Below are 213,095 nucleotides of genomic sequence, written 5' to 3' on the forward strand. Positions count from 1 at the left end.
AATTTTCGAACATGGCAGCATTAGAGAAAAGAAATTATTTAAATCACTCGTACAAAAAAAGGAGAGTTCAGATCTGGTTATTGTTTAAGTTTCATTAATTTATAGTGTATTTGTGTATATTGTTTTTTTTTCGTTAATACTATTCATTTGTATATATTGGAAAAGGCACATATTTTTGAGAATACCTATATTTTAAGGATTTTGGCCTCTGATACACTTAATAGTTTTTTCTATTACATATATACAACATCTCTACGTGTCAAAATGTTACCAAAAATAAATTAACTATGGACATAATGGCTTATCACTCTCATTAGGTGTTTAAAATTCGATGGCAACTATGAGAATAGAAATTATTGAAAATAAAATAGTTGAAGGTTTACTGTTATTATCCCCATGATTGTTTTCGAATTCAAACTATCCTATAATATGCCAACATGTGTGTATTTTAATATTTGTGTGTCTATAATAATATTTAAGTAATTTTATCGGGACGACGTCTATCCAAAGAAAAAATTTTATTTATAGTATATGTATTTTGAATTGAATAATTCGAAAAGCACACTGGTGCAAAAAATATTACACATTTCCGAGATTAAATTCATTACACTATTTTAGTGTAACCTAAATTTAATTTGAAAAGAACAATGCAAAAATGTTTAGAGTTCTGCCGCCGTCACAGATCTATCATTTTCATTATTTTGAAAATAATAGTAAATCTTGATAGTTACGCACAATGAGGGATTTTTTTTGCTATGGTAGCAAACAAGTTATTAACCGAAAATAAAAACTCTATTAAAAGGTTGTAAAAGTACTTTGCGTCGACGAAAAAAACAGCTTTTTTCAAATTACTTTTAAGTTCTTACATACCAACTTTTTAGTTTTTAAAAAATACCTGTATTTAATGGTTAAAAAGTTCATATTTACTGACTAAAAAGTGGTTTTTAGTAGTTAAATAGGTAGATTTGTACGGGAAAAATCACTTTATTAAACGCAATTTTTTTTTCTAAAATTAGATTTTTAAACCGCTAAAAGCTATTTCTTAGTCCGTAAATTTTCCTTTGCAACCTTTAAATACAGATATCTTGTAAAAACAAAGAATTTGATATTTAAGCTTAAAAAAGTAATTTAAAAAAAAACGAATTTTTAATTTGCTGTCGCCTATTTTAATTGAGTTTTTATTTCCGATTAATAACTTGTTCGCTACCATAACAAAAAAATTCATGTGTGTATATATCAAGTTTTACCGTTATGTTAAAATTAAGGAAATGGTACCGGGAAAACTACAATTTTTTTGCACTATTCTTTTCAAACTATTTCATTCATAAGAAAATACAAATTAATTCATGTTATATTAAAATAAGGTTTTTGAACTATTATATTCAAAATAGATAAACTATACTTCATTGTGTATATTGGGCAAAATTGAATTATACAGGATGTGTCATTGAACTAATACAAAGTTTTTAAAAACGTTTAAGGCGTGCAGGTTTTAGTAATAAATGTGTAAATAATTTTCAAATTTAAGTCGGTCTAAACAAAAAGATTTTTAAAATTATTTACCAAACATTGTTAATATAACTTGGTATTAATCATAACTTATATAATCAAGTAGTCAAACAACAAACGATCTTTAAAACTGTTTTTGGAATTTTCGAGACTGTTCTTTTTTGGATTATGACACATTCAGTATTTAAAAATATATTCATATTTTTATTAAATTGTTTTAAGTGTATTTAGGGACAAGATTAGTTAGAATAAGTAATTTTTAGATATAACATAACCTCTTTATACAAGTGGTTTCAGAAACTACTAAGAAAATTAGGTGATTATTGATTTTAAATAAATATAAAAAGTTATAAGAGTCCATTGGATGTTTTTCCAAGAGAAAACATTATTGTTTTTATCGGTCACAACTTTGAAACATAACAATTTTTTAAATAAATAAAATTCTATTTTGTAATGAATATACAGTATATAGCAGAATGAAATGCTTTTGAGTTTAAGCAGTTCTTGTAAAGATAATTTTTTTGCTTTAGAAGCCGATGCACAAAAATGTTTCCTCTTATAAACTCAATGTGTGAACACACTCGGAAAGACTTAATTTTATAAATAATAACGCCACATAAGATGCCTTAATTGTATTATTTATACGGCCGAAAATAAACCATTTGTGTTATTCTTCACTAAATAAACGGCCCAGTAACAAGATGCTAGAGTACATGTCGCAAAACTACCGTTTGTTTTCCGTAAATATCTACCAATTTTCATACATCGCTTAATTTTTTTTTGAAAAAGGCTATACTGTTAACATACTAGAGGCGGTTTTATCAAAAATATGCATATTTACTTGTTAAGATATGTTTAACATTATTGGGCAACTTCTTTAGCCCGATTAAACTAAATAATTTCTGAAAAACATAGAACCGTAAAAGTTGGTTAATATTTATGTAGTGGCATATACCCCTAAAATATTTTAAAAATTCTTTTATAAGTACAAAGCTCGTATTGTATTTATTTGTAATTCAACTTCAACGACATCTCTAATTATATACATGCATAGTTCTTTTTATAAAATATGTTTTTTAAAGGTTTATTTATACACTATTATAAGAATATTTACAGAAATCTTTATTGGTGGACTACCGTACCCATTTTTTGCTAGTTTAACTAATTAATAAATACTTGTATACATCGCAGTACCCAAATGAGTTCCTCAATTTTTCAACCCTTATCTGTATAGTGGTATTTACTTTTAAAACAGAAATGTACCTATGTATTTATATTCTTAGTTATATTTTGTATCCTGTGAAATATTGTACATTTTTTATTTTCTACACAATAAATAAGTTATTAAAATATTTGTGTTGGGTTTTACTTTCTTTACTACTTTCCATAATAATTATATTAATACGTAGAAATAGTCTCAATTTTCTTTAGCGCTTATTTCATTCCAAAGAGGAGGATGTTTCTAGGAATTTTAAAGGATATACTTGAAAATTCAATATAGATTTATACTTTTATTTTTTTAAAAATTATGAATTAATATTCATTCTCGTTTCTTTCCAACAAAAAGCTGCTCATTCTGACCATTTGCCATATCTGGTTCGCATTATATATTGAAGACAAAGGGAAAATGAGGAACAGGTGTAATTAAACGTGGTATTGAAATAAAACACAATGAATACAAGTCATAAATAAATTTTACATGTTTAAAGCATTTTTTAACAAGCACTGTAAGGACTGTAATTTTACATATTATAATAGTTACATTTTAAGAAGATATGAACCTATAATTGCCTTACGGTAAATTTTATTCATATATTTTATAAGATAGTACTCTAAAATATGCATGACAAATTATAGGAAATTAAATCTTCTCATGGACACACTATTTAAATCATCTCTCCCCTTAGTTTCTGTTAAAATTTCTGTCTAAAAACCTACTAGTAAAAATGTAAACTACTTTAATATTTCTGAAAATTTCGATAAGCTGAAACCATTGCCAAATTTATTGCTATTTAGAACCTGGACAAAAAAAAGTCAACGGATATTATTATAATTTCCTCTACAATAATAACATCATAAAAAAATACGTTAAACAAATTGTTAGCAATTTCATTCGTGAAAAAAAAAACTTTTGAAATGCAAACCTCAATATAATAAAAAATATATTGGCTACTAGACTGTTACTTTAAACAGCTCAGAGTACATTAGATAACATTATACAACAATTTTAACATACAAGATGACTAGTATAGACCGAGTTGTTAAATAAAAGTAATGGAAGATTTTCTGGCTAAAAAAGTCGCATTAAATATCTCAGCATTTGCACAAACTTTAGAAAAAATTATCGTAAGTATTTTGATATTATATTTGAAAACATTGACGCAAGTCTTTTAACCAGAAAGAACCTTGGCCCGCCCTCAGTCAAATCTAACCAATTTAACATAATTATATGATAAAACGAGTTGCCAATTCATAAATATTTACTCTCTATCACTTCAAGAATATACAACCGTCTCCGATAAATCAATGCATAACACGCATAAGAATACAAAATTACCTAACTAAATTATTTTTAAACACAGCACCAAGCCGCATACTAAGAAACCGTAAAAAAATAATACTTTCAAATTAATCTAAGAGCTTGTTAATGCCCGCCCCCAAACATCTATATAAAAGTAAGTAAAATGAATACTATCTAAAAATTAGACTAATTTAGTTTTATTTAAGACTTAATTTTTTTGTCATCCTTACTTTTATATTTTTTAACCATATCCTAATTGTATCTATATTATTGGTATTAAATGCATAGTGAAAAAAATTCAGTTTATTGTGAACACCTGAATTTCGATAATGATTTTCTTCATATTTAAATCCAAAGAAATTGAATTTTTATTAAGACAACTAATATGCGTAAAAAAAACAAAAACTAGTGGGGTATAAACCGATTATCATCAGCCAAATTATTATATCGAAATTTAATAATTAAATTAACAAAATGAGTAAAAAAACGGTAAATACTGATGTCCTTAGGATATAGCTTGGGAACTGTGGTGTATTGATTTTGTATTATTATGCTACGAAATATATAAATAAATTATTTAAAATGTTAGGACAAGGGCTAAACCTAGCAAAAAAAATCTTACACAAGTCAAGCTCCATTGCAAGATCGCTCAACTGACGCCTAAGGATCTGAAAAAACAGGACCGGATCAGTTTTTAACTATTATTATTGCATACTAGGTTACCGTACTGCTGACTCGGCGCCTGCCATGAACTGTTCGAGTTTATCGAATCCGCGTTTATTGTGTCCGTCACTGCCACCGTGTTGGCATTCTTTACACTTTCATCTGGAATTCTACAAATTTCTACCTCAATTAACCTTCTTTTTTTCTCTTACCTCACTAGAATTTGATACATTACTATAAAATTATACAAAACCTCATAAACCTAATTGTGTTAAACTAAGAACCAACCAGCTGAGACGTATATGCGGGTACTAATATGCCTAATTTCTTTTTCATGAACATGCAGTTGTGGCCATCTAATTAGATATAACACAGGGATACAAATTTACTAATTCTTTAAGAAAAAATGCATGAAATGCAAAAACACCATTGAACTGATAAGGCGTAAATATGATGTAGGCGTTTTTACGACTTACGACTTTATCTATATTTTCAAAACTGCAATTTGAAAGTGAAATTATAGATAAACAACTAGATTTGTGTTAAAAGTTTTTCCAAGAAAAAAGTGTTATGTAGTGACAAGGCAAATATAATTGGCAATGGTAGATTCTTTGTAAGGCTGCCAAAATGTACGAGCGCATCAAGTCGGACGAAGTATGTTCAGTGGTGGAAAAATGTAAGGAAACTTTTTAATATTGTATATTTCTTTATATTTATTGCAGCATATATGTACATCGTAGCATACGATTTGTAACGAAATTTATTTATGTTTTAATATAAAACAATGATTATTCACATTAATAATTTTAAATTATTGCTAATTTTCGCATACCAGTTAGAAATAAGTATGGAAATTTCTACTAATTTATTTTTGTCCCAAAGATGTTCAAGTCTGGGGATTGAGATGGCCATTCAAGAACAGTTATTTTTTCCTCACGAAACCAATCTTTTACTAACTTGGACGAATGTTTCCGATCATTGTCCTGTTGAAATATCTTCATTGTTGGCATATCTTCTTTTGCAAATGGTAGCATTGTATTTTCCAATATGTCTTTGTATTGTAATCGGTCCATTTTACGCTTCACTTGAATAATTGGCCCTGTCCCAGATCAAAAAACATCCCCAGACTATTATGTTCCCGCCTCTATGCTTCACAGTTAGAATTTGGTACTTTGCTTTAAATCTTGCACCCCGGTATATTTTCTGCCATCAGATCCTAATAGAAAAAAATGCTTTCATCGCTATGGAGAATCTTTCTATGGAGAACGGTATTCAATTTTTTTCGAAACCAAGGAGAGATGAGCTCCGGCAAACTCCTTTCGGGCCTTTCTATTTTCCTTTAATAGAACTGGCTGTTTAGTAGCAACTCTCCCAAAAAGACCTCCATCAAGTAGACGGTTTCTTATGGTTTTACTTGCCACGTTAACACCAAATTTCTTTGAGATTTCGTTTCTAATTTATGTGGTTTTTCTAGGATCGAGTATTGAGATACTTAAAATAGTTCTATCCATTCGAGGAGTAGCTTTACGACGTTTTCCCGACTTCAACAGATTTCTTACATCGCCACGGCTATCGAATTTTTTTTAATCCACGATTTTTTGTCTGAGATCACATGCAAAATAACAGTGTTTTGGCAAGATAAATTAATATTATATACAAATATTTGCACTGAAGACCTAAGACTGAATACTTTAAACGCAAAATAAAAATAGTTTCCATAGTTTTTTTTAACCAGAAATACCCTATCGCAGAGAAACCATAAACCAAATACATTCTTGAATTATTAAGCACAACAATGTGTATGTCAGTGGCGTTTCTATAATTTACCGAAATTTAAATGCTCCAGAAAAGTTCAGTATTAAATAATACAAGTATTATCAAGAGTTTTCATACATTTTTTCCACTACAGTATCGAGAACATTGTTTATATCGAAGAGATCAATTATATATCAGAGTAAATTACTCTGCAAAAATCACATAACATTAAAGGAATTTTTCCAATTGTATCTTTCAACACAGACCGTGAACCATTTAAAAATTTAATTTGTCCGAAGGCACTTGTTTAATTTGTAGTGGAGGAAAGATAAAAATTGATGCAATTGGAACGATGTCAACATCGTGTCGAGTTGATACCCCGTAGATTTTATTCAAAATACAAGTACTGTTATTTATTTAAAAAAAAAGAAATTTGTGCTTTTAATTCCACATCACGTAAATAATGTATAATATTATGTTGACTAAATGTAATTTTGTTTATGTTGCCAAGATTTTATATATTAAACACTTAACAACTAATTAAAAGAAAATATTTAAAATGATGATACGTTACCATTAAATACAGTAGATGCTTCCATTTACAGTAGATTTTCTACAAACGCTTCAATTGCGTATTCTGCGTCCGAAAATACCATTGTTTGCTCAATTAACAGACTTTCGTTAATAAAATAGTTTAAAACTTCAAATAAAAACGTCATAAAAAATTCGTCAATATGCTTAGAGAAATTCTAATCATATTAGATTAAAAAAACTAAGATGGAAGGTACACTGTTCTTTCAAAAAAAATATATTAAATATTTTAAAGATTCATTATTCAACTCACAAATTCTTAAAAAAAATATACAAGACCAACGAAACAAAAAACTCAAAATTATTATAATCTTTTGCAGAATCATATTTATTTAAAAAAAAAATCACAACGAAATTGGTTGAACTATAGCAGTCATAATCAAGGCGGTTACCATACTCGGAAACATTTTTTAATTTTTTTGTATCTACTGTTGTTGTAGGTTCATGAAGTTTTGCAATTTCTTAAGACCAAAGTCTTTGCAGCTATTATCCTAACTATTTTATCACAATTATATTGAAGTAATATGAAATTTAAAACAGTCAAAAATGGATGAACCTATGTTAACAATTAAATGAAAATGCAGTAACGGAACGATTGTCAGTTTATAAAGACTACAACAGCTCTAAATAATTAAAACTGTGAACACTTAACATAGCTTCAAAAAACTCCTAGCACTGCTGCAAAGACCTTCGTTAGTTTAAGTTAGTTAAATTAGTTTATCATACATTAACAAAATATTAACCGGGCTAAACGAGTCTATGACCGTACTAACTGCTAAGATACATACATATTATCAACAATTCCAACATCAACAGCTTTGCCATTTTTTGTGGCAGAATTTTCTGTAGTGCCGTTCTCCTGCTTCGTTCCATTCACCTTATTTTCATTTACTTTATTTTCATCGTTTAGTGTGTTCTCGTCTACTTGCTTGGGTTCCGAAGCATTCTCGTTCTTATCCTGGGAATTCTGGAACAAAATCTTACCATCAGTACTTAATATGAGACATGAATTCAAACGTACTTGTTGTGAAGCCAAGTTAGCATTAGCCTTTCCTCTTGTTCTAGACATTATCATCTCGACTCTTTTTCTGCGTTCCTCTCTCTCCCTTTCTTCGTTTTCCAGTTTCTTCTGGAGTTCAGCCTTCTGTTTCTCTGCTTCCTCTTTGGCCCTTCTGTCGGCCTCTTCCTTTAACACCTTCTGCCTTTGTTCTTCTTCTTTTCTTAGGCGTTCTTCCTCTTCCCGTTTTTGAGCTTCCCTTATGGCCTAGAAAAAAATGTGTTATAGATTACCACTAAATGAGAATGTCTACTGCTATAGGTACGAACAATCTCACCGTTATAAAATTCAAGGGTTAGGTTAAATCAGAATGTATATTTTTTCTTATAAAATTTTACTGTATAAACATAACATATGAATGGTGCAAATTTGGAGAAAACTTGTGCAATAATTATTAGAAAACCATTAGATCGATACTATTATAATTGAGTCTGATTAAACATTTATACAACTGCCCTTTATTTTGAACAAGCTATCACCCCAAGATATAAGTGAAAGGAGAAGTTTACCTCTTGTAGCCGTTCTTGCTCTGCTTGGCGCTGCATCTGAGCTAGCAATCTAGCTTGCTCCTCCTCCTTCTGCTGCCTCTCCAGCTCAGCCTTTTGTTCTGCTTCAATCCTCTGTCTCTCCAACTCTGCCTGTCTCTCAGCCTCCTCTCTAATCAACCTTCTTCTTTCCGCCAGGGCAGCTTTAGCCTCCTCTTCAGTTGTGATTCTGGGTTTCGACATTGAAGTTGTCATTACATCGTTTGATTCGGTGCTCTCTATCTTAGTTTCAACCATTGAAGTGGACATCACTGGTGATTCTTTTACTGTAGATGTTGAACATGTTTCTTCAAAAGTACTTCTTTCGGTGTCAATGAAGTTTTGAATTATGTCGTCTTGTTTAACGGGTTGTTGTTGTTGCTCAGGCGGAATTTCAATTACTTTTGATTCTTGGGGCAAAGGTGGTTTCTCTTCTTTTACTTGAAGCACCGGAGATTCGCTGCAAAATAAATATAATAAAAATAATTCAGTATTACTTTAAATATAAAATACTAACCTAACTGGAACTACTGGAGGAGGTGACGGATCTTTAACTTGCACAACTTCCTTAACTTGTACAACTTCCTTAACTTGTACGACTTCCTTAGATTTGACTTCAGTTTTCTTCACCTCACTTTTTTCTGCCTCCTTTACCTTTTCCTCCTTTATTTGTTTTTTATCTTCTCCGACGATCTTGGGAGCTGTTTCCTCGGCAGGTGATTTGACAACTTTACTCCTAGGCGATGACTTCTCAATTTTCTCTGAGGTGTTAGTTTTGGACAAAGGTTTTCGCGTTTTGGGAATAGGAGGTTTGTGGTCACCCTTATCGATTGATTTGTTGACTTCATGGGTTACCCCGGTAACAGCAATGCTAGCGGGTCGAGGTCTCCTGGGGGCACTGACGCGATGCCGCATATTTACTGAGCTAGTAACACTGTTGGTGCTCTGTTGGCTCATAGAGCTACTTGGCCTTGATGAAGCTAGAATTGTCAGACAGATATTAGCTCAGTTTCCGTGTTTAAAGTTAAGGTGATTAGGTACCAAACTTTCAAAAAATGTACACATGAAAGTAAAGAGGAACTATATTTTTATCAGTATGAAAATTAAGCAGTTTGGACAAGATATTTGAAATTTTGGTCCCTAAAGAAAATATTAAATGTAATAAATTTGTTACATGAATTGTTAAATTTGTTAAAACAAAAAAAAACATATACAAATACCAATAAGGTTGGTACTCTAGCACTTTACAAAAAAACCCTTTCACGTCTAGCCCGAAAATACCAACTAACTACAACAGGGGGCAAAGGCCCAGACAAAAAGTAAACAGAGTACAGACTTGCAAATATTTGCAAGCGGCACCGTCTACTTTCAGTTTTAAAAAAGCTTATTTTGTGCTGAGAGTGTAAGAAAAGTGCAAAGTGCTTTGTATTTAAACTACGTGAGTTTTTTTACTGTGTCGTATTACCTGTATCAAATAAGCTCATTTAAAATTGATTAGTTTCAATTGTATCGACCATTTAAATTAGTTTATGACCTCCACCAAAATATTTTCCATCTATAATTAACTAAACTTAGTTAATTAAAAGCTTCACAAATCATAGGAAATGAGATATAAGCATATAAGGTCAACAATATGTTAAAATGAGAGATATCATTTAAGTCGCAGTAATTATTTAACAAGGTACAGATGAGATGTAGATAAATACTATCACCTAAGTAGATGTTACAAAAGTGTCCTCTACAGCGAGATGAAAAACCATCAAGTACTGAGATACGAATCAAGGGTTGAAAGCCTTATACTAAGAGTTTTTAAAACATTTTTTTAAGCTCTTTATTTATAAGGCTTCCAATTGCTCCAAAACCTAACCCAACTCTGGCCCACAAGAATTAATACAATAAGTAACATCAAAAGACTAGGACCATTGCCTTGCGATAAACATTACGAAGCAAAGTACCCGTACCCTCACTGGTACTGCTAGACTGCTGGGCTATTAACAGCTTTTGCTGCCGTAGCTGAGTAGCTCTGTTGACTCTAGGGGGAGCTACAGGTCCGTCCGGGCTAAGCTGATGCATACTGCGACTGTCAGATTTGTTAAGAGGTTTTCGGGGAGTCAATTTGCCACTGACATGAGCTAGGTGACTCATGCTTCGAGTCACCGAACTCTTAGGCGCCATCTTGGACTCGTTTAAAGCAGGCATCAATGGTTTTCGTGGCTTAGCAAGCTGATCTAAGCGAGACATTGAATATGCCCTACCTGTTGAAAGGTTTATGCTTGTTTGTTTTTGATTTAAAACTTTATAAAAGCCTTAAGCCAATAAAATATTTTACAGGTTTCGTATGGGGTTTGATGTTTAGATATTATCTTTGTCGGAAGCAATATAGATTTGAAATAAATAATTTTTTAATAAAAAGAGCTCTTGGCATTAGGATTAAGCTTAAAATATTTTATTTTAGGTTAATAACTAAAATTATATGGAATATCTGCATTCCTGTAATAACTTATTGGTTGATGGAGAATGATTTCACGGAAAATCTACAATAATTTTTTAACTTTTCCTATTCGATTCCAACGAAAGTATATAAAATAAAAATAATCTATGATCTTATATTAATAAATGTAATTGGAAACTAAGAACAATATTAATCAACAGGAGCGACAGATTTCAAGATTAAATCAGCTGCCATAATTAAAAGCAGTCCGCAGCCTGCGAAATTTGGCCAAATTCATGAATGCACCTGCGCAACCAACAAAGAGCGACTATGTCAGGTATACGCAGTAACACAATTTAGTCAATTCGCAGCTAACTATGGGAACATAATTTATCATTTTTCACTTCTTATGTAAAATAATTTCATCATTACTGTTAGTTATAATTCCTATTTTTGACGTTCATAATGCAATGCCGAGGTTTCGTCGACTTATATTTTTTGTATTAATTTAAAAAAAAGCTTTTAAAGCATGACATAGAAACATATGAAAGCTCCCGTAGAAATCAAAACTGTCCGGTAGTCAAATGAAATTAAAGTTAGTTAAAAAAAACTAGTTTATAAGGGGGTGACATTAGAATGCAGATAGTACCTGGAGAATGGTTCAGTGACTTGCGCGATGCTGACGAATGGAACGAGGAGTCTCTCGAGGGGATCGTCGGTACCAAGTCAGTTCTGCGCCTGCCCAGGTAACCGCTTGCGCACCCAGCCGGTGTTGTCGGACTTACTAGACCTAAAAAGTGACCTCTAGTGTTGCCAACGGTTCCAAATCCAAAAATGTGCAATATTACCTAGATTTATATACGTAGCTTAAGATGTAAAAAGCGTTTTTTTTTTGTACAGCATGTAGTGAAATGAACGCGCAAATTTTATATACAAAGCGCGGCTAAGTAGGCGCTTATAAACTTACGTGTTTTACAACTTTCATATTTGACAGTTGGTTGAGAATTTGTGGAGCTTTTAAGAAAAAATAACATAAAACTCCAAATTAAAAATGTTGAATTTGCTGACGTGCGCGGCAGTGAACATGTGACCAACAATCATGCAAACGCGTGTATTAAAAAAAAAGAAAAATAGAAAAAAATTCAAAACCCCCGCTAACACATAAATAAACATACAGACACTATACAGAATATATTTCTTAACTAACCCCAAAATAAAAGTTGTCTAAACTCCACACAAATGTTGGCTATTAAAATAAGACACCATAAAACACTTAAAAAAAGATCTCTGATTTAACAAAAATTGAAATAAAGAGACAAAGACGAGGGAATAACATGTTTTGGCTTAATTTTTAAATGTTAAACCCATCTTCTTCGTAATATTCTTAAGAGTAATTAACTACGTAACAAACGACCAAATAACATCCCACTTACCTTCGGTAGATCTTTCAAGTCCTCCAGCCGAAGTAGCTCGTTTTTTACTACCTACATCCAATTCCCTTTCGCTTTGCCTCCTTGTCAAATTGCTACTATTAGACGCAGTGGTGGTGATGTTTTGCGTAGAAGTAGCCCTTCTATGACCCCAAAACGACACAGTCACATCAGTCGGATCTAGCATGCGAGGCGTCGAAGATCCAAAAGCAAAAACTATACTACTCCTCTCATTTTTCTTCTTGGATTCTATCCTAGCTTCTCTCTCTTGATTTCTTTTCAGGATGGACTCTAACCGATCTCGCTCGGCTTCGTTTATAGCACGTTTTCGTTCTTCTACCTGGTGCCTACGGCTGTCGTCTTTTAGTCTCATTTCCTCCAATCGACGTCTTCGTTCTTGTTCTTTTTGTTCTTTGAATCTTTGTGCTGCAAGGGCTTGTGCCTTTATTTCTTCCAGTTTTCTATGTCGCTCTTCATTTTGACGTTCTTTAAGCGTTCGCAGTCTTGCCTCTTTTTCAACTGTAATAAAAAAAAAATCAAATTTAGTGAAAAGTTTTTCGATATTATTTCAAATATGCAATTTGATAAGGTCTCGAGAAGTTTAGACCTTATTAATTGCTTCTCTAGTGTAACAAAATAACGTTACAAGTAACTGGTTTTATTAAATTAATTTAATTTAAATAAAAACACATATACCGTTTGATCCGAGAAGAGACCAAATGTAACTGATAATATTAATAAATGTAAAAATCATTTCTAAAATGTAGTGATGACAATCAGGCCAGGTTTATTGAACTGAGGGACACATCAAACATTTTCACAGCGTGGTTCCTATTTTTAACCAAAATAAACAAAACTCTCTTTCCGAGACATTTCCTTTTTTTAATCGCTTTCCCTTTCTTCGGTTGTGCGTCGCCAGCCGTGACTTTTCCCGTCTGGATAAATTGATTGTTAAGACGACGTCTAGACCTTTTGGGGACTTCGTAACGCATTTTTATATTTTACGTTTCGCACAATATATTTTAGCGTCTAAACATACGTACAATGTATCTGTGTGCTAATTGTAGGTCACCGAAATAACAAACAATTTGTGGCGGACCGCAAAAGGAATCTTTTTGTTTCAAAATTAATTACAAAAAATAGATAACCGGCTTTCACTTCTTTTGCGGTTCTAATTACCCAAAAATTAATTATTAGAAGTGCTACGGTCGAATTAATCCGTGGACAAAATTTGACAATATTATATGCTGTGCTGAACAGAGAAATTTGAAGGGTTTTTAAAAGTTTAGGGTTTTTTTATACAAAAGGGCTAATATTGAACCAAAAAAAGTAACCACAAAAAAGAACATCGAACATCTGATGTATGACTAAAAAACTAAATCTTGCTATCATGTGATTGATAACAAAGGAAAACCTTTGTTCCGATAGATTTTGTTATATTAGAAATTTCAAAATATGTTACAATGATGCTTGTTCATTATAACATATTTTGAAATTGATTGTGATAAAAATATTTAGTTAAAATTTTAAGACTGCCAAATATAAAAATTTACTGTTTTATAAAAATTGAAAATTCTGACACGAAAAACAGGTTACCTAGATGCTTAAAAAAATATATTTTTTTTATACATGAAAATTAGGTTTAAAAAAAACTGTAAAAATCTGGAACCTTAAGAATTACTTTCAATACCTCGAAGAAATAAAATGTTTGTTCCAGGATTTGTTCCATGGAAATAAATGTTTTACGATACATAGATAATAATTCTGACAATATTCGGCTAATTTTGTCGTATGTATATAATTGTATTTTATTTCTACTTATATATCTTAATAAATATAAATAATACCTACATATATAATAAATGTAAATTTTTAGAAATATTCTTTTTAAATGATCGAAATTTAAACAAACAGATTAGTTTTTAAGAATATTGCTGTAATTATTAATTCTGACATCTAGAAGAGAGAGTAAAAAAATCCTAAAGATTCAGAAATTTAAAAATCTAATAAACAACACTTTAAAAGCACTCTGTTAATTAATTTTATGTACTGGTATATAGTGTGTATCAGCCAAATGGAATAAGATACTATAATAAATAAATAGAGACATTAACGAAAAACTTGCCTGTTTTTTCAACAACAAAAATTATGTGTCATGTAACAGTAGTCAATATCAACTTGTTTATTTTAAATGCGATACTCTGCCTATCACTCACTATAAACAATTTTCAACTGTTTCGGAGACATTAAGTGTTTTCCGATTTATTGCAAAAATTAATATTTTAAAGAAAATTATTTGGTTCCATAAATTACACCGTTACACCACACTCAAGAATATTTCTTAAATAAACAATAAAAAAAACACTAATTTCAATGTAGGAGATATTTAATATGCTCGCCACCAACGTCATGGCACCCTAATCTTAAATAGAAATATCTTCTCTAAGGTTACTCAACACTTTATTTGTCTTTTTAAATCAGCGAAGTCGACAGGTTTATTTTTGTAGATAATATTTTTGACTTATAAAAAGAAGTCTAATGATGTTAGATCAGGAGATCGTGCTGGCCATCGCATCGGTCCTCGTCTCCCTATTCACCAATTTGGAAATATCCGATTGAAGTACCACCGGACATTTATTATAATTATAGGTTTATAGCTTATTATAATTAAACGAAAATGGAAGGAATTTATTGTCATTGTTAAAGTTCAAACCAATGTAAGCGTAAACTAGATATTTTATTAGTGTTAAAAACCCAGAATAATTCTTTTAAACAAGCGTATAGAGTCGAAAAACTTAAATATGACAGCTTATTAGTTAACGCACGTGCCAAGCAATATGAAACCCGAATTAACAACTCGGACAACAAATCAAAATGTATGTCTTTTCAACTCTTTTAAATATGGAATATTTCCTGAAAATTTAAAAATTGCCCAAATAAATCCATCATGCTTTAAAAAAAGGGATTCTGATAATTTTAATAATTATATAGGCCCATAAGCCTATTACCGGGGTTTTCAAAAATTTTCGAAGCAGCTATGAGCACAAGATTGATTAATTTCTTTACTTCCAATAACCTGTTTAGTGAAAATCAACACGGTTTCTTAAAAGGAAAATCAACACAAACTGCTATATTTGCATTCATTAAAAACATTATAGAACATTTGGAAAATGGTGAAGTTGCTCTTGGAATGCTTTTAGATCTAACCAAAGCGTACGATTGTTTGAATAGGGACCTGTTAATAAAAAAATTAGAGAAATATGGCATAAGGGGAAATGTAATAGAGTGGTTTAGGTCCTACATTAATAACAGAAAACAAATAGTAAAAATATCAAAGGATGGGAAAACAGGTTATTCTGAATGTGTACTTAATGATATAGGAATTGCACAAGGCAGCATACTTGGTCCGGTATTATTCATAACATTTATTAATGATCTTGATCTCTAATAGATTCAACTAGCCAGAAGATTGTTAAATATGCTGATGACACTAACATTATTATTACTGGTAAATCAGTAAAAGATTTATTAAATAAAACAGAAGAATTCTTTGACATGATCACATACTGGTTTAATACAAATAGGTTAATTTTAAACAAAGAAAAAAACAAATATTATAATGTTTCCAACAAAACAATGTAAAATTTGGCAATAACGATTTAAATGTAAACGAAAATGCCAAGATGTTAGGTTTATATATCAATGAACAGCTTAACTGGTCATACCATATAAACTAGCTAATAAAAAAGTTAAATTCTATTTGTTATAGTATTAGAATAGTTGGAAAATACATGAATGAAAAATCCTTAAGAATTCTGTACTTCGCTAACTTTGAATCTATTGTTAAATATAGTATAATTTTTTGGGGAAAAGATAGCGTGTTACAAAATGTTTTTATTGTTCAAAAAAGGTTGATAAGAATTATAAAAAAAATGGGTTTGCTTCAAAGTTGTAGGTCAGTCTTTAGAGATTTGGGTATTATGACTGTATACGCCTTATATATATTTGAATGTTTAATGTTTCTTTTCGAAAACAAACAACTTTTCCAATCAAAAACGGAGCATAAATATAACACAAGGACATTAAACTTTAGGTATCCAGTTCATAAACTTTCACTAACAGAAAAATCTCCACATTATGCATGTATAAAACTATTTAACTCCCTACCAGAACACATAAAAAGAATTGTATCAGTTGGAAAATTTAACGCTGCAATTAATGATTTGTTAATCCTTAAGTTAAGGGGTCTTTAAGAGACTGCATGTTTTTGTTGACATTATTTCATTTCATGTACAGCGTTTGTAATTGTTATGTGATTTGAAATAAAGATATTATTATTATTTCGCAATAGTGATGCTCGATCTTGCTGAACCCAATTGGACATTAGGTGGAACTTGTGGGTTTACTGGATCAATATATAAATTTGACAAGACATTATTTTGGAGCAGTATTATCACCATTCAAATATTAGTCATTGATGAACAAGTGACTTTTGATATGATCTCCAATCTCATTGATATCCAACTTTGCCATCAAACAAAAATCCGTTCTACTATCGAAATCGTCTTCCATGAGTTCCTGAGTTGGATCAATTTATAACGATGCATTTTCTTTTGTTTCAATGTTCGAAGCATAATGTTCAAGCATAATATCCAAATCATCACTTATTGCATTCCCAGCTGCTCATGCATTTTTCATAGAATAAGCGAGCAACTTGCATTTTTGTCCGTGTGTTACCTCCATAACCAATCATCTATAGAATTATTATTTTGTGCGTTTCTGTTAAATGAACCATTCTTCTGATAAGCGGTTAACGAAATTTAAATGACTATGCCACTGATAACTATTGCTGACAATAATTTCCAAGGCCAAGCATCTTAAACCAAAGAGAAGAATACAATTTTAGTTTTTTTTTTTAATCTCATATTAGTAACAAGTATGTTGAAATGGTTTATGTATACTTTTCCGTTATCAAAACTGAAATGGGAAATAAGTATTATAAGGGTGTGTACATTTTTGTAATAAGTCGGAAAACACTTAATATCCCAGAAATATTCTGGAGATTCCTAAATTTGAGTAATATACAGGGTTTCGCATTTAAAATGAGAAAGTTGATATTGGTCACTGCTACTCACACCCTGTATAATTTTTTTTGTTAAAAATTTTATTATTCCATTAGGATATACACATTGTATATAAAGGTTATACAATCAAGTCTTCTACACATCTATTGCAATAAAAACAAGTTTGGTATTCATACTCATAATTTAAAAAGCCGAAAGTTGTTCAAAAAATCTCCTCTCAGCTTAAATTCGTTGTCTCGTTGTTTTGTCCCAAACTTTAATAATCATCAATATTTAATTTTTGGATATACACTGACTTCACGCCAGAAACTTTGTTTCTATTAGGTTTTTCCTTCTAGTGTGTGTGGACATGTTGCTGACAAATGTTGCACTAAGGAAAATCCGATAAAAGAAAATAAAAGTTGCACATTAAATATTACATCTCAAAACAGCAACATTGTTCTCTACTCAATATCTAATTTTAAAATCCACAATATCTAATTTAGCAATTTTCTCCCAGTTTAACCATAATGCATTAAGTAATAATGCTATATAGTCACATATTTTGTGAAGGCTTTTGATAGGGTCAAACATAGTATCAAACCAGAGCTCTTCAACATATGAATGTAATGCCTTTTCTTATTACGTTGATTACGTGATACTTGGCAGAAAGACAAAATATTATTGAACTAAGGGGATTCAGATCAAGATCTTATCTTAGTACATCAGACTTTTTATTGCTCCAATAAATAATAGGTGTAAGTCATTCTAATGCTTTGTTGTTCGCTGATGTTTTAAATTATTTTTCCGGATCGATGAAACTGGTAGAGAAATTGATCTCTTGAAAGAAGACTTGAATAAAGTGGTCAACTGGTGTACAGAAAATTATTTTATACTCAATGCTTTCAAATATTCAACTTAAAAAAAATCATTAGCATGTATATACTATCATAATGAGTTAATGAGGGCTATGTCTGGCTGTTTATCTTTGTAAAATTTTTCCTTTTAAAACTATTATAAATTAAGTAGATTGTACCAAAATACTATCTGCGGAGATTTTCCTGGTACTAATAATTATTAATCTAACTATTATTCACTAAGTTTCCTTAAGGCAATTCAAGGAGATAATAAATGATAAATTTTGTGAATATCAATGATAGTCTAGTGATTCTATTGTTTTCATAGTTTTATAATGGTATGGTATAAGTCTATTATTAGTTTAAGCATTTTATATTTTATTGGAATTTATTTCCTGCTGTTGATACTGTAATAAATAAAAAAGTTCCAGAAGGTTCAATAAACCGACAAATCCCAAATTAAAAACCAATATTCTATAAGCCTCTTTAAAACTCATCGTTTGGTATAACTATGTCAGTAAACAGCCGCACCCACATAAATTTTAAAACGAATACAGATAAAAAAAAACATTTCCTGAATGAACAAAAGAACCAAAGCCAATAAATTTCAAAATACCTGAAACCAAGACCTGCATTTAAGGAAGATAAAGTTACAGTGTCTTGGTTACGGGTAGACAAGGATCTATTATCAGAGGCGTACACTATTTTATTTATTTTACGAATTCATATGTTCTTACTGTATAGTAAGGTTAGTAACTGTTACGCCACTGTTAATCGGAATTAACAACATTATACCAATTGGTAATAAGATTTATATCCCATTGACGCATATCGAGAACCATATAAAGGTATCTCCTTCTACCCATACACCTATTACAACATGGAGTGTACAAAGAGATATGCATAATATTACGTTTTTGCGTAACCTTTTTCTTGCAAATTCCGTGAATACTTAGTGAAGGTCGTTATATTAAGGATGCCTCTATAACAATTTCTAATAAATTAACAAGTGCAGGGAATAATGTAAAAAAGAACGATGCGCACTTAATGAGAATGTCGCTAACTGTATAATAACCACATATATAAATACGAGGAGTATATTCTCTAAATAAGTGGAGCATAGATTATTTATATTGTATACTTTCGCGTTAAAAAAACAAATGATACACCTGCAGTTCATTCATTTGATATTAATGAACTTCTAAGGATCCTAGTTCTCACAGAGAACGTATGTATTTAATTTTTCGGAATATCAAAATAAAATTGACCTTGAATCAATTTTGTGGGCAGAAAATGGCAACCTTGAACTCATAATGCATTGTTTACCAAGGTATGCCAACCAAAATGATCTAGTTGTGTCTTGACAGACTGCCAATACTATGAATGTGGCATCTCGAAATAATTAATACGATGTTAATGAGGTCGCCAAAAAATGAAAATGTGACTTGGATTGTTGATTTTCGGCGTAAAAATATAATCCTATAAAAAGACGTTTTGGTAAAATACAGTTAGAAAACGTGGTAAATTGCACAAGGCTTTCACATACTTAATTTTGCCAAAAGTTCTCACAATATTAACTTCTATGTGTTTTACCCTAGCATATTAAATAGTACATTGAGGTACAAGCCTAAAAAAAAACTTAAAAAAGTGAAAGGTATCATAGAAAAATAAAATTGTCTCATTGTAGTGTGAACCCATTATGATCAAGGGAATTAAATCACAAAACAATTTTACCACTAATCAAAACTCTTTATTTTATTTCGATGCGTGTTTCTCTAACTATGGGAGAAGATTGAAACGAAACTAAAACTACTTACAAGTGGCCTTACATACTAAAGATGTAAGTAATGTGAAAAATCCAATAAAGCCTGGCTGAACATAACGAGTTTAAACACTAACAAAACATATAATTGAGTAGGGATATAGCAAAGAGATTGGACCTTTATCTCTATTAAGAATGGGGATATATTGACAACTTTCTTTGTTGTACGAAATTTGTGTGTGCTTTTAATTTTTTTTTCAGTACCTATATTTATTTTTAAAATCATGAAGTATAGAGTTTACTAGAACCGTCCCTTATAAAAGCTCAATTTTTTTTTATATAAAAAAAAGGAAATTTCACTACCTGTATATTTTCCAGATAGGTAAATAATGTATTTATTAACGGAATCCCTATAGAATACATATATGATTTTTTAGAGAAAATATTGTTTTTTTAAATTGAAAAAAAAATTACCCAATGTATTTACATTCAAAAATAATCTATTTTGGCGCTACTTTTGATCTATTGAAGCCGCCGTCATAATAGTCCAAGCGCATTTTTCTTTAACGATTTTTTGGAGAAGTTACGTTATTTTTAGCTCAGGATAAACAAAACACGGTCAATTTATATTAAAAAAAATCTATATTTACAATGTTTTGTTTTAATTATATCAATTCGTAATCTTAATATGACCTAGATTTTCATATTTCAACCCTAGTTCTAGTCTCGTTTTATCATTTTATTCAGAGTTTGATTAGTTTATTTCAGACCTAGTAAAGATTTTGTTTGTAAATTGAATTTTTGTTTAAATTTAATATTTATTTCTTGTATACTCGTATAAAACTTGGTGCTCACACTTTTATATTGTTTATTATTCTTATATTTATTTTCCTTTGTAATCATCTATTTCATATATAATACTTGTTTACCCAATAAATACAATAATAAAAATGTTATTTTTTTATGGTTTTTTATAGTTTCACCTCTGTATACTATTCAATTTAAGGGCTTCCTTTGAACTTTAAATCAAAGAAGCCGCCGTCATAGTCCAAGCGCATTTTATTAAATTTAATTCATCTGACAACTAAAATTTTATATTAAACTTTTTCCAATTTATTCGTCAAACCGCGCTATTTTTTATTTACTTTCTCTTTCCTGGACAATTGCCAAAAGAAAAAAATAAATAAAAATTAAATTGTTACAACTTACTTGTTAGGTAAATAGACAACCAATAAACGAGTTTTTTTTTAATTAAAAATTATTTTTACGTTATTAAAAAAACTTAACGGTACTTTATATAGAAACACAATTTAAAAAAAAAAAAACTGCATTCATATGCACTTAGGTACATAGGAACTAATTGTAAAAAAATCGAAGTTCTCCATTTGCTTGAGCGTCCATTATAGTAATTGATAAGAAATGTCTCGGTCTAAGAAAACTCCACAAAATTAAGCGATATTAATCGCAAAATACGCCCCTGCATAATTAAATGAGAGAATACTTTTAGGCAGTTAAATGCCTGTTAAAGTTCCTGGGATATTACTTCATATACCTTCAAATGTTTGGGAGAAGCTTAGGAGTACTTAAAAGACTTTTACAGGCAGTCAAAGTGCTCAGACTCTTAGAATAAACTCTCAGATTACCCTCAATTCATTGGAAGAAGTTTATGAGTAATTAGAAGTCTTTTACAGGTGGTCAAAGTACCTCAGATTCCTGGAATAAACTCTCAAATTACCCTTAATTAACTGAGTACTTCAAAAATTCCTACAGGAAGTAAAAATACCTCAATTATTGAAAGAGACTCAGATAACCAACAAGTACCTGAAAGAGGCTAAAGAATACCATGTAGAGGAGATTTCGAGGCAGTAAAAGTTACTGAAGTTCCTAGGATGGACTTTCAAATACCTTGAACGCAATAAAAAAAACTTAATTATTTGAATAGGAATAGAATTGCAAGACACTTGGTCTTCAAGCATCATTTCCAATGCTCGTGATACATGAATAAAGCTTTAAAATAATAAAAAAATACTTGAACTTTCAGGCTTTTCATAGCCCAGAAAAATATGCTAAGTAACTAAAAATGCCAAGAAATTGTTGTTTTTTAAATAATGTTAAATGCTTGTAATAAAATTACAATTTACTTAAAATCGTAGTAAATTTTTAAGGATCTTGGATTCCTTTGATTTCCTTCAAGGAAGATTTGATGGAAAAAAGTAACAGTTGTTTATAGTTTAGGTAAAGTTAAATGGGTTTAAAGGAATATACTAGGCTAAATTAGACCTTAGTGATGTCATTTATTCAAATTTTAAACCTAACAGAGCACAGAAAAATAATAAGGTCAACGCGTGTGACTGCCGCAACAAAAAAGGCGATTTTTATAAATTTCTTGAAAGACAATGTTCACACTGATTGATGTTAGGGTGTTAACACGAAAAATTATTATTCGACCGACTTGAATCTTGTGTCATCGTTTTTAGTATTTATTTTTCCATTAATAAACCTATTAAATATAACAAACATTAAATTAATGAAAATTGTCAATTTGATATGGAAAATAAATAATTTTTCAAAACTCAAGCGCCAATTTTTAGGACACCGTTAAAGTCATTTTTGTTTGTTTTATTTTAGGCACTCTAAAGAGGGTAACAAGACGCAATGTAGAAGCACAGCTCGTACTAGAAGTAGAAGAAAATAGATACTAAAATTTTCCTTTGAAAAAATCTGTTATCATACTTTGATTATGCATAAATATACCCACAAAATTTTGCAGTCACACTGGGTGAGCCCAAAAGTCGCGAAGTAGAAAGGATTGAAAAGGTAGAAAAAAAAATAGATATTGTACTGATATACGCTTTTGTTTAGAACTAGATCGTTCGAAAAGAACAGATGAAAGACATTAATTCATAGTGAGAAAGATCTTCAAAACCATGATGACTTGATGATTAAGGATTTAAAGAGGGCATATTTTGTAATACCTGACTTGCTGGCAGAATTTTCTATTCATGTGAAGCCGTACACATAGTACAATTGTTTATTTCATTTTTTTTTAAATCATATCGCAACCCCCCCCCCCCCCCTTCGAAGGTCCAAATATCCAATTTTTTTAAGTCGAATTCAACATAAATAATGCATATTTTACTATACAGAAGTCTTATCAGATAATTTTCGCGATTAAATATTAGTTGACTTGATTCCAATTAATGGATTGGGGTTTTTGTATCAAAATCCCATTAGAAAACCACTAATGAACATTCCATTAACATCAAAATAATAGGACAATTAATATTATAAATGGTAATTATAAGCCACAAAATGGCATCACATAGTGGGAAAGTAAGCACTAAAATACATTTTTATAAAGGACGAATTAAGGTTGAAATATCATACTCATAATACCGTGCAAAGTAAATGAAAATAATTCAAACTCTGTTATATTGAGAATGAAAACAGCCTATTATAATAATTAGTTACCCGCAATGCGTGCGCAACATTCTTTTTCTTATTTAATCCGTTTCGCAGACAGTAAGACTATTATTATTTGAAACAATTAGGTAGATTGCTTTAAGCTTCTTGCATATTTAAGCAGATTATCGCGAATTGATATTGGGATCGGCCAGGCCTTTTTTGTTTTTCTTTTTTTTAAATAAAAGTGATAAACCTTTGAAAAGCTTTCGATGTAAACCATTGTAGGCGTGTTTAAAAACTTTCTATATTAGTTACTTTCTTATAAACCAACGTTTGCTATTGATTCCAGAAAAATCTTGAGCATATATTTTTTCCTTTCATTAAAATTCGCGCAAGGAGATAATAGTCGGTAATTACCGCAATAACTGAGCAATTACTAAACGCATATAAAAAATTAAACAAAGCGAGTCATCTATTTACCTTAGGAGACTTATTTTAGTTTGGGTTTCCATGCTAAAAATATTTTATGACATAAAGATTGCGGGTTTCAGTATTATCAAACGAGGTATTCTCCACGTAGTTTAACTATGACAAATCGGCTAGTGAACCACAGCGATACAGATACTCCACAATCATACAGAAAAAGCGTTATTTCTACAAAGGCATTTGTTGTTTTTTCCTCAATAATGAAGGAACGGGTTATTATGAACCAGCGTGGCGTAATTTATTTAAATTAGGTTTTAAATTGAAATTGCGTTTTTAAAACAAAGGAAAATTCCTAATTTGTTACTTCGATTGCTCGTTTAATGGCGAGTTTGTTCAACGTTCAGTAATCATTAACACATACCCAAGGCGCAGGGAAATCGTCATATTCATAATTATAATTTTACGGTGATTATAGAGAACTTGTTTTACTAAATTAATATTTGTTAAAGTTTTATTGTTGTCCAGATGTTCCTAGCACTTTGATTTCGTTTCGCTTTTTGTCATACAATTAAATCGATAATACGTGGGAAATCGTATAAAACTGAGGATAAATATGGATCAAATTCTTTTAAAAATCATGGTGCAAGTCAATTTAGCAGGTGTTGTTAATGTCGTTGTGTTGGTTGCAAATTGTTACTGTGACTTGATTGTTATTGTTGACTATTGTTACTTGACAAATCATTGGATGAGCAATTCGTTGAGTGTATATTGGAAAATTCGTGACCTGAAAAATCGTAAACGTAGATGGGCAATTTTAATTTTGAAAGCCTAACGGTTACAATGAGCTTAAGCAGAGTATAAAAATTTAAAAAAAACAATTTTTTCTTAAAAAATTAAAACATGTTAAACATTTTTTTTTCACTTTTCAAAAAAATCAAGCTTAGTATAAAAAAAGTATACTTTAAAAAAAAATTCCCTCTTTTATATATTGGTTCCCTTGTTGTGTCTAATATGTATGCTACCTACTCTTTTTTGTTTTTCAATTTTTATTTATTTAAAGGTTTTTTAATTTGGGAATTTTTTCTTATTTACTTTGCAACGTCTAGGCAACATAGGCAGGTCGTTTCCACCAAATTGTAAAATTACGCTAAAAGTTTCATGTAAATTGCATTTTTCTAACCCCCCCTATTTGAACATTTTGAAATGTTTTTTCTCTTATTTATACCCCACTAGTGAAGTAAAATTGGCGACAATTTAAAAATCGGTAATATTGATAATTTATTAAAAAAAGCAGCTTTTTACGTAATACAGACTTTTTTATTCCAAAACTGTAAAAACATTACGAAAAACAACAAGAACATTTTTTTGTAAACTAATCAGGGTCAGAATGGACTACGTAATAGAGTGGATAATAGTAAATCATCTTCATTATCATCCCCGACCTCGTCATCTGTCTTCTTCGTTAACTGAATCAAGTCTATAACTTCGCAACCCATATCTTCTTTTTCTATTTCTTCCTCAGGAGCTTCTACCATTCTTTATTTAGTAAATTATATTTATGGGTAATATAAGTTCGTTTTCCTGCCCTTAGCACGGTAAGTCCATTTCTTCTTTGCCGAAGAACAAATCCATAAATACTAAAGCTTCTTTCGGTTGCGAATGTTGACGATGGTTAATTTTCAATGTCTAGAGCTAATACTTATTTTAAAACTGAAGCAAATTCCTGCCCACCAAACAGACCCAGACATAGATTTTTCGCTGGAAATGACGAATTCCTTAGCAAAAATATCACCACTTTTAATTTTGTACTGTGCAAGTGCTTCCATAATAAGATCTATTAGTGAAGAATACTTTGGATGACGCTTTGCAGTTTCATAGATGAACATCGTTGCAATTACATTTTTACCTTCAGTTAAATTGTCGCCGCGTTTATTTGGTTCCAGTAGGTAAGCAGAAAGATAAATGAGTTTTAAACATTTATTTTCTCCTTTTTTAAGAATTAAACACATTCAACCATAGTAACAGATGAATCTGATACTTTCTCACTTAACCCTATTTCAAAAAACAGGTAAGCACTTCCAAGATTGTTGGCTCGTTAGGTTCAAAAAACGTTATCCACTTATTCGGGAAGAAGTCTTGCTGTATTTGATGCAAGAATATCAGAAATATCTGGCCTATCATCAACTAAACTTTTCAATGAATATTTAGTGTCCAAAAAGCTTTTTAGACAAAAATCTTGTGTTCATCTGCAGATTTTAAAAAAATTATCGCCTCGTTTTGTTAAATTGGATTTTTCCAAACATTGCATGTAAAATCTGCGAATTTTTCAACTAGGATACAATTAAAATATAATTTTTTTAAAAATTGGAAAAATGGTCTAATTTAAAGAAATCTTCAACCAGGAGGTTTAAACTGTGGCAAATACAACTACAATTAGTAATGGAATCGTACTTGCTGCTAGCTATTTCACGAGTATTTTTTAGGTTAGCTCCTTAGAATATTAAAAGGCTAGACTTAGCATTGTTGTGGAACTATGGGCAGTTTGTTTGCTTGCAACATATCAAGTCTATAAAGAAGTAAATATACAAAAGTTAAAGAAATGTAAATAAAGTATATTGGAGAAAAGGACAACAACATCGCAAAGTCGCTCGATCCCATTGTAGATCCTACCGACACAAGGAATCTTTACCAGTGACGTCGTCAAAAAATATTTACATAATAAATATTTATCTATAGCTTTGTTCGCGGTGACAGTTCTGAACGCATCCCGGATCAGTCAGGAACTCTTCATCCTTTAAGGATATGCGCATGCGTGATTCATAACCGATTCGGAATTTATTTCAACCGCGAACAATTCACGGACTGTCAACATCTAAATTTGTTTGGCTTAGTATAGGTTATGTTTTTCGATTATTTCGTTTAGGTAGGACTTTTTTTTTTAACAAGGATTAAAAGCAGAGAAATGGCTAAGAAATACTGTAATAAATTTTAATGGAGTTATGTTTTCTGAGTCTCCTTTCTGTTCTTTATAGTATTGGGATGCAGCAAATCGTCTACCAGTTCATTCGTCAGTGTTGAGCTCATACGAAAATGTTAAAAATACAGGTTATCATCAGATTGTGGGACAATCAAAATATCCAACATTTTTGGGAACTTCGTTATCTTCTAAGAGGATCTCATCATCACTGGAAGTCAAATGATCAGACATAGTAATTTTATCATGGACAACTAATCTAAAACAAAATCGATTTAATTAAACAGGAATTGCTATTTAAGTAACAAACCACCCATAAAACTAATAAAAAACAGTAGGACAAGCAATTATTATTTGTAATAGTAACTATTATTGGTTTTAAATTTAAAAATAAAATAAAATAAGCTCTACTTATCAGAAAATAAACACAAAAAGAGTAAATAGTCGACATACATCAAATACGTCATTGAAAATCCAGAACTCAAAATTCTAATGAAGTCCAAGGATTGATTGAACTAGTTACAGATTGATCCCGAACAAGTAACAAAACATCCGCGAACGGCAGGATTTCGAATTAGAAGTTCAAGACTGGTCACCGCGAACGCTCTTTTTAACAATAGGCATGCGAAGTAATTCTGAACTTGTCCAGGACTGTCACCGCGAACAAAGACTATTACCTAATAGATAAGTATTTTCATAAAAAAAATATCTAAATTTAAAAATATAAAGATTCTTGTGTTTTATAAATACTTCACATTCAAAATTTTATTTTGGTTTTTCCATTCCTATTCTACATTTATGATGACGGTTCTCCTTTGATATGATGTTGTGAAAGTATCGGTATTTACTTGTGAAAAGATCGGCTTAAATCGCCTTTTTTCCCATGCAAAAAACTTCTGCTTCAATTTTTTTAGATGCGGTTTCATGAACACCAAGACGCCCCCTTGCCCCTGAGCACATGTTGAACTCAAATTTGTTGTTTACTGATTCTAGTATTTCCATCTTCTAAGGTTAGCTCCGTTGTAAAATTTAAAAATATTTAGACCCACCAGTTTAAATATGACAAGGCAAAACAATTAAACTTAATTAATATAAATCGCACTGATAGTTAAAGCAACACCCTTTATAACAATAATGTCCCCAATTATGATAAAAATATAAAAATAGGAAAACTGTTTAGAAAATATCGCTTGCCACGGGAAACAGAATTGTCACAGCTCAGATTCGGGTATTCCCCGATCGATATGTTCAGGAAGCGGCCACGAGCTGGAGCTGGACAATTAAATGAGAGTATAGAGCGAAAACAAAAAAACAATATTTCCAATGCTACCGGTCTTGCGGTACTATTACCTAACATACAACCTCGGTAATATTACCATTTACATTACTACACACCCCTGATCGTTTAAATTTTGTTGTTCAAAACTCTAGTTGCACCAGCCTATTACAGTAGAGGAACAATATATGGAAACTGTGAAGAAAAGAATGAAGGAGAGAATATAATGGCCTGGGGATGTTTCTCTCGATCATTCAAATGTAGTGCACGTATTTTAGTATGAACGAGCAGAAACAAAAAAAAACGATAATTTATGTTTGGAATGTGGTAAAGTATTTAAAAAGTTATTTTTTACGTTTTTTCCCTGAAAATTCTCAAAACTTTCAAACTACAAGTACAACTGCAATCTGCAATAAACCAAAAATACAATTTTCACCTAACCTAGGTACTCTGATCCAGAATCCATATCAAGCAGAGGCAAGCCCAAGTTTGTTTACTTGACGTTGATTCGCCTTGTTTTTGGGACTGTTTGGCCATAAGATTAAAGTTACAGACATCATAGGTTAGCATTCCTGCTCTCTTCACCGTCAAGTGATTTCGAAGCTTAGTATGGACTAATGCATATGTTAGCTTAGTCGCTGCTGTCGAAGGCGGAAGCGTCAAAGTGCTCACTGCTAAATCCTTTATAACTGTTTTACAGCAATATCCGTACCACCACGTTATAGGATCTATTTTCCCAACAATACTCCACAAATAGGACCTCGCAAATGTTTCGGTACTGAGAGACCGATCTATCGAACGATTTATCCTGCGCGAACGTTCGCGCACATTGACAGCACGAAGGGAACGTTCCCTCCTTTACATCATTTCAAATGCACGGTCAAAAATTGCTGGTTTTCCATGCCTAGAAAATGCCTTATCATTTAAAAATATGCATTTTCAACCATAGTTTTTCCACCACTGACTTGAATTAAAAAATTGTGCTTTCGAACTTTGTTATGAAAATCAATACTTAATTTGCAAATGAACTTCATACTTTTATAGTTTCTATATGCAATTTTGTTAATTGCAACATCCTAAACCACTCACTTTTTTTCCCAAGGTACATTGCATTAAAATGATACGCAAATAATTCACATCCTCATCATCACCTTCTATGAATGAGCAATGATTCAAAGCCAGCCAATATTTGTTAATCACCTCATTTTTATTCATCTTCCAACACCAGTAACACAACGAAATACCTTTTTATATTGATGAATTTATAATATACATATCTTATGCAATAAGAATTTATAGCAATCAAACATTGATTTTAAAATCGGCCTTGCGTGGTACGATATTAATAACGCATTTTACAACTTAAATCGTATTTTGGAAGGGGTTTAACTATTTGTAAAAATAATTAACCTTTAATAGGTGGGCACCATTTAACATTAAAAATCAATAGCAGCCTCCAAACGACCTTAGAAATTATTTAGTTTGTTTTATAGATTAAATGTGAACAGTTTTACTTAAAATCGATTAGGTAATTAAATCTTATAGATACACTCATGAGGAAATCCTAACGATAAGAAAGGCAATATAACTCACATCCGTTTCAATATGCATGCAATGCAATGTATGACTAACACTTAAACTAAATTTAGTGAAAACGACGTCAATTGTAATTTAATTGAAACTTTTCATTGCGAAAGACTATAACCGCACTGGAGACATTATAATAAAATTTAATTGTTTGGTAAAGTGGAAAATGCACACAGTATTATAACTCATACCTGGCGTTTCACTCTACTCTGCCTTGTAATTATTGTTAATTTTTTTTTTGACTGTATTAATTATTTTACCGCATCGTTTCCAAGAGGCATGATCCTTTTTTTAAGTTAATTCGTCCTAGATCCTCAAAGTTCTGTGTCATTTATTACATGAACATCAAAGCCAAATGATTCCTAAGATCCATTGCAAGAAATACATATTTTATTGCTCACATAAACAAATTTTCAACTATAGTTGGAAAAAGGCTGTCCTGTCAGGCCATGTCTAATTACCAAATAACAATGTCTATGGGTAAAAGAATTTGAGACTGATGACCTTACTTGTCTTATCACAAGAAAACAGTCATTTTTAGTGGATTAAGATAGAGGGGTCGCACGTAATACAGTAATTACGTGTTAAATGTTATTTTTAGATATGAATTTGGTTAAGCAGCTTCATTTAAATTTATTTGCTTAATGGTCTTCGGAATTTATGAGAAGACCTATTTGATATGTATTAAACAGTGGGACAACTGTCAACCCTTTTCTAAAATCTGAAGAAGTTTGTAAAGGAATGTTTTAAACTAATAAGAATGAGAGAAAATATGCTGCTGAAAATTTAAAGTGCTTCAAATAGGTATGTTTTGATTCTATTTTTAACCTTAAATAGCTCTGAGGATGCGAAAGAGAATTTAATGCAGTTTTTAGCATCTTCATACCGTTTTGCGACTGCATGGTTGCAGACAGACTCGGTTATAGGGTGGAATTATTTTTGATTTGTTTTATTATAATTTATTCCTTTTATTTGTAATTTACTTTCCACAAACAAATAAGGATATTCACAACGAGTCATGAGCAAATAGATTAAGAATTTCAGAGTGAGCTCTAAAAAGTAAAGCCCGACCGATAAACGTGTAAGTTCTTACAACATAGAGGATAAAAATTGTCAAGATAATCATTAAAATTTTATAGTAGTAAAAACTGGGACATCAGATATAAAAGAACCTTGAACATTTTCCTGTTATCCAGTAATTTATCATATTTTTTATAAGGAAAAACTATTATTTTGTAGCATTTATTAAAGAACTAAAGGGAAAATTTACCTATGCAGTTCGAAGTCCAGTAAGTTAATAAAAAAACACCTACATACCTTGATCAATCTCATTATTATTGTTAAGCTTCTTTAAACTACCCCTATCGAACCGTTTCACTTTAAGCACATCACTTTGGGACACATTCTCTTGAGAGAGTGTTCTCACCAAAATACTTCTGATGCAGTTGATATGTTCACTAAAACTGTCGTTTTGGTACCTCATCGTCATCCCTCGCGTCTACCCGTCCCTCGAATATGTACTAATGGTTCTCGAAGTGGTTCCGACATAAGTTTGTCTGACAATTACCCGACTAGACTGAAACATTTTGTTTATCGGCCGATTGCCGCGGTTAGGTCGCGCTTCATAGATAATACGCGATCAAAACATTTTCAACTAAACAAACCTGCGCTATGGGTATGATTTGTTTTGTGTTATGTTTTATTGTTACGAAATGCCCGTGATGGTCATTTAGTGGCTAAGATTTTTCTGAGGCGGGATTTACATCTCACGTAGCGCTCATATGTTATTTAAATGAATGTTTTTGATGCGTTTATAGTCACTGACAACATACTTTGTTTAAATGACATAATGGTTATCTTAATTTAAATAATGTTTATTTTAGAAGCGTCTGCTTGTTTATTTATACAAATGAAGATTGTACAAGATATGTGCCAGTTGAAAGCTTTTGATTTAAAGCAAGTGGTGCAATAGTTATTTTTCTGCATATCGCACTTCTCTAAATGTAGGGCTTCCTAAGGGCTTTCTCCAATTAAAATATTAAATAGTATAGTTCAGTTTTTTGACCAAGGACTCTTGTAATAAATATTTCTTTTAAGTTATTTTCTTCTTAAATCTTAAAAGTTTTCGAACTGTTTAAAATGTAAAAATTTATGGAAATGATAATGTAGGCAATATCAATGGTAGAACTGTCTAAAACTGACTAGAACTGATTAAATACAGATTTAATTAGAATGGTTAGAAATTTTATAATAAGCCCACTGACTCACCTATTTTTAAAGAGGGAACCTATTGAAATAACTAACAATTATTTCAAAACTTGCTGAAAAAGCCATGGCTTTAGGGAAACTAGGTCTACTCTGCTTGGAATTCTTGATCTTGTCTGACACATCACTGAAACCTTCCACAATTTTCAATATGACACACTATTGTTCTGTGTGTGGATCATGAAATTCTCTGATAAAAACTTCAAAGACGTTTATTTTCAAAATTACAAAATTTAAATAAAAAACACTTATTCTATACTTTACGTACAAGTACAAGGAAGAAATAAACGATTAGTACCGAAGCTGCTCTATTTAGAAGCTTGTTGGTACTTTTTCTTTCGGGATATATATAGTCCAATTCGGGTTTAAAGGTCATATAGGGATTTTCTTGTCAATTCCGAGAAAATATAATCCATCAATGGTATTTCAAGACATCACTCATAATTTATTTGTATATGTCCATATTCAATTATTCTTATTGCCGGTTTTAAAACAACATTAAAAATAAGGACACCCACATCTTGCACCACACATACAATAAGAAAATAGAAAATTATTTAAATTCAAATAATCACAGTAGCACATAGGAATCAACAAAAGAACATGGGAATTATCAAACGTTTAATAAAAGTTATCGCTCTGTTATTCCAAAAATAATAAAAACGAGCTACAAGTTATTCACCAAACGATGAAATATAGCGGCATCTGTCTGTTCAATCCATTGCCCTACATAAACTTTAAACATTTCTGTAGACATTTTTTCCTGTATGGGTTCGGGGCTAAATATTTGAAATGACACTGACCAATAGTTTTTTGGTTCCTACCAACTCGCGCAATTTGAATAAGCCTATTTCTTGTGGAGTATGTGTGCGATAAAGTTTCAAAAATAATTGTTTTCCTATATATATTGAAACAGTAAAGTTTCCTCATGTCCATTAATTTTATTTCCTTATAAAGTAAATTGGTAGGAAATAGTCGATTTTTTTTCAAATATAATTTTTAGTATCCATTTGAATGATGGTTAATTGCTGTAAGTGGCAATCCCAGTCACCACCCCACCCAAGCAATCCATAAGTCAAATGAGATTGAACCAACGAATAGTAAGTATATTATGGTAAGGTTCTTGATACTTAAGTATTGTTTTAAATATTTCAAAGTTAAAACTAAACCTCTAATTTTATTGGTCAACTGCTTTAATTTTAAATCCCATTTAAGATGTTGGTCAATAAGACCCAAATATTTTATAGACGGTGATGCAGGAATTGACAACGGTTGACTAATTTGTAAAGCACCTATTTGGGGAAGATTTCTGGTGTGTACTGATATGTTTTGTTTTTTGCCCATTTAATGTTAGTTTGCTTTTCTTAAACCAATCTGCAATTAATTGAAAATCATTTTCGGCTGTTTGTTTTAGGGCTTGCCAGGTCTCTCCTGTGTAGACAACAACTGTGTTGTCGGCGAAACTTATAATTCTTCCCACAGTGCTTATAGAAAAAAGACTATTTATATATGTATAATAAATAAAAGTGGTCCCATTACAGGGCCTTGGGGTACTCCACATTTGATATCTCTCATTTTGCTAAGTGTTGTTAATTTTTACCACTTGTTTCCTACCTGTCAAATAACTTTCGATAATTTTATTGGCTACATGGCGAATGCCTAAAAGTTTAAAATAAAGTCATACCTGCAGGACCAAGTGCAGGTTGTGAGGGTGGCTGGGGTGGCATTGGGGGAAAGTGTGGTATTGTGATAACATTGGGGTTCCTTGAGGGTCAGTCCTGGGTCCCATTGTTTTTCTATTTTATATTAATGATCTTGGCTTTATCTAGCAAAACACACACTCTTCGCTGATGACACCACTGTTTCCTTCGCAGCTAATGCACTCTCTTGAGGGTTTGATGGATGCACAAGTCTTTTTGTGCTAAGAACTTTAAGCATGAAGTCTTAAAAACAACCTATTTTGCAATCTTTCACACTCACAAGCAATTTTAGCGTCATTTCTCTTTCTACTGATATGTGTAGAGTCTTTGGGCCTCAGAGAAAGGTAATTAGGGTGCTTGCAGGTCTGGCATTCAGAGATGACTGCTGTCAGGCTATTTCTATCTTGAGAGTTTTGGCTGTGCCATGCATATTTATTTTTAAAAGCCTCATCAAAACAAAACGCCAAAATCTCGTTCCATCTTATTCTAGACTAAAGAGGTGTCAAAGTGGGCCGGAGTATTGGGGAATTATTTTAGGCTTATGGAAATTTTATTGAAAGGTGCATTCTGTTCGTACGAGGAGTATCTATCATGTGATTTTAGCATAGTATGGATTTAGAATTTCCTATTTTAAATGTATATGTGTCTGTTTATATTACTGATATTTTAGTATTGATTGGGTAATACTTCATATTTCTTTAAGTTTCAAATTTAATTGATTATTTGATTTTTTTTCTTTAAATTCTATTTGACTTGTGGTAGGGATTTCCTAATTGAAATTAATAAATGAATTTGATACCAATTTTCTGGGATTCACCCCGTCACCTTGCCTTATAAAGCTTTTTTTATAAAAATTAAGGTATTTCTTAATAGTTCTATCTAGACAGTTTGATTGAGCAAGTTAGAAAACATAATTAGCAACTTGAAACTTATGGATACTTTTTGGAAATGATAACATAGCCACTATCAACGGTTGAGGTGTCAACAGCTAAGAAAAATTTTTAATCAAATGTACATTACCCTACCAAATTTCTTGAAATATTTTAAGATACCAATCATTAAAAAAATATGAAGCTTATTTTCAACAGCCTAGTCTAAAACATTGAAAAATGAAATAAATTTTGAAAAATGTACTGAGTCTTTTTGCCACCAACTCGGAAAGTTTTGCTCTGTTTAAGAAGCAATTTGTTTGCATCAAACCATGTTTTAGCATCCGACTGTACAGCCTCCATCTTCAAAGACAAGTTCGTGTCATCCGCAAAGAGACTAAAAGAATCATCTAGATCAGGTGGGGGTAAGTCGTTGATAAAGTAAAAGAAGAGTGAGCCTACACTCAATTCGCTTTTTTAGGACGTCATCCCCCCACTCTCACAACCTGGGTCCGATATGCCAAATATAATGATTTTATAAGAGAAATGTGGCAAAGTTGTAGAATTTCAGTTGCTCGTAAGAAGGCTATAATTCACACAATCAGATGCCCTGCTCAGATCACAGGAAAAAACCGCTGAATACCTTGCTGGCTCAAATATCAAAAATCCAGTATGCCCAAAACCATCTTCCTGTTTTTCCGAAACTCAAATTGAGAAGCAAGGCCACCACTGCCTTCAAGAAAGGGAACAAGTCGTAGTGCCATGCATTCTTTAATAATTTTAGATATGACCATTGAGTTTTTCAAAATATTTGGAATGACTTCCTCCTCAAAGCACAAGTTGACTAATTTGAGCAGCAATAATAAGATTGTTTTTAATAGATCCTTTAATAATAGAGGGTGTAAGGCAGAACGCTCCCCATTACTATTTAATAATTATTCAGAATTCATATTTAGAGAAGCCTTCGAACACACAAGTTTAAGAAGATCCCTGAATGAAGAAAGAGTGAACAATATTCATTATGCAGACATAGAAGGGTTCAACAAAACCTCATGAATAGAATAACAAAGTGAAGTCAAAACTAGTAAGTCTGCTCAATCTAAATAACTGTCAGCTTATAATCAACCTACAGCTGATAGGATGAGTGAGCAATATTACTTATCTCAGAAATCTGGTGAAGGAGCAATGAGATCATTTGCAGGAAATATGAAGCAGAATTGAAAAGGCCAGGACTTTATTTAACAAGATGAGACATCTGTTCAAAAGCTATCCATGTAACATTGCACATCAAGATAAGACTCCTTTGCTGCTACATGTTCTCTCTCTGTTTTACAGGGTAGGATCATGGACACTTACTGAAGCCACAATGAAGAAATTGAAAACATTTGACTTATGGTTATATTATAAAATATTATAATACATGAAGCATGTAAAAGAATGCTGACCACATCGGCTCGAGTTCCAAATTCAAAAGATTCTGGCAGAATGGCAAATTTGTTTCCAGTTATGTCAGTTCTTTATGGAGCTGTCAAGGATCGAAAACTAGTGACAAAAGGGTGTATGTAATAATGAAAAAAACCACTGTCTGGAAGAGATGGCAAATGGTAATGTTTCTTCCAGGATTGCCTTCAGGGGGATGAATACACGAAATATCTCTTCCAAGCAGTTGAAGAAATTAAAAACAACCTCAACTGCCGGTAAGAAGCAAAAAATAAGCATATATCTTCTATATCGATCTAATGAAGATATTTCGCTCAGAAAGTCAGAGAAAATTTAAAAAGACTTCAACTATCTGTAAAAGGTCAAAAATGGTAAAAAATTTTCCAGTCTTGCAATGACCTAACTATTTATTGTCCCATATCAATTGTGCCCATTTTTTCAAACATATTTGAGAAAGCTTCAAAATCTAGAATAATAGATTACTTTGAATTTAATAATCTTTTTAGTACTAAGCAGTTTGGATTTAGAAATGCAAAATTTACTACACTAGGAATTAATCAACTAGATAGATCTAATAAATAATGACATAGGTAATGGTGAGTACATTGAGGTGACTTTTTATGATTTAACCAAAACTGTGTGATTCAAAATTGAATTTTCAGACTCCAGCATTAAATTAATTTAGTCATTCTTCTCAACTAGTGAGTTGCTATCAGATCTACAATTAGGTTTCAATCACAGTTGAGGCTTTTTTACTAATCAATAAAGCATGAATTTCAGTAAAAATCAAATACTGTTTGTGACTACTCGTAATTTGGAATTACAGTTAGGAAGGGAAGACTGATTAAGGATGGAAAAGGAAGTGGCTGTGAAGGAAAGAAAGTGCCAATATTTGGGACACTTAATGAAAATTGAAAACAGATTTCACTTATTGCTGATTATTTTGCAAGGAAAAGAAAGAGTGGGTCAAAGAGTACCACTGTAACAACAAGTAAGAGTTCCAGGCTGCAGTAAACAACGTTAAAATAGCATGTATGATAGCCAATAACCGATAGGTACTATATGAAGAATTCCAATTGATACTAATTTTTTGACTCAACCAATCATTTTTCAAATTCTCAACCACAATCTCACTTAATTAAAATTAATAGTTCTTAACTAACAATTTAAGGACAAAGTTTTTCACAGAAAAATTTATTAAAAAATTATTTGATAGTGATGTTTTACCAATAATTAATAAATTGCATTTTTTTAGTTAACCACCCTCGCACTGCTTTATTTCACAAAAAGCAGAAAAATAAAAACCATTTATAAAACTTTCAAATTATATGATTAATCTACACTAAATGTAGGAATATTGTAATAAAAAAATAACTAATAATTTTTGCCAATTACAGAAAATAACCATAACACACAACAAGTCAAAACCAACTTTCAACTGAGTCATACCGGCACTAAAAAGATACTACATGCAAGTAAATTACAGTGAAGTTAATTTTTTTTTAAGAATCGTATGGTCTAAATACGTCGTCACACGGCTGTTGAATTGCGACTTGACTTTAGCTTCAGATTTACTATATAATGATACCATCGACAACCCGCATCGAATCAGTTTTGATTTAAAAGATGTTTTATAGGGGCTTCCTTTGTTGGTGTTAGAAAAAACAAAGTTCAATTGTACAACATGTATATATGTATCAACATTATTAGGATCTATGGGTCAAACTTCAAAGATAAATTAAACTTTAAATAACCAAAAGAGATGATACCTTTACCGTCTTTACTTGATTATTCAAGAGGAGGCACAAATATAGAGTGAAGTCGATTTTTTGTTGTTTAAAAGTAACATCTTAACGTTGTGACTCATTATGCAAAGTTGAATCATGACAAATTGGCGAAAGAGTAAAAAAAAACATCATTATTGATCTGCATCATAGTGGTACCGGTTTGAAGCACTGCGGAAGAAACCTGTAATCGTTTTTAAAACGTGGTCATCGCGCGACGTCATCAACCTATTTGACTCCAACATATCTAGCAAGGTCAAGCTTCCAAGGTAACTGTTTCGGACATAAGCCACTATTACTATTAATAGATCATTACATTCTCACTATTGGTAATTGTGAAAAAAATGGATTTGTTTATAGCAAAAAAATACAACTTGCAAATATGGAGGTGTATTTTTCAATATTGTGTTTGATATCATATTGACTTCATCATTTTAACCTTGTAATAGGTAACTTATAAATTCAGTTTTAGTTAAACTCTTGTTTAATTTTTTGCATTTGTCAAGATCAATGAAATGATGTAATAAATTAAAAACATTTAACCACAACAACACCAAGAATGAAATTGATCTTTTTATATTGAGTGCTGAAATGTGAAATGATAGGAATTTACCGAGAAACTTACATAACCCATGGTTTTAAAGAAATTTAAGGTACTTTAAAATGTTACAGTAATTAAGTCAATTGCTTAATTTAAATGTCTTATTTAACTCTTTATACAAGATTTTATGAAGAAGAAATCCGTTTCAGTATTATTATTAATATCAATTGATGATGAACGGAAGAATTCAGGTTTTAAAAAAATAATACAGAGCGTTACTTAATGGTATGTCATAATTTTAAGGGGGAGTTTCTGGATAAATTTTAAGTCGGAAAGGTCATATAAACTTGGGTCTTAAAATGCTTGGTTTTTAAGATACGTCTTAGTTTATTTAAGTCATATTTTTTTCCCAACTCTCAATGGCGCAGTATTATTTTTTTTTAATTGTATTGATAATTAATCGTAGCTACGCCAATGGTTACTGAAAAAAGGTAAATAAACATTGAAAAATGTGTTCCTATATCATAATATCCTATGGCAAAATGCAGTTCAATTTCTCAAACCGTCTTTGGAAAATGTATTAAAAACTAAAAATAAAATAAATCTTTAGCCAAGCATTTTAAGACCCAAGTTTATATGACCTTTTTAACTTAAAATTTATCCAGGAACTCCCCTTTAAAATAATGACATACCATTAAGTAACACTCTGTATATCCAAATATGTAACAGTCTTTTTAACAAATATATTTAAAAATTGCTTCTCCAGGGCCATCCAGCTCTAAAACTGAAAACCTTTCATTATGAATTGATTGGTTCTATTTATCTGCATTAGGATTTAAAGTTTTCTATCAATAAATGTAAAAATTTGAGGGAATTTATAGACTCAACTGTCATATGCATGACAACTTGAGTTTTTAACTACAGAAATTGTGGCACAAAACATTAACCTTCGAGCCCTTCCCTCTTTCTGCACAAATAAAAGTTATATAATTTATCATGCATGGGTAGGGTATTTAATTATAACAAGCTGGACTTTTCGCGTTACTCTAAGTCGTATATTTATTTATCATGATGGAGCAATTATTTTTTGGCGTGACGTTGACACCAAAAGACAACACCTTTTGTTAGAATATGTGTTTTTATGTTAGTTATGTGAAATTAGTGCTATTTTACTATTCCATCGCAAAATGTATTTTATATTTTAAGTCAATCAAACATGCTGTATACCTTAAGAGGTCAAATTCCAAAATGTATACTGTGACTTATTATTTTCAAGGGAGGATTATGAATATTTATTATTTGTTTATGTTAATAGGGATCACACACAAAAACTTTAACAAACTGGTAAAAATCACACAGTTGCTTGCAATAAAAAAATGAAGTAAAATTATTTTTGTTAGCATATACAGGGTTAAACAAGCCTACAGATAATATGTTCTCACCATCTTGTTCATAATTATAGCTAAAATGTAGTGGGTGTCCATCTGAAAATTAAACAAAAACTTGAATATAGGAACAAAATAAAAAATATAAACCTAATAAAAATTAAACTAATTTAACATAACTGATCACGATCCAGTTATGTTAAATGTTGGTAAAATACAACCTATTAATAAAGATAAAAAAATATTAAGCAGAATATCCTTAGAAATATTAAATGAAAAATTGTTTCACAATTTAATACAAGAGCAAAATTGGAATATAGTTCTAGACTCGTCAAATGTTAGGGAAGCTACAGATGTCTTTTATCAATTAATAAACAAAATGCTTCGACAAGCTACCATTATTAGGACAATTAAGAAGCTTTTTGATAAATGTCAGCCTTGGATCAGAAATGATATTATTCATAGGATAGGGATAAAGTGAAGAAAGATCTAAATCGAAAATTTGTCTAACCAAAACTTTAAAAATGATAGAAATAACCTAAAAAAAATTATTGCGAAACAAAAATGACTATTATAAAATTAAAGTTCATGAAGCAGGTTATGACCTAAAAAAGGTTTATAAATTATTTTCAGAATCTACCAACAATGATGTAGAAAAAACTAATACTGTTCATTGGCTGTATCATTTCTGTACCATTGTAATGAGTTTTTTAATAATATAGGGGTAGCAATGTTGAAGAAAATCCTGAAGCCTGATAATGAGAATTAAGCAGTAATCAATTAAATTCACTATACCTATGGCCAGTAAATAAAAGTGAAATTATAGAAAAGATTAATTCTTTGAAAACCAATAAAAAATAATCACATGTTTTTAATTGACCCTCTGAAACACATAATCAATTTAAAATATCTGTTATTACCCGGATAAATAAATCAGATGATAAGACAAAAATAAACAATTATAGACCCATTAATTTAATTAATAATTTTACCAAAATTTTTGAAAAGGACAGATTACTTAATTTTTTACAATCAAACTCAATTTTGTCTTTTTAAAAAACTTGAGTACGTCAAATGCTCTTTACCATCTCACAAAGCAGATTACTGACAGTATGGATAACAATGAAAAATGTACAGTTGTGTCTTTAGATTTAGCCAAGGCATTTGACATGGTTCCACATGACCTGCTTTTAGAAACTCTCTAGAAGAATGGGATCAGGGGTGTCATGTTGGATGTCTTTAAAAGCCATTTATATGAAAGAATCCAATATGTTAAAATAGGAGGGAGAAACGTTAAGTGATCCATTAAAAATGAGAATAGGTGTACCACAAGGCTTAGTGTTGGGTCCAAAATTGTTTTTAACATATATAAATACCCTAACTAACTTAAAACTCAAAAATGGCTTAATAATATCTTACGCATATTTTCTCTCACAGACACAGCTTTGGAGTTTTGGCTGAAGCTATTAATTCTTCATTTTTAACAGGTACCTTCCCTTCTTGTTTAAAAAAAGCTTGTGTTATCCCTTTATACAACGGTGGAGATGCAAATAATCCTTCAGGCTTTCGACCAATATCTCTTCTACCAACTTTGTCAAAAATTGTAGAAAAACTTATAAGTGTACAGCAGTTTGGGTTTCAGGCATCCCTAATCACGACTGATGCTATTTTCAATTTTTTGGAAAAGTTATATCTTGGACTAAACAATGGTGATTGTGCTGCCGCAGCTTTCTGTGACTTGTCTAAAGCCTTCGACTGCGTCAGCCACTGTATACTGTTGAGTAAATAGGAGGCTTATGGATTCAGGCGAATGCTCTTGGACTGGTTCCACTCGTATTTCATGGGAAGAGTGCAGACTGTTAACTTTCAGGGCCAAAGCTCCAATGAAATGAAGACTAGCATAGGTGTCCCTCAACGATCAGTTTTGGGACCTCTCTTATTCTTAATCTATGTTAATGATTTGTTTCATATCTCAATAAATGGCCATTTTACCATCTTTGTAGACGATACCATCATTCTGTGGCAAAATAATAATTGTGAGCAGCTTGAGGCAAATATTCGGACGGATTTATGTAAGGTAAAAAGATGGTATGACGCTAATAAGCTGTTCTTTAATATTTCTAAAACAAATATTTTAAAATTCAAATGATGTCTTTTTAAGTAATAATATAGTATTGTCTGCTAATGTGAGCAAATTTCTTGGGTTGGGTTTTTTTCTTCCTCTGGCTGTTATGCTCTTCGTGTCATTGTGAATAATTTTAACAGCTCAGTGGCTAGAGCTTCATATTTTTCTTTAATTGAATCCCATCTTCGTTATGGTATTTGTTTTTGGGGATCATGCTCTCAGTATGTCTTTAATAAGGTATTTATGTTGCAAAACAGGGCTATTAGATGTTTATTTAGGGTCGGTCCTCGAGAGACTTGTCGTCCCTTATTTGTCAGACACAAAATTCTTACTTTGTACTGTATTTTTATTTTGGAAACAGTCTGCCTGATTTTTAAAAAACATAATGGTGAACTCTCGGGTGAACTAAATGTGGAGAATATAGGTTATAATACCCGGCATGCCTCTTATATCAGATTGCCAATCCCCCAAATATCCATATGCCAAAGTAACAACAGCTTGCCTACTATAGCCTCACAGTTTTTTAATACCTGTTTTTTTTTTTATGACTGGCTATTTTTAGCTTGATTTTTTATTGTATAAATTAACTAGAAAAATTTTTGTAACACCTTTATTTTATTTTAGTTATAACTGTATTTCTTAGGCTTTGTTAACAACAATGGATATTTTGTTTTGACATTAAAGCATATTTTGAATCTTTTCTGTAAAATCTTGGAATGAAACCAAACGAAATGTAATAGATGGACTAACAGTGGTACAAAATTGGTTAAATACTTTTAAATTGACTTTAAATCTAAACAAAACAAATTACATGGCATTCTTTATAACATTGGCAAACCGTCTGGATTTTAACAGCATAAAAGTGGAAAACTCAAATCAAGAAATCAAAGAGGTTTCAAAAATAAAATACTTGGGCATAATTATGGATAGACATCTGAAATGGGAAAATCAGGTAGGAAAACTAACATCATTTATTAGAAAAATAATTTAAAAATTTTATATTTTAAGAAACATTTTAAATAAAAACCTTTTGTCATCTGTATATAAATCTCTTATAGAATCCTTATTAAGATATGGTATTGTTGTATGGGGTGGTATGTACAAAATTATTTACTTAAAGAAATTTATAGAAAAAATAGGCTTTTCCCTATGAGGTTGTTATACTCTAAGACTATTTTTGATGTATGGTCTTTATACATCTTGGAGATAAATATTTTTGTATATAAAAATTGTGAATTGAAAAATATGTAAATTATAAGTATGAAGCAAGAAATAAAACCAATAATTTTATAGAATTACCTAAAAGTAATACTAATGCAAATTTGAGATTTGCTAATAATTTTGCACCCAAAATAAATGATCTTATTCCCCTTGAAATTAAAAATTGCTTGTAAAAAATGTTTTTAAAAAACATAGAAAGTTTTAAAAAAACTCTTTTAGATATGAGTTTAAGTTTGCAAGTGTTATAATTCTTATAATTTTATTTTATTTATTGTTTATTGAATAAGAGTTATTTATTAGTTTGGAATATTGTAAACTTATCTGGGTATTAAATATTTCATAGTAAATTTTTTGATTGGGATATATTAATTTAGGTAAGCTTAATTTTTTTTTGTGTGTATATTATATATTAGATAATAAATGGGGTAGATACAGGGTTACTGTACCTACCAAAATTATTAATTATTTCTATTAATTGTGCCAGCACATCACAATTAGAGATTGGACAAACATGTTTTGCCAGACTACCTTTCATCCTTTAACTCCTGCTTAAGAGATTCATATTTCACAAGTTATACCCATGTGGACAATTTATAGTCATTTAAGTTATATAAGAAAGGGGAATTTCTTATTGTGCTACTTAATCTAAAGAATACAAATTAAAATAGACCATGTTGTTGTGCCAGAAACAATGTCAGGCAGGCAAACAGGGAATTTATGAAAAAGAGGCGGCTTCGCGCCACGGCATCTACAGACATTCGAAGACAATTTTAAATATATAGCAGGCCATCTCTGTATAGTATTTATAAAACCAAAATAACCTGCTAACCAAGTTAAATACTTCGAATTTCTTGAATTCAACTGGCATATTGGGCTGTTTTATCTTAAAGTTAGTTTTAGTGTAGTTATTTTACTAATAAATATTGTTTCAGTTTGTTTAATTTGTAAAAAATATAAACATGAACTAGAATTAAGTAATTAGTGCAACGCTCGGCAAAATTACTTGCTGTATAATATAGTTATAGTATAATATAGCTATGAGTAATTATTTCAATAATATTTTGGAGTCAGCAAGCAATAAGCAAAAGGAAATGTGGGAGATTGTAAATGCTCTATGTGGTTCACAAAAGTCAATTCTAACACTATCTCTGCAATGGATGCAACCAAACTGAATTCCTATTATTCCAAATTGTCAAAAATATCCCAATAACTAATATAAATCCATTATCTCTTCTGCAAGGTGTTTCTGAACAATCTTTTTATTTTAGTCCTGTAACAGTCGATGAAATTTGTAACATCCTCTCGGAAATAAAAAATAAAAAATGCTTCAGGGTGGGATAACATTTCTTTTAAGGTTTTTGTGAGTTTGCCTAGATGTACACTTACTGCATTAAAGGCTTTTTACACTAATATGTTTTAGATTAATGATTGATTGTCTCAGTTGTTGATTGTTTTCCAAAAGAAATATATACACACATCAAAATTAATATTTTTGAGAAGATTGGAAAAAAGTTAATTATTGCAATTTAAGTATTCGAATAAAATAACAATATAATTATTAACTTTTTTTTGTAGATTATAATTTACTCATAATTTAGGGCCCAAATAAAACTAAAGAACAAAATCCCATTTATTACCGTTTATTAAAAAAAATTATAAAAATAAAAATTTACCAAATACAAATTAAACTAGTAGCCAGATGGTCCACCTCTATTATTAATAACACTTTGGCATCGCCTAGGCATACTTAAAATTAAATTATTAATTAATTCTTGGGGCAACTCCTTCCAAACATGTGCCACAACAAGACGAAGCTCCAGAGCGCTTTGAAAAAAGTCAAATCGTTGAAGAAGTTGCCTTTTTAACCAATCCCAAACATGCTCAATTGGATTAAAGTCCGGTGAGGTAGAGGGCCAGGGTAGAAGATTGATTTGATTTTCCTCAATAGCGATTCGTACAAGCCGTGCTCGATGTGGTGGGGCATTATCTTGTTGCAACAACGAATTTGGGCCATTTCGCCTAAATATGGAACAATTACAGGCAGTAGTATATTATCCCTATAACTTATTCCAGTCATTGTATTTTCCACAAAAATGAGGTTCGTTTTTTCGTCAAGTCTAATGCCACCCCAAAACATTAGTGATCCACCACATTGCCTTACTACTTCCCGGGCATGACGCAAACGACTTTCATTTCCTTCCTCTCTCCAGACACGAATTCTACCAAAATCAGGATAAAATTAAAATCGAGACTCTTCTTTTCCACGTTCTTTTTACTCGCATAAAAAGAACTGTGGCCCATCTTTCTTGATTCCAATTAACATGTTCTTGGCACCATGTTAATCTTGCACCTCGATTTCCTAAAGTTAACCGAGGGGTCTTCTGGCATGAAGTCCTCTCTCATGCAAACAGTTTCTAATAGTTTGACCTGAAACCTCGACGTTATGCACTCGTGAGCTGCTGAACCAAAACAGAGGCTGTTACCGTGGGATTTCTTTGAGCTTGCAAAGTTATATAACGGTCTTGGGCAGGTGTGGTAACTCGCGACGGGCCTTGATGCCGTTCTCTAACATCATTTGTCTCTCTATATCTTGTCGACAAACGGTTAATTACACTGGGAGATGTATCCAAAGCTCTTGCAACGTCTCTTTGACTTGTTCCTGCCTCAAGCATTCCGACTGCTCTCAGCATTTCCTCTAGAGTTAAATGTCGTCTTTCCATTTTTATTGAATAAAAACTAAATCACAATTGTTCGGTTGGAACCACAGAAAATGCGATATTGGGTTAGAATTTAAAAATTATAATCTGCGTTATTTCGACAAAATGTGCAAGTAGCAAAAAACTCTATTCTGGCATGATTTTTTTGTACCCAAATATTTATTTTACTTCCTTGGTATCTTAATATTAAAGGTAGTATCTATTCCGTATGAAAATATAAATATATAAAAATTTATAAGGCGAAAAGAACTATTTTTCTAAGTGTTCCTTGGACCATTTTAATGTGTATATATTTTTATTTTTTTACTGCAGCTTTGTTAACACCACCTTGGTGTTTTAGATGAATAAAACTTTATTTGATTTGATTTTGAGGCTACTGATTCCTCACTCTGAACTTATATAATATATATGACTCTACTGCAGATAGAGGTAAAAAGTTATTTAATGATATTCCACTAGAAATAAGAAAACTTAATACTGAAAAAAGCCTACATATAAGAACAAAGGAATTTCTCACCAGAAAAGCTTACTTGAAAGCTCATTAAGTTAAATAAATCAGTTCCACAATCTGAAGAGGTGAGATTTTTGGGTGTGTACCTAGATCCCCTACTTAGCTGGGAACCACACTGTAAGCACATTGTTTCAAACATCAATAGCAGCTGTGCTCTTGAAGACTGAGGAATATTGTTTCGAATAAGACAATTGATGTATATTACCTGTCATGCATCCATACAATAATGTGTTATAGTGTGCTTTTTTGGGGTTCATCAACAAGTGCACTAGAGGTGTTCAGAGCACAAAAAAGAATTTTAAGATGCATATTTGGTTCTCATCCGAGGGAGAGTTGTAAACCTTATTTTTCCCTTCTCTCAGTTTTAACTGCCCCATCTCTTTACTTCTTACATCTGGTGATGTTTGTTAGAAAACATCCGGAGTACTTTAACAGAAATATGGACAACTATTCTCAGGAAATGACCATAGAGACAAGGGGCAGAATGAACCTTGCAATAACCTTTCATAACACTTCTTTTCATCACAATAACCCAACATATATAGGGCTTTAAAAGCTTATCACATATTGCCTGAAAATATTAAAAGTATGTAATGTATGTATAAAATGTATAAAGCTGTATTTAGGAGAGAAACTATACCTTTTCTAAATGAAAATTGCTTTTATTCTTTAAACTTTATAGAAAAACTATAGATTCGATGCTCTGTCACTTATTTGTATGTATGTATTATTTCCGGTGTATCCTACCTAAGTGCTTGTATCATTTAAAGAGTTCATTAATTTGTCTATAAGTACTATGTGTTAAGTATCAAATAAATTTGATTGCTTTTACTTTTCTTATTTTGATTATTTTTCTTAAGGGTATGTTTTTAGTTGTTTTATATTTTTTTACACAATTGGGGAAAACTATATATTGTTGTATTAATTTTTTTTGGACAAGGTTAGTTTGTGCTTAAATTTTTCTGCAAGTTTTATGTTATGTATAGAAGCTTTTATGTATAGAAAATTTGGATATTTAATACTCAGATTAAGTTCATTATATATCTTATTAATATATTTGTTGATGGCAGAATAATTATATACAGTTAGGGTTAGGATATAATTTATTTTGTAATTTTGTTAGAATGAGGATATCCCGTAAATAAATAAAAAAATAAATATATGTATTTTTCAAATAATGGCATGTTCTAAATTTTCTGAACTGTTAAGTTTAGTCAATTAGTATTTTTGCTTATCTAATAAATTCATTTACTTTCTAAATTAGGCTGCATATAGCCAATTCTGTTTGATGTTGCTTTGTGATTTTTATAATCGTTTTGTTGGCAAATAAATTATTATTATTATTTATATTATTATTTATTACTATAGTTTAAGGGAATTTTTTAATGATTAGCATTTACGTATTCTTTATAATTTATATTTTAATCTAGTGTTATTGTAACTTAACTTTAACTTTATTGTAATTTTTTTTATAATATCAAAAATATCCAATTTTAATATCCAACATTCTCTTCTGTTACTAAATCTACTTGGGTTGGTTATTGCTCCTAGTATTATTTATTGGTCAATGGTCTTAAAGTAATGAATTTTAATGAGGACCATATTAGGTAGTGGCATCACACATATAAACATGTGCTAAAAATACTAATTTCAGATTACCTAATTAGGAATCAAACGGAGTGTAATTAATTTTTAGTGAATCTCAAAACTTTAATTATTAACCCAAACAAAAAAAAACCTATATAAAACTGAATCCTACTATTTTATACTTCATTTGAAATAGATGGTAATAACAGTAAAAGTTTCAAAGTTAATGTATGTATAATAGTAATGTATAGGGCCTATCAGAAATGTATGAAAAATTGTTATATAAATAGGTGAAATGGAAAAATATATTTTCTTTATCAAATATAAAATGACATGCGATAAAAGCAACCACTTTTAAATAATTAAATATTCATATAGGAAATTTTTTTCTAATTGAAATAGCTGACGTTTACTCTTAATTTTATTTATAGCTATGAGTAAATACATAAACCTTGTTACAAGCAGCTTTTCTCGCTTTATATAAAAATAAGTCAATGATAACATTTAGATATTCAATCATTATTTATATTTGAATGATCTTTACAACTATTTTATGAATAAGGTCAGAGATTATGCCAAACCACTTCATCTAACTTACAAAACCTGTATGGCCCTATCAAGGTAATAAAATGAGATATAAACCCATATATAAGAGAACAAAGAGCAGATTATTTGTTTTAATCACTTTATTAACTAATACAATCAGCCATGATTCAAAACCAATTGTGAATAATTCACGCAACTGTGTGTGTAGGTTCCATGAAAATTCTTTTGATTGTTATTTAAATTACTTAAGACTGTAATTCATTGTTTTCTACCTCGCCTAATCTTAGCTTTTTTTTTTTGGTCATATACCGACAATCACAAATTTTTTGCAGTGTTGACAGGTGTCAGGCCTGAAATGCATAGTGATTTATAAACTTATTAGTCTAATGCAAATAACGGCTAATTAAGATCGATAGTGAGATTAAAAGCATATGAAAGCAAAACGTAAAAGGTTGAATATTCTACAAAAATATTTACTTAGGATTAAATAGATAATAATCTACTTTAAATAGCTAATTTATTTTCTGGTTAACATCCTTACAGAATATTTGTTTCTTTATCAGATATGCTTCAAACAGAAGTTTTGTTTTAATATTTTATAGAAGGAGTAAGAAAGGCAATCAAAAAGAGACCCCTCAGCCTTTCGGCTACGTTGTAGACTGTTTGAAGTAGCTACAAGTACATGACTACTTACTTAATAAATATCAATATGGATACACGAAGGGTAAATCAACTGAAACAGCAGTCTTTCAGTGCAATTTTGGGACCTAAAGAAAGATGAAGTAGCCTTTGGCATATGTCTAGATTTGTCAAAAGGCCAATGACTGTGTTGACAGAGAACTTTAAGAAATTAGGATTATATGGGGTTAGATGTCATGCCCTAAAATTGTCTCAGTTACAAAAAAAACAAAAAGTACAGATAATGACATGTAGGCCAAATATTTTATTGATTTAGTGGAGAATATTAAGTGTATATTAACATTAGAACCATATAAAATTAATGCATAAGTTAGTATATTGAGAATTCATTTAAGGGAGTGATATGATTTCTAGAAGAATATTGCAGTTTTTGACTGGATTTTGATGTGGCAAAAGTGATTGCATCATTATAAATTATATCTCAATAATCAAGTAAAAACCAGATTAATGAATTACATAAGTAATATTTAGTTTTTTCTGAAGGATGCATCTTAAATTTGTATAATTGCTTTAGGCACAAATTGGCAATACTTAATTTTTTATTTACATGAGAAGCAAAGGTTAATTTATGTCATGTATAAGGTCCACATTTTTGATTTCTAATACCATGGGAATTTTTATATTGCAAATTTTAATAACATTTTTTGAAAATAAATCAATACTTTTTGACATAACCCTAGGGCACACATGACTTAGAGACATTTTACTTAGGATTATGGTTTTTGGAAAATTTGTAAAGTTTTTGAGTCTTTGTTAAAGAGTTGAGTCTTGATTAAATTGATTTTGGGAAAAAAAAGCTGTATATGTCTGGGAATCATCAGCATACTGTTAAAGGTAACAGACAGTTTACTCAAAGCAAACACTTTCAAATAAAAATGTATGTGTCATACTATTTCGAAAAAACGTTGGCAAACTTCTGAAGTTCTATATTCAATAATCTCAAATGCCTGTAAGAATAACTTCTTATTATAATTATTATTGATTCCAGGTAAATTATTTATTTATTCAAGTCACATATACCCTAGAGATTTTCAGGTATTTTCATGGGTTCCGATGATAATGTAACAAAAATATTCTGTCATCATTTTACATCTGATTGGAAATACATTTGATGCTTCAACTGCCTGGAAGAAAAGAAATAATATTTGCAAATCGTTTGAGGTAATTGAAATAGAAAATTTCCATGGAGTTTTCATCAAAACCTCTATTTTAGTAACATCACAATATTACCAAGACATCAGATACTTATAGTACAAACATCAGATATAGGACAAATTTTTAGATTAGTCTGATCATATTTAAAATTTGTTGTAGAGATGTCTTTAGATCTGAAAAAATATTTACTTCTGTTCTATATATTTATGAGCTGCTGATTATCTTTATTAAAAGCAGAAACACTTTTGAGCAACAAATACTTCATAGAAACACAAGAACTTAATAATATGATGTGTTATTCATCATATTAGAGATAATATTTCTTTTATGCAAATATGTTTATGGATTACTTTTTACCATAATGTATAAACACAATATTGTGAAATAAAGCTGATCCTAAATTAAAATGCTTGCTTATGTTTGCTGAAATTGAATCCCATCTTTGCTATGGTATTTGTTTTTGGGGTGTGTGTTCTCTCTATCTCTTCAATAAGGTTTTTATTTTACAAAAGAGGACTATTAGATGTTTATTTAGGGTTGATTCTTGAGTCCCTTATTTCTTACACACAAAATTCTTATTTTGTGTTGTATTTTTATTTTAGAAACATTCTTCCTTATTTTTAAGAAGCATATTATAATACTTGGCATTTCCCCTATGTTAGACTGACTATCCCTAGGTCTGAACAAATAAAAAAATCAGTGGTATACAATGGTAAGAAGATTTTCAATCATCTACCTTTATCTACTTACTCTACAAAGGCTTTTTTGTTAAATAAAGACCACTATAACCTTACAGAGTAATTTGCTGAAAGATTTTAATCCAATTAAGGTTTGCATTTTGCATCTTTCCATTACTAGTAGTTTATTGGCATGTATTTGAATTCGGATAAATCATAATTGTTTTGTGGTACAATTGTAAACTTTAATTGCCTTTACTGATGTTTGTTTTACATGACTGGCTATTTTTAGTTTTATACTGTTTTGTGTAAAAATTTTGTCATTTATTTTAGATATAGGACTAGTAACAGAAATATACCTACAAATTGGTTTAAATAATAAAGCATATTTTGAATTGAATAAAACAACTAGGTACTTATGGTAGGTAGGTACCCACAGTAATTACATATTTTAATAGAAACATACTATTGAAAATTGCTAGTATTTATTTCAGGACCTTGACCACTCTGTGGTATGTAAAAAAAAGACAAGAATTCCACTGTTGAGAACACCAACAGGTAAACCCTTGTTATATATGCATAATAATGAAAATTATGTAAATATTATGAAAAACTGGTTTACCTTACACTTGCCAAATTGCTTCTTTCATATGGGTATAAGGTTCCTACATCGAAAACTTGATAAGATAAAATTGTAATATACAGCTTAATATTGGTAACTTATTTGCTTGATAATTGTATGTCAGGAGATGTTAATATTGTTTAATGTACAGTTATGTTAGGATCCATGGAGCATATCATTATTTTTTTAAGTTGACATAGAAACAAGAAACAAATTTAATATTATAGGTGGAATGGAAATGGGTGTTTCATTCTTATTCATGTATATAAATGGCTATTAGCCAATTACAAGTAAAATGTCATCATTGAAAATAAAGGACATCAAATTTACCAAGATATTTCTCTATGAAGCAGTTGACATTATTTTTTCCTGTATAAAAACCCAACCTAGATATATAATCTTAGTCAGATCTCTCTGCATTGAAGCAGGGGTAAAAATAACATTTATGATGACTGATAAGGTTGATATTGATTTAAAGAAATAAGGATTGGTTGGAATTTACTAAAGATTAAGTCCTCAAAGAAAATAAATTACATTAGAACAGAGACATCTAAGCTTACTATTGAATGAACGTCAAAAATATTTGTCCAGTTGTCAATTTACATGGAGATGGAGAGCAAGGAAGTGTATTTTGCATGGAAATATTTCCAGCATGACCACATACAAATTACTGTGCTAAATCGATTCGCAGCCCTTTCCGAAAAAAAAATAAGAAAAAGACCCACAGATGGTGGCATTTTTAACTTATATAACGTTACAGTTTACTGGGCGACTAGAGCCCCACGGAGCCCCAAGATAGCCGGGAAATTTAGGGCAAATCATTAAACTACAAGACTCACCGGTGTTTTTAGGCTGTTCTGGAATATCTCGTGCATTTTCTGCCATTTTTGCACCACTAACAAACACTACACACTATTCCACCAACGACATATCACTTCACTTGAAGACCAAAGACCACACATTTGTTCATTTAGCATTTGACATTTGACAGATGATGAGATGAACGGGCCGGTAGAGTTTTCACTAGGAAGCCACAGATGTCGCGCACCGCAATGCAGAATTCAAACCGGGTGTGTCTACAGTACAATGTTGTACTTGCTCGTAAATTTATGCATTTCTTATTCTAGTTAATGATTTGTAGGAAAGCGCTAAGCAGACAACGAAAAATAAAGTTAAAATATATATAATGATCAGATATTAGTGATAATAAGCCCTAATGGTCACTAAACTGTCAATAAGTTCTACTGTGTGTCACTGAAAATTAGCACTTAGCCCTAAGTGACAAGTATCCATAATTATTATCACCAGTAATGAATAGAATACTCTTAAACGCGCGATATGATTCCTTCTACTAAAGGTATCAAAACTGCTAAGAGATTTTTTTACGGATTACACTGCTAATCTATGTTAATGGAGTATCACGAGTATCACCAGAGTACTACGAAGATGTGTGTGAATATTTTATACAGTTCTGCAAGTTATAATGTTCAAGAAGGACATACTTTGGGGGTTGATTCCACAGACTTGCCTTTCTTCATAAAAAAGAGATACGATATAGGGACGTTCTTAGTAGATCTAGCGTGTATAATAGCTCTAAGCAGAATGATATGGACCAGTTCGGAAGAGCATTTAACGTCATGGTATCGATAAAACCGCTGTTGAGGTGTATAAAGCCTGTTTGTCTTAAAGAGAGCCCCAAGTTTTTTGAGAAGCCATTTTAGCTATTCCAGTTTTCAACCTCAACATCTAACAAGCGAACTGACGAAGACAGCGGCAAAGTAAGCCCAGCCTGCAATCATAATAAGGCTTCGGGAGGCTTGTCTGTGAATACAGCAAAGTGAGTCCTAGTTGCGGTAAACTCAATTGGATTGCACTCAATTCAGTTCAAAATCATGTTGAAGTTGGCATTAATAGTTGTTACCTGGCCACACCCATACCACTGGGTGTCAGCTGAAGTCATCTAGTGGGGCGACTTGAAGGAATATACCAAATGTCATCAGCAAAGCTGTAAATTGGATTAAAAGTGTTGTCGAGAAGGCCGTTGATATAAACAGGAAGAAAGTAGGGGACTAAGATGCATCCCTGAGAGACACCAGCATTAATTTGAAACCTCTGCAAGGTGTGTCCATCAACGACACCCAACAGATGGATCGGTTCTCGAGGAAGCTTCCAAGCTAAGCAACGAGAGTTGCTGGCAAACTATAAGAATACAGTTTTTATGCCCAATTCTGTCAAGCTTTTTCACGGGATTCACCATATTTCTCGATAGTCTCTGTCTAAACATGCGTTACATACGTGTTTTCGAAAATTATATTCACGGTCGCTAAGGATGTTGGTGGACTCCAGCTATTTCAAAATTTGCTGGTTGGCAAGTTTGTCTGTTACCTTAGCGATTACCGGTACTGAAGCCATCGGACGGTAATTGATGAGCACCGCCATTTTTCCTTTTTTGGGTATCTATTGGATCAATTGAATTCTTAATACTATCGACGGTAATCTATTAGCCTTGTTAGTGTAACCTTTGAGAACTTTATCAAGATCTATGTGACAAAAGATCTCTGGTATCGAAGAAGCACTTCTTGGCAAAGTTGGTTTGTTTTTGCCTCGGTAAATTTTGTTGCGAATATCTGACTCAGCAAGTCTCCCAGTTCTGGGTCCTTCTATTGAGTTCTGTTGCTTGTTTCTCCCCTTTCTTTTTTTTTCAGTTCTTTCTTCTGAAGAGGAAAACTTTAATTGTTTACATTTTTTAAATACTAGTGAATATTCAATTATAATGTCACAATCGGGTGAGATTACAAATTTGATGCGGGGACTCGTAATTGAATGCCGCATGCTTGAAGAAATGCAGTGATGAGTGATAAGCTTAGGATTGAATATTAAGTCATGCAATGATATGGGAAAATGACTAAAAACTATCTATACGAGCTTGCTGATTTTAGCATTCAAACAGGATGTGTTGTTGTGTGCAGCTACAGAGGTTTTCATGTCTTACTTTAATCCGGTGTAAATGTTCCAACAAAGAGCAATGGTTAGCTCTCAGTGAAGTCATGATGGTTATTTGTCTTTTATTTAGTTTTACATATTTGAATTATGGCTCCTTGAGTGGCCCATCCAGGGCTTTGCAATATTCTACCCCTTTAGTTCGGTCTTCTAGTTAAAATTGTGTAACTTTCCATAACTTTCAGCAGCCGATAACATAAGTTTATTCTGGGGTCTTTATTTGCTAGCTTATCTGCTTTTACATTTACATAGATTCCTGCATGTCCTCCAATTTTGTGCCAGGCTCCTTTAGGATCCTGCTCCTAAATGATATGACCATATCCTCGCTTTTTTTGCGGAGATTTCTCTTTTAGTTATTTTCTGCAGTACACTTTTGTAGTCTGCGAATATTATAGTGGTTCTGGAAGTCGATTTTTAGACATGGCCCTGTTAATAGCCCGTACTTTGGATGAGCCAACCTTGTGTCTCTTAAGCTGTGTTTCCTGTACGGATCTGTTTTCAATTACATTTGAAAATAGACCGATTCCTTGCGAAAAAAATGCGGTTTCGAATTTTGAGAAATCCTTTTGTCATCAAAATTGTCATAAAAAACTTCAACCTCAAACTCAAGACCTTCTATCGAAAGGATTCAGGAGCAAAAACAACTGGAAGAAATGGTTTGTAGTGCGCTAGAAGTGGATTCAATACAACCAAGTAGAAGTGTTGGAGAGGAACTGGGTATGGATCGTAAAACGAGTATTCTATTTTCAGATTAATCTTTTTTTTTATTAGATGGGACAATTCTTCCGTTGTTCAACATCGTTGGTCTCGGGAAAATGAGCACAGAGGTTTTCAATTCCATACTCAGTATCCTGAAAAAATAAATGTTTGGTCTGGTATTTTGGGCGACCATATTATAGGGCCATTTTTTTATTAGTGGTACTTTAAACTCTCAAAAATATACAAAGTTGCTGCACAATTTCTTCTTGCCATTCATATCCTCCTTGACTTAGATCTAGGTCTATACCATCAGTTATGGTAAAAGAATTTTTAACAAATATTTTTCCTAACCATCCTATTAGTACGACAGTACTATGATACTAAATGGCCTCCTATATCTTCAGATTTGTATTCAAATGATTTTTATTAAAAGGTTATCTTAAGAAGATCATTTACAAATACGAATTTAGTAAGCCAATAAATTTAGAGGAGTTGGGAGGGACAATCGTTGAATGTGCTATTTTTTCAAAATTATAGAAATGCCTGAACTTTTGAGTAATATTTTGCGAAATTGTATTCCAAGTAATATAGTTCATTAAAGAGAGACGCTTACTAACGTCGTACTCAAAAACAACGATGTAGCAGGTGAGTAGTAGAGCGCACGAAATGTATGCGTGCCAGTTGCTGTTTTTCGCCTTTATATAAGCACCTGTCTGTCTATGTGTAATCATCGATTCCCCAACCTGTAAACGGCTTTATGAATCACAAATATTTTAAGCGACTTAAGTTTGGTTTAATTATATCTGTTGATTGATAATGGGACATATCTTATAAATAATATCAGTTGTTTCAAGTATGGTAATCCAACGTTCCATGAGCTAAAGAAACATTTCCTCGAGGTTCGAAACATTTAAACATTGATAAAATTTTTGGTGTAAAATGTTTCCTGGTTGATCTGTACTTATAGGATATGGTAATATTATTAATCAAATTTAAATAATAATTTTTTTTTCATAATCATTTTATGACATTCAGAAATCATCTCTTTTAGTTTAGCTGCTATCCTTGAAAAAAAAAGAAAGGGGGAGAGCGTTTCAATATCACAGTGTCACAAGGGGGAAGGGGGAGGACTATTTTGGGAAAAATCAACCTCACGTAGTTTATAGATGAGATCTATATCCTGATTAAATCGATACGTTCTTATTATATGCCAGGCTTCCCAACAGGGTCTCATGGAAAAGTCATACAAAATTCCTATACATCATAGCTACTTAGATAAAACATGAAATTGCCTCACTTTAAGGCAATTTTTGTCAAAATATATGAGATATTGTTATAAGTTACGTAATTTTTCCCCTAGTCTTATATTTACACTACAAGGTGGTAAAGTTGAAACAAAAAACTTACTTTCAAACTCGACAAATTTTAAGCTGTTTTTGTTGTTGATTCGCTGCGACCTTACTAAAGCTTACTTCTAATAATTCATTTGTTATAACTAAGTCTAATTCATCTAACTAAAACTCTTCTAAATATAAGTCACTAGCTGCTTTCAGTTTATTTGTATAGTGCTCGTTATTAATTTCCAGGAGTTCTGTGTCTAAAGTGTCTCTGGTTTGGTTGATATTTTTAATTTTCCTCGCTACCAATCGATATGGTGTTTATAACTGTGACGTTTTGGACAATTTTCTTTCCCTTTGTCAGTACATATTAACCCATTGAAAATCTTTAAGCTTATGTAATAAATGACCTATATTTATTATAGTAATATACATTTTGATTACACGTCATGGGGTATTTTATGTACACACGTACATAAAATACCTAATTATCTTATTAAAGTCCTAAAATCTTTGGTAGAAATTTGTTCGACCGGGTCATAATGAGGCAGCAATCTTAATTTAAAACGTCAATAGTAGGTGATTGCTTTTAGGTGTTTTTACATTTTTGTATATCATCCAAGATGAGGCCTGTTCGCCATTTTAAAAATAGTTTATTTTTGGCTTTTTTTTTAAATAATTAAAAACACGTCCCTTAATTTTTTTTTACAAATGGAATTTGGGAAGGGTAAGAGGGAGTGAAGAATTCTTACGCAAGCTCTATAAGTCGCAGTCTGCAACTTAAAAAAAAATTATTACCTCCAAAACCTACATCAAGTCTTTTACCTAAAATTACTAAAATATTTGTTATAGTTGATTTTTGTAGGAAATAATCTTTTTCTTTTCATATACAATAGATCTACCTAATCTGGAAAACATCAAATTGGAGTGGCGTGAGTATTATAACACCTTAATGCTTATGGCAATATAGCACGCACTACTTGGGTGTGGCAACTTTTCGGGTTAATAAATATCTTTATGTCGTCCTTGAAATGTCTACACCAGTTTTTTCCATTTTCCAATTTTCCACGGTATAAAATCGAAATGTTCCTCTACAAAATTTATATATATGTAGGATATATTACTTATGTCGCCATCTATATTTAAAGTCATTAAACAATGGGACATATTTGAAAGCAAACTGCATAAGAGTATAGATTTATTAATAAATCCATTATACATTTTATCGTTGATTGAATATTTGTATTTTATCTAATATTCAATCAACGATATTATAGTATACCTGTGTTAATAATGCCCCAAATCAACAGGAATAAAGTGTTTTATTTAATATTTAATTAAGACAAGATTATTCTTATTTATTTCACGTTTGGTAATGAATACTTACTATTATTTGAAAAATGAATAAGGAAATTATAAATAGTTTTTGTTTTTTTAAATAAATTGATTTTCTTATTTTTCCTTATTTTTATTAGCTTAATTTTGATTTCATTTTCAATTTTTCTAAATCAACTTTTCTACATTTTGAGTTTTTTAATACAACAATAAGAACAACCATTTTATTTATTCAATTTAATTCTTTTAAAATCAAAGGTTTTTCTAAAAGGGAAAAGTGACGTACAACACAAACTAGGAGTAGACGTAATAAAAGTTGATAAATGTGTTGCCCTCTCCATTGCTTGCCGCACTCATTCAAAAATGCCTACTGTGTTTCGAATTGTTGCGCAACTTGCCTCTATCCTATTTCTTAATTCTTCAACATTTTCAATTGAAATAGTATAATATAATTGTTTTAAGTAAGCCCAGAAGAAAAAGTCTAATAAGTTTAAATTGGGAGGTCGCACATGCCACGGTTGTGGACCACCTTAACTCCTAATTATGATAACTAAATGAAAACTAACTAAATAATAACTAAATAAAATAGGTAAAATGGTTCCATTATTGTATTTAAAAACTCAAAATATAATAGGTGGCGTTCTCAAATAGTGACATCAAAACTACCAACCAATTTAAATTTAGCACCTTAGAAAACCTTCCTATACCCAATTTAATATGCTTACTCTCGTTTACTGTCAAATTATATAGAAAAATTAAAAATGAAATTAAAAGTTGAGATTACTCTTATTTCCACTAGTTGCAACGTTGTTTTCAGTGCAAAATTTAGTTGGTTTTGCAACGACGTTTATTTTCGACCAAACTTCGACGTACTACACTATCGCAACTGTTGTAAAACTACGCTGTTTTTAGAACATATTTTTACTATAGGTAGTAGCAGTTAGCAGTAGTAATTTACACTTAAAACAACGACGTGCAGACGTGTACAATTTTTCGATACAAAAACCCAGTAAGAACAACGTTTCCTCATCGTTAGCGAATGGGTATTAGATTGCCTGATCGTCTGTGTTGAGCATTTTTCGCTGTAGAGAGCTTTTTGACAAGAGTTTTAAGAAGAAGATGAAAAACAAAGGTAGAGGGAATAAGAGGAAGAAAAAACATTCAATTCAACATATAAACCTACTTAATCTATATTTTTATTTTTATAATTAATTTTTTTGCTTGGAATTATTGGGCTTAACTATTTTCGTTTTGCTTTAAAATATGAAGAGATATAAGACTACATATTTTGCAACTTACTACAGACGCAAAAAAAAAACTTGCAATGGAAGCAAAAATGCCTACAACTAGCTTACCTAAAGTTGATATGGATTATGTAGAATCAATGGAAGTGACGAAAAATAGCAGTGAAAAGGTTTGTATTAAATTTTACATATTTTCAGTTTAAAATACTGGGTTTACCTACTTTTTGTAAATGGTTTCCTTCATGGTTCCTATGTCCTAGTTTATAGCCTTTCTTTACAAAAGAGACTAACCAGTTTGAAAACAATGGTAAATTTTATAAAGTTTTATTTTTTAGGATTTATACCGGGTGGTGCGTCGCCGAGCGGAACATAGGAAATCCCATGTAAATTTTAAGGGGGTCAATTATTGGCTTCCCTGTACATTTTACAGAAAAAATGTAAGGTAACTTTTTGAAGAGACCAATTTGGCAAACTCTCGTGCAAAGTTTCAAAAAATTTTAATAAGCGAATCTTGAATTATTCAATTAAATGTAATTGCAAAATTGCCAAATTTTCGGTTCAGGTAAAACCAGACACCAGCCACCAGCAAACAATTTGTTATAAGGCCTTGTCAAATCTGACGTACAGCCGAATACAAGAATTGTTTATTTTTTCATTTTATCAATCTCACAACCATACATTTAAAGTATAGAAAGTAAAAGATACGTTAACATTACTTTTTTATCTCAACTTTTATTTAATATAACGATGAAGTTATATTAAATATTTATATCTATTTTTTCGTCGATTGAATAAATCATACTTGTTTTCAAATATCGACTGTCACTGATTTATTGACACTTTTCCTCACGTCAGTGACAATATTCATTTTACTGGTGCCCGTTTGGTTTTACCTGAACCGAAAATTTGGTAATTTTGCAATTACATTTAACTGAATAATTCAAGATTCGCTTATTAAAATTTTTTGAAACTTTACACAAGGGTTTGCCAGATTGGTCTCTTCAAAAAGTTATCTTACATTTTTTCTATAAAATGTACAGACAAGCCAATAATTGACCCTCTTAAAATTTATTGAAATATAAATTATTAATATTAAAACAATAATTGAAATATTAAAGTTTCAGGTTAGGTCCATCCGTTCTTCCTCTTGCTTCAGGCTAACCAGGGACAATAAAAAAAATTACTTATTATTTCTTGTTCGAAATTCGCTATAAATTCAGGGCGCGCGTGTTATTTAGGGCTAAAATAACATCTTTTTACAGTTAACTATGTTCCGTTTATAAATTAAGTGCTTCAAAATCTTTCAAAAAGGAGTACGTATTTTATCCGTATAATTAATTCACTATATTAAACTACATACAATACTAATAAGGACTGTTAAAAAGATGGATTAAAAAGGTTGTATTTCTGGAATAGCTGTCTACTGGAGTTATCTATTAGTTTATTGTTAAAAAAAGTAATTAATTTTTCTGTCGTTATGGCGTCCATCCGTCCAAAAATCAGTAACTCTAAAAACGTTGCAAAAGCGTTTAGAAAGTTAACGGGTAGTCACTGCATAACGTTGAGACAACCAAAAAAATCTCATTCAAATTGGTGTAAAACGGGGTTGTCTTTACGGTTAAGACAACATAACAATGCAACGTTGTCGCGTCGAAAAATTGCTAATTGGGGAGCATTTTCGGACATAGGTTTAAAAGAAGTTTATTCAATATTTTGACAGGAGGAATACGCTCTTACATTTTCGTGAAAAATTTCAAGTCATATCATAATCTTCATTAATTATTGATGAGGGTGGACTTGAAGCTAGAAACCTGAATCTGGATTAAATTGGATTTAACTGTTGCAGTAATAAAGCTGACTTTAGCAGGGGGATTAGAGTATCACTTTCACGTAAATAATTTAATAAAACTCATGCTTTATTACCTGATATACAACTTAACAGACAACATTCTTAAGAATATATATATATTTTTCTTAATAACAAGAATTTCCTTAAACAACTTTTATTCAAAGAAAGAACATTTCTTAGTCAAGAGTCACAAATAAGAACGTTTCTCTCTACCTTAAAAGCTTTTGATAATTTTCTTAAGTACGGTCCAAAAACCGCCATATTTGAAGTTTTAAAATGCATAACGAAATGTTTTATATACCCTTTATATCCTATAGCAAAATTGGAGTTCGAGATGTGGGCTTATCGCAGAATGCTGAGAATTTGGCAGTGCTGGAGTTAGCACCACGACCTTTTTAAGTCTGATGCAGACAAATTAAAGATCACGTGATTGACCACCAATCTTCTAGCAGGACAAGGTATTTAAAGAAGAAGACGAAGGAGAGAGACAATTGTTTTTTTTAATATACGATACATGGATACTCGAACTCTAGAATATATTTCTCTAGGCTAATTTCCAAAAAATCTAGGCCACAGAGAATTTTTAATACAAGGCCATCAGTTGTTCTATTTTGGAATATTCAAAACACTTGCTTCAATATAAAGGAATGTTGTTAGAATAAATTCGTTCTTATTAGTAAAATAAAAAAGTTGATTTAAAAAAAAAAGTTTGTGCCGCAATAAATAATGTTTGACATGGCAATTTTTTCCGGCAATACTTCAATTCTTTGTTCCTTTTTAAATCAAATTACTCAAATTTAGGACCGTCGCTGGGATTTTCGTGCCAACTTGTGTCAGCTACACATGAATTTCCTGTCTATAAGAAATATTAGCTTTTCCTACCCACACTGTTTCGGCATTCGGTAACGTTTGTCAGTTTTCACCTGAATATATACCTACCTTTTGTTACCACAGTTAATTATAGCTAGACTTTCATATTGAAGTTTTGTAATGGATGCTTGTTATCGAGCATTCGATAAAGATGGGTAAGTGTATAATATTTTAAATACTTTTTGAATATTTTGAAAGTAAAATTTAAGTGTTTGGAGGTGACATTGTGTAACTGCTAATAAAATAAATAAAAAAATAAATTTCGGTAATTTTTATTTTGCTGGATTTTCTCAAATAACCTGTTGCTAGTGCAGTTAGAAAAATTAAATTAAATATGTATAAGACAGTTGTTGGGAAAACCGTTTAATATTTACAGTTTTAAGCAATGAAATTTGAATTGCTGTAATTCGTACAAATTTTTACTAGTACATTCATTACATTCCTATACATTCCTATGACTTCTTACACTAGGCAGATATAAACCACTCATAACGTTTACTATCCTTCTTCCAAAATCAGTGCAAACCATAGACAATTAAATAAATAAAATTCCAATAATATTCTTTCTAGAAAAAAATCATTATTATATTTTCCTTTAATAGAAGGTTTTCTACCATTACTCACCATTTCAACAGAAAAAAATATTTCACTTTTTCATATTCCTTAATATTGGCGAATGCTCGAGAAAATTTCGATGCGATCCTATAATACTCACTTAGTGGAGGGTTGGGTAATTTATTTATTAAAGACTAAGAAGCTATTTTTTTTCTTTTCTTAAAGTGCCATGTCAGTTAGGTAGGTGTTCTCTATATTCTATATACATAAATATCTGTTATTTGCAGAGTCTCAAAGTGATCTAGATTCTTTAATTCCCGTCCAATGTCGGACGTTGTACAACCAAGATAACTTCCTGGGACCAATACCTATTTAGGTCCTTTAATTTTCCCTTCTAATATTAGCCGTCGAAACTCATATCTGATCCTTCTTTATTATGTGTCCAAAATATGCTTTTTCTTTATTGCCTCTGTAGTTTTGCTCTTTTGATGCCAATCTGATAATTTAAGCATTCGACGAAGGGTCCATATTTCAAATGCTTCCAGGTTGTTAATTGACGAGGCCTTAAGAGTCCACACTTTCGTGCCATAAGCTACACATAACATGTGGTAATCCTGAGTCTCAATTTATTGTCTATAGTCGGTGGTCAACTAAAAATTTACTTAGACGTAAGAATGCTAGATTTCTTCGTAATGTCGTTTCTGACGAAGGTTGTGAACGAATGACTGAAAATAGTTGTGAAAAACGTGAAAAACCGTGTTAGCATTGCAAAACATTAACGAAGAACTGTATTAAGTCCGGAAAGTGTGAAAAATATTTCCACTCGGCTTGCATTATCCAAGCAGCAACACAAAAATCAGCAAAGTGTCGCTACGTTCCCAAGTAAGGCTGCGAGGAATCCTGAAAACATGAAAAAGATCTTCATAACATGATCATCAAACTTTCAGACGAAAAAAACGCTATTTTGGAAAAAAATAGCCCTCTTCTATAGGCAGAAAATCATAGAATCAAGGAAATGCAGGTACAAAAAATAAAGAAAAACATAATCAAAACGGTTAGGTTAAGCTGTCGGAAAAAACCGCGCCAAAAATGTTATGTGAGGTAACATTGCATTAATCTGTCACATGATATAGATTTGCCCAAACAAATCGAAAAAGCCCTTTAAAACATGGATCAACCAGTAAACTTAAAAAGTTTAAACCTTGCTTAAACTACATTCATTTTTTATCGCCTCTATGACCTCCCTCAGTTTCTACCATATCTGTCTATTTATTTTAAGAGATGGCTACCTAAACCTGGAAGAATTCCGTCTGTTGACACGAGCCCTCTTCAGAAATGATCGAGGAAAAATTTATCATCTAGACGAGCAAAAGCTGATAGACATTTTTAACGTGTTCGATATTAATGGAGATGGACAGATCGATAGAGAGGAGTTCACTTTTTGCTGGAATCATTGGATAAAAATTGTACTTGACTGCATGTCTATTAACAGAACATTAACTAATGGCTAAAATTTTTCCAGATTGTTAGACCTATATCGGCTTTTTTAATTGTTGACGTACAGAACGACTTTATTTCTGGAACTCTTAATATCAGTAACTGTTCAGCTCAGCAAAATGGTATATTTCTTCTACACTAAAATTCCTTAGTTGTATTGACGTGATTTTTTTAGGTCTAGATGTAATAGAACCAATAAACAAACTTCTAGATACCGTCAAGTTCGATGCAGTATTTTACTCCCTCGATTGGCATCCCAGCGACCACGTGTCGTTCATAGAAAACATCAATGAGAGAAAAATAGATCCAAGCAGTCCAGTGACAGCTGAGACAGCGCAAACTTATGACACTGTCATATTTTGTGGATCTCCTCCGCAAAAACAAAGACTATGGCCCAGGCATTGTGTTCAGGATACTTGGGGCTCTGAATTACACAAGGATTTAAGGGTAATAATTATCAATAAAAAAATGTTTTGTTAATAATAATAATAATAATAATAATAATGACTTCATTTTAGGTCATTGAAAATGCAACAAAAGTGTATAAAGGTACAAACCCAGACGTAGACTCCTATTCAGTTTTCTGGGATAACAAAAAAATGACAGACACCACTTTGTGCGCTCAGTTGCGCATGAAAAACGCTACTGATATATATATTTGTGGTTTAGCATATGATGTATGTGTAGGTAGGTCAAAATTACTTGTTTTTCCATGGCCTCAATTATCTTTAAATCCTTCTTTACATCAGGTGCTACAGCAGTAGATGCCTTGGCAATAGGATATAGAACTATCCTTTTAGATGACTGCAGTAGAGGTGTGGATTTGGCTGATATTGAAAAGACCAAGAACACTGTCATTACGAACAATGGAGTGATTGTTAACTCCTCACAAGTTAAAGCAATGGTGGAAGGTAGAGATAGACGATCAGAGTTAGGTTACAAACTTGCTATGGAGTTAAAGTCTACCCTAAGAGAAATAAAATCATAAATTAGTTAAAATATTTGAAAAATTTACATGTTAAGTAGATTGTCGTTGCTAGTGTTTACTTTTAAAATTTACTCATTGTTTTTGCTTGTTATAGTAAATGTTTATTAATGTTCTTGGTCCCTTTTATTAGAGCCTTAAAGAATACTCAATTCATTGAGCAGAACAGTGATGAGAAAAATAAATTAGAAATAATTAAGACCATGAAGCATCGACACAATGATAAACCTGCTGAAGAGGAAGAATTTCAATTTTCAATAGAATTTTTAGAAGATTTTCTGTTATAATTCTTTGCTAGGAATTAATTACCTTTTGTAAAATATCTTCAGCATAAAGCTTCTAATTGAAGACGATAGCTTTAACTACTATAATGAAGTAAAAATTGAGTCGAAACTGATGTTAGAAGAGGGAAGTGGCTGTGTTGCTCGAAAGACAATACAAATTAATCAAACCAGATGTATTCAGAGCAATTTTATTTTAAAAGCTTAGCGGAGCGCTTTCGGCGTATGAGCCATCATCAGTGCTAACTGAAATGAGTTGGGTGTTACATGCGTAAAAAACATTATAGTGAAAGGTGAACCAATGGAATGTACTCACTTGTCAGTTAAGCCCAGAAGTTTACCATCGTGGGAACACATTTGATATTATTAAAATTATACATAACATTTAGACACACTTAAGACTATACAGAACACTAAACAGGACGAACAGTATTTAAAAACGGGGAGAACGTTGGTCTCCTTTGTGTTTTCTTTACATTTTATTGTGGTTTCTTAGATGGCGGGAAATACTATGTCAAATTAGGTTAGCCTACAGTTAAGTTCACTTTAAAATTAATATTTATATTATGCGAACCTATCAGAGTGGTAATAGCAACAGATCGGTCTAGATGCCATTATCGTAAATGATGTGCGGTAGTGCGAGTTGGTTTTAAATTGGTGGCACAAATTAGACTACAACAGTGAATTTTTGTTCGGATAAGGAAATTGTTATCCTTTAAGGATGTAAAAGCGAACTTTTAAATTAGATAATTGCCAATGCTTTTAATTTTTTTTTTAATTGTAGAGTCTCCTATGGGCTTAACTGACAAGTGAGTACATTCCATTTGTTTATCTTTAACTATAGTTTTTACGCATATAACACCCAACTCATTTCAGTTAGCACTGATGATAGCTCATACGCCGAAAGCGCTCTGCTAAGCTTTTAAAATAAAATTGCTCTGAATACATCTGGTTTGATTAGTTTGTTTTTTTTTAATGCTACCAGGGACTTAAAGGTCTTCCGATAAAAGAAATCTATAATAAAAATTTGCGCTTGAAGGAAAACTTGCCCCTCACTTGTACTTAAATATACTTGACTCCTGACAGAAACTTATTTGAATATGAATAAGGAACAGCACATACCATAATAACACTCATTAACGCTTCTAGGTATGCTTGTGCTAGTTTCGTAAAATTAAACAGTTTGCGGAGAAGCCTTAACTTATATACCACTAAGTAAATGAAACAAGCAATGAATATGGTGGCTGTTTATATATACGTTTATTTCTGGACCTCTTGACTTATAATTGGATCAAAATGCTCCCTTTCAGGTAACAGTAAAAATATAAAAAGACCCTTTTCCAAATTTCCGATTAGAAAAATTGGATTTCCTTTCTCGGTTTCTCATTCTTCAAACTTACTTTTGTACGCCAATTTCTCTTTCAGTGATTTTCCTAATTCGAGCGGCAATGATTCTTTTCCGTTGTCGTGTTTTTTTCTTTTGTAATATGATAGGATAATCTAAGCGTAGCATGTAATTTCAATTTTAATAAAACATCTAAGGTATGTTTATATTGAACCAACAAAGGCGCCTATATTTTCCATTAATTTTTAATTAAAATGGCGCTTTTAGACCAGAATATTCATTAAGAGCTTATACATACCTCAGAATTCTAAACAAGGCTTTTATCCCCGATACTGCTTCCGCTATAGAATCAATAATTTCGCCTCACGTACAAATTCGCGAAAACAAAACTCTCAAAGCTAAATATATGTTCTTGAATATACCTTCCTTTTATTTAGGCTCCGGGAATGGCATGCAATTTGATATTTAAGCTTATTATCTGCTTCTTACTACAGGCATTAGATGATTCAAAGAATTATCTAAATATTTTTATTTTAAGGATCTGCAGTGCTTATATAGCTGAAATGTGTAAAAACATTGATGGTAATCTCAGACATTTCTTATAATTAATGGTTCCCTAAAGATTAAAAAATCGATATTGATCCTATATTTTCAGATATACGATAATACATTTTGCACCCAAGTGTCGTTCAGGGTAGTAATGAGAGATGAGGAAAATGAAGTTTGTAACGAAATGATGTTCGTCATGGATGGTGAAATAAATTACGTATGATAATTACGATTTGGAAATAATTCAGGCACAATGAAATGCGGAGGAGGTGGAGAAAAGATAACAAATTCTATTTTCAGACCTGAAACACACCCTACAAATATTAATGATGTTTTTAATATGCGGTGAGATAGGAGATAAGCTACGTAAAAGTAATAACAAGAAATGAGTTGCAGATAAAATGAAGAAAGGTAAAATTCAATTATTATTGTACGATCGTAAGTGTATCGCATATAGTGAATTAAAGATGCCCTGGAAAGCAAGAAAATGCGTAATAAATTTGTGTATCATCTGCCCGAAACCTTTCCCAAGAACTATTTAAAAAGAATAATACCAGTTGGTCAAACTTACAATATATCAGCTTCGTTCTTAAGGCTGTATGATTTATGGTATTGGAAGCCTTGGTATTGTTGAAAAATTAGATTGGCTATCCGAATTTGTAAGAAGACCTTTATTAACATTAGCGCGGAGTGTGAGGGGTCCTAGAATGTTCATCTAACGATGCTCGGAAACATTTTTTTTAAGAACTTTAGACATTGCAGCAAGAATTGTTAGAGATTTGAAGTCAGACGAATGTTTAGGGAACGGTTTTATGCAGATTTAATAAATATCAGGATTTACGCATAAAAGTCTCGTATAGTATTATTGCTCCTCAGACTAATAATTAAGCATCCTACAGTTTCTGTTTATATCTGCATAAACTTTAATCTGGTGTCTATAAATTAGCATTAAATTATTTTGATAATATCTCATTTTTTGTTGGTCTCTGCAAAAAATGCTTCAATTCAAATCGAAGCAAGTAAACTTAAATTTTCTTAGGCGTGTAAATCTTTGTGTTCATGAAAATGAAGAATATTTTCATGAACATGGGAAAATGAGGAAATTGTTTTTTTTACAAAAAAAGTTTAGGATATTTAAAACCATTAGAAGTGCAGTGTGAAGTGCCCTCTGATGGCCACAGTGAAAGGATGTGCATTTTCGGGTTTTGAATCCCAAAAAAACCCTGGATACAAATTTTTAAAATAAAACGTTAAAAAATCTTCATAAATTTATAAAAAAAATATTTTTACTATGCATTTTTTTCTTAATTTATCATCAAAATGAAACGCCGCGGCCGAGGTTTATCCGAGAGGGAATTATAAAAACACTTGTTAATAAGTTGTCAGATATTTCGGAGTTGTAGAAAAGACCATTTGGTTCTGGATAACTATGACTCCAACGAAGACAAATAAAGTGATTCATCACAGTCCTCAGATTGCTTCGTTCCATCACCACCAGCATTTGTCCTTAGAAGTTGAGTCAGAATCAGACTAAAAAATGCAAACTCAAACGAATGTAAATCGGCTTATAGACTGGATATTGCTGGCTGCCTCTTTCACTCCTGCAAAAATTATGCCTTCTGAAAGATCTGCTGTAGTAGGTTTTTTATAAAATATTTCCCTATTCATTATATATTCCTATTAGCGAATTCATATTCTAAATAAGACCAACAAACGAAATAACAATACCGATAAGGGAGAACTACAAAAAACATTGGGATGCATATTTGATGCATTGCTCTGCTTCGACCGATTCTTTACTAGTGTCAATTTATTGGAAATCATAGAGTTCCCCGCTTTTGGTACTTACATCAATACTCGATTTTAGCAAACACGTTCCTAAAATGGAGGGTAACTAAAACGTGGAGATGCTCAATTCAGGACCACAAATAGTGGGCAGTTATGTGTCAAATGGCAAGATACCAAAAAGGTTCTACTAAAGAGTAATTACCACAAACCAGACATTATCACTATAAAAAAGGAATCGGAAATCGGAGATCAATAAAGGACTGATTGCCCCGAAGCCACATCGTTTTATAGGATAAAAATGGGAGGTGTTGATCGAGCGGATTAAATGATTGATATTTATGAACACGACAGAAAATATGCAAAATAATGGAAAAAAGTATGGTACACATGCCCCAGTATGTGTGCCGTAAATGCTTGGATTATACAGTGCATTCACGATGAAAACAAACTAATTTAAAATTCAGATGTTTTTTATTTTTCGGACACGTCGATAAGGATTGTCACTTGCGCGTATTTTTGCAATAAACATGTTCTATACGGGATACCTCAAGTAGATACTATGGCGTCATAATTAATTTTTTTAAATCGAACTGATATTTTACAATTCTACGATATATTCTGAATACTTTTTTGCATACCTAACGTCATCGGCTTCTCAAATTTGACGTAATAGACTAATGAAACAGACGACATAAAAAATTATACAACATTTATTCAACTGATGTTCAATTTGTTATCCTTTTACTTCAATGCATTTTTGACGCCGGTAAATAACTTCCAATTGCACATATTCAATCACTTGCAGATCGATTAGTCTAATTTCTTATGGAATTGCTTGCTTTAAATCATCAATATTATTAAACTTTAAACTTCAAAAAAACTGATAAACTTTTGACTTCAAATAGCCCCATAAGAAAAAATCTAATCGGGTTATATCAGGTGACCTTGGTGGCCACTTAATCGGTCCTCTTTGTGCAATCCATCTGTTAGGAAAAGTTGCATCAAGAAATGTTGTTAAAATCATATCTCGTTAAATTATAATATTAACTCCAGTGGACTACTTCTTCAACAAAACAACTAAAGCAGGGATAAGTTCAAACTGTAGAAAGTTCAAGAAGCGCTCTCCGTTAAGTGTTTCTTCGAAAAAAAAGATTCGATTATTCACAATACCTGCCCACACATGAATTTTTTGAGGGTGATGTGCGTGGTATTCTTGGTACCAATGAGGATTTTTTACCTGACACACCCTGTAATCAAAATTTTCAAAATTTTCATTGCAGAAGCCCCATTGAATCATTGAATAAATTAAACTAGTTGCAATAAGTTTTAAAAAAATTTAATGATTTTATTTCATTAGTCTGTTACATCATATTTGGCAAACCATTGACTTTAGGCATTTGATTTGCTATATAAAAAGTATCGCGAATATATCATAGAATTGTAAAGAGTCTTAAGGTACAGAGTGTTCTATATAAAAAAAATGAATGTTGACGCTATACTTTCTACTTAGGCACTCTATATAGAATTTTTTTATATCAAAAAACGCGCAAGTAATAATACTAATCGATGTGTCCAAAAAATAAAAGAAGAAAAAAATATCTGAAATTTAAATGAGTTTGTTCCGTTCATCGCATTATATAACGACCTGAGGCGTGAAAAAGAGAAGATTGCTTTTCTGACATTTCTGGTAAATTTTGCTAAAGACCTCGAAGCAGAATGTATGAAAAATAGTAATTTACCACCACCTAAAAAATGTCCAATTTCCAAAAAAAGAAAACTGTACTGAACCACGCTCTTACATCTTCCGTTAGAGGGACAATTATTTGTATATTTATTTGTTTTTTTTTTTACTAGAGTGTCATTCAGATTGTACTAACAAAGATTTCTCTCTGTAATGCCGTAAATCTGTAAATAATTTTTATTTTTTCAACAAATCAATATTTTTTGTTTCTGTGATTTGGTACCTGATGGTATACATCTCCTGGAAGGGACAATATAAGAAGTGAATGCCCAAAACAAATATCGTACATACATATGTACCATGTCACCTACCACCACCTCCGTGAAAAAAAATCTAATAATAAAATACGGTTAATTGACAAAAAATTAATAAAAGTAATAAGGTAAATTTAACTTTCATAACTTTTTTCATATTAAGGAATGAAGGGATTAAATCGGCCTATTTTGATCTCAGGTATATGTGGTGAGTTTTTTGTCTGAGAATAAAACATTAATGAAATTCTGGAATCCTTTGCTTTACCGTACATTTAAGGACTGGTATATTACATACAGTCCTTTCATTTCAAAACAAACTACCCTTAATACCTTCTTAAAGAAAAAAACATATCAATTTAAATATACAGGAGAAGTTTAATTTTATATTTGATAAAGTTTTCTCAACCACCTCCTCACCTCCAGTCAACCTCATTTTGATATGACAAATGGGAACCTGCATCGTGTGATATATATTATAATATATTTATATTTCATATAAATTTGATTATAAAGTTTGCAATGTATTAACATTTCATTGCTTTTAAGCAGAGGTGGCCTCCCTTCCACGTCTTGGCACCCCTGGACTTGCTTGGTACTCATTTGTCTCTTTTTCGGTCTGCACGCGCTCTTCGATCTCTTCTTACTCCGCACCGAGACTTTGCTACTTTTGGCACTCTTGCTAGACAACTTGTGCAACTTCGACATGTTCCTTCAGGCACGTACTCGCTGCACGATCGTAGATGGGGCGACGGTCGCCGCCTGCGTGTTCAACTGGGCCATCTTGGACTTTTGCTCGTCCACGTCCTTTTTCAATTGGTCATTTTGCAGCGAGAGGATGTTGTATTTGCTCTTCAAGTGTTCGATTTTCGTGTTTATCTCGCAAAACGAGGCGGACTTACGTTTTACCTCTTTTAGGAGCCGAATGATCTTGCAACAGTCGGTCATCGTGGCTGGAGAGGGATTCTGAGACTTCTATTGCCATTGGTTTAGGTACTAAATAGATGATTTAATTTGGCTTTAGACAAAAATATTTGACTGACGTCAGGTAAACATTGACAATCGAAATTCAAAATCAACAGCATTGAAATGTCTAGTCAACAGTATCAAACAAAAATTAAATCGGTTAACGTGTCAACGAATACTTTGATGTGTCAAATGGCTATCCTATAGTGTGGTACATTATTTAAAGGGCATGCCATCTAGCACCCAAAGGTGTATAGAAAATGTAAGTTGATAGACTTATAAACAGGAAGGGTTTAAAAAATAAATAATTTAATCAGTTCACAGAATTTATTTTATTGAGTGCTCAAAATGTACTCCGCTATTTGCGAGACAATAATAAAGTCGGTTTTGAAATTCCTCCCGAACATTGTCAATTATTTGCCTGCTAACATCTCTACATTCGCGAGTAATTGGATCCTTTAAATAATTAATATTTTCAGGTGGGGCTTTATAAACGTTTTAAGTACCCCCAAAGGAAAAAATCTGGTCGTGTTAAATCTGGCGACCGTGCGGGCCATTCAATTGCATCACGCCTGCCAAATTTCTGAAAACTGTGCATTAAGCCACTTTCGAACTGTCAAAGCGTAGTGCGATGGAGCTCCATTTTGTTGGAAGTACAAATTATTTTCGTTTAGTACCCAATACCATTTTCACCCACTTGGTTTTTCAAAGACTGGACGAGTAAAGGATATATTCTATTTTCGAGAAGGTCTAAATAAATTTGTCCAGTTAAATTTACTTCCAAAAAATTGACCCAGTGATTTCGTTACCATAAATTCCTGCATATATATTAATTTTTTCGGCATACTGAGTATGATCCTCTCGTAAAAGTTGTGGATTTTCATTATTCCAGTTATACCGGTTTACCAGTCCATTTAGAAGAGTAAGTTGACTCGTCACTGAAGCAGATGTTTCTTACCATATTCCCTATCATTTCGCTGGCACATCAGTTCGCAAAATTCAATTCTCCTATCAAAATCGTCTTCTGCTAGTTGTTGAAGAACTTTAATTCTGTAAGGAAAAAACTTTAGGTTTTCAAACCTATTGAAAATGCTAGTTACGGCAATGTTATTCCTGTACCTATTAGAGACTGCAAAAAGAGTAAAATAAATACGCCAAATAGTATACTGCAAAAAATTTTGGGAAGAATTTCAAAATAGCATTAGTTATTTTCTCGCAAAAAATAGATGCATATGTAATATGCAAAACATATTTGGATTCAATGAACTGTTTATTACCATACATTTTTACTGGTATATCGCTTCCACTTCGCTTCAATTTTTTTGGCGAAGTAAGATGTATGCCCTTTAGAATGATGTATCACCCTTAGGATAGCTATTTGAAATACAAAAGTCAATAAAATATCCATTATTTCCAGACATTTTTCGTCACAATTCCCTGGTACGTCAACCGATTTAATATATTTTGCCACTATTAAATAGACATTTTAATGCTGTTTAAAATAATGTTTAGGATGGGTTTCCATTTGACATATACTAATAATAATAATAAACAGTTTTTATTTACCAGCATACCATAAAAAACATATATATCACAATAATCCTAAAACAATATCTGGTAAATAAAGGAGTATTGGTAGGCAACTAAGTGCCAATTCTTCCCCAATATACTATTAAACTAGAAAAAAAATCAAGACAAAATAAAATTAATATAACTAAATAATACATATATATAGGTTTAAAACATTGTTACTTAAAGACAAAAACAAAATAAATTTATATAGCTCGAGAACAAAACAAAACAAAGATAAAAACATAAATAATTAAAATAGTTTCATTCGCGACCATTTCTCAAAATTAAATAAAATAAAACATATTAAATATTAACAAAAAAATAATAATAATAATAAAAATTGTACTTAATAAACTTAAAATGTTATTACCATGTAGATCATACTCGCTGAGTCTGAGTTGAAAACAATATATTTTACGTGCTTTTCCTATACCAATCAAAGGAAAACGAATAGTCGACAACAATATCCATTGCCACAGCCACATTGTAAGTAAAAGACCTTTTAAATAATTCTTTCCTATGTCTTGGTATAGTTATGGTGTTTCTATGTCTTAAATTTAAATTGTGAATGTCGGCTCAAAATTTAGGATCTAGTTAGTTAGTTCTCCTTTAGGATTTTATAGAAGAAGCATGTTTTTTGTAGAATAAACCTGTTCTGCATATTTAGCCACCTAATTTCTGTAAGCTTATGTGAAATCGGGTTTGGACGAGAAGCTACGAGGGCTACAAAAATTAAAATGAGATAAGACTAGATACTCGCAAAGCATGGTTTTTATTTTTTTACTTAAGCAATGTCTTTGTCCATAAATAATTTTTAATGATCCATAGGCTTTCTTTAATAATAATGAAATGTGATCTTTGAATCTCAGCTTTTTATCTAATAAAATACCTTAAATTTTGCAACTTGTCTTAAAAGGAATCGTACTGCCACCAACAGATATACTATGGTTACTATATGGAAGATACTCCTCACCAAAGATCAAAAAAGCTGACTTCATAGGATTCATTTTTAGAGCATGCTCCTTAGATCTTAAATAAATATTTTGTAAATCTGAATTAAGATTTTTAATTGCATTAGCATACTAAGATTTTTTAAAAGAAATATAGAGTTGCGTATCGTCTGCGTATAAGTGATAATCACAAAAATTTAGACAAGAGTAAAAGCTTGCAGTATCTAAAGTATATAAAAGGGGTCCTAAAATACTACCCTGAGGAACGCCTTGCTCAACCGGAAGTGATAAAAAAAGGCTATTATTAAGTTTGACTTGCTGTGTTCTACCTGAAAGATACGAGAAAATTAGATTACATGAATTGTCGGAAAAACCAAAAAAATGAAGAATAGAAACTAAAATTTTATGATTGATAAGATCAAATGCCTTCGTATAGTACAAGAATGGAAACTGCTTTGATCTAAGGATCTTAGTATGTCGTCCGTCACTGCGGCCATTGCTGTGGCGTATGAAAAGCCTGATCGGAAGCCAGCTTGTTTTGCAGGTAATATCGCAAATTTTTGGAGGTGACTACGTATTTGAGACTCCAAAATCTTTTCCAACACTTGTGAAAATGTGGGTAATATACTGATTGACCGAAGATCTTTAAATTCTACAGGAGATGAGTTTTTCGGAAATGGTACAACAAATGCGTGTTTCCATTCTGTGAAAAATATAATATTAAACGTCCCTCTGTATATCTTAATTGACGTTTTTTAAGTCGTTATTAAGGGTGGTTCGTTTTGAAATGAAAGCACTGTATGCTCGTTTAAGACGCCAATATCAATATTTCGCAAAGGCCCGCGCGTTCGCCTTATCTATCACCCATCGAACACGTCTGGATGGGTAGAATAAGGCTGTTGGAAATTCAGTTGAGTGTTAATCAATTTTTTTAGCGAAGTAAGATGAAAAGATATATGCCCTTTAAAATGATGTATCACCCTTAGGGTACCTATTTGAAATACAAAAGTTTGAGGTCGATGAAATATCCATTATTGCCATACATTTTTCACTATTCGCTGGTACGTCAACCGATTTATTTTTTATTGGCACTGTTAATTAGATATGAGGTGAGGAAGTGATTGATGTCAAATATAAAATTAAACGTCCCCCTGTATATCTAAATTGATTTTTTTTAAGAAGTTATTAAGGGTGGTTCGTTTTGAAATGAAAGCACTGTATGTTTAAGACCCCAATATCAATATTTCGGCAAGGCCCGCGCGCTCGCCTGATCTATCACCAAGCGAACAGGGGGTAGAATAAAGTTGTTGGAAATGGAGTTGAGTGTTGGTCTAGAGGTTGCCTCTGGATTTCCTAGAACGCACTTGTTACTCCGTTACTTAAATGTAACGAGAGAAACAAATTATTTTTTTAAATGTTCCAAATTCCAAAATGTATTGGCACAAAAAGTGGAAAACACTTGATAACAAATGGAAATTGCTCGTTATGAAGTTAATGTTATTAGGCGCCACATCGCAAAACGTTCGAGCAATACTAAAATAAAAATTAAATTCGCCTCAATATTCATTCACTTTAAACTCTACGGTATGGTCGAGGGAAAATATGATTTCCGAGAATATCGAGGGTAATTCCTGAAAATAGATTAATTTAAAGTGTGCATTGAGAGTAGAGAGAGAATTTTCAACAAAGGACTCGTTGTTTTACGACGATACAACGTCGTCGTGTGACGCCAGAGGCTGGCGCGGAATTGCAGGGGTGGGGTAATGACGTCATATCGACGCCGTTAAAGCCGTATCCGCAAGTTATAATTAGTTTACGCTTTGTAGTAAAAATTGTTTTAAATCAAATTACCGTTTAATAGGGATAATTTAAGGATCGCCGGTAGGAAATAGAAGCGAGCCGCCGGTTGTGAGTGCACGCCGTGCAAAAACGTTTACGTATAGGGGGATAAGGGTATATAAAGGGAGGAAATGAACGAATATTTTCATTTTCGACTGGAATTTTGAGAGTAGTGGAGAGTGGACGGAGTCGAGAAAATACAGGGCCGACTGTGCCAGATCAATATTCTGCTCTGCGACCCGCCTCGACGTAGTCTAAAATCAGACAGACAGAATTCAGTTGAGGCAGACAACAGACGTTTTTCTCTGTGGTTGAATGTCCGACAGCGACTTAGTCGCATAGTCCATACTACTCTCTAAAATGATCGTGATTTTTTAATTTTTGTTTCACAAAAAAAATCCATAATTTTTAGTTGATCCAGTGCCATGTTCTGCCGGTTCATTTTCATAGTTTTGCTGGAAGTGACTTATCTTACCATGTGAGTAAACATTACGTGTATGCATGTGTAGTGTAGTACTTTGATTAATAGTAAATGGATTTAACTTAAGATTAAGAGTGCAACCGGCAATTTTCTACTATTATTAACTTAAAAATACGCTGTCCAATATTTGTAAACAAAAACCATATGAATGCCCTGCGCATTTTTTAAAACAGTTTGATAAACAGACACCAACGCAACTTACTATTCATGTTCTTTTGTGCCTTTTTATGATATTTTTGCTAAATAAATGATGATTTTTTGAATTCAAATTAAAAACAAATATCTTTTTCTAATCATTTTTGACGCACCTTCAGTGAGATCAATATGGACAAAACAACAATATTATAATTTAAAAACAATCAGTGCTACAAAAATTTAATTTTAACTGGTTTTTAATTTTAAATGCATGATGGGCTTTGGGTGTTGCACTCAATATATACGTGAGTTAAATTTTCAATAAACCATGTAAGATGTTAGTTTTTTAACTAATTTGTTCCCCTTTAGCCCTTTTTTCATATTGGATTCATTTATTTTTATGTTTCATGGCATTAAATAGTGATAAAAAAAGGTATTTCCTAATTCCTGCTTTCTGCACGGCGAATGCGCAGAAAGGCATGTTGTCTTAACAAGGTTTTTATTATTCATGGGTGTTGGAGTTTGGTGCATATTTTCTAATATACTTGCCGTAAAACTTTTCATAGATTTTCGTAATTATTCCAACGAGTTTTATGAAAACTGTGGGTCTTGCATGGGATTTTCTTAACGATGCTAGTTTTAAATTAAAAAATTTAAACAGATTTTTAATGGTAGAAAAAATAGTATTAAAATTTCGAGATTTTGCTAAAACGGTAAACATAATAATACAATGGTATCTCAAATATTTTTTTAAAAAACTCAGATCATCCCGAGAATTTTCAGTAGAGTCTTAGGATTTTCCTGTGATATAATAACAGGACCAGAATATTTATGTAGAGATTTCTGGAATACTGGAGTGTCTACATAAATATTTTCCTAGGTATATCATTAATAATTGGTGCTTTCAGGTTTTAGTGAACAAAACATACAAAAATTGAGAAAAAATTATTCATAACTAAAATATACGTAATTCTTTTTCACACGTCTTAGATATTCTAGTTTTATATTTTTTAATTAAATAATAATATAAATGTTATTATTATTTTTTAAATAATAATAAACTTATTTTCAAAGTTTTGAACTAAAATTGTTTGATTCAAAAGGCATGTTTGGTGTTTTTTCAATGTTTTAATTTTCCGTTATTTAAGCGAAACAAGTATTAACAAGAAAGTCAAATAGAACAATACGTATTCAGCGTAAGAAATATATTAATAGCAGCCTAGCGCTTTCGGCCCTAGATCTATGACTACGAAAAACGTCAACAGTTTATCAATCATTAAAATTATTAAAATTTAAATGATAGCTTGTTTCTTTATAGAATACATAAGGTTCCACAAGTAGAAGAATTACAAAACTAACTTGTTTAGATTTATTTGTTTAATGAGTAAGTAATTTTAAGTTTTGTTCAGTTTTGTAATTTTGATACTTGTGGAACCTTCAGAATTTACTGTTCTATAAGCAAAATTAAACCAGTCATCTTTTTCTGACCACTCTTTTCATAAACGGGTAATTTATTTATCCAATTAATTTCGACCAAGAAGAGCTGGAGTTTAGTTTGCTGTTAGTAGGGACATCATAATTTTTCCACCGAAATAGGCTCGATTACTAATAGAATTACTGGTGATTTTGACTGTGAAATCGGAATGTGTGGTCTCCATTTATATCCCAATTTAAAAATTACCCAAATCATTTAATTCGTTCCAACTTTTTTCTACCAACATTATATGGTCTACACAAAATATAAAAAGCCAATTGCCCTATAAGACCAGTTGTTAGTTTCATCAATACCCCGGTTTTTCAAATTTCTAGCTTCATAATAATGTACTATTGAAATTTTTGCCAAATCCACTATACATCATTAAAAATTCGAAAGAATTGATTGAGAGACTAAATCCTATGATAATTTCCAAAAATGATCTTTAAGGTTTAATCGATGTTGCAAATTTACTTACATCAGTTCCTCAGAGAGAAACAATGGGCATAGTGTCTCAGTTACTCTCACATATAGACAAAGGCAAACTTAGTTACATTTTGTCAATTTTGGAATTTTGCCTTTCTTAAAATTTCTTTATTTTTAACAATACGTTTGATTCTCAAACAACGTGCCTAGCATTGGGCAACCCTCTTTCTCCCTTATTAGCTGTATCCTTGATTATTACCCCTCTACTAGCTGACAATAAAGTTAGAAAATGTATCCGATAAGTCGATTATTGCCTTGTTATAACTAATGCTGACAATTCCCAACCAAATATTATTTATCATTAAATTCACTATCGAAATAGAAGCAAATAAATGTATTAATTTTCTCGACTTACAGATTCCAAAAACTGTATTTTAACTGTACTAAAATTCAAAATTGATTGAAAACCGACTCAAACTGACTACATTATTCCATTTAATTTGAATCATCCTTACTACCACAAAATGTCAGCTTTTAATTGTTACGTGTACAAAGCTCTTAACACCCCTTTAAGCCCTTTTAACTATAATAAAGAAATCAACACTACGAAACAATTAGCAGTTAATAATGGCTATAAGCCAAAGGTTATTGACAACATCACCTCAAAATATAGGTCTAGAAGTAAAGCTCTACTTGCTTACCCTGAGATGAATGAAAACGCTTTAAACAATAATTTAATAGATTACACTTACATTTCTCTCTTTTTAATAGGTCCTATTTCGTTCCAACTTTCCAAAGTATTAACTGACTATATCCCGAACATCAAAATTTCGTTAAATCTGAAAATACACTTGGCAGGCATTTAGTCAATACTAAACAAAAAATTCCTCATACCGATCTTAGTGGAGTTGTAAAGAATATGGAAACTTGAAACAAGAATAAAAGAACATTTTAATTAACCCAACAAATCTTCTTTTGGTTTACATATGCAGTTTAGTAGGCATAGTTTTTATATTGCAGATAACAGTCAAATTATTCATAAATTTAAAAAGAACATAGGGAATTGACCTATCTGGAGGAGCTCGAAATTGAAAGGGAAATAAAACAACATTCTGAATGAAAATCAAAAGAGTTTTTTAATAAGTCAAAATTAAATCCCCAACAATTTGTTCTAAGTAATCTTCAAAAATAGTATCTTCATTCTGAGGTGACTGATATAAAACTAAACAAAAATATTTATTACCACTCATATACACCTTAACAGACAACAACCAAACATAACCTCCATCTGACTCTACAGTCTTAACCTTTTATTTAATATCACCTCTGATCAAAGCCATGACCCTCCTGTTCTACTGTTATTACTCATACAATGTTCTAACTTGTACCAATCAATGATCAGCTCGCATCGTTCAATTTCAGGCGTTACGTGAGTCTTGCTCAATAGTAAGATCTTGGGTTTCCAATTATTTGCTAACAAGACAATATTAAAGTAAATAATACTAGTGTTAAGTACAATATCTAAGTCTAAATCTATTTGATGTACTTATTTTTTTGAACTTCTTCAATTCGTTTATAGGAATCACCCATTAACATTAAGTTAATTTAACCATATATAAAAACAGGACAGCGATTCCATCCAATGTTCATTCTTTCTTTTCCTATGAAAACTCTATACAGGGCGTTTCTTAACCTATACGCATAAACTTGGGAAATTATTGCTAATGACAAATAATGACTAATAGTGAAAAAAAATTTAAGTAAAATATTTTTAGTTTCTGAGATAATTCTTTTTTTTTCACAAAAATGTAATAACTTTATCAGGTGGAATTTTGTTTTCAAATTAAGAAGTAAACAAGTCCGGATGATGTTTATTATGTTTAGTAGGACCTACTTTGCTATCAGTTGATACAGTTGTGGTCGTATTTCGTTTTTTATTAAAATTATGCCGCATAATTTTTCAAATGAGGAACTAATGGACATGTTACTGGCATACGGGGAATCAAGACAACAGTGTGGATGCAGCTAATCTTTATGCACAAAGGTTTCCTCATAGGTATCATCCGTCGCGTGAAGCTTTTTTGCATGTGGTTCAGCAGGGTAGAGAAACTGGAAATTTGCGGCCGAGGCCAGGCCAACATGGTGGAGCCATTAGACCTAGGCGCATTTTAAATCTGGAGAATTTGATTTTAGATATCATCGAAGAACATCCTGACATAAGCACTAGAACAATTGCAACGCAATTTGGATTATCACCAGTCACAGTTTGGCGAATTTTAAGGCATGAATTACTGTATCCATTTCACGTCCAAAGGGTACAAGCTTTACTTCCAAGGGATTATGCGCCTCGAGTAAACTTTTTCGAGTAGTTGTTACATCAGCAGCAGCTAAACCCAAACTTTTTAGCTACGGATGAAGCAATTTTCCCACGCAATGGTATTCACAATTTTCGCAACACGCATTTTTGGGCAGTTGAAAATCCGCATGCCATTCGGCGAACAAACTTTCAACAACGATTTTCAGTAAATGTGTGGGCTGGAATTGTAAACGGAATACTTATTGGCCCTTTCATTTTGGATAATCGTCTAACTGGTGCTCTTTATTTACAATTCTTGCGACAAACTTTGCCGGTACTCCTTGAAGAATTCCTTCTTCACATTAGGCAGAATTTATGGTTTCTTCACGATGGTGCTCCACCACATTTTGCGCGACCAGTACGACCGCATTTGGATCGAATGTGCCCCGAACCTCCTCGATCACCCGACCTTAATCCGCTTGACTTTTATTTTTGGGGCCACCTAAAATCTCTGGTGTATGTAACCGAAGTTGACAATGAACAAGAATTAAGAAATCGGATATTTGCTGCCGCCGAGGAAATTCGACTACAACCTGGATTAGCTGCTGTCTGCAACTCTTGGATTAGGCGTGCTCAATTATGTATTGAAAGTCATGGAAATAACTTCCACCAGTTACTATAATATTTAAATAAACATTTATTTTGGATAATTTACGTTTTTTTTAATTTTAATTAATAAGTCGTTTATCTCCGTAACTAAAACTGTTTTACTAAATTTTTTTTCACTATTAGTCATTATTTGCCGTCAGCAGTAATTTCCCAAGTTTATGCGTATAGGTTAAGAAACACCCTGTATACTCCGATGCCTTAATGCCAATTACCTTAATTCTATGTTCCAAGATCTTTGGTACTTCAACACTGTAACTATGCCAATTTTAGGATATAAGACTGAATCAGCAATAGCCTTCTTCTTTATCAATCTGATAATTACAGCTCCATTTTTGGTTGGTTTACCTAAACCAGCCTCTGTGCCAGTTGGATTGACATTCCTGCTCAAATTCTGCTTTACTTGCTGTACATCTTTTTCTGGGCATTTTTGCTTATAACCAGAACTTTGTCACTATTATTAGCTTCAGCAGCACAGGATGACTTTGCTACGTTCATGTTGGGTACTGGTGTACTTTTTTATTGTTGTTTACGCTCTTTTAGTCTGGCAATATCCACTTTGAGACTAAAATTAATTTTTTAAATTAAATTGAAAAAGTTAAAAAAATATATTTAGAATTATTTTTGCAACATGCGTCAAATTTTTTTTTCCACTTTTTATTTTTTCTTAATTTTTTTTTTATTTTATTTATATATTTTTTTAATGTTTTTTTTTATATAACAAAAAATCGTAAAATCGATTTAGAACGTATTTTTTGTGTTATTTTAAAACTTTTAGGTCTATCCAAAAATTAAGATCCCGCCAATTTAGACTTAAATACTAACTAAATATTAATTATTTTTGTGTATGTGCACCAATATGTACGTTAATCGTTTAATCAGATATGAAATATTTAATCGAAACATTCCCTATATAGACCAGCAATGTACTAAATATTGAAACCTACATGGAACATAGTGGAATAGACAAAAAATGTTTGTTGTCACCAGAGAATATCTTAATAAACTTTGAAATAAAAATAATACAATTAAGTTGCTCAAAAAGAATATAGCGATAAAAATATGTTATTATTAACTTAAAAGTTTTAGCGGCATTGGTGTGTTGAGTTCTCCCAGAAAATTATAGAACGATCTATATCTTAAAAAAACGTTCTCAACAAATTGCCGGGGAAATTAAAAATCTAAACAATATTAAGAAAATTGAACTTTTCAAGTGAAAGCCTTAACTTTGAGAGGATTTAGCTTGAAACCTGTACATATGACTTTCCGAGTGATGTTTAATATGGTTAATATGGGAATAATAATGTTTAATATGGGAAGTCATTTTTTTATGTGGAATTAATTTACTACCATTAAAGTCCAGTAAAAAATTTACAAAAATATCGCTAGTATTTTTACTTATGAAAAAGTAGGTTCTTATTTTATTAATATTTACTTAACCCACAATTTATTAATAACTAAAACCACTTGTTCTAGTAATTGTTTTAGTTAATTTTTTTTTATCTGAAAGCAGTCTCCAGAGTTACAGAGTTGAGTACCAACTAGAACACATTTTGCGTTAAATGCGAAAATATTTTTATATTAGTAGTGATTTGGGTATTTTTTCTCAATTTTTTTTGCTCTTGTAGAGGAGCAGTTGCAGAGGATATATTAGTAACTGATTTCTAGTTTTTCAAATTTCTGCTCCTCTTTTTTAGAATTTGTGTAGGTTTATTTCTTTAAGAGCTCCAACTGAATTTCTCAGATTTCTCAACATTGAATTTTTTTTGGCATTATTGTCAGCAAAATTCGGCAAAATTTGAAATATACTACCCTAGATATAACGAGACAAAGTGTTCGTCCTGTATTACGAATTTAATTCAGTGATTCATTCGCTTCACGAATAGGTCTCATGGCTTTTCCGTTGACAGTTCAAATTGACGCCTTTGGACTATTTTCTCTCCATAATCGTTAGCAATAAACTAGAGACTAACGGTGACATAAAATAGACTTCATAAAATAGTCCGAGATGCAGTATTATTTTTATCATAACAATAAATTTGTTAAAGTAGCGGCGGCGATTTTAATAATAATCATCCGAACAAAGTTCATCAGCCTTATGTATGGGATTTGCTAAAAAAAGATTGGCGCACAGGATTAGTTGCAATCAAAACTGGACGTAAACCATTTAACAAAAAACAGAAAAATTGCATATTATGTTATTGGTCATAAGGCGATGCAAAATACTTCATGGGATTGCCACAATTGTTGAAACTTGTATTTTTTGCAAACAAGAAAACTGGATGAATTATTTTATTTTAGAAATAGTTTTTCTATAAAGCGATGTGTCTCAGTAATAGTTAAATAAATAACACAACTCAATACTTTGAAGGTGTAGCAAATACTTTTTGACAAACATGCTGTTATAATTGATAGGAATACCTATATTACATAAAACTAATTGTAATTAAATTTTGAAATAACCAGGACTCAGTATGGAATTCAACGATCTTTTAACCGAATTTTCGCGTCAACAAGTTTGCTATGAATTCTGTCATGTTACGCCTATATATAACTTTCGCAATAATATTTAAGTCTTTTGAAGTATGAATATTAGTAATTTTCTATGCTCTGACAAAGTGTAAAATGTATACAAACTTTGAAAATCTTATAGCAAAAGTTTAAAATTAACTATTTAACTAGAAATTATGAAAAATATAGTTTTAAATACAGTTCTGTCGCATTTCGTACCAAACCAGTCGCTTGCACATGCGTGTGTTGAGTACATGTCTATTGAGCAGGACGGGACCGTAGTAATTTTCATACTATTTCTGTAGAAAAATATGTTTATTATTAAAATATAAAATACTACTATTGTCCCAGTGTAAGAAAATATTTTCAATGTTTCCGACTAAATATCAAAAGTTGACTTGTATTATATGCCCTATAAAATCAACTTCCCTTACGTATACACTCATTCGTTATTTCTTATTTTTAAGCTTACCTTTATTTACTTCCTAGTTTTATGTTATTTTTAGGTTCAGGAATAAAATATCAGTCTCGTGGAGGAAATGAAATTTCGTAGTTCAGTTTAGTTGAAGAAAATGTAATTTTAAAAACAAACGGTAATACAGTTTTATACTTTTCAGCTCATATTTTAGGTATATATAAAATCCACTTAAAATATGCGGGTTTTGGAAAAAGGCCAATATTCCATTAGATTTTATACAAAAAATTGTAATATATAAAATTGCTTAGCACAAAAATATTTATTTGCGAAAAAAGTATGTAAAGGTTTTTCCGTAGTGATGAGCTTTTGATAATCCCAGATTTATTTCTGGAAGAACATCTGCGATAAAAATAATAATACCAAACATATCGTGCCGGGAAAATAATTTCTAGAATCTACCCCTATTACCCTTTAGCGCAGTGGTGGTTTTAAAGTTCAAAAATATACCAGCATTCGCGTAATAATCATTAAAAACCCTTCTTGTTATCCGCCTCCGCTTTGACGTATATTTAGAATTTATATGAATTCTTTATGGCTTTCACAAAACTGTACAAGACAGCCAACTTTTTTATTTCCACCTATCTATTTTAAGCTATCAATTTAAAAAAAAAAACAAGTGAAAATGTCAATATTTTAATCGGAAATACATATTTAAAGAGGACTAAGAAAATGTTGAGCAAAGCGGAATAATACTATAACAGCACGTGACGTCATTGAAATCCGGTCGGGCTGAATATAGGTCGATTACAGTCGTTTTTTATACATTTTTTTAGGGTGGAAGGACCTTGTAGCTATTTTCACGTTCTTCATTTCCTCTGAAATGGATTTATTTCCGGATGACTGTTTTTTGATGTATGTGGTGGTATTTATAAAATATTGAAACATATTCATGGAACAATATAGGCCTTCGGTTTAAAATCGAGCATTTTCATTAAAAAATATTGTTTTGAATTCAAATTCGTCTAATATACCATCCTCTAATATTAATCATTTTATTAATTGGATGGAGCAAATATTTAATTTAACTATTCCTTGCTATGACCAGGTCATATGTGTGGGAGATTTCAATATTGATTTTTTAAGGCAAAATACAGGAAAAATCAAACTCTAACCAGTTACTTGGTATTTTTAATTTAAAGCAAGTCATTAATGAGTCTACATGACATAATTTTACCACAAACACTTCAAGTCTTATATCAGAAAATATAACTGACCATAATATGGTATTTTCAGTATTAGATTTTCCTATGAATAATTATAGCATTAAACGAACTCAATATAGAAATTACAAAAATATAGATTTAAATCAGTTGCTTTTGGATGCAAGTCAATTAAATTGGGATTACATTTATTACACATCTGATATAGATAAGAAAATTGAAAATTTCAATAAAAATATAGTGTGTTGAATAAACAGACATGCGCCTCTTTTAATTAGAAATAATTATACGCGATAAACCATTTACGTCGTGGATTACCAATAATATCAAATTGCTCATGAAGGAAAGGGATAAAGCACACCGTCTTAAATCTCGGCCGTAACAAGGATTTTGATCTTCCTAATACATTTTCTGATTCAACGGCTATTAATCACTATTTTACAAATTTGAGTAATACAGCTAATAGCACATATAATGAGAAAATACAATTTTATAAATCACATAAACATGATAAGATCAAATCTGAATTAAAATTTACTCTAATGGATCAGTCAACTTTACTTAAAATTGTAAAGACCATTCACTCTAATGCAATTGGTGAAGACGCTTTTTCTTTAAAAGATTTACATCTCTGTATGCCTTTTTGTTTAAAGCCATTACTTAATATTATGAACAGTTGCATTTTACAAAATTTTTATCCTACAATCTGAAAAAAGGCAGTAATCCAAAGGAGTTTAAAGACCTCCAAAATCTTGGAAAAATTTATTCACCAACAAATTTGGGCATATATTAAATCACATTTTTTAATTCCTGAATGCCAGGCAGGTTTTAGAAAGAACTTTAGTACTTCTACCAGTTAACCTTCTTAATGAAATCAGAAAAAATAAGAAAAAAAAAAGAATTAACATTTTCTTGGTTTGTTAGATTTTAGTAGAGCCTTCGATACTATAAGTCATGATTTTAGATTTTCTGGTGATGGAGTAAATTTTTTTAGGTCTTATTTAGCTGGCAGGGCTAATTGTGTAGGTCTTAATAAGGAATTTTGCACTGAAAAATCAAGGTTCCATTTTGGGTCCATTGCTCTTTTCTTTATATGTTGCTGAAATGATATCTTCTGTAAAATATTTAACATTACAGCAATATGCGGATGATTCCCAACTATATATTTCGTTTTCACGCCAAAATCTTCCTATAGCTCAATTTCAGTTTAATAAGGATTTAAAAAGTATTGATAGCTTTTCACAGGATCACAACTTAAAATTAAATGCAGCCAACTCTTATACAATAATACTCAGTTGTGGCAAAAGTGCTTTTGAGGTTTTTCCCAATTTTCATGCACAGATTCGAAATATTCAGCTACCAGTAGTCAATGAGGTCAAAAATCTAGGCGTGTATTTTGACAGTGGTATTACATTTCAAACTCATATCAAAAATAAACTTAAAATTGCATATATGCGCCTAAAAAAGCGTTTACCTACCTCCTACCAGAGGGAGGTAGGTAAAAAAGGTTTCTTTTACTGTTAAAAAAAACCAAAACTGTATTATCATAAATTCGTATTAGGAAAAGTACTTATATTAGCCAGGTTAATAGTTATTATTATTCTTTGTTTTTATTTCTTATAATTTTTTCAAAAAGGGCCTTGCTAACGGTTTCATAATCGAGTCATGGTCCTATTTATCATAATGGTTTATTTTTTATTTATTGTAAATTGATAATTATGTTTGTAATTTTATTGATAAATAAATTTATTTTGAATTTGAAATTACATCACAAAAATTGCATTAAAGAAGAGTTGCATTCCAGGGTAAGGAGTCGAGCCAAGACCTAACAACGGAAGCAAAACAAATAACTGAAGAAATTTATTGATGAAGATATATACAATATCTGATTTTTGTAACAAAATTTAACTAATTGCTATTTTACACACATTTGAAGCATTTTCTTATAAATTGGCATTGTGTTGAATAGCCAAAATTCATTATGACAATTCTATACTCCGGGAAAAGACCATTGGTTAATGATATATATATTGACAATATACAGAGGTCGGTCTCCAGCAACGTAAAACACATAACAAAGAACTTTCTTAGATATTCCACTTTCACTACCCCCTACATTTTTTAGGTTTTTCAAGATATCTTTAATTTTGTCTATTGGTATTTTCTGAAAATTTCTGAAGAAATTATAAGCATCTTTAGTTCTAGAATTGTGAATAGTACTCAGGTGTAGTATATTTTGCATAAAAGTGACAACGCAATCCACAAAATAGTTATTCAACTTGTTTGCTATCTTCACCTTATACCACTACTTTTAAATCAAAACAAATTTCATTGGGCATAGTTTCAGCTTTTCTTGGTAAAAGATTCTTGTTTCCATAACTTTTTTGGATTACTTCTATTTTGATCCATAACTTGTGTGAAAATTATGTATTTAAAAAATGTAAGTTAAAAACTGGGACCAAAATAATTATTAACTAACATTTTTTGTATATACATATCTCGATGTCGATGTCGATGTCGCAGGGTGCTTGGATGTTCACACACAAGTTCACATTTATAGTAGTGGATATGTTAACAATTCTGCATGTTTCCTAGCTTACTTGTTTTTTTTTTAGTAAATACTAATAAATTATTGTTATTTTATTATTATGGCGAAATAGATGGTTTTGAATTTGAATTTTGAATATAAATTAATATAACATCAGATATATTATTGTTCCAACCTGTTTTCAGCAAATCTTGTAATTTATCACTCATATAATTATGCATGGATCTTCTATATTTAATTACGTTGGTATTTTGTTTATTTTACTGAACAAGAGCAAGAGACTAATTTTAGGTGTCAAGTGAACCTTACGTAGAAGATTTTATTATTGGTTACAGAGTAGTCAATCAATGTCTGATTACTAGGAGTTACTCTGGTGGAAGTTTTAACAATTTGGCTAAAATCATAGGAGCTTATAATGCTCTTGATTTTATCTGCATAAAGGCTCTTTATGCAACAAATTTAACATCATGGTTTTAGGGTAAATAATAAAGGACAGAGCACATACACTTAGTACAGTCAAGGACATTTCTAAAGATAATAATCTCAAATAGTTAGCACTACTCCATACACTTTCAATTTTATATTTAATGTAATTTCTTATAAGCGCTAATACTCCTCTGTTTCTATTATTATCTGTAGTGCTTAGCTCCATCAATTGATTAATAATAATATCCTATAGGTTTATTATTGAGAAAAAAGGGAGTTCCTATCAAATATTTGCAAGTTTTTTCGAAACGAAACTACCTTTTACTTCCACGGAACAATCCCTTTGTACTTTTACCCTAATTGAGTTAGAACGTAACTTATATATTAATAAATAAAAGCTTCTTTAGCCTACGCAGTAATATTTCGAACTTTTTGCTGATCTCTCAAAAGTTTTTTCGCTCTTTATCTCTTAAAATAAATGTTCGCCTCCCCCATCCAATTATCAAAAGGCCAATACCTTTCTCTAGAATATCCTTCATTTAATAGAAAGTTTTTCTAAATATATTTTTTAATTAAAAGTTGATGCTTTTATACAACACAAACTATTAAGTAAAAACCTTTACTTAATCAGTAGTTTTTTTGTAAACTGGATGAATTTTGCGACTAAGTTATAAAGTGTATTTTCACTGTATTACTCAAAAGAGTTGACAAACTAGATAATTAATTATTACTTAATCAATTTTAGCTCGACCTAATACTCCATCCATCTTTACTGAGGTCAACCTCTAATCATAACTTTAAAAAAAAAACAAAAAGTGTTAATAATTCTTTCTTTTAATTTTAGCTGTTTGAGTTCAAACGTTAAAATCAACTTCAGAGAAAAAGAAAAGGAGGTGCTGGATCAAATTTTGGGGCCAGGACGATACGACGCGAGGATAAGGCCGTCAGGAGTAAACGGCACAGGTGAGTTAAAGTTTCCACTCATATTAAAACAGTTTAGGGCACGAGTGAACGGGTGAGAAAGCGATACACAACAGAACGCTGTACGTCTGTATGCTGTTATTTATTGTACATGTCACTTTATATATGATATGCAGGTCGAAATGAGAAGAGTTTCTCACGATATTTTCATATAAAAGAAGTGTTTGCTGTTAAGTGTAAGAGCGTTGAAAGAAAATTGTTGTTTTTTGTTAATTTTGGCATTTTTTTAAAAATAAACATATGTGATAAGTGTTTCTTTTCTAAATTTCCAAATGCGTATTAGTTTACTTAGTTAAATTATTTTTATACGGGAGTTACTTGCTATATATATATAAGAGGTTATTTAATATTTTTATAGTTATTAATATGCCAATAAAAAATTACATTTTTTTTTTTAATGGTAGAACCTTTTTTTCCCTCACTACTTTTAAACCGATCTTAAAATATCCATTTTTGATATTATTTTTTCCGTGCCCCTTAATGGTACTTTCTGATTTACAATACGAGGTCCCTTCCCTTGAAAAAAAAACAAGCATAAAACCGTGATACTAAAATGGGTCCTATCCTAAGAACGTTACAATTTAAAAATTCATTAATTATATAGAATGCTTTTTCTATTAAAAAGTTTTTAACAATTTTCTCAAAATTATTTATTGCAAAGCGGAATTTCAGAATTTTGCCATTCTCAAAAAGGCAACTTCAGAGTTGATCTCAGGATCCCCTTGTTTCATGAGAGTAAATGTCACCCACCACACCACACTGTATTTAATGAACATATATCAGAGAAATATATATGTAATAATCAGGTAGAATAATAATCTAGTGCCAATATTCCCTGAACTCACTACTACCGGCGATGCAGCTCCTTATATACTCGGCAGAACGCTGTTCCGGAAGATTCCCGCTAACCTTCTAGACATCGTGCGGTGTCCTACTGAGCTGGTTTCTCGGTGTGTACAATATAGTTACAATACTCTTGCTGCATAAGGATAATGCGTTCATACAAACAGGCCATAAGTGGCCACAGAATGGACAAGTACATAATAAGAAGGCAGGCGTGTCCACAACTCTGACAAGGCTTCTCAAGACAAAACCCCACTTGGCATCTTTTTGGCTATGTCGCTGCAGTGACTGTCAAAGGTTAACTTTAAGCCAAGGGTAACTCCTAAGAATTTCACCTTAGAAGTTGTGTACTGTATTCCATCGTCGTAGAGAAAAAATGACTTGTTTTTAGTTTTTGTTTGGTGGAGATTTAATTGATTCGCAAATAACTAGTCAATTTCCTATCATTTCTCTCAAGCTATTGCGATTAGAATAATTTACAAGAAAACTGATCTCATCTACGTAGAGAGTAAGTCTTGAATTTTGGACTGACGCTACTAAATCATTTACATAGATGAAAAACAGCAAGGATCCTATTAAAAAGCCCTGGGCTAAACCAAATCTCATGACCCTTTCTCCAGACAATCTTCCGATTAAATATGAAGAATAACGTCTCTCTGCTAGATACAGGCTATCGAGCTTGACTGGGAAACTCCATATAAGATTAGCTTAGAAAGTAGGATGCTGTGAGAAATACAGTCGAAGGCCTTGAAGAGGTTACAAAAGGTTACTCGTACGAAGTCATCGCTCTCCAGGCCCTCCGCTACACCCTCATACATCCTGATTAATGCCGTTAAAGTAGATGTCCACTCCTTAAAACCAAATTGTTTATTAATGAGCAGACAGTTTGGCTCAAAATAAAAACACAGTTAACCTTTGAATGTACTCCAACAATTTTGGATAAAACAGGGATTAGAGAAATGGGTTAATAGTCATTAGATGAATTTATGTTTCCACTGTAGAAAACAGGTATTGTTTTACTATGTTTAAAAACTCAGGATATACCCCTTCTTGAATACAAGCGTTGAATAACTTGAGTAATGGGATAATCAACAGAATTAAGTTAGTCATATATATCCCTACTACACTTAATCTTCAGAGCCTTCTTTTAGGAACTTCCTTAAAATGTGGTCTCATGTAAAGACAAGGTTACGTAGTTTCTTGTAAGTAGTGAAAAGACCTATAGTGTCAAGATCGATATTACTGTTTTCCCGTGCTCTTCCAGTCTTTCTATATTTATTTATTATCTTCCATGTTGCCCTGATGGTGTTGTCTGTATTTTGTATGTAGTTCCCAGTTTCAGCCCTTTTCTTGGCTGCTTGCAGTAAAGGTCTGTAAATCTGTCTTAAAGATCTCATTTCGAGGCTCAGGAGAGGACTAATAACCAAACCAGTTTCTGGTTGATGCCAAGCTTAAGATCTCTTCCCTTACTTAATCATTGGATGCACTGCACTGAGTCCTAAATCTGAGTAAAACATTTTCATATTCGACTTCTGCTAAACAATGTTCATCAAGAAAATGCCAATCTTCACCTTCCAATAAACTATACAATTTATTTGTGCCTCTATTTGTAATCGTTTGTAAAGATAACTCAGTCTTAGGTAATTGCTCTACATTCAAATTAATTAAATTTAAAATTAGGTCGATGATAAGATGGTCAGAAAATAAAGGATTATAAACGTTAATGGTAAAATTACGGCAAGCAGTAATTATCACAGTATTAAAACTTACTATATCTATGGCACAAGCTTCATAAAGAGTCTCTTTGGAGTACCTGATACTCCAGAGAGAGCCTCTAGAGATTTCCTACAGAACTTTGCAATGCAATTGAATAAATCAATTCTCAGATATGTCATCTTCTTCAGTAAAACATTTTTGTAAATTATCATCAACTTTTTTTTTTATCAAAGAGGAAACCTCGTATTGTAAAGGTAACAGTATCAGTATGAAGCAGGGAAAGTAAGTGATAACGACACGTTGTAGTTTATTTCAAGGTCCAGGAAAAAATTTAAAAAAAAACATTTTAATATCATATTTGCGAAGTAAATCTTTGCTTCAAAAATTCCAAAACCGCGTCCTTTTTTTGGGAAACTCAAAACATTTTTGAATTCTGTTTTCTGGATAAAAGCTGTAGAGTAAAATTGTAACAAAATTTAAATATCTAAATTTTCTACTATTCAAGAATTGACTTTTCAAGCCTAAATATCTAGGTCGTTACGCTCTTTATTTAAAAAAACTTTGCGATAGTAAAAAAGATTATTTCATTTTGTTCCTTTCTGTTTGCTCTTCGCTTCCAGACGGTATGCTGAAGTGAATTTAATTATTATTATTTCTTTCTATACGACTTCAAAAAAATTTGTATCTAAAAATTCGACAAGAAGTCACTGACATAATATACAAAAGCTCCATGGATTTACTGTACTATATTGTCAACCAAAAAAGTCGTATTTAACTCTTTTTATCTCTTATGCTATTGGCATAACCTTATCCATTTAGACTGAGCTTTTTTTTAACCACCTTCTGCCAATGCCAAATTTCGCAAAAAAAAAACAATTTTCTAACAATTCTTACACATTCAATATTAAAAAAAAAAGTCCTCGGCAGTTAATCTAAAGAGCTGTGATAAGTCGAGATTTCAGAGAAGTAAGAGAAAATATACGTAAAAACCCTCATATCTGTAGATGGACCTGCTGTTGTCCGAGTAAACCTGTTTGTTAGAAGCATTACCACCATAAGCGACATTAAAATGGTAAGTGGAGGTCACCCTGTTCTTGTAGATAGCTTAGAGGTGCCCCACAGTTGCTACGACAGGCTCTATTAGGGGTGCTTTGCTCATTTACCTCTTTTCCCCTTTACAGAGTTGGATCTTTTTTTTGTTAGATATCACAGAAGAATTGGTAAATAGTTTAGCAACTTTGTAAGTTTCTAAGCACCATCGCTTTAACTTGGTACATACTCAATTACACATGTACATACATGATAATTAGTTATAAGTTTTAGCTCTCGAGAGAGAAAAAGACTGTTTTGTGATTGGCTCGGTTTTAATTGTTTGTGATAAACTTTATTTATTATTTTACTCCAAGGATCTTGATTCAAAGTAGCTCATTTATTTTTTTATTTGTGGTATAACGGCAAATTACAAAATTTCAAGTTTAGGACAAGCTTATTCATTTCAATTCTTAACAAGTGTTTAAAGTAATTTAATGAATAGAAATTATTACACAGTATCAATCACAAATGATTAATTTAGGTACAAAGATAGGTCAACATTGTTTATCACACATTTAAGTACTAAACAAATATAGGTGAAAAACGAGATGTGCAACTGTATTACAAATCCTAAAGTCATGGCGCTTTTATTCATTTTTTTAAAGATTTTGGAAATAATTGTGTAACTTTTAGGTCACCTGCAGTTTGCCCCTACAAACAACTACTAATTCATCTCACAATAGAATAACACAGACCCATACATTTAAGTTTCTTGTTTAAGAGATTTTAATTTACTTTGTCAAATGCTTTGGAGAAATCATTATTAACCGATCAATAGGTAATCTTCACTAAATGCGTCCCAGGTCTCAACCCATGTTGTTCAGTTCGAAGGGAGATGATTGGTCAATAAACTGTCAAATATTTTGGGAATGGCTGATTGAATGCAAACCTCTTACAAATAATATATGACATGAATTCTTGCAAAACGATTGACCAGAACTTGAGGATGAAATAAAATTAGGATTTACTGGTGATGTCAGTGAGAAAACACAAGACTTAAAGACTCCTTACCTTAACCAAAAGAAAAAGTACTTTTAGATTTTGAATGGTACCAAATACTATGACTCATATAGAAGACTGCAAATCAAACAATTTATCCCATAAATAAAGTACAATTTTACCCTAAATCGAAATGTAACTTTTCGAACCTAAACCACTTAATTGATGGTAATACTCTAGATACTAAGACAACACAGGAGGATTGAAGCAATAGCAGAATAATGTGATTATGTCGCAATCCCAAATACATGAAACTTCAGTCGTATGGGTAATTTAACAACGAAATGTAATTCTCAGGCCTTTGAAACCAGAATAAACGTGCGAGGAAACCACATTTCGCTGTCGAAGGAAACGTTCGGTAATTAAACATAATAAATCGAGACAGATCAAAACGTGATCTCCGAGAATCAATGCAAATTAACCAACCACTTGGACTAATCTTATTTTAAAAATAAATTGATTGCATATAGTTTGCAGAAAATGTATTGACAGAATCCTAAGGAAAAAGCATCATTAAAAAAAATCAATTTGGAAACTACTGGAATTTGGAAAGTCCTGGAAAAACCTCTTATCTAGGTTTTATCCGACATTGTTTATATCAGCCAAGGTAGACGGCTTTTAAAATGTCTTTTTATATCCGCTATAGACCTCTCCCCTGTAAAAAGCCGGAGGTGTGGATATTACAAAAAAAAAATTTTAGGGCTCCATTTAGTTTTTCCGGTCGATTAAAAGCAGCAGTGCAAACTCTTTAATTGCCGTGGTTTTCTAAGGTTTCGAACACCGAGTCGCGAGTTACACTAAGTGAGAAATTATTAGAAGTTTACGTAACGTAAACTTTGGCCTGTCCAATCTTCATGATATAAATAGAACCTCAGTTTAGCTTGTTTATCAATGGACAACATTTGTTTAGTGAAAACAATGTTTTTTGAGGTGCTCACAGTAGCGATTGTTTCATTAAGTCAATGACTTCCATTGACTTTATTACTACACCTTCATGCAGATTATAGTAGTGTAGAACTAGAAACTGCTTGAAGAACTTATAACTTCCAATGTTAGGAATATTTTAAAATTCAATGGGATCTGTGAGTCGTAAAAATAACGTTGAATATGTAAAATAAGATGAAAACACACTATAAACGTTGCTTGAATATTTGAGATTATAAATATTCAATATTCAATATTCCCAACTATTCAATCAACGCTATAAATGACTAAAAGATATGGAATAGATGGCGCCACGGTATGAAAGTGAAAATGGGACACATTTGTTGGAATAGTGTGCCTTTTTAGTGAATTCATGGTTTGAAGCCTAACTTTTAGATGCCACCACATACTTATTGCGAAACGAGGGACAGAATCTTCATTTTCACACTGTTTATGAAATAAAACAATTCTTCTATAAAAAAAAACTAAACGTAAAATATAGATTCAAGTCTCGAGAACTCATATAAAATATCGTCAAAGGCCTGAAATAAAAATGACTGAAAGTCGTGAATAGGTATTGCTGATGCTTGGAGGATATTAAAAAATACCCGCCTGGAAAATATTTGAAAAATGCACATCTCCGGAGAAAATAAAGCCAGGTCTAAATTTAGATGAAAATATACCTAAATTGACCGAAAGCCATGAAAAATTAATCAAAAAGCTTGTAATATATTTAATCAAAATCAATTTTCTGGGATTCATAAGGAAATATAAATTTACTACACTTAAATTAAATATTAATTACCAAAAAAACGTGAAAATTTCTATAATGCCTGGGCAATGTAAAAAAATTAGTCCAAAAAACTGGAACATATGAAAAAAATTCTGGAAGTCATATAAAACAAATAATTAAAATAAAAGACTGTTTAGGAGAGTTTTCGAGTCTGGAAAATATTTGAACAAAATTGATATTTCAAGAATAACCTGAGATGTCTGAAATAATTAAAAATTATTTCCAAGTCCTGTAAAACATAAACAATTACGTTGAATCCCTGGTATAAAATGAAAAGTAGTTTCAAATGCCGTGAATAAAGTGAAAAACTATTTCAAATGCCTGGAAGAAAAAATAAATATTCTTGAAATGGCTGGAAAACATGGAGTTAGATATTTCCGATACATTCATTAAATACCAAAGTATTCTCTAAAAAATTTTCTGTTTGGTTTTTTTGTAGAATCATTAAGGTCTGCGATAATTAAGAAGAAAAGATTACGTAGACAGTACATTAACACCAAATTATATGGTGATTATAGAAATTTGTGTAATTTTAGAGCGCAATGTAAATAATTAAAAAGACAGTATTATGATGGGTATTTAGACCACAGAATTTTTCCTAGTAACTTGAAGAATTTCCGGAAGGTTGTTCGCTCCAGAAGAGCCTGATAAAAATTATATTAATTTCCCTAAAAATATTAATTTCTGATATATATAAATATATATACAGGGTGTCAATTTGAAAACTTCACACCCCTATTATCTCGAAACGGGTTAGGTTTTTACAAAATCGCTAGGACACGTCGATTTTATTATCGAGGGGGAACAATTTTTATGCAGAAATCACTTCGCCTCTTTCAACCCCCTAGTGCCCAGAATCTCCCTCTCAAAAATCTTAAACGGCAATAGGGGTTGAGTGATACCTCATTTGAAAGAACTTTTTATTCTCTACATTTTGGCACCTTATTTTTTAAATTTGAGTGCTGCGTTGCCAAGTTAGGGTTATTTAAACATTGTTAAATTACTTATTATTAAACATTATTCCTGTAAGTGTTTTAATTACGTTAAAGCTATGATTTGCATTGAAACATGTTATTTAGGTTAATATTATTTTTACTAAACATTTGCATAGCCGTTACAATTATGGTCTTTACAAAAGCACGCCTAAAATTTATTTTATTAACACATCTACTTTAAGAGGTGTTCAAAGTGTTCTCCATTGTTCTCCAAACAAAAATAAAGTCTATTCTCAAATTCTTCCCGAACATTCTGAAATACCTCTTCTGGAATAGCCCTACTTGCCTCTGTAATTCTTCTTTTTAAATCTTCGATATCATCAGGCTGAGTTTTGTAAACAACCGATTTTATGTGCCCCCATAAAAAAAAATCTAACGGCGTTAAGTCTGGTGACCTAGCAGGCCATTCTATCGGTCCCCTTCTACCAATCCATTGGTTAGAGAATCTGTTATTCAACCACTCCCGCACTGGCCGAAAATAATGCGGCGTAGCTCCATCTTGCTGAAAGTGTAGTTCGTTTTCTTGCAAAATGTTACCAACTTGATTTTCCAGTTCAGTTGTTATCAAAGGATCAATTACATCTTCAAGTAGGTGTAAGTAGAGCTCTCCAGTTAAGTTTTGTTCAATAAACAACGGTCCTATAACAGCATTTCCAAGAATACCGGCCCAAACATTAATTTTTTGTGGCCGCTGTGTAGCACCCTCTCTGAAAATGTGGGGATTGTCCTCACTCCAGTATCGACAATTCTGTCTATTGACATGGCCGTTTAGGAAAAAGATACATTCATCACTGAAGCAAATGTTGCTTACCACAATTGCACGAGTGTTTATTAAGTTGGACATAATTTCGCAACACTCTATTCTCCTATCAAAATCGTCCTCATGAAGTTCCTGTAAAATTTGCATCTTGTACGGATGATATTTATGTAACTGTAATGCTCGTCGTACAGTTTCATGTGACATTCCAGTTAGACGTGCTACTGTACGGAGAGAATTGGTGGGTTCTGCAACGAATGTTCCCAAAATCTCTACTTGAGCATCTTCGTTTAAAACACGCCGACTTGCCCTTTTTTTGTTTCCAACTGAACCCGTTTCATTAAATTTAGCTACTACGTCCAAAATGTATCTGTGACTTACATTACAATTAGGATTTCTATTATTAAAAACTTCTGCCGTTCTTCTTGCGCATCTTCCTTGCTCGCCATAAATAAAAATCATTTCAATTCTTTGCCTAAGCGTGTATACCATAGTAACTAACAATAACACACAAATTATCGAAATAAATTTTAACTGATTTAAATACCTAGTGACATTGACTGGTAGGAAAGTTCACTAAATACTATTTTAAATTTCGGATCATATCATCGAACTGTATTGAGACGAATTCCATTGCAAACGAAAATAAACAAAAAAGAAAAAAAATTAAATGTTTATCTTTCATGACCAAAAGAATTTGTCGGATTGATAAACACTTTCAGTGAGAAATGCACTGGTTCGCTTTATGGTCAAACACGTTCCAATAGAAATCATAGCTTCAACGTATTTAAAACACTTACAGGAATAATGTTTAATAATAAGTAATTTAACAATGTTTAAATAACCCTAACTTGGCAACGCAGCACTCAAATTTAAAAAATAAGGTGCCAAAATGTAGAGAATAAAAAGTTCTTTCAAATGAGGTATCACTCAACCCCTATTGCCATTTAAGATTTTTGAGAGGGAGGTTCTGGGGGGTAGGGGGTTGAAAGAGGCGAAGTGATTTCTGCATAAAAATTGTTCCCCCTCGATAATAAAATCGACGTGTCCTAGCGATTTTATAAAAACCTAACCCGTTTCGAGATAATAGGGGTGGGAAGTTTTCAAATTGACACCCTGTATAAACACCCCACAAAAATTATCGCATCACTTATTATTTCTTAAATATTTTAAATTTTTTGCCTGTTTTTTAAAATTTTATTGATATTGACTTTTACAACATTTATTTTAAATCAGTTCAATCTACAGAGGACAAACATTTTGATTTACCAAAACATACAAAAATCAAAAAAAAAATTACAAAACATGTACCCAAAAAAAATTAACTTTATTTAAGCCAATGAATTTCTAATAGCATGTGTTACCGCCCCTGGCTCTAATTACAGCTTCCATTCGTCTTCGAAGGCTTCTAAACAGGTTCTGGAGGTATTCTTGCGGCACGTTTGCCCAGAAGTCAAAAAGAACATTTTGAAGATCATCTAGTGTTCTTATTGGTGCTGGATGTTGCTGAATTTGCCATCCTAGTTGGTCCCAGACATGTTCTATCGGATTAAGATCCGGTCTACGTGCAGGCCAATTTAGGGTGGATATCTCGAACTCTTCTAAGTATTGCCGAACAACTCTAGCAGCGCATGGACGATCATTATCATGCATTAGCACAGAATTATCACCGATATATGGCATATAGGGCACTACATGGGGTTCTAGGATATCGGTTATGTACCTGTCAGCATTTAGTCTTCCATCATTCACTGGTACTAGCTCCGTGCGACCCTCAAAAGAAATTCCTCCCCAAACCATGATAGAGCCACCACCAAAGCTTTCAGTTTGACAAAAATTAACCTGATTGTGCCGTTCACCACGTCGCCTATATACTGGTAGACGCCTATCTGATGAATATAGGCAAAATCTTGATTCATCCGTGAATAAAATATTGGACCAATCTTGAATATTCCAATTTGCGTGTTTTCTAGCAAATTGCAATCTTGCTACTCGATGTTCTCTGGTAAGACGTGGACCTCTAGCTGGCACTCTGGCTCGTAAACCTGCTTCTCTAGCCTATTTCGAACTGTCTCTGTAGGCTTATTCGGACATTACGAGCAGCCAACAGATCTGTTTGCAGTCTTCTAGAGGTGGTATGCCTAATTCTTAAAGCCGTTAACCTTAAGTAACGATCATCATTCTGCGGCCTTGTCCGAGTCGTCTGGATAGTTGTTCTGTTTCTTGGTAGAGATTAACAACTCTGGATATGGTGCTTTGTTGAACTCCCACTATCCGAGCGACGTATCTTTGACTGCGGCCATCTTCTATGAGCGCAATGATTCTAGCGGCTTCTTCATTAGTCACATGTCTTGTTAAACGTTCAGGCACATCCATTATTAACAATAAATTCAAATTAGAATAACACTTTTTGCTTAGAATAATCCACGTGAGCATTTTTGCTTCAAAAAAATATGTAAGAAATTCCGATCATGTTGATACATATACAGATTGTCCCAAAAAATATTAAAAATATCTTAAAATACTAGTGATGCGATAATTTTTGTAGGGTGTATATATATACACTAAACTATCCAGCTTGTATGTGAGCAAGGGCCCTGGACCAGATGGTTTTTCACCAATTTTCCATAAAAAGTGCCAGGCCTCTTTTTATTATTTTCAACTTATTTGTGAACTCTGGTGATTTTTCTGGCTAGTGGAAGACACGTTTCATAAGATTCCAAAAAGTGGTGGTAACTCACAAGTCAACAACTTTCGACAATAAGTATTCTTAGTATCATCCCAAAAATTTTTGAAGGATGTGTTTGTAAGCTCCTTAAAGGGTAAATTATTGGATTAGCAATTTGATTTTAGTGCTGAGAGTTCTGCTGAATTGAGTCCTTGGGGAAGAAGTGTCAGTACATGCTTTGTACACTGACTTCTCCAAGGCCTTTGACACGGGAAATCATGGGTAAATCTATAAAAGCAGGCATTGTCGGCTCCCTCTTGAAATGGCTTGAGACTTACCTCACTTATCGAACTCAGGTTGTCAAAGTGCTTAGTTATGAGTCCCACAAGATTCGGGTATTATTCATTTGAGGCTCTGTTGTTCAACTTTCGAAATCTTTCCAAATTCGCAATGCTTTCAGTACAGCCCTTTTCCCCTCTTTGCTGATGATTTAAGAAAAAATCCACAAATGGTTTCATCCACAGATTACTGTTTCAAGCTTCAGTCAGATTAAGTAAGACTTAATGATTGGTGATCTAAGAATGGTATAAACTTAAATGCTAGGATTATTCAATATGCTTCAATAAGTGTAAAGAGCCTTGGAGTCACTCTTAGCTCATAGGCGCTGGAATCTATTAATAAAATCAGTGATCTAAGGCTTTTATTTGACAGGGGTCTTAGCTTCATTCCACATATTTCACATGTAGTAACTATTGTTCCAGATGCTTGGTCTCATTAAGAGAAAAGTGTTCACGAAATTTTCATAATATTGCTCCGTGCACAAATGCACTGATACGTTCACATCTTGAATACAGTTCCTGTCTCCGGTCCCCTTACTATGGTGAACATATTCATAAAAATTAAAGGTGTGCAACATTTCAAAGTGGCTTTTAAACAGAACGGACTGCTTATTACTTATCTACTTGAGTTTAATTATCAATAACTAGAGTCATCCCTGGAAACTCATCACAAACATAAAGACGTTAAAGATGTTTTTATGATATTTTTCATTCTATAAGCTTTTGCACTTTATTTTTACATAAAATACGTCTTTATGTTCGATTCAACTCTTTTATTATAAAAAAAATAATATTTTTTCTAAAATTCATAAAAAATCCCTCGTAAGACAAAAAGAATTAAAAATATTTTAATGCCCAGAAAATATATTTTTTTTTACAAAATAGTTTGACAAAAAACTTAATATCTTGTAAAATTTTATTGAGTGTCTTAAGTAATTGTCTTGAGTAAAATTAAAAAGCCAATTTGAATTTAAAAATAAATAATAAAAAAGTAATTTTAAAACATCAGTTTGTTCATTTTTTCATTTGACTAATATTAAAAATTTAAATATAATAATACAAAAGTTTAATTCTTACAATTTCGTATTTCTTATGGGATCATTTTTCTTAAAACTTTTCAGAAAGCTGTGTAAATTAAAGTAGTTGTAAAGCGTACAATATTAATGATTGTTGAATTTTTGCTGGTTTCTCAAGGAAACTGTAATACATCAAAAAGATGAATTGCGATAAAAGTTTTAGGAAGAAATATTTTTATTCTATGATTTAGTATCTTTGAGTTTATGTTAAAATAATAACGCGGTCCAAATGTGAAAATATAACTGTTTTATAAAGTTTAATATAGAAAATTCACAATAGCGATAGTAAATAATAGCAAGCAAAAGGTGCTTTCGAAAGAAAAGAAATTGCTGAGAAAACCGCTTTTGCATTTAAAATCCGAAACTGATATTAAATTCAGCGACAGAGTTTCGAATTCCTCTATATTTTCTGCTTCAGTTAACGACTGATATATTAAAATAATCTTTATGAAATATAGCTTCATGAAACGATGACTGTTACCAAGAAAATTGACGATAGGTAGATAGCTCACGTTTTTCCTTCGGATGTCTAGATTTCACTGACTTAACATGTATAAGTTTCTGCTATTGGAATTTGCTTTATAAAGTGTAAAAACAGCAAATAATACCTTAGATATTTTAAATAATTTGTCTTAAATGAATATAGGCTTAACATTTAAAAAAATCCTTTTGGATGGTTTGGCATATACCTATTTCAATCCAATAATAATATATTTAAACACCCAAGACAGCACGTGTTAAAAATTACGTTCAAGATACTCTATTTGGCTATAAAATACCTGTTCAAGAAGGAAAGGAAAATCTTTTGTTCAGATATGATAAAAAAAACAATGCCAGGCAAACAGGACCTCTACACATTTCAAATGTCTAGTATCTAGGACTTAATTAACCTCTGAAACTAGTCTTGTGACTATGTTGGTCTAGATGGGGTAGAAACATATATGTTCAAAAACTAAAACCGAAGGCAGTAGTAAAACTTCAGGTCTGAACCTCATAGGAAACACAGTCAAACGCCTTGATTAGATCACAGAAACTATTCGTAGCATAGTGTTTTTAGAATGCCCTTAGACAGACTTCGGCATTTGCGAAAGCCGGACTTTCTGCAGGAAAAAAAAAATTATCTCAAAAAAGTGCCTTATCTTTTGCAAAGATAGGTATAAGAGATTGTGATCTTTAATTATAGATACGAACTACATTTGCATACTTCAAAATGTTATTCTTCTGTAACTGGATCTAATGACAGACTTATATTCTGGAAGTGTGGCATTGGATCATCTTGACTGTGACAAATCTCCCTCTGCAAGCAGCTAAATTTAAAGTTAAATACAACAATAGAGGCTTCAGTATTAGAACTCTCCTATATCACTCACTAATGATTCAAGATTTACCACATGCTTTTAAAGAAAGTGATGAATTTTGGATTATATTATCATTTGTTCTTGGCTTTCCAAAGTTTATTGACTTATATATTGAGATTTGTGATAACTTTGTAGTTTTTTTAAGTTACTAGTTGGGTGTTGATTAAACAATCTGTTAAAAATTCAACGTTATCCATTTAATTAAATGAACTCTACGAGCTTTCTATTTTTGAACACGCCTCAAGTGATTAAGCTAATTGAATTGAAGTCTCTTATGACGATGTGTTTGGTGGACTTATGTACCATTGGAATGTTATTATATTTAAAATATGAAAAACTTATATTCCTCTACTTAAATCCAACATAATAAATGAAAATAATTTGAGTATAACCCTTTTTATGACTGTTGGGAAATAACCCATCAATGCTATTGTCTTTCATCAAATTATTATTATGTTTCTGTCTATACCTTTCTTTAAGACTTCATCGATTCCTAGAGATTTCTAGAGTTCACATATAAAATCCCATTAAACTAACGGGCTTTTAGCTGTTAGACAGCAATCCCTTTAATGAAACCTGTACTTAATAAGCATTTTTGAAAGCCCACTAAACAAACAAATAGGTAAAAAGTCACATCATCAACTTTGGTTGTTGCAGTCGAGTTTGTTGTAGTCGCTGTCGATTTAAGAAAATGCTCATAACTGTCCCTATCCCTATTACACCTTATGGCTTAAAATGGTCTCCCTCTCTTTTTCTCTGCAGACTCTTGGTGACCAACTGCAGATCTACAGATACCACAGTTGCAGGATGTCGTTAGTTCTCTCTTTATTTCTCTGTTAGAAGATGTGCAGTTCTCTCTTTGCATCTTTAGTGACTAATTTCAGGTCCATATACCGCAAGACGACAATTACAGGTCCATAAAATCTCATCATATATCCATAATACCTCAAGATAGGTCTTTTTTTTTACACTCTTGGTGTCCTAGTAAAAAGTAGTCCACAAATGCCCTTAAGTAAATACTCTGAAGCCCAGTTAAAAGCTTTCCCTTACAAACTTAAAAGTCTCTACTTTTGAGTTTGATCTTACTTAATTAAAGGCAAAAAGTGTCATTGTTTCTAGTTGTAAGAAATCAGTGAACTTATCTGTTGAGAAGCTTAACAGTCCCACAAGCACAGCAATAATAGTCCACATTTTACAACTGCCATAATACCCTCTTTAGAGCTAATGGACATATTTAGTATATACGAGGGCGGGTCAATAAGTCCGTGACTTTTTGAATTTCCCGCCCTTTAATGAAAATGGCAACTCTGCTCCTGTCAACAGAGAACTGTCAGTTGACGCCTGTCAAAATGTGAACAAGCTGCGTCATTTAGTTTGTGTTTGACAGCTGTTGATAGCAGACTACCACTCGTTTTGAGAAGAAAATGGAAAAAAGTGAATTTCGTGTGCTCATTAAGCATTATTTTTTACGGAAAAAAACCATCACTCAAACCAAGGCTAAGCTTGATAAATATGATGGGGACTCTGTACCATCCATTTCCATGGTAAAGAAGTGGTTTACTGAATTTCGATGTGGCCGTACAAGCACGGAAGATGCCGAACGTTCTGGACGCCCAGTCGAGGTCTCTACATCCAAAACAATCGAAAAAATTCACGATATGGTTTTAGCCGATCGGAGATTGAAAGTGAGAGAGATTGTGGAAGCCATAGGCATCTCACATGGTTCAGTAGTTTCAATTTTGAATGATCATTTGGGTATGAGAAAGCTTTCCGCAAGATGGGTGCCGCGTTTGCTCACAATCGACCACAAACGCAACCGTGTGCCAATTTCCCAGGAGTGTTTGGCGTTATTCAACCGCAATATGGACGAATTTTTGCGTCGTTTCGTCACCGTGGACGAAACGTGGATCCACCACAACACACCGGAGTCAAACAGCAGTCAAAACAGTGGATTTCTCGGGGTGAATCGGTGCCCAAGAAGGCAAAGGTGGGTTTGTCAGCCAATAAAGTCATGGCGACCGTTTTTTGGGATGCACGCGGTATAATCCACATTGACTATCTTCAAAAGGGGAAAACAATTAATGGAGAATAATATACCAACTTATTGGATAGATTCAATGAGGAACTGAAAGAAAAAAGACCACATTTGGCCAAAAAAAAGTTCTTTTTCACCAGTACAATGCAAGGGTCCACACATGTGCAGTTTCCATGGCAAAAATCCATGAATTAGGTTACGAATTACTTCCTCATCCGCCCTATTCTCCAGATTTCGCCCCAGTGACTATTTCCTATTCCCAAACTTAAAGAAATGACTCGGCGGAAAGAGATTTGACTCCTACGACGAAATCATCTCTCAAACAAATGCCTATTTTGATGACCTCGACAAATCATATTTTTCCGAAGAGATAAAAAAATTGGAGAATTGTTGGACTAAGTGTATAGAATTCAAAGGAGACTATGTTGAAAAATAAAATAACTTTTTATATAAAAACCTGTCTTTTATCCAAAAAGTCACGGACTTATTGACCCGCCCTCGTATTATAACTTGTTTCATTTACTACTACAGAACTCTCGGCTCAATTAGATAATTGCAACTGTATTTGGGGAAGAAATCAGGCAGCAATTCTCTCCCGAATAATAGGATACCAACATCCTACAAATATACCGGGTGACACAGACAGAAGGGAACACTTAAAAAAAAAATTATATTAAACAATAATAAATAATACTGTATTTTCCACTTTTTGTTTTATACTCATTTTAATTTTTAATCAAATAATCACGGAAAAATAGTTTTCGTTACATTTTATGACTTAAATCTTTCACACGCCTATTTAAAATGTCTAAACCATTAATTTTGGCATTTACTTAATGTTTTTATATAGCACATTATTGGGAACAACCACTTTTGAAATGCGGTTTCTTTTTAAAAAATAATCATATCAAATTATTGGGAAAAAGGAAACCGCATTTGAAAAGTGGTTGTTCCCAATAATGTGCTATTTAAAAAAAATAATTAAATGCCAAAATTAATGATTTGGACATTTTCAATATGCGTGTACAAGATTTAAGTCATAAAATGCAAAGAAAACTATTTTTCCGTGATTACTTGATTAAAAATTAAAACATTCAACGCATTCATGGCATCCTATTTTAAAATTTAAAAAAATGATTTTTTCTATGATTATAAAACAAAAGGTAGCAAATATGCCATCATTGTTTTTAGAATATTGTTTTCTATCGAAATACGTAATAATATACCAAGTGTCTCATTTAAAATAAGAAAGTTAGTGTAACTTCCTGTTGAACCGGAAGTGGTGGAAAACAAAAGAATACGTTAAAATATGCTCTTATAACTATTCTATCGATATACCAAATTCCATTTGTTTATCTTGAAAAGTAAAAAAGTTATTAAGTGTTCTCTTTTTTCTGTGTCACCCGGTATATGCATGCAAATTACGTAGTCTGCACCTGTTAAAAATATCTGCTGAACAGTAATGAACATATTGAAAAATACTCTTGATCCAGATGATTTTTCAGTCAGCTTCCAGTTCAAATTCCAGATAATGCAGACTCTAGAGATTATTTTAAATATTTTTCAAGCTCGCTAGAATATTGTTAGACCTTATTAGAGAATATATTTTGGGAACGTGTTTCTACTGCAGCGAACTTCTATTAACAAATTATATGTTATTTTCGATCTTTTTGGAATGTTTTGAAAACGAATCTATAGATAAATCTCATTAAAATTTCGACGAAAAATAAATCTTTTATATAAAGGCCAAGGTTAGGGTTTAACATATAAATTTAATAATAATTGGGCACTCGTGGATTTAAATTAATGTCAATTAGGAGGGAAAAAAAGCTTTGTCTAATTTCTCCAGAGGGCTGTGTTTGATGCTAATGATATTCGTGACTGTCGCAGTTTTCTGCAACTAATTACTAGGAATTCTTGATTGGTTAAAGGCTATCGGAAAAGTAATTAATGATTTTTCTGTACGGCTAAAAAACTCCAATAAGGGTGAATATGGCCTACTACGAGTAAATTATTTTTCATTTTGCAACTCGTAATTACTTTTCAATATTTGCATAATTTATCCCATGCATAAAATATATTCGCTTGTTTTACAAAACGTGATTTATTGTGCTTGATATTTGCATGCATTGAAGGGACCATTTGGAATTATGCAGCGTTATTTGTTAAATTAGTTCCGAAGCGACATCATTTTTTTTTGGTTTAATGACTGAGGGAAAATTTAGACGTGACATGGTTTTTAATATATATTTTTTTTCCATTTTTCCCTCGACGCTGCGGGATAACCCTGTATTTTGTAGTCTCCACGCAATTTTGTTGGGGACATGTCGATTTTTACACAAGCTAAATGCAAATCAACTCCCTCGCTATGCATATATAAACATGTTTTCTCCTCATCTCCCGATTTGAAAAATGTGTATATTATATAGATAAAAATTGAGAAGTACTTATTCTAAATCATTTATAGTAGAACTTCCGAACTAGGATGAATATAATATATTGGTTTGCCTCTTTTACATTATTAATTTCAAGCAGCATGGTTTATATCTCAAATGTAGAAAAAAACTTGGTTTATTTTTAGAGTAAAGGGGGTATTCAAAATTTAGGTCAAAAATTGCTTAATCAAGTATTCTCCTTTTTTTTGTTGATAATAATATTTTAAAATATCTATTGAAAATTTGATTCTTTTGGAGAGATAGTTAAGTAGTTTCTTTGCAGCAAATCGTCATCCGTCTTTAAACTCATTTCTCATTTTGGGGAATTCCAAATGAGGAACAAGAAACTGTGTTATCATAGCACACCGTTACTATATTACCTTCTTCATGTTTGAAGAAAAACGGTCCAATTATTCCCCCAGAGCATAATGCACACCATACAGTGACACGTTGTGAATACATTGCTTTCTGATGAATCATTCGTGGAATTTTTTAAGCCCCAAATGCTACAGTTTTGCCTACTAAAAAAGCCACCGGGGTAAAAATGGGCCTTATGATGAAAATTATTTTGCAACCAAATTCATCAGGTTGCTTATGGTTATAATTAGTGAATTCTCTCAGCTGGTCTGCTGGCAGAAGTTGTTAAGTCAGTTGGATTTTGTAGGCGTGCAGCTGTAAATCTTTAGTGAGAATTCGCTGAAGAGTGTCTATTGAAATGTCCAATTCCCGATGACGAATTGACGTGTGGCTTTTCTGTCACACCTTTGCGAAGTACCATGATGTTTTGTTCTGAACGACCTCTATACAACGTCGTATCGTGTGACGTTGCATCGTTAAAGGAATCAGTGCTTTCGAATTTTTTTCGAGTGGCAATTAAACTGTCACCATTTTGGTAAAAAATTTCAAACCAGGACGCTTTGTTCTATCATTTTTACTAATTGCAATCTGTCACATTATGACTGTTAAATATGGCGCGCAATTCAAATCTTGAGTTCTTATTGAAATATCCTTTATTTAACCAGTTATTTACAGTTCATCTTATGGATTAATAATTTCACGTTTAAGCATGAGTTTTTGTGGAAATTTTGATGAGTTATTTGCAACAGAGATATATATTATAATTTTTATTTGTTCAGCACTTGAAATTGCGCTAAGGTACCTGAAGTCTCTGGGAATAGTAGTTTTCGTGTTAGTTTTTGGGTGCACTTTAAATATACGTTTGCTGAATGAATCTAAAATCGTCATTATTGTCGTTGATGATCAAGATAAAGAATTTGACCCTATAAATTGTGCTGGTGCAGTTGGAATTTCTTATCAAACTAAAATCTCTGTTATGCATAGTTAAATTTGTTGCTTATAAATAAGTATTGAATATTGGCATAAGCAATGCTCCAGTCTAACCGGCTTTTAACTACTCGCATTGCATTTTTTGCCCTTTCGTTAGTATCTTTGTTGTTTATCATGTCTGAGCTCTGAGAACGATCGTTTTATCAGCAACGCACTATTTGTCTGATTTTAATCAGTTTATAACAACAAATTATACTTAACGTATTTATTGTTGTTAATAGAATTGAACACATAATATTTTGTATTAACAATCAAAATTTTCTATATAAGGATATACATATATAACGTTTTAAAATCCTAAATTAAAATACTTTTTCTGACACACTGTAAAAGCTTGAGCATTTGATCTCAGCGTAGTAGTGTACACTCCAATCAAACTTACTCAATTCTATTATTTACATTCCCAGAGTCATAAGGAGTTTGTTGTCATCAAACCAAAACTTTAGCTTTGCCTTCATGTGTTTAAGCCATGTAGTCACCTGGCGACCCGATCCGACAGGCAATGAGACTGTGATGTCATCCGCAAAAAAACGGTAGAATTTTCCTCACCGGAGTTAAATATATTAACATAAAAACTTAGATGAGTTAAATATTTTAATTGGAGTACCTGTTACTAGCTATTCCGGACGTTCCAGCAGGTGTGATATAGTATCGGAAGCCTTAGGCAAGTCAATAAATATCTTCTTCTTCTTAGTCGCTAGGTATTGTGATATCATGAGCTGGTCTTGCCGATCCCTTTTCATTTTTCCTGGATAATCTTGCACATAGTGTGGATCTAATAGTGGAACGTTAGTTATTGCGACAAAGTGGTTGGTGTATCTTGTGTGAGATCTGCCTCAAGAATGCCTGTAAAACAGCCTATCATTGCTTTGTTACCTCCGTTGTCAGTCTTTGCTTAGTGCTGAATTATTGTTCTAATATTGACACATTTGTTTTGCGAGCTATCCAAGGAATTCTGAGTTATATGTCTCCAGCAAAACATCTTTAATGGCATAAATTATGACTCCAAAATTGGGAAGACTATGAGACTGGTTAAATGTAACCAGTCTCATTTAGGTTGCTATTGTGATTTCGTGACTTTTCCAGGCTTTAGTCAGTTTAGTTAATGCATTTTTTGCAATAGCTGATTTAAACATTTAATTTTCTCAAGGCATCCGCTAGTATTGAATATTGATTGCATCCTATTCCAGGTACCAAGCTAACTTACAACGGCAATATTATTTATTTCCGCTATTTGGTTTTGGTTGTTTTTATTCCTATGATCCTTGTCTCTGCTCAAATCTATTTTGACGGCCTCTAGGCTTATCCTTTTTATTCTATGCTATAGCTGACACAGATCCTATTCAGACTTAGCGAAAATGGTGGTGTCATCTGCACATCAAACTAAAAATATAAATATATTAAGAGTTTAATTTGTTATGTACGTAGTTATTATACAAAATGCATTCTGAGGGAAAGAATTCTAATTAATCCATGATCCAATTATTCTGAAATAATTGTTATTTATAGTCTATTTCAAATAGGTAGAGAGTAGTAAAAATAAACTATAAACCAAATAAGTGACTACTTTTGTCGTTGTCTAATTAGGATAAGTAAAGCTTGTTAACAAAATATTCTCTGTACCTGTCAAATTAAACAAATAACAGCCTCCAGGAACAAAATCCTTGCGGTTCTCGTAACTACCTCACCCATGTCAAAATTTTCCCAAAGTAGCTTATATGCAGTTAAGCTAGGTAATTTAATTTGCATTTAATTTAAAAGCCGTAAGAGACGGTTTTAAGTCGTGCCGATCCATTTATTGGATGCATACTTAAAGACCTCTTATCAGAGTTGCTTTTGCTATTTTACTATGTTAAAATATCGGGATTTTAATATTCCATATTTTGTTACGTAATTGGGTCATTAAAGTTCCAAAGCGATGCCGCATTTAAGAATTTAATGGTCACGAGCTTAATAGCTCGTCACTCGGACCTAATGGTTCACTATATCCGTAATATTCAAAGAAATAGTGGATAAATGTAATATCTGATAATTATCTTAATTTCATATTTGAACCCCTCTTTTTTACCTAGGATATAATTTAAAGGATTTATAAACTTTCAATTATAAATTCTACCACTTTTCTCATTAAAAAAAGATGAATTATATATTGTTTGGATTATAATACAATCTGTATTTGATGAAATATTTTTAGGAAGCCAATACAAGGCTCATTCCAATTCATTGCTTCTGTATTCTGGAATATAGAGAAAGTTGAACATGGCTTGTACTATAGAAGGGAATACTAAATTAATCTGTACTTCTTCAATGTCGTAAAGTAAGAAAATCGAATTAAGGTTACAGTCAGCATTCTTCAAAATGCAATTATCGAAAATTGTGTGTCTTTAACTGAGTACTAAAGCCTCAAGATCCGATATCACAAGTGCACAATCCAAGTCTATTACTAATATATGAAAGGTTTTTACATCATTGTGTTAACAAAGCCACCAAGATTTCTAAAGGTTATTTGTCAATATTCGTCATATAATTCAGAAATGTGTGGAGTTAAAGAGTACCCACGCTCTTAAACTTCACAAACCCTCTGCAACTGCAGTCAGTTATTATTATTCTGAATAGTGATTATTTACCTGCACCATATCCAAATTTGCAGTTCCCAAATGAGTAGATCCTTTGAAATGGAATACCATTCTAATATATTTCTTTTCATTTCTGTCTATATAAAATGCGTATGTGACAGGTTGTTGCTTACCAAAACCAAAAAAACATAAAAATTAGTTATTTGTTGTTAAGATTTCAGTGTGTAGAACTCAAGAATTTATTGTCTAAATCTGTCTCTGTACCCTCTAGTGTTCCTTAGGGCTCTCATTTGGGTCCGTTGTTCTTTAACTTGTTTATTAATGATATTCCAATATTCATAAAAGATTCTGATTTATTGTTATTTGCTGATGATCTTAAATTGTTTTTAGCAATTAAATCCATTTGTCAACATCAGTTATTGCAGAAGGACTCTCCAGTTTTTATGAATGGTGTAAATGATGTATTCGACTCCCTTTTCTAGATAACACAATCAAAGAGTAATGGAGGTAAAAGATCTTGAAAATTGAAAAATACATACAAAGCCCCTATACGTTTAGGTTTTATATTTCGATTTAGTGGTGATTTTTCATGCTCTGTACTTAAAGTATTGTTTTCTTCATTGGTACAATCTGGTTGTGTGGTAGACGTATTGCACAGAGCTCTTTCAAGATGATCTGCAGTCCGACCCCCGAAACCTAAGCGAAGAACTCGGATCTACAATATTTAGGGAGGTAGTGAAACAAGCAGTAAAAAAACTAAGAAATCAGAAAGTAGCAGGTTGTGATGGAGTTACCGCTGAACTACTAAAAAACATAGGAGAATTAAGAATATCCATCATACACAGCATATATCAGAAGATCTGGACGACTGGGAGCTGGACAAAATAATACTGCCATTCCATTTTGTTACCTTTATATAAGAAAAGTTCCCTTCTCGACTGTGGAAACTATCGTACGATTGCCCTAATTCCGCATGCTAGCAAAATCATGCTCGGGATACTGAACGAGAAGCTGAAGAATTTCCTCCTCAGACAAATACAGACGATGTGGATAATGAAAATGGCAGACGGTTGCAAAAATGACTCTTTAGAAATATGGTGCTATAGGAGAATGCTCCGAATTCCATGGACCATACCAACGAATCAATTCTAAGAGAACTGCAAATCAAAACCAGGTTATCCACTTTTATCAACCAGCAGTACTTAAAATACTTTGGGCACATTACATATAAGATCAGAGGCAATGGAGAAGCTGATCATAGAAGCAAAAGTAAATCGATAAAGATCAAGAGGACGTTTCCGTCGCGATGGGTAGACCAACTGAAAAACCTGATAGGAGAAAACCACGCATAACGCATTGATGAACTTACTACATAATGCCACCACATCCTCCTAACGATCTGATTTGGATTATATTTGCTCCATTTGGTCTCCCTGTTATAGTGTGTGTCTGATATTGATGCTACTGAAAGAGTACAAGATAACTTTTTAAGAAATTGGTCCTTTGAACCAAGTTTCTAAAACTAATGGACCTACTGACGATAAATCAATTTTATCTATGTAAACGATGGACATGCTAAAGGGTTTGAAGAATTTTTAATTATAAATCACACCACTCTTCTAATTAAAAAAAAGATGAATTACTTATTGGAATTCCTCCCTAAAAATATACCTATCTTTCGCAATTAATTATTTTTGTTTTGTTCAGGTCATAATACGATCTATATCTGAGGAAGTATTTTTAGGAAGCCGATATCTCATTTATTTTCAGGTAGTTTATTTTTACATTATGCATGACTGTTAACATCGTATCGAAAGCGACTATTTTTTTGCAGTTTTTGTTATTTTAAGCTTCCCATTGGGAGTTATCTCTGAAATCAATTGAATTATCTGTAATTTTATATATTTGCTGTCAGAATGCTTAGGGTCAAGATAGATATAAAATATACGCAGATGATTAAATCTTTAAAAAAAAGTAGAGAAAAGTGTTATACAACTCCTACATTAAAATAAAAACATCCAATCGAAACATTGTCGTAATTTTAACTTTTTTCGGGATTCACTTTCAAATCGGTCCTAAAATAAATTGCACATTTACATCATCACTGTTTTGAGCCATGTGATAGCTAGTTACATTTGTTATCTGATTTATCGTATTCGATATATTTATTTAATTAGGTTGTGGCGTTAACTTTACAGTGTTACTATATTGCCAAGAGTTTGCAGACGATAGCTCAGAATTATTGGAGGCTTGGGATTGTTCGAAGGTTCACTTATGACTGGCTATTAAAGAATCTAGAAAGAAACTTAATTATAACTATTAAATAAGAGGACACCACTTAGTTTTTTTTATAAATGAAAGAAAACTAAGAAAAAGACTTGGTATATAGGTTTCAATTAACAATTAAATGACCCTGAATAAAGTAGATTTAAAGAGGCAAAAAAAATATCTTAACAATACAACCAAATTATATTTACATCAAAGATATGTATACACCTCATGTTCTAATCTGTTAAATGTTAATAATTTATTATGAATTAAAGTATGAATAATATAAGAATAATTCAGCACTTGAAAAATAAATTGCAATTATTAAAGTTTTTAGTATATATTTGTATTACGCAGGGGAAAGTTCATGAACCTTTTTATCTAAGGCATATCAGCCTTAACCGAGTTATATCTACTTAACTACCAAAAAAGGTACTGAAAAATGCTGAACAAAAAATAACTAAAATTATAGATAAGAAATTGACGTATTAAATTATGATATTGATTAAATATTTGTAGCAATAAATTGAAATTAAAGGTATATTAATAAAAATTTAAATAAATGAGACAAATCTATGGTTAGTAATATTTAAATAAATGGAATAAACTGGCCTGTATATTCCTCCAAGAAATGAACAGCTAGCCTTCAAAATCGAGGCTGTGAATTTATGCCATTTGTAGCTTAGCTATCCGGATTGGGAATCTCTAATACTAGCTCTAACGCTGGCTCCAGCTCCACCGCTTTCAGCAATTTCGTGGGGTAATCAAAAGCTTGCAGTCATCAACAATTGAAGAAGAGTAAAGAGGAAAACAGAAAAGTAAAACCCTGAAACAACGGTTGCCATTGTATTCACTGTCCATAAAAAATGAATGGCGTTAAAAATGTGACACACTCACCTTGCTAAGTTTCATTCTCTATCGATCAAAATCTTGGGCATCCTGCACCAGAATTATGAATTAAACGGTTCCCTAAAGGAACAAGATTAAGGACTATAAATTACAAACCATATTGGCCACTTCCTGCTTCACAAACTTCGGAAATAAAAAAAAACTGGCCTTTTACGTGCGCTCCTACCTGCAACACGGGAACAAGTCCTCAAAAAAATGGATGCAGTACCGACTAAATCAGTAACGACCCCACCACTCGCCTGAGCTGTCAATATCAGCCAATCAGATAAAACATTAATTAAGACCAATCAGAAAAGTGGCGGACCGTCGACAGAAAGCATGGTACATAATTAACCTAGGAGAGTGATGCGTTACAGTATAATGCGTCATTGACAGTGTGAGTTTAAAGAAATATGAATAAAAGAAGTTGACTAAAATTATTAATGTAATTATTGAAATTAATGAAATATCAATGGAGCGTTAATGAACATAAGGAGTAGAAAAATAAAACGCTACAAGGTTGCATTTCAAATCATACTCCTATACGCATAATATACTTTTCTATCGCAAGGTAAAAAATCTTCAAAAAAGTTGGTAATTTAATTAGAAAAGCAGCCATGCTAGACGCTATTTGAATTAAACACAGATTTGTCTATATTTTTCTAAAATAAAAATACTAATTCTACTTTAGGATATTATTATTTCTTTTTTAATAATTTATTATTAATAAAACCAATATAAAATGATGCCCTTTAGGACCTCTAAGAAGCGCAAGTAAGTATTTAATAAATATCGTTATCCTTTAAAGCACATTTTTGTGAATAGTTAATTGATTTCAATACTTTAATTTTTCCTATATGTAAATGTACTATATCAAAACATTTGGTCACGTATTTTACATAATACAGCAACTCTCCTATAGAGCTTAATTTTACACACAAATTTACACAAATATGAATACCAAGTTAGGCGATGGTGGTTACAAAGGGGTAATATGAAGCAAGGATTGTACTTGACCCCTTAAGCTTGTAGGGTAGCATTTGCAAACTAGTCGCAACCAGTTTGATTGCTGAGAATGCTGTTTTAACTAATACTAAGGGGTTTGACGGTAGACATGTTTATTCCATTCAAGCCTCGATACTGCCATTTTGTTTTTGCCTGGAATAGTGATTTTGGTTTACTTACTTAAAGTTTTATTTTGTGACGAACTGCTCGTGTAAATGTAAATAAGTTCAATAATAAAACACTGATTAGGTAATGGGTTAATTATAGCGAGCAGTTTGTTGCATAGTATATATTTAGGTATGTTCTCGGAATATTAACAGTTTTAAGCAATATTTTACTAATCACTCTAACTATTGTAATGTTCAGCACTATTGTTTGTTTTTTTAACCATGTTAACAAAAATAGTTTTTAAATAAAGAATAACAGGTAACTGGTATATATTAAAAGTAGGCTCTTAGCTTGCAGTATTCAGGTTTTTATGGTTAAAAAAGAACATCAGATTACTAGAATATTTACTCTTGGTGCCGGTGCCTTATTACCATGCGGTTAAACGAAGGTTTTAAGCAATCTCTGGTCATAAAAAAAAATTAAAAATAATAGGCGGAGGCTCTACGGTATTTATATCCAACGTTAAAATATTTAACGCCACATGGAAAAGGGATAATATTAATGCTCAAAAATTCAGCGCCAGCAGGACGAGCAAAATTTCTCCCTTAAAATTTGATTCGATTGATTTATTTTTCAGAAAACCTGATGCCGAAATGTTGAGCGAACAAGAACACTGTCCCGTAAAGTTTACGCATGATTTAAAAATAAGGGTCTTAAGTTGATCTAAAAATAAAGAAGAGATTGGTCTTAAAAAATATGATTCTCTCACACTTCGATTTTTGCCTGTATAATCAATCAGTTATGCTTTTTAGTAGAAAATTTTATTAACCTCTAAATTTTGCTTATATAAATAATGTTTTCACACATCTCTGAGGTCTACGAATTATTGACTATATACCCATTTGTAGCCCTAATTCTCACTCTAATACGAACGAATTGCGGTAAAATCGCATTTAGCAAGATGAACTACTAAGAAAATTAATATTTGAAGGTAATTCAGGCCTGAACTGAATTTTTTTTGCAAATAAATGTTTCCAATTTTCCTCTCACACCACTCAAATCATGTATACGATCATAATAATTTAATTTTTATTGCTAGTTGAGCAGCGTAAAAAAAATTAGATTTCATGGCGATGACATAGCTTAAGAGCTACTAATGATTAGTGATTTTCGTCTGTAGGAGCTGCGTTACGTGAAAAAAGAATTTTATGATAATTTAGATGTGCCCGAAGAGGAAATTGCGGTAGAAATACGAAACATAGACTTTTTCTAATTTTTTCAGTAGGGGAAATGTGAGGAATACCAACCACTTAAGGGAAATAATTAATATATCTCAAACTAGGTAGAATTTAAACCTTATTTTGTGCAACATTTAAGAAAGTACAATTAAAGAAAACTAAGAATAGGCGGAAGCATAGATATTAAACGAAATAAAAAATTTATTAAAATGATTCGTATTACTTTACCTATTCGAGTAATATCGACCGTACTTGGACCTTACAAAAACTTAAATCTCTTATTAACAAAATATCAATGTCACAAACATGCATGGTAACTTTTAACATATATAACATAAAAGCTGTGTAAGTGATTTATGGCTGACAAAGATGACAAATACACACTCCAGGCTTGCACATTCGGTATGTGATGATGTTCTACAGAGGGAGCAAGTCACGCTATTCAGCATGTCCTTTTTTTCTGTAGTTCATCATCTCTCACTAATTTTCGTTTGATTCCTTTTAAATTCGCCAGTTCCTTTTTATTTTTACTTTTGCGTCTTCTTTTTTCTCTAATTTCTCTTTATCTGGTGTCACGATAAATAAATCAGAATCTGTTTTTTTGCCTTTTTCCTGGCTAGACCTAAAAATCTGGGAGTAGACTGAAGGTCTTTAATGACACATTAACTCTCATACTTTTTGTAAGTCATTATAACTATCCTGATCTGTAGAATAAACTACACTAGCGTCTGATTCGCTATCGGAAACGTACCCAAAATATGGCTGAAGTCAACACTCACACTATTTCCAGAAACGCAGCGCTAAACAATGCTCAGAATATCGCTTAATAGGTCTCAAAAGCCATTTCTTGAAGATCTCTCTAAGGGTTATACACTATATAGGCTATGTGAAGAGCATATTGAAAGAACGCAATCTGACTTCAGAAATGCAATAAGTACAAGAGAAACACTTTTCTGTGTACGAGTGCTATTTTAAAGATGTGGTGTTATGAACTGCAATGTATATGCAAGCTTCGTAGATTATGAAAAAACATTGGAAAAAGTTCAGCATAGAAAACTAGAATAACCGTTATAACTCGGTGTTTTCGTGATGCAGGTAATGAAATCAAGCCGCCGGTATAGTTGGTTCAATTTCGAAAAAAATCAATTTTTGGTGAAAAAATTCGATACGGGGGAATACACCCAAAAAGAAAAAATCCCAAACTTTAAAGGTCGATATATCGGATTCTAAGAGCACTATTGGATGAATTCCAACGGTTTTGTTTGTTCCTTAGTTTTGTCTTTCTGAATCCAATAAGACCTTTCGAAAGGACGTAGCTCTTATATTATTTGAGATATCGCATTTTTAATGCCCATTTTTGGGCTCAAAAACGAGATCGAAATATGACTTTTTTCCGAATTTTCAAAGTGCTCTCATTCCCTTAGTTCTACTCGAAACCCGTTATAACCCACATAGAGATTCTTAGAAACATCCGATTAGATGACCGGGACGTAAAAATTATTATAAACCTTTATTGCGCTCAAACAGCAAATACACAAAAGTGTATCCATGTATTTCGATTTACATAATGGAAATACAAAGAGGAGTACAAGGATGTATCATTTCAGCCCTATTATTTAACTTATACTTAGAAGAGATATTTTATGAAGCTCTACATGGCATAGAACTAGGAATGTCTGTAAACGGCTAACGATTGAACTATATACAGTAGTGTTTCCTGACAATATTGAAAGAAATAAAAGAAATCGAGATAGATTGATGAAAAAGTACACTTTAACGCTAAACATAGATAAGAAAAAATGTACCAGGGATCTACTATTTCGATACTACCAGAAACCAATCGAAAGAGTTGCATCATACACGTATCAAGGCATGACAATAAACGAAAATTGGGACCATTCTCGTGAAATTAAATGCCGTATTAAGAATTCCCAAATGACATTTCGATAAATGTCAAATCGTTTTAAAAGCCACGACCTTAATCTAACAACAAAAATAAGAATGCTTCGCTGTTACATGTTGCCAGTTTTGCTTTATAGAGCAGAATCAAGGACACACACTCGATACTCGACAGAAAAGTTTGAGGCATTTGAGATACACATCTCAACCACAGTCTATATCGGTTAACAATTAAAATAAGTTTGACAGCCCACGTCACAAATGTTAGATCGCTCAAGAAAATAAATAAAGATATGGGGATCAGGACTAGGAAGTTTAAATACATAATGTAGAATAGAAAACGTTATGAACTCCCACAGTTCTTCAAGGGAGAGTACTGGGATGGAGGAAACCTTGCAGGACAGGGATCTCTTGGTTAAAGAGTTTGAAAATTTGGTTTGATACCACAACGACCGGCTTTTTCAGGGCATGTATTTTAAAAGTTCAAATTACCATGACGATCGGCAATGGCCATTAATGAAGAGGATATTTTATTAAATAAGATTTAAATAGTTTTTGGTTTTCATCCTCAATAAATATTTTTTATATAAGTAAGTACTTTTCCTAAGTGGACTTTTTCAGTTAGTAAATTAATTTTGTATACTTCTATATTTATGTTATAAAACCCGATTGTTACTGAATATGCACAATTTGTGTGTTGAGAGTATATTTAGTTTGCTTCACTTTTTTCAAGTCGCAATATTGAATCATCATTTAGTTATTTGATTTATTTAAAAAAGGAAAAAGTAAATAATTAAGTCAAATTTTACGGGACAGTTGTGTTTGGCGGCATTAGGAATATTATATTTGTGAAATGAATTACAAGCCAAGGCATATTATGTGCAAATAGAGAGGCTTGATGTACGTAAATGAGCAGTAACAAAATTTAATCAATTCACGCAGATTCCATGTTAATGTTGTAAAATATATTGTAACCTATGGAATTAATATGCGGTTAAAATGTAGAACTCTGGTGTGTTTGAGAAGTGTCTGTGTGTTTAATTATATATTTATGAAAACTGTACTACTTATTAAGTTAATCTATTGAAACTAAAAATAAGTTTTAATAGTATCTAGCTATTTCAATTGTTCACTTACCAACCCTTGTATGAAAGTTATCTAAACCTTGATGTGTGTCTTGGCTCAAAGGACCAAAAAATAGAAAACTTAAGACGCTAATAAACTACATTCCACAACAGACTTATACCAAAGAGCTTCCGCGTTTCAAAAAATTCTAATCCTTTCCGTTTTTGACCGTCAGATGGCCCCGCTGTAGTACGTGTCAACATATTTGTCAGAAGTATCTCAAAGATAGATGACGTGACCATGGTAAGTGCCAAATGGACCAGAAAATGGGACTGACTATCTCTAATTGTGTAGTAGTGGATGGTAGCCTAGTTCATTCTATGCTGATATGATCATGTTTTGACCGGTTCTTGCCATGATGCCACGTTTTTTTTTTGACGCATTATGTTTTTCTTCCACAACTGATTCTTAGCACATTGGAGTCCTTTTTTTTCTGTTTTATAGTAGATTCGCCATTTTTTGTAATAAGACCTGCCTGCTGTTACAGTGTTTGTTTTTAGGCAAAACTATATCTACCTAAATGTAGTCTGAGGTATAGATTAACGCAAATGTCCACTTTTATTTACTAAACTGATTCGTTTTTTTTTTTAAATTCGTAATGAAAATTAATAAATCTATATCTATAAAAATTATTCAATGAACTGCATTTAATTGTCTCAATATAGATCTACTCCAGCTATAATAATAATATTTGATAAAATAATTTTAGTACTCCTATTGGAAGTAGCATAAAAACCTTAAAAAAATCTAAAATAATTATTACTTCACTATGAATACTAGTTTTCTTAGTTAACGTTTTTTTTGTAATTTTTAAGTTTTGCTATCACACGAAGAAATTATTCTGGCATTTGCAAAGAAAAATTATAAATTAATTAATACATTCTGTATGCTCTTACTAAAAATGGCGAATATAGCAATTCGTGTCAGTTATAAAATACTACAAAACACAGTACATACAATTAGACCAAAACTGTTAAATTAATTCGAAATTTATTAACCGGTTGTGCTTATTTAGTGTATATGTATGTCTTAATTGTTTTTGTGCCTGTTACCCTTTCCTCCATTGCAATTATATTTTAACTTTTTCAGAAATTTTTGATAGTACCGAAAATGTAAGCTGGATGCGATACATGCTTATGCAGGAGATATATTTTTGCATTTTTTATGTCTCGGATTTTTTTTTCGCATAGTAGAATTAGGTTTAAGATTTTTTATAAAAACCTCTTCTACTTTGTCTCAACACTCTATGCAAGACAACAGAATTATCATAAGTTTCAGAAGGTTTTTTTTGAGTCAAAAATTAATTAGTGTAGTTAGTTGTGACTGGCACGAATGCTTGACAAAAGGCTGAATGCTTTAGAGAGTCAGTTGTGAATTCTTTATTATTTCAAAATTTGCGTTTTTTAGGGTTATATTTAAAAATGTATTTTGCTTTATTTAAAAAATGTTCAAATAAACCTGGTAATTGTTTCCTCCATTTCAGAAGTCTTTAGAGCAAAAACAGTCAACAGTCAATAGTAACTTTAATTACTTGTTCATATTTTGCATGAAAAAGTTAATATAAATTAAGTTTCATGAGGCATGATAAATTTGGGGGAGGGAAGTATTTAAAAGGTCTTTAACTGATTTCTTTTATATTCTATTCAGGAAACTCATAGAAGCACGATGCTTAAATCATTTAGAATTACAAGCTGAAAACTCCTGAATTTGAGTTTTTCTATTACGAAAAGTGCTGTTGTAAGAAAAATATATTTCTCGTATATAAGTCACCATATTTTAAGCGTGAGAAACATATTTGCACTGGAGATTTCGCAGATACACGTTCTCAACAACTTTTCTCCCTTGACAACCAAGAACAATAAGAATATTATTATCATATTTATTTAAATCATACACTTTGACGAAACTTTTTTTAATTCAAAATAATCATCCATCATTCCCAAAGAGACTTAAGTATATGAACAAAGGGGAGGAGAAAGTGTGCAGTTTTTTGTATTTAGATAGGTATGTCTTTTCTGTTAATTAGCGTTCTGCTCCGTATTATTTAATTTTGTTAATTTTACTTAGGTCTGATGATACCCTAATGCGGCGAAACGCGTAACCTTTAAATAGACGCTTGATTATGATACTTGGACTTTGAGTTTACTTTCTCCTCCCCTTTGTTCTCTTTTTAAAACTAAAAATTGAGTTGGTAACATAAAAGAAATTAAAAGTTTCTAGGAATTTTAATGATCATCATTTCAATTCAGATTTATCTTGTTATCGTTTATTTTATTTCATATCAGCGTACTACCTGTGACGTTTCATTTTCTATCCAATTACTACATAAAACGATCCCATTTAAAATTATTTTTATTTACATACAAACTTATACTTTAAGCCTTCTATACTCGCAACTTACTTATCTTATTGTTACAAGATACATACATTTAAAGTTTTCTTACGAATTCTTATCCGTAAAGTTTTCGCTTAAACTTCAGACAACTCGCGTTAGAGCTCTTGCATAAAGCCTTTTCGATAGCAAGGTTAACTATACTGGATTTTGAACAATTGTAACCGGATTTTGTCAAGAAACCAAAAGTTTCCCAATACGAGCGACCTTAAACTTATTTTGGAAATAGGCCAGATAAAAGACACTTTATTCCATAAGAATTTTATTACTTGCTCATTTTACACAAAAAGTAAATAGTCCGTTTGGATTGCAGTTAAAAATGAATTTCGCATGCATATATGGAAAATACATAAATGGCTTAATGAAATTTCCCGACATATTAATTGGAAAATTAAACCAAAACTGTTCGCACCATTAGCCAATTAAATAAGCGGTTTGATACCGGGACGTTTTAAATAAAATTTGTAGTTGAATAGTATTATGGTATGTATTAAAAATATGTAGGGAGATATATAGATTTTTGAAATTAAAATTAAAATTTTATAATATAATATGCATAACTTAAAAGTATATGAGAAAATGAACGACTCAAACAAATTAATTTATTTTTATGCCTAATTTAATCCGTGTATCTGCAATTTTATATGGCAAATATATCGAAAATTATATAAAACATGCATAATTACAAGACAAACGCAATTTCAGTTACCGATATTGATACTATTATAGCTGACAAGAAAATGATACGAGATTGACTTATTCATGAATATTCGATGCAAGCGAACGTCAGTAGAGCTCAATTTGCGATAAACCTAATGCGATATTCGCTACGTTCCTACAAATTGCAAAGTTTTATATTTTTAATGTTATTTACAGATTTTATGTATGATGTTAAAATCAAATAAGCGTTTATTCGTGATTGTACTTTGTCTTCTTGCCTAGATTTTTTAGATCCACTCAGATTCTTTGGTATGTAAATTACGTTTCCTGGTTCTTGCAGCAGACGAAGGAACAATGATGTTGCCAATATAAAATGTAAACAAGAAATAAGTTTTAACATATTTGTTCTCTTCAGATATGACAATCCGATTCTGCCGTTTAAAAATCCAAATATTTCCAGGAAAATCTTTTAAAAAATTGACGTTAATTAATGCCGTGTAGGAAAATAAATGGCAATTTTTTATGGCTCACTTCTATTTCCCAAGAAAATTGAATACAAAATATGGATGCATGTTTAGAAAATACAAGTAAGGCATGCAACATCACCTAGTATAATTTCCAGCTCGTGCATTCTCCTATTATGGATTAAAACAGACGTTCTATGGATCAAAATAGAACTTTCAATAGACACTTTTAATCGGAACGATGTTTTTGTTGTATAGGAAGAAGCTGTTCTATCTTTTTAAAAAACTCCCATTAAGTTCGATTTTAATGTTCTCCTGCGTTGCATTTTATTTTAAAAATTACTCCGAAGGCTTTATTCGGTTTTGGCATAGAATCTGTTTCTTTTAATATTTGTAATTTTGCTTGCACTAAGAAGGCGTAAAAATGCAAGATATTACGATCACTGACTGGAAAAAATCATAAAAACAGGCGTTATTTGTATTTGAGATTTTTAATATACCTTGATACGTTGACTGTTTTTCGCTTTACAGACTTCAATGATCTTATTAATAAGAACCTTTTATTAAAATATTATATTTAGTTCAATTCTCTGGTCATAGTGCACTAGTTACCAGCTAAAAGCCAACATAATTAAACTAGTAATTGTAAATGTGATAGGAACATCAGGAATTAACGACATAATCTGATTTTAGAAGTGTTTAAGTTTTTAGGGATGAATAAAATATATACTATTTTTTATGAACATCTATAGCCGAAGGAACAATACGAGGCGTGATTGGTAGGCTAAAGACTAGGAGATCAATATTATTAGTCCATTCAATAGACCTTTTTTAGAAAAAATCACAAAGCGCAATGCGTTTAAATTAATAAGTCTATTCGTCACTTTCATTTGATTAATGTGATATCAGATTTTACGGTAAGGGTTATTAATAAAAGATACGTCTGGATTTCTCACAAAACCAACTTAATTTATATGCTTTAAGCCACATATGGACGGCATATAAAGTTTATTTCTCATAAAGTATATAACTTTGTTAACCTTTTAAAAGATTTTAAACTGGAAAATCCAAATGCACTTCATTAATGCCCTTTCGTACCTAACTTTATCATGGCATTAATTCTTAAAGTTCATGTATATGCGTTTGGAAACTAAGTTAAATCTATTAGGACCATTAATTTTATTAATCATTAGTTCACTCATTTTGTTAGTCTGCATTTTCAGCATACAATCACCAAAAGCTTCAGTAAATTGTTTTTTTTTCAATCAATTAGTAAAGAATTTTTAATAATTATTACAGTTCATACCAAAGCGATTTAAATACAAGTGATAAACGACACATATAATGTATAAACATACTATTCCTTAGAGCTTGAAAACTGTTATAAGTGGGCACTAGGGATGTTTGGCTACTGGTTGGCAACGTTGTATATTATTCGTTTGATAACCAGTGGCGTCATCATTTGCTTGTGAAAAATAAGCATTGTTGCAATTGCTGCTAAACATTGTCATGATATTTGATTGTTTGGAGAGGAGCACCTGATATTTTGGTTTTTAAGTATGTTTTCTAAATTAGCTTTGACATGTTATAATGATTTAAAAAAGGCCCCTCTAAAATGAAATAGTGCCCGGACAGCACAAGCACCTGCATATGCTCTGGATATTCAATTGGCATATTCAGATCTACCAGGAATATCTTATATCTTACTTGGCATATGCTGGGTAAGGATAATTATTAATTTACAATAAATAAACCATTATGATAAATAGGACCATGCCTCGATGAACCCTCGATTTAGTAATATGCCAATTTTATTCCATATTTATTCATTTATCTTATTATAATTATCAACGCCATTTAAAGGCCATATCAATGTAAACTTTACATTTTTGGAAATCTATTTGGTGAATGTTACAATATAATGTTCGCGTTTTTTTGCCTTTCTTGCACTGAACTCTCAGATGCTGATGGTCATCAGTAATGTATCGCAATTTGTTTTTGATCAGAGCAAGTTTGCTGAAGGGTCTGTATCTAGAAGCAAGAGATAGTGGTAAAATAAGTAAAAGTCTCAATGCGATACATGCTTATGGCAAAACGTTATCGTAACCGCACACACATATGAGATTAAGTAGCTCAAAAACAGCATTTCGTTCCAATTCATCGCCTTACAAATCTTATGCAACAAATCGATTTTGTCTCGCATATCACTCTCAACAAAATCATTTGGGTATGTGTTTTTTAGTTCAGCAGCAGAAATGGTTTTCATAATTATCTGCAGCATATTTATTTGCTGACAATGCCAATATCCTACATTCAACAATAGATCTATTGGTGGAAAGAGGACTTGAATTTTGAAGCGTTCTTCGGGGATGTCAAATACATGCTTTACGCCCGATTCTTTATCATAAAATCGTTTTTTTTTTGAATGAATTTTTGACTTTCCCTAAGCTGAGATATGATTTTCAAATTTGATGCAATAAATTTGGCTTCAGTCGAAATTGCTGGCCAGGCATCTCTAAAGCGACGTATGTCAAAAGTTGATTAATACTGCGAGCTGCTTCGTCCATTGTTAATTTTGGATTTTTTAGAATTTTGTTCGTGATATCGAGGCATTGCAAAAGTTGTACCAAATGGTTGTCAAAAGAATGAAATCGAAGGACTGACGCCGTATGAGCGAAGTAACAACATCTAACTGATTTTCTCATATTAAATCTATTTTAAGAACTTTTTTAAAGAAGCAACAACAACTTTAAAGTTGTTTCTTAATGGTTGAACGGCTTTAATTCAATTGTAGATACACCATAAAGAGACGGTTTGGCAGTTTCAGTTACAATTTGCCACCTTGTTGGGCTAAGAGCGAATATAACTTATGCTACTGCAATATCTTACATATATGAAATTGAATATTCTCTGCATATCTGTTAAACATATGCCAGGAATAATGCTTTTGCATATATGATATTTGAAATATTTATGGGATATTCCAGACATAATGTTATTTCGTCAAATGAGATATGGGTGCTGTCCTAAATGGAGTTTTGATATAACTGTTTATTCTCCATGGAAAATAAGATCCGAGCATAGCAAGAACATATAGAATTATTAATGAAATATCTCAAAATTTAAAATTTGTATGAGTATAAAATATTGTGAGAAATTACTTAAATAGTTTTAATAAGACCTTATAACAAATTAAGAGGGGTTTTAGTTGTCTATTATAATATCCAATACAATACAGTTCCTTTGGAAAAATCAACTTTTTCTTGAACATTAGAGAATTATTTTATCAACAAACCCTAGGTATAAAAAATGATATAAATATAATAGGGGATTAAAATATGCAATAATATATAGAACGCCCATATTTTCTCTGGGATATAATACTACGCCACTGGTCAACTAGAGATTTCAACCCGAGTGGTTAAGTTATACAACGTTGTCAAACTGCCTACAAGATTTTTTATTAGTCTTGGAGACTTTTTTTTACACAGAATTAAATTTATTGTTATCAAGCTCGTAATATAGAGAAAGATATAGTGAAATGTACAAATATTGCTTAGCGTAAATTTTATGGATGTAAAATATTTGTGCATTTTAATATTACAACATTTTAAATTCACCCATTGCGATTGTCAGAGCTTTCTAACAAAAATAAGCTCAATTGAAACTACACAAGTTGATAGACCTGACAGTATGAAAAAACCTTGTGAAAATATACATTTGCTTGCTTCACGCAAATGTTGCTTAAGCCTCTTTTGATATAAAAATGGCAGTTCTAACTTGTTTTCAATATCAAATTTGATAGTTAAGAAAAAACCATAGTGTCAGGTCTTAAACATTTGCTTCTTAGAGCCAAGGCTAAGAAACCAAGCAAAAATTTTGAGAAATCAAACAAAAAATCATTATGTCTTAAATACCATTAGTTTTATCATAATCATAAAACATCTCTTTTGAAAAGTGCACGCTGTTTGCACTTCTAATTAAAAAAGATATATTTTAAGTGTGAATGAAGGAAATTGGCGTGCCTGAATCGAATCATATATATGTTTTAAACCTGAGGTAAATCATATAACGTATCATTTGGATATTTTCCATGGCAATATCCAAAAAACATTTCTTAAGTGCATGCATTTAGATAACAAACCTGTCTGATTGTTGAAGTTTATAGGCCATTTTAATAATACTGTTTCAACGTATATATCTTTTGTGATGTTTTCTATTAAGAAAACGCGTCTATTAACTGGACTAAATACGAAATAACCGAAGTGTTTTTTCCTAAACGCCGTTATAGGGAATGGGCCAACTATCGTACGCATCAACATCTTCTTAAGGTCTATCAGCAAAATAGATGATTATAAAATGGTGAGTGCGTGGTCTGCCAGTCATGTCAAGTATTCATGGTTTGGAAGAGCAAGATAAGTATACCACTATACTTCGACACCTCAAGGCTTTGTATATAATTTAGCCGGCCAAAAAAAAATATATATACACGTATACACGCTTGGCAAATTTTTTTCTTGAGTGCGAATATTTATACATTAACATGCAACAGAAACTCATCGGCAAAAAGAGAACGATGAAACTTTTAACTATTGCAAGTTAATACAATGACTTACACACCCAAGATGCTCGTTGTCCGGGTGTGTATACTTATATATACAGGGTGTTTGGCGGAGGGTTAGCTAAACTTGGTGGGCATATAGATAGGCTCAGATAGAAGATTTCTTAATAAACTTGTGTTCTAAAAGTCTCGGGTTTTTTTATATCATTGATTTTGTGGTATTTCCAGGATTTTCAAAAAATTATGCCTTTTGACATCTTTAAATTTTTTCAGCATGTTTTTCACGTTTTTTTTTACATTTGTATTTAGTCTGTAATGTATCCTGAATCTAAAAAAATCAATATCAAGTACAAATAATACCAAAACAATTCGTTTTGAGCTCAAGTTAATACAAGTAGCAAAAAAAGTTATGAAAGGTAACTTTAACTTTGACGCAAAAAAAAACTAAAATCTATCAAGATGTTCAGGTAGTTTTAAAAACATCTCCAGTTAATACTCTTTTCAATGATATACGATGTGTATCATTGAAATATGATGTGTTTCAATGATACACAAAGCCGACTAACTTACCCAAGTCGTTAATTTAGTATTGTATCATTTCTGTACGTGTTATTGTTATTGTTATTGTTAATACTGTTGTTATTGTTGCTGTTAATTGAGTTTTTATATTGTTTTTGTGACTTTCCTTATTTTCGTATCATTATCGCCACAATGGCTGCATATACTACCGAAGACTACGCCGATATTGTCTTTGCTTATGGAAGAGCCAATGGTAATACGCGAGAAGCACAAATAATTTATGAGGAGCAATACCCCAATAGGCGTGTGCCCCACCACAACACTTTTGCTAACACTTTTCGTCGATTAAGGGAAACAGGCAATCTAAATTTTCAAGAACCGACGATCAATCGGAGGCAGTATGATGTTGCTGTAGATGAAAACGCAATTCGCGCATTCGATGAGGATCCGACCACTAGTACAAGGAAAGTAGATACAGATCTGAACATTTCTACATGGAAAGCATGGTCAGTTGTCAAGGCAGAAGGAAGGCATTCTTTCCATTACGCCCCAGTGCAAGGTAATTTCATAATACATCAACAACTTAATTCCGCAATTTCTACTGGCATCGTGAAACTCTATTCTAGGTCTCCTACAAGCCGACTATGAGCGACGGGTACAATTTTGCCGCTTTTTGTTTCACGCAGACGTTGAAAATAGACACTTTTTAAAAAGCATCTTATGGACAGATGAATCAACATTTACACGTGCGGGGATATTTAACCAACATAATTTACATTATTGGGAAAACAAAAACGTAAATCCGCATTTGACCAGAGCCCAGTCTTCCCAAACAAGACTCAGTGTTAATGTTTGGGCAGGTGTGATTGGGAGACACCTCATCGGTCCACACTACTTGCCGAGAAACCTCAACGGGGACAATTACTTACATTTTTTACAAAATGATCTCCCACAATTATTGGCTGATATACCCATATTTAATGAAGACAATCGTGTTCCAGAATGACGGGTGTCCTGCACACTATCGGGTCGCCGTTAGAGAATTTCTGGACAATACTTTTCCCAATTCGTGGATCGGAAGAGCAGGTCCCATCGCATGGCCTCCACGGTCCCCTGATTTAACCCCTCTCGATTTTTACGTATGGGGACGTGCGAAAGAACTCGTGTACGAGGTGGAAATTGACAAACTAGACCATTTAATTCAAAGAATCAATGCCGCTTTTCTAACCGTCAGAGAAGAGATGCGACAGCGATGTAGGGCATCTATAAGAACCAGGGAAGCGCAGTTTCAACAAAATTTGTAATTTTGAAATAAATACATAAAATTTTAAAAATATTTTTTTTTTACTTTATTTTCCTTTAAAGTCATGAATTGTGGCAAGTTAGTCGGCTTTGTGTTACACATCGTATATTATTGAAAAGAGTATTAACTGGAGATGTTTTTAAAACTACCTGAACATCTTGATAGATTTTAGTTTTTTTTTTGCGTCAAGTTAAAAGTTACCTTTCATAACTATTTTTGCTACTTGTATTAACTTTTTGAGCTCAAAACGAATTATTTCGGTATTACTTGTACTTAATATTGATTTTTTAGATTCAGGATACATTACAGACTAAATACAAATCTAAAAAAAACGTGAAAAATATGCTGAACAAATTTAAAGCATAATTTTTTGAAAATCCTGAAAATAACACAAAATCAATGATAAATAATAAAAAAAACCGGAGACTTTCAGAACACAAGTTTATCAAGAAAATATCTTCTATCTAAGCCTATCTAAATGCCCACCAAGTTTGGCTAACCTTCCGCCAAACACCCTGTGTATACTTGGCACAAAAATTATGAACTAGAAAAACAAATTTTGTAAATACAAAAAAGCAAGTAGAAGCTTTAAAAAAAATCACAAAGTCACATATAGAAGCACTAATATTCTCTGTACTATTACTTTCACGCTATGTTGTTCCATTCTATATACTATTTCTATAGTTGTATTATACCGTTCTGAAAAACCGAAAAAGTGTTTTTATAGCAGCGGGGCCGAACGAAAACTTTAGTCAACATCGTTATTTTTAAAAGTTTTCAGCAAAAAACTGTTTGTTCGAGATTTTAAATTTTAAACGTTCGCCAAAAGCGCTGTGTTAGGAAAATGCTCGTGAAGAGTTTTTAGCTGAATTTATAAATTTTTTTCTTTTAGTGGGGCGGAAATGCAACAACATTAATGCCCTGTAAATAACCATTTTTAGAATATCTCATTTGTGCATACTATGATGAACTGGTTTACATTTTCAATGTGGAATAGTTGTAATCGGAGGATCGAAACCTTACTCTACCTGTTATAGAAGTTGAGCCACACAGTTTGAGAAAAAAAATAGGTAAACGGCTCAATTAACACAAAAAAATTGCGCAAAAGGTTAATTAAAAAATGTTAGGGTGTCAAAAAAACCCCGAAACAAAATCCAACTTGTTCCTATAAACATACAACCAAACTTTTATGTTAATCACGTAATAATTTCGAGAAATAGAATTGAATTTGGAAAGAAGTCGTTGAAGAGTAAAGAGCAGCTTTCCCAAACCATGTTGATTACAAAAATAAATGAAAACTATTACAATTTTTGGCATAATAGAACAAGTAACAAAAGTATGGAATTCTATAAAAATAATTTTTCTAGAAATTCCGACTTAACAAGAAGTAATGCTATTTAAATTATTTTAATAAGCTAGCATTGATGCAAGCACGAATTCGACGAGGAAATCTATTAAGTTGTTAATTTTTTCCTGATGAACATTTATCCATTTCTCTAAACCCGTCTGTATAAGTTATTTTGTGTAACCAGGGTTATTTAGAGAAGCTCCAATCTTTCCCATTTTATCATATAAGTGCTCTATAGGATTAAGATCCGGTGAGCAAGAACGCCACTACAAAACTACAATATCTTCATCTTCCAATAAAGATGTTGCAACTCTGCTGGTATGTAGAGATGCATTATCTTTCATAAATTAAAAAAAAAAACGCTAAAATCAGGGAAGCTAAAATAACAGAGTTGAACATAGAGAGTACAAAATGAAATAAAAAACATTAATTGGGATTTTATTTATCATCAGGATGTCAACCAAGCTACTTAAAATTTTATACAAATACTAAGAAACTGTACCTAAGTTCAAGAAATTCTACCTATAAAAAAGAAAAAACTCGGATTTCAAGAGGATTCACTGCTTCAATTAAACAAATCAATCAACTTACATAATATGCTGACAAAAATATAAATAATATTGAAACTCATGAAAAATTTTATAGGTATACAAGCATTCTATAAAATTTAATAAAAAATGTGTGTACGAATGACATAAAAAAACTTAATTAAACAGGCAACAAACTAAACTAATAATAAAGAACCAATTTCTGTTATTTAAAAAAATAATTCATTAAAAATGACCAAACTGAAATTGCCAACATATTGATGGATTTTTTGACAATATTGGAAAAAACCTGACTGCAATAATTAGTCAGGACAATCTCTATTTTTCAATGCATTATCAGAAAATGAACTTGTATGTGTAATAAATTCTCTAAAGAATGTCTAGTCAGCCAGTGAAGATATCTCAGCCAGGATATTAAAAGATAATCACAAACCTTTACTGAAACCTTAATAAATCTAATGTTGGAAAAAGGGACCTTCCCTCAAATATTGAAAAAACCATACCATCGCTACAGTCTATAAAACAGGTGAAAAATTATAGACCAATAGCTGTAAAAAGTTGTAAAATGTGCGCAGCTGTACCTGAAATCGATTGTCAATGTGTATGTTATGCCGATGACACAGTTGTTTTAGTCAGGGGTAGGTACATGCTGGAATAGCAAATTCAACATAAAGCAGCAAAATATTTGTTAAAAGTTCATTTATAGCTAATATTTATAGTTAAATAACTATGTATGTGCCATTTTCAACGAGCAATAAAAACGATGTCCGATTACTAGATATTAGGATTCATCAATATTTATGTTTTACCCGAGGAATGTCAATGCATGAACATTGTAAATGAAGTGGAATCTAATGGAAAAAATAGACAAATAATTTATAAATTCTAATAGACTACAGGTGGCAAAACTAAGTCAGCACATCTTTAGCCTGTTAGGGTTTCTCGAGTGGGAAATAAAGAGGTTCTTTCAACATCCTAATTCCACTCCAAAACATTGTAATACCTCATTTGTATTTCAGGATAGGTTTGGTAGCACGGAGTCTAGCTTGTCCCTCTACCTCTTAAAATGTGAATTCGCCAGTCATCGGATAGCCGATTTTGTTTTTCTCTAAAAATAAGATATTTGTCCAATTTTCCATAGTCCTTCATGCTCAAAAACTTTTATGCTCGAATTTAAACAGTCAGCTCAATTTTGCCTTGAAAGAATAGAAACACTCATACCTGTAGCTTGCAAAAGTTATATTTGAAGCTCTGTTAGACGCAATCCTGGCCTTCTTTAGTGACTCTTACACGACTTCTCTATCTATTCTTTAGTGTTTCCTGTTCAAAAACCTTGAATAGGTTTTTGAAACAACCATCGTTCTTACGATCTACCATTGAGCCATGCCTTGTTCTGCCAATGCAATAATTCCTCCCCTCTGGAATTCTAACAACTCTATGTACGGCATCTTTATTTAAATGGGCGAAAATAAAGAAATTATAAGTTCAATGTAACTTGGTTATTCACCTGTTCTTGTTAGTAAACACTAAAACAAAATTATTAAGGTGTTTTTTGGAAGGGATTTATCTCAGAAAATTAATAAACCTAAAGTGACTAGTCGAGCCTCAAAGCCTATATTAATAACCAGAAAAGCCAAATTCAGATTAGCAAGAAGTTAAACTGGAAAAACTCACCTGCTCGTTACAACAATATTCGGCCCAAAATCTTATTTGGAATCAAGTAAATCAACGAACCTTGAGATATTTCTTCCCGATACACCACCCACATGAGGTATCAGAGTAGACGGCCAACGGAAGAATTAAATAAGATAAAAACTAATTGTAATTTCTTCTATATCTGGCTACAAAATTCTATTTAGGCAAGATTTTCCTCCAGTGGAACCAATGTGGTCAGAAAGGGAAAATGAGCAAGTACTACAAAATTTATTTACTTGTGGCACTTAAATTAATACCTATGTATAGGCGGAAAATAGTGCTCAGAATCCAAAGAATATTTCTTGAACACACCTACGGATGCGATAATAGCCATCGACCAAGAAACCATCTTATATTCGTAGATCTCCAGAAAACTTATGATATAGTTCCTGTTAAGAAGTTGCGAACTAGAAGCCCTCTATTATAAATGTTCCCAAAAACCTGTACATCGTCAAAAGTGAAAATTGGTAAGAACTTGTTAGAGGAATTTCCGGTATATATCTCTATAGGAACACAACTATCTAATATTCAATTAGATATAGATAAAGTAACTAGTTGCCACACTTACCCATATCTAGGTGTAGAATTTGATTTGTCTGAAAAAGAAAAGAATAACACAAGCCAGAAGAATTATAGAACGTCTAAATAGTGTAACGAAATTGGGAAACAACGCAAATACAACATATATGAAACACTTATTAAAAGCAGTTTAACTTATGGAGCAGAGCAACGAAAAATAACGAAACAAAATCAAGGAAAACTTGAAGCGACTGAAATGGATCTTTTTAGGAGATAAGTGGATTAATCAAAAATAGATAGAATCCGAAATGACGACGTACGATAACAAATGGGAATAGATGGTTCGATAATAACGGACATGTAGCAGAAACAGCTGATATGGTTTGGACATGTCCAAAGGATAGAAGCAAGAAGACTGTAATAAACGAATTAAATGATTATTTCAGATTAATACTGGGTGATACTATATAAGTTAGGTTGTATTATCTATAGATAAATCAACTGTTTCTCTATTGGATCGTCGCAATTCTTCAGTGATAAAAAAAAATATTCCATTAAATATTTTCATTTAACAAACTACATACATCTCCAAGAAAATTTTAGAATGTAAACATTTTTGATATTACAGTATCTAAAGACTATGGAAAATCAAGATTCAAGAATATATATTCGCCACGGGTATAAAATATTAAGCAATGTGCGCACTGTTTTATTGAATAGTTTTTGAGACAATAAAAAATTTCACTTGTTTGCCTATTTTATGTTTGACGTGATTGAAATTCAAAAAAAAAGTTCAAAGACTGGCACGTGCCTTAATGAATATAACAGGTTTCATAAGTAGATCAAAAAGTTGGAGAAATCAATAGTTCCAGAAAAAAATCACAATATTATGTCTTTAAGGTGATTTTCCAAAACAACACCTTCTATTGAGACGTAATTTAAAGCTTGGCAAGTGCCTCAATGAATTAATTAACTTATATGCATCAACAAATAATTTATAAAAATCAAAAGTTTGGGAGTTAAATTCATTTTTTTTTGTCATTTTAGTGTTATATTAAAGAAATATAACTTCTTTGCTTTTAAAAATAAAGTCCTAAAACTAGCACATTGAAGATATAATTTTTTGCTTTAAAAATTACTCTTTCATGATCCAGTAGATCTATATTTTCATAGAATAATTAATTTCAGAACTTAGGAAGAGATCAGAAAACAGACCCTATGATAATGGATTACGTGACTTCTTTTGGGATCATTTGATGAATATTTAGAACATCGACAAGAACAAGCTACTAATTTAGATATTTTACAATGAATCTGCTTAGATATTTAAATATACAAATAGTATTTTAAAGCTGTTCAAGTGTTTACAAATCGTACAAAAGACAATTTAATGGTAAATGGCCAATTGCCACACAAACTAGGTAGTCAATTATCTTCACCTCTTTGAGATTTAATTGCCATTTTGCTTCCTCAAAGAATTGAGTTAAATTTATTTTTCTTTTAACGAACAAAATGATTCTCAATTTTCTAGGAAGTAAAGAGGGAGTTTTAAGAATGATTTTTGTAATTTTTGAAGTCGAGATGTATTGAATCACAGTAACTTGTTTTAAGTTTTAATAAAACTGGACCAGTCAGATCTTAAACAGTTTTTTGATATTTAATCCACAACAGCCATTTACCTTTATATCTTAAAGATTTGATTTCCACATCACTCTCTTTAGTTTCTGTAAAGTTTTTTTTATTTACAATGTGCTGGGAAAAGCTTATCCAATCCCATTTGAGAAAAATTTATCATCTGTTTGAACAATCGATTATGATGATTAAATCATAATATCTTTAAGAAAATCTCGAAAAAATTCTTATTTATTTATTCCTTCACGACCCAATTTTCACTGTTAGGAGGTGGATTTTAATAGAAGATTGAAATGGGGATAAGAAAACGTTATTCCAGCCCTTAAAGAAGCTGAGCCAAATCTTATAGTTAATCGTATATTGTGAAAAAAGGCACGTAAATATAAAAAAATCTATCCCAAAGAACAATTAAGATGTATGAAGCTATCAGGAGAAATATTTGCCAGAAATATCCATTTTGCTGGTTATATTTTATTTATAGATGAATCCACTTTTTTATGTTATTCTTTCTTCTTTTATATAGAATTTCATCGCAATAATAATAGTAAATTTCTTCCATTAATTGCCTCACTCTATTAATTGATTTACTATGAATAACTTATTTTATATTACCTAAAAAAAAGTAAGAATACACTATTTATCTAATAAACTGCTTGTGATCTAAAAAGCATAAACTATTTAACCACATTCAAGAACGAAAATAGCGAATTTCTGGCATCAATGTTATAGAAAGAGTTCAAAGAGCCGATTGTGAGACCTGAAGAGGCCTGACACTTAAGAACATTTTAATTATGGAAATGAATTAATTAAACGCAAGAAATAATCGCGTTAATTAAAAAGTTTTATTATATTAGCTTTTACATATTATATACAAGACGTTGGATTTAAAATATTACTCGTCTTATTTAAAAATGCTAAACAGTGTCAATTGTCCCAAAAATCTATTTTCAGAACATTCAGGCTATCGCAGATTTAAATTGTGAATCCAGTAATTTCCATATTTCCGTCCCAAGTTATATTAGCATATTTTACAGCAATTTATGCCAATTTGAGTGAGTCCCAAGTTCGTTTTAGGCAGAATTGATTTGCCTAATAGGTGTCGCTTCTAACAGATTTTTGGCCGGTAGATAACGGAATCGAATTACGAATGTATCAAATTTTCGAAATATGGTGTATATTTATCAGCTCTTCCGAAAATTGGTTATTTGATGAGTGTATAATAATGTGATTGTAAATATGTATGTTTTTTGGTATAAGGTGTATTCTATCGTATTCCGGTGACCTCTTGCATTTCCTGCATAAGGCTAAAATTGGTGAATGGTGAAGGCACCAGCACCATTGCAAGCATGTCATTCGTTGATTTTACGCTACTGCATTATTTTTAATAATATTTTATAGCATTTTATTTTGTGCATGCCGTTTTAATGAACTATATTTAAATTAAATATTTAAAGCTGTGTTGTAGGTTTATGTACAAAACACTACCTATATAGATAGACACTTTAACCTTAAATAGTTTTATAGGTTTGCGTCACCGATGTTGGTTAAAAATTTAGTTAACATTGACAAATTTAAATATAATTGACACAATTTTATTTTGACAAAAATTAATATAGATCTAATATAATTGTTATATATTAGAAACTTATACTGAACAAGTACGCAACAAATTAATAATACATTTTGCTTTTATATTTTAGTCAATTAAAACAAAAATATCCACTCAGTACGGTCCTACAATTATAATCAATCCCGCAATATAAAATTAAAATTTACAATAGTTTTAGAATACTATCTTGTAGTATTTCTATTAAATCACTCATAATTTACACTTTAAGCAAATTTAAATATACAATCCCTAAATAAGGTCAATCTATTATTATCTATACTATATCCCGACCTATGGCCTAGATATAAAGGTTAAGCACAGTAATTAACTAGTAATATTTGTTTAATATATGTTGAACCATGTTCTATCTAGCCCATATGTACTTGTGCTTAGAACATATTGGCTTGAATCAATCAATTAATGTCTCATTCACCTACGTAGGCGGTATAAAGTTTAATTAATAACATTTTATTAAGGGTGAATGGGTTATCCTAATGTTCGGTGAACATTTGGCTTGTTAAGTAATTGCCTCCCATGCGGATTAATACATTTAACAAATGTACTATTAATAACTTAAGATATATTAAAAAAAAATGGGTAATTGGATTGGCAGTATTTAACGTAGCCAGTCGAAAAATTAGTGGGTATAATAAGTTAAAAAAAAAAACAACACGCCACTTAAATTATATGATGAGAGAAATAACACTTTCTAGACCATTTAGAATTTTGGAGTAAAAAAAAATGACATTTTACATATTTTATCCACGTTTATCACGGTCATTTGTGAGCATTATTCTTTATCTGCATAGTAAAGAAATTAAATGCGGCAAAAATTTTAAAAATGAAGATTTTTCCACCAGATAGTGTTCTCCATCTCAGACACATGGATCCTAGAAACTCGTAACAAAATGGTAATCAGCCTATTCATAAGCTAAGCTGCATAGGAAAAATTAAATTTCAACGTGATTGAAATTAAAAAAAAACATTCAACCCGTTTTTAAACACTATTCTCCAGGCATCCCAGGCATATGAACCCTAGATGATCGTAATAAAATGACTATTCATGATATGAATAGCCGCCATGCTTCTCTACGGTTCTCATTGCTTCTGCTATTGATATATTTGTCCCTGATTTAATCTATAAATCTTACACGAGATTTACCTACCACCTTTACCCACTTTTACTTGGATCACAATTTTCTCCATCCTGTTCTTCCTCATCACGTCACCGAAATATTTGAGCCTGGGCTCTTGGGCGGAGCCTTTCATGATCCCAAATATTTAGTTCTCTGCATAGGTAGATATTTGTTCTTAGTGATCCCCAATATCCTGTGGTAATATCATCTGTTACTATACCATTTCAAACGCTTCTATTCTCTTGCGGTATGCTGCCATTCAACATCCAAGATTCTGATACACAGGTTACGATAGAGAAAATCAGCGCTTTGAGAAGTCTCATTTTGGTCATTTTTCAGATATTGTGTTCCTTTTAGATTTTAACTAGTTTGCCCAAAGCTTCTTTTGACATTCCAATTCCCTGATATCTGGTTCGGAGCCTCCTTTGTTGGGTATTTTTGAGACAGTGCCATTGGTTTCGGGTGATATTAGGATTGTCTCAGGTCTCAACAAACGGCATTTGATCCTGTTCGGTCCTGCTCATCGTCTGTAGTGTAGTACTTATTCAAAGTTCAGACACATGAATTCTAGACAGTCACAATAAAATGATAATCATTGACTGTATGCGCATAAGAAGAATATAATTTTAACAGGGTTCAAGCTATAGTCAACAAAACAAAATAAGCAAAATTGGAATTTTAACCGCTTTTTTAGGCCTTATTCGTCATCCAGACTCGTGAATCCTAGACGGTCTTAATATAATGATAATCATTATCCGTATAAGAAGAATATCATTTCAACATCGTTCAAGCTATAGTTGAGGAATGAAATGTGATAGAATTTCAAAAAATTAACTTTGCACCCATTTTAGACACTTCTCCATGGTTATAATAATGGTGTTGTTCGATGCTATTATTTGCACTGAGAAAAATGCATAAAAAGAATATCATTTTAACATGATTCAATTGTTGATGAAAGAAATGTGGTAAAATTCCAAAAAATGCAAGTTTAAACCATTTTAGACACTATTCTCCCTCTTCTTAACTATTGTTCTCCATCTCCTGTGCCTCTACTAGCCCCTGGTGGACTCACATCCTAGACCAATCTGCTGCAACAGCATCTTTCCAACCTGTTTTTGGTCTACACATTAATCCTCTGCCATCTGGTTTCTCAGGAAATACTGCCTTTATCAATACGTGCTTTAACGATCTTACTATATGAGCTGCTTATCTTATTCGGCTAGCTTTTATGTATTTGACTATATTTTCGTTACCATACATTGCCACCAATTCAGCGTTGTGGACTCTTTTTCACACTCCTGTTGTTTTATTTTTATTACCTCCAAGCATCATTCTGAGAACTTTTCTTTCAAATACAAGAAGCTTATTTATTTTCCTTATAATGGAAGATCCAGGTTTCGCTTACTGATGACGAATTATTGCCCTATACGAAGTTAGTTTGGATTGTCTCTTTAGCAGTTTAAATTGCATTAGTGTTGTAAGCGAGTATATGCCCTATTGCCGGCAATTATTCGTGCTGAGAAATCTTATTATACTCGATTGTCATCTGTGATTACCGCTCCTGGGTACACGACTTCAAAATAGTAAATTCCTTTAATATTTTGAAGTCGAACTCATTAAGAGTTATATTCTGCTTGATTCAAGGCCTTGGATTCCCTGTAACCAGTATATATTTTGCTCCGTTTACTTGTCAACCCAGATCTTCTTCCTCTAGCTGTGAAAAAAACCTATCGCATGTCTTCTACTGAATGATCCGCTCTGTCTATGTCATCAGCAACAGCAGTTTTGAATCCTGATTTGCAAAACTTTGTATTAGCTACGACGCTATGCTGTTAACTGAATATTCCAAGCAAAACTAAATAACAACGGTGATAGGCAGTGTCCTTGTTTGAATCCTGACTAAATGTCGTTGATGTTTTGTTTCCTACCCTTACCTGTGCTTATGAGTTTGTCACGCACATTTGTTTTAGCTCTACTAATTTCTTTGATATGCCCATCTTTGACGTTGCTAGCGATAACCTGCTTCTTTTCATGGAGTCATATGCTTGTAGAAAATCCACGAAGATTTGGTTAGTTGAACTCCCAGTTTTTTTTCTTATGTTTGTCTGATTGAGAATATTTCATCCATCGTTCTCGTTCCTGAAATCCTCATTGATAGTAGTAGATAATATATTTCGCATAAGTCTTCAGTATTATAATTACTAGGACTACGTATGCTGTGTTAATAAGCGATATACTTCCTTAAAAATTCAGAGATTGGAGCGACACAAAGTCAATGGTCTTAGATTATGTTTTTTTTTTTTTTAAAGTATTACACGTGTTTCGCCCTAAGGCAACATCGGAACACTTATATCTGAATTTTTATTATTAAGAGGTCTCTTAGTCTAAGAAAAATGGACTACTTCTCTGAATTCAATATATTTCCTTTCTTACGTGATGGTATACTGATGCTTCCGTTACACTCCTTAGGTATTTTCTGTTGTATATGACAACATTCTAGTATTATTTCAGACTTTTTTTGGTGTAGAACCCTTCCTACATTTCTTAGCACTTCTCCATTATTGCCTCGCCCTTTGTGTTCTTTGAGAGATGTTATCGCATTTGTAACTTCTGAAAGTATTAGTGTTGGTATTCTTACATTTGCTGAATGAAAAGTATAATAGAAAGTCTTCTTTCTCTATCTCACTCTCAATATTTAGTAATTCCACTTCTCATCCGTCATTTTTAGCTCGCCTATTTCTTTTTTCATAGCTTTTGTTTCTCCAACGCTTCCACCTTACTTCCCTACTAATTTTTACTCGCTTTACTTCCCTGAAAAATTTTCGTAATTGATTCATTGCTCTATTTCTGTCTAATACCGGTACTCGATGCTCCACATCCACATGGAACCACGTCTTCGATGAGGTTCTTCTTTTTAGCTCTAAGCAATCGTTTTGTCTCTGTTCTGGTCCTGTAAAATATTTCCTTATTCTAATCTGTAGAGTTCGTTAGCCTTATTTATAGCCTATAGTCATATTTTAGTTTTTATTTCTAGCACTTTCTTGCATTCTCTATCAAGCCATATTCTTTTGGTCGTTTCTTTCAATGGTTTCCATCGCTGCTTCTTCTATGATTGGTGTTATTTGCTGCCATTTTTTCTCCAGCTCTATATTGTCCTCCTTGTGTCTTATACAGTCCAATTTATTACTTGATATTCAACTTCTTTATTCGGTGCTTGAAGGGCTTCTAGGTTCCATCCTGCCTTTTGTTAAGTTTGCACCATTTTCTTAGTTGCTAATCTTATTCTCAACTTGGTGTTTACTAGAAAATAATCAGTATCGCTGTGTGGTCCTCTCATACTTCGTGCATTAATAGTGCTACTAGACTGTCGTGTATCATTAATTACTTGGGTTGTTTATGAGTTGCTCCGTCGTTTGATACCCATGTGAGCAATATTCTATAGCAAATATTTAGGCCTTATTCGTCATAATAAAATAATAATAAGTGTCTATGTGCACATATGAATAATATCTTTTCAACATGGTTCAAGCCATAGTTAATGTTTCAAATTCATTAAATGTGGTGGGATGCCAAAAAATTCACCTTTAAACCCTTTTAGAATAGTGCCTTTCTTCGTCTAGTGGACATAAATCCTAGGCCATCGTAATAAAATGACGATCATGATATATACTTTTTTCTATTAACTTAAGAGTGATTTAGGTATATTTCATTTTAAGTTTCTATAAATTGGACTAAATAAATAATTACCAGTTTACTTTCTATTAGTCTAAAAGTAGCTTATCTGTTTTTTCTCTATGTTCATTTAAATTGATAAAACTGGATTGGAATTGATTTTATTATAAATTTTAGAGCCTTTCGACTTTTCTTTAGCTAGATAATTAACTGACAGTCTTTTTTGTCAATTCATAAGACCAATTTACTCACAGTTGCATATAATTTTAATAAGTTTCAAGTTATAATGAAATGCGGTAGAATCACATAAAATTTGCATTTTACCGGTATTTAGGTCTCCCTATCAGACCCACAAATCATAGACCACCGCAATAAAATTGTGCTACTATTGCGTATGTAGTAAGCAAAATGGCATAGAAAGAATATTTCAACATGATTTAGGTCATATAAACCCAAACAAATTGGCATTTTTATGTTAAAGAACGATACAGGTTATGACTGAAAAATTGTATGCGGTAGAAACCCATTATCATATTATTCTTAAGGTACAAAGTGAGCCTAACCACGTATAAAAAATAAAATTCCAAGATGATTAAGGCAAAAATTTGATATTGCCCTTTTCAAGCATAATTGGGCTTTTTATGTTATGCAGTTGAAATTTTGGTAAATTTATACCCACATATGTGATGTCTTACTGCTCGTTATGAATAAAAAAACAACATTATCGTGCATTTTAGTTGGAGATTTACCTTGGGGTTACTGCAAAATAAAGTTTTTAGTCTCTCATTACACTAATGGGGCTATATCCTCGTTGAGAGCTACATGTATGCCTTTAGCAATGTGAATTCTAAATTCTGTTTTGGTCTTTGGGGATTTAGCTGGCACCCTTTTTCCATAAAGCCAGAAGAGATATGACTTAAGGGCTTTATTAGTTTTTGTTATACGATTATAACTGTACAACAACTTTTGAGGCATTGAATTAATTAACTTTAATATACTTACAAAATTCTCTGAAATTCTGCTCATTTTATGTTTCTATACATTTATGAAAATATCGATATTATTAACATGCCCTATCTATCAAAAACAACTAAAAATATCAGAAGCATTTCTCCGAAAATACTACTTGGGAATGTTATAAGGAGCAGTTTATTAAATTCCATATCAAATAGATCATAAAGTATTAAATAGACGCCCTTTCTTTAGTGGAATGTTTAATAATTCGAGCAAAAGAAAAAATCTTAGAATTACAACAAATACAATAGTATTTCTTCCACTACTAGTTTCTTTATGTATCTTCCTCCACTTTCTCATTTTCCCTTTTATTATTTTTTTTTATAAGAAAATGAGTGTTTCGGTAATAAAGCGCCAAATAGCAAGTTTGATTAAAAAGTTCATTTGATCTTATTTCCTTGTGTATTTATTATAGAAAGTGAAACATTATATAACTTTTTAATTGTTTATTTCGATATTTCATACATTGAATTATAACTTTAGGTTATTAACAAGTTAGCGGCATGAAACTTCTCGGAAACGGTTTGCACACTGAATACATGAATGTATATTTCAAAAGTTTATTAAATTATATATTTTACGCAGCAGTCCAAACTGTGTGGCTTGTTAACCAAATTCAAAACCAATTTTAAACTTCAACATAATGAAAAAGTCGTTGGCGTGTTATGTAACAATACTTTTGTGTCACACTGCGGTATATCTATGAAATTAATTTCCATTCGTCTTCAGAGCGTTTCAATTTGAGTTTCAACTCGATTTCGAGCGAAAGTTCAAATGTCACCGGGATAATTGGCAACCTTCAAATTTCCTTCGAAGTTCGCAAAAATAGAATCCCAATGCGAGGCGAAATCATAAATGTTACAATTTATTTGACGATGCAGTCAAAATTGCAGTTTTAAATTTTTAAGTTAAGGATTAAAAAAAATTATCTGATTTGTCAAAGAAGCTTTAAAACTGGTGAATATATTTATAGATTTTTTTCAATTATGAAAATATACAGAAAATAGGTTATTTTTAAAATATATTTTAACTTGTTTGGAGGTGTTTGTAGTTATAAGTACGGTATTTGTATTTGTAGTTATAAGTACGGACCTGTCGCGTATTAAACCATTCGCTTTTTTATCTGCGTGCACAGAGTCTCGCACAGCTCCATAGTGTATTACACGCGTATTTGGTGTTGACTAGGGAATTATCTTAGTTTCTAATTGTGACAACGTACAAATGATGAGAAAAAATAAATTATCACGACAACTGTCACACTGCAAACTTTTTTTACACTTTTATTTTAGTTAGGATTATATAAAAACTTTATCTAATAGAAAACATACTCTCCCGTAAGATATTATACACATAGATTCAAAAGTTTTGCTCTTACACGCTCTTACAGAAAAAAAAAATTATAAGATGTATATTAAGTTATGAACTTACTAATTAAGGGTGGCTTATGGCAGATAGGAGTATCGGGGGTTTAAAATGCCTCCAGCTAGCCCACGAAAGTGGTGTGGGTAAACTTAAGCGAATATGTATATATGTACCTATAACCGCCTCCTGCTTTAATACGCTCGTGCAATGATACCCCAAATCTTGCCTTAATATGCCCCTGAATGTGGCCCCCAACCGAAAGCAGGAAATATTACTAGATAAGTAAACCACAACTAATTTAGGTCAGCAAAATGAAACCTAAAAGGTAATCTGTAATCTCAGGTTTAGTATATTGACAAGAGGAAATGTCACAGGTGTCAAGTAACCTAGCCTTGAATTTTCAGAGTTCAAACTTCAGTGTGTCAAAGGCTAAATAAAGAAAGGAACAATAGCCATATAAAGTTCACTAGAATTTTAAAAAAAGTTAAAATGATGAAAAGCAGCGGTTTATGCTTAAGTAAATACGCTACAATTTATAAATAACTCGCATATTGTATATACCCAGTTGCCAGCAAAAATATGTGACAACAAGGTGTCTCAAAAATTAAGTAAGACTTTAGGAAACATATAGAAAACATATTAAAAATTAAGGAAATATATGTGCAATAAATTACTTAAATTAGTATTAAAATTGTAAAAATCATGTGCGTGGACTTTGTTTTATGATTCTACATTTCCGAAAGTTTTTTTTTATCAATAACCCCCCCAAAATTGATAGTTTTTTTTGATAAAGGTACTGAAAAATATTAATACGGTGTATTTGCCCCTCAAGCATTTATGCAAGCCTGGGGAGCCTGCCTATACTGTCCACAAAACACAAATATAGAGAAATGCGGGTTGCCTTGTTAACGAGAAGACATTTTAGCCCTCTACTAAAGGTGCAATAATTCAAATGAATTTTGACACTTGTAAGCCATAACTCTATTGGCAACCCGTTTAAAAAATGTTAAATTCAATTAAGCGCGGGTTCAAAATTCGAATTTTAAGAGGGTCCCAATTTGAGAAAACAACAGTTTTACAGTTTAAAAAATGGCCTCGAGTAATATTGAAGCACATATATTGTTGGCAATATTACATTTTACAGATTTCTATTAACAACAAAGTAATACAAAGGCTTGTTGTCAGTGTACTCAATATTTTATAGTGGCTGTATTAGTACTACCTTGATTACAAATAGTTGCACAGACCTTCATCCCAATTGACTGCAAGTCTTTAATGCAGTTAATTATTTTTTAAAACATCTGTCTTAACTGTATGTTGTCTAAAAAAATATGACAGCATTGATAAATACAAGAGCATTATTTGCTTGGTTGGAGTTTTTACCCAGAGAACCTTCAAGAGAAGAGGTCTTTAAACCCTGAAATTCTTTGACTGTATATTTCATAAAAAAAGTCCAGAACATCAAGGCCCAACAACAATCTAGTTCACTCATAGCCTGCAATTTAAGGTGTTCCAAAATTGGTTTGATTTATTCACAATTGAAAGGTATATAAGATAGTATAACCTGAAGAGTTCTTGGAGATGGTAATTGGAAAAAGTGCCTTAAATACTTGTAAAGCCATAGGCTGCGTTTAAGAATTGAGAGTAGAAACGCTTTATCTTTCAGTGACCACTTGCAATCAGGAGGTAGACAATTTGCGTTTACTGACTGAGAGTTAATGAATGCTTAAATTACTTCAATAAGATTCTCTTCTATAAATGAAATCTTCCATCATTATAAAGAGACTTTAAACAGAAAATATGTGCTCTTTCATTTTTCAGAAGTAATCCCAATTTAGAAAACTTGCTCACGGTGGTTTTATGGACATTCCTATTGTATGGACTGGCGTCTATATTTCTAACCATTGTCGGTGAACACAGGTATTTGTTGCTTCGGCGTAAGCATGTTGTTAATTCATCGTGTGACAGCTCGAAGTACTGTTAATTGTTGTAGTCGACTGCCAGAATGTCATTAGGTATTTCCAGAGATTAGTAGGAATTGTTTTCAACATGAAGGGCTGTTGGATATACTTTCATGAGGTTGGAATTGGAAATATCTTCAATGGCAAAATGTGTGAACATTTTTGCCAATTGCCTTCCCTTTTCTTGTAGCGACGTTCTTATGGGTATCTGCCTTATTTTCAAATGGGATGGTAACTTCGCAATGGCTTTCTGAAGGATATTGTGAATATGGGCTGGTGACAGAATGTTAAATATCGATCCTTGTATGAAAAGTATCTGGAAAAGTTTCAGGTAGTAACCACTTATCTCAGTGATGAAGTTGCCATCTAACTAACTAAGCTGATAGACCATGCGCTTGTATCCTTTCATATTGTTGACAATTTCCATGCTGTGGCTTATTTCTTTTTGAAAGCGATTTATGTGCTGTTCCATTTTGACTTCTGTTTCATTGATTTGCGAAATAGCAGAGATCATCACTTTGGTTTGGTGTTTGGAGGCTTGGATGAGTTCTTCTTGGTTGGTCTGCAGACTGTCGATGTCCTTATAAACTTCGTCGTTCACTCCAAAAACTGACGTTAGAAATTGGCCAAATAGGCCTTTTTTTGCGACGAACTCCAAATATTTGATTGTTAAGCAATTCTATTTCTTTCTTTTTTTCTAGGAGATGGTGTGCAAAGGTTTGACACTTATTTGCTGTTGAAAGTTGCTTTGCTTCCTCGCATAAGCTCTGGAACTGTCCTATTACTTGTGAGACTTTTTCACTGTCGTCATCAATTCGACTTTTGTTGGTGTTGAGTTGAAGCCTAAACTCTCCTGTCTCTATTCTTGAGATTCCCAACTGTTCGATAAATAAACCTTTAGCTGGTTGCTTGATTGTGTAGTTTGCTATAACACTGGTTGGCATGATAGATATAACACATAGTAGAATGTGTACTAGTGTAATTCCATGTTTTGGACGTCGGCTACGCTGAATGTTTGGACCTTTTTTTGCAATGGCTATATTTGTGTGCACTGCCTGCACAGTTTGTCGATGATCTTGTTATTTTTCACGGGGCAGTGGGATTAAGTAGTTCGTTATTGCCCTTTTCGTTTCAGTATTTCCTTTTTGGAGGGTGACTACTCGAACCTTGTTGTTCTCACTCTGATGCACCTTGGTTATTTTGCTAACGGCCATCTTGATGGATTAACGTTATCTTCTTTGATTAAACTTCTTTCTTGTAGCCTACTTAGATATTCTGTGGACCATACTTTCCAGAAATCCTTCTTCATTTTGTGGATTAATTTCCATCTCTGAGACATACAGTGGCCGTCTCTATTTGTCTCGGACCAGGCAAATGGACCTACTAGTGGTCTCCCAATTAGCAAGTGAAAGAAGGAAGATAACGATTCCAAGTGCAAAACACATCACTTGCCACTATATTAGCCACAAACATTTGAGAATGGCCATCTTCAAGTAAAGCGACTATTCTTGGACAGTAAATCTTACTTGGGACTTGGCGAGACAACTTTTCACGTGCACTCATAAAATGTAACCGTCTTGGTCTTAAAACGTGAGCCAAAAAACGCACTTAAAGAAAAACATTGATAAGTAAGCCGACAAAAAATTACAAATGCTAAATAATTTCTTCGTATAAAAACAAAGTGATGCAAAACTTTTGAATCGATGTGTTTTGCCGTGATGCAGGAATTGAAAAAAGCTTAAAAACGCAGCATGGGAAAAAAATCTGTGACGCATCCCTCCGTCATATCAAAGTTAACGTTTTCATTATTAAAAAAAACGTCTGTATATACTCATAAATTAACAAAATAATAATAAATGACAAACAAATAATTTTAACTCAAGAAATAGAAATTAAAGTTTGAAAAGGAAAATAAAGTCAACTAAACTATAATGAAACTACGTCCTTTTAGCGATCCAGTAAGCATTTGCCAAAACTATTTAGGATTTTGCTTGCCTGTCTTTGATCTTAAATTCCTTTAAACTAAAAGGGAAACGGCAATACGCTGCTGTGGTCTCGTTTATTTATTTACAATATTTGAAATCAAAAGCTGAAACGAAATTAACAGTCATTAAGTGCCCTAGGGGAAATATCTACTCACAGGAATGTTCCTCTGTTTCCTTATTTAGTACAATATTAAGGTCAAAATTAAATTTTATTAAAATTCAAAAATAATAAGTTCTTCCTTTATAATATACTAGTACTTTAATATATGCTTAACATTAAAATACCCAAGTGATGTTTAATGTGAATTATATTTTAACAGATCTAGATGAACATTATTCAGGTTACTGTTTAGGTAAGTAATTATTTTTTAACTTTTTTTGCAAACGTTCAAAATATTCAAAAATGCCTTTTATAAAACTGTTGCCTATTTTAGTACCTATATTTATTTAATTCCGAATCATATATTTACCGAAATAAATTACGATGCATTTATTTAATTAAAATATTAATAATCAAGTTATAAAAGTCCTATTTAAACACGACCAACTATAAACACATTATTTTCGGTAACGGATACGAACAATATTCGATCTAATTTTCAAGATTCTATTATCAGTAACGCAATAGGATATAATTTAATAATATTTGGGCACAAAACTCCCTTCATTGAATTAAACTGAGCGCATAGGCCTTCTCTTAATAATACGTGCAACAATGCGAAAAACAATTTGTTTCTAAAATAGCATTTACCTCTCCCATTTGCCAACACAATAAAACGACCAGTTTAAATCCGATTTACGCTCAAGAGCCAAACAAACCAGATTTAAAAAAAAAAGTTCGATGTGGAAATAAAATTCAGTATTATTCATCAATTGGTTTTAAATTACAATGACATTTTATGGTTTTTTGATTATTTTAAGCTAACTTCAAATTAATACCTTTTATAGGCAAGTTTTTAGTTCAAACACCATTCAGAAGAATTGAATTTGTATAAAACCTAAGAAATAGTTTGTTTGTATTCATATAATATAATTTGACAAGGTTACTAAAAGCAAAACAAAAGGAGAAAATTATAGAATGGTATCCATTTAAGTTATGCATTTTTTTTAATTCTAATAAGTTTAATACTTTTTTAAGTTTAATACTTAATTTATTTTTGTCATTACTTTAAATAGTACATATTGTGCTAACGTTTGATGATATGAGAACTACTTACTATACATTCACATTGACTATACCTTTTCATTTTTAAAAATAATGAAAAAACTCATTTGAAATTATCCAGCTATATAAACCATAATTGGAATTCTAGTAAATTCAAATTTATTTATACGGTGCAATAATATCCATTTGAATTACGGTTTGATATTGCTAACATTTTTTTTTTGCTTTAAAACAAAATTGCGTTGTTTTTATGGGCTTTTATATAAATATTTCTGGGAAATAATATTTCATATTTTATTTTTAAATGGAATTCGATGAGTCGTATTTTTGGTAGAAATAAACTGAAATAATGAAAAATTATATTACCTACAAAAATATTTGACTAAAGACAGTTATTTCTAAATTTGGTTTATAACGAATAACAAAAAAATACATAATTGATGTATTGGATATATATAGCTACTGCGCTTAATAAGCCAATTAACTGAAATTTCGGAAACCAATAAGTTGTAACTGGTGTTGACACCTATGTCGTGGAAATAAGTAAGAAATAATTTTGCTATTACTGCTATCAGTTTTTATATCAATCCTCTTGACATAAAAATAATCTCAGCTGTATTTTTGTATTGCCTTTAGAAAATTATAATTGAAGGAACATAAGATGTGGCAAGGACGAAAAAAATCTTATTTTGCTATCAAGCAAATTAACTATTTTTAAATTGCTTTAATTCAAACATTCTTTCCCTTATTAAAGAGAGTATTTTTATTATAAATGAAATTCATGTCAGCCAAATATAAATCAATCACTTCGCGAATTTTCTTTCTTTATTTAGTTTTGCTGATACTAATATTTACGCCAGCAAAAATAATCAAAAACTTTTAATTAAAATCGAGATTTCTAATTTATATTTAGATTATTAATTTTCAAATTAAAGCATGGTTTAATTTTTAAAATCTAGTTATTGCGTTACAGTTTATTTTAATAGCATAACTTGATTGCTTTAATTAAATCAGCAATAAAAGGGAAAAATTAATCACTTTTGCGCGATTCCGATAATTTTAAAATGTTATTAAACAGACCGATCAATTAGCGAGAATTAATTATTATGCTGGACGAACTTTTAAGCCCATTATTTCGACGTATTGCTTTTTAGAACTCTATTGTTACGCTTTTAATAGAATCTTCCAAATTCATTTTAACTGCTTTATTTGGAATCATTAAAAAGTTTTTGTATTGTGTATTTCATTCGTATTATGTTATCTATTGTTTCATATTTAAAAGGTCTTTACAAATTTTTACCACATATTTTTTTTCAACCAAAATTACCCGATTTCAGTAAGCTGTGCACGTGCATGTGCACCAATACGCCTATCAGGCGGGCAAATCTGGACAGAGTCCAACGTCTTGCATGTCTCAGCATAATGGGTTCCATGCAGACAGCGCCAACTAGAGCGCTTGAGACTCTGCTGAGTCTTTCGCCTCTGGACCTCGTTGTGCAATTCGAGGCAATGAGGACTGCGTACAGGCTATACGTTCTCGGGGAACTACGTGCTGGCGAGACCGGTCACACAAAAATTTGGTCACGGGCCATCCAGGAATGTCCTCTCCTTCTGATGGGCAGTGACTGCATGGCTCCAGTGACTGTGGACTACAAGGGATTCGTGACGCACATTGCAGGCAGAGAGGAGTGGCAGCATTCCAACAGACCTGCATTGCTAAATAGGGGGACCATCTGGTACACAGATGGCTCCAGAATGAATAACAGAGCTGGATCAGGGCTTTGTGGTGGGATCCCACATACCAGTAGGGCATACTCGCTGGGGGAGCACGCCAGTGTCTTCCAGGTCAAAGTATTCACTGTATTAATATGCGGACTAAGCTGCGGACACCGCAATACAGTCGTATCAATATGCTAGGGCAGCAGAGCTGCCATTAAGGCTATCACGGTCGCAAAGGTAAGCTCCAAGCTTGTACTAGAGTGCATAAAAGTCCTGAAAAAACTGGTACAGGTTGGATGCAGGGTCCAGCTCGTCTGGATACCTGGCCACGCAGGCCATGCAGGTAATGAGGAAGCGGAATCTCTTGCCAGACTGGGATCCGTGAATGTGCCGATGGGGCCGGAACCCATAGTTGGTATCACCAAATGCGTTGCGGTCGCGTCAATGAAGGGTCTGCTGGACAAGTAGACCCACCGAAGATCGACTGAGTCCCCTGGTATGAGACAGGCCAAAGCGCACATAGAGGGCCCTCACCAAAAATCTACTACGCCTAAAAAGACGCGAAATTCGGCTAGTGACAGGCCTTTTAACCGGTCACTGGCACTTAAGAAGCCATCTCCATACTATCGGTATTGCGGACAACCCGGAATGCCGATGGTGCTGTGAGGAGGATGAAACCGTTGACCATGTAGTCGGAGAGTGCCCAGCACTCACCCGCGCCAGGTTCAAGTACTTGGGTAACACTTTCAGTGTACCGAGCGACTTTAAGTCCTTCAGACCAGAGAGCCTTATCGGTTTCTCTAAGGCCGTTGGGCTCTGGTAACCCCCGGTGGGGCATGACGGGTCCATCAGGAGACCTATATGCACAACTGCCTTGGCAGCCCACTGTTTCGACAATTCAAGTAAGCTTACCTAGGTATAAACTTGATTAGTTTAGGCGCTAAATAGCGTTCAAATAAGGATTTGTAAATCATTTTTCTTCATTAATTCAAAAACTGGTCATACTATTTTGACAAAATTTGATATTGATTAAGGTAGATCAAGATAGAGCAACCAACTCATTTGCTATAAAAAAGCTACTCTTGGTAAGACTCAATTTCTTTAACAATTTTTGAAAAATTTGCATTTTGCAAAATACATCGATTGATATAATTCTACTAAAAATCAATTATATCAATTTCTCTAAATATCCACCATTTTCACAAATGTATAGATTTACCGTCAATAGAAATTAAAAAACACTCTTTGCAGAATTTGATTCATCGTCTTAAAGAATATATATTGCCATAGTTGTTCTGCATTATATGGAGTCGTCCTCTGAACCACTGTCTTAAGATGCCTTCGTTAGAATTAATCTAGTGGATTTCAACAATTCGAGATCATAGTGCTTAATTTACAGGTGCATTTTAGCTACTGCTTATTTAAAAAAAATTAACTTAAGATGTGGAACTTCTTCGTGTATAAACTACACATCTCCGAAGTTGTAAAGGTGAGGCTTTAGTCTATTTTTTAGATGTTAAATAGATTTCCTCAGTTAATTATTGTGGATACATGGAGAAATTGCTACGTGTCTTTCAATAGCAGGAAACGTCGGGTTGATCGATATTCGACGATTTCCAAACCTTTTCAAACTTACCCAACTCTTAAACTCTGACACTTTCTCGCCATTCACAAATTCCTTGCCTATACCTAAATATATTCTGCATTAGTATATTGCATCGTCATGATAATTCATAAAGTTTTCTAATAATTACTGAGAAATACTGTACAAACAAAAAGAAGAGAATAGAAAATTGAACACCTTTTTCGTAGTAAATGAGTTAATTTTTTATCCTTTATCATTTTTTCTTTTAAATATATTAGCTTTCCCCATTTAAATCATTAAATTCACAAAAATAACGACGATATTTTATGTTAAAACTTAAGCGATATAAAAGGCTGCCACATAACCATTTAGGTTATGCCTCACTTGTCACATATTACGTTTAATGCCACAAATTTACCGCTGCCATGTTTTATAAGTTACCCGTTTGGCCATTAAAACACGTAGCAGTGAAATTGTTACAACAAACATAAATTTCCTATAAAAGCTGCTATTCGGAGTTTAAAATGAAAATGGCATTTCAACATAAAAGTCTGGAAAAAATGCTCACTCGAACATACAGTTTACATTGTTTTCAGGCTGGTGCACCAGATAGTCATGAATTTGTGGAATTTCGAGTGGAAGCTTGTTAATGCAACTGGCGAGGGCATTTTGGTGGAAAATTTCAAAATTGTGATATTACAAATTTAAAAAAATATGAACGCGTTAAAACATTTACTATTTACTTGTCTATCGTGTAAATAATTACTATTTTGTTTTCATTTTACATCTATTTTCTTTCGGGATATTTTTCTAGTGTTTTTCGTCATATTTAGATTTATATCTCGAATTATTTTTGTATAACAAAAGCCCTTTGTATGAAAAGCAAGAATTTTTTTAACGATTCGAATATTTATGTTTTCAGAAAGAGAAGGAGGAGTCAACCTCAATGCTGGTTTGAAGCTGTTAGTTGCCACTTAGTTAAAAATTAAATTTATCATATTTATTGAAACACTTTAATATATAAAAAATATATATTGTAAATTGTGGTAAAAAACACAATCTTTTATGTTTTTAAAGGTTTTTTCCTAAGCTGCTTTTCCTTTTATTAATTTTGTATTTCTTTATTTATATCTTATTCGGAATAAATCCAATTGTTGAAGAAATAAAAAAAAATCTGCTTGTCAAAGACTTGCATATGATCGTTAACTAAAAAAGGAACTTCGTGTACAAATAACCTTAGCAGTATTTTTAAATCAAAGGTTTAGTTTCTATCTCAAAAATTTACGTAATAATTAGTAGTAATTCGCCACTGACAAGACAAGTTTTCGTTAAACTTAACAATGAAAATCCTTAATGTAGTAAATTAAAATTGTTTCCGCTGCTTCCTGGAGTTGTCGGTATTTTAGGTAGGCCTTTTACAGATTTTCCAAGACGTTGGTATTTCGGGGAAATAGGAAATCTACACGAAATCCCGTTTCAAGAAGTGCTTACGATCTTATTTTATAGCACACTTACACTACGGTAAATTATTAAAGGTTTTACGGTGAATGCATTTTGGCTGTTATTTACTATGTGGATGTTCAAGCTTTTTATGTAGCCGCTGAATGCATCCTTTTAGCATTTTATTTCTGTTATTATTACCGCCTTATTGGTAACTGAAGCAATAACGTATTCAGTTACTAAAAGAAAGTCTTATATCACTATTATAGTTTATCACGATAAGCTCCTATTCTATCAGCAACAAGTGCATCCTGAATTCGATTTGTATAACACTTATATAATGGAAAACTGACATCTACATCTATGTGATCAATAAGTTCAAGTAAACAATATAAATTGCTCTAGGGGGACCGCCCTTTCACCTTTTTATAACTTGATTAAACGTCAAGTAATTCTAATTAACAATTGTTTTGTTAAATTATGTTTATTATAACTATAATTAGATTTGTTTTGCTTCCATCTACTTTCTACGTTAGTTAAGTGATATAAAACTTTCTGTGGTTTAAAATAATTTAACCCCCATTTAATCAGAAAATTGATAACCTCATAATTTTTTAGGAATATTCTGTACAGCTAACATTCCGAGAACAATGGCTCGACGAAAGATTGAAATTCAACGATCTCCATGGACGATTAAAATATTTGACGTTGACTGAAGCAAACAGGGTCTGGATGCCTGATCTTTTCTTCTCCAATGAGAAGGAAGGTCACACACATAATATCATTATGCCTAACGTTTATATCCGTATATTTCCTTATGGTTCTGTGTTATATAGCATAAGGTAAGTAACATTACAGTGGCATTTTTTTGAACCACCTTATATGATTTGAGTTAGACAATTTTGCGACATGTATTATCTAAATGCGCAAGACTCATCTTTGATTAGAATATTACCATTATATTTCTCAAAGCAGTTTTACAAATTTTTCCTACATCATCGGTTAATTTTTATAGTGTTGCCTGGAACTTTTGAAAAATGTGATTTTCTGGTGTGTTCCCTCTAATTGGAATGAAAAAGGACTATTCCTTATGATAACCCAGACTGAGATGGTAATATAAAAATTAAAATTGATTTCTACAGTACTGTCTGAATCTTATGGAAATTGTATTTTTTTAATACAGATTACCCAACAGCAATAAAAAAATACACAATTTTATTATTGTTTTTATAAGTCGTCAGACTGAGATGGGGATAAAAAATGAAAATTGAACTATTTAACATACATGCATTTGTTATCTTTTTACTTCACTAAATCATGTCTCCGACATCGATAATCTTAAATAGATGCTCACCTAAACACAACTCGATTCATTTTGTTTCAAAAATCTTTTACTTCAGGAGCTAATACTTTCATGAAAACAATTAAAAATGTTGATTAAAACCTCAGACTAGAATTGTGTAGATCATTAAAGCAAAAGATTCTGCGAACGATCTTTGTAAATTCCATGTGGCCGAATTCTACCGATGTCGATGGTATAAAGTCCAGTGGTCTTGAAAATGGTTGGCAATTAATTGATGCCCGATTCTTACCCATTTGCTTTGAAGGAGATTCTACTCCTATGTTTGTTGTTAAAGTTTTATAATGAGTCACGGAACCATGGTCTGGTTTCGCACCAAAAATTCAGGTCTTCAAAATGTAATTTTTCTGAGACCAGATAATTTTTTTTAATTTCTATTGGTGGCTCATTTTGGAGTACTACATTTTCCAATGTAGTACTTTTAAAAGTCCCAAATTTAATCTTGTAGTAATCTTCTAGTACAGAAAAATCAGTTGGTTCACTATACAAAGCAGGTGCGTGTGTTCAGTGCGTTAGCCGGCACAAAAGTAATAACCATCATGAAACACAAATAACATATGACAGACTAACCCAATCTGATTTCGACCTAAAGATATCCAGGTGTTCCCACAACCGACGCTTCTCCCCTACTATTATTGTCTGGCTCATCTGGAAAAACTGCAGTCGTTTATTTGAACCACGAGGATTCCTTTAGTTAAGTACCATATCAACAGGGAATTTTTCTTATTCAATATTCGTTGTAAAAACATTCAGACTCAAGTCAATTTATTGATTGCCGCTCACAATAGTTTTGTTCATTTTGATTTTTTTTTTAAACAACCATGCTCACGCCTTGATTCGAACATGCGACCACAAGATCACATCGTGCCCACGGTGCTTAAAAAAATTCTATTAACATCTCGTCTATTAATGCTTGTTATTGCGTGAAGCATGTCATGACACACATTCCTAATTACCTCACTAGAACTGGTACATTTAAATTCTATTTTTAAGTCTTTCAGGTAAAATTTCAAAAGAAGAAAAATTATTTCCCAATATTTTATTTATAATAAATGAACATTTTTATATATTCTCTTTTTATCTATTTAATTTTCATTGTGAACACGCGGCGTCCATTTAATATGTTTAAAAAGCTTATTGAATCAATACAAAGGCCGCTTTATTGGGAGAATGGGTGAAAGCCAACAAATCTCCGCACAAAGAGGGAAACACCGATGTGAACGAATTGTTTGCTTGAAAAATCCTAGTAACAAATAATATCTCATATATCTTTATTGCTACACAAAGCGGTGGCAATGCGATCAATATATTCCTTCTTCTTCTTTAAAATAAGAGTTTTTTATTTATTCCAGAATATCTCTTACACTGTCCTGTCCCATGAATCTGAAGTTATATCCTTTGGACAGACAAATCTGCTCACTTCGTATGGCTAGTTGTAAGTACAAGAATTATTATTACTTTTTAATTACAGAACATTACCTTTAATAAAACCAAATCTGTGTGTTAAAAAAGTTTAGCATATATAGATCATGTTCTACTTCTACTTCTTTTATTTTGTTAAATTCTCAATTAAATCAAAACTATTATACGTTATAAAAAATATATATATAATTAATAATATACTAACCTAGTTTAACATGCAACTAGAGTTAAATCTAGCTTAAAGAAACTGATCAAATAAAGTTGTGAATGCATATTAATCGAAGTCGGTGTATTACATACTGCATAAGCCGTTAAACGCTAAGTTTAAATTTACTGCCCTTTGAGAAGTACCACATTATTCGGAACTCATCTTGTATAACAAGTTGTTCCACTTTAAGTTTTCAAATTGGTTATTTTTTTAAACTAATAAATTTACACAACATTATTAATTTTATTTGGTATTAGTGAAAAGACGCGGGTAAAATATTGAAAGATTCGCCATTTACCATTTAAAAAAATGCTGACTAATACTATAAAATATTCATAGTCACGGCGAAATTTCATTGCCGACCGAATAGCAAATTAAATTCAAAAAACGCTTTATTTATTCATGTATTACCGATTAAAATGTGTGAAAATGATCATGAATTTGGGCCATTATTGACAAAACCTGTTTTTTTGAAAAATATATTCAAAGTGCTATTTTGGCATACATCAACTGCGGTAAAACGTTAAAAATGCCATTGTTTGGATAAACAGTTTTTTGCGGATATGGAAATTAGTTCATTTGGGATGAATAAAGATTTTATTAACCTGGAAAATTGAAAATTCATTTATTTCATGAAAGTGTTTATTTTGATAGCGTGAAGTATTAAAATGCTTATGGCTAGTTATTTTTTCAGATGGTTGGACAACAGATGATTTGGTTTTTCTTTGGAAAGATGGAGATCCAGTACAAGTAGTGAAGAACTTACATCTTCCACGTTTTACATTAGAAAAGTTTCTTACGGACTATTGCAATAGCAAAACTAATACAGGTAAGTGCAACTATAATGTTTTTTTTAATCAATGAAATTTCCTATATTTATGAAAAGCCTTTATTATCAAAATGTTTCTTTTTTTTCTTCTTTTTAAAGTGCCATGCAGTCATTACTACGTAGGTGTCTTTCATATTCTATATATATCTGTTTTTTGCAGCCTCTCTAAGTGATCCAAATTCTTTAAATCTCGTCCAATGTCAGATGTTGTGGAACCAAGATTACCTTTTTTCTTCTAATATCAGCCGTGGGAATTCATATTTGTCTTCTCTTATTATTATGTATCCAAAATATGCGATTTTCTTAATTTTGAGTTTCTCGAACAACCCTCTGTCATCTAGTTTTGATCTCTTAATAACTTCTTCGTTTCTGACTCTCTTAACTCATGATATTTTAAGCATTCGACAAAGAGTCCATATTTCAAATGCTCGAGCTTGTTAATTCAAGAAGCCTTAAGAGTTCACGCCATATTGCAACGATCGAGAAATTGTAAGTATTAAAAACCGAGCTCATTCTTCGAAATGACACAAGTGTCAACAGTCAGCGAATCTTCCGGAATCATGGTCAGTCGAGTATATAAAGAGCCGCGTCGCCGCTTGGATTCAATTGGCAGTTCACTACAGGGAATTTGGAATATTTCATTATATTCTGTAAATAAAATATATTCTATTAGTCGTAAGTGATCGGGTTAAGTAGTGTAAGTAGGTAAATAAATCAGTTGACTATTTTTTGTGCATCGAGTGTATTAATTCACACTTAATGAACGGTAAAAACACTACACGTGTAAAAATGGTATCAGGTGTGGGGTGTAAATTAACGTCAGTCAACTGGACATTAGTGAAAAAAAATAGTAAAGTGAAATAAATCTCTTAATCAGTCTGTTTTCCGAATCAGAAGCACCGAATAAGTGCATCGTGATAGTGATGGAGTATTTCAGCAAATGGATCGAGGCTTACTCTCTACCAAACCTAGAAGCGTCCACTATCGCCGACACCTTAATAAAAGAATAGATCTACCAATTTAGTGTACCTTTGGAGCTAGTTTCATTCCAAGTACGAAATTTTGAATCCAACTAGTTCCGGAATATCTGTAAGCCCCTCGGAATCAAGAAAATCGGAACTACTGTATTACACCCGCAGTCAGTTAGCATAGTGAAACGAATGAATAGGACGATTAATTCGTATCTGGCACCCAAAGAGACTGGAATAAGTTTGTTTCTTCTGGCTTATCGATCGGTCATCCATGAAAGCACAGGCGAGTTTCCGGTTCGAATAATGGTAGGAAAAAAGCTCCGTCTCCTATCAGATCTGACGTTTGGTTGCCCACCAGGAACCGATGTTGCCGAGAAGGACTACGTCAGTGAATTGCATAGGAGAATGAATGTCATTCATAATTAAGTGCGCATTTTTAAGCAGCGAGACAGATGATGTCAATGTCAAAGACCAGAGGTACAACAAGGGTGGTTTAATTTGGCTCTATGACCCTAAAAGTCTATCACCCAAATTTTACACATGCTGGGATGGGACAACGGCTGGAAGCCATCAGCGATGTTCTTTACAGAATACAAAAGCCGCCGAGGGGTAAAGCTCAAGTTATTTTTTTTTTACTTTAGTCAACTGACTCCTTATTATAGAAACCACGAAGACGCTGAGCTGCTGTAAATTCACCCAGAGTCGAATTTGACATTCGCTAAAATGCATAGTCTATCATTCTAATGGCCGGTAAGGCGTGATTTATGAAGTGAGAGCATGTAGCGTGCAGCATGAGAGTGCAGCATGAGAGCAGTTATGAGCAAGACCTATTTACTATTCTAGCTGAGTATGCTCTCGTCCTCTGACGTCATTCTCTGAAGAGAAAACTGTCAATTGTTATTTCTACAAGAGGTCCAGTTGCAAAAGAGGTACTTTCTGGCGATATCACCATCCACTATCGTTAGAATCTTATCGGGACAAAATGACCTTAGGGAAGGGGCAGTGTAACGGCATTGCAAACGCCGAGAATACTAGCTGATTCTTTGTTATTTCGGAATGACTCTAGCGGCACACCACACGACGTCTCTGGAGACGCGTGGAAGGTCATCGAATATACCGGAATCATGGTTAGCCGAGTATATAAGGAGCCGCGTCTCCGCAGGGCAATTCGGAATATTCGCGCGATATTAATGTCGGACAGTAATAGTAGTAAATAAGTAAACTAAAAAAAAATAATTTAGTGAGTGAGTAAGTGATAACTATTTTTGTGCATTGAGTGTTTTAATTCACACTTAATAAATGCTAAAAAGGCTACAATATAAAAAAATAGACCACACATTTGTCATCCTTGGTCTTAATTTAATGTCTATAGTCGATGGTTAACTAAAAAACTTACGTTAATGCCATTGATGATTAATCTGAACTTTGGCAAGACGCTTTTTTAAGTTGTCATAAACTCGATCTCGCGCGGCATTGATTTTTGGATCCAATGTATTCAATAGTGACTTTAAATCATCTGATACGTCAGCTAAGATCACCGTATCATCAGAGTATCTGATTTTGTTGATACGCTCTTTCTACGTATATATTGAACAATGTTGGTGACAAAATAGATCCTTGTCTTACTCCCTTTTTAATTGGAAATTCTTCTGTTTCACTTCCACATGTACCTCGTCGGTTTGGTTCCAATAGAGGCTGCGAATTGGAGAAGCATCTTGGTCATCCAGGCTTAAGTTGTCCAAACATCGCAAAAATAAAAGGTGGCTGAATATCAAATGCCTTCGCGTTATAGATAAAGGTTATTATTACGTTTTTGCATTGATCTAGACAGTTTTGGGTTTGCATTAGCAAGCTAAAATAGCTTCGCTGGTACCAGAGTTGTGGTAGATCTATTGTCGTTAAACAAGCTGACAGACAAGTAGCTTTTTGCTTGTGCTCCTGCAATTTCTTTGATTTTCTTATGCAATAACATTTGCACTAATTTTGATACATTAACCTTTCCTGGTAAAAAAAAAATGTTGGTCGCTTTACCCACTTGTCTACTACGTTACGTCACTTTACCCTCTTGCCTACTCTTATACACAGGTCTGGGCATCTTAGATCTTGAGTGCAGAAATGACTGTAGTATTTTACAATAACAGTATGCAACTTTCAAAATATTTTGTTTAAAATTTTGTTTTTATACATTAATAATTTGCTAGCAAAAAACATGTTTATACAATAAATTTTCATCGTAAATCAAATTTTTGGTCATTCTATACACGTTTGGCCAACTATGATGATATGACTATGTTGGCACCTAATAAATAAATTGTCCCGTCGTGTACTGATACGGGTCTTAATAATAAATTATTTTATTATATGCAAATATTTGTTCTAGGGGAATACAGTTGCCTAAAAGTAGACCTCCTCTTCAAACGAGAATTCAGTTACTACCTCATACAAATCTACATCCCATGCTGCATGCTGGTAATTGTATCATGGGTTTCCTTCTGGCTGGACCAAGGGGCAGTCCCCGCCAGGGTGTCACTTGGTGAGTTCAGTGTTGTAGATCTTTAGATAATTAAAATGTGTTCGGATATTGTTTTTATTGGTCTATGGCACATTTTAAAGTAGAATAGTTACTAGAAGTTTAGACACTGTTGAATGAAAACAGTTGTAATTTAATCAGTTTTTCGCACTGATAAACACCGTTTCATCATTCTTCCATAAGTTCAGTTAAATAAGTCAAACAGTAGATTTGGAATGACTGTTGTTAGACTTACATTGAATTACATAATGAAAGTTAGAGTATTTAAACAGTAACGTAATATGAATAAAATAGATAAAAATACACCAATTGGGTTGGAGTAAATTAAAATGTAAATTAACGTGCATTTGCAGGGGTAACCACGCTTCTCACGATGGCAACACAAACATCAGGTATCAACGCATCGTTACCACCAGTATCATATACAAAAGCAATTGATGTGTGGACAGGCGTCTGCTTAACGTTCGTATTTGGCGCGTTACTCGAGTTTGCGCTTGTAAATTATGCATCTCGATCAGATATGCATCGCGAAAATATGAAAAAACAACGTAGACAAGTCGAACTCGAACACGCGCAATCATTAGACGGTGCATCTGATATGATTGATACTGATAGTAACGCGACTTTCGCAATGGTAAGAAACAGAGTAGCCCTTCACACACAGAATCACATTGATGCTAATCCTTCTCCTTTGCTTCAGAAACCCTTAGTACGCACACCGGGTGATCAGATGAGACTTGAGAAGGCTCATTGCGAAGTTCACATGCAACCAAGACCAAACTGTTGTAGGTCTTGGTTGTCTAAATTCCCAACAAGATCTAAACGCATTGATGTTATTTCAAGGATTACGTTTCCTTTAGTATTTGCATTATTTAACGTTATTTATTGGTCCACTTATTTATTTAGAGAAGAGGCAGAGGAGTCTTAAACTTCTCGAAGTTCCACTTTTACTAAAGTTTTTGGCCTATTTTAAACATCCCGGTGTGGTGTCCATTTCTGTTGTATTTTTATCGTTTTTAAGAGTTGCATAGTTTCTTATTTGTTAACGAACTGCGTTTCTTGTGCTTATTTGTTTTTAATTCCTATGATTATTATAGGTGTAAGCAATAATCGTGCTGTTGTCTGATTTTGCTCAAGCACTTTTTTTAACAATCGAATCGGTGATTGTTGCAATAAATTTACGAATGGTTTATCTATCACAACCGTAAGTTTTCGTTTTTTGATAAAATACCAGATGGGTCAGACTAAAGGGAACAATATTTCGATGGAAAATTATATTCTAACACAACCAAACTAATTTTGGTTGTGTTTTTGTTTTTTATGCACTCTAAATGAATATCAGAGTAAATAAACAATTTTATTAGCAAATTTAATATTTTTAACTTTTTGATGGCATTCTGTTTAAAAATAAAAAACAAAAATATTAATAATTTTTTCAGGTTGTGTCAAAAAATTACAAATGGGGCGCTAAGCATTATTTTTAGAACATAATTTTTTATCAAAATATTTAAAAATATGCTGGCATTTAAAATTAGAAGCAATTTCTCATTGAGCCAGAAATGACAGAAAATATGATGTACCTATATAAAAAGTTAAAATAATTTTGGTTGTAAAGCAAAGAAGTTATAGTGTTTCCTTTATCCTGAGCCACCCTGGATACGCCTAACTATTGCAAGTATGGCCTAATTAGGAAAATTTGTAGGCCTAATAAATTTAAGAATGAAGATTTAAACCTTAGTAGAGTTTTTTTTCAGTTTAGTAACAGTTAGAAATAGATTTAGGGATATCATTATTAACAGCGTCTCTTTAAATATGCTTCTGGTTATTATGTATGTATATATAGTATATATACATATATTCTTAAAGTAATTGTAAGCAAGATCACATACGGGTTAAAATGATAGTTTATTGTTTCTTGATAGGAACCTGGTTTTTCATATTTTGCTCATTGCTTGATATATTATTTTCGTAAAAATGAGCTCAATCGTTAAAAATCTTAAAATGATCAATAATTTACAATATAGGGTAAGATTCACTCGAAAAAACACACAACTTAAAAAGTAAGTTTTTATATGTTTTCTCTGGAAAACGCATTAAAAAAAGAGTTTATAAAACGATGTAGTAAAATAGAGTTTGATGACCATGGATCGCCAAAATCATTAAATAGCTGTGATAGTATTTATTTAGGAATTTTATTCTGCAACTGTTTTATATTTATTAATTAATAATGGCCGTTAAATATACTTGTAAGTTTTAAAAGTAAACAAAATTTTAAAAAACCTCTTAAAACTATTCAAATTTTCAATTACTGGAAATAAGTGCGGCAGTGAGTGCAACCTTGCAAAAAAATCAATCAAGAGAAACTATTGAGTTAAAAATTTAATTACTAAATATATAAATCCCTTTGTTATTTATTGTATATACAATAGAGTAAAAAATATTATAGATGGATCACAAATATTACAAAATAAAAGCGTAGCGGCGCAGAGCACAAATGCGCAGTAAAATTTTGCTTTCAGTTGTCAATTTGTCATAAAGCCAGTTTATATTTATATAAACGGAACAAGAATGGCGCAGCAAAAAAAAATTATTACGCAGCATAGACTTGCAATATTGACTAAATAAAACGACTATAAATTGACGTTCATTATTTTGAATACATTCGTTTCCTAGTTTCAAATATGGATAAAACAAAATCATAATGTATGGCTTATTTTATTTGCACTTAATTTAAAATACTTCGATGATAAGTGAACCTTAATGAAATGTTCTTGGATAGGTTTTTAGAAATGTTAAAGGAATGTTTAATTGTCGTATTTTATGAATAGCCCTGCAACCTTTCTGAATAATTATTGATCTGAATTTTTATTCCAAATTAGGAAACGTGACGTCATTGTGACGTTTCTGAATAAAAAAAAAACGGAGAAAAAAAAGCACATGACCTTATTGGATTTAGTAAGAATATATGCTGTTGTTTTTGCTGCCTACTGGTATCTGAAATAAAAAATTATTTTCGTTTTACCACCTGAAATTAAAATAAACAAGCTTTATTAATAATTTGAAAAATATGAGCTTCAACAGAAAAAGAGCATGGAAACTGTTTGACTTGTCTAAAGATACAAGCTTTGAATAAAGAACATGCAGTATTGATATAACACAAAACAAATGAGGTTTTCGGAATGTTTCTGGAATGATCGCACTTAGATTTCAGAATGAGCATTAAAAAGTTGTACGTGAAATTACTGAAGTAGATCCTTACTGAATGCCCTCTTTTTTATCAACAGTGAAAGAAGGATAATTGACTAATTATTGACTTTTTGTATTTGCTCCTAATATTACTCAGAAATTGTCTATAGGAAAAATATGGTAGGCTTTAATGTGATAATATTTTTTAACGTTATTAATACAAAGTTTAATTTATAATTGCACGTAATTTGAATTTAAATACTTTTAAGGCGACAATATCTTGTCAATATAAGTTTTGTATTGCATTCATAAATTTATTAACATAATTTGGACAAGCAATTTTTTTACGTTTCGACAAGCATTTTCCTCGAGATGCTATATCTGAGTTTCCAACTTAACGGTTGTGAGAAACAGTCTTAATTTACTTGTTTCAGTTTTTTCTTATCTTTTTTATTTCCGTCATTTTTTAGTGTACAGTCAATTATAATTCTAAGTATGTAACGATAGATTGCTGGCAAGCAACAATCAAGCAAGCAAACAACCAGCAAAAAAGACACACAGCACAGGTGGAGCACTAAATACAACTTTTTTTAAAATAAAACTAATTATTAATGAATAATTTTATAACGCACAATTTAATATGTAAAAAAATGTGATTGTGCATTAAAAAATTAGATATTTTGAAAGAAAACTAAATAAAACATTATAGAGGTCTCTCACAACCTTTTAGTTCAAAAACTTGGACTCTTAACATCTCGGGAAGAAAATGTGCAAAGCATCATTAAGAAATTCGCTTGCTTTAGGTCTAATAATGTCACTGCGTTTTGAATAATTTTACGGACATCAATAAATTACACAATCATTAATTGCTATTATTTGTTTAAAATACACAAGTATTACATACGTTAGGATTAAAACAAAAACACGAGCACTGCCAGTTGTTACCTAATTATTCATTGCAATTGCTGTGGCCATAAGTTTTTATGAGAAAAAGATATTCCGGCCTAAGAATTCCAGTCATTACTGCACTATTTTCAAAATCCTAATCAAAACCCCCGTATTCATATAAGCAAAACAAATATCGTTGAAAATAAGTGTCATGCTGCAAGCTGCTCGACATATTCACAATTTTAAATAGATATAAAATTAGATTATATTTTTTTAAGCCCTTCAATGTTAGTTGCTAGGACATTGGTTTCAAATTATAAGGAAACCATGCTTCTCTTCAGTAAAAAATATTCGCTTTTATATAGTTTATATCATAATTAATTGGACATGGGCCATATTATCTTAATAAAGTATTTGAGTCAAACATGTTTTGAAGAATTCATTGCTGAAATCATTTTCAACTTTCTTATTTTGCTACTCTGCTGGGCGTTATTGCTATGATCAAGAATTTTTTTTACACGTCCCTATAATGTCACATTAATTAAATAGAGTTTACCCATCAATAGCAAACAATATTATACCATCTCAGAGTAACATTTAACAAGTCTTTGTAAAAATAGGAACAGGAAAGCATCAGATGCTCCTAGGCCAGATTACTCAGCTATTTCCTAATCTAGAGATCTACATTCTGGGTGCCTTCAGTCTTCCTAAGCCGCGTGGATCATTGATGATCTTCGCTCTATTACTTATTCAACAATCAACAATTACAACATACAACTTGTTTTAGCTCAATAACATGTTAAATATAAACATTGTCATCCAGGTACGCCATCATCCAAAGCAGATGTTGTACTACCAAGATAATAACCATCCTCCACTATACTGTCTCCATCATCATAAATGCACATCTTGAATCTATATATCTGACAAGCTCTTATCGAACAAAAACATTCCTCAGGAAGTTCTACAGATGGTTTTCACAGAATCTTAAATCACAAATTACTCAGAACAAGGCTGCTTACAAAAAATTAAAAGAAACTAGACTTTCCCTTGATGTTGGTAAATTCTGCCATTTGCGCACACCTAATGTTAAATTCCAACTAGGCATTAGTTATAAGGTTTATACTAGAGACACTGAGACAGCATTATATTAAATTCCCGGGGAATTCTGGTCTTACACCAATTCCTTACAGAGTTCTGGGAATTTTCCACATGATAAAAAGACTGTAATAGGATCGCAATCTGCTCAACCTTTTGCTCAATATTTTAGCTCTATGTACATCAGTACTCTCTACAAATAATTTCAATTCTTAAGTAGTTTTTCTATTTTGATCTCAGATGCTTACACAGAGTTAGAAAGTACGTAAAAAATACACATTCATTCATTCAGGAGATTCATTCCATTTACACCGACTTCTCCAAGGCATTTGACAAGGTGAATCATGAGATCTTATTCATTAAACTTTTTGGTCTTGGTGGGACCACAGGGGTCTCTGTTGTTCAACTTTTTCATCAATGATGACAAATTCTGTTTTGAACAAAGCCATTTTCTCCTCTTTGCTGACGACTCTAAGTTGTTTAGGGGAGTGCCATGCTCCGATGAATGCCTTGCACTTCAGGATGACCTTAACAATGGATCTCAACATTTCCAAATACAGTCAACTTCCAAGTCATAAAACAAGTCACTTTATTTATCATGTAACCAATACCCTTTTAGAGTGTGCGCAATAGATAAGAGATTCAGGACCGCTACTTGATTCCAATCTAGACTTTATTGCACATATGAATCACATTATTAATAGGGCTCTAAAATTGCTCAGGATTCTTTAAACGTAGTACCTGAAATTTTAATCACAGTACCCCCATTAAAACACTGTAGTTTGTCTTTTCGTTTATCAGAACCTAGTTGAAGTTTCCTCTATCTGGAGCCCAAAATATACCTTCCATATCTACAGACTTGAAAGAGGTTTGCGTAAATTTTGCAGGTACACTCTCTACAATTTTTCAGTGATCAAGAATTTCAGTTCATTTGCTCAATACTTGATCTTGAAACGTTATCAGCTAGAAGAAAGCAGAAATACTAAAAAATTCTCTATAAGTTACTTCATATCTCACTTCACGAATCACTTTTCATGTACCATCTCGCAATACACGTTCCATCTAAATTTTTCATGTGCATTTTTACAGGACAAACCCAAAAATTCATTCGCGATTTTTAAAGATTTTCTTCCAGATTTTGGCTTAGTTTTTCCTGTATGGTTACGGATTGGTTAGGCCGAGATATGGTGCCTTGTCACCTTTAATAAAACACTTTTTATATGTGAGTCAAATACTTTATTTTGTTGTTATATCCAAATAATTAAGGGACGCTTCCTGCAACAGAAACTTATTTTAGTTTATCTAAATTGTTTGGGATTTCATTCTTAGATAAATTTACTGGCGTATGCCATAATATATATAAATATAGTGAAACATTCCAAAATGTGATAAATTATAAACAAATGTTAACAAAAAAGGGAATTATGCAACTTTTAAGCAAAGAACTTGCGACTTTCAATCCTAAGGTGCCTTTCTTTAGCATCTTCTGTAAATATTGCCAAGAAAGTCGCAACTTTATCGATGTTCAATGTTCGTGCTATACTTTCTTCACTATTTTCTTTGGTCAAATCAGACAAAAGCCAACAAAGTCTTATGAGATAAGCAATTTTAGATGTGGCTAGTTTACGAGCCTTTATACTACTATTTGTTCTTAAATGGTAGCTTAGTTTTGTAAATAACTATTTATTTTATTTTGCTCAACAAAAATTAGCCGAAAGCTCTGAATTAACCAAAGAAAACTTGCAACGCAAAGCACTATCTGTATCCTGTAAAATCCTCTAGGTGACATTTCAGTTGATAAGGGTAAGAAATTAAAATACCATTAACTAAGAAGCTTAGAATCTTAGATAAACAGAAATCATTAATTTAATTGTAAATATTATAAAAAAAATATTCATTCGGGGTATTTTTAGAAGTGCGAACTTATGGAAAAAAATTTTTTTTTTTTAGAAAGCCAAATATGTCAAGTTAATTTAACTTCTTTATAAGATAATATAATATTATAATCTAAATAAATTTCTGAATCCTCAGTAAAATATTTAAAATAACATTGATGCCTCTATAATTTACCAGAATATTAAAAAGCATTTATGAATAAGAACTGCCAACTAATACATTAAATGCAAATTAATATTAAATAAAAATATTTTAAAGAAATAATTTTATTTTAATTATTTTATTGTTTTATGTTTTAAATATATAACTAAAAGGTACGACTGATTGATTAAATTTTAATAAAATAATTAATAATGAAGCATTTTGATCAAGGGGAGCAAAATAAAAATTAATTTGGTGAAAAAAGGTTCTATCGAAAAAGATATTGTTATTGGAGTAAATTTTTTTCATCAGTTCAAGGTTCTAAAAATATTTTAATATACAGGGTGTTCATCTAAACTATTTCGACAATATTGGAAGTTACAAGGTCAGTTGAATTATCGAAATTAGCTATATTTTGCTATACATTAAATATATATTCGTAGAGTAGTCAAATATTGCATTATGTCCGAGATACAGGGGAAAAACTGCCAAGTCTATTCATGTCTATTTATTTCATTTAAAACTAGTAAAAAATAATTTAGTATACAGGGTGTTTTTTATATATTGCGACAAAATTCAGGAACGTGTTCTTTGGACAAAAATTCGCAAAAAAGTTCCTATAAACATAGGTCCTAAACCTTTTAGATTTTGAGGTACAGAGTGGTAAAGTTTTAACAAAAAAATGATTTCCAAAAGATTGGTATGCAGGGTCTGTGTATCCAGAGCCATTTACCAACATACTTTTAATATTTTTATGTTCTCCAGTGGCGTGTGTGCGGGTTTTCAGCTGAATACTTTTATAAACAAAAATGGTTTTTCTTGTATTAAAAAATATTTTTGAATTCCCCGTTTTATTTGCAACATTTTTGATCACTTGGACTTTGTCCGTTAGATGCACGGTTTTCGCACAAAAAATTAAAAACCATGGACATGTTGCTCAGATTTGATTAGACTTTATTTATTCTAGTAATTATTCGTTTTTTTAGTTTATTGCAATTTTAATAATAAATTTTTTAATAATTAATTTAGTACGAACGCCAGCCCAATTTAATAAAATGGTAATTGAGGATTTAAAACTTCTTCTTCTACAATCTTTAATTTAAAATACAAAATTTTAAGTGATAAAAAATATTTCATTTTTTATTATTTATTTAGGTAATATTATTATTTTTATAAAAGTTGTTCAAAGTGTGCTCCTCCAACATCAATACAAGCATCTAATCGACATCGCATTGATTGGCGGACACGTTCAAAAATTCCTGGTGTCTGCCGAATTATGTCACAAGACGTTATAATGCGATTACGCAATTCCTCCACATTATCAATTGGATTTCTATAAACCAGTGATTTAAGGTGGCCCTACAAAAAAAAATCCAGCGGATTTAACTCGGGAGACCGTGGGGGCCAAGGGTGAATACTTCCCCGACCTATCCAACGATTTGGATACGTAATATCTAAATACTGCCGAGCCACTAAACTAAATTGCTGTCTCAGCTGAATGGGGACATCTTCTAGCATCGCTGGTAATTCATTTTCAAGAAATTCTTGATACACTCTTGCTGGTAAAAAAAATAGACCGATGAGAAAGTTTTCAATAATGCCGACCCATACATTAAGTGAAAACTGGTGCTGATGACGGTTTTCTGCCAGAGCATGTGGGTTCTCATAATGCCATATGTGATTATTGTGGAAGTTCATAATTGCGTCCCTGGAGAAATTAGCCTCATCGTTGAAAAGTATTTTTCTTATAAACGGTGCATCTTGCCTTATGCGTTCTTGCATCCAACGACACAAAGCCGTTCTTTTCGGAAAATCGCCTGGCAAAAGTGCCTGCACCCGCTGTATACGGGTATAAAAGGTTTCTTTTAAGAATATTCCAAACTGTAAAGTTACTAATGTGAACCGTCTGAGCAATTTTCCTAGTGCTTGTGGTGGGATCTTCCTCGAATACATTGAGCACCTATTCTTCAATTTAAGGAGTAACTGTTCGGGGATGTCCGTTTTCAGCGGTGAGTTTTTTAAAGCTGCCGGTTTCACTTAGACGTTGGTGTAAACGCGTAAACATGCAGTGATGAGGAATAACACGATTCATCTAACGTTCAGCATAATTAAAACGCAAGGCTTCTCGTGCGTTTCCGTTAGCCAGTCCATAAATGAAGTGCATATCGCACATTTCATTATTTGTGTAATTGTTAGCCATTTTTTTAACAAATTAATCTTGTCAACTGGCGGACAGTGACTATGATTGAAAATTTAAAATATTACAAAATCTTTTAAATATCAGCTTTATCGTGGGCAGAGGAAGAATGTGGTAAAAAGATTAAACTCTTAAACAAGATTGTGATTATCGTTGCGGCGGCGTTGTCCGTAGTTACGTTAAGAAAAATTATGTTCACAGGCTACTTAAATATTAGAGTTTGTCTAGCTAAGGAAAGGTATACCTTCTGTTTCAAAGCTGCGCCAAGTTTTGTCCCCTAATAACGCGCGATTAGCGACAGTAGTGCGCCTTTTTTTAATTTTAATTTTAGAGCACAGAACATAAATACAAGAATTAACGCAACGGCACTGTTTATATGCAAATCGGGGCGATCGATACCGTTGCTTTGGCAGCGGCGTAAACAAATTTACTGCGCAACCGAGCCGAACAACACGTGCTGTATGTACCTTTCCTTAGCTAGACAAAGTCTAACACGTTACTCATATGTCACTTTTTAAACATGTTAAATAAAGTGACATATTATGAACTACAATGAAATTTTAAATAAAATTTAAAAAAAAACTTACTTTTTATAACGATCATAGAAAAAATTAATTTTAGCGATCAAAGTAGAAAAATGTTTTTTAATTTTTTGTGCGAAAACCGTGCATCTAACGGACAAAGTCCAAGGGATCAAAAATATTGCAAATAAAATGGGGAATTTAAAAATATTTTTTAATACAAGAAAAACCAGTTTTTTTTTAAAAGTATTCAGCTGAAAACCCACACACACGCCACTGGAGAACATAAAAATGTTAAAAGTATATTGGTAAATGGCTCTGGATACACAGACCCTGCATACCAATCTTTGGACAAATATCTGCAGGGGTATTTAAGTTATCGAAAAAAAATCATTTTTTTGTTAAAACTTTACCACCCTGTAGCTCAAAATCTAAAAGGTTTAGGACCTATGCTTATAGAAACTTTTTTGCGAATTTTTATCCAAAGAACACGTTCCTGAATTTTATCGCAATATATAAAAAACACCCTGTATAAAAGTTTTATAATTTTAACTACTTTAAAAAATAACGTGTGGTTCGGTCATCTAATCCGTAATTATATCTTAAATAAAAATTTGCTAATTTCCTGTAATTTAACTGACTTAATAACTCTTGCTCATTTTAAATATATAGCTTAAAACGGACAACCTGTATATTATTTATAATGTAGAAAACAAATAATTTGCCTTTAAATCATAGTTTTTTAGCCAGAATGTCTTTCCTAAGCTTTATTAAACTAATAAAAAATGAAATCATTGGAATGTTTCTACACCCAATAGGATCAACTTAATGTTGCCTAGTAAGCTCTTGACTGAACGTCAAAACTGTTACCCTAAAGGGTAGCCGAGGCCAATTTGGAATCAATACGTATGTAACATAAAAAAAGCAATCATATATGGCAGAAGTAAAACAAGTATCTTGTGGGTGTTTTAATATTAGAATATGTTGACTGAGTGCGCCAATTAAAAACTTTTCATGTTTTATTCGGACGCCACTGGTCATTAGCATATAATACCAAGTGCCTTTCGCTAAGCCTTAAAAAGGTCTGCAAATTTGCAGTTAACAAAAAAGATAATATAAAATGTGTAATTTCTTGCTCTACGAGTGCTTATTTCATTTTTCTAATAATTCCAAACATCCTTTGGCTACCCTTTAAGGTAATTTACACGTTATTGTAAGGAATAATGTAGGAAATTCTAAATTTTGCAGCGAAAAACTGAACTAAGCAATTACGGAAGGTTCGTCTATGTATTTAATTGTTTTGGTGTTTTATTACTTTGACATTCAATGCTTTAGTCTTGGAGCATGCTGCATGTTCTGAGAATTATTGTTCTCCAGCGAAGAATATGTTTTTCCAAATCTAAGCTTTAATGTTGCTGTCAAAAGTCTACTTGGTTTACACCGTATATTTTCACAGGGCCGTCCAAATTTTGACTAAATATGTGTTGAATGATTGGTTTATGTTGAGCATTTAGATGTTTTTCTAAAATTACCTATTATGCATATGATACTGAATTATATTTATTTTCTGCTTGCGCGTTAGTGTGTTTAGATATAATAATCTAATGTCAAAATTCGGCAGAGAAATGGTGTAAACTAAGTCAAATGTTCAATAGGCTGGAGAAAAATTTTGATGTCAACTTGATTGCGATCCTAGTAAATACTTTTTTTATTGGGGTGGGGATCTTTGTAAAATAAAAGTACGTTTCACGTCGGCGCCCAACATTCGGATGTTGCAATTACGTTACAAACTCATATCTATGCTCAAAACAAAACGGCCGACATTATCTTAAAAGTCCAGTTTTACCCAGCCGCCATTTCAAGTTATTATAGTTTTTCATTAGCAACACTTTGCTAATTAAATTCAATAATCAAAAAACTTGTAACAGCAAATTTTAGAACTTGCTGCCATTTTGTTTTGGATCAAAAGTACTCAATCAGAAGTCTGGTTTTATTTTATAAGGATCCCTAAACCAATTAAACAAACTGCAACTTTGCTAAATAAAAATAAATTAAAAACTTTTATTCGAATCAGAAAAAGGATTACCACATACTTTACTTATTCGCATATGCTGAAATTACTTAGAAGTTGCTTATAGGAGAAAATGGATATATTGAATGAGCTCATATGGATCACTTCAATTCGATGCAAAAAACACTAAAAATGGACGAAATGCTCCACTTATAATAAATTCTCTAATTAGTGATAATTTACCACAAGTCCCAATTTCTAAGCACAATATACAAGGCAATATATAAGGCTTTGACATAAGTAAAATGAAACAATTTTTTATTAAATATTTACACATTTTGTCCAAGTTAAGCTCCTAAGCACAAATGATTTCTCATCTCTCACTGAACTTAATACAGTTTATTAAAATTAAGTTTCGGGTCAAATTAGGAGATGGATTTCACGAAATTAATTAAGTCTTCCTGTTCTTCCAATTAAAAAAGTCTGTTAGAGAACCTCTAACTGTGACTCAATAGTGTAAAGGATTTTAGTCATTCCAAAACCATTGGGCTTTCTCGTTAATGATTAAACTAAGTCCACTTATTCAGTAGATTACTTGGTTGAAAATATTACTCAATATCCGCGTTGAGATGATCTAGGAGTAATATAAACTAAAGACGTTTCGGACCTTTGTTTGGAATGGCCTCGTCAGTCTCGTTAAATAAAGATTTACATGCTTGTTCGATAATGAAATTTATGTTGTAATCGTATTGGCTCGTCTGGCTATTAAACTTTTAAAAAAATGTCATCTTTTAAATTGAGTGATGTAAAAAGCAGGATAGTGAAGTACAAAACTACAATCGTCAGTCTGACCAAATCGACTCTTTTATCCCTTTCGCGTCGATTGGGACATACTTGTCCCATCAATTATTTCTTTATTAGTACCTACTGCAATGACAAAAATAGCTAGTTTATTTTTTTAAAGTAAGTATAGTGTGGGCTATATATGTCCCAGCCGTATATTTGTTTGGGTTTTATATGTCCCAATAGTAAAATAAACCAAGATCAAGAAAATCATATTTTTTATTTTTTTCAAAGAAATACAACATTAGGAGTGATAAGATGAGAAACATTCTTTACATAGTGGTACGTCACAGGCGGAGCATAACATGACCGTCCTTTTTTCTACTTTTTGCTGGGCACAACGACGGCATCTTCTTCTGGTTTTTGAAAGGATAGGTAGATGTTCTCCAATATTTAACATTTTTTTGAGAGGATAGTGTGATCCTACCAAATGATCACCAGATTTATCAGTTGTTCTGCCAGATTTACCAAGTACGTCAGAAACGGAGTATCTCTGTTACGAAGTTCCTTGAAGATTATCCAAGCATTAACTGCTGTGGTTAACAATAGCTTGTAATAAACTTTTTTCCACCATTTTAATGACTTGCGGTTAATGTCATATAGGCCTGTAAATTGATCGGACAGGTCTACGCCCCCCATAAAGGAATTATATGTGTGTATTGCTTCGGGACAACTTAGTGTCATTTTTTTACCATCTTTAACAGTCCTTGCAACCTCAACTACATGATCAGTATGACTGTTACTCAGGACCATTACTTCTTTAGTATCCATCCAATTGAATGCTATTGTACCATAATTATTGCAAAGACGCTGCATGTCTCCTCTTTTCACTGTCTTTTTATCAAATTGCTCAAATTACGGCATATTCCTTCGAGTGGCTATGTAAGTTCCAACTTGAGGGAAAGGTAAAGTGTTCATTAAATTTACAGAAGTAAAAAAACGGTCATAACAAATAAGTACCTGGTTATCTCTTAAAGCTTCTGTCAATTTTTTACTACTCGTTCACCTAGGGTGCCATCAAGGGTACCTGGTTCTCTTCCAGAATGAATATTAAAATCATAAACATAACCCGTATTAGAGTCGCACCGTTCCCAAATTTGTATGCTTCTTTTGATTGGTTTTAATGGTAAGTATTGTTTTAATGATGAACGACCTTTAAACTTTGTCATAGACTCATCTATGAATTGAAATTTGCTTTCGGTTCTTGCTTTTGGGAACTTCGATTTGAGGCACGCAACAATATCTTCAATATAATAAGTTTTACTGGCGTTATTTGGCTTTTGTGAATGGCTAAAATACAGTTTACTAGCCAGAAGTCTAAATCTATCTCTAGAGATAGCTTCTTTTATAGCCTGGTTGCCCAAAGACTTATGGGAAGCCCAACAATGCTGCATTTGGGGGAATTTATTATAAGCCATTATAAAAAAACACCCTGTTATATTCATTATTTCGTGTAAATCAGAATTTGTTTCTTATTTCGAACCTCTTCAAGAATTTTTAGGCGCTCATTGGTACACTGGGCAATATAAATAAATAAAGAAGGTGGCATTAGTTTGAGAAAAATATCCAGCTCTGTACTTCCACGATTGACCTGAGCTATTATTGTACAGTTGGCCTTTTCTGGGACCTTATACCGGGGTGAAAAATTATCAATTTCTTTCCAGATCACAATTGACCTGTCAGCAGGAGAAGAGGACGGAATATCAAGTTCGATATTTTCGTCCGAACTGTTAGATGAATCAGGGGATTCATAGGCACCATCTGGATTGAAAGATGACGTTGATGGTTCATTAGGATCAATTTTGATTGTCGCAATTTTTTGCGTTTTTTTACTAACCTCAAGAAAATCTAAATCATCACTGGAATCCGTTTCTTCCCGCTCGTATTCGGATCCACTTCTCTTAAAGCATTGCTGAATGCGGATGGGACATCGGGCTATATAAAAATCATTGCATAATGTATCATCAGTATTTTTTGAAAGTTGGATGGGACATATTGTGACCCAACAGTAATTTATTAATTTACAAAATAAAGTCGACGCGGAAGGGTTATGATACAAAAATGGACAAGAGAAAACAGTGGAAACAGCCATTAACCTTTTAGATTGACAATTATAGAGCACAATGCACAAGCAATAACATGGAAAAAATTCCATCTCTTGAAATTAAGAAAATAAGTGTAATGACATCTCTGCCAAACTGTCAAAAGTAGAGAAACAATGTCTTGGTTATATTTGTTATGTGTGACCATGAAAACCACGGGCTTCCATAAAAAAATTGACAGTTCCAGTTACACAAAAAAATCGTGGATCGGACGTTAACGTCACCTGCCAACTTATACGCTATTGAAGCGTCGCTTGTGGCGCACTCTCACGGCGTTGGGACGCAACATCTTTAGTCAGTGGTATTGTTAATACAGTAGAAACTCGTTAATCTAAACTAATAAAAACCAGCGATTCGGATTAGATAACAAGTTTATTTTGAACAATTTAATAAATACAAAGTGTACTATATACAACTATTGTTTATTAAATAAACATCTACAACTAATATTTATTAAAGAAACTTGTAATTTTTGTTTGTTTAACATTTTTTTGATTCATAAAAAAGGATCTTTCTCTTAATCCTTCCAGCACTAGAATGTCATTTAAAAGAATGTAGTTTTCTACTGCCAAACTATTCATTGCGTTTTCGTTTTTTACAGTCTTTAAATTGCTAACTTTCTATTTACTCGTGGTCATCACTTATTTCTAGTATATCTTATTTAGGCGCCAATAGGGATTCGTTATTTTCAATAAAACCTTAATTTCTTCGTCACTTAAGGTTTCTTATGATAAAGTACATCGCATATCTAACCATCCATTACTTCTTCTAAAATTTCCAACATTTTTATCAGGATCGTCACCTGACTCCAAAATATCCGCTGTTTCACTGGATAGAATTTTGGTCCAGTCTTTTTGAAAAACGCGTGGGGATACTTTTTCCCGTGCGTTATGTAGTAGGCACGCTGCATATTTTAGAGTAATATTCAAACGTCTTGTTGATCACTGGAAAGGATATATGCTAGCACCTCTTCATTTTATAGCTTTGTTAAGCGATTGGCGTTTTGGTCTAATGGCTGAATAACGGCGGTGCAGTTCGGTGGCGAAAAAGTCTTGTAATACATCCATCTTTACTTATAAGTTCCTCTTGACTTTCATGGCTGGAGGCATTGTTGATAAGTAGAAGGGCTTTTGCTGGTAGGTTTTGGATATCTTCTGAGGCATAAATGAGTGGTGGAACACTTCCTGGAATATAGCAGTAATCATCCATAAGTTGCGTGATGATTTGTCAATCAGTAAAAGCTTAAGTTTATGTAATCTATTGCTATTTACGCCAAGGACGTTACGCTCTGTTTGCACGTTTTTCTTCACGGTGCTGATTTTTATACCTTTTTATATTTTCACATATGGCCGATGCACCCTCCGTACACTCTGCAGCTATAACTTTTCTACTCAATCCAGGACGTATAGTCCAATCAAATGGTGTATGTACCTCGAAATTTTTGAGTATATAGGGAGGATATTGGTGAGTCAAAAACTCAGCTTTCGAGACTAAGGGGTAGCGCAAATCGCGGTCGTATTTTAAAAAAGCGTGCAAACGGTCTCCCCGGAATATCTCCGTCACCGTGAATTGCACAGAGATTGTGAGTTGTCTCTTCAAATTCTTATTATGACTTTCTCTTGCGTATCTGCTATATTTATGGACTTATTTGCAAAATAATAAAGAAAACCGTATACGTTTCAGGTCAGGAATTTGGACTAACTAGGGTGTTGGTTGGTTATGTCAAAAAATCGTATTACTCTTACTAAAAACATTGCTTAGAACTCTGAAACATCAATGGATGAAAAAGATGTGAAAAATCTATTGACGAGAAGTATTGCTCAAAAGAAAGAAAATCTAGAAGAATTTTTGCGGCACTTAACTAAGGTAATCTTACATATTACATGCTACAAATTTTATTCTGATTCACACAATGATACTTCGACTCCTCGTCGTAGTAGCAGCGTTCATCTTCTATGTTAACATCAGATACACCATTACTTTCGATTTTATAAATAACTGTTTTATTTGCGGTGATATTATGGGCATAATAAAGGTCAAAGTGTTAATAAAAGCGTCATTGAAAACGACTCTAATGAATTGACTGCAAGGACGTTCTGATAATTTTTCTTTGAAGTCTGTGAATCGTGTGAAGGATGTAAACTTGGTCGCAATCGGAGCGAAATATCTTCGGAACTGCTATAAACACCTTCAGACATTAAAAAGAAATAATCAAAGAACAAAATTTGACCAAGCAATGAAACTCATATCTACCACTTCCCCTTTCAACACTACTGATACGCTATAGAAGGAGTTTATGTTCCTAGTCGTCTAACTATAAAGCACCAATTACTGGAAAAAAGATTTAGAGTCACCAGGGCGAGAGACAATAGCATCTTTTCAGAAAATACAGAATATGAGGATGTACTGATCAGCCTCCTGGTATCAGAAAAGACATTCTTATCCTCGGCAAGAACGCCTCTAAATTGTTCGAGAGACAGCGGTAATCATTCTGGAGGACATTCGCTCTCAAATAATCGAAACTAAAGATAAGAAGTCTTCTGATGATTTTCTTGAGAATATTAATTCAGTTATACCTGAAGAAGTACGGTCCTTTCAAGCTTCATATCGAAATCGTAGCGTGGATAAATGGAAAAGGTCCAGAGAAAATTTATCTCAATTGGTCATGCAATTATTTCCGCAACACGTCTCTCTTCATTTATTTCTCCTTTGATTCTTGGAGCTAATGCTTTCGTTTTATGGTTCGAAAAATGTTATAGATGTTTTATCGTCTCTAGATTTTTCTGCAGCATACTCCTTAGTCGCACAATTTAATCTTGTGCTTTTCATTTTGTTCGAAAAGTTTAACCACATGTATTTTCGCCATTTGTGTTCGATAATGCTGATAAGTTCGTAAATATAACAGACAAAGAAAAAAAAATGTTACGGAGCGATTACGGAGATATTACAGAGAAACCGTTTGCACTGACGTTTTTCAAAATGGCGGTGGTTTGCTCTATCCCTCAGTCCCAAAACTTGAATTTCAGACTCACCAAAACCCGTTAGTTACCCTGAAAAACTCAACCTGACGGCAAAAAATTACGCTTGTTTTCATGCGCATTTGACTGAACTAGTCATTTATCTAATATTTCAGACTTTTGTTTTAAGGGTAATGTCACATGTTTGCGTTTTGGAGTCATTTTGCCACACTCGGACAATAACTACATACGACTGGTCACTCAACGGTCAAAAGACATGTGTGTTTTTATCTAAAATGCGTCTCACCAATCTACTGAAACTACAGTTGTATGTAGTTTAAACTGGTTAAATCTGGCTCGTAGCGAGGCTCTATTATATTTTCTTTCACACATCTTTGACACAGAGCAGACAGGTTTGACAATCAAATACCATTTTCAATTCATGATATTTGATTCGTTTCGACGAAAGTCTAAAATGCCTCCATAGGTTTTACATGTCTAGGAAGATTCTAGTAATCGATTTATCTATTTATCTGTACGTATTCAGCGACCTATTTATTTATACAGCTTTAAAACCTCTACCTCTACAACGGGCCCGGATAAATAAATAGGTCGTTGCAAACCGAAATATGCTGCAATCGGATGCCTTTACTCACAATTTTTAATAAAATTTGTCGATACCATTCGAGTTTCACTGCTTGGAAATATTTTTTGATTGTCACATGCCAAGACTTCCCAACGTGAATATTAAGCTTCAGGTTCTAAAAAAAAAACAAACGTTGTGAAATCAGCAATTTGTGTTTCAAGGAAAGCATTAACTGACTGAAGATGTTGCGTGCCAACGCCAGAAGGGTGCGAAATCAAGATGCTTTATTAGCATGTAATAATGTTTTTAAATTATAAATAAGATTAGACAAGTGACTTACTGTCAGATGACAGTTTAACAGATAGCAATAATATCGTCTTTGTGTTTCTTTTTTCTTAATTGTTTTATGAATGCTATCTAGCAAATTTCTTATAAGCTCACGAAAGAACGCGGAGAACACGTAATTATAATGACGCATCAACGCAGCGGCGTATCAAATATTTCTATATTTTATCTCGTGGAATTGCAGCCTGTAAAACTACTTTGTATGGTATAATTTGTCTCCAGCCTTTTGTAAATAATCTTCAGAAGTAAATGGCGACTTTAAGTACAAATTAAGAATTAAAGGTATACAGATTAGGTGTGCACACAATTATTTTTTGCAATTAGTTGTAATACTATGACGTTTTATCGTTCAAATTATTTGTTTTGTTCTATATATGATGTCTTTCGTTATAAAATTTGTCTTTATGGTTTTTAAGACATAAGTTGTTATTAATAAAGACTTTTGGAACGCCCGGTATCTAGCGACTAAGGTTTTTTTGATGCAAAACGTTCTCCTCATTTAATCCTAGTTAAAATATGGTATCAATCATTGTATAAAAGTATTACTGTTATTCGTTGAAAGTTTATATCTCAAATGGTATATGTACCTATACAGACACAAGTTAAAAACTGTTTAGAAAAAAGTTATTGTAGGCAATAGAAAAATGTTAAAGAGACAAATGCTTTATAAATTTACTGCATGATGCTGTAGATCCTATACACGGTTTTGATGAAGGTTTCTTGTTGAAACTTTTATAAAAGCCTTTTTCTCTTTAACAATTATACTTTTAGATAAGAAGGCCCATTTTATAATTAATTACACGATATTTTCGACCAAATTATACTTGTTAGATCATCAAAAGCGTGAAAACTGGAATGTATTATCATAAAATTAGCACAAACTTTTTATTTTGTTATAATATATGTATTTCCATTATGTTTAGCACAAAAAAAGCACAGCTCATTTATTGTATAGTGATTATATTTGATGGTCATTGACTTTTAAAACCGTTAACTATCTTAAAATAGTATTTATTAGCAAATTAAATAATACTTGAATAACCAAAGCCAATATTTGACTTTTTTTATGATATTTTTTAAAAAGTGGTTTATTCAAGTATTGTGAAAGATATAGGTCTTATCGCAAAGTGCGCCCCCCAAGCTTATACAGGATGACAAACTTAGCAAACATTCGACAACCTTAACATAAAAATGAAAACTGTTCGGGTATGATTGTCGATTTTTTATATCTATTATCAGTGAATATGTATTTTAGGTCTTAATCCTGACAATTATAAATAACATGATAAACAAGATGTATTTTTTAATATAAGTTTGTATATACCTTTTGTAGTACTAGATTAATGACTTTTTATTATTGACCTTTGATATTATTCTAGGTGTTTCTTTGAAGAGTATTGAATTTTGACTATGAATATAATAAAATAGTAGAATAATTGCCGCTTTAGTTTTATTTTATCCCAAGCATGGCAACAATCAGTAAATTATTTCAGGAAGTTTGAAATTTATTATTTAATTCCATCTTAAAAAATTTTTTAGATTAGAAAAAGCTGCAAAAACTAATGAACATTCACACATTTAGTAGCCAAGATCAACGACAAGTAGTCAAATCACTTTAAGTCAATCAAAGAGGCTCACACCAATGTATGCTGCAATTAATGCAAATAGCACTAATATCCCACCATTTCTTATATTTCAAAGGAAGGTTCGTTATTACGAGTCTGTCAACGCTGCTGCGGCTTGTGTTAGTTTATTCAAAATCTTAAATGAGCATTTCGCATCCTGCATACCTCCTAAATTGCTCAGAAGAAGAAATTTTCTCCCCTGGTATACCAAAGAGATAACTTAAAATATTTTCAATAAAGATAAAGTTCGCCGGCATCTGTCAGCTGACAGATCTCATTTTTATGTTAAAAGGTTGAGATATTTACGTAGTTTAATCAAAGCTCAACAAGCCTACAAAGATTTTATCATTAATGCTGAAACAAATATCTACAACGACCCTTCTAATTTTTCGTCCTTTATTAATAGTAAAGGAATCGGGATTTTCAGCTAATACGAACTATAAAAACATTTTATTTCATGTATAGTCAGACATGAAATAAAACATTGACGACATTGATGATATTTCAGACAGATACAATGCTAGCAGTTGTGTCTGTCTGCTTTTACAAATTAATTTGCAGATCTATAACCCCTCTGAGCGAGTTCCAAATCAAACTCTGGATCTGGTCTGCTTTGAGTTAATAGACATTTTATCAATTACTCTCGATGACGTCCTGATGGCCTGCAAGAACCTGAAAAACAAATTTACGTCTGGTTCTGATGGAATTTCAAGCTTTTTCGTTAAGGCTTGTTCTCGTGTTTTGAGTATACCTTTATCACATATCTCAACCGACGTCAGGTCGGTGGAGACATCCTAAAACTTCGCTATTAATCAAATTTTTTCGAGAGTATCTTACAAAAAATCTTATTTTCAAGAGTTTAGACGAATTATGACAGTTTATTAAGACAAATTTAAATTAGAGACTATTTTAAATTAAGACAAATTATCAGTTTGTTAACACGGATTCTATGCCAAAAGATCATGTATGACTAATCTCTGTAATTTCTCCTCTTTCTCCTGCGAAGTTCTCAACGATAGGGGAAGGTAGTAGTATAGGGCGTCGAGATTCAAGGTATGAATGAGGTCAGCACTTTCCAAGGACCAAGGAAGGAAATTTGGAGACACTGTTTATTATTTTTTCATGTGTTTATTATTTTCATAAATGATCTTCTTTCTTTATTGGTAGGGCAAAAAGCTGGCCTGTGCCGACGATATCAAGATTTTTTTTTGTTTTACTACTCTAGCAAAATGCGCTATCCTTCACGACTGTGTTAATGCAATTTGTCAATGGTTTATAACAAATAGCCGAATATTTTAAAATGTAACGTTGTTTCTTATGGTCTTGACCTGGGGGTGGTATTTGATGATAAATTTTCTTTTATTCCGTACATGTTGATCAGATGTTGGAAAGTGCGACTAAATCACTGGATTTTATATTAAGAATCTTAGAGCTAAGTTGCACGAGCAGTCGGTATAATCTATGCAAAGAGGATTTTTCAAATATTATATAATCTTTGGGAAGAAAGGTTGTTATCCTGAACGTGGTACTAATCATAAGATTTTACTTACCTGATTTCATGAAGTTTCTTTAGCTCAACGATGGGACACTCAATCCGTAACGTTTCTCTACAAACGTCTTCAGGATAAAATGGATTCCCCTTGCTTGTTGCAAAAAACTTTCTTCAGTAGCTGTTACTGAAGACTGTTTTCAATCTGAGATATGCAAATGATATTTTTTGCTAGTCTAAAGAGGAATTGTGTCAACTACTAGATAGAATAGAAAACATCCGCATAGATAGATAGATAGAGATAAGGATCCTTGTAATAGCCAAAGTCAACTATTTTAAATAAATAAAATGGCCATTGTAAGTCAGCTTGTGAACCTGGGATCTGCAACAACTAATACTGGTGGATTTACTGAGGAAATTAAACGTAGAGCAGCTATTACAAAAAATGTAATGACTAAAACCTGGAGAAGTCACGAAATCACCTTAGCGACCAAAATCAGACTGATCAGATCCCTAGTCTTCCCAAGTTTCCTCTATGCGGCGGAGTGTGGACAATAAGAGCATATATGCATTCGAGATGTAATTTAATAAATTCCTTGGACAGCTTGAAGAACAAATGTGTCAATATTAGAACAATTGAATATTAAAAAAAGACTAAGAACGCAGGTAACAGAGAAAAACCAGCCTATTTTGGACATGCCTTTGGAAGAAACGGTCTTGGGAAGCTTGCAATAGAGGGAAGCATATAAGGTAAAAGAGCTGATGGACGGAAGACTGGGAAAAATGGAGAGGCATCGGCAAGAGAAATTCAGTCAAGATACCTGTACCAGGTTAACTCTAGTATTCCTTCAGGTATACAGGATTCTACCATATTGTAGACATTAGTTTATTGAGGTATCAGTTTCAAGCTTAGAGCCTCTTCTGATCATCATGTCGGTTGGAATATTCCTCTCCAGGGGCTTTGTTGTTCTTATGTTCTTTAAGGCTTTCACTTTTTCCTCATTTACTTCCAGTAATTCTTCAAATCCGACGTGTCTCACTTTAACCTTCATCGTTTTGATATTTTACTTTGGATTCGGACAGGCCTGAGTAATATTTCTCAACGATTTCCAAAATTCCTTACTGTCAGTTAAGAAGAAAATTTGCTTTTCCCTAGATCTGGTCTTAAGCATTTTATGCCATTGTTTTTATTTATGGTTTCGTTTATTAGTTGGTCGTCTTTCTCTCTTTTATACAGACAGTTACGCACATCTCTAATAATGTTCGACTTAAATTATTAAATATCACATATTAAGTATTACTTTATTAAAGATACCAAATTTCAATTGCGTGCCTCCTTGTTATCTTTCCTATGACAATCTATATTTACTAGACTTGCCTTTACTGAAGTAAATAAAGTGCATCAGCAGATGTTATAGAATTCTTGCTTGCGTTATAGCTATTCAAAGGAATACGATTTTGTAACATCCACGTATTACGTAGTTACAAGAAGCGTTGCATTATTTTTGCGCTTCAAACTATCATATCTCATCAACCCTCTAGTTATAGTCTATTGTTAAGTATATTATTAGAATCTTATTACAACGTCATTTATTTAAATACTGCAACTTCTTTATTTGATTTCATCCTAGCAACATATTTTCTTTTGCAATATTAATATAAATAAAAGAAAATATAAAAAGGATTAGAATTGTCAAAGTCACTTATTGTCAGAATCTCAAAATTCTCATGCGCAAGTCAAATGTTCAGCAAGTAATCTGTGCGCATGCTCGTAACGAACAGAAGCTGTTGCATGCCGAGTTGAGACACTTCATACGTCAAATTTTATTACCTTTTTTTTAAATAAATTCGTGACAAAAAAACAACAAATTTACCAAAGAAAATAATAATTTATTAACAACTAACTTATTATACAAGCGTATGTGTACTTCACATTCCCTTTGTGGTACCCGTTTTAAAGAAGGGCTCTGAAATAAAAAAAAATAAATTGTATTAATAAATTTAAAAAATATATATTCAAATATAAGCAGGAATAATAAAATAGGGCCTTGCCAATAAGTTTTTTTAGGAGTTAATTCCTTTATTAACAAATATGAGGTTCTTTAAAAACGACTCGATTAGTTCTGTTCAAAAAAACATTACTTACCACCAACCAGAATATCCACCTCCATATCCGAAACCACCTCCATAGGAGTAACCTCCTCCATATCCTCCATCGTAATGATGGTCATGTAGATGGACTACATGAACTTCAGTTGGATGGCTGTAAGTGTGGTATCCGCCGCCATAACCACCACCGTATCCGCCTCCACTGAAAAAAAAAATAATAAAAAGAGTGCAACAGAACCAGAGAATTAATTTTGCAAATAAATAAATCTTTAACAAAAGATAGGACAAGATGAAAAACAAGCTGTGTAATACAACAAATCTGTTAATACACGCACATCTTGTGCGAGATTATGATGTACTGAAATATACACTTTTCTAGATACTTTACTATTATTGTGTGTTTTATCAAAAACTGAATTAGTCACATACCCTTTATGCCGAAAGGTATTTCAGAAATACTCTTTTCTTTCCTTATTTCAGAGCTTCGTGTTATTATTGCTACCTCACCCTAGCTGTGTATTTCATATGAAGGGTGCCAAAATATTATTTACCCTTTTTAAAAATTACTATATATTCTCTAATATTAATTCTTTTTCTATTTCACTTTATTATAATTTAACCATGTGTTTATATTAGTTTTACCAAATAATATTTACAGGGCAATAATTGACTTGAAATTAATTTACTCGAAGTTAATTTAATCATCACTGTTACATTAATAGACATTGAACTTGCCTTGAAATAAATTTTTTGACATCATTATGGTATCTCTTTAATAAACCCTTTATGGTTTATAGTTTATGGTTCGTAACTAGTTGGGTGAAAAAATATAAAAGTTTTTGCTCAAAGAACTCAAAACAATTGATAGAAAATTGAAATTTCATACATGCCCTAAAAAAGCCAATGAGCAAAATCCGATCTCTGCAAGTACCATCCTTATAGAATATTCCGGCTAACTAACGAACTTATCCCTTTAGTATTTAACTTTCCGTGCAAACTAATTATTAAAAATCATCCCCAATTGAACTGCTTAGATAAAAAAGTGATGGACTTACATGCTTTTTCCAACAACTCCTCCAATAACAGCCCCCTTAGCAACACCAAGACCAACAGCTCCAGCTCCAAGAGCACCGGCTCCCAAAAGTCCAGCTCCTAAAACTCCTGCGCCCAATACACTCGCCCCTAAGGCACCACCTCCTAATGCTGCAGCCCCTATGATAGGACTCCTCTTCTGTCTTTCAGAAGTGGATATCGAAGCTGCATGGGCAATGTAAAGTGCACAGGCAAACGCTACTAAATAGGTGATCTTCATTTTGATTGTTGGTTGTTTGAAATGATCTAGTGAGACTGATATCGCTGGGCGCGGTGGATCGGCTTTTATACAAGAAATTTTCGATTTATCTCAATACCGTCTGTCACACGAAGAACGAAGGTCACCAAAATTAACATAGTTGCTGGATCTCTGTATTGATTGATTATTTAATAGCAATTCTTAGGTAAGTTTTTTAGGTAGACATAAGGCCTATTTGTTGGTTTGATTTGGTTAACATTAGGTGTTAGTAAGGTTGCCTTAAAGGATATACAAAGCTGCTTTAAAGAGGTCAATGAATTTTTTAGGACAGTTAGATTCTTGTATAAGGTAAATAAATTGTCTATGTTACTACTGACATATTGCTGATATTATTACAATACAATTTATACAAAAATTTTATTTAATTTTTCTACAAAATCTTCTAAATAATTGTATACAGAATAGTTAGTTATATACTTGAATTTAACCAAACTTGAGAGTTGCTGATAGAAAAATTAATTTTATAAATTATTTACACCCAGAAAGTCTATTTAGCTCCTCAGTAAAAATACTTTATTCCTAATATCGCGATATATAAGCAATTTTGATAATAAAATTTCACAGGAAGCTAACTAAAATTCCACAATATTTTAATAACAAAAATACTATAGTTTTAACTGATCCTGTACTTTTTTTTATACTTATTTTATACAGTAGAAACCTGTAAGGTAATAAAATTAAAATAAGCGTGTATTTTCAGAAATGCTAATTAATGTTATATACATATCGCAAACCACTAATTATTGAATAAATTAGGATATTTATATTGTCGTAGTTCGTCACAAAAGTTCTTGAACTTGCCTCTTTAAATCGCGTGACGTAGTAATATGCAAATTCTATAATTTATTAATATATGGAAATTCCACAAAAAATATATATTTGACTAAGAAGACATATTAATCTTTTAAAATTTAAATAATTTCTTGAGTATCATCATATGAATTTCGTAATAAAAGTGGCATAATTAGGAAAATGATAGAAGGAAAACTTGTGAAATTTACTGTGCTCAATTGGAGTTGTAAAAATCTAATAAAACTTTTAAAAAACTCGATGCAAAAACACTTAATTAATATATAATTTGGCGAACATATAAGAATAAAAAAGGAACCCAAATTGGCCTTAACTGAAATAATTTTTAAATATTTTCACCGATGACACAAAAAAGAAAATTAGTCTGGACAAATGCCCGAAAACTTCATTCAAGACAGGAAAACTAACATCAAAGGAACGGATTGAACTAAGAGACATAGATAACATCAAATCACTAGATCATCTGGACGTGTACAAATGTCTAGATATTGACGAATGTGCCAATTAATTATACCCGCGAGCATTGCCAAACGAATTCACCGAATAGAGTAAAAAGATAAAAGTGAAGATAAAGGACGGGATAACAGACAAACCCTTACATAGACAAAAGCAAAGGAAGCAAACAAAGGACTCGCCAATCATATTCAGACATGGACATGGCTCGTAAAATCAAATATTAAAGAAAAACTAAATCACTCACAACAATTTGCCAACACCAGGCTCTAGAAACAAAATATGTGAAAACAAAAATCCTTGAAACTGGCAATGACGTAAAATGTAGGCTTTGTCTTTGGCTTGTCTTTCGTGAGACAACATACCATTTAACATCTGGCTGACCTACCTTAGCTAAAAAAGAATATCTCGACCGACATAACATAGTGGCAAAGCACATGCAAGCACTACAATGTCAAAGTAAAAATTAAGTGGTACGAACACGAACCAGATCCAGTAGTCCACTACCCAGACTTATACAGACAAAAAATATATGCAATGAAGTGAAAGATAAGGAAGCAAAACAATGTCTTTTAATAGACGTAGCTGTCCCGTCAAACTACATCACAGAAAAAGAAGCAGAGAAAACTCCTAAATACAATGATTTACACGTGCATACTAAAGTCATCCTAATAATCATAAAGTCACAGCCAACGTAATAAAGGAAGTCTCTGGAACACTCAATCTCCTGAGCATGCAGAAACCAGTAGTGCTACCATACTGAGAAAAGTATTTACAAATTGCGAAAGAATTGGCTTTAAATCATTTAAGAGAGTTTTTATTTTGATATCTAATAAATGATGCGGATTGTATATGAGTTGAAGATTAGTGAACGTCTTTTTCATACAGTGTGTTTATTATATGTGATGAGAATCTCAAATCAATATTCACCTCCAACTCCAGGTTCCTAGGACTATCACAATGTTCAAAATTTTCTGTCCCCACCAGAATATTAAGCTGATTTAAACAATGTTACCTAGAAGAAGTATTTCCCTAGTTTTTTTTTACCTAGAAGAAGGATTTACGGTAAGTACACAGTTGGAAAGTGTATATATGAGCCCTGTTAAGAATATGTATTTTACTAGATTCTTGCCCATTGAGCGTTACGGACTGTAGCTGCTCCGCTCGTTAACTCCTTACCGAAAGACAAGCATCAGCGCTGAACCACAAGTATTACTTTTTCTTTAAATGCCTTATCCTCTATGATCGTTGGCAATCATTAGGGCTATTTGTACTTTTTGACGGCTTTTCTAAAAAGACTTTTGTATTCTCACCATACCATTGTCATAAATTCTTTACCCACGATATTCATCAATGCTTGGGTTGTCTTCTGCCTTGGATTGCTTTATATTATTAATTGAGAAGTTCGTATTTTTCGCTTCTAAAAATGTGTCCAAAGAGTAAACACGACTTCGAGATCTTTTAACATTCTCGCAAGCACATCCCCATTTCGCACTTTGTCCATCCAGGATATTTTTAACATCAGTCTTCCCTCTTTTTATACATGGCATCTGTTAGAGTCTACGCCTCAATTCCGCAATAGAGTAGTTTTTACAAATGATGCTCTGGCTTGTTCAATTCGGACACGGACCTTCTGCATCGCATCCCAGTTTTCATTGACCAGGCATCCAAGATATATATGACTGAACGCGTTCGATTAGTTAGTTCTATACCTTTACAATACCTCCTCCAACTTAATTCTTACTAATGATCATTTATTTGTCAGTTACCATATCGTCAAGCTTGATCTGAAGACTGCCCTACGAGTTCGCGATTATGACGGTGTTGTTAGCGTACCTATGGAAGGAAAATCTTAAGAAAGCACATCAAGATAACCATCAAGCCCATAAGCCAATAGTCGCTGCCTCTTTTTGACATGCTCTTCTTTGGAAGCATTATAAATGTTGGAGCCAGTCGGAAGAAATAACGTCCGATCGGTGATCAGTTTTAGCGACTTTTTAAGATTTTAAAGACTTCCGAGTAAATTCCATCTGGACCTGCAGCATTTCTATTGTTTGAGAACGGGATTGCATTTTTAACTTCTTCCATAGTTATATCTATAGTCTATTTCAAATATGTAGAGAGTAATAAGACCTTTTTAAGTATGCAAAAGGCATTCCTGTAAAACTGCATCTACAGCAAAACTAGGGTGGTCATTCTTTAAACTATCATGCACATTTAAAATAATAACTTTTTTATTGACTGACAATCTATTATTAGAACTTCTTTTCGTTGAAGTAAAAATCTGTCATCTGATCATGTCTATCTGTTATATACAGGGTGTTAGTAAATGAGTGCGACAAACTTCAGGGAGTGATTCGGCATGGAATAATGACTCGTTTGCTATATAAACGTATGTAGCAATTACGAAATTGCTTCGTTTTTCATCTGCGAAATATGAAATGTCAAATTAGCTTTCCTTTACTATTAAGCTTTTAGTATTAACAAGTAATTAGTTTTCCTTTTATCGAAAAAAATGGAAAATTTTACACATGCGTCTGTCAGATATCAATTTGATCTATGGCCGAAGTAATGGAAATGATCGGCAAGCACAAAGATTGTATGCTGAGTTGTATCCAGGACGTAAAGTATCCCATCACACAATATTTGTTCATCTTCACCAACGTTTGCGTGAAAATGGTACGTTTAAGAAACAAATGGCTGACTGCGAGCACCCTCGACAAGGACGAACGGTGCAATTAGCAGAAGCAGTTCGAGAGTTAATTGCAGAGTCACCTGAAACAAGTACTCGAAAAATTGCCAACATATTGAATGTAAGCAACTTCACTGTATTTGAAATCCTTAGAGAAAATCATTTGTATCCATTTCATATTCAACGTGTGCAAGCTCTACTACCTAGAGACTTTTTTCCGCGTATATTTTTTTGCCAATGGATTTTTTATCAAGTCGCTCAAATTCTCAGTTATCCAAATTCAAACAATTGGTATTTTGTTTACTGACGAGGCTACTTCTGGAAGACATTGCATATGAAATTTCCATAACAATCACTTATGGGCTGAGGAGAATCCAAATATAATCTTTGAGGGTAATTTTCAGCATCAGTTCTCAGTAAATGTATGGCTTGGATTAATTGACGATCATTTAATCGGCCTATATTTCCTCCCACAACGCCTAACAGGAGAATCTTACCTTCATTTCCTACTTTTTCAAGAAATTCCTCTACAGCTGAGTCAACACTTATGGTTCATGCATGATGGTGCACCAGCCCATTTTAGTATCAATGTACGTAATCACTTAGATACAGTATTTTCAAATCGTTGGATAGGTAGGGGAGGTACAGAACATTGGCCTGCTCAATCGCCATATTTAAATTCTCTAGATTTTTGCATTTGGGGTTTTCTTAAGTCATTAGTTTATTCCACTCCCGTCGAAAATGTTGATGACCTAAGGAATCAAATTATAGCCAGCTGTAAGATACTAAGAAATACATTAGGAATATTTGCGCGAATACGAGAATCAATGAAGCAAAGAGTTGAATTTTGTGTAACGTCTGAGGGAGGTCATTTTGAACACTTGTTATAGATTTGTTGTTGTAAAATTTTAGTATTGTTATTTCCTATTATTGTTCTGGTTTAATGTTGTTGTATTAGATAGTTCTTGATAATGTATTAAAGAAATGAAAAATACGCGTAAAGATGTTTTTTTTGCATAAAAATGGCGCCACATACGAAAAAAAGGTAAGAAAGGTTTTTTGTCACAAATTGAACGAGGAATTTAAAAATTATCTTTAATTTAAAATATCTCAGTGGCGTATAATTTTTTTCTTTAAAAAAATTGAAATCATTAGCCGTATGCGCGCCAATGGTAAAAATAAAATTCTTAATTGCATGGCAAAAAATGCTATCTGGACCGGTTTCAGGGCAATAAATAAATCGTCAATTTTTAAGAAAAACTTTAGCACCCCGTATCTCGGAAAACGAAGCATTTGCGGACATAGGTTTATATAGCAAACTGTCATTGTTTTTCCATGTAGAATCACCTCATGAAGTTTATCGCACTTATTTACTAACACCCTGTATAACACTACCGCGTAACAGCAAATACTACTATGTTTAACTGTGTTTTTATTACCACTTTTATTTATTTATTTATATCCTCTAGATTACCTGGCAGAAGCACAATGAAGTTTTATTAATATGCCAAACATTACCTACCAAATTAGCATATTATATATTATGCTTACCTGTGTTACATTTAAAAATCACCACAAAACCCTCGGAAATTTACTTTTTGTTACTCTCTACCTATTTGAAATACAGTATAGTATTGCAGAAATGCTAAAAGTAACTCATGGTTAACCCTATCAAATGCTTTGGAGTAATTTAATAAGACAATGCCAGTACATATTTATAATGAAAGTGCCTAGGGTTTTTAACCATACCGGCAGATCAGAGAATATAAGGCTAACTAATCTAAAAGCATTAGATTGTGTCACGGAATATTGTTAGAAGCTTATAACTGTGGATACTAAAAAGATCGTAACTTGGTGTGATGCTTATTAACTTTATATGGACTTTGTGGTTATTGACTCTCAAATTTTAAAGGCTGTTATTGCTACTAAATACCTGGATTTACGAATACATTAAAAATTGGCTCTCTGTCTATAGGGAATTAGATATCGCTCTTGTATTTTCCACTAATTCCATACTGTAATCTATTCCCATGTTTCTATATCTAAAATCTTTTTCCATCCTTTTTTTACCTTAAATTAAAAACCTTAATAAAAAAGAGTTATTAGGTGCATACTATTTTTGTTTAAAATAGAATCTTTACATTGCCAAGTCTTATTTTCTGTCTTTGCATTTCCCTCATTTTAGTTATAAAAACGGCTCTATTGCATACTTAACTTCATATTTTTTGAATTGTTGGATCATCTCACATAGATATGAGGTTTTTATTAATCAATTTGTTTCAAGTTATAATAAACCCTAAAAGTTTGGGAATTTTAAAATACACTGTATAACAGTAATAATTTATTCATAATAACATACGTAAAATTTCAAATTGGAATTCCTTTTTTCCTATTAACGTTATAAATTTTTATCACTTAAAACGATAAACTGCTTATATTAAAATCAATTTTATTGATTCCGCATAATTTATTTTAATGTATTAGTCCCACCAGCCGCGGTCTGCTATAAAGAAACCCCCCAAAAAAGGAAACAAAAATGAATAGCGCTTTGTTTCTTCTTTTTTACCAAAACCTTGACCCAGGGCCGAGCTTAAAACCGTCGTTTTTTTCGAAATTCCGGCAATGACGACCTTATAAGTGATTAATGCTTTAAGCAAAAAAGACTTACATATACAATACTTATGTGGTCCAAGGTAAACTTAATATCATGTTCTAAATCAACCAAAAATAAAATAAATTTTAATTTGATCGTTAATACCAATATAATCACGTGCGAGAACAGATTATTAGCGGCTTGAATGAATGAAGGGGCTTGGATGTCATTGAAAGTGTTCTAAGTTATGAATATTTATATTCATTTTAATATTTTTACGAGTAGGTAAGTGGTTAAATGATGTCATGGATTTTCCTGTACATCAAAAAAGCTTATTTTTGTCGAAAATTGTGTTTTTCTTATTAAATTTACATAGGAATGCGGATGTTACATGTATATGTATAAGCATTTTCTTTTTATAGCAAATATGAGTTAAATAATAAATATTTAATATATTACAGTAAAAAAACATTTTTCATTAAAACTCTGCCTTTATTAAATCAATAGCCAGTTTTGTATGTTAAACTTTATCAATTATTAACTTTTCAAAATTAATATTTCTATTTTCCCATTTATGTAGTTTTTTAATAATTTCAGTAAATATTGCCATTTCAGAGCTTTTCGAAACCCACTCTTAAAGGGTAAAAAATTTCAGTTTTAATATTGACTTTGTTGTTTTCGATATTTAATTAGTATTGAACTGATCAAAAATTTTCAACATATTATGGTATAAGATATTTCTCACTACATATTCAGGGCCTATATAGGACATTTATAGATACATAAATTTGCCTTCATACCCCTATTACGGTTAATCTTTATTGTATTATCTGAAGACAGGCAGTGAAACAAAGTTGTGAAAGGTATGCAAAAGTATCTACTCTGTTATTACATAAAAAGCTATTATTACTTTTAAATTTCAAAAGTCTTGAAGAAATGCAAAACTATATGTAATATTTGAAAGGCATAAAAAATGTAAATATCTTAAAAGAAACCATACAAAAAATCCTCAGTGATCCAAAATAAATAGCTTCAAAGGTAAGATATCTATAGTTATAAGATATCTATAATTTAGAATAAGTACAAAAGCAAAATAAAATTTAATTAAGGTCTGGAACATCCACAAATTGAATGAATATGACAAATTTCGAGAAGAAATTTAAAATGGCTCTAATTTCTAAAAATAAAATGAAAAATCCTTTAAATACTCTGAAGAGTTAAAGACACTATTTAAGATTTTAATCCACTATTACATTTTAATCACGAAAAATTTATTTATATATTTATTTATACAGGCTTCAAATGCTTGGAAGATATGGAAAAATATATCAAATATTCAGAAGTAATACAGTCTACACTGTCTTTCAATATGTAGTGTGAGTCTGTAATTTACGGACATAAACTCAGTAGTTGATTCTTTTTTCTCAAAAAAATCCTCGGACCCGTCAAGTAGTATTTTTAGTTGCACACTTTTTTTGTCGAGAACGAAGTTATACAGTGTATCCCAAAAATAAGATTTTTTAAAATAGTAACCCTATTTTTTTATTGCATATCAAATTATACATAGCCACAAAATTTGAAATTTATGTGATTAATTGTCTTCAAGATAATTAAAATATTTTTTTTATTTAATATAAATTATAAAATCTGTTTTATTCAAAAGTTTTTTTAACAAATGTTTAAAATGTGGTCCATCTACTATTTAATATTATCCTAAATGTACTTGAAAATCGTTTTGAAGATTTATGTAGAAATTAATATGGTATTTATTATTATTATTATTATTATAATACGATAATAATACGATAATAATACGAATATATATATATATATTTAATTATCTAAGAACTGAGTTGACACCATTACAGCCATAGTCTGCTCAGGCTATTCTTAAAAACGGACAGTGAACTATTACATAAATCAATATTATGAGCGTTTAAGACACTCAGAGATCTATCGATAGGAGAATGACGGCCATATTCAGCTCTGTGCATAGGAACATGATAAAGGTCAAAATTACGTAGAGTTCTATTTGGAACATTAAGACCCACTTTAGAAAGAAGGTCAGGAGCATTAATCATGCCATTAACCAGCTTAAGACAGGACAAAGATCAGCGTTCACACGTCTTTTGGCCAATGTATCCAGGTTAAGCCTTACTCTCATGTCCTCAAGATGGTACTCGGTACCAAGATGGTACAAAGCTAATAACTACACCGTAAAAATCCATATTGCACTCCCTTAACTATATCTATTGAATTCTGATATAGAGGAGACCACACTACTGAAGAGAATTCAAGATTAGATCTAACCAGTGAGACATAAAGGAGTCTATAGGCTTGCAGAGAGAAATGTGAACTATAACTGTTTACAGCACCCAACACTCTTAGTCCCTTTAAAGTTATTTTAGAGATGTGATGAACAAAACTCAGATGCTTATCGAACCACACGCCCAAATCCTTGACTACATTCACATACTGCAAGGACTTACCAAGGATACTATATGTAGAATTGAATCTCTTCGAACCTCTATGAAATGATATGTAGCAACACTTGGAAATATTGAGCCTCAATCCGTTCATCACTGACCACTCACACAAAGCATCAAGATCTTCCTGAAGTTTGGCTATATCATTCACCTGCTTAATCTGCATGTAGAGAACTATGATTGATCACATTAACAATATCATTCACAAATAGATTGAAGAGCAGAGGGGCACAGTAAGATCCCTGAGGAGTGATAAAGTGTGTCCCAAAATTGAAATACATATTAAAATATTTTAGATGATTTTTTTAAACAATAGCGTTTGTTGCTTATTTCCAAAATATGTAATTTATAATTTTTTGTTTCAAAATTTGAAACCACTTGGTTTGTCTGAATAATACGAACACATTAATGCGAATACAAGAACCCAAAAGAAAATTATAGACTTATTCATGGATTGAAATGTGTATCTTGATTTATCACCGATACATTATCTGTAAGCAAAATTGAAAAACAGTTTCGGGAGAATGGTAAGAACAACATCTATAGGAACACATAGGTACAACAAGATGGTGCGCCTCTTCATTTTGCATGTCCTGTTCGATACTATATAGAGAGAAGAGGACTTTTTGGATGGCCGCCAAGAACTCCCGACCTAACTCCTTTAGACTTTTTTCCCATGGGGATATTGGAAACCAAAAGGTTTTTAAACATCTTTGCTGACCTCCTCATTTTGAGTTACACTACCGCTCAAAAGTATTTGCCCACCATGTATTCTTTTTAATATTTTAAATTAGGTATAAAAATCTTATAGATTGTATCTCTTTTGTAAATTGCATATGCATGCTTAAACAGCATACCTATCAACTATGGTTCGTTGGAAAACACTGAGTATTTAAAAAAAATAGTCTTGCAAATAACAAACAATGTAGTGAAAATATGCACTTCTTCTAAAAAACTAATCTGTTTACATCTCGTTTTCGATGAAATTTGAAACATTTAAAGGTGTTTAGTCTTCAAGAATTGATTTTACGTAACATTGGTAAATAATTTCGCTTGCTTATTGACGATTGTCATCGTTTCTTTGCTGGTTTTTCAACATTATTTAAAATGGCTAAAGCAAAAGAGTTATCGATAGAAAGAAAAGGTATTATCACTGGACTTCATAAGGCTGGAAAGACTAACCGTCAAATTTCGACGGATTTGGAAATTCCAAGGCGAACTGTCGATTATAATGTTAAGAAATTCACCAGAGAAGGGACTGTTAGCAACAAACCTCGATCGGGTAGGCCAAAGGCAACAAGTTCAAAGGAGGATTTAAATATTATAATTACAAGCAAACGCAATAGACGCCTTACCGCCCCTGAAATCACAGCAAAAATCAACAAGGAGCGTAAAAAAGCGGTTAGTGTTTCGACAGTAAAACGGCGACTTCATAATGCTGGTCTTAAAGGACGTTTAGCTGTATCAAAACCGCTACTGAAGGATGTTAATAAGAAGAAAAGACTTGAGTGGGCCCAATCACACAAAGAATGGACCATTGATGACTGGAAGAAAGTTCTCTCGAGTGACGAGTCGAAATTCGAGGTTTTTGGAACGAAGAGGCGAGTTTTTGTTCGCCGTTATGCCAATGAAAGGGTCGCTGAGAACTGTACGGTGGCCTCAGTTAAACACGGTGGTGGTTCGGTGATGGTGTGGGGTTGTTTCGGAGGATCTGCAGTGGGCGATCTAATTTAAATAGAGGGAATTCTTCGAAAAGAGGGTTACAAAACAATTTTAAGTAACAATGTACTTCCTTCTGGTACTCGAATAATTGGGGAAAACTTCATCTTTCAACATGACAATGAGACCAAGCACGCGTCGAAATTGTGCAAGCAATATTTAGGTCAATTACAAAGGCAACATCTTCTGAAAGTTATGGTATGGCCCCCACAATCACCGGACCTCAATCCTATCGAATTACTGTGGGATGAACTGGATAGAGGGTTACAAAACAATTTTAAGTGATAATCTACTTCCTTCTGGTACTCGTTGTTGATATGCGCACATATATTCAAAAGTTTTGCATCACCTTGTTTTTATGCAAGGGATTTCTTCTTCAGATTTAGTACGTTTATATGTACGTGCAATTTTTTCGTTTATTGTCGTCGGCATACAGTTTGACTGAGACAAATTGTAAATTATTAAACATCTAATACAAAATGACCCTTAATTTCTAGAATATACAATAGAAAAAATATCCGAGATAACAAAGGTTTATCCAGTAACAATCCAAAAGAATAGTGACTCAAAATTACTTCAAATACCTAAAATAAAAGAAAAAATATGATTTCCGTTTGCTTAAAGAAATAGCTTCAAATGCCAAAAGATATTAAATAATAACAATACATATTTGAAAAGAGATGGTAAATGACTCTAAATATCTGAAATATACTATATAAAAAATGACTTAAAAAATGTCCTTTAAATAAAAGGAAGAAATTTAAAGTAGTTTCAAAAATCTACGATGAAAAGAAGTGTCTTGAAATGCCTGAAAGTTATAAAAAATATTTTTATTTAGATTATATAAGAATTAATATCGTAGGTCTAAAGAGATATTTAAATATACGACTGAATTTCAAGAGATGACTTTGAGAAGTTTTATTTTCATCGGTTTTAAACGTTACTACCAAAAAAGATCCGCTTTTGGATATTTTATTAATATATGGAAAAATGCCGTTTTTCATTAATACCGTTTTACACATAAATATAAAATCACTAACGCAGAATTATGCCAAAACCAAACCTATACTACCTATCTAGTTTGCATTATATTTCCATAAAATAAATCCAATACTGGACTTTAAAGCGAAATATAATAATTTGAAATTTAAATTTTAATACCTGAAAAATTTTAGACCTCCTGCCTAGATCACAACTATATCGGGTTTATCTATTAATAGATTTGTAGTAAATTTTATGTAAATGTAATGATGAAGATTACTACTAATTAATTAAAAAAACACCGGGCTTTTTTGGAAATCTTTATTTATGCGAATTAAACGGTCTAACAAATAGGATTCTGTGTTTTATTATTCGATATGGTATTCTAGAATTCCCATCAGCGTACCGACATATGTAAGTGTGTATTCCGCAAAACGCAAACCAAACATTTAATTAGCATGATGTAGAAAAAATGCCGGTTTAAATTTCATTAACGAAGAGATACGTTATTTACTTAAAAAGCTCATCACTAAACACGTTTAGATCTCCTTTGGTATTTCCCCAAAATTTAAATGTATAAAACAAGCAAGCAAATCTTTTTTTAAAGGAGGGGATTAATGTTTTTCTATAAATTAGTGACATCTTTATCCATTATGTATTAAATATGTATTGCAGAACTGCTTGTTTCGTGCTCTGTGCGATTTTTGCCTTAAGCAATGGAGCGCCCATTGAAGGTAAGTAAGCAGAGGTTCAAGTTTTCCATCTAATCTCCCGTCGAGTCTACCATATCCGGTTCACTCCTATGAAACTAACATAAATTTTAATTTATTTCATAATAAAATTATAGCTCATCGAATTTGTTGTTTATCGCCTCTCTGATTTTGAACGGATCGGATTTTTATAATGCCGAATCTGGAAAAACGAAAAACCTGTTCGTAATTTGTCAGTGGTAATTAATTTTCGAACGCTAATATGTAACTACGTCTTTTGTATTTTTAATTTTATTTTTAATATCTGGCATCGCAGTTTAACTTATTCAAATTATCATAAAAAAACAGTTTTAGAAGTTTGAGATTTGTTTAGATCCGTCCAAAAAATAATAAGTAGATACATGCAATGTGAGAGTATCTGTAAATAATTTATTTTTGTGGCCTTCACGATATTTCAAAAAAATAAAATAAAACATGTTTGAAAATATTATGTGGTTGGTTTATTTATGAAAATTTGTGAATGCTAAATTTGAAATAAATTTATGTCGAAAGCAAGTTTGTGCTCTTTGTATTATTTAAAACGTTGGGTCTTTTAGAGCCATCATCAACTCGTTTTTAAACGGACGTTATTGTTTTGCCTTTCCAACGATATATCACACTTAAAACAATGAAAAATAAAATGGTTCAAAATAGAAAAACTGATAATGATTTCGTTAAAAATCTAGTAACGTCACACAAAAGTAAAATTTAAAAACATAATTTAATTTCATATCCAAATCAAAATGCATAATTAATTTTCATTGGAATATCTCCTTATGTGTAAAAAATTAAAAACCATTAACAACGTTGCATAATTAAACACTCTAGAAATTTAAATTAATCATGAAACCAAAACAAATAACGAACTAAAAATAAAAATTATCTAGAGATCTTAAGTTTAATTAATTTAATGTTTGCAAATTTATTAACAATTAATTTTGGCACAATAAAGCATATTCTGAGTATCACATTTATCATTTAAATTTGAATTAGTTTTTTCAATAATTCCTGGCTAACCTTGAGCTTATACTCAAAAACTATCAAAACTTAATCACTATAACAAACTTATTTAAATGGGTAACTAAAAATGCTTCGGTCATCCTTCACTAAATTTATTTAAAAATTATTCATGATGGACATATAACATGTCTATCATCAGGGATACAAATTTAGGCTTTTCGTCAATACATATAAAAAGCTATAGTGCCTCTGGCAAGGTCAAAAGGTTAAACCCACTAACAATGAATAAAAATGGCATATTAAGATGCATGAGAAAGGGACTAAAACTGGATCTACACAAACATTAATATCACATGATTACAACACTACGATAATTGTTTTAACCGTTTGACCTTGCCAGAGGCACTATAGCTTTTTATATGTATTGACGAAAACCCTCAATTTGTTCCCTCACTTAGTTACCCATTGACATATTAACTCCACTGCAGGTATGGACTACTTCTTCAACAAACTTATTTATTTTTGATCCACCACTCATTTTCAAGAATCTCAGTTTAGAATAAATATTGGCCTTAAATATGAAAAATATCTTTAAACACCTAACAAATTGGTCCTATGATTGGAATCTTTGGTGTGACAGTCAAATAATAAAACAGTTTTACCACTGAAATGTCAAGAGTTAAATAAGAGTTTTGGTTAATGGTAAAACTATTTTGTGATTTCCATTCCTTATGTTATACTACTTTTTTGTTCTCAAAATGTATAACGATCATCATTTTAGAAATCCCATCCGCTATAGACTACGAAGATGACCTTTACGTGCCCATAAGGTTTATGGATGGAGTAAGAGTAGCACGTACTGCATACCCCTTTGCTAGACGTGGTCATGGTGGCCGAGGTGATAGTCAAGCATCGGCCAATGCTAACGCTCAGGCTGGTGGTATTGGAGGTTTCGGCGGAGGAGGTGCTGGAGCCAAAGCGGATGCTTCTGCTTCTGCGCAAGGTAAGACTTCTCTGTTATAAGTTAATAATAACTATAGTTCTTTGCTTTTTTAAAGTTTGATTTTTATGGATTTAGGGAAGTGGCTTTGGGATGGTGAATTTTCGTCCACCAGGGATAGCACACCTGAAATGTGGTGTACCTCAAGGATCAGTGTCCTATTTTATTTTTAATATACGTTAATGACTTAAGCTCTCTATCACTGCATGGACTAGTGGTTCAGTTTGCCGATGATACTACAATTAACAAAGGCCTAACAAAGATCAAAAAGTAGTCAGATCTCTCAGAGTAGAGGACCTTCACAAAATTAAAGAGTGGTGCATCTGCAACCAGCTTGTATTCAATATTGATAAGACTTTTGTTCTGGGCTTTAAGTGTAATGTAGAGGGTTTCTTGTTTGATGAGCAGAGCCCACATGGTGAGGATTATTGTCGATTTCTCGGCCTCTTCATTGATGAGAGTTTAAGGTTTGACAACCATGTTTTGGGCCTCGCTGCTAAACTTTCTTCTAGTTGTTTTGCAGTCAGGGTTGCCAGGCATGAGTTGGTGGGGTTGTTTGCTCGTTCAGTTTATTTCACCTTAATAGACTCTCATATCCGTTATGGGTTGCCATTTTGGGGTTTGTGCTCCTTAACATAATTTTTACTATTCAGAAAAAGGCATTAAGGTATCTATCTGGTCTGAGAGTCTCTTGTAATGTAGCTGAAAGAATTTTAACAGTTTTCTCACTCTTTATATTGGAAACTGTAACACTCATACATAAGTCCATAAGTCCACCATCCTGCACCAGTCATAATACTCGTCAAGTAGGCAACTTATCTCTTCCAATCCCCACCTCCTCAACGAGAAACTCTCTTATATTTGTTAGTCGTAAAATATTTAATCATGTTCCTTTTTTAATTAAATATCTGTTGATCAGATTTTTTTTTATTATTCTTGTTTTATGTTGGTTCTTGCCTTTTCTTTTCTTCTTTTTTGGTTTTTTCTTTTATTATATAAAATATGCTTCTATGTACAATCAAAATCGATTCTGTATTCTGTTTTTGTCCTGTACCCTGTATAACCAAATAAATACTAGTCATATAAATTTTAGGATTAGGAACTTTTTAGCACAAGTTTGTAAACTTAGCAAATAAAGTATATTTTGACTTTGACTTTTGCATTATATAAACTTTCATCATATATCTGGAAATAAAAATAAATGGCCCAGATTCAGATCATTTTAAAAATTCGTTTTTTATTTTTCAGGATTAGTTTTCCCTAATGAATTTGGCGGTCATCATGGAGGTCCTCCACCACCACCACCACCACCACCGTCATTCTCACATGGAGGTCCAGGATTCCAACATCACAGAGGACCTGGTGGAAACAACTTTGGTATTTAAGTAGTGTGAATTTTAATATTTTTTTCTTTAATTTCTTTGGGGTTTTCAGGTGGAGGTGGAGGTGGACATGCCTCAGCAAACTCTGGTGCTACAGCTAACGCCGGAGGATTTGGAGGATCCTCGTTCCCTCAAGGTGGAGGTGGTGGTGGTGGTGGCTTTGGATTCTTAGGTATATAGTTTAAATAGAATTTTGTACATATTAAGAGACTTAATTTTTAGGTGGAGGTGGATTCGGCGGTGGACAATCTTCAGCCAACTCGGACGCACAAGCTGGTGCCGGCAGTAACGGAGGCGGATCACCATTTGGTCATGGAAATGGCGGTTTTTCACAAGGAGGCGGTAATAATGGAGGTGCTTCGGCAGGTTTGTAAACTAACGGTTGTTTAATATATTAAACCTATGTTATAAATTTTAATCAACCCCTATACTAATTGAGGGGTTACATTCCACAACCCGCCTTATCCTTTTTTGTTTGAGAAAATGAGATAATTATGTCTATGGCATCTGTTAATCTTACGTTAGACGAATTAATACATACCACAAGTCGCCTTAATCCATATTAAAAGCATAGGAAAAATCAAGTATCATGTCAAAACTTGCGTGTCCATGCCTATGCGTTCCTATTGGTCGAACGCAGAATGGTATTTACATGCTCGTTGTGGCGTGATTTATTATTTTTACGCCATTTCAAAGAGTGAGTGCTAAATATTAAATTAAAATGCCGTCATTCAAAATCTAGAGTTTTATCACTTAAAACAGAGATTGAACAAGACAATTTTCTCCAGAAATTCATTTGTGTTGGACTTCGCGATCAAATAATACAACAATCTAGATTCTTCTAGAGTCAATTGAAATGTGAAAAGCAATTTGATCAAATAGAGGTGGAATAAATTAACAACTGAGTAACTGTTTACGAAAAAAAACTAGGACATCGGAAAATTATTAAACTCTCATTTAGGCGGCACTTCGATCGATGGAAAGTATTTTTTTCAAAATGCTGAAAAAACTTTAAATGCTGCATTTTTCATGTCAGAACTTGTCGTATCCATGCCGTCATGCCAAAACTCGCTTTGTCTATTTAATTTTTTTTTGTCGAAATGGATTTAAGTAAATGCTAACTTACTACCGTAATTATTATAGCAATTGCTTGCGTTCGTATTCATAGCTCTTAACAAACCCTTTTGCCAATTGTGAAATTTTACTCAATATAGACAATGCGAATTTTGGAATGGAATCCCTCATTTATGATTATAAGAAGTTGTTGTTCTGTAGGTGCTTCTGGAGGTAGTTCGGCAGATGCTAATGCACAAACTCAAAGTTTCTCTGGCAACGGATTTACTGGTACCTCTTCATCAGCAAGTTCCTCGAGTAGAAGTGATGGTTTTGGCCATGGTGGAGCCAACAGCCAAGCTACCGCAAACGCTGTAGCGGGTCGTTAGATTAGAAGTTAAGTGTTAAGTTATAAAACGTTTTTCTATTGTGTGATTTTTATATGTTTATTAAATATGGTTTTGTGACGTAAATTTGTGCTGGTTTTTTATAATTCTTCAATGGGTTTTTTGATGCCTTGGCTACTGATCTATGTAATGACTGCTTTCTTCTTCATGTAAAAAAGCCTAGTTAATTAACGATTTAAATTGTGGTTTTGAAACCCTGAAGTAACTAAATAATTTTTTAAGTTCAATTAGAAAAAATCTAAATAACCTAACTAAGATATAATTACACCACACTCCCCTACTTCATTATTTTCATCAGTGGCGCGCTCTTACGACATTTTATTATAAGTAAGGGCAATGAGAATAAGAAGGAAGCTGTAAAAAAATGTTCGAAGCTAGCATTGATTGAATATTAGAGTTATTTCAAATGTTCGATACCCCCTCAATATTATACGTTACTATTTGTATTACGTATACCCCCTCAATATTATTCTATGTGTTCGATCAAGGATTATAGATTATCGTAAAAATAGATAGCATTTGTTCGGCTTAATGTAAGTTAAAAAAAATGTAGACTTACACTATCGATTCCTATAAACTATCGATTTCTTTAAAATAGAAAAAAAAAGCATTTAGGTGAGGCAGATTTACAGGGAGGGGAGGAAAATTTCCCTATCCAAGAATGGTTAGCCATGATCCCCTTCCTAAACAAACTCAAGTCCATATACCCAACCTCTACGCGACTTAATGTTCAGAGAATTTCCAGAAGAGAGAATTGACAAAAGAACCTTCAGTCAAAGTCAACGAATTTCTATCGGAACCTCAGCATAAATCAGTGCAAAATGAAGACAAAATCAGAGACAAGATACCGATGATTACATCCCAAAAAATGTAGAACTCGATCAAAAGAGATTAAAAACTTTTGGTACAAGCGGCTTGCCAACATAAAATCAAAACTTTTCAACGTGTCTTCTCTTCAAAACAGACCATCCTTTTGAATAATAATAATGACTTTTATTATTCCTAAATAATACAATACAGGGTGTCCAAAATAAGAATCCTAAGCATGGGGATCTCGGTACCTGTTGGAGATACAGCTTCGGTTAAATTAGGAAAAAGTTGTGCACTTTGAAGCGTATTTACATGCCGTTGAGAAAATTCAAAAATTTCCATGGCCTGCTGAGATATTTGGAAAAAACGGAAATTTGCCAATATCGAATTTATTTTTTCCTGGCTTTATTTTAAAAGATATCAAAACTATTGACACTTTCTCATTGACACTTTTGAAGTAGTACGTGATGGCGCTTTTAAATTTTATATCCGACGTTTCGTTTCCGAGAAACCACCATCAACTTTTTTTTATTACAAATTCAACGATGTATCACATGTCACATTTTTTCTGTTAGTTAAAAGGAAAAATACAATTTTTCTTTTTTTTTAAACATATTATTAAGTAGGCTTTAGAAACAAATGCTTTGACACTTTGACGTAAATACCTTTTACCCTGTCACATATTTTTTATTAAATATTAATTGCAGTTGTTGTTACCGTGATTGTCGAGGTGTTGTTTGTTGAGTAATTATTGTTATTATTATTTACTGTTGTCGTTATTATTGGTAAAATTGTGTTATTATCTTCACATATGCCTGGTGGTCATTATAGTCATGAAGAGAAGTTTGACATGCTGTCGTGCTACATTTTGTGCTACAAAAATACTATAAATACAGCAGCAATGTATCTTAATAAATTTCCAGATAGAAAGCAACCATGTAAATCCATTTTCTTAGAGTTGGCTCGAAATTTAAAAGAATATGGTTCGTTTAAAAAGCCTGTTTTATCTCGAAAAAAGGAATCTCTTGAAGAAACTCAAAATAATGTTTTACAAGCAGTTATTGAAAACCCCGAGATATCAACCAGGCAAATTGAAAAAAATTTAGGAGTGGCCAAATCTACAGCTCAGTTTATTTTACGTAAAAACAGATATCACCCCTACAAATTTAGAATTTGCCAAGGACTTAAACCTGGGGATTTCGAACGACGTCGGCATTTTTGTGAGTGGTATACACGTGCCTGTGAAGAGGATTTTAATTTTCCATCAAAAATAATATGGTCCGACGAAAGTATGGTCACTAATAATGGTATCTTTAACCCCCGCAATAGTCATTACTGGGTCCAACAAAATCCGCGTGTTAAGAAAATATCTAGACATCAACAACGTTTTGGGTTTAATATGTGGTGCGGAATTTTAGGAACCAAAATACTAGGTCCATTTATTTACCATTTTTCATTAACAGCAGAACGATATCTTAATTTATTGCAAAATGATTTAGAAGACTGCTTAGATGATTTACCTCTGGCACAAGTCAATAGCTGTTGGTTTCAACAAGACCTGCACATAATTCTGGCCAAGTTCGACAGTACCTTTCGCAGCGTTTTCCTGAAAAGTGGATTGGAACCTCCAGTGAAGTGTCTTAGCCAGCGCGATCCCCGGACTTAACCCCTTTGGACTTCTTCCTTTGGGGATTTATTAAAAACCGAGTCTATCAACATTCTTTTGGAACTGAGCAGGAGTTACGAGAATGTGTGACGGCCGCTTTTCAAAGTATTACGCCAGAGATATTGCGTGATGTTTTAACTGCTACTGTAAGAAGATCATATTTATGTCTAGAAAATAACGGAAACCTGTTTGAACACCTGTTTTAAATTAAATTTATAAAATGCGTTAATTTATTTGCTTTTTTCGTTATTTTTAAAATGTATTTGTTTATTACTGGTTACATTTTTTTATTTATAAGTCAAAGTCAAAAAAGTTTATTACCAAAAAAAATTGTTATAAATATAATTAGCTACATGAGAAAATAAAATTGACAATTTTTGGTAAAAGGAACTGCTTCGCGATTATATAAAACCGATAGCGCAATTTGCGTGAAACAGGCCTTGAAAACATTATAAATAAAAAAAAAAAAAATCCTAATTAACCTAAAAAAGAACAAAACTAAAACTAAAAAGGCTAGAAACAAAAAATGGCAAAGCAATTTGGCTGGCATGCGACGGAAGGTAACAAGAATAGACAAAAAAGAACCACAAAAGAAAGATTGGACAGGCCAGCTTATCTTTGGTCTTAGTTGATTTTGCAGTTTATACTACTATGTATCTACTACTAGTCATACTACTAGGCATCGCGTTGGGAGTCGAGAAGAATTTTTCTTAACCTTGGTGTAAAATTTATTAAAAGTTAAATCTTTAATATTATTTGGCAAGTTATTCCACATTATAACTCCGACAACTGAAAATGACTTGTGGAAGTTACTTGTTCTATGTTGAGGTATCCTAAAATTTCCAACATTACGAGTATTGTGTAAATGCGAGAGAGTAGTAAATAACTTATTTAAATAAGGGGGTTGACCCGACTTTATTATTTTATATATAAAGGCATATATGTGTAATTTTCTTCTCCTTTCCATATTTAAAATAGAATTTATGTTTAAATAAGTGTGATATGCTCCCGATAGGCAGCGCTATAAGAAAATCTTATACAGCTATTTTGCAATTTTTGTATAGATCTAGAAAGCTCAGATGTTATAAAATTAGAATATACGATATCACCGTAGTCGAGTAAGGAGAGAATGAGGCTATTACAGAGATAATATTTGGTTTTACTCTTTAAGACATTTTGTTAGAAATCTGTACAGATTTCTAAGACTCATATAGCCTATATTTAATTTGTTCTTAATGTGTGTCTCAAAACAAAAGTTAGAGTCTAAAGTCAATCCTAATATTTTCACTTCATTGACAACTGAAATTTTTTCTCCATTAATCTCAATATTTATACTTTCATATAAGTGTCTCAGAATTACTGACTTACAGCCATATAAAATGATGTTAGATTCAGCAGGGTTAATTTTTAAGTTATGCTCATTGGAAAAATTAACTATGTTTAGTATATCCGATTTAATTTTTTGCTCAGAAATATTAAAATTTAAAAAATGTAATGGCATGTATATTTGAGAATCATCAGCATATTGTTGTAATTTACAATGTTCAATACAGTTAGGCATATCCGCAACATAAATCGAAAATAAAAGAGGTCCCAATATCGAGCCCTGAGGAACACCAACTTCCAAGTTAAGATACCCTGAGTGCTCCAAACTTCCATTGTTGGTTTTTAACAACACCGAATGTGATCTATTTTTAAGATAGGAATCAAAAAAAGAAACTGTAGATTCGGAACAACCAAAATATCCCAACTTTGCAAGGAGCATTGAGTGATTTATAGTATCAAATGTTTTGCTAAAATAAGTAATACAATGTACAATGCAAATCAATGCTTCATTTACCTTCATCACTCTCTAAATAGATATTAAGAAAAATGTGACAGACTCGGTAACAGGTTTTTACATACGTCAAAGCATTTGTTCATCGTCAAAGAATCAGATACAGGGTGTACTTTCTTTTCGCGCCATATAAAAAAATAAAGTTGATGGTGGTTTCTCGGAAACGAAACGTCGGATATAAAATTTAAAAACGCCATCACGTACTACTTTAAAAGTGTCAATGAGAAAGTGTCAATAGTTTTTTGATATCTTTTAAAATAAAGCCAGGAAAAAATAAAATCGATATTGGCAAATTTCCGTTTTTTCCAAATATCTCAGCAGGCCATGCAAATTTTTGAAGTTTCTCAACGGCATGTAAATACGCTTCGAAGTACACAACTTTTTCCTAATTTAACCGAAGCTGTATCTCCAACAGGTACCGAGATCCCCATGCTTAGGATCCTTATCTTGGACACCCTGTATATAAACTTAGTGCTAAGGTCTAATAGGCGCAGTCTAGCTTATAGCTAATCTACGCCAGTGGCGTACTTACGGGGAAGGATAAGGGGGATATATCCCCCCCCAAGGCAATACAAAAAATATAAAATTAAAAAAAATCAAAAAAACTAAATGCTGATGCTAGATGCGGGCACATGGCTTAATTTTGTTGCAAACATTTTAAAGGTAATTCTGAATCTGCCTTATCTTCGGAAGTAAATCATCCGCACCCGCAGGATATTGCAAATTTTCTGAATTCTGGTTCCGTATCAGATAAAATAAAAATAATTGAAACACTTTAGATCCCGCCACCATCATACACTTTCCCTTTAATAGATAGATTTAAAGACAAAAAGTTCAAACTGAGATTCCAACACAAGTGGCTCACAGAATTTAATTGGCTTTGTTATTCCGCAAAAGAACAGGGCGCTTTTTGTAAATTTTGCGTATTTTTTGCTATTACTGGAGGTGTCGGAGGGCAAACATTAGGTGCATTAGTCAATGTAAAAATGGACAATTGGAAAAAGGCAAAAGAGGCACGTGAGTATTAACGCATTATACAGGGGGTCGCGTCGCTTAAATAATATTTTATAATATCATTATTTGTCAAATAATTTATACCAGTCGAACATACATTATGTATAATAAGATAATAATACAGTACTTTTTTGTTTACAGATATTTGTTGCCCATGAGTCTGCAAGATATCACAAAGATTGTATTTGTGCCTACGAAAAATTGGAGAAAATACAAAAAGGGGTTCAAGAAGAAGTTATAGATTTACTGGATGAAAAAAGAAAAGGACAAGCAAAGCAAAATCGGAATAAAATTTGGCCGATTATAAAAGCAATTATATTATGTGGTCGTCAAGAAATGTCGTTAAGAGGACACAGAATTCAGAAATTCGGGAGCCTTAGAAATAGACGATAGCTCAAAAAATGAAGTGAAATATTAAAATACAGAGCAAAGGGAGGCACACAGCTACGGGAAACTCTGGAAACGTCAAAAAAAAGAGAAACTTACATTAGCCCGAGAATCCAAAATGAAATTATTAGCAGTATAAATGTCATTATGCTAAAACAACTTGTTTGCAGAATAAACAAGGCAGAGGCGTTTGCTATTCTTGCCGACGAAACAACAGATATTTCTACAGTCGAACAAGTTAGCATATGTGTAAGATACGTGAGTGATAATCACAACATAAATGAAGATTTCTTACAGTTTATTCCAGCTGACACAATCTTAAATAGCCTGGAAAGTTTTGGCGTGGATATAAACTACCTGGTGGGACAAGGGTACGATGGAGCCAGTAACATGTCTGGAAAATTTAATGGAGTGCAAAAATTTATTCGACAAAGATGTCCAAAGGCTATTTATATACATTGTGCTGCACATTCATTAAATCTGGCCATTTCAAAAGCAAAAGGTGGACATTGATTTAAAAGAGGCTGTAATGGTGACTGAAAATGTAATTTTATGCTTAAGGAAGCTACGACTAGATGCTGACAAACAATTTGAAGGGCTTTTTAACAAAGCAGTGGTAAATTTTGTATCCTTTTTTTTTTAATTTGAGATTCCCATCATTAAATGGCAGCAAGAAATGAGCAAAATATTATATCTGTGTTGGCTTATGTTGCAGTAAATCCACATGTTATTATATAACTAATATTAATAATAAATTAAACATTTTTAATTCGTTTATCATGTTTTTACTTAACAAGCATGCTCCCTTGAAACAAAAAAGAATCCAGGATGGCCATATACACCATGGATTACGAATAACATTAAGTTGCTAATGAAATTAAGAGATAAGGCCCACAAGAAATATCTACAGCATGGAACCGACGCCAAACTGCAATACTATAGGGAACTTCGAAATACGACTAAACATGCCATAGCCCGTGAGAAAATAGCTTACTTTCAATCTCTTTCTACAAAGTCTGGAAGGGGTTTTTGGAAATCTGCTGAAAAGTTAAATCTGACCAAAACTAAAAATACCAATGACATTTTTCAGCTATTTCCAGATCCATTTGCAATAAATAATTATTTTGTAAATTCTAATTCAAGTACATATACTACCTCAGATGAAAAGGTTAATTTTTATAAACAAAATAGGCATCAATCATTTACCGAGGAGTTAAGGTTTGGTCTGATAGACGAAGAAGCATTAATCCAAATTTTAAATTCTATTAGCACTAATGCCACAGGCGAAGACGAGATATCAATAAGAGATATTAAATTATGCTTTCCTTATTGTAAATATGCTTTAATAAATATTATTAGTACTTGTATTCTAGAAAATAGTTATCCGGACTTATAGAAAAAATCTATTATTTTACCATTACCAAAAGTTTCAAATCCAGGAGACTTTAAAGATCTTCGACCCATAAGTATTTTGCCGGCTATATCAAAAATTTTGGAAAAGCACATTTATCAACAGATTGTCGAATCTAAAAAAATAATTCCGCCTAGCCAATCTGGATTTAGAAAAAATTTTAGCACTAGTAGATTCTTTGAATCTTATCTAGTCGGGCGTGTTCAGAGTACACTTCTTTATAATGGGCCCAACAAAATTAAATCTGATTATATACCGGTGGCAACGGGCGTCCCACAGGGGTCGATATTAGGGCCATTATTGTTTTCATTATACGTTGCAGATATGAACAAAGAGGTTATAAATTCCAAAATACAACAGTTTGCTGATAATTCCCAACTGTACATTTCATTTAATCAAGATCTATTGCAGCATTTTCAGAAAAATCTTAATGATGACCTAAAAAAATTCGAAGTTTTGCAAATAATCATAATCTTAAGCTAAATGCTGCAAAATCATGTGTAATATTGTTGGGAGAGAACAAAGCCAGAATAGCAAATATTAATCAACATTTAAATATTATGATAGATAATAAAAGGTTGCCTGTTGTTACAGAAGTCAAGAATTTAGGTGTTTACCTTGATATAAGATTAACTTTCGAAACGCATATAAAAAAGAAACTTTGCATTCCCTATTTAAGATTGAAGAAAATATATCAAGTAAACAGATTTTTTACCCTCAACAACAAAATACTATTTATGTAACTCTCTTGTTTTATCTTTGTTGGATTATGGTGACATCATGTATCACAGCTCTTTGACTAACAGAATTTCTAAATCTATTCAGAAGTTGCAAAATGCGTGTTTGCGATTTTCATATAATATTTTTTATAGAGATCATATTACTCCACACTTAAATAAACACTCAATATTATCTATGGCTAATCGACGTACGCTACATTTAACCAATTTTATTTATAGAGTTTTAAAATCCAAGCAACCGCCATATTTATATCAACTTTTCATATCTAGAGATCACTATCACCAAACTCGCTATACTGGCAATTTTCTTGTACCGCAACACCGTTCTGCAAATTTCCAAAAATCCTTTGCTTTTGTTGCACCTCAAATATGGAACAATATTCCAATTGAAAAAAAAACTTTAGCAATATCTACATTTTCAAAACACATTAAAAATAAACTTTTGCAAGAGCAACGTACAATTTATTGAAAATGTGAGAAAATTTTGAAATTATCTGACTATTTGTGGCTAGATCTGTGCGTTCTCTGTCAGTCCAATTTATAAATAATAATGAATTATTAGTGCTATTCTCCTAGTGACCTATGGGGGGTTCTTCTG

At 32.2% G+C, this 213,095-nt stretch overlaps 6 protein-coding genes across 15 annotated transcripts; 4 read left to right on the top strand and 2 right to left on the bottom strand.

Annotated features, from left to right (window-relative positions):
• Window positions 1–3,185: 3,185 nt before the first annotated feature.
• On the bottom strand, window positions 3,186–52,675 carry LOC126749109 (MAP7 domain-containing protein 1-like). Of its 7 annotated transcripts, none has more exons than XM_050458739.1 (10): window positions 31,149–31,464; window positions 12,485–13,000; window positions 11,701–11,841; window positions 10,582–10,875; window positions 9,138–9,600; window positions 8,606–9,080; window positions 8,061–8,303; window positions 7,828–8,006; window positions 4,759–4,863; window positions 3,186–4,698 (listed from the first exon to the last, which is right to left on the bottom strand). In XM_050458739.1, exons 1-10 carry the CDS (start codon window positions 31,318–31,320, stop codon window positions 4,680–4,682), a joined length of 2,607 nt encoding a protein of 868 aa, XP_050314696.1. In that variant the 5' UTR covers window positions 31,321–31,464; the 3' UTR covers window positions 3,186–4,679. The 7 variants fall into 7 exon arrangements, with proteins under 7 accessions (XP_050314696.1, XP_050314697.1, XP_050314698.1 ...); XM_050458740.1 differs by having other exon boundaries at window positions 4,754–4,863; XM_050458741.1 differs by lacking the exon at window positions 31,149–31,464 and adding exons at window positions 39,873–39,914; window positions 52,515–52,656 and having other exon boundaries at window positions 4,627–4,863.
• Window positions 52,676–62,038: 9,363 nt separating this feature from the next.
• Window positions 62,039–65,161, top strand: LOC126749110 (nicotinamidase-like). Its single transcript, XM_050458745.1, has 6 exons — window positions 62,039–62,164; window positions 63,844–64,030; window positions 64,087–64,183; window positions 64,237–64,508; window positions 64,580–64,748; window positions 64,811–65,161. Exons 1-6 carry the CDS (start codon window positions 62,130–62,132, stop codon window positions 65,047–65,049), a joined length of 999 nt encoding a protein of 332 aa, XP_050314702.1. The 5' UTR covers window positions 62,039–62,129; the 3' UTR covers window positions 65,050–65,161.
• An 11,347-nt stretch (window positions 65,162–76,508) lies between these two features.
• Window positions 76,509–172,092, top strand: LOC126748443 (glutamate-gated chloride channel). 4 transcript variants are annotated; one of them, XM_050457698.1, is made up of 9 exons: window positions 76,509–76,806; window positions 89,774–89,892; window positions 93,474–93,541; window positions 155,301–155,524; window positions 157,395–157,477; window positions 158,367–158,501; window positions 161,853–162,005; window positions 162,356–162,636; window positions 162,703–172,092. In XM_050457698.1, the coding sequence occupies exons 1-9, from the start codon at window positions 76,754–76,756 to the stop codon at window positions 162,928–162,930; spliced, it is 1,344 nt and encodes a 447-aa protein (XP_050313655.1). In that variant the 5' UTR covers window positions 76,509–76,753; the 3' UTR covers window positions 162,931–172,092. The 4 variants fall into 4 exon arrangements, with proteins under 4 accessions (XP_050313655.1, XP_050313656.1, XP_050313653.1 ...); XM_050457699.1 differs by lacking the exon at window positions 93,474–93,541 and adding an exon at window positions 120,569–120,636; XM_050457696.1 differs by having other exon boundaries at window positions 162,356–172,092.
• On the top strand, window positions 129,033–130,202 carry LOC126748444 (uncharacterized). The gene is made up of 2 exons (XM_050457700.1): window positions 129,033–129,548; window positions 129,616–130,202. Exons 1-2 carry the CDS (start codon window positions 129,182–129,184, stop codon window positions 129,993–129,995), a joined length of 747 nt encoding a protein of 248 aa, XP_050313657.1. The 5' UTR covers window positions 129,033–129,181; the 3' UTR covers window positions 129,996–130,202.
• A 13,664-nt stretch (window positions 172,093–185,756) lies between the features above and the next one.
• LOC126748775 (acanthoscurrin-1-like) lies at window positions 185,757–187,358 on the bottom strand. Its single transcript, XM_050458221.1, has 3 exons — window positions 187,052–187,358; window positions 186,034–186,198; window positions 185,757–185,854 (listed from the first exon to the last, which is right to left on the bottom strand). Coding segments are annotated over exons 1-3 (423 nt in total). The 5' UTR covers window positions 187,309–187,358; the 3' UTR covers window positions 185,757–185,853.
• Window positions 187,359–199,652: 12,294 nt separating this feature from the next.
• LOC126748525 (uncharacterized) lies at window positions 199,653–204,698 on the top strand. Its single transcript, XM_050457817.1, has 6 exons — window positions 199,653–199,815; window positions 201,572–201,793; window positions 203,039–203,167; window positions 203,225–203,344; window positions 203,395–203,538; window positions 204,448–204,698. The coding sequence occupies exons 1-6, from the start codon at window positions 199,746–199,748 to the stop codon at window positions 204,612–204,614; spliced, it is 852 nt and encodes a 283-aa protein (XP_050313774.1). The 5' UTR covers window positions 199,653–199,745; the 3' UTR covers window positions 204,615–204,698.
• Window positions 204,699–213,095: the final 8,397 nt, after the last annotated feature.

Source organism: Anthonomus grandis, chromosome 22, assembly GCF_022605725.1.
Source record: "Anthonomus grandis grandis chromosome 22, icAntGran1.3, whole genome shotgun sequence".
Taxonomy (NCBI): domain Eukaryota; kingdom Metazoa; phylum Arthropoda; class Insecta; order Coleoptera; family Curculionidae; genus Anthonomus; species Anthonomus grandis.

Excerpts from the sequence above, each read along its gene's own strand:
- LOC126749109 (XM_050458737.1), bottom strand. The coding sequence starts at position 31,320 with ATGACGATGAGGTACCAAAACGACAGTTTTAGTGAACATATCAACTGC. Across the intron at positions 11,842-12,484 it reads ACTTGAAAGATCTACCGAAG|GTCTAGTAAGTCCGACAACA; the intron begins GTAAGTGGGATG and ends GTCACTTTTTAG. Across the intron at positions 9,601-10,581 it reads GTCTAGCAGTACCAGTGAGG|CTTCATCAAGGCCAAGTAGC; the intron begins GTACGGGTACTT and ends TGACAATTCTAG.
- LOC126749110 (XM_050458745.1), top strand. The coding sequence starts at position 62,130 with ATGGATGCTTGTTATCGAGCATTCGATAAAGATGG. Across the intron at positions 64,031-64,086 it reads GGAATCATTGGATAAAAATT|ATTGTTAGACCTATATCGGC; the intron begins GTACTTGACTGC and ends AAATTTTTCCAG. Across the intron at positions 64,749-64,810 it reads AGCATATGATGTATGTGTAG|GTGCTACAGCAGTAGATGCC; the intron begins GTAGGTCAAAAT and ends TCTTTACATCAG.
- LOC126748443 (XM_050457696.1), top strand. The coding sequence starts at position 76,754 with ATGTTCTGCCGGTTCATTTTCATAGTTTTGCTGGAAGTGACTTATCTT. Across the intron at positions 155,525-157,394 it reads TCTGTGTTATATAGCATAAG|AATATCTCTTACACTGTCCT; the intron begins GTAAGTAACATT and ends TATTTATTCCAG. Across the intron at positions 162,006-162,355 it reads CCCCGCCAGGGTGTCACTTG|GGGTAACCACGCTTCTCACG; the intron begins GTGAGTTCAGTG and ends GTGCATTTGCAG.
- LOC126748444 (XM_050457700.1), top strand. The coding sequence starts at position 129,182 with ATGGCTGCATATACTACCGAAGACTACGCCGATATTGTCTTTGCTTAT. Across the intron at positions 129,549-129,615 it reads CCATTACGCCCCAGTGCAAG|GTCTCCTACAAGCCGACTAT; the intron begins GTAATTTCATAA and ends ACTCTATTCTAG.
- LOC126748775 (XM_050458221.1), bottom strand. The coding sequence starts at position 187,308 with ATGAAGATCACCTATTTAGTAGCGTTTGCCTGTGCACTTTACATTGCC. Across the intron at positions 186,199-187,051 it reads GGAGTTGTTGGAAAAAGCAT|TGGAGGCGGATACGGTGGTG; the intron begins GTAAGTCCATCA and ends TTTTTTTTTCAG.
- LOC126748525 (XM_050457817.1), top strand. The coding sequence starts at position 199,746 with ATGTATTGCAGAACTGCTTGTTTCGTGCTCTGTGCGATTTTTGCCTTA. Across the intron at positions 201,794-203,038 it reads TGCTTCTGCTTCTGCGCAAG|GATTAGTTTTCCCTAATGAA; the intron begins GTAAGACTTCTC and ends TTTATTTTTCAG. Across the intron at positions 203,168-203,224 it reads ACCTGGTGGAAACAACTTTG|GTGGAGGTGGAGGTGGACAT; the intron begins GTATTTAAGTAG and ends TGGGGTTTTCAG.